General features: G+C 47.8%; 6 protein-coding genes and 1 pseudogene across 14 annotated transcripts; 3 read left to right on the top strand and 4 right to left on the bottom strand.

The window, feature by feature from the left end:
- Positions 1-24,826: 24,826 nt before the first annotated feature.
- Positions 24,827-27,470, top strand: LOC128094844 (cullin-4B-like; annotated as a pseudogene).
- A 23,192-nt stretch (positions 27,471-50,662) lies between these two features.
- Positions 50,663-96,034, top strand: Ticrr (TOPBP1 interacting checkpoint and replication regulator). Its single transcript, XM_052713448.1, has 22 exons — positions 50,663-51,416; positions 57,238-57,517; positions 58,995-59,233; positions 60,821-61,055; positions 63,135-63,267; positions 67,887-68,026; positions 69,420-69,638; positions 71,901-72,052; positions 73,521-73,621; positions 74,248-74,341; positions 74,435-74,514; positions 74,680-74,907; positions 75,371-75,467; positions 80,498-80,555; positions 82,201-82,362; positions 86,072-86,162; positions 87,880-87,938; positions 89,022-89,153; positions 90,029-90,186; positions 91,960-94,072; positions 94,198-94,323; positions 95,027-96,034. The coding sequence occupies exons 1-22, from the start codon at positions 50,754-50,756 to the stop codon at positions 95,134-95,136; spliced, it is 5,670 nt and encodes a 1,889-aa protein (XP_052569408.1). The 5' UTR covers positions 50,663-50,753; the 3' UTR covers positions 95,137-96,034.
- A 666-nt stretch (positions 96,035-96,700) lies between these two features.
- On the bottom strand, positions 96,701-115,602 carry Kif7 (kinesin family member 7). 7 transcript variants are annotated; one of them, XM_052712416.1, is made up of 19 exons: positions 115,470-115,602; positions 113,618-113,969; positions 111,315-111,515; positions 110,581-110,974; positions 109,943-110,462; positions 109,249-109,365; positions 108,514-108,732; positions 107,612-107,751; positions 107,085-107,200; positions 106,808-106,960; positions 104,157-104,359; positions 101,202-101,399; positions 100,866-100,991; positions 100,503-100,706; positions 99,370-99,585; positions 98,576-98,782; positions 97,811-98,009; positions 97,555-97,701; positions 96,701-97,302 (listed from the first exon to the last, which is right to left on the bottom strand). In XM_052712416.1, the coding sequence occupies exons 2-19, from the start codon at positions 113,943-113,945 to the stop codon at positions 96,935-96,937; spliced, it is 4,056 nt and encodes a 1,351-aa protein (XP_052568376.1). In that variant the 5' UTR covers positions 113,946-113,969; positions 115,470-115,602; the 3' UTR covers positions 96,701-96,934. The 7 variants fall into 7 exon arrangements, with proteins under 7 accessions (XP_052568376.1, XP_052568373.1, XP_052568377.1 ...); XM_052712413.1 differs by having other exon boundaries at positions 100,503-100,709; positions 115,470-115,601; XM_052712417.1 differs by having other exon boundaries at positions 100,533-100,709; positions 115,470-115,601.
- A 5,749-nt stretch (positions 115,603-121,351) lies between these two features.
- Plin1 (perilipin 1) lies at positions 121,352-133,902 on the bottom strand. The gene is made up of 8 exons (XM_052714746.1): positions 133,858-133,902; positions 130,117-130,321; positions 128,062-128,144; positions 126,542-126,794; positions 125,850-126,022; positions 123,262-123,462; positions 122,400-122,645; positions 121,352-121,690 (listed from the first exon to the last, which is right to left on the bottom strand). Exons 1-8 carry the CDS (start codon positions 133,900-133,902, stop codon positions 121,352-121,354), a joined length of 1,545 nt encoding a protein of 514 aa, XP_052570706.1.
- A 2,961-nt stretch (positions 133,903-136,863) lies between these two features.
- Positions 136,864-144,099, bottom strand: Pex11a (peroxisomal biogenesis factor 11 alpha). Of its 3 annotated transcripts, none has more exons than XM_052711818.1 (3): positions 143,884-144,064; positions 141,431-141,546; positions 136,864-139,129 (listed from the first exon to the last, which is right to left on the bottom strand). In XM_052711818.1, the coding sequence occupies exons 1-3, from the start codon at positions 143,937-143,939 to the stop codon at positions 138,561-138,563; spliced, it is 741 nt and encodes a 246-aa protein (XP_052567778.1). In that variant the 5' UTR covers positions 143,940-144,064; the 3' UTR covers positions 136,864-138,560. The 3 variants fall into 3 exon arrangements, with proteins under 3 accessions (XP_052567778.1, XP_052567777.1, XP_052567779.1); XM_052711817.1 differs by lacking the exon at positions 143,884-144,064 and adding an exon at positions 143,353-143,876; XM_052711819.1 differs by lacking the exon at positions 141,431-141,546 and having other exon boundaries at positions 143,884-144,099.
- Positions 144,100-144,138: 39 nt separating this feature from the next.
- Positions 144,139-197,355, top strand: Wdr93 (WD repeat domain 93). Its single transcript, XM_052711816.1, has 18 exons — positions 144,139-144,278; positions 152,917-153,254; positions 153,794-153,986; positions 156,204-156,268; positions 161,012-161,090; positions 164,272-164,387; positions 166,375-166,413; positions 170,855-170,890; positions 172,092-172,176; positions 177,101-177,272; positions 179,088-179,155; positions 179,648-179,734; positions 180,887-181,006; positions 181,908-182,121; positions 183,551-183,614; positions 184,727-184,883; positions 185,204-185,408; positions 197,072-197,355. The coding sequence occupies exons 2-18, from the start codon at positions 152,955-152,957 to the stop codon at positions 197,169-197,171; spliced, it is 2,100 nt and encodes a 699-aa protein (XP_052567776.1). The 5' UTR covers positions 144,139-144,278; positions 152,917-152,954; the 3' UTR covers positions 197,172-197,355.
- A 4,557-nt stretch (positions 197,356-201,912) lies between these two features.
- Positions 201,913-204,753, bottom strand: Mesp1 (mesoderm posterior bHLH transcription factor 1). The gene is made up of 2 exons (XM_052762910.1): positions 202,552-204,753; positions 201,913-202,252 (listed from the first exon to the last, which is right to left on the bottom strand). Exons 1-2 carry the CDS (start codon positions 203,224-203,226, stop codon positions 202,187-202,189), a joined length of 741 nt encoding a protein of 246 aa, XP_052618870.1. The 5' UTR covers positions 203,227-204,753; the 3' UTR covers positions 201,913-202,186.
- Between the last annotated feature and the right edge of the window lie 9,159 nt (positions 204,754-213,912).

Raw genomic sequence — 213,912 nt, 5'->3', positions numbered from 1 at the left:
AGAGAGAGACAGGTCGAGCCCCGCATACCAGTGTGCCTTAGAGCTGGAGGACAGGAAGGGAACACTGGTGGGACCCCCCCCCCCAGGAGAAAACGTCCTGTCAGGAAGCAGGGGCCTTTCAAGAATGGGGGGAATCCAGATCCCAGTGGCCCAGAGGCCCACACAGGCAGACGAGCAGATGGGCAGCAGGGCACACCTGCACACCCTGAAGCTGCCTTGGGTCTCCCTGGGTCCCAAGAGCAGGCATGAGAGGTCCTGGGTTTTCCTATCCTTCCACCCCACCTGGACCCTCTCATTCCAGCCCCTTGGGTGCCCTGTCCCTTTCTGTCCCTCTCTAGAGACATAGCTTTTCCTTGGACACCTCCCTTCCCTTTTTTCTTCTCATTTGGCCCTGACTTAGTACTGAAACCATCCATTCATCAAATTCTGTTGCCTCGGGTCCGGTGCTAACGTTAGAGACCCAAGCAGTAACCTCGTGGAAATTTGGTCTGTATGACTTCACCCAAGGCATGTCCCCTCTGGTCTACAGACAGCTATCCCAAGAGGTTCCTGTGGGGGACTTTTTAATGATGGAACCCCATCAAAGCCCCGGCACAAGCCATCACTCAGTCTTATTAGCAGGTGTTTCTCTTTTTCGCTGTCAAGAGTGACCAGGTGCAGGCGACTCACCGGTAAGTGGAAGCTGGCTCTCTGCCCTTCTCCCCAGTTTGGGGTAAATCAACCCCAGTCTAGTGAGGCAAATCGGCACACCAGTGACCAACCATGTTAACTTCCACAAGAGGGCGCCATTACATAGCTGTTTCCACTCTCCCACACCAGGCCTCCTCTGCTCTGAAACTCTCCAGATGAGGCTTCCTCAGCCAAGGTGTTCAACCAAAGCGCATAATAGTTTCCCACCCCAGCGAGTGGCTGAAGGCCCTGTCCCCACCTCTATTATATCATCACACTAAGGGTGGTGCCCTGGAGGTACTGGACATCCATTTCCTAGAGGCCAACCCCAGATGTTTCACTGAAAGGTGCATCACCAGGCTATGCTGCCAAGGTTAGGTCACCAAATGAAGGATCTGACCCAGATGTTTCACTGAAAGGTGCATCACCAGGCTATGCTGCCACCTATTCTGGTTAAATGAGTTCTGATGGGATGAAACCGAGTCTGAGATACAAGTCCCTAGAGGACCAGGCAAGCTTGGAGGCTCAGGCCTCAGGAGACGGGCCCTTAGTTGTGGGAAATCTGGACATCCTCTACTTCAGGCCCTTTCCTAACACATGTCTTGATCTCCCTTGGTGTCTCCAGAAAGCTTCTGGGGTCAGGACCTGGTGGCGCTCCTTGGCCCAGCTTCTGCAGCCACAGCCCATGGTCACCAAGGCCGCTATACCAGCTCGGAGGAGACTTCGCATTCAGCAGCTCACACGGCACTTCAGATCTCCAAGAGCATGAGGGCACTCTCCCAGCTAGCTCTGTGTCTGTTGTCTGGGAGGGGCTGTGGCTGGGGTTGCTGACCTGCTGGGGAAACCAGAGATGCCCAGCAGGCCCCACTAAATCCCTTGAGTAGGAATGAGGCCCCCACAGCACACCCTGAACAAGGTGCTGATGGCTGCAAGCCAAGAACTAGAAGACCCACAGGGGCCTGCCCTGCCCGTGGGATTTACCTGGTCATGCAGAAACCAGGCCCCGGGGACCCACCTGGCCGGGAAGCTTCATGCTCCTTAGTGCCCAACCACAGTCACCACGGTCTAGGAAGCTCAAAGAGTGGAGCTGGGGAGAGGCAAAGGATGAGATGTGGGGTGGGAGAGTCACCCAGGAAGATGGCTCAGACCCCAGAGTAGCTGCCTGGGATCCTGGTTTCTTAATGGGTGACCTGTGTGAGACATGTTTGCTTTATGGGTTTTGTTTTCTCATCTGTGAAATGGGGGGAGGAGTAGCGACGTCTCCCCTTGAGGGATGATAGTGATGATCAAGGAAAGATCCCATGCTTGACTGGATCTGCTTCTGCCACCACAGTACTTCCTGTCCTTGTCAAGGAACACTGAGTTGCCTCCCACTTCCTGCTTCTGGGCAAGCGCTGACCCCCCACTCCAGATCTCTTGGAGTTAGAGACAAGGGCAACTAGGAGGGCATCCTTGGTGTGGTTCCCTTCCCCCTCAGCATTCTTTCCCTTTTCTCTCGAGTCCTTCTCTTAGGCCATTTTGAACCTCTCACCCCTCTTCCCAGGCTTCCCTTTCAGAGGTCCCTCGGCTGCCCGTTCTCTCTTTAGCAACCAGGACTTCCCATTGTCAGGGAGGGACTGCTTGCTCAGACCACCAGTACCACTGGCCTTGGGTGTCATGGGATGCAGTGTTCTGTTCTCAATAAATCTAGGAGTCCTTGAGGACCAGAAGAGATACAACTTGTTTATCCAGAGCGACCATAAATCCTAATTCACTGGAATAGTCAGGGTTTACATCTTGCTCCCCACTTATGGCTGACAGCATCCCTGTGTGACCCTGTAGATAAGTAATTATGGAGTGATGGGAAAGAAGACAGGTGGCCCAGTGAAGAGGGACAGTATAGAGTTGGGGAGACTGAGGACTGCATCCCTTCTTAGGGGGCACGAGGTTCTGTAGCTTCCATTGTGGGGTCTTGATGCCCTACACCTCCAGGACAAGATAAAAGAGCTGCAAGCGCCCGTGAAAGGGAAGCCTTGCCCTCACACTTCTCTGTGGGGTGGCTCTGGTGCCCAGGTGTGAACAAGACAGCTGGAGATGAAATGGAGTAAGCCAAGGATGAACCCTCAGCTCGCCCGCTTCCCCATTTGCCTGCCAAGTCCCCACGCAGAAGAGGAAGGGGTTTGGCAACATGAAGGGTGGATTCGCACTGTGGATTCTGAAGCCACAGCTTCAGGATCTCTTTGGAAGCACACAGCCCTGAGTGGGGCCCCTTGACTTCCAGACACGGAGGTGCCCTGCTGCTGAGCATGCAAGCTGCAGAGGGAACAGAGGTTGACCTAAGCAGCCTTTGGAGAAAAGCTTCAGGGTCCCTTCGAAAAGCAATGGCCCATGACCACATGAGCACCAACTGTTAGAAGAACTGTCCTTGGCTGCTGGTAGACAGAGGGGACATTTAGAAAGCACAAGGACATTGGCAGAGTCCTGGGCTGGCAGTCCACGGTTAGGCTGCCTGGAGTGACCTTGGGCTGGCTCTTTATGCTCTCAGAGATGCCTACAGTCCTCAGGTGCCTGTGTTTAATGCTCTTGTGATTGACGGCTTTGTTATAGCGTGAGGCTTACCCTCCCAGTACTTCACACCGCTTCACACCCCTCCTGTGTGGTGGGTCCCACCATCACCCCTAGTCAGTAGAGAAGGAAGTTAGGGTTCTTTATGATTGGCATCTGCCTGAGAGCACCCACCCCAAAGCAGCAGAGCCATGTCAGAAAAGATGTCTGTCATTTCAGGGCCTTCTTCTTCTTCTTCTTCTTCTTCTTCTTCTTCTTCTTCTTCTTCTTCTTCTTCTCCTCCTCCTCCTCCTCCTCCTCCTCCTCCTCCTCCTTCTTTGCCGTCGTCTTCTTCTTTTTTTAAAAACATGTATGCGTGCTTTGCCTGCATGAGTGCCTGTGTGCCATGTGTGTGCCTGGTGCCCACAGAAGGCAGGGGAGTGTATCAGATTCCCTCCCTGGAACTGGAGTTATAGATGGTTGTGAGTCACCACGTAAGTGCTAGGAATCAAACTCCCGTCCTCCAATGCTCTTAGCTGTTGAGCTATCTCTCCAGCCCTACAGCCATATTCTTAACCATAGGATACAGAAAATCCCAGGGCAGGGGATTTTCTCCAAACTCAAAGGAGAGTGGGTGTTATGACCTCTGGCCCAATACCACCTGTGGTCCCACACACCTGTCTCCATAGCAACAGTGGAGGGCCATCATGCCATCCTTAAGATCGCTGACTTCGGATCTACTTCCTACTGAAGTGTATGGGAGCCAGGTCACCTGCTGGTTGGGTGATGGAGGTGGGACTCTGGCTTTTGGGGACCAAGGTAGGACAGGGACATAGGAGGCGTCTGATGGCTGGGAGAGATGAAAGTTAAATAAAAAGAAAAGAACAACCCTAACCAACCAAACAACAATAACAAAGACAGCCCACCTCTCCCAGGTGAGTGCCCCTACCAGACTTTCACAGCCAGTGTGAGCACGTCTGACTATTTCTCCAGGGACTAGCTGAGGTCGAAGAGTACCCTGGTGCAGCGCCTACTCTGGGACCAGCTGGGGACTGTGGGGCAGTATCGCCCCTCCATCTCCATCCTGCTTCAGAGTCAGGGGCAGACCTAAAGCGGAGGGCAGTCGGGCGGCAGCCCAATGGGAACCACCCGGAGACTCTGCAGGTGAGCCTGCTGGCCATAGGACTTACTCGGGTAGCGATAGTAAAAGTCGTTCTCAATGTTGCTGGAGATGTTCTTAAGCTTCTTCTCCAACCACCAGTGGGCATCCGCCTGTATATCGTAGCGCACGAACACGCCGAAGAGAACCACCATCGCCACCTGCAGGATCAGGCAGGTGACGGGCAGCCGCACCCGGAGGTTGGTGTTCCAGGCCATGCTCCGCACCGCCCGGCCACTCCGCACGCAGGGCTCCGAGGCTGGGGCCACACTTATAGGACCCGGGCACTGGGCGGGGCGGACGCGGAACAGCTGACCCTGGTGCCGCCCACGCGCCCTGGGCGCTACCCAACCGGCAAGAGGCCCGCGGGGCCGCCCCGAGCCCGGCGCCCCTGGAAGCTCCGGGTGATGGGAGCAAAGGCAGAAGGAAGAGTGTAGAACGCCCCAACTTACGCGCGTCCCGTCGATGCCTGGCCTTTTCTTCCTTGTTTGGGTGAACAGAGCGAGAAGATGATCTTCAACGCTCATCCAGATCAGAACGGAGAATTCCCAGACTTGGAATCGCTACCCACATCGCCACCGCTCCTGATCCTCTTTTTTGTCTGTTTTGTTTTTTTCAAGACAGGGTTTCTCTGCATAGCTCTGGCCGTCCTGTAACTCGCTCTGTAGACCAAGCTGTCCTCGAACTCACAGAGATCCGCCCAGAATACTCGGATTAAAGACGAGTGCCACCACAGTCCGGCTACTCCCATCCTTTTTGAGACGTTCTCCCTCTGTAATCGAGGCTGATTTCGAACACTTGGCAATCCTCCTGCCTCAGCCTTTTTATTTTGTCGAGGCAGGGTTTCTCTGTGTAGCCCTGGCTGACCTAGAACTCACTGTGTTGGCCTCGAATTTATAGTGGACCTCTTGTCTGTGCCTCCTAAGTGCTGGGATTACAGGCCTTCTGCTACCAAACCTGGTTTTTTGTTTCCGTTTGGTTTTGTTTCATTGTTTTTGAGACAGGGTTTCTCTGTGTAGCCCCGGCTGTCTTGGAACTGCTGTGTAGACCAGGCTGGCCTTGAACTCAGAGATCTGCCTGCTCCTGCTTCCCGAATGCTGGGATTAAAGTCCAGCTTTGGTTCTGTTTGTTGTTGTTTGTTGGTCTTGTTTGGTTGGGTTTTGTTGTTTTGTTTTTGGCATCTTTACTCAGTAGCCAAGGCTGGCTTCCTGCCTCAGACTCCCAAGTCCTGGAGTCAACAGCCTCCACATTCACTTTCCACTCTCCTTTTTATTTTATTTACTTTTAATTAAATAATGTTTAGGGCTGAAGAGATGGCCCAGGGGCTAAGAAACATGCACTGTTTTACAAAGCACCCAAGTTGTGTTCCCAGGGCACATATTGGGTGCCTCCCAGCGGCCTGTAACTCCTGCTCCAGGAGGACCTGATGCCTTGGCAGGCACCCGCACCCGTGTGCACATACATCTCCTCCTACACATAATAAAAGGTAATACAAATAAATCTTTAAAAATGGGTAACTTTTTATTACATTGTGTTTATTTTTATGCCTGTGTTTTGGCATGTGAAGGCCAGAGGACGTGTGGAAGTTGGTTCTTTCTTTCCATGTGGGTCTGGGAGATCTAGCTTGATGCCAGGCATCTTTACCAGCTGAGCTGTCTGCCAGGCCCAGCATCCTTTTTTAAAGCAGGATACTACCATGCTTGATTAAGCCAGTTGCTACTGTTGGACACTGAGGCTGGAGTCATAGGCATTAGTGGCATGAGCACACAGGTACATAGGTCTTTGCATGTGTCCATGAATCCCTAAAGGTGGGGTGATTTTCACACCTCACTAGATTTCCCCTAGGAAGTCCCCACTACACAAACCAAACGCTCCACACGCCAGGGGTGTGTCCTTCCGAGTACCTCCATCAGCACCGGATTTACAACCATATTTGTCCATAGGTAACACATGAGGCTGAGCACCGGTCGGTGTGTTGGGAACTCCAGGGGCTTCACTATGCCAGCATGGGGCACCAAGGTCCCAGTCCTCAGCAGAGAATTGTGCTGTTTGAAAACAGCCAGGCACCACAGGAGCCTTGTCAGCAAAAGGCAATATTTAGTAAGAGCAAACTCTCCTTCGTACCTTTAAGTTTGCAACAATTCACAGGTGGATATTGTAGACATGTTGGGAGTGAAAACTGAGTTCTCAGGCAGGCTAAGGACCTAACCAGAGATTCATACCCCTGGAGAGCAGTGGAGTGAAGAGAAGTCTGCAGCGTCTAGCTAGATCCTCAGGCCCCTAGGTTCCTCAGAACAGCCGCTGACTGAGGAAGAGATGGCGGAAGTACAGGCTCTGAGAACAGGTCTAGCAGGGACATGGGAGAGGTCTGCTCAGCAGGATGACCATCTTAAGGTTAGATAAGGAAGCAGAGATGTCACAGTCATGCTAAGAACTGCCCTCTTTCACTGGCTGACCCACACCTCTAACAGAGTCCCCTAGCGTCCCCGTGAGACTGGAACCTGGACTCTTCTTTAGGTGGTGCTTATGGGACCCGGAATAGTGCGGCCCAGGCCCAGGATGCTGACAGAAGAGCCCCGGAGAACATCAGTGGGACAGACCTGGAGTCACAGGCCAGCCTGGTTCATCACAGGGAGCATAACAGAGCCCTCTGACATTGACTTTCACGGAAGGACTACATGTGACAGGTTAGGGAAGCCAATAAGTGTATTCAGAGCACCAGAAACTCAAGGCTGAAGGAAGACACTGTCATCAGCTGACATTTTTTCATTGGTCACATTTCTGGGCCTTTCTACTCATAGGTCACCATGAATTAATATTAAAAACATCATGTCACCTTGTGAATGGCGAGTATGGTTCTGCTGCATGAACTTTCTGAATACCACAAGCATTCACTGACTTAGGAAGTCAATATGTAACAGTGCACAAACCTTGGTGGTATTTTTTTTTTTTCAGTCCTGGAGATGGATCCAGAACTTTGGGCATACTAGGCATGAACTCTAGCCCTGAGTTACACTCCCTGCCCCCACTTTTTTTTTTTTTTTTTTAATTCCAGGAAGCTACTAGGCTGGGTATGGGGATGCACACCTTTAATCCCAGCACTCAAGAGACAGAGGCAGGTGGGTCTCTGTGAGGTTGAGGCCAGCCTGGTTTACATAGTGAGTTCCAGATCCACGTGTGCTTTGTGGTAAGACCCTGTCTCAAGACACATTCTTCCCTTTCTTTTTTGGCAGTACTGGGGATTGAACTTAGGGCCTCATGCATGCAAAGCAAGTGCTCTACCACTGAGCTACAGCTACAATTCACTCTTCAACTTCTTAAGCACCTGGGTGTCCCTGAGCAAGGTGCTACCTCCTCACATCTCTACTGACCTGTAAAGTGGAAACAATGATGCCCGGGTTTTGAAGACTCAAGACCCGTCAATGTGGAATGGTGGGGAGATGGTAGAACCTGCCTTTGGACCTGGTGTCTGCTTCCCCTTGCTGGGTGACCTGGAGAAAATTCTTAGTCCCTTTGGGCTTGAGGACTCAACTGGGTATGAATGGGCATCTCCAAAGCCATCTGTGAGGGCAAAAAGCCCTTGCTCAATTGCAGCCACGCAGGTCACAGTGTCTGCCTCTGTTTCCCCTATTCACATGAAGTCTTCTCTTCGGTTGGCCATTGCTTCATATTTAGCTGCAGCCTTGCCCCGACCTCAGTCACCCTCAACCACGGAGTGACTTCACTCAGATCTGTGGGCCACTCCCTACGTAGTGTTAGCAGCCTTCTGCTTCTGCCCCCTTACCCTCTCCTCCGGCCTCCTCCTATGGCTTGAATGTTCCTACCAAAATTCATGTTGACATTTAGTCCCCACTGTGAAGTATCAATACTCGTGACCAGGGGTTGCCCCTCAGAGGGGTGGTGGGTCAGGAGGACTCTGAATTAGTGGGTTCGTGGCAATCTGAAGTGGCTGTTATGAAAGCCACCTTGAGTGTCTCTTGGGTATGCTCATTTCTCACTGTGTGATGCCTCATGCTACCTGTAGACTGTCCACCAGCAAGAAAGCCCTCACCAAATGGGCTCCCCGGATGTTGGACTTCCCAGGCTCCAAAACCGTGAGCTGAATAAAGCTCTAGCATTTTTAAATTTCCCTGCTTGTGGTGTTCACTGATAGTCACAGGAAACAGACGGATGGAACCTGTCCTCTTTCCTCTGCTCTCCCTTCTTTTTACCACGCTCTGTACCCTCCCAGTCACACCACCGATGGCATCCGAGTCTCCTGCTGAGCCGCTCCCTCAGAGGCACCCTCCCTCTGTGCCGTCTTCAAGATGAGGCCATAAACATCAGCTGCCGACATTTGTTCTGAAGGCACTAAGGCCCAGTCACTCCGGCCTGAGGTTGAGGGTATGTAGGGCAGGGACTTTTAGAATGAGGTGGGGAGGTATACAGCTCTCTGGAGTCATGGGCTCCTTAAGATAGAGATGACGGGGCTGGAGAGATGGCTTGGCAGTTAGGAGTTAAGAATACTTGCAGGCTGGAGAGATGGCTTAGTGGTTAAGAGCACTGACTGCTCTTCCAGAGGACCCTAGTTCAATTCCCAGCACCCACATGGCAGTTCACAACTGTCTGTAACTCCAGTTTCTGAGACTCAACCAACACCCATGGCAAAACACCAATGTACGTGAAATTAAAGTAAATAAATTTAATTTTTTTTTTTTTTTTTGGTTTTTCGAGACAGGGTTTCTCTGTGCAGCTTTGCGCCTTTCCTGGAACTCACTTTGTAGACCAGGCTAGCCTCGAACTCACAGAGATCCACCTGCCTCTGCCTCCCAAGTGCTGGGATTAAAGGCGTGTGCCACCACCGCCTGGCATAAATTTAAAATATTAAAAAAAAAAAAAAAAAAGAGAGTGCTTGCTGCTCTTGCTCGGACCCAGGTTTGATTCCCAGCTCCGACATGGTGGCTCAGGACCATCCACACCTCCAGTTCTAGGGGTCCAATGTCCTCTTCTGGTGTCCGTGGGCACTGCACACATCTGTGTATAGACATCATACATGCAGGCAAGACACACACACATGGAAAGAGAAATAAATCTAAAATTATGTTTAAAAAGATAGAGATGATGTCTTTTTTTATATGAGTTGGGGGAGTGAATGTCTGGGGGGGCCACAAGACGGCATCAGATCCCCTGGAGCTAGGGTCACAGACGGTTACCAGCCATCCCACATGGGTGCCTCCGGAAGAACAGGAAATGCACTTAGCTACTGAGCCATTTCTCCAGTGCCCCTCGCTCCCGGAAGTGACGTCTTATTTCAAGTCTCCCTGTCTTCGGCACAGGGCAGTGACAAAGCAAGGACCCAGGAGTCTCGAAAGGGCAGAGGAAGGAGGGAGTACTGTTCCCTGGGCACCTACTGTATGTCAGGTACCATGCCATGCCCAGGGCACAGCAGTGAATGAAAGAGGCCAAAATGCCTGTGGCTGGAGCCAGCGTTCCAGGGACTGTGGGGAGGCTGACAAAATCTGAATATGGTACGTAAGTGGTGCAACCTCATCTATCTGCACCTTCCTTTCTGCATTCAGCTGGGATTCAAAATATTCACTGAGGGGATGGAGAGACGGCTCTGTTGTTAAGAGCATGGATTACTCTTCCAGAAGGATCTAAGTTCAATTCCCAGCACCCACATCAGGTAACTCACAACTGCCTGTGACTCCAGCTCCAGGGGATCTGACCCCTCTGGCCTCCACGGACACACACACACACACACACACACACACACACACACAATTAAAAACAAAATAAATTAAAAAATAATCAATGAAAACTTCCAGAAGTAAACAACTCATAGATATTTGAATGACTTTTATTGCAGTGCATTGTTATGCTTATTCCACTTTATTGTTAGTAATTATTGTTCATTCCTTACTGTGTTCATCTAAGCTTTATCACCAACATGGGGTATGTGGATATCGTACTTACGGAGAAAGGTGGTGTAAATGGGGTTTGGCACCAGTGTGGTCTCAGACATCTGAGAACTGTGTGGAATATGGAGCAGGGAGTAAATGGGGGGAGTTCTTGCTACAGAGAGGGGGAGGGAAGTGGAAGGGAAGGCTGAGAACTCTGGGAACAGAGTGGCCAGGAAAGGCCACAGAGAAAAAGGATCTTTGTGTGTGTGTGTGCTAAGGTATTACTCAGGTAGCCCCTCACCCCCCAGACCCCTCTTGGCCACCAGTACTCAGTGTCCCCTGCAGCATTTTGAAGCTATCACCCTTCTCCAAACACCCCTTTCCTTGTCTGGCCTCCACATTTTTGGTGGGCCAAACTCCAGTTTCTCCCTCCAGTGGTCAATAGCTCTGATACCCCCAGGAGGAAAAAATGGCCACTGTCCCAGAAGCTTAGGAAAAATGTCATCTCCTAGGGCATTCTCTCTCCAGTTAACATAATGCCAAGCCTGTAAGCTGCCACCTCGGGTGAGACCAGGCTCTCTAGACTATCTGGCTTCATGGCACTGGAGTCAGAGAACAGTAAAACATGGCACTGTCTCTACTTTCTCCTACCAGAATCTCTGTATCATTCTTTTTCTTTTTCTTTTTGCGTTATCCGCCCCCCACCAGACATGGACATCTATATGTGCTTATTTGTCTGTCTAGGGTCCGTCCCAGTCCTAGGATGTCAGGCCTGAGATGACAGGAACCTAGAAGAGAGCCTAGCTCCTTGTCGGGTCTGGTAGCACATACCTGTGAAGACAGGAGGATTAGGAATCCCATGTCATCCTCGGCCTCATGTTGACATTGAGGCCAACCTGGGATACACAAGACTGAGGAAGGAACAGGGGTGCTCATGAGGTTAGATCCCCAGTACACACATAAAAAGCCAGGTGTGATGGTGTGCACCCATCACACATAACCCCAGCACTGGGGAGGCAGAGACTGGAGGCGGCCTGGGGGCTTGCTGGCCATGTTAGTCTTGCCCAAATCAGTGAACTTCAGGCTCAGTGAGAGACTCTGCCTCAAAAAACAAGACGAAGAACAGCTGAAGAAGACACTTGATATTGATCTCTTGCCTATACATTCACATTTATGAGCAATATATGAACATATATATGTGCATATATCACATTGAGAGAGGAAGGGAGGAAAAAGGGAGAGGAGAGAACTTAAAGGGGAGAAAGACAGAACCTAATGTTAGGTAGTCACTAATGAATTATTTTTCTGAGTAAACGAATGAATGAATCCTTCAGTTTGTTTACCTGAGCAACCACTGTGTACACAGCTCCGTACTAGGCCTAAAGATGACGACCCTCCCCACCCCAAAGAGGAAGCACAGGTTCATCCCATAGGTCAAAGCACACCAAGCCTTTCTCCTTCAGTTACTTGGGGAGCTCTTGGGGGCTCAGGGTGAGCTTCATGGAAGAGGTGAACCTCGATGTGGGATTTTCAGGGCAGGCAACAAGCCTCCTTCTGCATTTTCTCATTTCAGACTCCCTTGATGGGTGGTTCCAGACCTCCTTCCGCACAGCCCTCTCCAGCTTAGGACTCCTACTGACCGCTGCAGGTGGGAACTCAGGGCTTGTCCTTAGAGACCAGAGTTCAAGAATCTGCTGCTCAAGTCTGTCAGGCAGGTAGGGCTTTCCTGGAGGGACTTCCTCTGAAGGTGGGCATTCCTTGAGCAGTGATGAGCTGTGGGAATAGGATGGTTCTTTCCGCAGCCAGGGAGGGGCAGGGTGGAGTGCCACACTGGCAGGGAGCAGGGAAGATGTGTTTAGTGAGCCAAGGCGGTTCCACTGTCTTCTTTGGAAGGTGTGGCTGTGCTGGGGGAGTGGTACAGGACTGGTCACCATTGTGGCTCTGTCTTCTTGGCAGGTCATAGCCACTCTCGCATTTTTGTCTGGGATCCCATAAAGTCTGGGGGTGTGCAAGAGCATAGGCTGAGGGTCGGACATTCTCAGACTGGTCAACAGTCCCACAAGTCTTTAGGACCTCCATGTCTGCCCTGCACAGTTCCAAGGGGCCGTGCATCATGACTCAGAGAACCCAAGTGCCACATCCTCCACTGGTGGCCTCTGGCTGAACCTCTCTTTACCCGTTTATACAGTGAGAACGGCAGTGGGAGCAGAGGTTACTCCGGTGCACACGACATCTTTATCTCTGCATACGTGAAGCAGAAGCTCTTAATATGTGCAGCTGGAAATAGATGGGAAAATCCTTTGCAGCTCGAGACACGTCTTGGATATAATTAGGGGTGGCTTCTGCGATAATGGACAGCAGGGTTCTCCCTTGGAACTCTTGAAGAGTCATCAGAAGTAAGTGGGCCCAGGAGAGCCAGGCTCGTGGCCTCAAGGCTACATGGCAGGGACTTCTAGTCTTGTTCCCATCCCCTGCAGTCCCTTGAAGTGACTGGGAGTGGCCCTTCCCACACTTTCCACTGCAGCATGGGTGACTTCTGCAGTGAGAATGCAGAGCCTCCAGAATGTTCTCTTCTAATGGCTATGTGGGCTCAAAGGTAAAAACACCAACCCCAGGACGCTGGATGTGAGGAGGTGGCTGACCACTGCTCCAAGGAAAGCAGCATGGCCTCTGCGCTCATCCTGTCAAAGTGCGTGCAAACTCTGACCAAGGACGCTGCAGAACAGCTGGCCTGGATTCTTCAAACACTGTAGGTGTGGGGTCGGGGTAGAGTTCTCTTGGTAGCATGGTCACCTAGCATGCCCGAAGCCCTGGGGTGGATCCCCAGTACCTCATAAACCAAGCATAGTGGCACAGGTCTATAATCCCAGCGCTTGGGAGAAGGGGCAAGAGGATCAGACGTTCAAGGTCATCATCATTGGCTACATTGCAAGATCGAGAGTCTGGGCTACATGTGACCCTGTCTCAAAAACAAAACAAAACAAAACAAAAACCATGAGTAAACTAACGATGTCACGGTTGGCCAAAGAGGGAGAGGAACCATTTGAGGTTAAACAAAAAGCGCGTAAAATACCTGATAAAGTCTCCTGAATCAAAACAGAAGACCAGGGTTGCTGAGACAGGCCAGCTCAGCAGGTGAAGGCACTGGCCTCTAAGCATGGCAACCAGCTATCCCCCAAAATCCGTATAGTGGAAGGAGAGAGCAAAGTTGTCCTCTGACTTCCACAGGTACACTGTGACACATGTGTGCGCACATGCACGTGCGCGCGCGCGCACACACACACACACACACACACACACACACACACACACACAGAGTACATAGGTAAATAAATGTAATTTTAAAAGAATAATCAAAGCCCCAGAAGTGTACGAAAACGATAGAATGAACAACTAAAGGAGAAAGAACAATGTCAGGTGATGGCACGTGAAGCTTCTTCAGGGTCGATGTATCACATATCCACATTAGCCCAAGGGCTGCCCGCCAACATGTGGATAGACAGGAGGACTGGACAGACAAACTGTGGTATATACATAGAAGGGAACACCACTCCTTAAAAGTGAAGGGGATTCCAACACACTACCACAGGGGTGAACCTTGAAGACACTGTGCTCAGTGCAGGAAGCCGTTGCCAAAGGTCAGGCACAGTGTGGTGCTATTACATGAGGTACGTGGAGTCATCAGATTCATGGAGCCAGGAAACAGAGAGGTGGTTGCCAGGGGCTGGGAAAGGAGGAGTGGGGAGGGATTATTTTGATATGGCAGAGTCTTGGCTTTGCAAGAGCACAGCGCTCTGGAGATGGGCGGTGGTGATGGTGATGAGAAACGATGAGCACGAACTCAATACTGACTTGCTGAAGTAAATCCGAAAGCTGAGTGTGAGCACGGTGACGCACGTCCTTCTTCATCCCAGCCCTTGGAAGGCAGAGGCAGGCGGATCTCTGTGAGCCTGAGGCCAGCCTGGTCTACAGAGCAAGTTCCAGGGCAGCCCAAGTCTACAGAGAAAGTTTGCGTCTCAAAAATAAATAGATAAAATCTCAAAAGGGAAACTGTGAAAGGGAGCATCCAAGGCGCTAAGATCAGCTTGGGTAGAGGAGAATGAGATCAAATGAGGAGGTAGGCAGGGAACAGAAGTGGGAGCCAGATTGTCTCTCTGTGTCCTTTTAATATTCTTTCAGTGACTGTATTGCCTAGTCAAACATTAAAAATACAATTGCAGAATTTAAAAATAGTTCTTTTAGTCTTGAGAGGGAAAAAAAAATCTGTGATACCTCCATGAAGTGCTCCTTGAAGTATCGTGCCTTTGGCACTTCGTGACTGTATTCTATAGGATGGGGGTGGAGGTGGGGGTGGGGATGCCTGAGGCTGCAGATTGTCTGGGGAACACAGTGGTTTGCAAATATCCAGACTCTCCCTCTCCAGGTCCCTCAGAGCACCTCAACTCTGCCTTGGAGAGTCTCCCACTATGCACAGTCCTCACAGTAGGCCAACAGAACTTTTAAGAGGCCCTAGTGGCACCCCGTTCTGTCCACACTTCTCCAGTTAAAATGTAGCCTGTCACTGAACCAATCAGTTTGTTCTTCTTCAGCGTCCCTTGTTATGGAGTGCTGCCAAAAAGCTGGGCGCTGGGGTCACATTCATTGCCTACTCCGTAGTGCCCCCCAGTATGGGCCTGCTAGATAGGGCAGTTCGTAGGCTTTCTCCTTTATGGGGTACCTGTTGCCCAGCCTTCTGAAGCTCCCTGTTCCTGGCCCAGCTTCCACGCTGGTCTTCCAGGCTCTGTTAATTCTGAGAACCCCAAAACCACCCATCACAGTGTCGTCACTGACCAATGTTTTTTTTCTAGCTTGTGCACAAGAATCCTGACAGCTAAAAGCCTGATTTTCAGGAGACCTGGGAGATGTGATGAAGACAACCTCATTAATTTCCCTATCCCACATGATAGCCAATGACAGAACTTTGTCGCTCTCCAAAGAGAAGCATAGTTCAGGTCCACCCCCCACACCCCCTTCCAGTACTAGGGTTTGATTGTAGACGCTGTAAGAAATCTACCTAACGGGAGACAGTCCTGGAGAGGCCTGTGTAGGGCTCTGGTTGACAGTCACAGACGGGCTGCAGACAATAGCCCACATCGGCTCTCAGTCATATGAGTGAGTCACAGTGTGCACCCAGCCCAGCTACACCTTCAGGTGATGACAGCCACCGTCTGTCTGCAGCTGCATGGAGATCTCTGGCAAGCACTGCCCTGGGCTCCTTTTCAAGTTTCTGACCCACGAAATCATGAGCAAAAGTGTGATTTCTCCCACAGCTAAGTTTGGGAGGGAGGCACTTTCATTCTTTTGGAGACAAGGTGTCACGTAGCACAGGTGACCCTCAAACTCACTATGTGGCAAAGGATTGTGTTGAATTCCTGACCCTCCTGCTTCCAGCTTTTTTTTTTATTTTTAAATTTTATTTGATGTGTATGTGTTTTGCCTACATGTGTGGAACCCGGTGCCCATGGAGGTCAGATGGCATTGGATTCCCTTAAAGTGGAATTACAGGTGGTTGTGAGCTGCTATGTGGGCGCTGGGAATTGAACCCAGGTCCTTGGGAAGAACAGACAGTGCTCTTAACCACTGAGCATCTCTACAGCCTCATCTGCCTCTACATCTTGAGTGCTGGGGTTACAGGTAAGTTCCAGCATGCCTGTTTATGCAGTGCTAGGAATTGAACTCAGGACTTCACTTACACTAGGGGAACACTCTACCAACCAAGCCACAGCTTCAGCCTTGGAGTCATTTATTCACAAACAAGCTAAAGATTCTTGCTCGCTTGTTTATTTTGCCCCACAGAAAAGTGTATGTTCTTAGCACCCAGGAAGAGAACAGGATAAAAGGCAAGGAAACTCAACGTTTGTTGACTCCTATCACACGCCTAAGCCTTTCAGCATACCACCTCATAAAGAAAGGCCTTCAGGTTCTGAGAATCAGAGACAATTACTCCTTTGTCAAAAAGAATATCACCGGGTGGTGGTGGCGCCTGCCTTTAATCCCAGCTCTCAGGAGACAGAGGCAGGTGGATCTCTGTGAGTTCAAGGCCAGCCAGCCTGGTCTACAGAGCAGATTCCAGGACAACCAAGACTGTTACACAGAGAAACCCTATCTTGAAAAACCAGAGAGAGAGAGGAGAGAGAGAGAGAGAGAGAGGAGAGAGAGAGAGGAGAGAGAGGAGAGAGAGGAGAGAGAGAGAGAGAGAGAGAGAAGAGAGAGAGAGAGAGGAGAGGAGGGGGGGGAACATCAAGCCAGGCATGGTGGAGAACACCTTTAATCTCAGCACTCAGGAGGAAAACAAGCAGATCTGTGTGAGTTCAAGGCCAGCCTGGTCTGCACAGTGAGTTCAAGGCCAGCCACTGCTGCATAGTGAGACCCTGTCTCAAAGAGGAAAAAGATGTCTTGGTTCAGAAGGGATAAGGTTCCATTTAGTCGAGTGTCAGACCATAAAGCTGATGTCCTCTGATATCCTGCTTGAGGCAAAACTCCCAAAATCAGGACTGAAGGATTGGGAACTAGGGAAGGAAGTTCAAGGCCAATTTCACAGCTTAGCCTTGCTGGGATAAAGATCTTCAGAGCAGCTATGTGATCATTTTAAAGAGTTCAAAGAGTCCATATTGCTTCATCCTGTCCATGAGTCCTGTGAACATGGAGTTTGAGGTGGGGATAAGCAATAATTCTTGGTTGTCCCAGAATTCACTCTATAGTTTCACAGAAACTTCTAGTGCAGAGAGTTGGATAAAGGAAGCCTCTGAGAGCTTCGTGTTGGCAAATCACTTCCATTAGTTCTCAGATGACCCTGTGAGGACCTGGGTTGGGCTCTCCAGGTAGTTAGTAGTAAGACAGAGAAGTACATGTCATAATACCCTGGAGAATCTCTCCTTGAGCCAGGCATTTAATGCAACATCCCTAACTTGACAACTCTGACACCATCACCTCGTATGATACACAGAGAAAATCACTGGGGATTTAGTTGTTTGTCCCACACTATACCCAGCCACGAAGGTCAGGCTAGAGAGCAATCTGACCGGAACAGTGAAGGGGAGGAGAGGTGGGTGGACAGGCATCAGGTCCCATTTGGCCTGGGGCCCTGAGACAGACAGAAACTGGGAGACACGAATGACCTGTGCCACAGAAAGGTAGGGTGGGGAGGGATCTGGTAGAATGTGGTGGGTTCCTAGGGAACAGTGGTCAAAGGCTCATTAGCCTATGGGTTGAGCGGAACCCCCAGGGCGAGCATCTCACTTTCAGCCCACCTGGAATGGGCTATCTGACCTAACCCCTCAAGTTAGACATGAAGCCACTGCCACCAGAGAGAAGAATGGACATGCTTCAAGTCCCCCAGTTTGTCAGCCACAGGGCAAGACAAGCATTCCTGTCCCCGAGTCCTGGGCAAGCCTGTCCAGTCCCCTCCTTGCAGTCTAGGATGAACATGGGCTTTAATGAGGGGACCCCTGACCTGTAACATCTAGACCAGACAGAGAAGGGAAACTATTAATAATTATACTAAGACAGCAGGTGCAGACAGGACTGTCCCAGGCAAATGGGACACACAGTCACTCTCGAATGACAGCTGACTGCCCTCCAGGAAAGCCTCTTTGCAGCCTTATGGCCTAAGAGACCTGAGAACTAGTCATCACTTTCTTCATGAGGTAAGGAGCCAGAGAATACAGGAACCCTGAAGGTCCTGCCTTCCCGGGGTCTCCAGGGTGCCTAGAACTGGCTGCTCCATAGCCAGCCTCTCTCCCCACCTAGAACTGTGTATACATAAACAGGGGTGTTCCATTTGTCCTGTTCCTGCCTCACAGAGGTCAAGTGCCTTGCCAAGACCCACACAACTCTAGCTCCAGGTGCCTCTCATTGGTGATACCCACTGAACCAAAGCTGTCATCACTATGGGGTGTGACTATCAAGTCCTTTTATGAACCAAAAAGCAACAGGGGAGAGGTATGGGAAAACTTGCCACTCCTGGCCTGGAAGTCAGGTCACTGTGAGGTTAGGACATGTTCTTGAACAGTAAGGGATTCTCCAGAGAAGAAGTGCAGTGATTTGGGAGGTAGGGGAGTTAGTGATGGGTAGTCCCAACAGATTGTTCCGTGGGTCACCATGCCTTTCACACCCACATCCTGGTGAAGCTTCTGCCCACAAGGTCTTTGTATCTACCTTACTGGATACAAGTAGTGACGTGATTTGGTTGGTCCAATAGTCATGGCCAGCAAGCCAGTAAGCAGCACTCCTCCAAGGCCTCTGCATCAGCTCCTGCCTGCTGTTTGAGCTCCTGCCCTGACTTCCTTCAGTGATGGACTATGGTGTGGAAGTGTAAGCCAGTTAAACTCTTTCCTCCCCTGCTTGCTGTTGGTCATGGTGTTTCATCACAGCATCAGAAACCCTAAGACAGTATATATAAAAATTTTTATTAAAAATATAAAATTTGGGGCTGGAGAGATGGCTCAGTGGTTAAGAGCACTGGTTGCTCTTTCAGAGGGCCTGGGTTTGATTCCCAGCACCCACATGGATGATGGTTTCTAACCATCTGTAACTCCAGACCCAGGAGATCTGATGCCTTCTTCTGGCCTCCTCAGGTACCAGGCACCCACATGGTTCTCAGATATGCATGCAAACAAAACATCCACACACATAAAATAAATCACATTTTTAAAATAAATAAAATTTTAATTAAAGAAAAATGAGATATATAATTATAAATTTGTAGACTATATAATTGTGCATAATTATAAATCATATGAGGAATATATATTTAATTTATAAATATTATTTACATATTATAAACATACTACAAGCCTAATACGACTGTGGCAGTAGATGTAGTCACTTTTTTTTTTTTTTGGTTTTTCAAGACAGGGTTTCTCTGTGTAGCCTTGGTTGTCCCAGAATTCACTCTATAGACCATGCTGGCCTCGAACTCAGAGATTCACTCTCCTCTGCCTCCTGAGTGCTGGGATTAAAGGCATGCGCCACCATGTTGTTTGCCCTTAAAAGGATCTTAGAGTGCACTGTTCTTACTACAGCTTTTCCAGTTGGGAAAACTGAGGCCCAGAGAGAAGAAATGACTCTTCTGGGCTGTGGAGCTCAGCCCCGAGCCTTGGAGGAAGCCCTAGTCATCTGGGATTACATTCGCGTGCCTCTCACCTGGCTACACTCTGGCTCTGCTTCTTATGGAGGCTCCAAACTAGAACCCTGCTCTTTAAATGCCCCACACCCTCCCTCCCGCCTTGGTTTCCAGATGGGTAGCAGGGAGTCTACGCAGTGGGCAAGAAATCCGCTGGAGGTGACCTTGAGTCGGAGCTCAGGTGGCAGGAAAGGTTTTGATGGATCGCGATAAGGCAAGATCTGCGGGCCCCAGAGGCAGCCACCTGAGACTATCGCATCTGGAAAGCGGCCTGCGGGCTCCCTCCCGCCCTGGTCAGGTGCAGGGTAGAGGGAGGTAGGAGAGCGGCGGGAGAAAGAGGGTGGACCAGGAGGGGAGGGGTCGGTGGGGAGGCGTGGCCAGGGGGTGGTGGAGTAGGGTCGGGAAAGGCCCAAAGGTGTTTGAACCGGGTTACCTGGATTCGCAGAACCTCTGGGCCAGCTTCCCTTCGGTGAAACAAGGTTCTAGGCAGGAGTCTGAGAAAGGACTCGGGACTGGAATGGTAGAGACGCACGGGGCTCAGACATGGCAAACAGGCAGCACCTCCGGGGATGGGTCAGCGGTGGGTGTTCAGTCCCAGCTCCCCCTCTACCAAGCTTACTCCTTTTTGCTGGCATAGGTCCCAATATCACCCGTCCGGTAGAAGTGCCTTAACGAACGACAGTGGCCTAGGACAGGCCTGTGGCTCAGGGAGGGCTACCTAAATGTCACCTTCCCTTGGTTTCCTAATATCCTTGCCGCTCTCGCTCTGTGCTTCCCCAAGGGACTCTGTTGTATACCACCCCAATCCCGCCCCAGGACTCCAGACCCAGGGTCAGGGCCTAAGTAAGGTTTCCATACTCACAGGGACCCTTTACAAAGTATGAAAGGAAAGCTACAAAATAGAAGCGATAGTCTAGATAAAAGTCCATCAAACACACTGACCGTCTTCAGAAACATTAAATAGCATTTTTTTGTTGTTGTTGTCGTTGTTGTTGTGTTTTGGTTTTCGGACAGGGTTTCTCGTGGCTCTCTTAGAACTCACTCTGTAGACCAGGTTGGCCTCAAACTCACAGAGATCCGCCTGCCTCTGCTTCCCAAGTGCTGAGACAAAAGGCGTGCGCCACCACTGTCGGGCCATTTGATAACGTTTGACGTCAATTTATAGGTTAGATTTATTGGGGGGGGGGTCCTTCAAGAACGTAAGTGATTTAATTAGCTTGTAAATAAATAATGTCAAATGCAAAATTATTTTAGCAAGTCACAGTGGGAAAATTGAAAAAAAAAAACACCAACCCATAGACATATATTAGTGACACCTCTGAAGTTTAAAGAAATGAACGAGAACAACATTTTCCAAATTCAGAATAGGCATTACCTCTGGAGCAGAGAGAAAGGACCAGAAAAGGTGCATCTCCCAGCAATTCAACTACATGGGTAACATTCCATTCCTGAGCTAGTGGAAAGGCTCCGGGTTATACTCTTTGCCTCCTCCTACATCTAAAAGTTGTGGGGAAATTTAAAAAAAAAAAATGTAAGAGAGGAAAAAAACCCACACCCATTTCAAACTACTTTCTGGCAAATATATATTTAATGCGAAATGGAGATATTTTAATATGATTTTTGTGGTGTACCCTAGGGCTTCCAAAAGTTTACCAACGGTCCTACACTCCTCACCTTGTATCCAAGTCCGTTCCAGCTGCTGTAACAAATATACCCCACACTGGGTGGGTCATAAACAATTCTAAGCAACAACAGTTCTGCAGTCTGAGAAGTCCGAGCTCAGATTTAGCCTCTGGTGAGAAGTCTCCTAGATGGTGTCTTCTTGTTGTCCCTCACATATGACAGTAGGGGTGATGCAGCTCCCTCAGGCCCCTGTTTAAAGGTACTGATCTTATATTCCAGGGCTCCACCCTCATGACCTAATCACCTCTCAAGGCTCCACTTCCGTATATCATCACGCCGGAGGTTAGGATTTCAATAGTTGAATTTTGCCGGAACATCTGAACCATAGCACCTGGGTTCTGGTTCTACTGGAGGAACCTGAAACAGGATGTACAATCACCTGCCCACTGGAGACTCAGTAGACCCCAATGCAGGGTCAATTTTGTATTAAGCATATGTCTATCAAATGCAAATCTATGTATTCCCTCTCCCCCAGGTACAAGGCTTTAAGAGAAAACCAGACAGTTCTGGAAAAGTTGGAATCATTCAAAAAAAAAAGTAGTAAGTAAGGGGGCTGAAGACACAGTCAGCAGTTAAAAGCATTTCCAGAGGAACCAGGTTTGGTTCTTCAGCAACCACCCAGCAGCTAGCATCCGTCTATAACTCCAGTTCCAGGGGATTCAACACCCTTTTCTGTCCTCCATGGGCACAGCACACATGTGGTACACATCTATCCAAGCAAGCAAACTCTAATACACATAAAATAAAAATAATGTCTTGGCCAGGAGGAGTTGGTACATACCTTTAATCCCAGCACTTGGGAGGCAGAAGCAGGTGGATCTCTGTGAGTTTGAAGCCAGCCTGGTCTACAGAATGAGTTCTAAGACTGCCAGGGATACACAGAGAAACCCTGTCTTGAAAAACCAATAGATAGGTAGGTAGGTAGGTAGGTAGGTAGGTAGGTAGATATAGATAGATAGATAGATAGATAGATAGATAGATAGATAGATAGATAGATAGATAGACAGACAGATCTTTAAAATTGTATAGATCTGAGCAGGCCTCTTGGTCACTCTCACAACCAGGTCTAAATGGCCCCAGATGCATGGCCAGGTGCTGTGCTGGCCAGTGACTTTAGGGGACAGCTTCCTCCCACCACTGCCTGCCTTACCTGCCACTTAGAAAAAAATGCTGATAAAGAGGAAATGGGTTCTTTGCACAAGGAGACAGAGAGGAGAAGAGGAAGAGGAAGGGGAGATGAAAAGGCCGCAGGTGAAAGAGGGGAGTCTGTTACCTGGAGTATGTTACCTAGAGCAGCCAGCGGTTCTCAGCCTTCCTGATGCTGCGACCCTTGAACACGGTTCCTCATGCTGTGGTGACCCCTAACCATAACATAATGTTGTTTCTACTTCATAACTGTAACTTTGCTACTGTTAGGTGCTGTGGGATGGTCTGTATGTCAAGTGTGTTGCTGATTGGTCAATAAATAAAACACTGATTGGCCATTGGCTAGGCAGGAAGTATAGGCGGGACAAGGAGGAGAATAAAGCTGGGAAGTGGAAGGCTGAGTCAGAGAGACACTGTCAGCTGCCATGGTGACAAACAGCATGTGAAGATGCGGTAAGCCACGAGCCACGTGGCAAGGTATAGATGAATAGAAATGGATTAATTTAAGCTGTAAGAACAGTTAGCAAGAAGCCTGCCACGGCCATACAGTTTGTAACCAATATAAGTCTCTGTGTTTATTTGGTCGGGTCTGAGCGGCTATGGGACTGGCGGGTGACAGAGATTTATCCTGACTATGGGCCAGGCAGGAAAATTCTAGCTACAGTTAGGAATCTTAATGTAAAAATCTGATATTCAACCCCAGAGAGGTCATGACCCACAGGTTGAGAACCTCTGCCCTAGAGCATTACTGGACCGCACACAACTTGTTGAGAGTCCTCCAAAGGGAAAAAGGGTTTTAAGTTTGAACATGGGACAGAATTTCCTGCCTTTAGGGAAAGTGCTGCTTGAGGCCAGAGATAGGCACCTGGCCAGTTTTCTGGGCTAAATTTGATGTGTAGCTTTGCTTGACTTGAGGTCAGAAGCCAGGGTCAAGAAGGAGGTCAACAAGTTAGGGGTATATAGTGAGACCCTGTCTAAAGGAAACACACACACACACACACACACACACACACACACACACACACACACAATGTTGTGGAATATTAGTACACTGTGTAAAGAGGTGTTGCTATCATTGGTATAATAAAAAGCTGAACAGCCAATAGCTAGGCAGAAGAGATAGGTGGGACTTCCAGGCAAAGGGAGGAAGAGGAGATAATTGAGGCATGCAGGAGACTCCATCGAGATGTGGAATGAAGCCGAGTGGTGGTGGCTCACGCCTTTAATCCCAGCACTCGGGAGGCAGAGCCAGGATCTCTGTGAGTTCGAGGCCAGCCTGGGCTACAGAGTGAGTTCCAGGAAAGGCGCAAGGCTGCACAGAGAAACCCTGTCTCGAAAAAAAAAAAAAAAAAATGAGGTCCAAAGGATGAAGCTCTGCTCTGATATAATTAGTGTCCTTATGAGAGGAGATACCTTCTGGGTGGTGGCGGCGGCGGCGGTGGCGGAGGCGGCGGCGGCGGCGGCGGCGGCGGTGCACACCTTTAATCCCAGCACTTGGGAGGCAGAGGCAGGCGGATCTCTGTGAGTTTGAGGCCAGCCTGGTCTACAGAGTGAGTTCAAGACAGCCAGAGTTATTGCACAGAGAAACCCTGTGTCGGAAAACAAACAAACAAAAGAAAGAGAGAAAGAAAAGAGGAGACCCCAGAGAGTTGGCTGTCCCCCTCTATTGTGGGAGGCCAAACACTACTGTGGTGTCTGTCTGGCAGTCAAGGAGGAGAGTCCTCACCGGGAACCGGACAGGCTGACACCTACTGTAAGAAGTTCACAGGTGTCATTTAAGCCAGTCAGTTGGTGGTATTTTGTCATGGCCACTGGAGGAGACTGAGACAAGACCCAGCCCCTTCGTGGTCCGCCAGGGATGCTGAGTAAATGAATGAATCTTTTTCTGTGGGTTGTTCTGATCAAACAATCGGGACGAGGGGATTGCCAGAACAACCGTCTCATTGCCATCGTAGTTGTTACTGCTATTCACACCCAAGCCACAGTCCCAGAATGAAAACATAATAAAATAAGAGAAGATGCTTGGAACAATGGTGCCGCCCCAGACCTCACCCTCAGTCTAAACATGCCTCATGAGAAGTCAGTGGCGCAACAGGGCACTGTCCTCTAACCTGCACGTACTGGAGTGGTGAGTCTGTATCCTTGGGAACATATAATTAGTAAGTGAGTCCCTGGCCCCTAAAGTTTAGTCAAGCCCCTCAGAGCCAGTGGTCCCTGGAAAACTGGACTAGATGAGAGGTTCTTAATAAGAAAGCTGAATGTTCCTCTGCACCTCAAATCTGGTGGACCTGGGGGTCTCAGGATCTGGGAGCTATGAAAAGTGTCTTCCCAGGTACTTCTGCCACTGATGGTAGAATCAGCACCAGTCCTCCGAACTCTGCTAAGAAGAGAACGTTGATAGTGGCAGCAGGAGCAGCAGTAACTAGAGAGAACTCTGATTCCATTCTTTCCTCTTCCACCCTCCACAACCTAGAGAGTCGGTGTCCGTTTCAACCTCATCCTCTGCCTCAGGCAGGGCTCCAGTGGCCACTTCCAGCTACCTACCCATGTAGAAGAGTTGCATTTGAAGACATCCTGGAGTTGGTAGGGTTTGATAGGAAAATGGCTAAAGAATCTTGCTCCTCATCTTCCTCATCTTCCCCAACTGCTGCAACCTCACAGAAGCAGCAACTTAAAAGTAAGAGTATTATTAATTCTCTGGTGCACCATGCAAACGGCCTGGCTAAATCTTCTACCACGGTCTCTAGCTTCGCTAGTAGCAAGCCTGACTCTGCTAACAAGTGATCAGGAATTCTAAAGGTAAGCCTAACACTATAGAGATGACACACGATAAAAGCTAAAAGATATGGCAGGAGCTATTCAGAATAGTACTTCAATTAAGTGCAATTTAGAAGAACACAACCTGACTGTAGAAAATCTTCATTCTTACAAGATTTCTGTAAACTCGTATGAGCAGCTGAGACAGAGCTGTGAAGATCACATCAAAACAGATTCATCAGTTCGTAGAGGATTCATTGGTTTGTGTTCTTTTTCTAACAATGGTTGATAGATGCTGGCAAAAACCACTATAGGAAAATGATAATGATCAGGGGCATTTTGTTTGTTTGTGAATAGAATTTACATTCTTCAGAAGCCAGTGCTACTGAATGGAGGCATTTGGGACATAGGACTGGAGTTATTTAGGGTTCATATTAGAAGTGATCAAAAATGTCAAGAGGAAAACAATTGATGGCATCCTACTCTTGTTTGAGAGAGAGAGGGATGGCAAAACAGTCAACAGAGCTTTACTTCAGAAGCCTTTAAGCATGCTGTCTGACTTGCAAATTTACCAAGACTCTTCTGAACAGTGATTTTTGGAAGAAACTAACTGGCTTTATGCAGCTGAAGGTCAGAAGTTAATGTAAGAAAGAGAGGCTCCTGTGTATCTTAGAGATGTTAATAAATGCCTAGGAGTGGACAGACAGACTTCTTCCTTACATCAGACCACCCAGGAGTCACTAACTGCTTCTGTTGAGAAGCAACTTCTAGGTGAACACTTAACAACAATTCTTCAGAAAGTGTTAAATAACCTTAAACAGAATTCAAGATTTATCTTCCCTTTATCAGCTCTTCAGTTGCACGCCTTTAATCCCAGCACTTGGAGGCAGGTGGATTTCTATGAGTTCAAGTCCAGCCTGGTCTACCAAGAGAGTTCCAGGAAAGCCAGGGTTACACAGAGAAACACAGTCTTGGAAAAAAAAAAAAAAAAAAGAATTGTTGCATTTTAAAGATGAACTTTACCATATAACTGATACCTGCTTTCTGAAAAACAAAAACTTTATCAAAGCTATGAAAGAATAATTTGAAACATTCATTAGTAAAAGAACAAATAGAACAGCTGCACTGAGAGCGAAGTGTGTGGATTCAAAACTTAGTGCAGACAACAGAGAAGCCACACCTTGGGAAGATGTTGGGTAAAATGATGATCGTTTTTAGATGTATCTATGGAAAAGACGTTTTTGAGGCTTTCTATAAGAAAGAGTTAACCAAATGCCTGTTAGTTGCCAAGAGTGCATCTGCAGATGCTGAGAGAGAGATGCTGTCCAAACTGAAACATGGGTACGGAGCTTTCACCAGCCTGCTCGAAAGGATGCTTAAAGACACAGAGCTTTCTCAAGACACCATGATTCAATTCAAGCAGTATGTGCAGAACCAGAATATACCTGGCAATATCAAACTAACTGTGAATATCTTTACAATGGACTAGTTGTTAGTTATTTAGCAGCACTCTTACCCTGCGAGGAAATGTCACGAAACACGACAGAATCCACTAACAAGAGTTTTATTAAGATGAGAGAAAAGGACAGACAAGTGCTCAGGCCTGTGGAAGAGACACGTGTGTGGAGAAGAAGAAGAAGGAGGAAGCTGGGAATATGGAGCCGGCTTATAAAGGCGGGGGGTGGCGCATGCGTACACAGGGATGTGGCTACTCCATGCATGCGCAGATCACATGGTTGCGTTGCGCGCTCTTACGCAACCATGCAAAGCGACAGGGTCCTGGTCATGCGAGACGCCTTGGCCCAGAAATGGCTATTTTGACCCGGAACTGGCTAGGCGGAAGTGTCTAGGTCCGCCAGACATGCACAACCGTGGGGGTGTGTTGTGGGTCTATCACTACTGGCCAACATATGTGTCCATTTGCACAGTAAACCTTCAGGAAAATTTGAAGATATTTTACTTAGGCAAACACAGCAGCAGTTGACCTTGGAACGTTGTATGCTTCTGAATTTAAAGAGGTCTCTTTTTTCAAACCCAAGTGCTGCTGAGGTTTAATGAAGGGGAGGAGTCAGTTTGGAAGAGACCATGCCCACTGCCGGGACAGAAGATGGAGGATTAAGAACACTGCAGTTGCTAGCCCATGGCAAAGATAGAGTTCTGGCTAAAAACCCAAGAGGCAAAGATATTGAGGATGGTGACAAACTCATTTGCAAAGGCGACTTCAAACACAGACTGTGCAGGATAAAGATCAAATCCAAATGAAAGAGATAGTGAAGAAGAAGCGCTACAGAGCACTCAGGATAGACAGTCCCAAACTGATGATGTGACTGCCTGAATTATAAAGATGAGAAAAAGGCTTGGTCACAGACTTCTGGGTTCAGAAGTCCACAGTCAGCTGAGATTTGCAGAAAAACCAGCTGATCTAAAGAAGAGAACCCCTAATTGACTGGGACAAAGGGATAAAGAAAACCCAAGTCAGTACAACTAAATCACAAAGGACGTTGGCCTTGAAACGTGTTGTCGTTTGCTGTAGCCAATGGGTAAACCTAACTTGTTGAGTCTCATATTATTTGACTTTTTAAAAAAATTTTGGTTTTTTGATACAGGGTTTCTCTGTGTAGCCCTGGTTATCCTGGAACTCGATTTTGTAGGGCAGGCTGGCCTGAAACTCACAGAGATCCGCCTGCCTCTGCCTCCCGAGTGCTGGGATTAAAGGTGTGCATCACCACCGCCTGGCTATTATTTGACTTCTTCTCCACTTCCAGTGTCCAAAGGAAGCAGTGTAATGGAAATAGCTATGTGGACTCCTGTGGTATTTTGTGGTGTTTTTTTGTTTTTTTTTTTTTTCCCCAGCTTTCCCTGGTTTCCTTATAGGAGCTCTCCTGAGAAGAAAATGTAGCTGTTTTGTTTACTGCATCATTGGCATCCATTCTAACCCATCCCTGCTGGTCTCTGGGATCTAGAGACTATTACACTCACGAGTTACTCTAAGGAATATTTAGTAGAGTTGTTCCTGCTAAGAGGCTCTTGATAGCACTTTCATTATCTTGAGAGTGGGTCCTTCCCTGAAGTTCTTAATTCTTTGAAAACTTGGTGCTGTTTCAGCTGAAAAACTAGCCACACTATTAAGGAAAGCTGGTTAAGAAACTGAAAAGTAATGGCAAGCTACACTGGATAATTGTGGATTTCAGTTGTTCTGTAGCAGTTGAATTTTGTGCTTTTTCCCCCCTGTATATGTGCTGGTTCTATTCTCTCCAATAAAACTTCTATTTTAAAAAAAAAGCTAAATGTTGAATTGCTAAATGAAACATTAAGCAAAATGTGTGTATGCATATATGTGATTTATTTTTAAATTTTTATGTGTGTTTACATGAACATATGTCATATGTGTTCAAGAGCCCTTGGAGGCCAGAAAAGGGATCCTCTAAGCTGGAGTTACAGAGCCCATTGTAGACTGAGAACCAAACTCTGGTCCTTAGGGAGAGCAAAAAGTGCTCTTAACCTCTAACTCATCTCTCCTGCCCTGTAAAGTGTGTGTTATATTTTAATATTCTTTAATTTATATGTATATGTGTGTGTATGTATGCTATTGCAGCCTGGAGGATCAGCCTCCAGGAGTGCAGGGCTCGAAAAGAATCCACTGGTCGCCGCATACTAAGACTTTTCTATCAAAGAGGGTTAGGGAAAAAGACACACACACACTCTTGATGGTTTCCTTCAGACCTTTTCTTTATTCTTCTTTTGCATTTTCTATTCTTTATTTTCCTGGTGATTTCCTTCTCTCATTCTTGATGTTCTCCTTCTAACTTTCATTCTTGATGATGTTTTCCTTCTAGCCCATTTTAACTTTATCTTTATTCTTTTTCTTACAGCTTCTATACCCCAGCAAAATCTTTCAGGCAATATAAAAATTACAATGTGGTAACATTCTGTTTTTCAAGTGAATGATTACTACAAATATAAAACAAACAGTAAAAAACAACATGTTTTCCATATCCCTTACACGATCAAACATTTTACGTATTACAGGTGAAAAACAAATTATCCCAAGAACCCACATACATTCACACCCAAGCAACCTGTTATAGATTAACTGCGTGGGCAAGCAAGGTGTTCTTCTCAGTCAGGTCTTTTACTGGCAGGCTGCACTTTGCAGCTACAAAGAAAGGGCCAACCACTTTATTACTTATCTTGAAAGGTAATCTTATAAGGAATCCTAAAGGAATCACAAACCTATATGAAAAAGAATCAGTCAGCTCTACTTTAAATCTTTAGGATACATACCCACTCATCAATAGTTTTTTTTTTTTTTTTTTTTTTTTTTTTTTTGGTTTTTTCGAGACAGGGTTTCTCTGTGTAGCTTTGCGCCTTTCCTGGGACTCACTTGGTAGCCCGGGCTGGCCTCGAACTCACAGAGATCCGCCTGCCTCTGCCTCCCGAGTGCTGGGATTAAAGGCGTGCGCCACCACCGCCCGGCTATCAATAGTTTTTTATATCAGGAGATTGAGGGCAGAAATGGGTATAAGGAATTAATCATCACCTTTGGTCATCAACCAATCCCAGCAAGAAAAGTGTGTCAGCTAATGATAATTGAGCTGCTTTGTTCTTGTTCCCTTACCTTAAAGAGTTCTGCATTCAACTATGTGCTTTTCTAAAGCTTCAGATTATCTTCTTGGGTTTTTCACCTCAAAGCTATTTGACAAAAACATCTTAGTCTAACTTTAAGTTATTTTCAAAGTTTTATTTCAGCTATTATGCACTCTGAAACCTGTGAACACATCTCCCAACATTAAGATGAAAAGAATTTAAGCTAGCTGAGCTACTGGGACTCAACTGTTTTTCTTAATTGTTAACCTAAGCCACAGTCTATAAAGCTTCTCAATAGAGACTCATGTGTTCCAGCTGTGTGACACTTCCTTGTATTTATTTTTATCCATCAAAACTCTGTATAAATTAACATTATTATTATCAGTGAGACAGTATGGCTTAGGAAGAAGTCATCTTCATAATAATCCACAGGTAAAAATGCCCAGTAGAACGGGATGTTTCCATGAGATAAACACACTATATTACAGGCAGTGGGGATCTCCCCACACCATTTACGCCATGCCAGACACCAGAGAAAGATGGCAGCAGCAAACATGTAAATGCACAGCAGAAGCAAAAGACATTCTGGGGTCTGTGATCTCGGGGCCTTGCCTATCCGAGATTCACTCATCAGGGAGTTTTCTCCTAGTGGGCTGACACCTTGAGCTTCAATTGCTGCCTGCTGCTCCTCTGACACGGCCACCGGCAATATGGTACATGTGTGGGTACCCTAGAGCTGGAGTTACAGGCAGATGTGAGTCAGCTGATATGGGTGCTGGGAACTTAACTCAGGGCTTTTGGAACAGCAGGAAATACACCAAACACCTCCCCGCCAAGCCATCTCTCTAGCCTTTTTCTTTTCTTTCTTTTCTTTTTATTTTTCTTTCTTTCTTTCTTTCTTTTTGAGAAAGGGTGTCACTATGTATCCGTGGCTGGCCTGGAACTCTCTATGCAGACCACAATGGTCTTGAACTCACAGAGGTCCTCCTGCCTCTGCCTCCAGGGTGTTATAAGGTATGTACCACCACATCCATCTGGAAAAACTACTTTTTTAAATTTATCACTGAACTGACACAGAAGTGAGTCATCCAGTAAAGCAGCCCCATATCCAGCTAGTCATCTAAGGATTTTACAGAATACTGGAGACCTTGAACTTGCATTTTGATGGATGCCTTGAGTGAATGGATCTACCCAGTGACATGAGGAAAATATGTGTACACACATCAATCTTACAGATATAAAGATTTGACATTTGCAAATAATAATAAAAACATACAGTAGCCTATATGGAAGACTGATTATTGTCAATATACTTTTTTTTTTTTTTTTTTTTTTTTTTTTTTTTTTTTTTTGGTTTTTCGAGACAGGGTTTCTCTGTGTAGCTTTGCGCCTTTCCTGGTACTCGCTTTGGAGACCAGGCTGGCCTCGAACTCACAGAGATCCGCCTGGCTCTGCCTCCCGAGTGCTGGGATTAAAGGCGTGCGCCACCACCGCCCGGCCATCAATATACTTTTATTTATTTATTGCCCAGCTCTTGTACCTGTAGCCAACCCTTGGTTACTCATCTTCAATTTTGGTTGACACTTTTATGTTAGGGAGGAAGAGGAAAAGAAACAATAGAACAGATTGGAGCTTCATTAGTTAATCATGGAAGACACACCTTCACTGAGTCAGAGAGCAATTTTCAACCAGGAGAACATTTCACCATACATGCATTGCTATTCATCATGTCATGGTTACAGACAGCACAATTTTAAACTGAATTTGAATGATTAATATTTTGCCGTCACTCAACCTAGCCAATCAGCCAATCAATAAAACAAGAAACCAAGACTTGATTCATAGCATTTGCCGTGAATGTTGCCATCATGGCTGATGACAAGCTTTCAAGACGACGTCACTGAACGTGGAGCTGGAGAAAGACGCACACCTGACAAAGGCAGACTTGTGATTCAGTGTGTCCATCTCCACACGGACCAAGTGGATCTGAACAAGAGTCAGGTCACTTTTGTACATAAATAACGGAAATAAAAAAATCCAGTGGATGGTCATGAGGAGCCTGTGGCCAGGTCAAGCCCGATGCCTTGTGGAGCAGAGATGAGCCCTGGTCTCATTGAACGAAACCTGGCCACATGGAAGATCTGTCAGCAAAACCAGTCCTCAGCTTTTCTTGGAGCTACTGAACTTTGGGGTGCTTTCTTAGGAAGCACCTAGGCATCTGGAGCCTATTCTGAAATGCTTACTTCCTGAATGAGAAAGGGAGGGAGGGAGGGAGGCAGGGAGAGGGAAGGGGGGAAATTGGGAGGAGGGAAAGGAAGGGAGAGAGGGAGAGTGGGGGACCTGTTAATGGCAGAGAACTCCCCAAGAGATGATCCAGGGAGCATTCAGTGGTGGTGGTGACCAGTGGCTCCTGCTCAGGCCACAGTTAGGAATTTTCTAGAATATGCTAGCTGGGTGTTACAGCACACACCTGAGATTCCTGCCCTTGGGTCTTTGAAGGAGGATTCTGGGTCAGATGCCAGCTTTGGTCACATAGATGTTAGGTCTCAAACCCAGGACGAGTCTCACTCAGCACCTGTGGCTCCTCCCAACACTTCTCACCCCACCCCTACCCTAAACCTCTTTCTCTCAGGGGGTGGGCTTCTGCTTCCCTCCCCAAGCCTGATTTTTACATAACTCAGACATTCTGGCTACTGCCAATCTCTAGGCCCAGGCCACCTCTCTTGGTTGGTGGCTCCTCTTTTGCTCTCCCTCCCCTCTCCCCTCTCGTGGTCTGGTTTAGTTTGGCAGCCATGTTCAGCCTGAACTCCCCCCTCTGCCTGCTTTCCCCCTTAGAGCTCCAATGAAAGTCTTCTCCATACTCCAGGGTTAGTCGTCATGTCCTCCCCCTTTAATTTTTTTTTTTTTTTTTCATTTATCTGGTGCTTAAACCCTGGGGTTGGCACTTATGAGTTCCCTTCCAAGGGACTTAGCCTTTCTGAACCAAGCTGCAGATTCGACTCTTCTAAGAGATGTATGGGTCACTTGTTTCTGCTGGCTTCTGAGACCTACCATATTTGATTCCAGTTCTAGAGTCTGCCTCTTGGGCCCTTTCTTCCCTCCATCTGCTCTAACCATCCGTCTCTCCTTGCCTGTTCAGTAAGTGTCCTCTCTCTGGCTCCTGGAGCTTGCTACACCCTGCGGGGCGCCCACCACATGGCTATCTCTCTGCTTTGCACACAGGGGCCTCACCATGAGGGCAACTCTACTTCCTAGGCCTATAGCTTCTCCCTGCCTCATGGCCGGCCTCTATGACATTGGAACCCTCCCTCGGGTGGAGTTCCGGCTTGTTCCTCCTCATCCCTCAGAGCTACGCTGTTCCCTGCCTCTCCGCTCCCTCTTGGAGCTGATTGGAAGTCTCCCTATGGCAGAGTTCATTCCTTGGCACTTACTCCTTTTCTCCTCAGACCCAATTCCTTCCTCGACTCTGAGGTTTTATTAAAGTCTCACTGTCGTACTACAAACGGCGTGGCCTCAGTACACAGCAAATGGCCACAAAATGGCACACTTGACTTCTAAATTCTCTCACACCATAACAACCTCTGCCATTGCACCAACAAATGATTCCAAGTCTCTGATAGCTAAACCTCACCTGCTCTACACTCCCAAAAGTCCCTTATTGCTACAATTTCCTGGAGCTCTGCTCTCAAGAAATCTTCTAAGACTTATGTAGACACTCACTATCTCAGGATTTGTAAATTCATTGGGTGTGGTTAAAAATATCTGTAAAATTTGTAACAAAAAGCTTAACATTTATAACATAAGGCTTATAGTTAAAAGTCTTTACATAAGTAATCTTAGTTTGCTACAGCATATTGTATGTGATTCACTTGTTTAAAGTATATATGTGTGTGTGTGTGTGTGTGTGTGTGTGTGTGTGTGTATAGCTAGGATTCAACTCTTTTTTTTTTTTTTTTGGTTTTTTGAGACAGGGTTTCTCTGTGTAGCTTTGCGCCTCTCCTGGAACTCACTTGGTAGCCCAGGCTGGCCTCGAACTCACAGAGATCTGCCTGGCTCTGCCTCCCGAGTGCTGGGATTAAAGGCGTGCGCCACCACCGCCCGGCCTCAACTCTTATTTAAAAAATATATCTACTAGAAAAATAGATGTTTTAAATAGCAACTCTGTGACTTGCCTCCACCTTGGCTGATGACTTCCTCAGGCTGGAAGCAACCATGTGACTAGTAGCCATCTTTTCTAAGGTTAAGGGGTACATGATATGTAACTTCATCACCATCTTGGTTAAGATGACCACGTGGTATAAAGCAACTAAAGTAACAATTATAAAACTTTTTAGTCCTACTGCTTATCATTGTACCTCCTTTTTAGACTACAGAGACAGCAACAGGCCTCCAAAATATTTTGGATTAGGATGGATTTTTATGATTAAATATCATCAAGGTTTATAAATTCCTAAGGTTATAAAGGTCTACTCAGGTTAACAGCAACTGACTTGAAAATATATGTCTGGCCTCTTTGTTTTTCCTAACTTTATTAGTATGCTTTCAAGGTTAAGTCTAAAGTCAATAACCAAAAAAAAAAGTTTTGTCTAAAATCAGGTATACTTAATAGATAATGATCTTCAAACTCTTCAGAGATCTGCTGAATATGGAATTTAAAATGTTTAATAAAAAATCTTCCAGATCCTAGCAGCAACCCCGAAGTCTCCAAAGAGGATAACGGGGCACCCATGACTCCACCTGGATTGGGAAAAGCTGCCCCATGCATCGCCTGCCACCAGAGTCCTGCCCAAACTGTGGACACTTTTGGATTTATTGCCCTACTCTGCCTGGCCATGGCAGGTCAGTTTTCCCAAGTTCCTTCTCCTCAGGAAAACTCTGAGACCCTCTGGATCTGGCAGCTGAAGGACCACGCTGTCCTGTGCAGCAGCTGAAGATGCGGTGCTGTCCTCTGTGGCAGCCAAAGACAGTCTGTCAGCAGCGAAGTCATCTAGACCATCTAGGAGCCTAGAGTCACTGTACAGGCTGCATTAAGTCTGTCATCCTAATTGATATATAGGTCATTTGGATTAAACTTACTGCTAAAATTCATCCTTCTCAGATCCGATGATATTGGTGACTAACTGTAGTTTTATGTTAACAACAGCAAGCAAGCCATCTCCTCCCAGCAAGGCTGCGGCTGCCTGTTCTGGTTATTTTATAAAATCAGGCCATCTTTCTAGAGCTACTAGGTCTCCTGCTGAGAAAGGCAGACACAGCTTACCTTGTTGACAGACTTCACTTTGAAAGAGATAAACTCACAAGACAGGTTTTGTTGTTAGTTTTTTTTATTCTTTTCTGGCTTTTTGACTCTTTTGGGGGGCCTGCCACCCAGCTCCCAAATAAATGCACACACGGAGACTTATTTTTAATTATAAATGCCCGGTCTTAACTTGGCTTGTTTCTTGCCAGCTTTTCCAATCTACCTTTTGCCTCTGGGCCTTTTCCTTTTCTTACCTCTGTATACCTACTCCATGGCTTGCTTGCTTGGCTGACCCTTTCTTTTCTCGTTCCTTGTTCTCTTGCTCTTCCTTTTTTAAAAATAATTTATTTATTTTTATTTTATGTGCACTGGTGTTTTGCCTGCATGCATATCTATGTGAGAATGTTGGGTCCCCCACTGGAGCCACACACAGTTGTGAGCCACCATGTGGATGCTGGGAATTGAAACGGGGTTCTCTGTGTACCGTCAGTGTTCTTAACCACTGAGCCATCTCTCCAGTCCCCCTCTCGTGCTCTTTCTTCTTTCCAGATCTCTCCTATTTATTCTCTCTGCCTGACAGTCCCGCCTATCCTTTCTCCTGCCTCACTTTTGGCTGTTCAGCTCTTTATTAGACCATCAAGTGTTTTAGACAGGCACAGTAACACAGCCTCACAGAGTTAAACAAATGCAACATAAAAGAATGCAACACATCTTTGCATCATTAAACAAATGTTTCAGAGCATAAACAAATGTAACATATCTTAAAATATATTCTCCAACAATGTTTAAAAATGTTTCATATTTCTTTCCCTCTCTATGCTCTTGTTACACTAAGACTCCAAAAGTTCAGAGTTTTAACATTAATTAACGGAGTTTTGATAAGCTATTAATCCAGCCCTGGTAAAGTACTGCTACTCTTATCAAAGTTACAAATTTTGAATTTCCTCTGGTTGTCTTCTAAATTCAGAATTAAAAATGCTTCTCGTTGTGCTGAAAACATCTCTGTCCAATCTATCTATCCAGCCCTCTAGACAGAGGAAAGAGCATTACTGCTTTTAGCCCAGAATACTTTCTTTGAGTCCCTAAGCTTTTACTACGGCTCAAAGGTGTGAGTCTGTTTTTCTACATCTACAATGTGGATTTCAGTACAGAATATGAATACTGGTAATGCTAATATACCTATAACTTTTATCTCTTTCTATAAACTTTTAAAAAAATCCATGTAAAGCTTCAGGGAGTCGACTTAGGACCTCCTCTTGCAGGTCAATGGAATCCAGATAAGTGTTCCTAAGGGTGGGGTGGATCTCTTTCTCTTTCTCCTGTGGTCTTGGGACTCCCCTCACCCAACTACCGGGACCATGGGCCTAAAAGTTTCTAATGTACACCCAAGATAAAAATTTTCCTCTAGGGGCTGGAGAGATGGCTCAGTGGTTAAGAGCACTGATTGCTCTTCCAGAGGACCTAGGTTCAATTCCCAGCACCCACATAGTAGCTCATAACTGCCTGTAATTCCAGTTCCAGGGGCCCCAACACTCATGGCAAAGACACCAATACACATAGAATAAAAACAAATAAGCCGGGCGTGGTGGCGCATGCCTTTAATCCCAGCACTCGGGAGGCAGAGCCAGGCGGATCTCTGTGAGTTCGAGGCCAGCCTGGGCTACCAAGTGAGTCCCAGGAAAGGCGCAAAGCTACACAGAGAAACCCTGTCTCAAAAAACCAAACAAACAAACAAACAAAAAAACAAACAAACAAACAAAACCAAATAATTTTTAAAACTTCCCCTGAACTCCTTAACTTTACCTTTTCTCCCTAGTCTATCTGTCCCATCAAGTTTCAAGTCAACTTCAGCTGCTCCAAGACTATCTACAACTTACCAGCACCAGGTATTCTTTTGGAATCTGTATCCTAGACAACTACAAAGCAGCTAGCCCCAAGTGGTCCTGCATCCTAGACTGCTCCAAAGCAGCCTACAACTTCACTAACCCCAGGTAGCTCCTCAAAACCTGGGCAGCATGCAAAACAGATGTCTCCCAGCCTGCATTCTGCTCTACCTGTCCTCTGCCCATCATTCCAGCCTTCCTGGACCCCAATGATGATGCCCCAATTTCAGCCAGAAGTAGTTACAGAAGAGATTACTTAGCCCCTTATCATCAACAAAAGGCTGGAATGGCTGATCTCAAACCCAGAACAAGTCTCACTCAGTCCCTGTGGCTCCTCCCAGCACTTCTCACCTGCTCCCTACCTGAAACCTCTCCCTCCCAGGAGCTGGACTTCCGCTTCCCTCCCAGAGGCTGATCCCTAGATAACTCAGCCATTTTGGTTAAATTGGTCTCTTGGCCCTGCCTGCCTCTCTTGATTGGTGGATCCTCTCTTGCTCTCCCTCCCCTCTCTCCTCTCATGGTCTGGTTTAGTCGATCAGCATGTTTGGCCTGGACTCTCCAATCTGCCTGCTTTCTCCCTTATAACTACAATAAAACATCTTCTCCATACTCTAGAAGTAGTCGTGTCCTCCTCCTTTTATTTCATTTTTTCATTCAATAGGGAATAAGGTAGCCTGGGTTACATGAGACAGTCCTCTTTCTCTTAAAAAAAAAAAAAAAAAAAAAGCCAGGCGGTGGTGGCGCACACCTTTAATCCCAGCACTCGGGAGGCAGAGGCAGGCAGAGCTCTGTGAGTTCGAGGCCAGCCTGGTCTACAGAGCGAGATCCAGGAAAGGCGCAAAGCTACACAGAGAAACCCTGTCTCAGAAAAACCAAAAAAAAAAAAAAAGAAAAAAAGAAAAAAAAGCAAACAACGGAAAAGAAAGCTGAACAACAAACAGAATGTTCTATTTTTTCTGGGCAGTGCTGGAGACTGAACCTAGGGGGCCTGGTGCATGCTAGGCAACATTCTCTCACTGAGCTACATACCCGCCTGTTTTTTGAGACACGGTCTCACTATGGAGGTAGTTGTGGCTCTCCTGGAACTTGCTATGTAGACCAGGCTGGCCTGGAACTCACAGAGACCTGCCTGCCTCGGCAAGTCAGAGTGGGCAGAAGGGCACAAAAGCTGGGAGGATGGGAAGGGAAAGAGGGTGAAGTTCAGGGTGAACATGGAGGCGGCTGAGGCAGTCACACCTGGGCCTGCTACCTGATTTTGTACCAGGAGATATTTATCTCCAAGCAGCCTGTCTGGCTGTCTGGCTGTCTGGCTGTCTGGCTCTGGTCTCTCTAAGTATCCCTGACTGTCCTGGAACTAGCTGTGTAGACCAGGCTAGCCTCAAATTTACAGAAATCCACCTGTCTCTGCCTCCAGAGTAAGGCGTGCACCACCACACTCAGCTTCCTCCCGTCCTCCCTCCTGCCCCCCCTCCCTCCCTCCTTCCTTCCTTTCTTCCTTCCTTTCTTCCTTCTTGTTTTTTGTTTGTTTGTTTTTGTTTTTCGAGACAGGGTTTCTGTGTAACAGCCCTGCTGTCCTGGAACTCTCTTTGTAGACCAGGCTGGCTTCGAACTCACAGAGATCCACTAGCACTCCTCCCCCTCCGCCCCCACCGCTTTTTAAAGTCTGGTAATGTGGAATTGTTATTTGTATGTAAATTTACCCATAATTTTTTTGCTTTGTTTTGATGTGAGACAAGGCATATTACAGTCTAGGCTAGTCCAACTTGTAACTCATGGCCATTCTCCTGCCTCAGCCTTCTGAGTACTGGACTGCATACATGAACCAGTAAGCCCGGCTTCATCATAGCAATTTTTTTTTTTTTTTTGAGACAAGCGTCACTCTGTAGCCTGGGCTAGCCTGAAACTTACTGAATAGCCCAAGTAGGCCTCAAACTGGTGGCAACCTTCCTGTCTCTGTTTCTTAATTGCTAGGATTACAGCTATGAGCCACAGCGCCTGGCCCATAATGTTTTTAAACTAAAAATTCCAAGTATAAACTAGCAGGCATACTATGACCATATTTTTAATTTTTATACTATCTGTATGGGTGTTTTTGCCGGCATATACGTGTGTGCCTGGTGCCCATGGAGGCCAGAAAAGTGTTGGATCCCCGGGAACTGGAGTTACAGATGGTTGTGAGCCACCATGTGGATGCTGGGAATAGAATCTGGGTTATCTGGAATAGAAGAATAGCCAGTACTCTTAACCACTGAGCCATCTCTTTAGCTCCCTGCCCCCCCTTTTTAAATAAAATGCTATATATACAGATACATGTATCAAAATGTCAACAGAAGAATTATAGCCATTATTTTATTTATAACAGAAGTATCTGAACTTTTATATAATAGCATTTATTTATTACTTCATGGTCTTAAAAGTTATTGGTAGGAATGGACACCTACACACACACACACACACACACACACACACACACTAAAATAAAATAAAATAGAACGATTGGCATTTTGAAAGTCATTAAGCAGACATTAAAATGACTTTCCTATAATAAAACATCACTTACACTAGTTTTGGCATGAAGTCTTTAGCTGGAAAATAGTAGCTACAACATGTATTTTTGAATTCAAGTAAAAATGTTAAATTTTTTTTAATGTAGATGCTATCTCTGATTAGAGAGAACCTCTAAGTCTTATTTTGAGATCTTCATTTTGGTCTAAATTTTGCCTCCTTATTTTTCTGGTTCTGGGTAGCACTTCTTAAAGGACCCTGTCCAAATATGACTTAACTATCCAAGCTAGAGAAGGAGAGGGGAGTCGGAGTCCCAGCCAGGGGCTTGGAGAAGACGATTTCCCCATGCCCCGGCTGCATCCAGACCTGGCCAGAGCCCACATTCTCCTGGGAGCCTCCTTTCGGCTGGAAGCACCTTCCTTTACACTTCCTCTTTTAGGTTTTCAGGGATCCCCACCAGTCCCCCCAAGATCCCCAAGCCACCTCCCTGTGGTACTGCATGTCCTTCTCTTCCTCCCCCACCCTGTCCTCTCCTCCGCTCCTTGCTCCTTTCTCAAACTTTCCAAGTTCAGGGAATTATGCTCGGGGCCTCAGGCATTCTAGGCAGGTGCTCTGCCACTGAGAAAAGCAATCAGTACCATATTCTTGAAATTGCAATAAAAATATATAACGTAAAGTTTACACTTTTAATCATTTTAAGGGTATTTTTCACTTCAGTGGCAATAACTACATTCACACTGTTGCACAACCACCAACCTCTGTTCATGTCTAGAATTGCTTTGACCTTCCATGTCATAGTTTTATCTGTGTGTGTGTGTGTGTGTGTGTGTGTGTGTGTGTGTGTGTCTAGCACATAGTTTCTAAGATGAAGCTGTGATATGGAATGCTGAAGTAGTTAATGAGATGTATGATATGGTGGTTGCCCAATGTGAATATATATTCGTGTTTTGGGATTCAAGCTGGCCTTGAACTCACTACATACCTAGGAATGGCTTTGAACTCCTGATTCTCCTGTCTCCACCATTACAGACACCTGTTTGTGGTTCTAGAGAGCCCATCAGAAGGGCTGGGACAATTTGAACCCAATGCTTTCTTGCCAGCTAGACAAGCACTCTATAAACTGAGTTACCCCCCCCCCCCCCCCCAGTTTGCCTTGTTTATGCTTTGGAAGAGTGAGTTTAAAAGGGATTTCCCAGCCCCTGCTCCCAAACAACCTGGCGGGGTGGGATTCAGGGGATGGCAATCAGGTCTTAGGGCCCTCCTGCTGCTTAGCCCTCCCTGGCTGGGCTCTACTCAAGGGTGGGAAGCTGCCGGGATTTACTCCTGAAAGGGGAGGCATGGATTCCTAGGGAGTAGGACCGCAACACCACACTGGGATGCCCCGGGATTTGCTCCGCCCGTCCCAGGCTCTGGCCATAGCCCATTAGGGAAGGTTTCAATTTTGCCCATCCTCCAGCTATCTGAGGTATGCATTCCTTTCCTGCACCCAGGAGCTCACTCATTTCCTGATCCTTTATAACCCTCGCAAGTGTGTCAAGAGGAATTTCAGCCCCTTCCTCTGGAGTAAAGTTGTCCTCTATCCGGAAGGACCAGGGGCTGACGAGAACCAGGGTGGGCGCTCTGCGGTGTCAACGGCTTCAGAGGGGTCTGGCCTCATAAGAACTTTCAGCTCTGCTCAGGCGTCCCATGTTGCCCATCTGCTCTGGCCGCTCTCACGGTGGACTCCAGAAGGAGATGCCTCCGCAAGGCCCCTACCTTTAGCCCCTGAATCTCCACTCCTGTCAACAGACACAGTGTTCCAAGCCATGCCTACAGTCACCTCATACGAGGGGTTTCCAGGCTCTGCGCGGTCCTGATAAGGCGGGACTGGGCCATGCCTCGTTGCCTTCAGTCACAGTTCGCTCCCCTGGCCAGAAAAGGGAGGGCCGGGCCCACAGGTGTCTGGGACCACACCAGCCTGTAGAAGACAGGTTTTGTCCAGTGAGCATTGCTGGAGTCTGAGGGGGCGGGATTGAGAAAAGGGAAAAGTCTCAGGCCTTTAGCTTGCAGGAATGTCCTCCATCCCACCTTCACGGCATCTCTAAACCACACCCCGCCACACACACCCCCTGAAGTGGGAATGCCTTCAGTCAGCTATGAGACGTTCAGCAAGGTACTTAATCTTTCTGAGGGATTTAAAAAATACTCTGAAGGTTTTTTTTTTTTTTTTTTTGAGAATTAAATATGAATGCTCTTGTCCTTGACGCCCTGCATTCGGAAGGTGTTCATTAAATGCAGTTTCTCAGCCAGCTGTGGTGGCGCACACCTTCGATCCCATCACTCGGGAGGCAGAGGCAGACGGATCTCTGAGTTCGAGGCCAGCCTGGTCTACAGAGTGAGTTCCAGGAAAGCCAAGGCTGTTACATAGAGAAAGTCAGTCTCGAAAAACAAACAAACAAAACAACAATAACAAAAAAGAAGTTCCATAATGGAGAGACACTCTCTTAAAAACAAACAAGCAGAACACCGCACCCCCCCCCCAAAAAAAAACCCAAAAAACTAGAATGCTTTCTCTTTGCTTCCTGACCATGGCTCAGCTTAGGCCAGTGAGAACTGGGTTGGGAAAGCTGTTTTCTACTCATGCCCAGAAATCCTGCCACAAACGATGGTTAAATGAAGCCAGGCAGCACTACAGAACTGAGCTGCTGGGCTGAGTGGGCGCTTGGACAAGTGGCTCCCACAGAGTGAAAGTGTTCCCAGAAGACCTGCCCTTTTCCAGGACCCACTAGGACACATATTGTCTGTATCTGCCCAGTTGAACATCTCACACAGCGGACCTCCTCCCACGGGAGACCTCAAAGCTCCCTGCTCAGCCAGAGTCCCCCATGACCCCAACTGGGTGGCTTTTTCAGCAGAGGGGGGCATTTTCATCCATGCCTCTTTCATGTAGAAACCAGTTTCAGAAGGAGAGATAATGTTCTATTCAGAGGTAATGTCCCCAACCCCACTGGGTTAGAATCTGTGGGGGTAGGATAGCTCTGGATTATCATCTAAAGTCCTCAAGGATCTCTAACATGTAGCCAGGGTTAAGAACTATTGCTCTAATCCAACATCCTCTTTTTAATTTTAATTTTTAGTTTTAGTTTTCACATTTATGGGTGGATTCCTGCATATGAGTGCAGTGCACACAAAGACCAGAAGAGGGCGTGGGATCTCTTGGGGCTGGAGTCACAGGCATTTGTAAGCGACTTGATGTGGGTGCTGGGAACAGAACCTTCTGTACATTTTCTGCTGAACCATCTCTTCAGCCCCTCCAACCTCGAGACTGAATGCTTAGAAGGGACCTGGGTTTAGTTAAACAATCTGATGGTGCCACTTTTAAATTCTTAAGTTTTATTGTATTTATTATTATTATTATTATTATTGAGGTTTTAAGACAGGGTCTCACTCTGTAGCCTGAGCTGGCATAAATTCCTACTTTTGCCTTCCATGTGCTGGGATTCTAGGTATGAATCATGATGCCTAGTGAAGAAGACATCCACCCCATAAACGGTGGGGGCTTCTTCCCAGACCCTAGATTAGGCACAAGCCACACCCAAAGACCTGTTTTCACAGAGATCCTTTATTAAGCAGGGAAGAAAATTTAAAGTGGCTGCTTTCTGACTCAGAAAAACAGCAGCAAATGATCTTGCAGGTGTCATTTTGTTTTGTTTTGTTTGTTTGTTTTTCGAGACAGGGTTTCTCTGTTTAGCTTTGGAGCCTGTCCTGGAACTCAATTTGTAGACCAGGCTGGCCTCATACTCACAGAGATCCGCCTGGTTCTGCCTCGAATGCTGGGATTAATGGTGTGTGCCACCACCACACCACCACCACCACCACCACCACCACCACCACCACCACCACCGCTCGGCCGCAGGTGTCATTTTTAAGAGGAGAAAAAGGGGAGGTCTGTGTTAGATATGGGCCAGGATGTGGTGGTAAGAGAGAGAGGGGATGAGGGAGAGGGGAAGGGGACCAGGGAAAGGGCCCAGGGGTATTTGTCCAGAAGGGACAAAGGTCTGCCTCTGGATAGTGGAGACAGGCATGGCACATAGGCAGATGGCAGTTTATAAGGTAAAGGGGGAAACCCTGTGTTAGGATGAGGTGTTTAATTTTAATTGGGTGTGTTAATTAGGTGAGCCATAGGGGTTTTCTGATTGCTGTATTTTGGTGGTCAACCTCAGGAGGAGAAAGTGGCCAAACAAGGCGACAGACCTTGGTGGCTAGCCTTAGGGATGAAATCTAATGGTTTTTACCAAGGCAGAGGGAATGAGAAGGGCAAGGCCTACCAGAACCATGCCTGCCACAGTCAAGCTGGCCAGAGTCCCTTCGCCTAGTGTCTTAGGGTCTATCTATCTATCTATCTATCTATCTTGGCTTTTGGTTTTTTTTTTCGAGACAGGGTTTCTCTGTGTAATCCTGGCTGTCCTGGAATTCACTCTGTAGACCAGGCTGGTCTTGAACTCTCTGCCTCCTGAGTGCTAGGATTAAAGGCATGTGTCTCCACAGCAATTCTTATAAAGGAAAACATTTCACTGGGGCTGGCTAACAGTTCTGAGGTTCACAGTGGGAAGCGTGGTGGCATTCAGGCAGACATGGTGCTGGAGGAGCTGAGAGTTCTACATCTGGATCTACAGGCAGGAAGAAGAGAGTGCCACAGTGAGCCTGGCTTGAGCATCTGAGACCTCAAAGCCCCACCCCAGTAATGCAGTTCCTCCAACAAAGCCACAGCTACTCCAACAAGGCCACACTTTCTAATAGTGCCAATCCTTATGGACCTATGGGGGCCATTTTTATTCAAATGACCACATCTAGCTTGAAATAATTTTTATTTTTAATTTATCATTTTAAAATTGCTTTTACATTTATTTATTTTGCGTATGTGGGTTTGTGCATTTGTGTGTACCATGATTCATGTATGACAGTCAAAGGATGACTTTTGGGAGCTGGTACTCTCCTTCTGTGATGCCCAGATTGCGGGGACCCCCAAAAGAGCATCATGGAGACCGAATCCTGCACGTAAAAACAAAGAGCCTTTATCTTCAAGCTCCGGGGCTTGGTTTCTCTGTCTGTCTGTCCCAGTGGTGAGAGCAGAGAGCCCTGAGCTCAGGTGGGGTGGGGTTTTTATCATAGCAGAGGTTGGGGTGAGGGATTTCCAGGGTTCAGGACCCCGAATGGCTGACAATTGTCTTGGGGTATAGGGAATGTTAGGAATGCCAGGTATTTCCCCTTCCCTGGGCGGCATCAGCTTAAGGCTTCTCCTGGATCTGGGTGTTGCCTGCCAGTAAGCCTGTCACAGAAGCTGTGTCTGCGCCCCTAAACCTATCATGGCAGCTATGTGGTCAATCTGTTTTGGGGCCCCTCCACACTCCCCACTTCACAAGTACCAATAATAGGACTCAATCATGAGTCCTACCTGTCCAGAACTCACACTCTGTAGACCAGGCTGACCTCAAACTCATAGATGTGTGCCACCACCTCCTGGCTTGAATTCTTAATTTAAAAAAAAATTCAGAAGCCAGGTGGTGGTGCACACCTTTGATCCTAGCACTCAGGAGGCAGAGAAGGTGGATCTCTGTGAGTCTGAGGCCAGCCTGGTCTACAGAGTGAGTTCCAGGATATCCAAGGCTACATAGAGAAACCCTGTCTGGAAAAAAAAAAACAAAAAAATTTTAGACTCATTTTATTTTTATGTGTACGAATACTTGGCTTGCAAGTGTGTATTTGTCTGTGGAGGTTAGAAGAGGGCATCAAATCTCTTGGAACTGGCGTTATGGATGGTTTGAACCACCATGTGGGTGCTGGGAACCAAACCTGGGTCCTCTGCAAGAGCAAAAAGTACTCTCAACCACTAAGCCACCTTTCACTCAACTGAAAATAAATTTTTATTAATTTCTATACGTATGGGTGTTTTGTCTGCATGTATGTCTGTGCACCACATGTGTGCAGGTGCCTGAGGAGGCCAGAAGAGAGCATCAGATCCCCTGGGACTGGAGTTACAATTGTGAGCTGCCATGTAAATGCTTGGATTCAAACCTGTGTCCTTTGGAAGATCAGCAAGTACTCTTTAAGTGCTAAGCAATCTCTTCACGACCCCTCTCCCCATTTAAAAAAAAATAAGGGTTGGTACTTTATTTTGCACAGGTATCTGCAAGTTACACAGTCCTGGCCCCTGACTACCCAGCTCTCAAAGGCAGAGTGAATAATGCTCCTGTTAAGGAAAGGTGGAGACAGGCATATGTCACAGGCTTGCTGGGTGTACAGTCAGGAGGGATAAGGCACAACTTCCCTGTATAGTATCTGCTGCCAGCCTCGGGAGCACTGACCGCCCACTCAGTGCTGGCTGGGTGGCAGTGGGAAGATGGAGAGTTGAGAGGAGATTGTCCGAAACTTTTGGGGGAAGTAGTGAGGACTTTGGTAGACTAGGCTCAGGCCTGGGTCCTCTTGCTAGCTGTGAGAATTAATCTGAGACTCAGTTCCCTCATGTGTAGAAGGAGGAAAATAACACCTGCCTTGCAGAATCACCATAAGGCGTGCCCACCATCCCGACCGTCCCACTAGGTGTTAAAAATACTTGATTTCTATTTATGGGGGAGAGAAGGAAGCAGCTTTCTCCAAAAGGACTCACGTGTCCCAGGTGTAGTCTTTCAGTCACCCGAGGTCTTTTGGGGGTGTCGGGACCTCAATAAACTTCTGGTTTCTGCTTTTCATAAGCAAATTAAGGACAAGCAATTCCGCTTGAAACAGAAGTCAGAGCCCTTGCTGGAGGGCTGCCGTCGCCCCCTGGTGGTACTCTATGGTATCGGCCTGCATTTCTAACGGGAGAAAGAAATTCTTGGTACTATTTTAACGTAATTTACTGAATATGCATTCGGCTAGGTACTAAGGCCACAAAGAGAAAGACGCTGCTTGTTACGGTTTGAAAATGAAGTGTCCACCACAGGCTCACGTGTTTGAACACTCAGTCTCCAGTTCAGTGGTGGCTTTTTGTGTGTGGAGATTGTGGAACAAGGTAGGCCACTAGGGGTGGGCCTCTGAAGGTCTCACTTCCTACCTAAGCACTATTTTCTGATTCAGTGAGCTGTGAGCTTATCACAGCTTCTGCTGCCAGGCTTTGAGCTGCCCCAGCCTCCAAGGCCTCTCCACTGTGACGGTCCAGTGTGGGCAGGTGTATGGAGGTCAGAGATCAACTTTGGGGAGTTGGCTCTCCCCTTCCGCCTTGCCGAGGCAGGGTCTCTCTTGTCTCTACCATGCTGTGCAGCCCTTCAAGCTTCCAGGGGATTTCCCCGTCGTTGCTGCCTCCCATTTTGTTGTGGGAGTGCTGGGATTGCTCAGAGCCACTGCGTCTGGCTTCTTGTGGGTTCTGGGGATTGAACTCTGGTCATCATATACTCACTGAGCCATCTCCCTGGATCAGAATAATCAATTTATTTTCAGTCTACCGTCCTTTAAAAAAAATTATTTAACTATTTTGTGTGTATGAGTGCTTGGCCTGCATGTGCGTCTGTGTACCTCATGAATGCCTGGTGCCCAAGGAGGTGGGGAGCCTCCATGTGGATGCTGGGAATCGAACCCGGGTCCTTTCCAAGAACAAGTGCTCTTAACCACAGAGCCTACTCTCTAGCCCTGATTTTATTGTTCCTAATTTGATTCTGAAATTCAAATTTGCCCCAAACCATTGTTGCAACAGTGGTTTGTCACGCAGTCGTGTGCAGTACTAGACTGGCAGGCCCTGTTCACCTCCAAGCTCAAGAAAAACTCAACTGTCGGGCTGGAGAGATGGCTCAGAGGTTAAGAGCACTGCTTGCTCTTCCAAAGGTCCTGAGTTCGGATTGTCCCGGTTCCTGGCTTCGTTGTCCCAGAGACAGCCATGTCTTAGCCTTCCCAAGGTTTAGTTACTATGGTCAATACATTCCCTCTTTGCTTCGGTTGGTTGAAACTAGGCCACTTACAGAGATTTCAGGAGCCCTCACAATGTGCAGGCCCTGGTGGGGAACCACTGGATGGGAGTTTTAAGCAGCTCCTTTGAGAGTTCCAGGGATGTGGCGGGGAGTCAGGGGGATGAGTCTGTTAATGGCTCATGGGAAGGTTTGGCCAAGTATGCACCTGGCCCTGGGCTCAAACTCCGGTACCCATGGCTCCCAGGAGAGCTCCCAGGGCTGTTAGCCAAAAATGCAGCTTTGGCAGCAAAGGTATTTAGGACTTGGGGGAGAAATGAAAATGTAATCTTCTACATCAGAAGGGGGATAGTGTCTAAAAGGTTGTGAATAATTCAGAGTTAATTACTAGGAAACTGCCTTCCTTTCTCTTTTTATTCTTTCTCCTGCCTGATGCTTAGGCTGCAGGTTTGGTAGATAATTTTGTTGCAGAAATTCTACTTGAGAAAGAGTGAGCCAAGTCCAAAGGTCCTGAGTTCAATTCCCAGCAACCACATGGTGGCTCATAACCATCTGTAATGAGATCTGGCGACCTCTTCTGGCCTGCAGGCATACATGCAGACAGAACACTGTATATATAATAAATAAATAAATCTTAAAAAAAAAAGCCACACCTCCTAGTAGTGCCACTCCCTTTGGGGGGGCATTAAAAAAAAACTCAATTGTCCACATCCACTGCTGACGGGAAGGGTCAGTCTAGGTTCTGACACTGAGATATGGATATCTACAGGTCTCCATATCTCCTCTGGAGCTTCTGAAGTTGCCCAAGGGAGCTCTTGACAGCTTAGCTTTGCCTGACTGAAGCTGAAAGCTTTGTAACTTCATTGTAGGCCCGTTACCATCGATTTTCAATTTACCTTGAAAGGAGGCCAACTGAGGATGCATTTTCCTGGCCATCACAGCCAGCAAGTCTGAGTTAGCCACGGTGATTGTGAAGCCAGCCTTCTCTCTGAGTTGGGAAGTACCTAAGTTACCATTCTTCACACCCACAACTCAGGTGGCAGTTACCCCCACCACCACCACCGCCACCACCACCACCTGGCACTGAGACGCCTTGGTAAGCTCATCTAGCCTAGGGCTTTGGATGGCAGCTAGGTACTCATCATTTCCAAGTTACCTCTTTGGCCCAACTTCTCTGCTCCGTATCTAACAGCACACCTGAAACTCCCCCACTTGGGGACTGCCCTCGCTTCCTTTCTGTTGATGTGATTAAAATATCCCGACAAAAAGCAACACAGGGGGTGAAAAGATTTATTCTTAGCTCACAGTTCCAGGTGGAGACATCAAGGCAGCGGAAACTTAAAGCGGCCAACAGTCAGGAGCGGAGAGAAATGAATTCATGCATGCTCGCTTGCTTGCGTTCAGCACAATTTCTTCACTCATAGAGGTCAAGCCCCTCTGCCTAGGGAGTGGTGCTACCCACCATGGGCTGGGGCTTCCCACATTCATTACCCTCATTAAGATACCTCCACAAAGACTGGCCCACAGGCCAGTCAAATGTAGACAACCCTTCATCGAGACCCCTCCCAGGTGATTTTAGGTCACATCAACTTGACAAAGTTAATCAACACAGGGGTCCAGCTGGCATCCTAATCGTCACATTGCCTAACTAGAGCCTGATCTTCTGCCGCTTCCTCACTTCCTCACTCCTTCTCTACTTTCTACTCAACTTTCAGGTCCTAAACCTAGAAGTTACTATTATATCCTGCAATCTGTCAGTAACTGCTGTTAGCTCCACATCTGGAATATATCCTTAACACAATCACGGTTCACCATCCCCACCACAGGAACCCTGGTCCAAAGACACTGCCATAAAGTGTAGACCAGTATTCTCTACATTTATTCGATGTTTTCCCTTAAGAACACAGTTACATTAGAGGGGCTAGAGAGGTGGCTCAGTGGTTAAGAGCACTTGCTGTTCTCTAGAGGACCAGAGTTCGATTCCCAGCAGCCACGTCAGACAGCTCACAAGGTCCAGGGGACCTGAAGCCTCTACAGTCCACGGGCACCTACACTCATGTGAACATACCCATATCTAGACATACATACCTACTCATAATTAAACATAATAAAATAAATCTATAAAAAAATACATATAGAGGGGCTGGAGAAATGGCTCAGCGGTTAAGAACACCGGCTGCTCTTTCGGAGGTCCTGAGTTCAATTTCCAGCAACCACGTGGTGACTCACAACCATCTATAATGGGATCTGATGCCCTTTTCTGGCATTCAGGCATACACGCAGACTCATATCTTAAAAAAAAAATACACACAGAAAGGTATTGAATCTGTATCCCCAACATATGTTGCTGTGGTCCTGCCGCAGCCTGGATTCAGGTCCTGAGACTAGGAAGGCACGCTGGCATGAAGAAATGAACTGTCCGACTGCCAGATGAGTTTCACACAAGTGGCGTGCCCTGAATAGCTCCAGCCGTCTTTATTTATACATCAAAAACAAGCATGTTTTTCCCCTCTAACAAACAAATTTTCCCCATTCTCCAATGTTAACCTCTGGCAAAACCGACACTTATCATTTTGCTAGCTTAGCCAAATATCAAGCCAGGTACATGCTGTCTTTACAAAACTAAAGGTGATTGACATAGGCACACATTTTCAAGAACAACAATCTCGTTCAAAACGTATTTACAGAAATAGAGGTGATTTGCCTCTTGATCTTGTTAGCACTGAATCCCAGGATCTGAAGTGACACTGACAGCTATTGAATGGATGAGGGGTAAGATGTTTTTTTAAAAGGCGGGCTCTGGGAATATAGTATAATATAGTATAATTTTTCTGCACCCAATGAACTAGCTTAGGTACTCTGTAAAACAGCCCCCCAGATGTCCTGCAGACTCCTGTGTCTTCTGATTTTTCCACCCAGGACCCCGAGTGCTCTTCTCAAAACACGAATCCTGTCACTTCCCTTCCTTCCCGGAAACCCTTCCCTGCCTTCCTGTCCTTCACAATATCCACAGTCCTTCCGCTGTGCTACCTGCTCCAGTGGCCTAGCTAAGCAGCCCCGGCTGACCTGGAACCCGCGATCCTCCTACCTCCGCCTCCCGAGCGTGGGGATTATGAAGGTCAGCTTTACGGAAAAAATTCAAGCCTCCGTCATCGGAATCCGTTCCCTAAAAGACTTAAGAGTAGTCTAAGGCAAACGCGACTCGCCAAACCCCTTGCAGGGCACCACCCAGGCTCCAGGGTCCCAGGAAACACGCCCCGCCTCCGACCCGCACACGCCCCCGAAGTACCGCCTCTTTAAATTTTAAAAAGAAGGCTCAGGCCAATGAGGACTAAGTTTCTCCCCGGACTTCAGCGCCCCGCCCACAGTCACACCCTCGACCAATCACGCGCAGGTTTTCCACGCTCCTTCCAGTTAGGGTCGAACATGGCCGTGCCTACGTCACTGACGCTCAGCCCGCAGCCAATAAGAAGCAAGCTTGGGGACCGGCTCCTCCAATAGCAGCCGCTGTCGGGGAGCGCGGGAGCCTTCGGAGCCAGGGCCTCCGAGAAGCGGGGCCATGGCGCTGGCTGACTGAAGCGAGTGCCTTGCCTCGGGAAGGGCAGCGCGCGGCCGGGCTGAGCCCCCGGGGGGCGGCCGAGATGGCCTGCTGTCCCAAAGTGGTGCTGCTGGTGGACACGGCGGGCGACGCCGCTCGCCCCAGCCCGGCCCGGCGCGCCGCCCTGCGCCTGCTCACTTACCTCAGCTGCCGCTTCGGCCTGGCCAGGGTCCACTGGGCCTTCAAGTTCTTCGACTCCCAGGGCGCACGGAGCCGGCCCTCGCGCGTGTCTGACTTCCGCGAACTGGGGAGCCGCTCCTGGGAGGACTTCGAGGACGAGCTGGAGACCAGGCTCGGGGATGGCGCGCCCGGCGCCCACCTGCCCGGCCCGACGCCCAGGGCCACCCACACGCACGGCGCCCTGATGGAGACGCTGCTAGACTACCAGTGGGATCGGCCCGAGATCACGTCGCCCACAAAGCCGATCCTGCGGAGCAGCGGCAGGAGACTGCTGGACGCCGAGAGCGAGGCCAAGGAGGCCCAGGCCGCGCTCGGGGGCTTTGGGAACGCCGTCTTCCTCCTGGCGCCCTGTCCTCACTCGCAGAGGGAGCTGCTGCAGTTCGTGTCCGGGTGCGAGGCCCAGGCTCAACGCGTGCCGCTGACCCCCAAGCAGGTGATGGAGAAGGTGTTGCCCAAGAGGGTCCAGGAGGTCATGATCGCCCGAAATATCACCTTGTACTGGGTGGACACCACCGAGCGGTCTAAGGTAAGGTGAGAGCGGTCTCGGATCCAGTACACGTACTCCCCGCCAGCTAGAACTTGTCAGGCTCTGTAGAGTGCCATAGACCCAGAATGAACGGTGTATGACCCCGTGTGTCGCTTCCGAAGGAGACTCCTGCGGGTCCCAAAGAGGGACAGTTTTCCCCAACAAAATGAGTAGATTCTGTAGCTACTAAATGTGAGTGTGGAAGAGCCTCTGCGCTTTGGTACCTGTGTGCTTTTGCGTAGTTTTCCTACACAGCACTTGTATTCCAGCACGTGCAGTTTGGCTCAGCCAGGCCACGGATCTTTTGTTTGGTGGTTTGTCTTTTTCGAGACAGGGTTTCTCTGCGTTGCCCTGGCTGTCCTGGAATTCGCTCCGTAGCCCAGGCTGGCCTCGAACTCGCAGAGATCTGCCTGCCTCTGGCTCCCAGGTGCTGAGATTAAAGGCATGGGCCACCATCGCCCGACTCGGGTCACAGATCTTGACTGCTTGTTTTGCCCTGTCTCCCTGGACCTCTAGTCCTACCCTTTGTAAAGCGGTAGAAACCTATCCTAACCTTTGTTGTTGGCCTGGCATGGTGGCCGCCCAGTCCATACCTTTAATCCCAACACTCAGGAGACAGAGAGAGGCAGGTGGATCTCTCTGAGTTCAAGGCCAGCCTGGTCTACATAGTGAGCCCCTGTCTCCAAAACAAAACCAAAAATCCTTTGTTGTTGTGGCTTGTTTTGTGGCTCTTGCTCTGTTTGTTCCCGTTGGACACACCTGTCATTTTCCATCTATTCTAGAAATACTATCTCAATGATGATGGCCTATGGGAAGCGACTAGCCAGGCTGCATAGAAAGATTTTTGTCTCAAAAAAGCAAACAAAAGTCTCAAAGGCGGGTACCAGGCCTTAACATAGTTTTGCATTGCCCTACAGTTATGTCTTGAACACTGTAAGTGTTAAGTAAATATCTGCTGATTAGATGAATCACTTTTTACAAACTTAGTCTTAAACGGCTAATTTGGATTTTTGTTGAGGCAGTGAAACTCCTTGCTCCTGTAACTGCTATGATAAATGTGTGTGTGTGTGTGTGTGTGTGTGTGTGTGTGTGTGTGTGTGTGTGTACGCCCTTGTTAGTTTTGAAACAGACTAGTGTAGCAAGTCGTAGCCCAGGATGGAGTGGCCTGGGGCTCTGTGTATTGGAAGATGACCTAGAACTCCTGGTCTCCTCTTTCATATGTATATATGTGAAATTATAACATGAAAGGATCTATAATATATAAAATTAATTTTTATTTCTGTTACATTATTCAGTAAAGCTATATGCATTAATAAGCCATTGCATCTAGTGTGGAAGATATACTGAACAGATGAGCAAATAAGTGATTTCAAAACTTGCTCCAAAGAAAAGAAAGGCTGGGTGAGGGAGGCTGGTGGCTATTGTATTTAGAGGTGTACTTAGGGGGGAAGGCCTTTCCGAGCAGACTTGAACAGTGATGAGGAAGACTATGAAGGCTGGGAAAGAGCATTTCCAGACTTAGAGAAGGCCATGTCTAAGGGTGTGAGCTAGGAATGAACTTTGCATTACAAATAGAAAGACCAGGAACTGGGAACCCAGAAGAGCAGAGTTAGAAAGGAGGAGTGCTGTTCCCCCAGGCCAGGCTTGAGTGTTGATTTTGTTCTGATCAATTAGAAGATGTAGAAAGTGGTTTAAACAGGTGAAGAGCTTCCACCTAATAGAATTACACAACTCTAAGCCCGGAGTTGCTTAAATAGCAAGATTACAGATGAGAAACCAACAGTAATCATCCAGAATGTTGAGATTTAGGGGAAGAAGTGGGAGGTAAATATGATCAAATACATTGTAAGAAATTCTCCAAGAACTAATAAAAAAATCTGACTTTATTTTAAATGTGTGGGTGTTTTGCATTGTTTGTCTGAATTACCTGCAGGGCTGCTGCCTACAGGGGCCAAAAGATGGTGTCAGATTCCTTGACACTGGAGTTGTCGGTGGTTGTGAGCTGCTGTGTGGGTGCCAAGAGTTGAACCTGGTTCTTTCAGGAAAGCTACCAGTGCTCTTAACTGCTGGGCCATTCCTCCAGGTCTAATAAAACCATGTTAAAGTTAGGTGTAGTGGGTCTCTGAGTTCAAGGCCAGCCTTGTATAATGAGTTCCAGGACACTGAGAGCTACATAGTGAGGCCCTGTCTTGAAAAACAAAAACAAATAAAAATTATGTTAAGTATAAGTGCTGAAGAGATGGCTAAAGTTAGAAACACTGATTGCTCTTCCAGAAGATCTGTATTCAATTCCCAGTACCAACCTGGAGGCTTACAACCTTTTGTTTTCGTCTTTTCGAGACAGAGTTTCTCTGTTGCCCTGGCTGTCTTGGAACTCAACCTGTAGACCAGGCTAGCCTTGAACTCAGAGATCTGCCTGCCTCTGCCTCCCAAGTGCTGGGGTTAAAGGCATATGCCACTACTGTCCAGCTTTTTAAATTAGAAGAAAAACAATTTTTTTAATGTGCACTGGTGTTTTGCCTGAATTCATGTCTGTGTGAAGGTGTTGGATTCCCTGGAACTGAATTTACAGACAGTTGTAGCTGCCATTTGGTTACTGGGAATTGAACCCAGGTCCTCTGGAAGAGCAGCCAGTGCTCTTAACCATTGAGCCATCTCTCTAGCCTCTGCTTACAGCTTTTTGTAACTCCACTTCCGGGGGATCTGACACCCTCTTTTGGCCTCCGAGGGCACCAGGCAAGCAAGTGGTGCATGGACATGCATGCAAGATAAACACACACACACATACACACACACACACACACACAAACACACACACACACACACACACACACAAAATAAGTTTTATATATATAATAAAAATTTCCAATATAAATTGGGTATGGTTGAATGCTTGGGAGAATTATGTGCATATAACATATGTAAATGAAATGTCAACATTTATTAGCCCCACCAACCCTTCCAAGCCAGTCTTCTGGCTGAATCAGTTTTAGTAGATTTATTTCTATCCTTTCGGCAGGAAAAAAAGTCATAATCAGTGATATCTGAACTAGTTTGCTTTCTTCCACATAGCGGTGAACTGCATAATTGATAACAGATTAATCAATGAATTAATTGTTATTTGCTGTTACGATGCTTACAAGATTGGTGTGCATGACTGAAAGAAAACTTTCAGAATATATTGTGGGTTTTTTTTTGTTTTTTGTTTTTAAAGCTGAGACCTGTGGTATAGCTCAGGCTATCCTGGAATTCTGTCTTCCTGCTTTAGCCCCCCAAGTGCTGTGACATTTAGTTGATCCATCAAAGTCCATGGAAATGTCATTTTAAAAACATCAAGATAGTTCATTCTTGGACTGGTTGGCCTATCATTGTCTTGCTCTACTTGTGTACAATTCCTTGCTCCTCTTTGAACCTGAATGTAATGGCTAGTTGGGGGATGACCTAGATAACCTTGAAGACCTTCCAGTTTTATTTCTCATACTAATTTATAGTTTAGGTATAGGATGGTTGCTCTAATTTCATATTCCTGTAGTACTGTCTTGTTACATACGATGTTGTCAAATAGTTTACATTGTTACTGTTTTATTCTACCAGCCTTTTCCCCCCTTCTATTTTATGTGTATGAGTGTTCTGTGTAGGCAGAGTTTTCCTGTCCTGACTGCCTGCTCCCAAATAACCAACATGGAGACTTAAGATTTCTTATAAATGCTTGGCCAATAGCTCAGGCTTGTTACTAACTAGCTCTTACAACTTAACCCATTTCTATTAATCTGTGTGCTGTCCTGAGGTTTGTGGCTTTTATCTCTGTCCCATTTTGTGTGTCCAACTCATTCTTCGTCTGGCTGGCTGGCAGGCGGGCAACTCCTCTGACTCTGCCCATCATCCCAGCATTCTGTCTGTTTCAGGCTGTCTCACCCAGTCTCTTCCTGTCCAGCTATCGGACAATCAGCTTTTAATTAACAATGAGAGCAATATGTATTTACAGTGTACAAAAGGAATATTCCACAGCAGTTCTGTTTGCATTTATACCTGTGTATTACTTGTATGCTTGGTGCCCTTGAAGGTCAGAAAAAGGTGTCAGATCCTCTGGAACTGGAGTTGACAGACAGTTTTAAGCTGCCTTGTGGCTGCTGGGAATTGAATCTGGGTCCTCTGGAAGAGCAACTAGTGCTCTTAACCATTGAGCCATCTCTCCAGCTCCAAGTTCACCAGTTTTAAGGGTTCTAGAAGACACTGAGTCTTAACCATTCTTTGTCACACAGAGATTGCACAATAAAAGTTTGTTGAATACCAGGCAGTGGTGGCACACACTTTTAATCTCGGGAGGCAGAGACAGGCAGATCTCTGGTCTGTGGGGCAAGCCTGGTCTGTGGAGCGAGTTCCAGGACAGCCAGGGTGGTTACACAGAGAAACCTTGTCTCAAAACAAGACAAAAGAAAAAACCCCAAAAAGTGTTTTTTAACAAATGCTGCTTGAATATCGGCATTCTATGAGTGAAGGAAAGAGGGGAATTTTTGACAAAGCAGGAGCTGCAATAGATAGAGAAATATTAAAACCCCCATTGGTAAAGAGGCCCAGGAGACACAGCCGGAAAGAACATCCCGTGGTACACATTTCTATAATATAAAGCATGACATGTTGAAGGCACAGTGGCTCCTTGTCCCAGAAGGTGGGGATAGTTGATGAAGAAGCTGTTGGGTTTGGTTTTAAAGGACTTTATGGCAGTGGTGAAGTGTTACTTTGTCTTAGGAGCAGGAAGCAGGCATGAAAGGTTTTAAGGACTAGCATGATGGGCTCTGTGATCTGAGTGAACACACTTGGAGTCAGAGGAAAGGTCAGAGGCAGGACACACACAGCCTTGGTAATCTGTGGAAGAGTTCATTAAGGCCAGGAGTGGTGATAAGTGCTGAGGCAGGAGGACCTCAAGTTTGGGCCCTTTTAGACTACACAGGGAGACCATGACTGAAATTAGTATAAATAAATACTGGTTTTTAAAGAGTTTAGTTGGGCCTAGGGTAGACCTGTAGTCTAGGCTGTTTGGAAGTCTGAGGCAGAAGGATGGAACAAGTCTAGCCTAGGTAACTTGATGAGACCCTGTCTCAAAATGAAAAGCAGTTGGGCTGGAGAGATGGCCCAGGACTGAAGAGTGTTTGCTGTTTATCTAAGAGGACCTGAGTTCGGTTCCCAACACCTATGTTGGACAGTTCATAACTATGTGGTATTAGCTGACCTCTGAGGACACACACACACACACACACACACACACACACACACACACACTGCATGCACTTACACAGATATATACACATAAATAAAACATGAAAAGCAGTAAAAAGAGGGCTACTTTAAAAAAAGAGAGAATCTTTTCTTTCTGTGTAGTTCACGTGTATCACGTGGTAGGAGGGCAGAAGACAACTTTGGTGTCAATGTTCAAGTGGAGCTCACTAAGTAGGTTGTCGAGCAGTGCGCCCTGAGGGTAACTGCTCTCTGTTTCTCAGTGCTGGGATTATAAACAGCGTGTCACTGTGCTTGGCTTTTTAACATGCATTCTAGGGTTTGAATTCAAGTCCCTGTGCTTTCAAGACAAGCACTTTATTGATGGTCATCTCCCCAGTACTGTCCTTGAAGTATGTTATGTGGTGATATGATCTTGGGCTGTGTAGGAATAGATGCCAGCTGTTATTTGTACTTGGCTCAAAGATACATTAAATTGTGTATTGGACCCTTTGATGTTGGTATCACCTTTTTCCTGATTTCCTCTAGCTTATTCATAAATGCTCAATTTACACTCACCCAAGCTTCTTTGTCATGTTTATTTTAGTTGTGGACCTCCCCAGACCACGTGGGGTACTGGACAGTTTGTGAACTGCTCCACCATGGAGGAGGCACCATCTTGCCATGTGAAACTTGGAGCCTGGGTTTTCCTAAAGGCAGGGAAACAGTTCTGCAGAGTGGTGGCGAGCTGTCATGTGAACCTCACCTCTCCCCATGGATCTCAGCTCTGCCAATAGATGCAGCTGTAAACTGCTTACTCTATAACTCTCCTGAGTACGAAGCCTCATTTCCCCAGATGGAAGGAACATTATTTCTCCCTGTTAAAGGTAAGCAAATAACTTCAAAAAAAAAATCTTACTTTTTTTCTTCAAGGCAAAGTTCCAGTTTCTTTAGCATTTCCTGTAGCCTGGTACTCAGTTTCATTGATAGAATTTTAAAAATCCGTAAGCAAAATCAGACACCACAGGAAAACTGAACTGTGGTACAACTGCCAGTGCATGTGTGAAAGAATAAAAGGGAATGATTACAAAGAATTTTTTAGCCCTTTCAAAAGGAAGGATAATATTCTTCAGATACCCAAGCACCTGAGTATAGGGATTTCATTGCCTTGTAGAAGAAATTGATAAATTAGAGATCATATAGAAAGAGGATGATTACAGAAGAAATAATTACAAAGCCCCCAAGTGTTGGTTACCAGGAAAAGCCACCATCTTCACAAATTTGTTTCCCGTATGATTTACTATGTAGTGAAGCTCATTTCTGAGAATATCTATATTCACAGGGAAATACTGCATAGAGATGGATACTTTGAACTATTTTGTAATTATGTGCAGCTTAACGATTTTTAGTGTGTTTTTGTTTTTTTGAGACTCAAGCTGGTTTCAAACTTGCTAGCCTTGAACTGTTTGCTAGTCATACTGCCTCCACCTCCCAAGTGGTGGGATTCTAGGTGTATGATCCAAGAGTTGGCCAGTTTAAAAAATTTTAAGAGTATTTTTCGGGACTAGAGAGATAGCTCAGTGATAAAGAACACTTGTTTCTCTTTCAGAGAACTTAGGTTTGGTTCCTAGCACCCACATGGTATCTCAGAACTATCTGTAACTCCAGTTCCGGGAGATCTATTGTCCTCTTCTGACCTCTGAGGGCACTAGGCACACATGTGGTACATATATATACTCATACTCATACACATAAAAGGGGAAAAAATTTTAAAGAGTACTTTTGTTTAAGCAATTTACCATTCAGTCTTTAGAATCTAACCTTCTCATAATATCTAATACACTGTTTTTATGGGATTTTTTTTTTCCTGTGTGGTACCTTGATATTGAACCCAGAGCCTACATGCTAGGTAGTTATCTACCACTGAACCATACTCTGATCTTACTACAGTAGCTATCTTTCAGTTTTGTTTGGGTCTTCTTTGAGAAGGGACCTCAGTACGTAGCCCAAATTGGCCTAGGCCATTCTGTCTTCCCACTGCAGGCACTTGAGTGCTGGGATTATGAACATTTACCACCCCACCAATCAGAGAGTCTTACTTTTTCTAGTAGTACCACTCGAGTACACATTTCCAAGTCATAATTGAGAAGTTCTGATCCTATACCCATTTGTGTACAGTTTTTTTCTCTGGTGCCAAATGAACCTGCTCTGATAGCTCATAGACAATAAGCTAAGGACTGAAATGTGAATTGAGTGACGTTACCCACTATCTCAACTGGAAATCTGATTCTTTTCATTCTTACTATGAAATCTCTTAGAAACTATTTCATATATTAAAATTTTAATATGCTTTATTTCTATCAGGCAAAGAAACTCAAGAAACATGGGCAGTCTCCCTAGAGCCCTTAGCCATGCATCAGAGACATTTCCAGAAGCCAATCAGAATATTTTTAAGAGGCTCAGTGGCCCAGTGGTCTCTCCCAATGAGTAGTGCTGTCGGCACTGACAACTGGATGCTACAAAGTCCAGAGGGACACAAGTCAACTCAAAGGCTGTTGTTTCAGGAGCTGGTGAGCAGGTTGACTGCTGAAGAATTCCATCTGGTAGGTGTCCCCCACACATCAGGGATTCTTGTCCATTTTTCACAAAATGCCAAGATCACCTGCCTTGTACAGGCTTACTAAAGTTGTTGGGGGTTTTCTTTTTTCTTTTCTTTAAGATTATTTATTTATTATGTATATAGTGTTTTGCCTGCAGAACCAGACAAGGGCACCAGATCTCATTACAGATGGTTGTGAGCCATCATCTGGTTGCTGGGAACTGAACTCAGGACCTCTGGAAGAGCAGTCAGTGCTCTTAACAACTGAGCCATTTCTCCAGCCTCCAGAGATACTGTTGATGTAGACCAGTAGATTGTTTACACTGAAGCGTCCTGAAAATGATGATTATCGGTGAAGAAACCATTTGTACAGTTGCATACATCATGAATCCAATTAAGTTAAAGATCCTGAATTTACATAGAGAAAAGGTAGCTAGCCCACTGAGATGGTTGTATGAGAACGAAATAATGGGTGGTTTTTCACTATTTATTAAATATTCTGTAATATACTTTGCTTTTAATGTATTTAAGAAAAAACTGCTACAATATAAAATTAAATACAATAGCATAAGAATAGTCACTCAAACTTAGAACTGTCTTCTGAAAGGAATACAAATATATCCAGCTTTGACTTTAAAATGATGGTGTCTTTTGTTTCTTTTGTTTTTTGTTTTTTTTGAGACAGAGTATCACTGTTTAGCCCTAGCTGGCCTCGAACTCACAGAGATCTGCCTGCCTCTGCCCCTCATTTCCGGGATAAATGGTGTGCAGCACCACACCCAGCTATGATGGCTCTTTTGTAATTACCCTCAAATTCCTTGTTTTTCCTTCCCTTTGTAATCTCAGGAAGTATCTTTATTCTAGATCCTTTGGTAAAAGATTCTGGAGGAAGATTCTAGATCTTGTGTGGAAACTGTCCTAAGAGTTACATAGTGAAAAGAACACTATACTGTGTTATTACTAATGTGGTACAAAACTTGATTGTACTGGGTAGACGAGCTTGGGGAGTCAGACCTTTTGGATTAGGTCTCGGCTCTGTTGCCCAGGTGTGTGCTGGCTAAACCCCTTCAGTGATTGTGTTGCCTCACAGTGAAGTATATTTCTTCTGAAGTCAGAGGTACCTAGTAGCTTTTTCTTGCACCAGCAGGTGACCTTGAACAAGTAGCTTTTTCTTAAGCCCCAATCCATCCTCTAAAGTGGAAGTGATAATCATTTTAAATTGAGTGGTTATAAGATTCAGCAAATGTGTGATGAGTATATACAGCTGCACTTGCTTCGGGTGCCATGTACTAGGCTTGAAGAAGGTGGGCCAGGATCTCTTTATTCTGTTTTTCCCGACTGAATAAATCTTGTTTTCCTGCTTTTCACTATTAAAATAAAACAAATACAGTTGGAAGGAAACAGACGAAAAGCACATAGTAAATACTACTGGCACTGTAAGCTTTTTCTTATGGGTTGAAACTTAGGGACTATATGAATAGTAAATTTTCTTCTGCCACTGATAGCCAACTACTGTTCTGTCTTCTAGTAGGCTACATTTTTTAAGGCATAGTGACAATAATATTCTCAACTAATTAGCATTTCTTTGTAGGTTGCCAGTGTGGATCCTGGTGAAGGCTGGCCCCCCATCACAGGAATTATTTCCCCATTCTCTGCCAATGCTATGATTCTCACAGTGTTCCGAGCCAAAGAAGCTGAATTTCAAAGACATTTTCTCCAGACAGCTGTGGCTGAAGGCCCCCAGGATACAGCTTCCCTTTTCTCAGATGTTGTAGATAGTGTACTGAATCAGGTCCATAATTTATTTGAAGATCCTGCTTCTTCTGGTAAGTTGTCCCACCAGTGATTAACATGGCAAGGAGTGGTCTGCAGTCTCTTCCAGACTTACCCATCATGCATTTGGTGGACCCCAGGATGTTGTAAGGAAGATAACAGCAGGCTCTAGTCCAAGCTGTCCGCAGTTTAAATCGCTCATTTAGAAATCCGGGAGGACCTGGGCCAAAGGCTCTGGGGAGCACTTTGGAATTAGTCATAAGATGAAGCGTGGCTCTTACTGTAGTTTATGACTATCCATGTAGATGGCTAGGACATGAAAGTAGAGAGAGACTTAAAAAAACAAAGAGGAGGGACATGGGCAATAACAGTGTACTAGGAAAGGAAGACAAAATCGTCTATATTTCCCTCATGTGGGTGCTATCTTCCTGTATACATACATACACATGTGATGTGAAAGCCAGACTGTTTGACGGTGAGAAGGGGAACAGCAAATTGGGACAGTTAGGAAGCAGGTGATGAATATGAACAAGGTTCAAATACAGTGAAACCTATATTTTATACACTGAAAAAATAATTTTAAAGCTTGGGGTGGAAAAGGCTGCATGAGGGCTGGAGAGATGGCTCAGTGCTTAAGAGCACTGGCTGCTGTTCTGGAGGACCCGGGATCAATTCCCAGACACACACACACACACACACACACACACACACACACACACACACACACACACCGGGATCAATTCCCAGACACACACACACACACACACACACACACACACACACACACACACACACACGGCCACTCACAACTGTGACTCCAGTTCCAGGGGGTACAGCACCCTCTTCTGGCTTTCACAGGTACTACACAAAGTGGTGCATAGACATATGCACCCGTACACATAAAATTACAAAAAGAAATTTCAGGGCTGTGGAGATGGCTCAGAAAGGGAAGAATGCTTGCTGCCAAGCCTGAGAATCCAAGTTTGATCTCTGGAACCCATGTACAGCTAGAAAGAAAGAACCAACTCTGCTAAGTTCTCTTCTGACGTCCCTGTGCACATTGTTACATGGAAATACACAGTAATGGTGTTAATAGACAACTTCTGTGAAAGGGCATTGAATTCATAAGTGAAGTGCTTACCTGTGTTTCCTTCTATAAACAAGGGGTGAAGATGCTGTCACAGGGAGTGAAAGGCGAGGTTGAGACTGGTGTTAGAGAGATAATGGTGATTGACAAGGAAAAGAACCGGCCAGACAGGCAGGAGCATGGCGTGGAACAGGACAGGGGGAGTGCTGTGTTCTCCTGTTGTGTTCACATTAACCCGCTTTAATTCAGCTGTTGCTTTTGGGGTAGGGTGTGTATTTGCGTATTTGAAATATCACATTCATCAAAGCAATGGGTTATTTCGTGTGTGTCACTGTCTTATTTGTCAGGTGGGTGTGGACTACTTGTTACATCTTTAGAAACAGGACAGGAGACTATTTTAGAGTGCTGTAAGACGGCACTCGAGTATTTTACCAGTGTGCTCCAGCCTGGCCCAGTTTCTTGGAGTTCGTAAGTCAGTGTGATGCCTTACTGTCCAGACTCCCCACCATACTCTATCCAGATAAGTCCTATTCATGAGGTTTTATTCTGATGTTCCAAACACATCCTCTAGCAGGCCTGTTCTAAGGGAACCCACTCCTCTATAACTCAGTGTCGCATCTTATTGCCTCAGATTTACCAACTTGATCCAGTACAGTGGTTCTACTCTGCAGTTTTAGACTGCTTTTGTTTGTACATTATTTATTTTTGCACTTAAAGGCACTTTTAAAAGGAAGTAAATTTCTGAGAATAGAAAAATAGCACAATTTTAAATGTATTTAGAGTAATGTTTCAGAAATAAGATAAAGGGTTGTGTGAGTAAAAGGAGCAAAAAACTTCATATTGGGTTTGCATTCCCCACCCCCACCCCCTCACCCCAGACAAGACAGATCTGTAGGAGTCGGTAACGCAATGCACAATGGCGGAATGGCGGATGTTGTTAACGATGAGCATTCACATGCACTTTGGAGAGAGGGAAGTCAGCCCGGGACAAAACACTGGATTCTCTCCTTGGTTCTGATGTCTTCTCTTGTTTCTGTCCTTGTAGTAGCCCCCTGTGTTCCAGAGTGGGTCCAGCAGGAGCTTAGTCGTACCAGCCCCTGGAGTCCAGCTCTTATGGAAAAGTGGTTTCCTTTTTCCAACGTCAGTGGTGCCACCTCAGACTTGATGGAGTCATTTTGGTAAAGCTTCATACATCTTTTTGTATATTGATTATTAAAGCAATAGTCAGATGTGAGCAGGCTTGTTCGAAGGGAGCCTACCCTTCTGTAGCTCGGTGTCACAGTTTACTATTGCAGATTTACCAGCTTGATGCAGTATGGTGGTTCTCTGCATTTTACATTACTGTATTATTTTCTTGTACTAAAAGGCACTTTTAAAATGAAGTAAATTTCGGAGACTAGAAAAATAGCATAATTTTACATGTATTTAGAGGAATATTTCAGTAAAATGTAAAATGCTAACATATAGAAACACATCTATCTCTCTTAGTCACTGTTCCATTGCTGTGAAGAGACACCGTGACCAAGGCAACTTATAAAAGAAGGATTTCATTAGGTGTTTGCTTCCAGTTTCAGAGAGCTAGTCCATGACTGTCATGGTGGGGAGTGTGGCAACAGGCAGGCAGCCATGGCTCGGGGGCAGTGGCTGAGAGCTCACATCTGATCTGCAAGTTGGAGGCAAATTGCAAGAGAGATGAGGCCTGGTGTGGACTTTGAAAGCCTCAAAGCCCACACCCAGTAGCACACCTTCTCCAACAAAGCCACATCTCCTAATCCTTAATAGTCCACCAACTGAGGACCAAGCATTCAAATATATGAGCCTATGGGGGCCATTCTCATGTAAACCACCACACTACTTATCCATCTATATAAATATACGGCAGTCAGGAAACATTTAGAACTAAGTATCAATTAAAGTAAAAATTAAGCAACATTGGCTTGGTGAGATGGTTCAGTGACTGAAGTCATTAGCTGCCAAGCTTGATAACTTGAGCTTGATCCCAGGGAGCAAATGGTGGAAGAAGGGCATAACTTCTGCAGGTTATCCTCTGACCTTTACGTGTGCACTGTGGCACCACGCGGGTGTGCACACACACACACACACACACACAAATGCAAAGGAAATATCAAACTGTAATATAGGCGTGGTGGTTTGAATAAGAATGGCACCCATAGGCTTATAGATTTGAATGCTTGGTCATTCTGGAGTGACACTACTTGAGAGGGATGAGGAGGTGTGGCCTTGGTGGAGGAAGTGTGTCACTGGAGGAGCTTTGGTGTTTCAAGAGCCCAAGCCAATCTCAGGGTCTGTTTCTTTCTGCTGCCTGTGAATCTCGATGTGGAATCTCAGCTACCATGTCTGTCTATGTGCAGCCTTGGTCCTCACCATGGTGACAGTGGACTCAACCTCGGAAACTGTAAGCCAGCCCCAATGAAATGCTTCGCTTTATAAGAGTTGCTGTGGTCATGGTGTCTCTTCACAGCAACAGAACACTGACTAAGACAATAGATTAATTTATACTGAAAGAAATACAGGCTTCACTGATTATTTTTCTAAAGAGAAATTTAAGAACCAGTTAATAAGAATCAAGTACAGGAAGGGCTAAGAACCAGGTGTGGTGCTCTCCTGTAACCTCAGCACTTGGGAAGATAGAGAGTTAGTGGTCAGTCCAGGTGCCAAATTAAAGCTGTCTCCCTGCCTCAAGTGTAGGAAGGAGTTAGACGGGTAAGAACAGATATGGATTATGTGGAAAGTAAAACTAAAATAAAAGGTGGTTTCTTAAAAAGTCAAGTAAGGGGCCAGCAAAGTGGCTCAGAAGATGAAGACGCTTGCTGCGTAGACCTTATATGTGAGTTTGCTCCTGGGAGCCTGTCGTGTGGAAAGGTGGAAAGAGAACTGACTCACAAGTTGTAATCTGACCTCCACACTAATCATGCATCCATAACTGTGTACACACACAAAGTAAATAAAAAAGAAAGAAAAGTCAAGTAAGCCTTAAGACTAGGCAACTGAGCACTGGCTGCTCTTCCAGAGGTCCTGAGTTCAATTCCCAGCAACCACATGGTGGCTCACAACCATCTGTAATGAGATCATTGGTGACCTCTTCTGGCATGCAGGCGTACATGCAGACAGAAAACTGTACATAATAAATAAATAAATCTTAAAAAAAGATGAGGTAATTGAAAAAGATAAAGGACACAAATACACAGTATTAGAAATGTAGAAGATATAGTAGAGATTCAAATTATTATTAAGAGGTAAAGTTTAGGGTTTTTTTCTCTTACATAGTTATCCATTTATTCCAGTATCATTTGCTAGAAAATCCTAATTACTTTCCATCAGTTGACTACCATTGTTCAGAAACCTTTCTAGACAGAAGAGTCCAGAAGCTATGATTATACCACATTGTCTAAAATGTTGTACTACAATACCACATACTGTAACTTTATAGTTTAGCTCTCTAATGCAGATAGGGTAAGTTTTCTCAACTTGTTTTGTTTATTTTCTATTTGTTTTGAGTCTAGATTTCTTTTTTTTTTTTTTTTTTTTTGGTTTTTCAAGACAGGGTTTCTCTGTGTAGCTTTGCGCCTTTCCTGGAACTCGCTTTGGAGACCAGGCTGGCCTTGAACTCACAGAGATCCGCCTGGCTCTGCCTCCCGAGTGCTGGGATTAAAGGCGTGCGCCACCACCGCCCGGCTGAGTCTAGATTTCTTAATGTCTATGTGAGGTTTAGAATCTGCCTATTGGGGCTGGGGAAATGGCTCAGTGGGTAAGAACACTTGCTATGAAAGCAAGAGAACCTGAGTTCAACTCCCCAGTACCACATAAAAGCCAGGAATGGCCACACATGAGACCCTGTCTTAAAAAATAAGGTGGAGAGCGATAAAGATGCCCAGCATCCTCCTCTGGTCTCCATGTGCATGCACATAGGTATATATACTCCATCATACACATACACACACACACACGCACACACACACGGAATCTGCCTGTTAATTTCCTCAAAAGAAAAGCCTGTTGGAATTTTGACTGGGTATGTATAGACTCATAGCTAAATTTGGGGAAGAACTGGCATGTTTAGTCTTTGATCCGTAAACTTGGTACATCTATCTGTTTAGATCTTTAATTTCTTATAGTGTTTTATAGTTTTCAATGTAGAAATTTACTCTGAATTATTTCTGAAAAGTATCTTTAAGAATTGAATGTATGGTATCATCATAGAAAAATCCAAAAGATTCTATGGATAAATGATTAAACTAAGAGAATACAGCGTGTTGCTACATACAAAATTAACGTATAAAGTCAATAGCATGCCTACAACAAACAGAAACTATCATTTATGAACTATAGAATTGATCCCTTGAGACTATGGTCTTAAAAAGTATAATTTCTAAGAAAAGACAGTTTATGTTGACAAATCATTCAGAGGGCTTAGAGTATAGCTCACAGGTAGAGTACTTGCCCTGCCTTGGGTTTGACTCTTAACACTGGAAAACAATTAAGGTACTTAGGAATAAATGTAAGAGAGGATGGATAAAAATAAAAGTCTAATGCCGGGCGGTGGTGGCGCACGCCTTTAATCCCAGCACTCGGGAGGCAGAGGCAGGCGGATCTCTGTGAGTTAGAGGCCAGCCTGGTCTACAAAGTGAGTTCCAGGACAGCCAGGGCTACAAAGAAACCCTGTCACAACCAACCAAACAAATGTGAGATGAAAATAGAAGTTCCTCCTCTGTGACATGCAGATTTTCTATAAAGCTACAGTACAGGAGGTAGTGTGGCGGTAGTGCACAGATAAGCCAAAACAGCAGAGAAGCTGGGAAGTGACTTCCTGAATTTATGGGAATGTGGCATGTAACAAACAAGGGTGGCATTGTGAGCCGGCAGGGAAGATGATTCGATTTAATAAATAATATTGGCTAGCCAAAAGATAAAACCAGATTTTAATTACTCAGAATATATAGTAAATTTCTAGTAGATTAAAAAAATAGGAAAAGCACTTTAAAATTATTAGAAAGATAAAATCCAAGATAAATTATATCTAGGTGTATGTGTCTGCATATGGATATGTCACATGAGTGAAGGTGCCCTAGTGGGGCAGAATTGTCCCCTGAAACTGGAGATAAAGATGGTTTGAGCCACCATGTGAGAATTGAACCTGGGTCCTCTGAAAGATCAGCAAGTTCTTAACCATTGAACCATCTCTCTAACCCTCATATACTTTTGATAAAACTCATAAAGATGGATAAACTAGAGATATACAAGTGAAAAATATGTTGAATATGAACAATTGCAAAAGGTAAAATTGTGACATCATTTATATAAAATTTACAACATAGAAAATAGAAGTCATGTGTGTGTGTCTATACATAAGATGTAAACAAACTTAAAAATGCCTGTAGGGAGGGTAGTTGAGAAAAGATGGAGTGGAACTTTAACTATGTCAGCAATGCTTAATTTCTTTTAAAAGTGTGCAGCAGCTATAAAATTATATATTAAGGTAAATATAAAATTACATACTAAGAATTTAATCTCTAATCTTGATGCTAGGTATACTCTTACCTTTATATATTGTATTCTCTGCTTTTCTGGTTGAAAAGTTCGTATGTTCAAATTAACAGCAAATATTTAGAAAGGGAAAAAGGGTGGGATAAGCCTTCCCTACCATCCAGCTCTCATGGGACAGTCAGTCTGCTGAAGACTAGCATGCATGTATGCAGTTGATAGCCCTGCACCTGTTCTGATTCTGGTGGTCTGGAAAGTTCGAATTTGGCCTTATATGATGCATCTTGTCTTATAGGTTATTACATGCTGCCTCACTTGATAATGAAGAATCCTCTAAAACCGAAAGTGAGCTAACACGCTGCCTCTCTGAACTCTACCAGAGAAAATCTCATGAAGAATCTACTGTAGTTAATCAAGAACGCAGCAGAAAGAAACGTATGCACATAGAAAGCCTGCTTCTTGAGGCAGTCTCTCTTTCCTTTTGAGATTACATTTTAAAACACTGTTACTCTTTCTAAAAATGAAAAGAGGTTGACTAAGACTGAAACAGTAACTAAAGACAAATTTTTTTTTTTTTTTTTTTTTTTTGGTTTTTCGAGACAGGGTTTCTCTGTGTAGCTTTGCGCCTTTCCTGGAACTCACTTGGTAGTCCAGGCTGGCCTTGAACTCACAGAGATCCACCTGGCTCTGCCTCCCGAGTGCTGGGATTAAAGGCGTGCGCCACCACCGCCCGACTAAAGACAAATTTTTATATTTCAAATTTGGAAATATTATATTCAATATGAATTAAATCACTGATGTTCTTCCTAATGAATTGAACATCCTCATTTTGATTATAATAGAAATATCAATACAGCTTTTTTTTTTCCTATTTACAAATATTTGCTTATTAGTTACTTTGCCTCCCAGAACCCCATGCTGGGAACCGAACCCAGGGTATCAGGCATGCTAGGCAGTACTTTCCCCTAGAGCTGCATCCCTGGCCAACTTTGCCTTTTTAATCGTTCTGCTTCACTCATGTTGTTGAACATGTAGATTGTTTTCAGTTTCTATCATCACAAATAATACTCTAGTATAGATCATGCATAAACTCTGAGATATTTCCTTAGCATCAGTTTCCAGAAATGAGTTAATTGTGTTTAAAGAGTATGAAAATTGGCTTTTGATGCAGATTGCTTAACTGTGTTTCAGAAAAGCCATGGACTTGCGTAGCATGCATGACCTATGGGCTCTATCCTTAGCACTGCCAGAAAGAAAAGTCTTATTACCACTGTCTCTTGGGCAACACCAAATTGAAGTGTGCTTGGTATTTGCTTTGGGTAAAATCATTGAGATGGGTCTGGAGAGAGAGAGCAGTTAAGAGCACTTTTTCCTTTTGCAGAGGACCCGGGATTAGTTTCCAGCACTCCATGGCAGGTCACAACCATCTGTAACTCCAGTTCCAGGGGATCCAGTGCCCTCTTCTGATCTCCCTGGGTACCAGACATGCACACAATACACACACACACACACACACACACACACACACACACACACACACACACACAGAGGCAAAAGAATCATATACACATAGATGCAGGCAAAAACACTCATGCATGAAAATAATAATAATCATCATCTTTAAAAAATGATTGTTGAGATATTTAGTTCCTAAACTTCAGTAAAAGGAGCCTGTTTATACTGTAGGTAGAAGCAGATAAAAGAACTACCTGGTTCAGATAATTTCTGAAGGGAAATATTTCTTTCCAGTATTCTTTCTGACATAATACAGTTCTTGATTTCATAGAAGTGAAAGTTGACTTTTCGTCCCACACTGGTGTTTTGGCAGGTGGTATCCCTCGAACTCCAGTGAGACAGAAGATGAATACCATGTCCCGCTCCTTGAAGATGCTGAATGTGGCGAGGCTGAATGTAAAGGCGCAGAAGTTCCACCCAGATGGTAGTCCAGACATGGCTGTGGAGAAAGGGCTCCAAAAAACAGCTGTCAGCAGAGCAGGAGAGAAATCAGAAGACAGAGGAAGAGCGCTACGAAGTTCTAAACTTAAAGGTGTTCATTCATTCTAGAACGCTTGGTGTCTGTGTTGTTGTCTAGAGAGCTGGAGGCTGAGCAGTCCAGCCCAGCTGATAGAGTGCTTGCCTAGCATTCATGAAATCTTTGGGTTTGATTCCTCATATAAAACTGAGCATCATGGTGCACACATAGAATCTCAGCACTGGGAGGTAGAGGCTGGAGGATCAGAAGTTCAGTGTCCCCTCCATTCACCATGAGGTTGATCCTAGAGATCTACTCAGGTCATCAGGCTTGGCAGCAGGCACCTTCTTTTTTTCTTTCTTTTTTTTTTTTTTTTTTCCTGAGACAGGGTTTCTCTGTGTAGTTTTGGTGCCTGTCCTGGAGCTCACTCTATAGACCAGGCTGGCCTTCAACTCACAGAGATCCGCCTGCCTCTGCCTCCTGAGTGCTGGGATCAAAGGCGTGCGCCACCACCGCCCGGCAAGGCACCTTCTTACTAGCCCATTTTTATTGAGTTTTAAGAGGTCTTTGCCTGTTTTGGATAATGAGCCTTTATCAGATGTCCTATGCAAATATTTTCTTCAAATCTATGGCTTATCTTTACACTCTCATCAGTATGTTGGTAGAACATTTAATTTCTTTTTAGTTGGTTGGCTTTGTATCTCAAGTAGCCCAGGCTAACCTCAAGCCTGCTATGTGACAGAGTTTTGCCTTGAACTTCTGTTTCTTTTTCCTCCTAGATATCTAGATTTTATTTGTTATTTTCTAGCAATCTTAGACCTTTTATTTTCATATTGTGACTGACTCACTTTGAGTTAATCTTTGTGGAGGATAAAAGATTGTGTCTAAACTTAATCTTTCCCATTGGATGTTCAGCTGTTTTACACCATTTATTGATCTTGCATCCATTGTATCACTTTTGTTCTTTGTCACAGGTCAGTTGACTGTACTAATACTGAACTCTATTCTGTTCTATTGATCTGTTTGTATTTTGTTTTTCTGATGCCACACATACAGTAAGTCTTAAAGTTGAGTGGTTTTTAGTCCTCTGCTCTTATCTCTTAGCATTGTGTTGGCTTTAAAGTCTCTGTATGAACTTTAAAATCAGTTTGCCAGTACCCTCAGATTAACTTGTTGAGGTCGTCAGTGGGTTGCATTAAATTTACATCTTGACAATGCAAAGCTTGCCTGTTTATGAACATAGGGATACTTCCACTTATTTGGTTCTTGGATTTCTTCCATGGTTTTGTAGTTTTCCTCATATAGGTCTAACACATATTTTGTTAGATTTAATTTCTGAGTACTTCATTTTTTTGCATGTTAAAATAACTAATGATGCCGGGTGGTGGTGGCACACGCCTTTGATCCCAGCACTCAGGAGGCAGAGCCAGGCGGATCTCTGTGAGTTTGAGGCCAGCCTGGGCTATAGAGCAAGATCCAGAACAGAAACCAAAACTACACAGAGAAACCCTGTCTCAAAGCAAAACAAACAAACCTAATGATGTGTGTGTGTGTGTGTGTGTGTGTGTGTGTGTGTGTGTGTGTGTGTGTGTGAGTTTAAAAAGATTTATTTATATTTTATGTTTATGTGTTAACCTGCATTTATGTATTTGTACCACATGTGTGCCTGGTATCTACAGAGGTCAGAAGAGGGCTTCACATCCCCTAGAACTGAAGTTACTGGCAGTTGTGAACCACTATGTGGGTGCTAGGCACCAAACCCAGGTCCTCTTCAAGAGCAGCAAGTGCTCTTAACCACTGAGCCTTATCTAGTCCCTGCTAATGTGGTTTTAGTTTCAAATTCCACTTGTAAATTGCTAGTATTTACAGAAGTAGCAGGCTTTTGTAGGTTAACTTTGTTTCATACAGCCTTCTGATAATTTCTCATTAATTCCAGGAGCTTTCTTGTTAGTTCTTTCAAATTTGCTACGTAGAAAATCTTGTCATCAATGAACAAAGACACTTTTTAAAATTTTTTTCTTGATCTTAAATTTTTATTTGTATACTTACAAAGCCTTAGAAATAGTCACTAATCTCTAGTCTTTCTTGATCTTGGAACTAGTGATATTTTGGATGAGCTATCCTTTTGTGTTGGCCTGTTAGGCACTGTGGAATGTTTAAGATCATTACTAGCATCTGCACACTATCTAGTAACCCCTAGTGTCTGTCATGGCAATCCAGACATGGTTAGATTTCTCTTGGAAGACAAAAGTCTCTCTCTCCAATTGATAAACCCTTAAACAATACACAGAGTTGATCAGAATATGGTAACCAAATGTTCTTTTTTTTTCCCCACAGACTTTAAAAGTGAAGAGGAGCTACTGTCTTACATACATGAAGAATACCAAAAAACTGTGGCTTCGGGAGAAATCACATCATATTCATGTGCTCAGAATATGGTCTCAACCATTAAAGTGTTCCTAAAGTCGAAGGATGTCAAGGAATTAGAAGTAAGGAAGTCTAGATAATGCTGTCATAGATGTAGTTGGTGGTTTAGTGCACATACCTTGAAGAATTTCCATTATGCTGTACATGATTGAAAAATTATGAGTTGGCTGGAAAGCTGGCTCAGTGGTTAAGAGTACTGACTGATCTTCCAGAGGATCCAGGTTCAATTCCCAGCTGCATTGGGGCTCACATTTGTAACTCCCGGTCCAAGGGATCTGATGCCCTCTTCTGACCTCTTTGGGTACTGCATGCAGATGGTACATAGATGTATATGCAGTCAAAACACTCATACACGTAAAATAAAGATATTTTTAAAAAATGATGAGTAAAGGATTGTGTACAATTCCAGATTTTTGAATGTGAGTGAGCCTGATAAACTGGAAGTCCAGAAATCAAAGGGGACTTCTGTCCTAATGAAAGTGCTATAATTTGTGTTAGCTACATGAATTGAGCTAATGGTTCTAAACCTAACTGCTTTTCAGAATCACTTTGTTGTTGTTGTTTTGGTTTATTATTATTATTTATCTGTTTGTTTCTATTTTATGTATATGGGTCTTTTGTCTGAATGTATGTCTACACACCCTGTGCATCGGTTCCCTGGAACTGGAGTTACAGATGTTTGTTAGCTCAGTGTGGGTACTGGAAATCAGACCTGTGTTGGGACTTGGACATCTATTTGGTTTTTTTTAAAAAAACAAAACAAAACAAAAACAAAAGCAAAAAAACTCCCTACATAACTTTAGCAGTGTTGTAAAGCACTGTTTTAGAATACCTCATTGCCTTTATTCATGTTTAATGGCCAAAGCAAGGCTCTTTTCTCTATAGCATACAAGAGCTGTTTATGGTACCACTGCTTTGTAGAACCTTCTTTTTTTAAACTAAGTGTATATAGATGGGTGTGGTGGCACACTCCTTTAATTCCTGCACTTGAAAGGTTGGAGGTGAGTTCAAGGCCAGCCTGGTCTACATGATAAGTTCTAGGACAACCAGGACTACATAGAGAAAACCTCTCAAAAAAGGGCTTGTGTGTGTGTGTGTGTGTGTGTGTGTGTGTGTGTGTGTGTGTGTGTGTGTATGTGTGTATGTGTAGTATATATGTGTGTGAGTGCAGGTGTGTTCAGAGTCTAGAAGAGGGTTCAGATCCTCTAGAGCTGGAGTTATAGGTAGTTGTGAGCAGTCCAGCATAGGTGCTAAGAATCCTCTGCAAAAGCAATTTGTGCTCTTAATCCTAACTGTTGAGCCATCTCTACAGCCCAAAGAACCTTCCTTTAACAGTTGAAATCTAAAGGTTTGCTGTGTCTACTTGGTTACACAAAGTTTTTTGTTTTTTTTTTAAACCGGCGTTCTCTTTAAGACATCAAAGGAAAGTGTTCATTTCAGTGGTTTTCATTCAAATGAAAGAAGAGGGAAGTATATAAGGCATTAGAAATAAGTAACAGTTTTCTCCTACATAATAATTTGTATTTGCAGGTGGCTTGCCTGAATCATATGAACAGTAACCTCTTAAAAACCAGCAAAATTCTTCGACAGAATCAAGGGGGGAAGCTGGATAAAGAAGACAAAGTCAGAGAGTAAGAAACCACTTTGTTTCATTTTACTACTACTCAAAAACAGAGCTCAGGTTAGCTTGGGGCAGTTTAAAGTTGTCAACTGCTTGAGCATGCTTTGTTAGTGACCTTTATGATGTTTTGAGGGGCAGTTTGAGTCATCTGATCACCTAACAAGCACACCAGTATTCAGAGAAAGCACTGGATTCTTATTAGACTCGTTTCCTTCCATCCTGCCCTCCCTTCCTTCCTTCCTTTTTTTCTTAGAGCCTGGCCTGGCCTCAAACTTGCTTTGTAACTGAGGCTGACCTTGAACTCCTCCTTCTCCCACTTCCACCTCACAAATACTGAGGTTGCAGGGTGCATCATCACGCCCAGTTGACGGAGTGAATCAGGTGCAAAGAGGCCTCAGGCATGCCAGGCAAGGACTTCACCAGCGAGCTACACCCAGGTCTCCTCGCCTGTGCACTGCTTTTTCAGTACTGGAGAGTGAACCCAGGGCTCTGTGTGTGCTAGGCATGTACTTCAGCACTGAGCTGCCTTCCCAGTTCTTGGTCGTTGTTCCTTATATAAATAGATCTTTGCTCAGAGAAAGAGTTCTCAGTAAGTGACAGCTGAAGGAGATGTGACAGAGCATTTGTTTCCTCAAGGTGCCAGCTTCAGGTGTTTCTTCGTCTGGAGATGTGCCAGCAGTGCCCCTCGATACTGGACAGTACAGATGAGGTGGAACAAGTAGTGGAGGAGGTGAGTCCATGGCTGCTGCCCTGAGAGCGAGCATGCACTCCTGCTTTCCACTTCCCGCCAGGGACTGTGGTGATCTTCTGTGACCTCTTTTAGGTGACAGATTTGCTGCGTATGGTGTGTCTCACTAAGGACTCGGCGTACCTGTCAGAGTTTCTGGAGGAGATTTTGAGATTGTAAGTTTAATGACTACTGGCTTCGTTTAAAATTGTTTTACCAAGGACTACACATGGTGCTATCTTAGAATTATAAGATTCCAAGGGTATTGTGTTAGGCTGGGTGGAGGGATAGAGAGGATGAGATGGTAACTCTGTTCCATATCTAACCACTATACTCCACAGGTATATTGACTCCATCCCAGGGACAGTTGGACAACTTTACCACAGCCTGGGGTTAAAGATTCCTCAGAAGCTGGCTGGAGTCCTTCCTACAGAATTGTTTAGTGATGATTCTATGACCCAAGAGAGCAAGTCCCCACCTCCCTCATCAAGTGCTCACAGATCAGTGTCGGGCACCACTGAGTCTGAGCAGCTGGAGGAGCTGCGGACCAGATCAGCCAAGAAGAGAAGGTACTGGAGCAGTTCATTGGACTGGCGTTAAGTTCAAAGAAGGGGCAAGTCTGCAGACAGTCTTCTTGTTTTTGCCATCTGGTGTACTGAGGTGGTAGTTGCCCTCGATTCCAAATCACAGACAGCAACTCAGGAGTAGCATCTGACACTGTAGATTTGTAGCTCAGGGAATATTGGTTTACAAAGCCCTTGTTTACTGTCTATAGGGATGTCTAAGAACTAGGAACCTCTTGTGAAGTGAGATCAGGGTCTCAGCTTATTTGTGCATTTCCCTTGTGCCTGTCACTGCCATTAACTAGCCGAATCTGTAGTAGTTATTTTTCGTAATTCTGGACTGTTACAAATACAGGCCAACCTCAAGTTAACTAACTAGCACTTATTTAAACAATGTATTTTAGATGCTTGTTTCTTGCAAGCCTCATTACATATTTCCTTTACTTGGTATGTTTTCTATTTTTAAAAGGAAAAATGCACTAATAAGACACAAAAGCATTGCAGAGATTTCACAGACTCTTCGACAGATTGAAGTTCCCAAAGTGTCCAAGAGAAGTACGAGAAATGTGAGTAATTGCCATTGACAAGAGCTAACGGTTCCTCTGTGGCTGGGGTTGATGGTGAAGAGGAAAGGCAGTATTTTTCCAAGTGGGAAGTCAGCTTTGGAGAGTCCTTATCTGAAATGATACTTTAGTGTTTGGACTTTGGAGTATTTACAATCAAATTTTTTTTTTAAATCTTCGGGAGTTAGAGAGATGGCTTAATGGTTAAGAGTACCGCTGCTCTTCCAAAGGTCCTGAGTTCAATTCCCAGTACCCTCCTTGTGGCTCACAACCCACTGTAGCTATACTACTACAGGGTCTGCTGCCCTCTTCTGGTGTGCAGACATACATGCAGACAAAACACTCATACACATAAACAAATAAATCTTTTGGAAAGAAAAATCCTAGGATTTTAGCACAGTTCAGATTTTGGACTTTTGAATTTAGGGATAATCAACTAATATTGACTATTTCTGTGAACATGTATTAAACTATAACCAAAGGAATAAAGAAATATAAGTTAAAAAAACAACAACCAAAACAAAACAAAGGCTAGTTCAGTAAAGTACTTGCAGCCTGAGTTCAGTCCCCAGAACTGCTACACGTACACACACACACACACACACACACACACACACACACACACACGCACGCACGCACGCACGCACGCACACACACACAGAGTGGGGAGGGTAGAAGCTCAGTCAGTAAACTTCTTGCTTTAACATGAGGAGCTGAATTGGAGTTCTAGACCCATGTTTAAAAAGTACATCTAGTAGGACTTAATCAGTGGTTAAGAGCACTGGCTGCTCTTTCAAAGGACCCAAGTTCAGTTCCCACCTGGCAGCTCACAGTAATCTGTAACCCCAGATGCAGGGAATTCGACACCCCCATTCAGACAAAACAGAGAGTCATAGCGTACACCTCTAGTCTCAGCACTCGGCAGGCAGGCCAGCCTGGGCTACACAGAGAGACCCTGTCTTGAAAAAAAAAAAAAGGAAACAAAAACAGCCAGGGATTGGGGGCATGCTCAGTTGGTACAGTGCTTGCCATGCAAACCTGAGAACTTGAGTTAGTTTAGAACCTGCCCATAAAATAGTGGCACATACTTGTGATCCACCACTGGGGAGGCAGAGACACAGATCCCTGGGTCTGCTAGACAGCTAGGCTAGGCTACTTGGCAAGTTTCAGGCCAGTCAAGACCCTATCTCAAAAACAAAAATGGAGTTAGTTCCTAAGGAAGGACACCCAGAGTTGTTCTTTGGCTTTCGCGTGCACACATGTGGACCTGTCTCCACACAAGTACACATCTGTGAACAAACATGAATAGTTATAGGAGTTGGGGCTGGAGAGATGGCTCAGTTAGAGCCCTTGCTTCTCTTCCAGAAGACTCGTTTGGTTTTCACAACCCACACTGGGGAGGCTCACCAGCACCTGTAACTCCAGCACCAGGGCATCCTGTGCCTTAAAACTCCAAGGATACCTGCACAGACACACATGCACATAACTGAAAAATAATAAAAATAGATCTTAGCCAGGCATGGTGGTGCACACCTTTAATCACAACATTCAGGAGGTTGAGGCAGGTGGATGTCTGAGTTCGAAGCTAGCCTGGTTTACAGAGCTAGTTCCAGGACATCCAGGGATGTTATACAGAGAAACCCTGTCTCAAAAAACTTAAGAATGAATGAAGGAATGAATGAATGAATGAATGACTAAATAGATAAACAAATCTTAAAAAAATGTTAGGCAAGAATGAAAAAAATTAGGCAAGAATAAATTCAAAGTCTTTACATAACAAAACTTAGGAAACTGAAAATGTCATTGAAAAATAATGATAGTAATAGGTGTTTGATTATCTCCCAGAAAAGTATTTTTCAGTATGTTACATTTCACTTCAATAGCAGCTGGGGGAGGGAGGGGAGACGGCCACTGTCATGAAGCCTGCTTACTAGGTGGGCTTACCATCCTGCTGAGGAAGGAGGGAGGGATAAGGTGCAGGGGTGCTTTGGAACCGTTGGAGAAGAGGCAAGTCTGTGGAACTTGCTTCAGAAGCACCTCTACGGTAGTAGCTGTTCCTTTCTAAACTGCCCTTAGCATGGGAGGCAGGGTTTCTTTTAGAAGTAAGCAGTATTCACTTTCTTCCCACACCTCTCCTGTGGAGAAGATGCCGGTCCCACAGATCTTGCAGTTATGACTGAAGGGCAAGAAATCTAAAAGTGGATGGACAGAAGCCGGGAGAGCTCTGTTATCACTATAGATTGTTGAAGACAGCCATGGCTGGGCATGGTGGCTCACACCTTTAGACCCAGCACTCAGGTGGGTCTTAAGTTCGAGGCTGGTCTGGCCTACATAGTGAGTTCCAGGACAGCCAACATTACGGAGTCTGACTCTGTTTCTGAAAATAAGCAACAGCAAAGAACACCAGAGCAGACTTATGGAGATCAGGATTTGATACTGAATAAAGAATGTATTTCATGCCAGCTGGTACCAAGATAGTGATAGCTGTTGAACTGAAGAATCAGATATTAAGTTTCTATATAAGAAATTTGAGTTTTTTTGAAAGGTCAATATAGTTAAGCTAGGAAGCAGTGAATTTGTAATAAAGTGTAGCATACATTAACTATGTATATAAATCACATTAGTGAATATTCATTCCTTTGCATATATTAATTCCTAAAGATTAGAAAGCTTGGGGAAAAAGTTTTTGACCTCACCCTAATACCTCCTTGATACAATCTTAGTTTTCCCTTTTTTTCCCTCATTTTTCTGTTTTAAAGATTTTTTTTTTATTTTATTTTATTTATGTAAATTTTTTTTTTTTTTTTTTTTTTTTTTGGTTTTTCGAGACAGGGTTTCTCTGTGTAGCTTTGCGCCTTTCCTGGAACTCACTTGGTAGCCCAGGCTGGCCTCGAACTCACAGAGATCCGCCTGGCTCTACCTCCCGAGTGCTGGGATTAAAGGCGTGCGCCACCACTGCCTGGCCAGTTTTCCTTTGTAATTGGAAGAACAGGGTTGATAAACAAGGTTAACTAACAAAGAGTTGATTAAAAAGTTAATAACGTGTTGATACAGAAAAAGTAAAAGTCATGATAATAAATACTTAAGCCTTAGTAAGCTGTCCAGTATCTGTCTTTTTGGCACATTTTTGTTAGGAAAGTGACCATGGGTAATTTGTAAACACACAAGCTTTGTTTTCTAAAAGTAGCTAAATTATTTATTTTATGTGTGTGAGTGTTTTGCCTGTACGTCTGTCTGCACATTTGTGCCTGGTGCCTAGGGAGGCTGGAAGAGGACATCAGGTCTGCTGGGACTGGAGTAACAGGCAGTTGTAAGTTGCTGGGTGCTGGGAATCTAACCCAGGTCCTTTGGAAGAACAGTCAGTGCTCTTAACCGCTGAGCAGTCTCTCCAGCCTGTTTGTTCTCTAAACAAGAGCTGATCCAGATTTTGTATATTTTTGTTTGCTCAGTTGGGATTCTTATGTTGAACATATTTTCGTAGTTGTAATTTAAATCATTTTAGAAGATATTACCAACCAATATAACTATTGACTATCATATTTAGCCTTTCCAGAAAGATACTGGTTATATTACTGAGACCATTTATTAAGTTTTTCTCTGATGGTGCAGGCCTATAATCCCAGCACTTTGAAGACTGAGGCAGGTGGAATGCATATTCAGAGCCTTCAGAATGAGTTCACAAAACTAACCTGAACAACCTAGTGAGAGCCTGTCTCAAAATAAAATATAAAAGCAGGGTTAGGAGTATAACTCAGTTTAAGAGTCCTTGTCTACCATGTTTCAGGGCTCTGGGTTCAATCCCCAATGCCATCAAGAAAAAGTTATGTCCTATGTGGTATTTTATTCTTCAACTATTATGAGAAATGGCATGGCTGAAATGGCAAATAGAGGCTGGAGAGATGGCTTTGTGGTTAAGAGCACTGGCTGCCCTAGTACAGGACCCAGATTCAATTCCCAGCACCCGTGTGGTGGCTCAGAGCCATGCATTGTTCCAGTTCTAGAGGATCAGTGCCCTCTTCTGATCTCTGTGGCTTGTACATAGTACACATACAAATATGCAGACAAAACTCTCATACACACAAAGTATTGAAAAGAAAGAAATAACAAATGGAAAAATCTTGAAAAAGGATTCCCTTTTTTAGATACATCTGGAATTTAGAGTCTTGACTCCTTTACTAGAGTAACAAGCCAATAGAGGTTTGATACAGAGGTGTTATAAGAGTCCAGTGTCCTAATCTATATGGCTTTCCCCTTTTTAGGTTACAGAAGGTATACATGGTCATCTCTTCTCTATCCATTCTCTAAAAATTATAATACCAGTTATAGTCTGTTTATAATCCTAGACCCTTTTCCGTATATACCTAAAACAGATATCAACAGTTTATGTTTGTTACCCACATATACATGAACCTTAAAAATAATTTCATCCATGGGCTGGAGAGATGGCTCAGTGGTTAAGAGCACTGGCTGGTCTTCCAGAGGACCTGGGTTCAATTCCCAGCACCCACATGGCAGTTCATAACTGTCTGTAACTCCAGTTCCAGGTGATCTGACACTTTCACACCAATGCATATAAAAATAAATTACTAATTAAAAAAATCATAATTTCAACCTAGCTGAGCATATGCACATCCCTGTAAACCTCATGTGAGACGCTGAAGCATGAGTATTGTTATGTAGCTAGCCTGAACTGCATAGAGACTCTTGTTTTCCAAGAAACAAAGATTGAAGCTACCGTACTGACTGTGCTGAATTTAAAAGCCCTTCCCCATCGCATATCTCTATGGTGGTATATACTAGTCTCCCATGTGCTTTCAATTCCTCATTGGTTGGGTGTGTGACTTCACTGTTTCACTCTTTATGTGCGATCACAGTGCTTCTTATTTTGGATTACTGCTCTGTAGCGAGGATGTACATTAGTGCATTTTACTATTTCTGCTATGGATCTCTCTGAATTGCAAGTTTCAGGTAGAACTCTTACTTTTTATCTTGAATGAATGCCTGTGTTGATCTTCCTCATTTCTCATTACCAGGAGAACTCTCACCTTGCTCCTGCACAGCCAACTCTCCCAAGGAAAGACACAGTTCAAGGTGTGTGTGGGTTTTTCAACACCTATTCACTGGATTGACACATTTATTTTGATTGGATGTATTTAATGTAAGTTACAGCTCCTTATCAACACTGGTTAAAAAAATACATCCAAATTCCTTGTTTTGGGATTCCTTTGTTTGGGAATAAGAAAGTTCATATAGCCTTAAATTAAAATACTGCTTCATGCAAATTACTGACCTAAAATATTTTAAAATGTCATTATCATGGAATCCAAAATTAGAAAAAAGAAAAGAAAGAAAAAGAGAGAGAAAGAGAGAGAGGCAGTGGAACTGTTTAGACAGAAGAAGTTTAAACATGTTGGTCAAAGTGCACTCCATGGTCCTGCTTGGATCTTAAGTAAAGTTTTTTCTTTCTTTTTTACACTTAAAATATAATTATATCACTTTTCTCCTTCCTTTTCCGCTCTCTAGTCCTGCCCATGAGTTCTGCCATCCCTTTTGAAGTCATAGTCTCTTTTTCTTTGTTATTGCTCCATATATGTATGTGCAGCACAAACCTAAACATATAAACACACAATCTGCTCCATCTGTTTAGAGTTGCTCATATGTATATGATTTCAGGACTGACCACCTGGTATTAGATAACTAATTAGGGGCTCATACCTGCAGAAGACTGTTTCTCTCAAGTTAATAATATACTTTTTTGTTTGTGTTTTTTTTTTTTTTTTTTGGTTTTTCGAGACAGGGTTTCTCTGTGTAGCTTTGCGCCTTTCCTGAAACTCACTTGGTAGCCCAGGCTGGCCTCGAACTCACAGAGATCCGCCTGCTTCTGCCTCCCGAGTGCTGGGATTAAAGGCATGCGCCACCACCGCCCGGCCTGTGTTTTTATTCTAAGACAGACTCTCACTATATAGTTCTGGTTGCCTGGCACTTGATAGGTAGACCAGCCTGTCCCTGGAGCCACAGAGATCTGTCTGCCTCTATTCTCTAGTGCTAACAAATAGAAACATTTACTATATCTATAAGTAAAAATACTAAATTCAGGCTGGAGAGATGGCTCAGAGGTTAAGAACACTGGCTGTTCTTCCAGAGGTCCTGAGTTGAATTCCCAGCAACCATGTGGTAGCTCACAGTCATCTGTAATGAGATCTGGTGCCCTCTTCTGGTCTGCAGGCATACATGCAGACAGAACACTATGCATAATAAATAAATAAGTAAATAAGTAAATAGATAAATCTTAAAAAAATACTAAATTCATTATTAAATACTTCCCACAAAGAAATGTCGAAGATTAGATGATGGCTTCACTGCCGAATTCTACCCAGCAATTAAAAATAAACACTCTAAACACTCTAGCATGTATTATCTCAGTTGATAATTCTAGACAGTACGCTGAGGAATGGATTACCTTGAACAAATGAGGCTGAGATAACTGTATGTCCATGAGCAAAAGAAGGGTACTGGGCCTCTACCTCATTCAAAATTCTGTATAAAACTTTTGGAACCTGTAAGGTCAGTAGTTTTGTGGTTCCCCCAGAAGTATGTTATCCAGGGGAATCATTTTAATACATAAGGTTACTGAGTGGCTTCCTTCAGCAGCTCTGTGTTTGGATCTGGCGTCCTCAGTTAGTTGACCAACATAATGCTTTTTATCTCCTGTCTCCCTTTCCCTCAATGCTTTTAGAAGTGACAAAAGTCCGAAGAAATCTCTTCAACCAGGAAATGCTTTCTCCTTCAAAGAGGGGGCTAAAGCGGGGACTGCCTCGAAGCCATTCTGTGTCAGCCTTGGACGGTCAGCACCACAGACAGGACAACTTCAAGAAGACCAAAAGCAGCACGTTTCAAGGTAACCTCAGAAAGAGCTTGTGACAAATTTGTGGTGGCATTGTTCCACTTTTATTCCCAAATCAGCAATCTGAGTCTTCCTGCCTTTTTCTTGATGACTTTAGCTAAAAGTTTGCTAATTTTACTGATCTTTTGAAGAAACTTGGACTTTGCTTCATTGACTTTCTAGCCTCATGTTCCTTCCCACCACTTACTTTGGTTTTAATTTCTTGTTTTTCTTTTTCTTTTTTTAAAAGTTTTGGTTGTTGGTTTTGTTCTGTAGGGTGTGGGCAATAAGATGTCTCATATGAATCTCTTTGGGTTCATCCTTGGAGTCCTTTAAACTGGAGCGGTTAGGTTCGTGTCTTTCATCTGATTGAGGACGTTTTTAACACTTTTTCTTCAGAAAGGTTTTTCTGCCCCTTTGTCTTTTCACCGTCTAGAAATCCCATGATGCATATGGTAATATCCATGATGGTACAGTGTACATGGGTGCCTCAGGCTTTCTTAATTTTTCTTTCTTTTTTCTGGTCAGGCTGTTTAATTTTGGATGCCTTCTTTTTCAGTCACTGATTATTCTGCCTGCTAAGACATATGGTTGGATCCCTTACAGTTTCCTGTTGCGTCTCTATTTTTGTTGTTGTTTATTTATTTATTTTTTGTTTTTGGTTTTTCGAGACAGAGTTTCTCTGTGTAGCTTTGCGCCTGTCCTGGAACTCACTTGGTAGCCCAGGCTGGCCTCGAACTCACAGAGATCCGCCTGGCTCTGCCTCCCGAGTGCTGGGATTAAAGGCGTGCGCCATCACCGCCAGGCAATCCAAGTTATTTTTATCTTTTAGAAAATTTTAAATTAAAATTACATCATTTTCCTCCTCCCTTTCTTTCCTCCAGCTCCTCCCATGTTCCTCCCTCAGTCCCTTTCAGATTCATGTCTCCTTTTTTTTTTTTTTTTTTTTTTTTTGGTCTTTCGAGACAGGGTTTCTCTGTGTAGCTTTGCGCCTGTCCTGGAACTCACTTGGTAGCCCAGGCTGGCCTCGAACTCACAGAGATCCGCCTGGCTCTGCCTCCCGAGTGCTGGGATTAAAGGCGTGCGCCACCACCGCCCGGCCTTCATGTCTCCTTTTTAATTATACCTTATATGTATGTATGTAAGTATGGATGGATGTGTGAATATCTATTCACATAAATATATAAATACAGCTTGCTGGGTCCCTTTAGTGTTGTTTGTTTATATATGAGTTTAGGGCCGAACACTTGGTATTAGACAATCAACTCGGGGCAACTCCATGGGGTAGACTTAATTCTCCCTCTCTGGGCAGTCATCAGCTGCCTGTAGTCCTTTGTCTAGGCCTAGACAAAGGCCTGTGAGATTATGTTAGTGTCCGTTGATGTCACTGTTCAGGTTTCATTTAGTCAGTCACACATGTTGAAGTATAACAAGTGTAGCTTCCCTGGCATTTGCAGCAGATTTTTTGGTCCCAGGGCTTTTATTTATCTTCCTACCCCCTCTTTGGTGATGTTCCCCAAGCCTTAGGTGTGGGATTTGTGTTGCAGATACACTAATTTGGGAAGAGTACCCCACAATCAGTTGCTCTCAGCATTTTGGCCAGCTGTGGCTTTTTGTATTGGTCTTCATTAGCTGTGAAGAGATGCCTCTCTGATAAGAGATGAGTGCTATACTTAGCTGTGGGTATCAAGATAGATGTTTGGAATGCAGGTAGGAATTATACTGGTTTGTAGAGTAGTAGACTCTCCTCTGAGGCCCATGATCTAGCCCTAGATAATTGGCTAGGTTTCTGTTACCAAGCATGAGTGCCCTCCTGTTGACTGGGACTGGTGTCTAATTAGATAACGGTTGGTTCCTGCCAAGATAGGTGCTGCTATTGCACCTTTAGGGATGTTTTACCAGGCTGGTCGCTGTTTTTGGTTTTTTCTTTTTGTTTTTTGGTTTTTTTGAGACAGGGTTTCTCTGTGTAGCTTTGGCACCTTTCCTAGAACTTACTCCATAGCCCAGGCTGGCCTCGAATTCAAAGAGATCCACCTGCCTCTGCTTCCCGCATGCTGAGATTAAAAGTGTGAGCCACCGCCACCCGGCCAGGCTGGTCACTGTTACAGTTCATAGGCTTCACAGCTGGATAGGACCGTTGATTACCTCCCTCCTCTGGTAGCGTTCATGGCAGCTTGCAGTGTGATAAAAGCGAGTCCTCAGAGAGGAGGCTTTGGGGTCAGTTCTAAGTCCTATGTCCAAAGTATCTCTCCAAGTGGCACAACTTCATATATATGCATATATATGCACATACACTAATATTTTACACATAATTTTAAGTAAATATAAAATATAAAATACTATGATTTCTGTGGCCTTTTCAATCATCCTTAATGTTATTTACCCCTCCTCCTCCCTCTCCTGTATTGATCTCTCTCCTTCCCTCATTCCGAATTAAAGCCCTCTCCCTCTGATGTTTTAATTTCTCCCTTTGTATCAGTTCTGTTGCTCCTGTTTCTACCTCTAGAGCACGGGAATTGGATTCGTGTGCCACTGTACCTGGTTTTGTCTGGTGGTATTGATTGAATCCAGGGCCTCCTATGTACTAGGTAGAAATTCTTCCAATTGAGCTATATCCCCAGCTATACTTTTTAGCTGCAGAATTCCTTTTGATAATCTCTATTGCTTGCTGATAATTTTATGTTACTTATGTATTATTTCCTGGTTTCCTTAATTTTTGTAACCTGTGGGTTCATAAACTCATTGAGTACATTGAAGACTCCAGGGTCTAGGCTACTTGAGGGGTGGTTTCCGCCAAGTTCTTGTTTCCTGTGATTGGACCTTTACTGTTTGTTTGTACACCTTTGAATTTTTGTTGTTGTTATGAACTAGCTATTCAACAAATTATAATGTAAAACATTTCTTATTGTGTGTAAAACTGAAGTTTCTGTCTTTTATCTTTGTGTTCAGACAATGACTTACCAAAGATTTTCATAAATGTCTGGATTGAAAAAGGATTGGAAAAAGCTGTACCTTTCCCTTCAGTCTACTGATAGAGGGCTAGAGAGATGGCTCAGTGGTTTATAGCCAGCACTTGCTGCTTTTCCAGAGGACCTACATCCATGTTGAGTGGCTTACTACCACCTTTAACCCCAGCTCCACGGAGAGCTGATGCCTCTGGCTGCCACCAGCAACTGCACACACACACACACACACACACACACACACACACACACACACGCACGCATGCACGCACGCACGCACACACTTAAAATTTAACAAAAATCAATCTATTGATGGATGCTGTGGAAGAAAGCCACTGCTGTTTGAGAGGGCTGTACTGACCCACTGTCTGCAGCTATCCCACAGGACAGAATCTTACACTGGCTTGTGTCTTTTTTTTTTTTTTTTTTTTTTCTCCTTTTTTTTTGAAATAGAGTCTCACTGTTGTGTCTGGACCTTGCTATGCAGACCAGGCTGGCCTCAAACTCACAGAGATCACCTGCCTCTGGCTCCTGAGTGCTGGGGCCAAAGGTTTGCATCAGGCCAGCTTGTGTCATTTTTAATCAGTGCTGATGCACTGCTCTATTCTGTTGAGGCCTGAAAGCATAAGATCTAGCTCAGAGTTTAGCATCCTCTCTAGCTAGGTAATAAGCCACATGTAAGTTCAGAATGCTCCCTTTCAATTGCTGCTGTCTGAGAGGGTTAAGTGAGATTTATAGCTGACACTGTTTTTGCATCTTAGGTTATCATAAACTGCTGACTAAGAGTGTGGCTGAGACCCCAGTCCATAAGCAAATCTCCAGGCGGCTGCTCCACAGACAGATCAAGGGCAGGTGAGTGACAGCCCAGTCCAGACCCCTTCATACACCCAGGCCACCTTCAGCACTATCTCATAGGCAGCTCTTTGCCTTCTCTTGACTTTCTTGGCTAATTCTTAACCCTGTTGCTTATATTTTGCTGGTAGTAGAACAATCTACACGATTCCACTCTGGCCTCTTTTGCTGGGTATAACTATTTTGAGATTTATGCACATTGCTTGTATCAGTTCATCCCTTTTTATTACTAAGTAGTATTCCATTAAATGCATCTTCTGCATTCACCTATTGACATGGGGAAAGGTGGGTCCTTTTTCCTGCCAGGCAAGGCTGGAGATCCAAGTTAGCCTGTGCTGATAGGGGTACAGCTGGGGCTTGTTTTTCTCTGTAGTCACTAGTTGGACTAGGGTAATTACTGCCCCTTTCCAGAAGAGAGCTCTCTCTCGGGAGTAAATTTTGTCTCAGCCTTTTGGTATCTGTGGTCAGCTTCTCCAGCACCCAGTCTGAGATATGAGCAGCAGAAGTAAAACCCAGGGAGCTCACTGCCCCCCCCCCCCCCTTTTTCAGGTCCTCAGTTGACTGTCTTTCTCTCCACATCTCATTAAGAACAGGGGAAAATGCATCTACTACATATTGTCACAAATCTGCCTGGACATTGGGCAGATTCTCACACTTATGAAAGTTGCAGGGTGATTGTGAGAAGTGAGAATGATGTCCTCGACAAGCTGACAGGCACTAAGGCTCTTCACAAACATGCCTACTCTTTACTGTGACTATACAGTGTTTAGCTGTACTTTTTTTTTTCCCAGAGCTGAGGACCGAACCCAGGGCCTTGCGCTTGCTAGGCAAGCGCTCGACCACTGAGCTAAATCCCCAACCCCTCTGTACTATGTTTTTAATACATTGATGGAATAAAAACTCTTCTATTTTAAAGCTAATTTTGACATTATAAAAATACAGTAAAAGCATCCTAGGGGCTGGAGAGATGGCTCAGTGGTTAAGAGTACATAGTCTCTTACAGAGGACTTAACTTCACTTCCCAGTTCCCAGCAACAATCTGTAACTCCAGCTCCAGAGAATCCAACAACTCCGGTCTCCGTGGGCAATGCACATGTGCACAAGCAGACAGACAGACAGACAGACATACTTTTTTTTTAATATCTTAAAAAATTCTAGCCATTTCATTCTCCATAATAATTATATATATTATATATGTTATATATTATATAGAGAGAAAGTGTAGCTGATGGTGTTGTATATTAGCTTATGCAAGATTCATGCTTCAATCCTCAGCTCTCACAGGGATAATAATTGTGAATGAGAGTGCTTACCAATACTAATATTGTTAAACCCCAAGACTTTTGTAACGTTGCTGAGTGTTTTCTCTGTCTTTAATATGTTTTTGTTGTTGCATTCTATGTAAGTGTGTGTGTGTGTGTGTGTGTGTGTGTGTGTGTGTGTGTGTGTGTAGGTTGAGGACAGTTGTTTTTTTAGAGCTGGTCTGTCCTTCCACCGTGTAGTCCTGGGGATAGAACACAGGTTGCAGGGCTTGGCACAGGCCCTTCCTGAGCAGCGTGCCCGCCCTGTCGTCTTTACTGGGTAAACCGTGAGTGAGTGCTGTTTACTGTGCCGTCGCTCTTCCAGCCCCTTCCTGAGCAGCGTGCCCGCCCTGTCTGTCTGTCTGTACTGGGTGAATCGTGAGTGAGTGCTGTTGACTGTGCCGTTGCTCTTCCAGGTCTTCTGATCCTGGCCCTGACATTCACGTAGTTGAAGAGTCTCCTGAAAAGCAGGATGGTGAGCATGCTAGCTACTCTTTTTGCATTCTGTCTAGCTTCTACAAAAGCTTCAGGTAGTTTTCACTCAGCGTATCCTCAGATAGTTTCCAGAAATCAGGGTGGCTCTGGATCCAGCATACACATATGTGAATGTTGCTTTACAGAAAATGTATTCAATTTCTGGGGAAGAAATAATTTTACATAATAGAAGTAGGCCTTGGTGTGAGGATTCAACTTCCATGTTACACAAAGTGCTGTGATTTATTTAAAGTGTGTCTTAATAAGGGCAGGTGTTCAATGTTCAAAATCTACTTTCTTTTCTTTTGTTTTTGTATTGTTTGGGGTTGTTTTTTGTTTTGTTTTGTTTTGTTTTCATTTTTTTTTGCTACACAGGGTTTCTCTGTGTAGCCCTGGCTGTCCTGGAACTTGCTTTGTAGACCAGGCTGGCCTCAAACTCACATGCCTCTTCTGCCTCTCAAGTGCTGGGATTAAAGGTGTGGGCCACCACTGCCAGGCTCAAAGACCTTTTTCTTAAATTGTTTAAGTAACTCATGTTTGTGACAGAAAAATGGCTTAATAATTCCAGCACTCAGAAATACTTTTAACGTATTTTAGTGTGTATTCTTCCTAGACAAAAATATATGTTTTGTACATATAGAAAACCTAGTTAAGCTGGGCATGGTGGTGCAAGCCTTTAATCCCAGCTCTACCGCTCTGTAGGCAGAGGCAGATGGATCTCTGTGAGTGCAAGGCCAGCCTGGTCTACATAGAGTTCCAGGGCAAGCGGAGTACATAACAGAGAGACTCTTGTCTCAAAAAACAAACAAACAAACCTAGTTTTTGGTTTTGTTTTATACAAAAGTCACACTATTTATACTTTTTGTTCTTTCTGTCATGCTTAGAGGTGACAATTATGGGACTTGTAAAGGAATAAGCTCATGGGTCAGTGTTTTCTCCTACCTTGGTGGGACTGTGTGTCAGTCTCTTGTACACTTTTTCAGAGACACTTCAGATGGTGTCACAGAATGATGCCTGCACAGACTATGGGAGATGCTAAGTCTGAAACCCCTCCTGTTTACCAGCTCTGCTTCTGGTTTTGCAGAAATAGGTTTGAGACGAAGTCCTCGAATCAAACAGTTGTCGTTTAGCAGAACAGATTCTGGTTCCTTCTATTCTGTGTCTCAGCCAAAGTCTCGAAGTGTGCAAAGAATCCACTCATTCCAGAAGAAGTCAGGTAATCTGGGCACATCTGTCAAGTGAATGTTTTTGGGAATTTGACATTGTCTCAAGGTTTGAGAAATAATTAAGTTGATGGCTAGACAACAGTCCTTGGCCTGTACCCATTCCTCCCTTGGATTCCTACAGCCGGCCGGCCGTCCACCCTGCTGTTTAGGTAACTCATTCACTCCTACACACCGTTCCCCGGGTAGAGGGCAGGCAGTATCAGTTTGTCTGTTCATTGTGTTATCCATTTTTACCTTGGCTAGTAGATATGTTTTACAATATATTTATACTTAAGGTAAGTTATTTCAGTTGCTTCCATTTCCTAAAATAAGGTTAAAATCCAGGAAGACAGGGCCTAGAGAGATAGCTTAGTGGTTAAGAACACTGGCTGCTCTTGCAGAGGAAGGGTTCCCAGTATCCACATGTGGCTAACAACTGTCTGTAACTCTAGTTCCAGAGGATCCAGTGCCCTCTCTGGCTGCCTTAGGCACTGCATGCACCTGGTGCACACTTATATAGGCAAAACCCTGTACATACCATAAAATAAAAATAAATAAAATCTTTTTTTTATGCAGGAAGGCAGCAGTCATTGCAGTTATGCACATCATCAGTTGGGATTTTGCCCCCAACTGCTCTGAAACGTTGTCTTTCTTGTTTAACAATGTTGGAAGCACTGGGCATGGTGGTGCATGCCTTTAACCCCAGCACTGGGAGGCAGAGGCAGGTGAATCTCTGTGAGTTCAGGGCCAGTCTGGTCTACAGAGTGAGTTCTAGGACAGTGAGTGCTACATAGAGAGACCTTGTATGGGCCCCCCACCCGACCCCCCCAAAAAAATATTGGGAGGGCAAGTTTTGAGGAAGAATTAAATGTTTTTTTACTTGCAGACCAAAGAGAAAATTTTCCAGTCCAAAGTATTCGGTCTCCTAAAACACTTTTTTTTGGGGCACTGTCTGAGATAACTGGCTCCTCCAAGAAGGGCTCAGCTGGAATGAGGAAGTCCTCCAGAAGCATGTTGGATTCTGAGATGTCTACAGCTTACCAGGTATAAAATTCCTTTAATGTTTAAAATGGTACTGTCTTGGGGAATATAGAGAGAGACATTGCTGAAAGAAGCAGGTGTCCAGTAGAAAAAAGAAAACTGGGGCTCGCTCTATAGAGAATAAAAGGTATGGGTGAAGTGGGTTGGCACATGTCTTTAATCCCAGCCCTTGGGAGGCAGAGACAAGCAGATCTCTGAGTTTGAAGCTAGTCTGGTCTGCATAGTGAGTTCCAGGACAACCAGGGCTGTGTAAAGAAATAAAAGAAATAAAATAAACTAAACAGGAAAGTCTTGGGGGCTGGGTTAAGCTGCATGAACGGTTACTGGAAGGAACATGGGGTTTAAAGTAGCAGGTTTGTCTGAGGTCATGGCAGCGAGGAGATAGAGGTGCTGTTGGCTGCTCCTTTGGCTGTGCCTGCCATGGTGTGATCACTTCAGAGGCTTTTCTAGGTTCTACCTTCTCCCATCCAGTCCCATTTGACTGCCCATCACTGTTCAAAACCTGGCAGTTGCTCTTCATGTGTCTCAGGACGAAACCACTGAGCCAAGTCCTGCCTGTCTTAGTGCAGACGTTTATGCTCACCCACCTCTCCTCCATTCCCCTTAGTCAGTTCCACCTGGAATATTTTATTAGCCAGCCTCCATTTGGATCAAACTGGTCTTTCTGGAAGGTAGATCAGGCCTTGCTAAAGCAACGTTCCCTAAGTTTTCCTAAAGCAGAGCCTTTGCGTTCAGAAATCATCATTTTGTTTGAAAATCACTGAAACTGCTTCATTGTTAGAGGATGCCACAGAGCTACATGAACATGGCCAGTCTCCCCAGGGCAGTCTCCCGGGTTCTCATGGGTCCACCATGGGCTGGCCTGAGCCCTCCCCTCTTGGTGCTGTTGCTACTTAGCCTACCTAGAAAGCTACTGGTGTTCATATTTCTGCTTTTGTTTGTATTGTTTTCTGTAAATAAAGTGCCCTCTGCCCCACTTTCCCAGTCTCTGCCTTCTGCAGATACCCATTCATTTTTTCTGTTAGTACTTATTTGTGTGTGTGTGTGTGTGTGTGTGTGTGTGTGTGTGTGTGTGTGTGTGTGTGTGTGTGTGAGAAGTGGTGTGCATATGCCATAGCACATGTATGAAGGTCAGAGGTAGCTCTGTGGAATTGGTTCTTTATTCTTACCTTTATGAGGGATCCAGGGATCAAACTTAGGTTGCCAGCCTTGTATGGAAAGCATCTTTACCTACTGAGCCATCCTGTTGGCTCAGGCATCCATTCTTGAATGCCTGCTTCCTAAGTCATTCTTCCTCGTCCCTCAACTGGGCTACACAGCCTCCTCTGTGCTTTTCTGCATGTCCCTGCCAACTCACTGAACATGGAAACTAGTTAGCCTGGGCTTCCCTTGAGACTGTCCAGTCATGTTATAGAAAGATGGGTATTTGACTGCCTCACCTTGTGGAGTTTTTTGTTCTTGTTAACAAGAAGGAAGGAAATCTTTGGTTTGGGAGTGGCCTTTCTGAGACATCATTGCTGCTGTGCCTATGTGTTTGTCTATTCTATTGCCCTGCCACCTCCTGGATCCTAGGAAAAGTGTACCAGTAAAATATGAGTGATGTTTGGGAGAGGGAAACGGGTCTCTATTTCTAATTCTCGATTTAAGATCATTCTTTTGGCTGACTTTAAGTCTCCTCTTTGGTTTTCTAATTGTCTTAGAGATCACTAAGACAGTCTTTAGAGAATATAGATTATAATATTCAAGCTCTGAAATAAACATTTTTTTTCTTTTCAGACTCCCAAAAAGAGTAACCAAAAATCTCCAAGCTTTCCTAAAACTACACCAAGAAGGTTCCCTCGTACAGCACAGACCTCACTGTGCACTCCAGAAAGACTACAAAACTCCCCTACAGAAATAACTCTGGCTGAGCGGGCCATTTCTGAGGCTTCCTTAAAAGAATCCTCCTCACATGGTTATAGCTCACCACTGGCATCAAAAGTCACTCCCCAAAAGAGAGCCTCCCCAGCAGAAGAGACCTCTCCTCTCCTCACAAAGCTGCCCAGAACACCCAGGAGACCAGACATCCAACCACCTCGATGCTTATCGGACTGTATGAATTCCAGTCCAGAAAGCCCTTATTGTCCAGCATCCCCAACTCCCTTGACTGCTAATTCCCAAAGTCACTGTCGAAGCCCTGTAAGATACTCCTTCAGAACACCTCCCCGGATGGCCCTTGCTGGCACCCCTGAGCATCAGAAGCACCAACCACTCCCTCTCCCCAGGGCCTCTCGGGCACAGGAACCTACACAGAAACTGCAGGAGAGAGCTGTCAAAACCCCAACGAGGCCAGCAGACTCCATTACTTCTTCTCCACCTTGTTCTCTAAAGGAGCACTTTACTTCTCCTGGATGTGATGTCTCCTGGCGTCCACTTAGGACATCTTTGTCAGCCTCCCCTCCTCCTGGAGAACTAAGTTGGAAAGCACACCAGACATCACCCAGCACAGCTGCATCTTTCCCTTACCCTGTTCCCTCAACTCCTCCTAGAACCCCACCGAGAATGACCTCCCACCCCAAACCCCCTTCTCCGCCATCTAAGCTTGGGAGACTGTGGAGAAAGACCTCCAGTCCTCAAGACTTTCCTGAGTGCCAGCCGGGACCCTTTGCTGCTCCAGTGCTTGAAGCAGCTACCAGCCCAGGGGCCATCACAGGCTCTAGAGGACCGCAATCCCAGTCTTCTGAAGGGCAGGGCTACCAGGGCACTGGGCTCAGCAATGACTGGCAGGTATCTTCTCCTCTGCTCATTGCAAGTGACACAGAGCACCTTCCTCTGACTGAAGCCCAACTCCATAGCCTGGAGACCCATGAGGGGGAAAGTGGCATCTTGCCAGGGGAAGACGGTGAGGGGCCAAAGACCACTGTTGCTGATGAGCCTCGCTCTGGGTCTGGCCCTGGGATTCCTCCACCTGTCCCTTCCTCTGTGTCCAGCTCCCCTGAGCTGCTGTCCTACACCTGCATGGCAGACCGAAGGCAGAGCAAGGCTACTGCTCAGCAGGGGAGCCTGCAGGCCCCGGAGGCCACTGGCAGCCCTCAGACCTATGAGGTTGAGCTGGAGATGCAAGCTTCTGGCCTTCCCAAGCTCCGAATTAAAAAGGTAGACCCTGGAGCTCTTCTGGAAGCTGAGGCCCTAGGAAAGGACAGCCCTCCAGGAGAGGAGGGTGCCCTCCCTGCTCTCGGCATGCCCAAGGCCAGTAAGTCCTCCAGTAGAGTTGAGCACACCTATCTGTCACCCCCCTGCCTCCGGCCCTCACACAGCACGCCTGGCAAGAGTGGGGGGCAAACCTTCATCTGCCAGTCTTGTACTCCCTCCCGCTGCCCGTCCAGTACCCCCTCTCCATTTCAGGCAGATGTTGGGGTTTCTTGGACACCATCTCCCAAGCAGAGTGGGAAGACCACTCCTGAAATTATCAAAGACTGGCCCCGAAGGAAGAGGGCCGTGGACTGCAGTGCTGGTCCTGCTGGCAGAGGCGAGGCCAGTGCAGACTTCCCTGGGGCTTTGTCACTGCTTGAGCCTGAGCCTGAGCCTGAGGGAAAGGAGCATGGCCTTGAACATGGCCTCCCTAAGGTTCTTGTCTTGGAGGATTTTGAACTAGAGGGGGTGTGTCAATTGCCAGACCAGTCACCTCCCAAAGACAGTGTGTCTAAGGCTGAGGAAGCCTCCTGGGGACAGTTTGGATTAGGCTCCAGAAAGAGACTCTTGTCTGCCAAGGAAGAAGCTGAATACGATGTCAAAAGGGTCTGTGATTCCCTGAGCGAAGAGCCCCAAGCCAGCAAGCATAGAGAGTGGTCTCCACCTTGGAATGCACCACCACTCTGCTCAGTAGGGGAAGACGAGGTGTTTGTTTCTGGTGAGTTTATTTTTCAAGCCAACATGCGGTGTGTTTTCTCTTGGGCAGAGTGGTGAGGAGGTGTTTGGAGCTGTGGGTAGCCTGGAGTCTTGTGGGCCTACACTTACCTTGTGGCATCTCCTTAGGCTCCACCCCACCCTCTGGCTGTATGGTACGGAGCTGCCTCTCTGCCAGTGGTCTGCAGGCCCTGACCCAGTCTCCGCTGCTGTTCCAGGGAAGAACACCGTCCTCTCACAGCAAGGACACCAGAGGTAATCTGCCTGTTACAGGTCCCAGATGCTCACCAGGGCTGAGCACTCCTCCTGTGTGTGATTTGCAGAGTTCTCTTGAAAGTGCAGACTGGGTGGGAAGATGATTTTGACCCTGCAGTGTCCTGTGCCTTTCCCAGAGAGGCTTCATGGTAGAACGTGAGGCATCTGAAGAGAAACCTCTACAAAATCTTATCAGACTAGTTCAGACAATGGGAGTGGTGTACATGCCATGACGTTGCTGGTCTGTAGTCTTGGGCAGTGAAATGGCCTGGGCAGCACAAGTGACAGTGATCAGGGCCAGCCACTTCCTCACAGTAGGTTCATGTCCACATTTCCTTTAGTTCATCACGAACAAGTTCTGTCGTCCTCTGCCATCAGGCCCTAGCTTTTCTCATCTGCTGGCCCTTACATAAAAGCATAGGATCTGGCTGCTCAAAACACTGGTTAGAAACATAAGCGGCGCGGGACTTGGGTGGCTCTCTCCTCACAAAACATTTCAGCCATGCAAAGTAACATAAACCCCTCTAATCCGACCTAAGAGAAAGCCCTCTGTGTGGACACACATTCGGGTACTTTGCATTTCCAGTGGCTTGTCGCTGTCTGCACATATCCCTTATAACAAGTGTAGGTGACACTCCTGAGTCCACGCTTGTGAGACCCTCTGTGGTTAGAGCAGGCCTCACTGATCTCTGCTTTTCCCCAGATGAGGATATGGATGTGTTCCCCTCCACTACCGAAGAGTCTCCTTTCAGGCAAGCCTTCTCCCGGAAACGGCCTTTCAGAACCTACACGAGGAAGAAGCTTATTAGCTAGCCCTGGTAGAACACAGCTGGAGGACTCAGAAGGAGGAACACTGCAAGCCTGGCCAGATCCCTCTGGGGCAGTGCTCCAAAGTAGCTTTCTCTGGATGTGGTAACAATGCCAGGCTCATACCACCAATCCCAGCAATGTACCCAGAACAGGAGTGGCCAGAACTTAATGGGACTGAGAAAGTTTACAAGTAAAGATGACGGCAGCTAGGTCCCTGTGGACTTAAAGAAGTTGGGGGCTTTGCAGGGTGTGGTACCTGCCTATAGTCCCAGCACTTGGGAGGTGAGGACAGAAAGCCCAGAAGCTCCTGACTGCATAGCAAGTACAAGGATGGCCTGGGCTGTATGAGACCCTGTCTCAAAAAACAACAACAAAGACATTACGAACCTTGAGCCTTTCCCCATAGTCATTGTTCAGCTTACCACTGGAATGTCTCATGGTCTCCCAGTCCCTCTCATGGACTTCATCTGAGGCCAGGCCCTGGCCCTTTTAGGGAAAGTTAGGAATCTGGTGGGCAGCATGGCAGCTGGTACTATGACTCAGGCAGCCTGGAAGTCTAGACACCAAGCAAGGATCCCATTCCAGTGTCCCCAAACCATGACCTTGGTGAAATGGAGACACAAGAACCCTTGACATACTCCCTTGAGGTGTTTGCCATAGGCTTGAGTTCCATGACACAAGCGGTACTTCATAAACTAAGACCTGTATGTGAAAGACTACAGCAAGAAGCGAGGTAACAGTAAAGTCACCCTGGCTACTTAGCCTAGGAGTGATTGTGACCATGGTCCAGAGATCATTGCAGGGTCTGCCCTGAGAGCCAGCCACCTCATGGCAGAGTCTTAGCCTGGTATGTGCTTGGCACCTGTGTTGACCTGTAATCAACTAAACCAACTCGCTGGAGTCTTGGCAGGAGCCTCATGTGTGTGTGTGGGGGGGGGGGGGGGGGGGGGGGGGGGGGGGCTCAAGACTCTCTCTTCCTATTGTGGGATTCCAAGTGGAAACTACCATTTCTCCTGTCAAAGATGTGTTCACTTTGTGTGGTTGACATGAACAAGTAGAAACGAAGACAAGGGGCGGCCCTGGAGTGCCTGCCTGGGTCAGTCCCAGTCCCACGATGAGTAAAGAAGACAAGGCTTCACGTTGGCTCAGGCTCTCAGAGGTCAAAGTTCATGGCTGTCTGTCTGACTGGGGGCCTGTGCACAGGCAGTGAGGCAACCAGGAAGTGGGGGGAGGGGCAGGACTCCAGCACCCCTTCAAGGGTGCTCTCCAGTAACCTCCACTAGACGCCAACTCAGGCTCCACTGCCTCAGGATCAGCCTTCAGGAGTCCTTGAGGATGTATTTAAGATGTAAGCCATTATCAGATCATTCCTGTTTATTATTAAATGATATTTTAAAAAATTCTAAAATGCTAATAACTTTCCTAGTTCCCCCATTCACATAAGACCGTTAAAGCCTTAACCCTCTCGCCACTGGCCATTTTGTGATAAGCCTTGGATGAGCTCCAGACTTGTCCCACAAATGAAAGGTAGCTATCAGGTCCTACAGCTTAAAGGAAGAGGGAGTCGGAGTTTGCATGTATTTAATAATGCTAAAGGTGTTATGTACAAGGTCCTGGGTTCAATCCCCAGTACCACAGTGGGGAAAGGTCCAGTTCTTTTGGGCTATGGCCCAAATTTGCTGACTCCAATTAGTGTAAAGATGGATTTACAGTGTGAGGTAAGAGCTGTCCTTCACAGAAGCAAAACAGGCGGCCTCTCCTCTCAGCAGGACTGGAATCCGAGGCAGGGCCTGACCAAAGCCTACAAAGGGTTTTTCCTGACATCGATCATCCATGGGCTGGTTCTTCGGGATTCCCACCGGGGTTTAGGCAAAGGTCCAAAGTTCCAGGAGAGGCCCACTTCACCCACGGGTAGCACGCGCCCTACTGGGGGTTCAGTTGTTTCCCAGGCCCTCAGCTCCTCCGAGGAGCCCTGCTCACTGCACAAGCTTGAGCGTTTCCATGTCAGGGGTAGTGGGGCATGGACCAAGTCCCGGGTCTCATCCCAGGCACGGGATGCCCCCTCCAGAAGGGAGGACTGCCAGGGAGCTTCAGGAGCTGCTGGGTGGAGCCCATCTTCATTCCCAAGGCCTTGTCTGGTTTCTAGGCAGAGGCTTCTCCTCTCTCCACCTGTCACAGAACAGCATCTTTGTCAGACATGGAGGGAGACAAAGGTGACCCCAAACCCAGTTTCCCCATGCCCCTGAACAAGCAACTTGAAACGAGCCAACAGAAGCACACATGAGACATCTGGGTGGAGCACAGGCCTGTGGGCCCAGGACCACAGCTCAAGATCATCTTTGGCTTTGTAGGAGTTGGAGGTCAATGTGTTCCTCCCTGACTCCCCCATGGGGCACACTCAAACTGGGCACCAGTGTTTACCCCGGCTCTGGCTGGCCGGATTTCCTGCACTGAGCTTCTGCTTCAGCTCCTGGTTTATCCAGATGTGTCGGCTCAGTTCCTTCTCTAGAACTTGAATCCGGGCCTCATATTGCCTCCTGATGTCTGCTAAGCCCTCGCCAAGTTGGTCTGGTGTGGAAAGAGAATTAATTAGTAAGGGGCTGTGGGCAGGGCACCTCGGGCTTGAGGCAGCCCTGATCATGGGTAGAGTGCCAGGCAGCATCCCCCCAACCCTCACCTCGACCCTGCTGGAGGAGCAGCTGCACATTCTGCTCATGCTCCTTCTGCTGCAGGGTCAGCTGGCGGTCCATCTCCAGCCGCTGCCGCTCCAGTGCCACCTCCAGCCAGTACACCAGCCGCTGCTGCTCCTCCAGCTGCATCTCCAGCTCCGAGAAGGCAATCTGTTGCTGGTGCTGCTCCTCTCGGAGTGTCACCACCTGTCCCAGGAACAGCCAGGCTCAGCCACCACACTCAGCCAGTTCGTAAACGTGCTCACAAGGAAATCACCAAGCCTTTCCTGCCTCTTACACACTGTTCTAGACAGTGAACTCCCAACAATCAGAGCTGGCTTTCTAGGTGGAACTTACCACAAACCTTTCCCCACCACACAGTACTGAGCTGCTAGACTGGAACTGCATCCAGACCAGCATTTCTCAACCAAAGAATACTAAGGCATTTGGGGCTGGGCAATTCCTGGTGTGGGGCCTGTCTATATTGAAGAATTTGGCAACATCCCTGGCCTCCCCTCCCGCCTAATGGCAACCAAAAATACCTCCAGACATATCCCTAGAGAAAAAAATCCGTTAGTCCCTCTTGAAATCCCATTAATACAGGCCAGGGCCTTCAGACCAGAAGGGAGAGGAGCCTGAGTCTTAGCTTCACTAAGATAGCTTCAAAGTGACCTTGACCCTGTCCCCTCATCTGGGAGCAAGGGACAAACTTCTTGGAGTTGCCCACAACAAGCTAAAGGGAGCAGAGGCAAGGGGGTTGTGTTGGTATCCACCTTGTCAAAATACTTGCACAGCAGGGCTCTGGTCTCCGAGGAGGAGAGGTAGCTGAGCTTGCCCATGAGATTCATCTCACACTGGGACAGCAGGGAGGCCGAGGCCCGCAGCACCCTCTGGCGGCAGGTGATAGCCTCATTCTTGTACTCAATGGCAGCATCCAGGGCCTCGATGGCTTCATCCAGCTGGAACAGTGTCCTCTCCTCCTGCAGGAACAGGTGCAGGCATGGAGGATGGGTATCAGACTTCCTGAACAACAGAGTCCTGGGCAGGTACACAACCGCCAACACACAGACACAACTGAGCCTTCAGAGTTCCCTCGACCTGAGACTGTCTCGAACATACAGGAAATGTCCCTCGCTGCAGCAGCAACAGGGACACGCTGCCTGACACCATGAAAGACGCAATGCCTTGAGGCTGTGTTCTCAAGGGGGTAAGCTCGGGGAGCTCCAGAAAGCTGAGCTGGAACTGCCCAAGACCCCAGCCAGCCAGGGCTAAGCCTATGCAGTGCAGGCTTCTGCTGTTCAAAGGAAGAGCGCTTTGTCTAGAGCACAGCACAGATGTCTAGCTCCACTGGAAGGGAACTGAGAAGTCCATGGGGTCCCACAACCATCAAGGGGGCCCAAGGGACAATCTCTCTACCTTGCAAGGCTTAACACACATTAGGGCACTTGTGTGTTAGTACAGACTGAGGCAGGGCAGGGGGCAGAGGGTGGCAGAAGGACAGGTGGACAAGGGATCAATGAGAGCTGAAGCATGGGGACAGAGCTGGGTGGCCACCCGGTGGCCATACCTCAGGTGACAGCAGGCTTCCTTGCCTCAGCTTGCTATCAATCTCCAGGCGCTGCTTCAGCAGGGAGTCCTTCTCCTGGCGCAGGGTGTCTATCTCCCCTCGGATCTGCTGCTGGTTCTGAGCGCTGCCTTGCCGCAGCTGCCCGCTCTTCTCAGAGAGCTCCTTCTCCAGGTGTTCTAGACGGCTGGACACGCGCACGATGTCTTCATTTAGGGCCTGAGGCATTACCGCCAGTGATCAGAGAAGGAGCAGGTGCTGTCCTCACAGAGGACACAGACAGAAAGGGCCCAGCTGGCTCACTGGATGCTAAGGAGGATGTGGGTCCTTCCCTGGCCTGCCTGTAACCCAGACGTTTGCTCAGGGATCAGGGCCCTTTAAAGGACCAGAACATCTATGGAGGAGATGGCCCAGAGGATTGTGCAAGCAGAGAGAACAGGCTCCAACGTCAAGAAGCTGGTTTGTGGGAGGCTATCAGTGAGGAGACTTGGCTGGAGAGGATGGGACTATGGGAAACTGGCCCTTCCTAGAGGCTCATGGAAGGAAGCAAGGGTGCCTGTGAGCAGGGATATTATAGATCACCTAATGACCTCTAGGCCTCTCAGATCTCTTGTGTTCCATGATGGTATGGCAGGAACCCTGGTCTGAGTGTCCACAACCCTTCAGGAATCTGGCTTTGACCCAAGCACCTGGATTAGAACAGTCCTGGGTCTGGGTGTGACGTAGCCCCACTAAATTCTCTTGGCCACATTCTGATCTACCTGACAGAAGAACAAGGTGGTTCAGCAGCTGGACTTTCTAGTAAAGAGGAGGTAACCCTGCCAGATGCAGATGGACCCACCGCCTCCCTCCCACAAAGCTGGAATCTAGTTGGCCATACACTTCCTACACCTGTTCCTCATTTTGCCCGTTGGGTCCCAAAGTGGTGTTTGCAAAATGTGAAATGGACTACGGGATGGGTACCAATGTCCCATATATGAGTTCCGTGTCATAAACAGCCTTGGGGTTCTTGGAAATCCATAGGCTATAGCCTAGAGGGCAAAGCTTCCCCGGTCTTAACCTGGCAAGAACATCCTCTCTGGCAAGATCATCTGGAAGAACCTCCCCTAGCTACACCCTGCCCTGCAGGGCCTCACCTGGCTGGGAATCTTGTGATGGGGGCTCACCTGGCTGGACCTCAGGCGCTTGTTCTCTAGCCCCGTCTTCTCCTGTATCAGGGCCTCCTTCTTGGCCAGGATGACCTCCCGCTTGTGGAGTTCTTGTCCTAACTCCTCCAGCGCCCGCCGCTGCTGCAACACCTTTTCCATCTCCTGGTCCAGCCACTTCTTCTGCTCCTCAATCTTCTGAGGGACCCCACGGGGGGCGGGGGAGAGGGGGAGGCAGGGATCTCAGTACCCGCCTCGAGCTGGAGCCACTCCCCGAGGTCCCACAGCACGTCCCCAGTGGACCCGTCCCCCAGCCGCCAATCTCACGGGGCCACGGGCTCAGCCCGGCCGCACCTGCTGCTGCTCCAGGCTGACCACGGAGCCATTGCTGCCGCTGCGCCTCTTCCTCTGGAAGGCTGCGATCTCTTCCGTCTTGATTTTCAAGATCTGCTGCTGCTGCTGGTGCTTCAGCTCCAGTTCCTGGGGGAGGAAGTCCAGAGGGGAGGGGAAACACGGTGGGGAGAAGAACTGGTGGGCGAGGCCGTGGCGTGTGCCCCGAGCCTCAAGGTTCCTAGAAGCTCAGAGCACAAACCACTCCCAGAGAACCTCCAGTGACCCGCCTCTAGGATCACGGGGCTGTGAGCAGCGGGAACAAGGCAGACCCCCTCACCCGGCCAGCCAGAGCCTAACCATGACCCGATGCTGCCGCTTGTTCATCTCCGTCTCCAGGCGCCGCTTCTGCTCCGTCTCCTCGCGGAGCCGCCTCTGCAGCTGCCCCTGCTGGCGCCGCATGAGCTGCACGTTCCTCTCCAGCTCCTGGAGCCGCATCTCACGTTGAGCCGACAGTGACACCAGCCGCTCCGTGGCCTGCTTCTTCTCCTTCAGTACCTGGGACCCACACAGCAGCCACGGGGTTTATAAGGAGCCTGGCACGGGGGTCGGCACTGGCCAAGGGTGAGCAGGGCCAACAGGTGGGTGAACAGGACACAAGGGAAGGGGCAGAGGGAGGTGGACGGTAGACGAATGGCAGTAGCTACGACAACTTTACTGGTCTTTGGGTGAATTGTGCTAGGTGCTCTGCGCTAACAAACCTGTGAAAAAGTCTGCCTACTGGACTGGCAAAATGGTTCAGTGAGTGGTGAAAAGGGCTTGCTGCCAAGCCCCAATGGCTGACTTCAGTTTGATCCCTGAGATCAAACTACATAGTAGAAGGAGAGAACCAACTCCCAAAAGGTGTCCTCTGACCTACACACACACACACACACACACACACTAAATAAGGAAAATGTAATGAAAAGGTTAATATGACTATTATCTCCCCACTTTACAAATCAGGAACCAGGCACAGAGGGGTTAGGGAAGCTGATCAAGAACCCACACCTAGGAGCTGGAGAGATGGCTCAGTGGTTAAGTGCATTTGCTGCTCTCTGCAGAGGTCCTGGGTTGGGTCCCAGCACCTACATGGGCTCACAACCGTCAATAACTCCAGTTCCAGAAGATCCAATGCCTTCTTCTGGCCTTCACAGGTACGTACAAGCACACATGCATTGCATATACATTCATTCAGGCAAAACACTCATACACATAAAAATAAGTACGTCTTAAGAAAAAAAAAAGCTGGGTGTGGTTGCACACACCTTTAACCCCAGCACTTGAGAGGCAGAGGCAAGAGGATCTCTGTGAGTTTGGAGGCCAACCTGGTCTACAAATCAAATTCCAGGACAGAGAAACTCTGTCTTGAAAAACAAACCAACAAAAAGACAGAGCCAGGTTTTAAAGCCAGTCTGGTTCCAGAGCTCATATTCTCAATCATTCCAGATCATCTCTTGGCCTGGAACTGAGAAAGGGGGGAAGGAGGAACGTGGACAGGAGGGCAGACGGGCAGGTGGGGAGGCAGCTGAGATCGTCTGAAGGTGAAAGCTAGGATGGACTGTAGATGTAACCGTCTTATTAAATAAGAAACACAGAGCCAAAGCAAAGATGAAAGCCCAAGAGGTCAGAGCTAAAAACCTTACCCTTCACTGCCGCTGCTGTCTTCCTCAGCAAGAGACCTACTTCCTGTCTGTCTTTTTTATACTTTCTGTTCTGCCTTCTCATTGGTTGTAAACCCAACCATGTGACCTCCTTGTCACTGCCTGTCTGTACAGACCTCCAGATCTTCTATGGTTGGTATTGAGATTAAAGGTGTGTGTCTCCATGCTGGCTGTATTCTTGAACACAAAGAGATCCGCCTAGCTCTGCCTCCCAAGAGCTGGGATTAAAGGCGTGCACCACCACCGCCCAGCTTCTGCTATGGCTTGCTATTAGCTCTGATCCCCAGGCAACTTTATTTATTAACATACAAATAAAATCAAATGCCGGGCGGGCGGTGGTGTCGCACGCCTTTAATCCCAGCACTCGGGAGGCAGAGCCAGGCGGATCTCTGTGAGTTCGAGGCCAGCCTGGGCTACCAAGTGAGTTCCAGCAAAGGTGAAAAGCTGCACAGAAAAACCCTGTCTCAAAAAAAAAAAAAAAGAAGAAAAAAAAAAAATCACATTTCAGTACAAATAAAGTATCACCATATTGGACAGGGCGACAGGCTGAACTGTCTTCCCGCACACTCTGATGTGACTGCATTCAGAGATGGAGCGCCCTTTAAAGGAGCCACTAAGTGTAGGCCTGAGGGCGACCCTAACCTGGTATACAGGCATCCTATAAAAGAGGGACCGAGGCCGGGCGGTGGTGGCGCACGCCTTTAATCCCAGCACTCGGGAGGCAGAGCCAGGCAGATCTCTGTGAGTTCGAGGCCAGCCTGGTCTCCAAAGCGAGTTCCAGGAAAGGAGCAAAGCTACACAGAGAAACCCTGTCTCGAAAAACCAAAAAAAAAAAAAAAAAAAAAAAAAAAAGAGGGACCGACAGAAGGCAGGTGTACAGGAAAGGCAGACACACATACAGAGAGAAGACAGCCATCCACCAGCCTCAGGAGGCCTCAGGAAAAGCCAGACCTGTGGAAACCTTGACCTTGGCCATCATCCCCCAGTGTGAGGGGCTGCAGCCCTGCTCTAGCAGTGCTAGCAAAGTAATATGGACTGCATGAACTGCTCGGGGGTGGGGGTTGGGGGGGGAGTGGAAGATGGGCACACCCAGGCACACAACAGTCACCTCAGAGAAAGGCTAAGCCAGGCCTTGGGGACGGTGCTCAGTCTGGGCACTTTCCTACTATACTCAAGGCTTTGGTTTCATTCCCAGAACAAAAAAGCAAGCAAGCTAAATTAATGAGGGGTCAAATGGACACACTGATAAACAGGAAAGAAGGTGGGATGGAAGTCAGCGAAGGGCAGGCTGGGGTTGTGGGTGCATGCACTGAGGGAAGGGCGGAAGTCAGCAAAGGGCAGGCTGGGGTTGTGGGTGCATGCACAGAGGAAGGTGCTGTGGGCTGGAGGAGATGTCTTTGGCTGTCTGCCCTTCCTTGGTCGCCAGGCAGCACCCACCTCTCTATTCCTCTTGTGCTGAAAGCCAAGCTGATTCCAGCTTACCTATGACACCAGCCTAGAGGCCAGGAGGAGTGACTGCCACCAGCCAGGGCTGAACGGGAGGACCTGAGTACACACAGATGCCAGGCCCGCAATCCTGTTCCCAGAGCCCCAGCTAGGGACCAGCACTGACCTGCACCTGGCTTTGGGCTGCAGCCACTCTTTTGCGGAATTCCTGAAGCCTGGACCGCTCGCTGGCATCCTGGGGTTCCCTGCCCTCCAGCTCACGAAGCTGCCTCTGCCCTTCGGACAACTCTGCCCGCACACGCTCAGCCTCCTGCTCCAGCTCTCGGATGCGCTGGCTGTGCTGGCGGTTCAGGGCCTGGGCCGCCTTCCCTGGAAGAAAGTAGGTCCACAATGGCACAGGCAGATCCCTTCCCAGAATTTTGTTTTCCAGGCTGGAACACTCCATGGGTTTCTTCAAGCCCTCACACCATCATCTTTCCTTTAATCCACTCACTCATTCACCCCCTTTCCTCACCCTGCTTCTAGTCCTGGCTGGCCAGAACTCATGATGTAGACCAGGCTGGCCTTGAACTCAGTTCTGCCTGCTTCTGCCTCCTGAGTGCTGGGATTAAATACGTGCACTACCACCCCCAGCCCCCTACTCACTTTTTAAATGAGTTTTGCCCACAGGAGCGACTCAAATTAGCAAGTTTTATCTTTACCAAACACATGACAAAAATCAATATATACCCTGAAGCTGCGTATATTTCCAACTTCAATCTGCAAGAAATATGAAGGGCAGAGGGAAAATTCAAACACCACCGAAGGGAGTAAACAGACAACTCGGGCAGGATGACTTCAGAGCTGAGAGCAGGGAGACCTCAGAAGCCTATGACGCCAACTGAGCATGCGCAGGGCCCATGCAGCTCCCCTGACTCAAGCCAATGAGGCTAAACAACACCATTGGGTCACTTGGCTCTGGGTACTAAGAATAGGAGTTTCAACTATGTGGATGAGAGTCTGCAGTTTTACCACCCCCACACCCCCCCCACGGCACAAAACAGAACAAGCCAGGGTGTGCCTGTCATCCCAGCACTTAGGAAGTGGAGACAGGGTCAAGAGTTCGAGGACAGTGTTAGCTACACAGCACCTTTAAGGCCAGCCTGGGTTACATGAAACCATCTCAAAAACAAACGAACAAGAAACCAAGAAACAAAATCAAGAAAAGACAAGGGTATGGCATGGTGGTTAGGCAGGAAAAGGTCCAAGTCTTTTGTTCTTTTTGTTTTTGGGTTTTTTTTTTTTTTTTTTTTTTTTTTGAGAGGTCATTAGAAGTAGAAAAGTAAAAGGATATAGTAGCTGGGATTTGTTTCAAAATATATCAGCAAAGAAATGGGCACAGAGATCAAGGTGGGCACTTTCAGTGACTGCTAATTCTGGATAATGACCTCATACTGTTCTTTCTTCTTAACCATCTATCTGAAAGTTTGAAGAATGAAGTTATAATAAATTCACAACTATTAAAGACATTTGAAGCTGGGCAGTGGTGGCACACACCTTTAATAAAGGTGTCTATCGCCAAGCCTAAGATGGGCAGTGGTGGCACACACCTTTAATAAAGGTGTCTATCAGCCGGGTGGTGGTGGCGCACACCTTTAATCCCAGCACTCGGGAGGCAGAGCCAGGCGGATCTCTGTGAGTTCGAGGCCAGCCTGGGCTACCAAGTGAGTTCCAGGAAAAGGCGCAAAGCTACACAGAGAAACCCTGTCTCGAAAAACCAAAAAAAAAAAAAAATAAAATAAAGGTGTCTATCACCAAGCCTAAGCTGGGCAGTGGTGGCACACACCTTTAATAAAGGTGTCGTCTATCACCAAGCCTAAGCTGGGCAGTGGTGGCACACCACCTTTAATAAAGGTGTCGTCTATCACCAAGCCTAACAACCTAAGTTTGCTCCCTGGACCACATGGTGGAAGGAGAGAACTGACTCCTCTAAGTCATCCTCTGACCTCCGCAGGTGCACTGTGGCACACACACATACACACACACACACACACACACACACACACACACACACACACACACGGGGGGCGGGGGGAATAAAAATGTATTTAAAAAAAATTTTTTTTTAAAAACTATCAAATGGTGCCACGTAGAACTGCCCCCAGCTCCTCAACTCATCACCAGTATCAGATGAAGCACAACCTGGGAATGGGGGTTCTCATTTACACTGTGTGCCTAGGAGTTACTGGTCCCATCACCTCCAACATAGCAAGGCAGTAAAATTAAGAAGCTCTGTTTTGGGAATTCGCTCCGCCAATGACCTTGGGGTATCTAGACCGATAGAGGAGTGTTTTTTTTTTCTGGGAACGTGACTGCTTAAAACAGAGGAGGGTGGGGTGCGCTCTCCCTCTCTCGGGACTGTGGGAGACTGAAAAGCTGGTTCCATTCACCCCCGGGGCAGAGGACGGCTGTTTACTTTGTTATGTATCCGTGAGTGTATTTCTCCCCATTTTATATCTTAATAAATCCTTGATGCCCTTTAACAGACTCTTGTGAGTTTGCTTCACAAATCTCTGTTTACTGAGGGCTATTCAAAGCACGCCACCAGAAGGAAATCATCTCACCTTCACAGCCATCCTATGCAATACCTACAAGCATTATTCCCTTCAGACAAGAGAAAACCGAGGGGTTATTACACCTGCTGAAGGCCACGCAGCTGGAAGAGGCCTGTGCTGCTAAGCGGGACAGTGCCGAACCCTCTCCAAAGCAGCCCAGGAAGAATGCTCAGAGAGCAGGAGACCATACCGAGGAGGAGCCCACCCCAATGCCACCACTCACCTGTGCGGACCAGCTCACCGATGAGCTCTTCCTTCATCCGGATGTTGATGGCCAGTTCCCGGATCTTCTGCTGGGCCTGGGCCAGTCGCCACTCAGAGGCCATGGCAGCTGGGTTCTGGCGGGTCTGAACTGGGACCTTGCCGCCACCAACTGCTACGACAGGCAGACTGTTAGGGTCAGCACCCTGACTGAGAGTGGAGGAGTGGAGTGGAGGGGCTCCCTGGGTGAGTAGAGAAGGGAAGGGATGAGGACTCTCTCTGCTCTCCACCCATCTTACCTTGTGGTGCTGGGATGGTAGCAGTTGACTCTTCTGGGCAGACCTCTGGACCCTTCCTGTCAGGTGGGCTCTCTGGACGGACCCCGGCCCTCTGGCTCCAGTTGCTAATCCCATTTCTGGAAGGCAGAAGCAGGAGTCAGTACCATCTCCCGTCCCCTGACTCAGCCTAGCTACCTCTTAGGCCTAGGGGGAAGAGAGGCCTCTGGACCCTCCAACCCTCAGGATCAGGATGGGGGAGAAGTCAGAAGCCAGGGCAGAGCTTAGAAGATGCCAAGAGGCTGCGGGTACCAGGGATCACCTGGGAAACTGAGCAGCAGGAGGCCTGGGCACTTATTATCACAGGCACCCCAGTGAAACCTTCCCAACCAGAGCTCACAGTCCTCCGAGGGCTGGTGAGCATGAGACAGGCAAGCGCCTTCTGACCCGTGAGGGGCCTTCACAGTACTGCTAGGAGAATGACCGGAAGTCTCCTACAACCTAAAGTAGCCCTGAGCCGATTCTGAGTCTACACACTGGTTCTCGCTCACCTGCGAAGGTTTAAGGTCCGCCTGGGTGGCTCCTCTTCTTCTTCCTCCTCCTCCTCCTCTGAGGTAGTGGAAGAGCCACTTCCCAGCCTGTCCACCTGGGCCAGCGCCTCCGTCTTGACCTCCCCGCCATCCGTCACCTGCTAGGCGAGCGTTAGGGAGAGGCTCGGGATGAGATAGTCGCAGGGCATCCTCCGAGCCATTTCCCTCCCAAGGCTGTTGCTGGGGTGTGCCCCGCCACGCACACCCTCCTCTCCTCAACTTCCTCTACCCCATCTCCACCCTCAAGATCTGCCAAGGGGACACACTGGCAAGTATTCTCACCCTCAAGGAAGGGTGTGATCCCCTGGCATCTGGCTCTCCAGGGGTGGCAACCTGCCCTTTCTAGCAGGCAGCTCGTGGGAACCTCAGTGCTTTCTCACCACTGACACCCTGCCAGAAGGATGGGTACATGACATACTCCCACCCAAGCCGAGCCTTCTGCAACGGCAGAGCTGAGATGACCTGGAGTTCTGAGGCAGCACAGGATTGAACTTTGTCCAAATGACCCCAAGCTGCAGAACCTACAGGCAGGGGACCAAGCCTTGGGGAGACAGAGCAGAGCTTGTAGAAGAGTAAGCCTACAGAGAGTCACCCACAAACAGTATGTTAAGAGCTCCATCCTCAGGCGTACAAGGGTGCCAACTTGTCATCGCCAATATCCTCACTCCAAGCAATCTCCAGCCGTCTCAAGATGCTCACTGGCCCTGGTCACTTCTAGGAGGCCCCACAGTCTCTCATATTCTGGCCCTTTCTCTAGGGACACTTGAATTTTACAACTCACAGCTGGCCCCATGGAGATATGAACAAGGGACACATGTCCCCGTGTGGCCCTGGCCCGGCTCCAAGCCTTGCCACCTCCTCACCTGCTCAGAGCTAACTTCTTCTGCAGGAAGACAAGTGGGGGGCACCATGCCCAGCATGTTAGTGTGGACACCCCCCAGGGGGGCTGTGTGAGGCCGAGGCACAAAGGACCCAGGAGGCAAGCCCTGCAGGAGCCCCGGTGCTCCCCAGCCAGGCCGTGCCAGCTCTAGCCGGAGCCGAAGTTCCACCATCTCTTCCTGCTGCTCTCTCAGGCGGTCACTCTGCAAGACACAGTCCAGGCACTGCTGGGGACGTGGATGCCAAGGGATGTTTGCTGATCAGCGTAAGTACGAGAAACTGAAAAACTAATTAGAGCATCTCACCTTCTAGGATGAAGGTGAGAAGTGTGAGTACCACTGACCCTATCTGGATCTGGCTCAAGCCCTCCTCCTATCCCGTCCAATGCTCGTCACAGTCCCACCACACCTGCATGCCACCTCCTACCCCTGGCACCAGAGAGCCCAGCACGATGCTGACCTGATCAGCAGACTCCCAGGTAGCATCCTGTTGCCCTCAGACGGCAGCTCCAATCTCGCATGCAAGGCCGAGGTGCCAGGCTTGGCTGTCCCTCACCTCCATGCTCCTGTTCATCCTGGGCACCCCACATCTCTACATATCCCTTCACCAGCCGCGACCCTTGCCCCGGTTCTCCATTCAAACAAACTCTCTTCCATTCTGGGAAACTCTCCCTCCCTCCTCCACAAAGCCTTCCTGGTCTGCAGAAGGGGCCGTCCTACCTGCAGTTTGTACTGCTCCATGGCATCCTCCAAAGCTGCCAGGAAGTCTCGATTCTCCTCCTCCAGCCGCGCCACCTGGTTCTGCAATCTCTGTAACTGCTGGGCCCCCTCATCTCCCTACGGGGCAAGTAAAAAAGCTTTAGGGGTGGGGCCTGGCAAGGCTCTGGGACACTCCACCTCTTTCTCTGCCCTGCCCCCACCTCACTCAGACCTACTCCCCACTTCATTCCAAGATCTACCTTGCAATGAGTGGGTGCTCCTGGCCCCATCTAGCCTTAGGTTCTTTCTGCAAGCCATTTGGGCCATCTCCCGCCATTATTAATAACGCTTTAAGTTTTACTTACTATTAATAGTACTTTAGTTCTGAGTTAGGGTATTGCTATGTAGCCCAGGCTAGCCTGGAACTCAGGATCATCACGTTTCCTCCTTCACGGGGTTGGAATTAGAGATGTGGTCACTATTCCCACAGATTACGTTTTTATTAATGTTGTATTAAGAACACCTCGGTCTTTACCAGTGTGCTTAGCACCTATTACACCTTCCCTTCTTATAATATCCTTACTTAGCAGATCCAGAGGCTAAACGAAGTTAAGGAAGTGACCTTAGTCATCAGAAGTGACAATGACCCCGAACATACTGTCAACAGGCACTGCTTGGCTAAGACCCTCTCCCCTCGATCCCACCCCCGAGCCACCTTTCTTCCGCTGTTTCCCTGCGCAGTCTGGTCTTCGGCTGGAGCGCTCTCGATGCCGCTGTCAGGCCCGGAGGCGGAGCTCAGGGCGCTGCGCTCGCCCTCCACGGCGCACAGCCAGTCCCGCACCTTGCGGGCAGCAGCGCCGGGCAGCCCCGGCTCTGCCTGCAGTTCTCGTAGGAGGCTGTAGGCGGCGCTGGTGCGGGCCCGGCAGCGCGCGCACTCGGCGCCCAGGCCGGCAGGCGCCACGGTGGAGCCCACGGCGGGGCCGGGCACGCGCCGGCCACGGTGGATGATGCGCGTCTCCGAGCGGTGTCGCGGAGGCCCGCGCGCGCCCGCCGCCTGTTCTTCCGGGGCGCGCTCGGCCTCGGGCCGCCAGTTGACGGTGGCGCGGTTGCGGATGTTCTGGGCGCGGCTGGCGTAGTTGAGGGTGTTAAGGGTTTCATCGAAGTCGGAGGAGGAGGGGCTGACGCAGGCGATCATCACCGTCTTGGCATTCCCTCCCAGAGAGTCTTTGAGGATCCTGCGGGCAAGAGGACGCTGAGCTCTTGTGCACACTCACCTGGGACCGCGGGCCAGGTGACACCCTTCCTGGAGGGCTCCATGACCCCAGTCGCGCCCAGAGAGACGGGCCAGCTCACCGGGTGATCTTGGAGTCGCGGTAGGGGATGTGGCTGCCACGGCGCTGAGGGTCCCCTAGAGCGCTGATGACATTGCCCAGCGCTAGCAGGGTGCTGTTAATCTGGATGCTCTCCTTGAGCCGTTCGCCCGTGCTGCCGGTCTTGAGAACCCTCTCGGAGCCTGCCAGGTCCACGAAGTGGAATTTGGAGACCAGCAGGTGGCCGGCGGCGGGTCGAGGCAAGCGGCTGGGAGCCCGGCCCCGCTGCTCTAGGGTCACAGTGAAGACCGTGTGGGAGCGGCTGGAGAAACGGTTGAAGTGTGTGGCGCCTGTGTGCCGCGCAGCGTTGCCCATCTCCAGGAGGCTCAGCACCTCATCCAGGCCTTCCACGTCCACTTCTTTCACCCCACACAGCACTGTGGACATAGAAGACTGTGAGCGGCTCCCCCACAGCCAGCCAGAAGACAAGCACAACAGTCCAGGACTCCTACCTGTTCTTCCTCCCCCAGAAGCACCCACTCGTGCCCAGGGTCCCAGCTTTCCCGCACTTAACCTTAATGCTTCTCACTCTGGATACAGAAGCATATATTCAGCTCACTGGAGACAGGAAACAAAACCATCCAGGGACTGGATGGTTTTTCCCTTGATGGGATGTCTCTCCACACGGGTAAGCCACCCGACTCGCCGAGTAGCCTGAGGCTTTCCTTGCTACAGGCCTCACTCCCAGTCATTTAGAGGATTCCCAGGATTCCTCACCAACATTTCCCCGATCATCTTCCCGAAGCTGGATGTCCCGGCTGGCAGTGCCCACTTCTAGCAGGTCCCGGAACTCTTCCTTGTACACTTCCAGGTAGGACACGTGCACCAGGCAGTCCAGCAGGTCGTTCTCATCGATGAGCTTGAAGGCCTCAGCCATGGCCCTTGGGATGATGCCCTGTTCATCTTCATGCAGGGAGGCTAGGGAGATACCACAGCGTCTCCTGCTGCCGGGCCCCAGCTAAACCTGGCCCAAGTACCCCACGCCCCACCGTCAGCTTGAGAAGGGGACTGTAGCACGGAGAAGACAGTAACAGAGGCCAAGGAGAGGCAGCCTCCACCAGGCAGTGCTCCAGGGTGGTTAAGCAGAATGAGGAATTCAAGCAACCTCTCATGGTTTCATCAACCACCTTCCTGATGCACCCCCTTTACTACATTTCCATAATCAGATACCCTGGGCTTGAATACTCCCTGGGACCGGTAAGTCACTACCATGGCCCACGCACAGCTAATTAAAGAGCCTCTTAACTTGCTTCAAGGAAGTATAGTGTTCATCCTAAGATCCCATAGGGAGTTTGCTTACATAGATTCACAGCAGCATGCCAGGAAGTTACTAAATAAAAAGGAGATTGAAAGACTAGGGGTGTAGCTTAGTGGTAGAGCACTTGGCTAACATGTGAGACCCTGAGTTCAATATACAGCAGCACAGACACACAGGACTGAAGAATAATTAATGATAAATGTTCATCATCATACATATCATACATATGGTCTTTATCACTATCCCCAATTCAAAGCAGATGGCTCCACATATTAGGTCAGGAACTAAAATAATACTTTATGGCCAGAAAATTCAGATGCTGCCAGGTGTCGTACTGCATAAACCATGAACATTTATCATTAAATAGTCTTCATTTGTGGGGGGAGGGGCCTGTGTGTATGTAGTGCTGAGGATCAAACTCATGACCTCAAGTATGAGGTCTACCATACTTGAGTAGCTCTACCGGTGAGCTACACACAACTTCAGCCCTATGGCATGTTATTAAAAAAATAAAACAGGATAGAAAAGAGTAAGTATAAATAACGTCATGTTTAGCTGAGCCTTGTGGTACACTCCTTTGATCCCAACACTTAGAAGGAAGAGGCAGGTGGATCCCTGAGTTCAAGGCCAGCCTGGTCTACAGAGTGAGTTCCAGGACAGCCAGGACTACACAGAGAAATCCCATATTGAAAGACAAAAACAAACAAAAAGATTTCATGTTTAAAATATAATCATTTTCACAGAGAAACTAGAATGCTCTGAGAGGCAATTATCAAACATGCTATTTTTCTGCATTTTCTTAATTTTCTATAATAAATGATTACACCTTTGTAATTGCTATGGTCTGCTTATGTCTCCCCAAAACTCATGTGTTGAAATCCTCCCCGACTGTGATAATATTAGGAAACAGGGTGACTAACTCATGAGTTGGAGCCCTCATGAATTAAATGAGTGTGTAAAAAAAAAAAAAATGTATGTGGCGCTGAGAGGTTGCTGAAGGCCACTTACTGCTTTTGCAGAAGACCAGGGTTTGGTTTCCAGCACCCACACAGTGGCTCACAACACCTGCTTTTCTAGTTCCAGGGGACCTGATACCCTGTTCTGGCCTCTGAAGACGCCAAGCATATGTGCAGTACACATACATACATACAGGTAAAACACTCACACACATAAAAAGAAATCTTAAAAACAAACAAAGGTTTCAGCCAGGGATGTAGTACATGTCTGTGATTTCCTAGCACTTGAGAAACTGAGGCAAGAAAGTCTGAGGTCCACCTAGGCTATGCAGTGAATTCCAGACCAGCCTCAGATACATCAAGACCCTGCCACAAGACAACAGCAAACAGTTCATGTTACTTAAAAGGAGGCAATTCCTTCCATTGGGATTGGTCCAAAGAGTCTTCCCCAGATGCAGAGGCTCCACTCTAACTGCTCCAACTGGAACACAGATTCCTTAGCCCTTGGTAGCATCCTGAGACCGGCCAACTTGCCTTGGCCTTCCTCTGCTATGATTCCCAAACCCATCTTGTCTCATCTTGAGAAAGCCACAACAACCCCCCCCCCCCCCACACACACACACACACACTTCCTGCCTTTCCCAGCTGGCTGCTGACATGGCTGGACCCACTATGGAGTGCTGATCTAAGAAATCTGCACTCCCTCCTCAGCACCTCACCTTCGGGTGGTGGGTGGGGCAGGCGCAGAAATTCAGGAAGACCTTGAGGCCCCTCAAAGTGGCAGGGGCACAATACGGGTCACTCACCCACGCTGGCCTCCCCCATGGTATACGTCTTCCCGGAGCCTGTCTGGCCATAGGCAAAGACGGTGGCATTGAAGCCCTCGAAGAAAGCTTCAAGAAGGGGCTGGACGCAAGCCTGGTACACAGCCTCCTGTCCGGTGTCCTCTCCCAGTACCAAATGGAAGCCAAAGTGGCGGTCACGCCCCAGGGTGATTCGACCGCGCTCCGGCTCCACCTGCAGGCAACTCTGATGACCATGGAGCAGCTCTTTGGGCAGCAGAGGGCGAACACGAAGGGCCACCCTCACTGGGGCTTCCTCAGCTCCAGACAGCCTCTGGGCCTCCAGTCCCATGTTGAAGGAGGGCAGCTCTCGGATCTGCAGAGAAAAGGAAAGGCCCTTGCCATCGGGACCAGACCACACACACACACACACACACACACACACACACACACACACACACACACACACACGGCTGTAGACCTTAGGTAGACTCGGGGAGGGGTATTCAGAGTTGAGAGCATCTGCCCAACCTGGTACCCAACTGCTACACAAACCCTGATACCATCTCACACAGTAACTTCTCTCGACATCCTCCACTGGCAAAAAAAAAAAAAAAAAAGGCCCCACCACTTCATACCCCGGGGATTAGTGTTCCAGTGCTGGCCCGTTTTTAGTGCTGACCCCTTCCCCTGTGACCTTATCTAGAACCACACACACAGGGCATCACACCAGGGAACTCTTGAATACCCAGTAGGCCTCACACAGTCTCTGCCATTGTCCATCCCTGAAACTGTGTGACGCCTGCCCATTTCTTCAAAGAAGCCAACAGATCCATCTAGATCAAGTTCCCATCGCTAAGTTCTGCCAATCCCATCTCCTAAAGATCTCTCAAGATTATCTGCTACTCCTCATCCTGTCTCCAAAGCCAGTCTTGCTACTGATATCCCAAAGGGATGACTTTTGTCAGCCTTGAGTCACAGTCTCCCAGCCCTCTCCAACCCCACAGCCTGGAGCATCTTTCAAAAATGTGTTATGACAATCTCCTTTTTATACCCCCACCACCAACAACAACAATAAAGGCAGCTTAGAACAGAACCCCACTGTTCCCATCTCCTGGACACCATGCCTTTCCTCACCTCTCAGGCCAGCAACCTCTGTGTTACCAAAGCATCTTCATCCACCCACGCTTGGGCTGGGCCCACCTTCCGCACGGGGCCAGGGAAACTGCTCTGCTCGGTGACCACCACCATAGACAGCCCTTTGTGCTGCCCACATCAGGCGGTGACCACACGGATGCAACTGCCAGATTCACCATCCAGATGGAAAGCAAGAACCCTCTTTGTCTGTTTTGAAGCCTATCCCCAGTACCCAGCACAGGGTACAACACTACTCAGTAATCCGGGATGACCCTCCGATCTCCAACCCCCTTCCTCATCACATTCCTCAGAACCCGGTACCCCACACTGCACTTCGTTGTTTTGCTATTTACTGTGTAGCCTCTCTACATGTGTAACCAGGTCCAGATTAGGAGCCGGGACTTGGGTACACAGAGGCAACACCGCCTGGCAGCACTCCAAACCCCAGGTAGACTCTGGAGCTTTGTGTAGCCCTGGTTTCTCCATCCCCACAATCAACGCCCCGAGCCCCAAAGGCGCCCTGACAACTCCATCCGCGCGATCGGCCACTGGGAACAGGCCCTCCCGGAAAGTTTGCAAAAGTGATTGCAAACGCGGACCCTCGCAGGCTGCTCCTTCTGGCCAGGCCCGCCCAGTGAGGAGCTCCGGGCAAGCCGGGGAGCACGGCTAGGGGGGCTGCTCAGGAGCCTCCCCGGTGCGCCCCCGCCTCGCCCTCCACCCACTCTTGACCCACACCCACCTGCCAGGGTGCGAGCGCAGTCCCGGGACCTGCAGTCGAGCTCGGCGCCCCGGCGCGGCGCGTTCCGATGCCGTCATCGGGACCCCCGCCCCCCAAACATCCCTCCCTTCACCCGCAACTCCGCCTGCCCTGGCGCTCGGGGGCGGAGGCGCTTGCTGGGCGCCTCCGAGTCCGCCCGCAGACGGGGCGGGGCGGGCCCTCCTCCGGGGGAGGGGCGGGCCCAGGCAGGAGTGGGCGGGCCTGGGGTGGGGAGCAGCCCGCGGCTTCTCGTCGTCCCTTAGAAGTCTCCGAAATCGACGCCCACAGCTGTCCTACACTCAGAGACCCACTTCTGCCTTTCTGCTCCCAGCGTCAAACCATCCTCCTCATTCAAAACAAAACAACAACAGCAAAAGCCCCCCTTCCTTCAATTCTAAAACTAACTGTCACATTTTAGGATTTTTGAGACAAAAATGCATTTTACAGTCACTGTCAAGGGACACTTGTCATCGAGAGAGGTGATACAGGTGTGGCCCTCTCGGTGACCTCAGAGGGATTATTCTCACCAGAAACACCATGCACTGTTGAAATTTTTAATCAGAATCTGGAATCCAAACCGGGATGGGTGGCACATGCCTGTAATCCCAACACTCTGCGGGATTCCTAGGGCAGGGGGACAGTGAGGAGTTCAACGCCAGCTTGGGCTACAGAGTGAGACTCTGTCTCAAACAAACACAAAAATAAAAAATCTGGACACCAGACTTGGGAAGTAATAGGACATTTGCTTAGCACGAGAGAGGCCTGGGTTTCCATCCCAAGGACCACAAACCAACCACTACCACCATCTCAGAGTACATATTTATCACTTAAAACAACACTAAAGAAAACTCTAGCTGGGCGGTGGTGGCGCATGCCTTTAATCCCAGCACTTGGGAGGCAGAGCCAGGTGGATCTCTGTGAGTTCGAGGCCAGCCTGGGCTACCAAGTGAGTCCCAGGAAAGGCGCAAAGCTACACAGAGAAACCCTGTCTCAAAAAACCAAAAAAAAAAGCTCTAATATAGCAGCAATTTTTAATGCAGTATGTACACAGAAGATTGCCTGTTATAGACGGGCAGCATAATTAAAGGCTTCAGAAATTGCCAGCCAGCCCTCCCAGATCTACATGAGAAAACCCTCAGCCTCAAAACAGTGGAAACACAGCCTGAAATGACGAGGACAATAAGACCAGGTGGTGTCTCGGTGAAGGAGATAAAGCAGTTGGGAAATGCAGACGCAATGTAGAGTGTTCTCTCAATGCTTTAGAGTTGCGCTGTCAGTCACAAATATCCTAATGCAGTTGGAGAACTGAGCAGAAATAACCCCAAATGCATAGCAGCCTGCCACAGAGACAGCCAAAGAGATTCATTTAGACTCTGAATGTGAAGAAGCCAGATGCTAAACCTGCATAAACATTGCAGAAGGTGATAGTGATTGATGAAACATCACATTTTTCCGAGGAGTTATGATTATAGTTATAATAGCAATTATAGTAATTAAGCTATAGAGAAGGTAACACTAAAGCCGTTAATGTTACAGTAAATTGTAGAATTCTGTGGTGATAGACATCACTGGAACTGTCAATCTGAATCTATGATTTACAAAGAAGTAACCTTTTCCTAACCCTTACCAGTGAGCAGGTAATGATTTCATGTCTACCACTAAAACCCACGTGGAACAATCCAGTGTGCCCGTCCCCGTGGTCAATCTGTGGCCTTTGGCACTGTCTCCAGTACAAAATAGATGGTCCCACATACTCAGTCAAGAGCTGAAATACATTTTGTGTATTACACAGAGAAACCCTGTCTCGAAAAATCAAAAAAAGAAAAAAAAATCCAGATGCTTTGAAAGTTGTGATAGGCCCAAAAGACCATCAGAATCTGGCCAGCTGGTTTTTATTACTTATATGGAAATGCAGAGTGCAGGGAGTAGCAAGACCCTCCTATCAAGGAACAGATATAAAAACTGGAACCACTGCGATTCAGCTAATCCCACAGAAATAGACAGACTGTACTAGAAGCTAGGCTTGGATAACAGGATGCTGGTCAGTGGCAGCAAGTCAGGCTGCATGAGGCATCAGACAGAACTCGGTCTGTTGACTCCAACTACGTGCCAGGCAACAATAGATCAGAAATTCCCAGCTGACCTCCGTCAAAGTCTCAATTCTCCTGTAGTATTCAGTTACAAAGAAATTTCAGGGTGAAGTGACTGGGAAACACACAGGCCTCCCGTCAGTCCTCCACGTGGACGGGAAAGCTGAATCCCCACTTAAATCACATTACAAAGTAATCAATGTATAAAACAACATTATGAAAATATTTGGAGAGATACAAGAGATAGTCTTGTGAGACATCCACCAGAGAAGACCACTCAGACACAGGTGCAAGCCAACAGAAAGTATTCATTAGCCAGCCGGGGACAATACTGGATGTTTTCGGGACCTGAGTGCAGTCTTGAACTGTTCTCAGAGTGGGCTTTTAAGCATGCACACACACACACACACACACACACACACACACACACACACACACTGAAAAAAAACTGCATCCTGGGTTGGCACACCTTAATTAGCAATAGCAGTTAGCCCGAAGTTGAGCTACAAGCATCAAAATGCAAGGTTAGCACATTCAGGGACTTTCCCAGAGCTACAGGATTTGAGGGGTTAGGTCTTTGATCTTGTTCTGGCAGGTGTTGCTGCCTACACGCTGGGTTCCAAGGCCTGCGTGGCACGTCCATCATGGTATCAGTTGTACTAAGGTCTAGGGCCTACTAAGTTCTGGGGCCCTGTTACCATATCACAATGACTTCGTGGTAAGGAATATATGTAAAGTTGTAACTAAGAATTACAAACTATAAAATAAAAGAATGATAATTTGACTAAATTTAAATAAATGAAATTTAAATCAATCAATCAGTGCTTAAGAGCACATATTGCCCTTGCAGAGGACGCTGGTTTGGTTTCTAGTACCCATATCATGTAGTTCACCAATTATAACTCCAGGTCCATGGGATCAGATACCATCTTCTGGCTTCCTGGGGCACTGCACTCATGTGTACAAACCCACATACAGACACGTACTTATACACAAAATTCAAAATAAAACCTTTTTTACTTATTTAGTAGTAGTAGTAGTAGTAGTTTTTTCTTTTGAGACAAGGTTTCTCTGTGTAATCCTGGCTGTCCTGGAACTCACTCTGTAGATCAGGCTGGCCTCAAACTTGGAGATCCACCTCCCTCTGCCTCCCAAGTGCTGGGATTAAAGGCATGTGCCACCATCGCCAGGCCAAAATAAAACCTTTTTTAAAAAAAGAACTGATCATTTAAAAACAATCATGAAGACAAAAAAAATAGTCATAAGTGGAAAGGAAGATAGATGAGTGATCACTGTCTGGGAAAATGTGCGCAACTCCCAAGCCTCGATGAGGAAAATAAGTTACCGAGAGAAAAATACTTAAAAGTTTTGACAGCCACTTCGTGAAGGGGAAACACAAACGTTTAAGAAATGCAGTAGGACGTTTTGTGACTTGTTTCGCTTCGTTGCAGTGCTGTGGCTGGAATCTTGGGGTGGGTGGGGAGGTCCAGCACAGATAGGGAGGCCAGGATGAGCTGGCGTTTCTCCGCACATCCAGGCCTGGTGTCACTTTCCAGGAGCGGCCCGAGTAGCTCTGCCAGAGATAAGCCGGGTTCTGTCTTCAGAGCCCTGCACACCAGTGGCTGAGGACCCCTCTTGCCGGATTCATACCCACGACAGTCCAAGGCGTTCCCGAGTGTGCTCGGGGGAAGTGTACTAGTCACGTTGGCATTGCATGCCCTGTCCACTCTCCATCCCTATTTTTGGCATCCTCAAACTCCAAAACCATGGGTTAAGGTATAGAACTCATTACAATAAAGGTCTGCCAAAGACCAGGGTGCAACATACCACACAGCAGGGGCCAAGGAGGCACTCATGGGTCTGAGGGATTCCGATGGGATATGTTGTGTATGTGGATGTCTAGAAGGAATGACAGATGTGTCCTAATGATTTGTGTAAATTTATATAGCAACAGATGACAATAACTGAATAAAATAGAGTTTCCTTTGGAAAGCTAGAGGAAATACCAGTATTTCAAATCACATATTATTTCATCAAGAATGTCATGGGTACAAATTATAATTTGTCCATAGATATAGCCACATATATGCATGGGATTGTGTGTGTGTGTGTGTGTGTGTGTGTGTGTGTGTGTGTGTGTGTATGTTACTGGGAATCAAACCTGGGACTCTGTACATGTTAAGCATATGTTCTACCACTGAGTGTAGGGCAGAGAAAGGAAACAGCCTAAAAGTTCATCATTAGGAAGCTAGCTACACCAATTTATCCATATTACTTTCATATTATGATTACCTGGCACAAAAAGATGGATAAGATGTGTAGTTGAGGAGCTGGAGAGATGGCTCCGTGGTTAAGAGCGCTTGTTGCTCTTTCAGAGGACCTGGGTTTTATTCCCAGCACCTACATGGCAGCTCACCACCTATATCTACAGTTCTGGGGATCCAATGCCCTCATCTAACCTCCAAGAGCACCAGGCACACACATGGTGTGCAGACACATATATGTGAGAAAAACATTCATACGTGAAAAGTAAAAAAAAAAAAAAACAAATCTTTTTTTTTAAAGCATAATAAGCATTTAAAATGATGTATTGACCACAGTGGGAAAAACCTGGAGGGCACTGCCCACGGTTTGGGTGAACAAAGATAGGTGTTTATACACATGTGCTTGCCCAAACAGAGCCTATAACTGGAAGGATCCATAAGAAACTGAACTGTGGCTGTTTTTATGAAAGAGAACTGAGAAATCCAGAAAGGAAAACACACACCTTGCAATGTCTGAATGTTACAAGTGTATTTATTGTATTTATTGTCCTAGATTGACCAAGTATTGACATTTCCAAAAATGGGATTTGGAATGAACAGTGGCTATGAATATGTGTTCTACATAATTCACACTATCAGGCTTAAGGTGACCGTTGCTGGCTCCCAGCATCTAGGGTATCAACATTCGAGAGTGACCATACAGGCAGAAGGCAAGAGTGATGGCATAGAAGCGTGGCTGTGAAGAAAAGTTGGTGCTGTACAGGACAGACCTGAGGCTCCACCTGTGCGGGGGAGAGAGACTCAAAAACTGGAACTGTTTTCTAAATAAACGCACAAAGGCTTTGGCACCTCCTTGTTCTTCTTAAAGCACTATGCTGAGAGCCAGGTAATCAGAGGGTCTCAGAGCTCAGCGCTAAAAATGCACTGAGAATTCCTGACATTCAGAGGGAGCTGGCCGGAGCGTGCATCTCCTAGAACTGGAGATGAACCCAGCCTGGGCTACTTGGGAGAAGGGAGAAGTAAGGAGAAGGAGGAGAAGGAGGAGAAGGAGAAGGGGGAAGGAGGAGGGGAGAGGGAAAAAGGAGAGGGAAGGGGGAGAGAAGAAGAAAAGAAACTGATCCACTACTTTTTAGCAATAAATACATGTTCACAGAGAAGGGATACGAATTTTAAAACCGGTCAGGTGTCATTTGGCCACAAGTTTTTCTATAGAAGTGAGAAATCAAATTAAGCAATTGCTTTTTTAGTTAAAAAAGAAAGAAAGAAAAGAAAGCCATGAAATGAGAATCGACCACTGCTCTGGTGCCCCTTAAAAACTGCCTGTGATGGGCAAGCCCCCAAAGGATGCTTTAGAAGTGATGTGTGCCTCGACAGCATCGTGGGGATGTGGCTCAGGTTCCCAAGGGGCCACCCTGAAGGAGAGACCCACTTAGAAGTATGATTTCTGTTTCCTTGGGGAGAAGCGACCCTCCTGCGGGGTGGCGCTGGGGCGAGCAGGGACACGGACCGCTCAGCTCTTTTTGCGCAGCTGGTTGTACTGTGCGCGACCCAGGATGGGCTCCATGACGCTGGGCCGGAAGAAGCTGTCGCTGACTCGGCGTGCAGGCTTCTCCCGGGGCATGGCCAGGAATCCGGGACGCCCCGAAGTCTCCGCCTTGTCTTCCAGACTGGGACAGGAGGGCATGCTGAGCCCCCGCGCGCTGCGCAAGCTGCCGCGGGGCTGGCCGGGACGCTGCGCGGACTCCGGACTGGCGGGCCGCGCTCCGGACCCCTTGCGCTCGGCCTCTGCCGGCGGGTTATCGATGTCTCTGAATTCGCTCTCCGGCTCCATCAGGGACAGCCTGGGAAGCTGACAGCCGGACACTCTAGTTAGGGAATCCCTTTGCCAGGAGTCACCACCCTTTCTATGGCGTTTAGCCTAGTTCCCTCGGGGGCGGACATCACAAGGGCACGGACTGGGGTGTAGGCTTTCAGGATGGGGTCATCCGGGAGAGCCCTGAGGTTCTAAGGACTCTGGTCGCCTCTGGTGGTGGGAGGAGTCCCCCTCCTTGAAGCATGCCACTCCTCCCAGTTTCAATGATTGAGTAACCTTTCCCCTGGCCAACTCTAGGGGCACCTCCTGTTCCACCAAGTTCTCCTCCAGCCTGCTCAACTTGTAACTTCCTTTGGAGAGGGTCTCAGGGATTCCCAAAAAGATGACATTAGTCTTGGCTTTTTTTAGCCATAATGTCCCTAGAAGGCACAGTCTTAGCTCAAGGTGCCCTGAAAGTTTATTGCCAGGCCCCTCCTCTAGGAGCTGAAGCGGGAGGGCTGAGCCACTAGGGACTCATGAACCAATGACTCCATCATCAAATGGGAGGCACAATGTAGGGGAGAGGTCTGAGGCCAGGGCTGGGAACATCTGTACTCTGGGCGGAGAAAGATCAGGGTGTAGGAAGGTTTTGAGTACTGAAGACTGGAGAAGGGTCTCCATGGGCTGGAAAACAAGGGGACGGGGGTCCTACATCTCCTTCAGTCAAATCTACCCTGGGAGAAGGTGGCCCTGGGGTGGGACTCACCGGCACATAGTGTACCACAGTGTCTACCACGTTATCAGTGACACCCTTCAGGGCGTCGGAGAGGGACATGGCCCTCCCTTTGGTGGAGGAGACAGCCTGGGCTGGGGTGAGGTGCAGGATCCTTCCCACCGTGCCCAGCACAGCTGCAGGTGCCCACGTCACCGCTGAGATGGTGCTCCGGAGAGTCTTCTGCATGGTGTGCACCACGCCACCCAGGAGGCCTCTCGGGGTGGGCAGGGCTGTTACCTGTGGGCCAGAGAACCGTTAGCCCCTGCCCTGCATCCGCTCCTCTGACCCTTTCCCTAACCACCAGCCCAGAGATAGAGGGGAAACAGGACACAAAATAGAGAGAGAAGGAGGGGGGGAGGGGGAAGGAGGGAGGGGTGGGGAGAGAGAAACAAAAATAAACAACAATAAATAAATAAACAAAAACTAACTAGGCCTGGGTTTGTCCCTAGCTGTGGGTAGTGTGGGCTTCTCTCTGAACCTCAGTTTCTTCATCTGCAAAATGGAGCAGCAATCCCCACCCTGCCTCCTTTTATGGGTGTCGTGGAGCCCGCTGAGTGACACGGCGATACTTAGTTGGCTGTGAATTTGGGGGTGACCTGGGGACAGTATTCTTTTTTTTTTTTTCAAGACAGGGTTTCTCTGTGTAGCTTTGGAGCCTGTCCTGGGACTATTAGGCTCTGTAGACCAGGCTGGCCTCGAACTCACAGAGATCCGCCTGGCTCTGCCTCCCGAGTGCTGGGATTAAAGGCGTGCGCCAACCCTGCCCGGCTGGGACAGCGTTCTTTAGTCTACCCTGCTCCTCTGCTTCTCACCCCCACCTGCCGGCTGCGAGGCCTTAGGCTCTCTTCCTCACCTCTCTGAGCACGCTCTCTTCGGCCTCTGATCCCTCTTCTTCCTCCTCGTCGTCCTTCTCCTCCCCCTCCGTGTCCGTCTGGTCGTCGTGGCTTTCATCCTGGGAGGCGGCTAAGTTGTGCAGCCAGGGCACCCGCACCTCACTCTGCCGTCGGGACACCACCTGCATGGCCGCCGATGCACCCCACTGGGCCAGGCTGCTCTGAGGGAGGATGGCAGCAGGCAGATGGCTCAGTGAACCCCTCTAGGCTGTAAGGCCCTTATCGCAGGAGCAGGGGCAGCAGCGGAGAGCAGGGCCTACCTCACAGGGTTTGGGTTTTTTATTATTATTATTACTTCTTTATTTTCTTTATTTCATTTTATCTGTATGCATGCACCCCCTGTGTGCCTGGTGCCCTCAGAGGTCAGAAGAGAGCATCAGATTTCCTTGAACTGGAGTTACGGGTGGCTGTGAGCCACCATGTGGGTGCTGGGAACTGTACTTGGGTCCTCTGCAAGAGTGTTCTTAACCACTGAGCCGTCTAGCCAGCCTCTCCCCCAGCATTTTAGTTAGTAACATCTTATCACTGAAGGCATACATCGTTAGCATAGAACGCTGTGACTTTTTGTGAGCACACCCTATGTAACTATAGCAGATCAAGACAGAGACTGTTTCAACACCGCAACAGATTGTCATGACTCTCTTCCGTCTGTATTCCCCAGTCTGGGGCCCCCTTCTGACTTCACAGCCACACATTCACTTTGGCTGTTCTCTTTTCTTTTTAGTGTTGAGGTGGAATCGGGGCCCTTCATATAAACCTTGAGCTTGTACCCCCAACCTCCGTGATTATTTATTTATATTTATATTTATATTTATTTATTTATTTATTTATTTATTTTTGGTTTTTCGAGACAGGGTTTCTCTGTAGTTTTGCGCCTTTCCTGGAACTCACTTCGTAGACCAGGCTGGCCTCGAACTCACAGAGATCCGCCTGGCTCTGCCTCCCGAGTGCTGGGATTATATTTATATTTATTTTTTGAGACAAGGTCTTACTATGTAGCCCTGGCTGCAGGAACTCACTCTGTAGACCAGGCTGGCCTTAAACTTGCAGCAATCCCCCAGCACGCCCACCCCCACCTACCCCCGTCTTGCTTCTCAAGAGACTCAGCTCTCAGCTCCTAAGAGTTGTCTTTTGACCTCAGCACAGGAGCCACGGTAGCACGCCTCCACGCACAACTCAGAAGGGGCGGGGGCTGGGACGATGGACACAGCACACAGAGTGATAATAAGTAAAGCCAAACTTTAAAAAGAGTACCACTCACTTTCCGGTGTGATTGGAAACACTTGCAACCTAATACTTGTAAGGTTGAGGCAGGAGAACTGCCACAAATTCAGGGCTAACATGGGCTACAGAATGAAACCCTATCTCAAAAAAAAAAATTAGTCAATTAAAGTTTAAAAAATAGCTGGGCGGTGGTGGCGCACGACTTTAATCCCAGCACTCGGGAGGCAGCGCCAGGCAGATCTCTGTGAGTTCGAGGCCAGCCTGGTCTACAGAGTGAGATCCAGGGCAGGCTCCAAAACTACACAGAGAAACCCTGTCTCAAAAATAAAATAAAATAAAATAAAAGGACCTTTCATATGACTGAAAAGCAATCACTTCCTGCTGACTCCTGGGCTTTCTCTTCTTATAGCTCTGTGGGTATGTGACCTCAAGTAAGCTAGGCAAGTGCTCCACCACCGAGCTACAGCCCAGCCCAGCCCCCACCTCCATGTTCTAATTGTTTCATTTGTCTCTGGTTTTCTGGTTGTTGTTTTTTTGTTTGTTTGTTTGTTTTTGTCTGTGAGTCTTTTGCTGTTGTCTTTTGAAATGGGGTCTCACCATACAGCTCTGGATAGTCTGGAACTCACTCTATAGACAAGGCTGGTCTCAAACTTGAAGAAATCCTCCTGCCTCTACCTCCTAAGTGGAGATTATTAGTATGCACTTACATGCCTGACTTTAACTCTCCTCCTCCTCTTCCTCTTCCTCCTCTTCCTCCTCCTCCTTTTCTTTCTTTCTCTCTCTCTTTCTTTCTTCCATTCCCTCTTAGTCTCCCACTAAGTTCCTATTCTACAAACCCCAGCCTGACTGTATTGAGGTGAACAGAGAAGCAGCTTGGCCTGGGTATAATGAGAAAGTCCAGAGTCCTAGAAGGGAAGGCTGGAAAACTGCCCAGTCAGGGGCGGGGGCTAATGGGACTCCTGTCCACTGGACAGGATTTTTTTTTTGTTTTGTTTATTTCTTTATGGGGGACACTTCTACTGTTTTAATAGCAAATGGGGGTGGGGAGTCCCCCATAAGAGGTCCACTGGGGGTCATGAAGGCTGGGAGTCAGGGAGACTCCGAGGGAGGGTGGGGGAGACAGAAGAGGGTGGTGGGGCAGGACCACACCTCAGCTTGTGTTCTGTCCTTTGTCTTCTCCTATGGCCTGGGCAATTAGTCCACCACCCTCTTAAGACCCCTGTCTTTATGTCTAAAGTCCCAACCCAGTTTGAAGGATGTTCTCAAGACAGAGGGACTAGGAAACCCACAGAGCGGGGCCAGGCAGAGCTCTGAGCAGACTCACCAAGGGTGCCACACCCGGGATCCACATGGCCAGAGAGTGGCCCTGCTTCAGGGCCCAAGCAGTGGTCTGCATGGTGTGTCGAGAAAGAGTGTTGGCCAGGTTGCTGACCCTCCTCGCGAGGCTCGGTTTGACCTTGGGAGCCTTCTGGGCCCGCTGCCGTCCAGAACCAGGGGCTAGATAAAAGATATATAAGAAAAGAGATCAAAAGGGGCCTGAGGGGCCTGGGAGACGGCTCAGCGGTTAATAGCACTTGCCACTCTAGAGAACTTGCATTCAATTCCCAGCATCCATATGGTAGCTCACGGCCATCTGCACCTCCAGTTCCGGGGGATCTAAAGTCCTCCTCTGGCTCTCACAGGCAGTGTTCACACACATGATGTACACGCACACATGCAGTCAAAACACTCAGACACATACAATTTTGAAAGAGTAATTGAAATAGAAAATGGACTCAGGGTTGTGCCTTGGGCTGGAAAACAATTGCCTTCCTTCTGCCACGACCCCTCTGGTGATAGCCAATGCCAGATCCCTCTCCCTCTTAAATCTGGGGTGGAGGGACTAAGGACTGAGATCCTCTGGAGCTTCTGAGGGGCATTCCCTATGCCAGAGCAAGGCCAATAAGGCTTGTAGTCTCTCATTGATCCTCGGGAGCTGAGCGGCCAGGGTAGCCAGCCAGTCTGAAGGGCCGTTACCTGACTCCTCCTTGGATGGTGGCAGGAGGAACTCTACCACCTTCTCAATGCTGCCCAGAGCCAGATCAGCCCCTCCAGAGGCCAGGCGGCCAACTCGGGTGTTGGCAGCATATTCTGCTGTCTCTTTAGCCATCCCCAAGGCAAGCTCGCAGCTGGCCAGGACCTTGTCAGAAGTACTTGCGATGGGCACACTGATGCTGTTCCTGGCGCTCCGAAGGCGGGTAGAGATGGTGCCTTTCAGTTCAGAGGCAATCTGAGGAGTGTGGGGAGACAGTCAACTATGTGAATTTCCTCACAGGTCCTGAGCCCAGCTCTCTGGAGGGCACCATTTAAAGACCCAGGCACACCGGGCATGGGAGCACACACTTGTAATACAAGGGCTGGCTGCTGAGACGGAAGGATCACCATGGGTTTGGTGCTCTCTTTGGCTACATAGTGAGTTCCAGACCAGCCTGGACTACAGCATGATATTATCCTGTCTAAAAATTAAAAAAAAAAAAAAAAAGACCGGGGACCGGCAAGACTATGTGAATATGTGGGAAAGAATAAGGCCACCTCAGTCTCCTGGCTTCTCCACACTGTGTGAAGATCTATCCTGTGAGGATAGCCCCAAAGCCTCCCTGGTGACACCAGTCCTGATACCCTCCTTCACATAAGGCACTCCCTCTTCCAGAGCCCTATCCTCCATCCTCTAGCTGTCCCTCGAAACACTGTTCACACTGATTGATAGGTATGACTGACCCTCCTACAGATTTTATGCTGGAGTAATTTGCCTTCTTCCTCCTGAGACCCTGAGAGCTCCTCTGTGACAAAGTTGACTTGGTCTGGAGCACTAGACAGGTGACCAGCCGACCTGCCCCCTGGTGGTCTCCACCTCAGGCTGTGTTTACTCATCTGCACAGTGAGGGTAGCGAGTCCCATCACCAAGGATGACCCGAGAGGGCTCCATGCTGCGGCTGTTGGCAAGGGCAGGGCCCAGGGCCCAGGGCTCAGGGGAGATTGGTAGGACAGACTGGTGGTTGGTCAGTAAAATAGAGGAGGTCATAGGCCTTAGTGAAGCCAGCATTGGATAGAGTAGTTAAAGGCTTGGCCAGGGAAAAGTGACTCGTTTAGTCTCATGGTCCCTAAAGGGTTGGATCTCAAGGCCATGTATGTAATCCTGAGATCCCAGTGAGTGAGACCCAAGATCGAAGGTAGCTGTTGTCACCACAGTCCTGTGCAAACCCACAAAGTCCCAGACCCCAATGGCCACAGTATCAGAAGGCTGTGCAGTTATGGAGGGGCCATGTTGGGGTTAGCCCTTCCTTCCCCTTGAGGACCACGAAAGTGTCTGTCTGAGCTTATCTGAGGCATGTACTCGCTGTCCCAGACACCCCGACTCTACCTGGCCCCACAGAAAGAGGAAGAGGGGTCTCCACTCACCCCATGAACACACAAAGTCACACAGCCAGGGCATCGGCTGTTCAGAGAGGAGGTCAATAACAGAGTGTAGGGAGCACTAGAGGAGAGGGAGGACTCACCTTTTCTGGAGGGTATTGAAGGGCCGGAATCTTTTCCTCCAGGTGGTCCAGGCCTCTGCAGGCCAACTCATTGGCAGCTGTGACTGAAAGGGAAGGGCTGTGTTGGGCTGATTCCCTACCCCCTCCCGAGGAATTAATAGTGGCCTCCATCTCAAAGGAGGTACATTGGGGCCCCCAGATCCCCCAGATCCCAGCCCTGCTGTTCAAGACCAGAGACTCTGCTATATTTAGCTCCCATGTACTTGTGACTCCTTGAGGGCAGGGTCATTTTGGAATCTGTAAGACCTGCACCCAAAGTCTTGCGCCTGCTCAGCACGTGGCTTTAGCAAGTCCCATCTGTCTGAACACCAGGTTGGGCTCACATGGACCCTATTCTTTACCTCTAGGGCCCTGGGCAGTAGCTCTCTGCTGCCCCCTCCTGTCAGGAGCCAGAACCGTCAGCCTCGGTGTAAAGTGATGGCAGCCTCGATGAACCACCGCCAAATGCTGTTCTCTCCCCGCCCAACCTCCCTCCCTGTTCAGTGTTCTGGAAGGGTGTGAGGAAGTGAGAGAACCCATGTGGGAGTGAGGCAGGTGGCACCAGGGTCTTGGCATAGGCCTCCGGGGGACCGGGCCTAGGCTGGCTTTAGTCCTGGAGATGACTGATTCACAGTCACAGCCAGAGCAGCTCCAGATTGTCCCTAGAACCAGTTTTAACCCTCAGCTGTCAAGATGGCTACAGCTGAGAGGAGCCACAGGGAAGAGAAAGAAGTTGCCCTTGAGGAGTGGGACAAGCCCCGGAGGATGCAGCTGTTTCCAAGGGGAGACTGCCCGTGGTCTGCTGAGGATGCAGGCTCTGTGGTCAAGGCCATGGAAGGCACAGGTTTAAAGGATATTTCTAGATGCTCTTTCATATTTTTTTAAAACAGCAAAGAAGCCGGGCGGTGGTGGTGCATGCCTTTAATCCCAGCACTCGGGAGGCAGAGGCAGGCGGATCTCTGTGAGTTTGAGACCAACCTGGTCTACAAAGTGAGTTCCAGGACAGGCTCCAAAGTTACAGAAAAACCCTATCTCGAAAAACAACAACAAACAAACAAAAAACAAAACAAAACAGCAAAGATCTCAGATGACTTTGGCTGTCTTCTGATTGGACAGAATGAGGGCATTCATGAGGGCTAGCCTAGGGCCTGTAGTAATTTTATTAATATTGTCATTAATTGAATGAGGTTTTCTTGGACAACTTTATACGCATATATAATGCATTTTTCTCACTCACGTCCCCACATGCATCTTCTCTTATCTGTCTCCCATCCTGGCCAGCCCCCAAGTCCGTTTCTCACGTTCCTGTCCTTTCGTTTTGTTTTGTGACCCCCTGAATTTAACCAGGGCCATCTATACGACCACGGACTTGAAATGGAGCCTTCAAGTCTTCCTTGCCAGGTTGCTGGGTAGAGCTCTCACATCCCCAAAATCTATCAGGATGACAGAAGCTGCTAGACTTCTCGGTGCTGCTGAGATCTCCCTCAACCCTGTGAAGAGCTGGTTCTTGGAGACCGTATCTTCTGTTGGAGGCAGGGTAATGGAGACAGAATGACCCTTGTTTCTACCCTGCCTGGGAGTTCTCTACTGCCCCACCTGTCAGAGCCGGTATCAGCAGCAGGGGGTGAAGGGGCTTTCTCTTTCCTTGGTGCCCCTTTACCCCGCTAGGCCGGCTTTCACTGAGACTCTGCTCCTTCTTTGGAGTCTAGAGGTCCTGCCATTGGCTCCACACTCACCACTGCTCACATGGATCTGCCCATCCTTCCCCCTGAAGATTCTTTGGCTGTCATTGTTAGCCGAGGATGCCCTAGGCTGGGCTACAGCTGAGGCATGTATAGACCCAAAGAGATTTGCGTCTATGCCTCTATATCTGCAGATGAGAAGATCAGGAAGTTGGATATAGGCAAGTAAGGGAGGTGGTCAGGGAGGTGGACAAACAAGCTGTGAGATGATCAGACAGACGGACAAGCAGACAGGCAGACACGCAATGAGTATCAGTGGACAGGCAGGCTGCTGCCAAGTTCTGTGAGAACTCACACTGGGTGGACAGCCGGCGGACCACGGGCTCCATGCTCCAGGCAGCCAGATTGCTGGCACCCTGTACACCTTTCTCGTAGGCATTGCACACAGAGGCCACCAGGGGGTGGGCCTCTTTGGTGCTGTTGTAGGTCTTCTGGAAGCACTCACAGGTGCCGCTCACCACAGGCAGTTGCAGGACTCTGTGGAGCACATTCTCCTGCTCCTGTCAGCAAAGAGAGAGTTAGATCCTCTCACCCCCACTCAACCTCCCTGCAAGCTGACCCTAGCTAGGGTCATGCATGCCGTTTGTGAGGCCAGCCCGAGTCTAAAGGAAACAAGGTGTCTCTAAATGGTCCAGTCATGGAAAAGGAGAGCCCGCCTGCCATGCCTTCCTGGTCACTACCTAGACTCTGGAGAAGCCCTGAGGTGATCTGTGTTCTCTGGGGACCAAGCCAAATCTCATCTCCCTCCCAGGTCACTCCTCTTAGACTGACTGCCCAGAGCAAGTGAATGTACCTGTTGGGGGTTTTGGTCCACCTTCAACTTGGTGGCTTCATCTAAACATTTTCATGGTCTTTCTGGGATGCTGAACCCATGTCTACAAATGCTGAACTACTGCCAAATAGGCTCGCCTTCCCTCCCACATCCCTTTCTGCTTGGTAGAATATTATTCTCTCATTATCACCTCCTCTGTGAGACAGGGTCTCAAGTAGCCCTATCTGGCCTTGAACTCACTACTTAGCTAAGGATGACCTTGAACTACTGTTCAGGTCAGTCCTACTGACTCCTCCTCCCAAGTGCTGGGATTATAAACATGTGTCACCATGACCAACTTTTGACTCTCCTCCATCATGGCTGTGTCTGTCCTTGGGTTGTCTCTACATCTGTCACCCTGCCATGATGATGTGTGTATGCCTCCTTTCTCCCAGTAGAATGTCCTCTATTTCCCCAGTGCCTGTCTAAAAGCCTGATCCTGGAGAAATGAGCCATACATGGGACTGAGCCTTGTAGAATGTGTAAGCTCTTCTTTTTTAAAACTTTTTGGGGGAGGGCAGGGACAGGATTTCACTGTGTAGCCCTGGCTGTCCTGGATCTCGCTCTGTAGACCAGGCTGGTCTCGAACTTAGAGAGATCTGCCTGCCTCTGCCTCTCCAGTGCTGGGATTAAAGGTGTGTACCACCACCGCCCATGGGCTCTTCTTAACTACACAGAATAGCAGGATCGAGGCTTCCTGGGTCTCCTCAGCAAGAATCCTTTCCAGAAAGTCTCACTAGACTTGTATTTGGATATCTCCTTGGGTGGGCTTGATGCCTTCACAGAGTGGCTGGTCCCCTTGTTGGATAACTTTGCCGAGCTGAAGCCTGCCTCCACATGCTGTCTCCACCCTACTGGAACGACCCTGAACAAATCTGCTTCACCTTTTGTGTCACCTCATCCCATACTTCAAGTTAGGGGTGACTCTCTGCAAAGGTTCCTTCTCCATAGGAAATAAATGCATTTCCTATCTTAGTTTATGGATGGGTCACACAATGGGCTTGTGGCCCTTTCCTCCTGACATTTGGGGATTTGGCATAGCCTTTCTGAAAACACAACACTCCATTTTTAAGTTGGGACTCCAGCGAGTCTGGGCCTTTGGGGTGTACTGCGGTCATCTCTTCTTATTGGGAGGTCATACTCTGACCAAAGCGTTCTGCTTTGTCAGCAGTTACATAATTAAACTTTAGAGAATAGAAAAAGCCCAATCTTTGAGTGAAAGAATGATTCTGGTCATGTAGTAGGAAGCAACATTTACTAGAGGCCATTATGCTCCAGGACACCAGCTGGGGCGACTTGATTTCAATCCTAACAGTAGTTTGCAGTTTGAAGTATTTGAAATTCAGAGATAAGACAGGATTTACCCAAGATCGAACAGACAGTGAGTAGTACGGCCAGGACTTCAGTCAGGTTTGATTCGATTTTGTGTGTTTTTGAGATAGGGTCTCGATGGGTGTGGTGGCACATATCTTTAATCCCAGCATTTGGCAGGTGGAGGCAGGCAGATCTTTGTGAGTTCCAGGCTGGCCTGGTCTACAAAGTGAATTCTAGGACAACCAGGACTGCTACACAGAGAACCCTTGTCTCAGAAAACAAAAACAAAACGAAAGATAGGGTCTCATCTAGTCCAGACTGGCCTTAAGTTCACTATGAACCAAGGCTGGCCTGCAACACCTGAGTCTCCTGCCTCTGCTTCCCAAGTCCTGAGTTTATAAGCATGCGTTACCATATTGGACTGTTTCCAAGTCAGGTTTGAAATGGAATATATGGAATTTGCTTCCAAATAAATTAAGATAAAATAAATTAATGATTGGCCAAGGATGAGGCAGATTGACCGTGGATTCTTGGCCTTTGGGATTAGTCAAAAATACCTGGGACCGTGTATTCTTTTGCCTAGTCTTATGAATGTTAAGAATTGACCATACAAAAAGTGTGAACCAGCTCTTCAGGGTTGCCCCATCTTCTCCAGCTCTGTGTGACTGTGGATGCAGCCTGTGACATACTCTGCTTGCAGGAAGTCGAGTTAGCCACCAAGGAGACCCAGTACAAGGAGACCCCCAGCAGGGCCCCGGTACAAAACAGCCACACTATTTTAGCTTTTCACCCTACAGGTGAGTCAGATATCAGAAGGAGAAAAGAATTTGGACTACATGATGAAACATTCTCTTTCACATTTTGGACATTGCTTTCAAGGGTTATTCTGGACAAAGCCAAAGGGGCAACGGGCTGGGAATGGAAGAAACCACCAACCGTTAAGAAGATGTAACGTAGCTGGGTGTTGGTGGTGCACGCCTTTAATCCCAGCACTCAGGAGGCAGAGCCAGGCGGATCTCTGTGAGTTCGAGGCCAGCCTGGGCTACCAAGTGAGCTCCAGGAAAGGTGCAAAGCTACACAGAGAAACCCTGTCTCGAAAAACCAAATAAATAAATAAATAAGAAGACATAACGTTGGGGTTGGGGATTTAGCTCAGTGGTAGAGCGCTTGCCTAGCAAGCGCAAGGCCCTGGGTTCGGTCCTCAGCTCTGGAAAAAAAAAAAAAAAAAAAAAAAAAAAGAAGACATAACGTTTCTTGTGACCCATTTACACCCCTCTTACGATTTAGTACAAAACAAGGCAGTTATCCCTAGTACAGAGGTTCCTTAAAGCCTAATTTGGGATGAGTTTAGTTTCCTACAGGGTCATAGCTCTGAATTTCACTGTCTGAACTGTACCCAAATCTGAGAGGTCTTGGCAAAACATATCAAGGATATATAAAAATATCATAATTACTTAAAATCCTGGTGAAAACCAGCCAGAAATAAATGCTGGACATACTGACTGTCCAGTTTATTCCCAGGCATGGCAGCATAGGCAACGCATTGCAGGTTCTGGTCACAGGCTAAAGCCACAGAATACATGGGCTCCGTATGGCATGCACGTTCTTCTGGGTGGTGGACTTTTGTCTCAGGGTTTAGGACATGGCAATTTCTTTCCCTGTCTCTCCTTAGCCTCCAGCTAGCATTCCTACCCATTTCTCCAAGGCTCTTAGACCATCATAGGCATCATCTCTTTCTCCCAGCTCCCCCAAACACCCCTGTTAACAGTGGCAAGGGCAGCGATAATGAGACGGAGTCAGTGGATTCAGAACATAAGGTCGACACGTCTGAGGTCCCCTGGCTCTCGCTCTCTGCTCACTCTTCCTCCCTCGGTTACCATTCCCCATCTCAACTGAGCCCAGGTTACTTACAGGGAGGTCTCCGTCCAGCAGGGTTGGGCCCTTGTTCATGGCCATCCTTCCTCTTCAGGCTGCAAAGCAGAGTCCCAGGTCCATCAGAAGCCCACAGACTTGCAATTCACCGAGTGGCTCCCCTACCTCTCACAGCCACCCCACCAGCCACCTGGGAGCTCAGCTGTCCTAGGGTGGAGGTTGAATGTCACATACAAGAGGCCACTCCTTGGAGTCCCAACACAATGAGTCTCCTAGTCTGCTCAAAATGAGCTCCATAGTCCGCTCAAAATTGATGTTTGTTTGTTTTTTTAAGGGCTCAAGATAAAAGAAAATGTAGGTAATTAGATAAAGATAATGAACTAATGAGAGAAAAGATTTAGGATGATGTCTGGGGCTCTTAAACCAGAGTCCAAGAGAGATGAAAGAATGAGTGTTGGGTAGAGTTTAATTTTTTTCTTCATGACAAAATTCTAGTTAATTACAATTTCCCTCTATTGCCAGCTGGGTAAGCCTTCTCCCAAAGAACTGTCTTCTGGATAAGCCAATGGCCACTCTGTGTGCTGGTCTTTCCACCTGTGTCTTTTCCTCAGTGGTCTCCCTGCAGAGCTCCGTGTCCCTTGGTAATGTCCCCATCTGCCCTTTCTCTCAGCTCCTTCCCTTTTAACACTCAGAAAGCAGCCAGGTAAGGCCGAGACACCCGAGGACCCCACACTCACTGCAGCTGACAGCCACCTCAGTCTCAGAAAACCCAGCTGCAGAACGTCTCCTCCACAGAAGCAGCTCCAGCCACTCCAGGGAATCTTGGGCAATGCCTCACAGACCTCCCAGCTGGAGGAGGGCAAAGAGGCAGAGAAAGCTGGGCCGGCCCTTTACCATAGCTGTCTGACCCAGGATGTCCCCTGGACTCATCCTAGCTCCTATGGGGGATGCTTAGCCAATGACGAGGCGGCTCACAGAGCTGAAGGAGTCCTGTGCCAGACCCCTGAGACAATAGCTCCAGAATATTCCTGGCTTTCAATTGACAAAAATTGCTTTCCATGAAGAAGATACTATATTTATGTCATTTAACTCCTAAGACCAAAGTTCCATGTAATTCTGACATCTTTGATTCCTTTCCCCCAAAGTTTCTATGGAACAGTACTCCCAGAGACTGTCTCCCATCCTTCGTTTGCTAGCAAGGATGACTATTGAACAGCATGATTCAAACCCACACAGGGATGGGCTTCAGCTTACTGTATTAGTCTATGACTATCAAGAGAAATTACCCACCCGCAAAGAAGACAAGACAGAGTCCTTAGTAATCTGGGCTCTAGGAGAATGGTTTTAACCTCTGTACACCTCGAAAGTTAAAGAAAATATGTTGAAGCTGGTTGTGGTAGCATGGACCAGTAGTCCCAGCACTCAGGATGCCGAGGCAGGATTGATGGGCAACCCGAGCTACATAGCAAAATCATGTCTCAAAACGCTAGGGGCTGAGGGCAGGGCTGAAGGCAGAGTGCTTGCCTAGCTTTGAAGGCCCTGGATTTGATCTTCAGCATGGAGGAAAGGAAAAGGGTGGGGATGGGTGTGAAACTTTACCTAGCCTAAGACACCACCAGAACAGGAAGAAGGGGCCTCGTAATGAAAATGAATGAGAGGGCAGCACTAACTATTAGCTCCTAGTTAGCAGATCTGCATGTTGTTGACTCTGCTAAGTTGTTAGTGTGGATAACAGAATAGAAAGGCATGGGTGGTAGGTTCAGCAAAATGGCCCGCCAGGTCAAGGTGCTTGCCACCAAGCCTGACCACCTGAGTTCAATCCCTGGGACCCACACGGCAGAGGGAGAGAATTGACTCTGGCAAGATGTCCTCTGACCTACACACACACACACACACACACACACACACACACACACACACACACGCTACATAAGTGTAATAAAAAAATAAGGATGTGAGAAACAGATACAGATTGATCCCTGGGGGTAAATTTTATCCTCAGTATAATAAAACAGGGAACAAGATGCCAGGAAAGGGAGGAGCGTGGAGCAAGGAGCTTCCAAAAGAGGTAATAAGTAAGTGAAGCATTTGATACTTATTAATCTCGGTCTGAGCTTTTTAGCGTAAGACAGCTGTGAAGAAGGAGGGAAGTGTGTAAAGTGACCTCTGCTCTCATTTCAAGGTCCAGGACAAATGACCCGGAAGGCTCACATCTGGACGCAGCCCAGGCGAAAGGGCAGTCTGCCTTCTCAGGCGGTGGCTTTGGGCCAGAGAGGCTATAGGGCTCCGTGCCCAAAAGCTCTGCTGACAAAGCTGGTCCTTTGGCTGCTTGCACTGGGATTCTAGAATGTGGGTGAGAGGTGAAAGAGCCAGGCAGATCCTAAGGGGGCAGGGGGAAGAGGCAGTTCTCCAACAGTACCGGGCGATGAGGCGGGGCGAGCTAGCTCATGCTGCTCCCTTCCCTCCACGACAGGAGAGCAGAGATCGTGGCCATTCTGCGCACAGGTGGGTCCCCAAACCAAACAGGACAGCAGACACCTCCTGAGTCAGCCCTCAGCAGCAACTTTCGGCTGTGAATGTGCTGGTCTGTGCAGCTCCTCAGGACTTTGTAGTTTTTGAAATCCCTCATGAACGTGGAGCCAGGAGGAGAGGGTTAGTTGAGAAGGAGAAAGATACAAGGATGAGGTAGCAGGGCCCCACTGCGTTTACAGACTCTACAAGATGGCCGTTTTCAACCCTCCCATCACCCTCTCTAATGTCTAAGACCCAAGGACCAAAATGGACATCTGCAAAACACTGCCGTGAGCTCAAGGCAGGCTTCTCCAGGAAGAAGCCAGCCAGCCATGGCCAGGCACTGGAGAGCACCTTGGCAGGGGTGGTTTGTACAGATCTGTAAGGGAAGCTTTCAACCATGAGTCCTGACACAGTCCCTGTGCCTTCCTCCCAGCCTGCACCTGGGCAGCTCTGAGCCTCCTCAGACAGGATCATCTGCTCACTGCCTTACTCTAAACTCTCCAATCCCACACACATGCACAGATGCAAGAGTCGATTTTGTTTAGACATTTATTAGACATAACTGACATGTTACCGTACAAATAGTTATTTATGCATATTTGTCTGGTTTTAGTCACTTTAGTTTCTCTCAGAATCCCCCAAAGTTTTCTCAAATCACATATCACTTTACAAATAGAGTGCCAAGGACCGGAGTCCTTTTCAAGAATTTCCATCACATTTATGGGAAGCAGTTAATCAGTGCATAGTTCTCATTTCCAGGTAAATGATATATATGGCTTTATAGGTGCGGACTGGCCCCTCCCCCGACTCCACATGCCTCAGACTCACCAAGCTCCAACAGGAACACTGAAATGGGAAGAGCAAGCACAGGCAAATGACACTGACTCGGTGGCCCCATGTCCTCTTCACTGTTCCTGCTGCTCTTTCCCATCCCTCCCAACTGCCCTGAGTAAATCTGATTTATCACAGAAAACTGACATTCTTACATTCATAGACAGAAACACTTTAATTCTCTTGTTTTGATGCAAATTATTGCCCAAACTGTTACGTAGCTTTAAATAAAATCAACCTGGCTAAGTCTAGATTGCTTTGATCTTCACAGACTAGAACAGGAACCATCGATTAAAGTTCCGGGCCTGGTGTGGGAGAGTGTTAGGGGGCAAAAAGGCAAAGGTCATGAGATGGTACAGAGGAGTCATCTTGGAAAGACTCAGCCTGTCCCTGACCTCAGCTTTGTTAGTGTCAATTTCCTTATCTGTCGTGGACTGAGTGACAGGCACCACAGTGACCTCTCACCCGCTTTCACCCTTGCATACTCATGATATCACCAGAGGCTTCCACCCAGACACAACTTACACCACAGAGTGTAATGTGCTGATGCTTTCTGAGTAACCCCTGGACACAGTAAGGACCCGCTGCAGCAACAGCCAGGGCCAACACGTGAGGAGGCTCTCAGCCCAGCTCCCCTCCAGCCCACCATTGTGGGGATGGAGCATAAGAACCGACGGGAGAGAAGAGAGGCCTTAACCAGAGCCAGGAACGCTGTGCTCCAGCTCGGATGGACTGGCTGAAATCAAGGACCCCCACACACAACCCAATCCACAATTCTAGTTTCCCTGGGTCTTTTATGATTTCTTTCCTTTCCATTTTTATCCCTCAGCAAACACTAAGCTCTTACTATGGCTATAAAAAAATACCCAGTAGCCGGGCGGTGGTGGCGCACGCCTTTAATCCCAGCACTCGGGAGGCAGAGCCAGGCGGATCTCTGTGAGTTCGAGGCCAGCCTGGGCTACCAAGTGAGTTCCAGGAAAGGCGCAAAGCTACACAGAGAAACCCTGTCTCGAAAACAACAACAACAACAAAAAAATACCCAGTAATGTTAGCTGAAGGGAATATAATCAGAAATTCAGAAGTCACTGCAGCATTTAAAAAAATGTATCAGCCGGGCAATGGTGGAGCACACCTTTAATCCCAGCACTGGGGAGGCAGAGCCAGGCGGATCTCTGTGAGTTTGAGGCCAGCCTGGTCTACAGAGCGAGATCTAGGACAGGCACCAAAACTACACAGAGAAACCCTGTCTCGAAAAACAAAAAAAAAAAAAAAATTATCAGTGTGCATGGTCCATTATTGGTCCCACTTCTCACATCACAAGTTGATAAGATACTCACATGATTAAAAACTTAAGCCTAGTAAGACCCTGTGACAAAACCCGATGCTCATTCCAAACACTAGCGGGTCTTCAGTTTCAGCTGAGGATACACTACAGTGATGAGGCCGGCCACAGAGGACACGAGACCTCCAAGTCCTACGATGCCAAGGTTGGACTTGTAGATCCCGAGCTGGTTCAAAGGGATGAGGATGTCACAGAAGTTCTTCACCGTGTCTAGGAGCAAGGGAGGGTGCCGCTTCAGAGATCGGAACAGGAGCAGGAGAAAGGACTGGGGCCATTCGGTTTCTTCGTTGACCACACTGTGCCCAGGAGGGTCCCAGGATGATTTCGCCCTCTTGGCCCTGTCCCGGGCAACCCGTTCCATCTGCAGCAAGATCTCATACAGATCCCGGACCAGGCTCAGCAGGAGGAAGTAGTAGTAGTGGCGGGCCGCCCACATTTGCCATTTCTCTCTGTTGACTCCAGAGGTAAGACCCACACTCTTCACCCAGAGGACAGTGTCACAGACGTAATAAACCACACGGTTCAGATTGGCTAGCGTAAGGCAGAAGCGGGGCACGAGGTCTGTGACTCGGATGCTCTGTTCAGTTGCTTGGATGGCGTGGACCACGTTGCCTAGTCTGAACCCTGTAAAAAGAACCCACAGAATCAGCACTTGGTTAGTACCCAACGGGAGGCAGAAGCCCTGTGACAAGACTTCAGAACTTAGCAGCTGATGTCAGTTGAGGCTCACAGTCTTAGCTGACGAAAGAAGGAACCTTACAGTGATCCTGCAAAGCCCAAAAGACAGCGACCTTCACAATTTATCATCCCCATTCCAAGGCAAGCCTTAACGCTCATTTCCAGTATACTCCAGACAAGGTTAATCATGGGTGTGTGTTACTATGTTTGAGTGTTAACCTCTACACTTCAGACGCAAGAGTACTTAACACGAGCTCCAGGTTCAGCATTCTTATATATTTGATTTCCCATTTGTGGTAGTTTAAAGAATGCCAGCCGCCACCCCACCCCCACAGGTTCATAGTTGAATGCTTAGTCACCAGGGAGATAACTCTTTGGTAGGATTAGAAGGATCAGGAGGTGTGGCCTTGTTGGAAGAAGTGCGTCACTAGAGACGGGCGGGCGTTGAGGTTTCAAAAGCCCATCCCAGGCCCAGGCCCAGTCTCATAGTCTCTCAGTCGTGTCGTGTCCCCCCCCCCCCCCCCCCCCCCCCCCCCCCCCCCCCCCCCCCCCCCCCGCACCACCGTCCTCTCTCTTCCCGCCCCCTCTCTCTCTTGGCCTATGGATCAAGATGTAGCTCTTAGCTACTTCTCCAGGACTACACTTGCCTGCCGCCATGCTCCCAGCCACAATGATAATGGACTAAGTCTCTGAAACTGTAAGCAAGCCCCCAATTACATTGCTTCCTTTATGAGAGCTGGCTGGGTCTGGGTCATGGTGTCTCTTCACAGCAATAGAACAGTGACTAAGACACCATCCAAAGGCTGCCTTTGGAAAAGCAGCATTATCATTTGATTATCATTCTAGTCAATCTTCCTCTGGCTAACTATGGGAGAAGAACACCGAGAAATGGTAGCTGAGGGGCTGTGGTGATCAGCAGTCACATGGAGCTTCTAGACGAATTCATCAACCACTGTGATGCGTACCCTTACATAAGCACGCAATTAGTCACCTGGGATCATCCATGCATAGGTATTTACCGGGCACCCAGAGATGGGTTATTTGACTTAGTAACTGCCCAGAAGCAGCTACTCTCCCAACACTTACAATCTCAGAAGAGCACTTGACATTATTTTACCACAATCTAATACAGAGCAGTATATGAAATGACTGCTTCAAAACTGGAGTTTCAAGTTCTCATTCCAGCTCTTGGGCCAGTTGGCTGAATGACACTGGATAAGTACCTTCTGGACTTTCAAGACCAGTGAAACCCTAAAGGACACTTTAGCAATTGACATTCTAGAGAATTTATGACAGAATTTCTAATCTTGGCCTTCAAAGACATCCAGAAATCTTACCCAACCTTCCCCAGCCCTCTTGTTGACTATTTAAGTCTTCTCTCTCTGCCAAACCAGTTTTTTGGTTTGACACTGATCCTCCAGGACAACGGTTTGAATCTAAAAGTCTTGAGCCTCTACTAGAGGAAACCTCCCTTTCAGAATACTGTGTCTCTCCAGACACAGCTTAAATCCTACCTCCTTCAAAATACTTTTTTCCTCTACTACAGGCATCATATAGGGCACTAAATATTATTTATAACATGTTATTTTATCTCTCTCATAAAGCTGAGGAAAGCTCCTTTATGAAGTAGGTACTCAAAACAACTCATCAATATGGGGTGAACTACATCCCACTCTAATATATCTGCTGATCTACTTTTGAAACATCTGCTTTTTGTCAAACAATGGAGTCAGGCACGCAACTGTTATGAGAAGTATGGGATTCCCCAGGATGATTGACATGAAAGTGTATCCATCAGTGAAAACTGCTACCATCATGCTTTGCCTTTCACATGAAATTACCAGGCAAACTGTCTCAGAAAATGTATTCATTCCGATCCTCCACTAATCCTCAACAGAAGAGGAGGAAGGGCACAGGGTCGAGGATACGGCTATTCTGTCCTACAGAACTTAAGGGCTTCTGCTAGACTGAAGCTCGAGGGGGGCATTGCCAAGATGTTCTTGGAACTGAAGTAAACTAGCACACCGTGTGCCCCCCAGGCTGGATTATGCTGGAGGAACTAGTATGGTACCAAATTTGACCAAAGGAAGACATCTGTGAATGGTCCACAGTGAAACACTGGACCTTTACTGTCAGCTTCACTGGGTGAGGAGAAATGAAGACCCGGAAAGCATGTTGTAGATTCCAGGGACTGAGGCGAAGGACTTTAAACCAGAAGCCACTGTCCCTCGAGAGACGGGTACTTACATTTACGGCCAGTGCTCACACTGGACTCCAGACTCTTGAGTTTCATTACCACCGCCTCTTTGCCAGCTTTAGACTCTAACAGATATCTAAGCAACATGCATGCGTGTTGAGTGGCTCTGTAATGGAAAAAAATGAGGGAAATGGTTTACAAACCAAACAAAATTTGATTCGTGAAGGGAAGGAGAAGCATAGGCTGTAAAAGCAAAGAGAAACATGGCGGCGAGGCAGAACTTCTGGGGAGGTTTCTCACGTTGAAGCTCTTACAAAAGCGACATTCTGCAACAGTCCTTGCACAGGAGGGCCAAAGGGTGAAGAGGCAGTGGAAATGCAACACAAAGGTTAGGCGAGGACTCTGCAGCGGCAGGGCATAGCTCCCCCGGAGCCCTCTGCTGCCATAGGAAGATGCTGTAGTCAAAGGAAGAAACGCACAGGATGTCTCTCGGGTCCACAAATGTCCACGTGTGCTATTTGCCCCTGTGCAGAAAGATTTTCCAATTTCCTAGATGGACTTTTCTGCCACATAGTTTAAACTTACTATTTAAGTGACAGGAGACAAACTCAAAACCCAGGTGAAAAGTTCAGTCTCAATATTTAGTTTTTAAGACTAAAGGACCAAATACACACCGATATACAAATTAGCAGGTACGGTGCTTGTCCTTCAAACCAATTAGTATTTTATATAAACTGCTTAGTAATACTGTACATCCAATAGTGATCATTATCGCACCAGCAATGGTGACAATATCATGGCAATAAATAAATTAGAATCCCAAACATCCAAATGTAGCTGCAGCCTACTTAGTAAAAGTAGGTTCTAGGCCAGGTGTGGTAGTGTACACCTTGATTCTCAGCACTCAGGAGGCAGAGGAAGGTAATTAGGGCCAGCCTGGTCTACATAGAGAATTCCAGGCCAGCCAGGGCTATATAGTGCAACTCTGTCTCATACAAGACAAAAGACCAACAACAAACAAACAAAAACCAGGAGGTGCTGGTCCCTACTGTCTTAGAGCTGCATTGGAGTCCCTGTATGATGCAGATATTCTTCTCAGGAAAACTAGGGGCACAGGGCTGGTGGTTCATGCCTACAATCCCAGCACTCAGGAGGCTGAGACAAGGGGACTGTGGTGGCAGTCTGGGCTACAGAGTAAGATTTTCTCAGAATAAATAAATAAATCCTTCCCAAAGTGGTACATTTTCCACAATGATGAACTAGTTCAGGATAATGAAGTAAAATGAGGAGGAGCAGAAGACAGAATCCACTTTCCGGCCAGAGGGCTCAAACTGCTCATATCAGAAAATCCTCCTCTCTCAGATTTGGTCTAACAGGGAGTAGGTCTGAAAACAAGGCGCTATTTTAGGAATACTACTTTGTTTATGGTTATTCAGATCTTAAAAGGGTTGGGAAATAAAATTTTGCTGAATACCTATATCCTAAATTACTATTTCCTTAAAAGACATTGCAGGGTACATTCTGGGCACACTAGAATGATATGACTGATTTTTAATGGGGGCATGTGTATTTTCAAGCATTTTGAAAACCTATCAAGTTAAACAGAAGATAGTATGACTAAGTTCAGAGGTGGGTGCTGGAGTCAACTGTGTGGACTTGCGTTTCTCGGCTCTGCACATTAGTTATTTTCAACGTCCTGCTTCAGTTTCCCTATATGTGAAACTGGGGTATTGAAGAATCTCCTCCACAGACTGCAATGAAGTCTGTACAGTTGCTCTCCTGACGTCTCATTACTAGAATTTTTCTTACTTACATGTTTAGTTTAATATTAATAGTTGAACACAAACACCTAGAAGAGAAGAATTATTGTTAAATAATTTTTTTCCTTTCCTTTTCTTTTAAATGATCATTGAGCAACCCTCAGGCCAATTTCTCTTTTAAAATAAGTGGAGGATTAGTTTCAAACACTCACTGGTGCTTTTCAAAAGTACACCGTGTACTTTGGAGGTATCGTTCAAACACTTTTTCCATTGAACTTTTTACAGTTTACAAGGCTTTTTAACACTCAGTATCTCCAAGACACAGACTGAGCCAAAATGTAAGATCAAGAAGATAAAACTGTCTTTCCGTGAGGACTTCATCTGGCGCTCCAAGCCACGGGTGTCCTGCTTCCTTGGGTACAAAAGAAATCCAAAGTTTCTCTCGAAAAGAAATCTCTAGGAAAGAAGTTGAGCGTTGGGGACTCAGTTTCCCTCTTTGGGGGAAAGTTAGGAGACAAGGCGGGCTCACAGACTGCTGTCACATCCAGAGGCACCGGGGTGGCTGGCGCGCACAGCCCCACTGAATGGGGGGGGGGGCGGGGAGGGGCTCGGATCCCAACTCCCAGTGGGAGCTGGCCGCGTCCTCGTGCCTCGATTTCCCGGACGGTTACCTCCTTCTTCCGAGGGGAGGAAATACTGGGTCCGGACGGGACAGGGCTGGAGGCCGACGGCACCTGGCTCACCTGAAAAGTCGGTCCCGGCCCTGGCTCTGGTTGGCGAAGCGGATGAAGGCGTCCATGGCTCGCACCCACAGCCATGCGTCGAGCCCGGCTCACTCGTGGGTCCTCCGGGCCGCCGCGGGTCCCAGGGGACGGTCGGGATCAGGGTAGCCGCGGAGTGGGTGGGACCGGGTTTCTCCGCCCACACGGGGGTGGACACACCTTCGGAAGCACGGCGTGTCAGGGTTCCGGTTGGGACCGGAAGTACTAGTTGCTAAAGCGACGCCACGCCGCAGGTCGGGTGTGAGCAGAGCTACGTCCCACAAGGTCGGCTGTAGTGGCCTTCCCGCCTCGCTCCCAGGTCGGGGGCACCGAGTGGGTCAGCCCCCTCCCTGCCCCAGGCGTCCCGGTGTGCTCAGGTACCCACGAACCCCACCTGGAATGCTAAATGTTCTTCTCCTGCCGAGGACCCCGCCCCCCAACTCTTCTTTTGGAGACCGCGGGATTCATCATCTCCCTGTGCCAGGCCACAGAGCCAAGCCAGTCTTGGAGTGTGTTTCCTATAGCTGGAGAGAGGGATAAAGTGGGAGGATTTTCTATTAGGACTATTGAAAACCAAATGATTTTTCCCCCCTGGGGAAATCCTAAAAGGCTCGACGTGAACCAAGTGCAGGCAAGGGAGATCGTAGGGACATTGCACTGCTGGACACTGGTTCGGTGGCGCTTGAAGATGGAGCCTCACTTGTCATTTTCTCCTCCTCACCGTCGCTCCCTACCTTCTGCCTCTTCCTCTGTCCCTGTTTTTTCTGATCGCTTCTCTCATCTGCCTTTATTCCGCCCCCACCCTATCCCTGACTCTGATGGCTAGGGTGGGATTATCATCTCGAAACACAGCCTCAGTCATGTCACCCTACTTTCTTAGGGGATTCCCCAGAGGCGCTTTTCTAAGGATGGGGTCACGTGTGCGTTGCCAGTCTTCTCTGAAACCCTCTCTGCCAGGACCTCTGAGCGTCCGTTCTCTAGCCAGCTGTGCTACACACCTCACTGATCCCCGCGGGGACCTGGGCCACCTCCACTGTACACTGTACGCCGCCGTATACAGCCCTCCCTTGTCTGGCACTCTTTCCTAATGCTCTACGTGGTACCAGGGACATCAAGGCTCCCTTTTGTGAGTTAGTAAAAGAGTTTAGAAACAGACTCAGAAGGAAGCTGGAAGGCAATTTTATCGAGCGTTGGAAAGAAAAATCAAGGCAGGCAAAGTGTAAATCTCAGTAGATTCCAGTATAGAGAGATGAAGAGAGAGAAAGAGAAAGCCATGCTTTTTTGCAGTGGACATTGGCAAGCAGCACCATGGTGAAAGAAGATGGGACTGGAGCTTCAGAGAATGAGCGAGAACGCTCAGAGCCTCTGACTGAAGCTCTGCAATCAGCCGCTTGCAAGTAATTTTATAAGATGCTCTCTACAGGCACGAAGTAAGGTCTCCCCCGTTTCTCGTCTTTATTCCCTGCATGGGACCTATCCCTAACACTTGCAGACATGGCGTAAAAGTATACTCCAGACCTGCATACTCTATGTTTAGATATTTGAAAGTTGTACAGGTAACAAGCGGTTAAGTGTGTTCTGTTTCCTGGGTTGACATACATTCTCACGATAACACGGAAAGCCAGGCTGACTTTTAGAATTCTAAGGCTCCTTGAAATATCCACAAATACAGCTGGGATGTAGAAATGTATGGAGAAACGACTCCCAGACTTTTCCTGATCCTCCTCTGATCTCCTGCTCTCACCTACACTGCTAAAAGGGAATGTGTGGATACTCCAAACTGCATTCGAATTCTGTCCTATACCTCCGCAGACAGCTGTGCCGTAGGCAGCTTTCAGGTCTGCTTGTGCTCATGTTAACATCTGGCTCTCCCTCCAGGAGAAAGTAGGAAAGGTTTAATGCAGACCCTGCTATCATTTGGGCAGTGATTTCCATGGACTTGACTGGAAGAGGGAAATAAGGTGTTAGGTAAGAATATCCACTTGGCTCCATGAATTACAAATCCTTTCCAGAAGAAAGTGCCATTGGGAAAATGAGCCATCCTCTCTAAGAGCATGGCTCAGGCCTTCCCCTTCTCTCATCCTCCTTCCCCTCTCCCCAACTGTCCACCCTACTTTCGTGACTTTTTTTTTTTTTTGCAGGGGGCGGGGTTTGCTTTGTGACATACTGGATTTAACCAGGGCTCCTTTGAGCATGGCTGTAGAGCAAACAGTAAGACTTGGTTGAGTACTGGCTCAGTACCAATTACTCTGCTAGGAACCTAGGAACCACAGTAAACTGATGAGTACAGCATGTTGGTCTGGCAGATGACAGAACATGGACACAGGTGCTGTTCCTTCTACAGAGGTGTTAGGTTCCGATCACCCGTTTTCTGTGTATTCCTGCATTTTCAACAATACCACAGAAATGTAATCGCAGCGTGTATGTTTTTTATTCTGATTTCTTTCACTTACCACAATGCCCTTGAGATTCATTCATGTTGTACATATCAGAACTTGGTAATTTTTTTAGTTATCCATTCACCCACTGAAGTACACTTGTGTGGTCTCTGGTTTGGGGCATAAAAATGGCTGTATTTAAGTACAGATTTTCATATGAACCTTAATTTTTTTGTTTTTCTTGTGTAAATACATAGGAAAGTGGTTGCTGAATCATACAGAGGGTTTAACTTTGTAAGAAACTACCAAACCATGTTCCATCCTAGCCACATTCTTTTATTTTCCCACTGAGAGTGTGAGCGTTTATCTGCTTGCCTAGCCATAAAACAGCTGATGGTTTCCCCTTTGGTGTGCCTAGAAGTAATGTGGTCATTGTGCATAAGGCTTGCAAGTGTTTTATTTCCACTCCTAGAACTGGAATGACGGGACTGCATACATGTTTAACTTTTTAAGAAGACACCAAACTCTTTTAAAAATTGTTTATTCTTTGACAATTTCATACACATGTGTAATTCACACATCCATCCCTCTGCCGTCTTAGCCTTCTCTCTCCCTCGACATCACCTCTCCCCCTCCACCATCACCCCCCCCACACACACACAAACACACACTTTCATGTCTTGTTTTTTGTTTTGTTCTGTGACATATAACTAGGGCCACCCCGTGGGCATGGGTGTGAAGCTATTCCCTGGACCACAAGTAACTTGCCGGCCCATGGCTACATCCTGCACGACAATGACTTCCTCCCCCAGTCAGCTCTTAATTTTCCTGGGCGAGGCAGGGTAGGGCCTCACGAGACCCCCCTCCATCTGTGACTTAATGTTTAAGGAGTCTTGTGCAGACTCTCTGCAGGTAACTGCAGCTGCTGTGAGTGTACAGTCCCCAGCCATGCCATGCTCCTGAGACACACTTTCACAGTACAGCAGTCCTCCTGCCTCCACCATCTGGCCCTTGTATTCTTCACACTCCATCTTTTGAAAAGTTCCCTGAGCATTGGAGAGGGGGATATGGGTGTCCCTTTTCAGGCTGAGCATTTAGCAATCACTCGTCCTCAGCGCCTTACCAGCCACGAACCTTTGCATTAACCACAATTCACTGCAGAGAAGCTTCTTTGAGCAAGGCCGAGGACAGCGCTAGTCTGCGGGTATAAATGTAAAGATTTAGGAGGCAGTTTGACAACATATCCACTTAGCAAAACAAGAATAGTGGTTTTCTGCTAGTGCCTCTGATCTTCCTGGTCCCCAGGCTTTGGCCAGGTCCACAGTACCCCTCCTAGAGAGTGGGCCTCTGATCCCGTCAGAAACCAGAAATGGTTATCCCATAACAATCATGCCATCATTGCACCGGTAAGCAAAGTACTCATTGACTAATACATTGGTATTATGGCATTCAGGGTCCAGGTCACCACCGCTGACTCCCCTGCTTCTGGGATCAACATCATCAACCACCTCATTCATGAATAAAAATCTTTTTTAAATTATATTTTTAATAGCTTATCAAGTAGAAGATCCATGCGCCTTTCTTCAGATGTTGTTAGTTTTGGTTCATCCTTTCCCTGTCCTCCATCTTCCCACCCACCTCTGTTGGAAGCTTGCCACTCTCCATTTTCGGGTCCCATGTGTCCTACTGTCCCCACCTCCTTAAAGCCTCTCCCCCTTCTCCCCGCCCACCCCCCATGGCCCTTTTGTCAATTCCAGGTCTCTACAGGCATTCCAAGTTAGACAAACAAACCTAAAGTCAAAGCCATGAGCCGCATCTGAGAGAGAACATGGGACATTGAACTCTGAGCCCAGGTTACTTCACTCAGTATAGTGTTTTTCAGTTCCGGGCATTTTCCAGCAAATTTCAGAAATTAATTTTTCATTACAGCTGAATAAAATTCCAGTGTCTATGTAGCATGTCGTCATTATCCGTTGATCATTTGGTAGACATCTAGGCCTAGCAGCGATGACCATGGGTGAGCAGGTATCCGTGTGTTAGCCTAGAGTCCCTTGAATATGTGTGACAATAATGGACTAAACCTCTGAACTGTAAGTCAGCCTCAGTGAAATGTTTTCCTTTGTAAGAATTGCCGTGGCCATGGTGTCTCTTCACAGCAATAGAAACCCTAACTAAGACAAAGACCATACCTCCTAATCCTTCCTAAACAGTTCCCCCAGTTGGTAATGAAGCATTCAAATATATAGGCTTATGGGGGCCATTCTCATTCAAACCACGTCAGTACTGTATCCTTATTAATTTTTCTGTCCTTTTTTTTTATTACACTTGTTTTATTTATTTATTTGTGTGCATGTTTGCACGTGCACGTTACCACAGGTTAGAGAACAAATTTTGAGGAGCCGGTTCTCTCCTTTCATTGTTTTTTGTTTCTTTGTTTTTGTTTTTCGAGACAGGGTTTCTCTGTGTAGCTTTGGAGCCTGTCCTGGAACTCACTGTGTAGCCCAGGCTGGCCTCGAACTCACAGAGATCCGCCTGGCTCTGCCTCCCGGAGTGCTGGGATTAAAGGCGTGTGCCACCACCACCCGGCTTTTCTGTCCTTTTTAATCTGCAAGTAGAGCATTGGAGTCTTTGGCTCTGATTGTTAAGGTTTTTTGTTTGTTTGTTTGTTTGTTTTGTTTTGAGACAGGTTCTCACTGTGAGAACTGAGAGATCTGCCTGCCTTTGCCTCCCTAATGCTGGGATTAAAGGTACACACCAGGGGCTGGAGAGATGGCTCGTTAAGAGCACTTGTTGCTCCTCCAGAGGACCCAGGTTTCGTTTCTTGAACCACCCCAAACTCCAGTTCCAGGGGAGCTGATGCCATCTTCTGACTTATACAGGCACCAGACATGCATGTGGTGTACATACACACATATGTGCAGGCAAAACATACACACATGTAAAATAAGAATAATAAATCTTTAAAGGTATATACGTCCACGCCCAGCATGCTAACTCTGATATCTGCAACAGTTCTGAGTTGGGTTCAGTTCTTTGATATTTCTCTTTATTATGGCTTATATTCACTGTCCACATGCTAGGTCATTTTTATTGTGTCCCAAACATTGCTAATTTCACATCATTGGGTGCTGGGTTTTTCAATCTATCCATTAGCATATATTAAAGATGCTGGATTTTTTATTTAATTTTAATTCATAATGATAAACTCACCTCTGCAATCCAGCTAGGGCATGGAGGGGAATAAAGATAATATGGAGCCGGGCAGTGGTGGCGCACGCCTTTGATTCTAGCACTCGGGAGGCAGAGGCAAACAGATCTCTGTGAGTTCGAGGCCAGCCTGCTCTACAGAGCTAGTTCCAGGACAGCCAGGGCTTCACAGAGAAACCTTGTCTAGGGGGAAAAAAAATAATATGGAACTCGAAGACCTGCAGTGAGGTGTAACCAGAGCCTTTTCTCTGTCCCACTTGGTCCCACAGCAGCTTATAAAATAATCACTCAGAGGCTTAGTGTTAATTGCAAACTGTTTGACTGTTTGGCCTGTGGCTCAGGTTTATTACTAGCTAGCTCTTAAATTAACCCATTTCTATTAATCTACGTATCGCCGCGTGGCCAGTGACATTACCAGTACTTTCACATCTTGCTTCTTGGGCGGCTCGATGGAGACTCTCTGACTCCAGCCTCTTCTCCCTGAATCTCTGCTTGGATTTCCTGCCTGACTATATGCTGCCAAAGCAGCTTCTTTATTAACCAATGGTAATAACACATATTCACAGCGTACAGAAAGATATCCCACAGCAGTGAGGGTGCAAAACTCATGGGATATTGTGAGCAAATGGGGTGCTGGGGCTGGTTAAGATGCACAGGTCAAAATATCAGAGTTCCTTCAATCCCAGCACTCAGGAGACAGAGGTAGGTGGATCTCTGTGATTTTAAGGCCAACCTGATCTAACTAGAAACATCAAGGGCTACCTAGTGTGACCCTGTCTCAAAAACAACAATGACAACAGACAGTATCAGAGCTTTCCACAGTCAGCAGTGGAGATCCTGCCTTTCCTGGACCCAGAGTGCTCCATGGCTTCCATCCTTCACCTTTCCAAAGACCACAGTTTGCCATCCAAACGCTCAGTCTTTACAGTGCAAAAGAAAAACTGAAAACTATTTATGGTCCAGCATCCACCATGGACAAGATGCCAAAACTGTATGCTTCAGGATGATCTCACCCTCAGATTTCTCCTTGTAGATGGACTTTCCTCCAGTGCCATTATGGTGTGTGAAGTCGCCACTGTGGCCTATCAGTCCTGGACTAACCCTATGCAAAGAGGAGCCCATATAAATCCATCTTTTCTCCCTGGTGCTCAGAGCATGAAGATCCCCTGATGTTTTGGAACTCTGTCTGCAGACAGCTCGAAGAAGACACAGTCCAAGGGCTGGCCATCATCCTGGATGTGAAGGACAGGGTGGGGTTTGCCCATGGGGGACAGCAGGCAGCAACAAGGGGCAGAGGCGTTTGCAAAGGGATGTTGGATTGTTTGGTTTGCTTTAGTTTTTTGTATTCTTGTAAAAGTTCTTAATTTTTTGTTCTAAGACAAAAGTGATTTACATGAAGGCAGTTTGGTCTTCTGCATTCTAATATATCATGTGAGTGATTCTGGTGCAACAATTCATTCTTGGGCTTATTCTTCCCACTACCAAGACTAGATCCTTCTGAATGCTCTACCCACTGGTGTGACTTAAGAGATTGTCTAGTCTAGTCTAGCTAGTTAAAGAAAGCACATTATTCCTAGCTCTGCATGAGCTCAGCTTACTGTCCTCACTAATACCCTCAAGTGGTCCTTGCTCCAGTATCAGCTAGCCTCATCCATCATGTACTGGAAGCATCACATACGTACTCCACTATGAAGTACAGATGGCAGCCAGATCTTTCTAGGACTTACAGAGACCACAGCCACTCTATCAATACAAGACCATACTGCCTTGAGTTAAGCATCTTAAATGCCTCCTAATTTTCTCACTAAATGCTTTTGTTGTTGTTTGGTTTTTTTGAGACAGGGTTTCTCTGTGTAGTTTTGGAGCCTGTCCTGGAACTTGCTCTGTAAACCAGGCTGACCTGGAACTCACGGAGATCTGCCTGCCTCTGCCTCCCGCGTGCTGGAATTAAAGGCATGCGCCACCACCTCCTGGCTTCATTAAATGCTTTTTAAAGCTATGACAGTGACTGGTGAGATGGCTCAGTGGGTAAAGGCACTTGCCTCCAAGCCTAATGACCTGAGTTCAGTTTCTAGGTCTCACATGATGGAAGGAGAGAACCAACTCCTGAAGGTTTCTGTTGCTGTGAAGAGACACCGTGACCACAGCAACTCTTTTTTTTTTTTTTTTTCCAGACAGGGTTTCTCTGTATAGATTTGGAGCCTGTCCTGGATTTCACTTTGTAGACCAGGCTAGACTCGAACTCACAGAGATCCGCCTGGCTCTGCCTCCCGAGTGCTGGGATTAAAGGCGTGTGCCACCACCGCCCGGCTAACGGCAATTCTTATAAAGGAAAACATTTAATTGGGCTTATGGTTTCAGAGATTTAGTCCATTATCATCATGGTGGGACATGGCAGACATGGTGCTGGAGAAGGAGCTGAGAGTTCTATATTTTGATCTGCAGGCAGCAGAAGAAGAGATTGAGTACTGGGCATAGCTTGAGCATATGAGACCTCAAAACCCATCTCCACAGTGACACACTTCCTCTAACAAAGCCACGCCTACTCCAACAAGACCACACCTCCTAATAATGCCACTCCCTATTCAAACCACCACACCACACCACACATGCACTATGGCACACGTGTATGTGCATATGTGAGCACACACACACAAATAAATAGAACTATGTAATTAAAATGATGACATTTGACATCTCTTTTACACAGGATTGTATACAACTTTGAAGCTTTTGAAATACAGATTATTTATTCCCTTCCTGTAAGCTTGTATTTATATAGACATATGGAGGAGAGCTGCTAAGATGTAACTACTTTAGAAATATCTAATTCTGATTTTTCAGGCTTTTAGTCAGCAGTCTTTCAATGTCTCAGACATTTCTGTAGACTCTTAAAAAATCTCACAGATGCAGGATGCAGGGCACAGGGGTGGGGGGTGGAGGTGGGGGTGGCAGGGGATGGGGGGAGGTGGCGGGCACCAATGAGATTGATAAGGGAATAGATTACACCACAAAGATTGGAAGTGCCGAACTGCACCTGATTGGGCCTGAGGAAAGAGAAAGAGGGCTCTCTTTCTGGTGCCTTGACCAGAGCCATTCACAAAGGCAAAGAGCCAGGCAGAGGAATCAGCTGTAAGTGGGTTCCATTGGAACAAAAGATAGTTACTTATTCTATCTGGAGGGGAAGAAAGACAGCACAATGCCAGATTTTTCCATCACAATGCACATCATCTTGGGTTAGCCTCAGGGTACCTGTCCCTTCCAGTATCCTTGTCAATATGAAGACTGTATCCCAGGAATGTGGTGGCAATCCTAGGATACGTAAGGAAGTCCAGTCTGAGACAGAAGGTCCCACAGGATGCTGTGCTACAGAAGGCTAGCTTCTTGTTTACCTTTCTTTCAAAGTCTCTTTGCTCACTTTGCTTCTCAGCTTTGAGTTCCCAGAAGTCCTCGGTGCCACCCGCTGTAATGCCATCCTTCAAAGGAAGTCAGCCTCGGAAGCCAAGGTTGTCTGTGATTAGCAAAGGACCCCTGGAGGTCCCATCTCCCACAGAGGCAGACTGGCCTAAGGATGATGAAAAGGGTTTTGCCTTCCGGGACCTGGCTCAAGACCTGGACGACCTGCCTCAGCCTTACCGAATGATCAACAAGCTGGTGAATCATCTGTTTGACTGCGCCTGGGAAGTTATTGAAGAGAGAGAGGCTTTACGGGAAATTGAGAAAAACCGGATTGTGCCCACCATCTACCCTCCAGTTGCAGAAATCCAGGTGTGAACAAGAGTGCCTGTTTTTCATGTGAATGTTGATGAAAATGCCTGGTTCAGGGAAGGAAGGAATTCCTACTGAGCTCTCCATCAAAAACGTAGGTGCATTTTTGATAGTAGGCATGCTGCTGTTGGCAGTTGCCTGTGGGAAATGGGGGGTTATGGTTAGCTGATGATTACACAAAGGCCCCTTCTGTTGTGTTATTGACACTGAGAAGCTTCATTAATGTATTAGGCCCCCTCCGTGCTGGGCAGTTGAGAACTGTCATCGACTCGACTGTCCTTCCCACAGGACACTCGATTTAATAACGCTCAGGACCTGCAGTCATGCTTATGCTCAGACTATACATCTAGTCTCAACTTCTGTTTTCTCTGGCTACTTTCCCCCAAAGTAAAATGCTTAAGGCAAGCATTTTCAACAGGCCCCCAAGTTTGGCAATAACGTCTAGAAAGAGCCCTCTTTGAAAAGTTAGCTCAGATTGCTTGATGGCCTTGACAGCTGAAAAGAATCAGTTTTGTCCTTTTGTGTCTGTGTTTCCCCAGCTCAACAAAATGCCTGGTGGTATGGCTGTCTCCCAGGAGTATCTGTTTATTGGAGGAGTCAAAGGATTCTCGATCTATAATCTGCACAGTTCCAAAAGAATGTATGTTTGGGAGAAGTTTAAGGTTGATGTTTCTTCCATCTGGGCCACAGATTTGGGGAATGAAGTCCTTATTATTCCCGTGGATGAACTAGGTATTTGTTTTTCTTCGTTTTTAGATTTACTTATAAGTGTCTGTACACTGGCATTCAGTTTGATCTCTTTCCCAAGTGTGGGTGGAGTCAGGCACGACGAGTTCTCTCTGCTCATGGAGCTGTAACTGCCTTCTATCTGCGTAAGGGGTTGCCAGGCCCAGTCCAGCCTTTCCCATGTGGTAGCCCATTTGGTTCTTCGCCTGCCCAAGGGAAGTACAGTTTGTCACCTTCCTGTTGGAGGAGACATCTTGAGGCGTAGAGGTTAAATAATTGAGGTAAATGGAAGTAAGTGGCACACGGGCATTTCAAAGCAGGGTCGCCCCAGTGTTCATACTCTCCCAACACAGAGCCCTGCTACCCAGCTGCCCCTGCTTCACCGACACAAGTACGCTGGAGTACCCACAGGCATGCTGAAAAAGTCAAACCGGAGGGGCATGAGGGACACAGAGAGAGAGAGCGGGGTGGTGTGTGTGTGTGTGTGTGTGTGTGTGTGTGTGTGTGTGTGTGTGTGTGCGCGCGCATGCGCACGGATTGGGGCGTGGGGCTGTTCAGGAAGGACTGCTGTTTTCATTTAAGAGAGAAATTTCAAAGGTCTGAGCCAGGACAGGGGCTGATAAAAGAAAAAGAGAATTGTACTGTGATGGTCCAAGATGTAAATTTAGCCAAAGTGAGGCGGAAGATGCAGGGAATTTTTGGTTCTGTTTTTGCCCCTTTCCTCTAAGTATAAAATGAGTTCCAAACAAGAAGCTTAAAAATGAAACGAGAGGCTGGGCGGTGGTGGTGCACCCTTTAATCCCAGCACTCGGGAGGCAGAGGCAGGCGGATCTCTGTGAGTTCGAGGCCAGCCTGGGCCACAGAGTGAGTTCCAGGAAAGGTGCAAAGCTACACAGAGAAACTCTGTCTCGGAAAAAAAAAATTGAAACGAGAGGACTGGCAGGATTGCCTAGCGGGGTTGAAAGGCTCGCTCGCTATCATGCTTTGGTTCGGTCCCCAGGACTCACGTGGTAGAAGGAGGGAACTGACTCCTGCAAGTTGTCCTCTGTCTGCCACATGCCTGAATGGCACAAGTGCCCCCCTAATAATAAATAAATGGCACAAGTGCCCCCCTAATAATAAATAAATTGTAATAAAAACTTAAATTTCTTTAGATGAACGGGGAATACAATAGACACAATGGCGAGTCGCAGCTCACACATGCCACTCGGCACTTGCAAGGCAGAAGCAAGATCAGGGATTCAAGGTTATCCTCAGCTACATAGGTTTTTTTATATGAGAGCCTGTCTCAGTTACCCTGTCTACCAAAAAGACTTAATGATAAAGCCTGTTTATGGTGAGGGAGGCGTGCTGGGCAGCACAGGCAGTGATGCTTCCTCTGTGATGGATGCCTGGGTGGACGACAGCGCCATTCCTTGACAACCACGATAGGAGAATAAAGAATATCTGTGTAGGACACAGGGACTTTGGGCTAAAGAAAAGGCCGTATTCATTACGATCCATTCTACAGGTGGTTCCGTGTCTGTGTTACCTTCTTTTGATGAATTTGAAGGTACACTGCCTTGCTGTGCCTTGTACAGTGTCATGGAACACTATCCCATGAATCTTTATTAGGATGGATTAGAATTTCACCCACCGTGGGCCAAACCCCTTTATGTGATCTGTCTATATCATGAGTGCAAAGGCAGGTTATAAGGAACTGGGAGGCCCTAAAGAAAGGTAAGAAGTCATGGCAGGTGACATGGCAGGCATCCTGAAGTCAGCAGAATTAATAGAGCCTGGGGGTTAAGGCACATGGAAAGTTGAGGGAGAATCCTTTCTCTCAAAGTAGCTTATGAATCCAACACATTCACAGCAAACAGTTGGGTGCCCATGTGAAGACGTGTGTGATGATGGCCAGAGTAGAGGCTGGGATTTCAGGATGGACTGCTGTGGCTGGTTTGCTTACAGCAGACTTCCAGGAAATGTGGGTAACACTAGCTAAGTACGAGGGGACTGGGAGGGAGAGCAAACTGAGTATTTGAAAGTCAGGTGGAGGAAGGCTGGGGGACCAAGAGCAGCAGAGGCCACGTGGGGCGGCAAAGCAGGGGTGTGGGGGGATGAGTCTAGAGTCACCCTCCCTTCCTGGTGTCCCTTGTACAGTGTCACAGAATACTATCCCATGAATACGTCCTGACCCTTCCCGGCTCCCTGGTCTCACAGTCTGTTATTTTTCTGTTTCAGGTATTGTTCGATTGTTTTACTTGTATAAAGACAGTCTTTTTCTCATCAAAGCCATCAATGAAACGGTGAGTTCCTCTTCTTACACCTTTACCTGGGGAACACCAAGTAGTAATGCAAAGTGCATTCCCGGTGAAAGACTTGTACCCAGGATGTGTGGAGCAGCAGCTAATCAAAAGCACACTAAAAACAAGCGGGGCTGAGATGGTCAGCAGTGAGGATGCTTACTGCAAAGCCTGGTACCCCGTGACCTCCGTTCATTTCCTAGGACCTACATGGTGGAAGGAGAGAACAGACCCCCAGTTCTCACACCGTGACACACACACGCACACACAATTATAAAACTGCTTTTTTCCAGCATCGACGTTTTTATTCATGTGAAATGTTTAAAATGGGCATCTAGTTGTCAAGTAAGGGTGGGAGAGGAAGGCAGGGCAGGGCAAGGGAAAGAAATTCCCCTCTTTTTGTAATAAAGCTCCGGTTCATCCCATCATGATTTTGTAGTCTCCAAAGACATGGTCCTTAAAGATTGTGTCCCACTTTTGAAGAGCGATCTTGCTCCAGTGGACGACAGTTTGGGCTGCTGCCGATTTCTTCCAGGCCCAGAAGCTGTCACTGTCGTACATGACCTGTACTTCTTTCCCAGGCGTTGTTGGAAACCACCTCCATCACTGCGGCTAGAAAATCTTCTCAAACCTACGGGCGCCACAGCCTCTAGTAATGTCTAAATTATTTTCATAATAACTGTCTGTCCTAGTTTTTAAAAAATGGTTTCCTTCCACCTGGCTTTCTGGTCCAGGCAGTAAGATGGGCGCTGCCACAGAGCACAGCGTAGAAATGGCAGTGACTGACCCAGAACTGCTCGGGACGAAGAAACAAAGAAGGAAGCAGAGTCTTTGGAGGGACAGGGAAATGAATCCCGTGCCAACAAAGACTCCACGGAAGCTCTAACTGTTCTACAACTGCCGTAGATTCTTGCCTGGAAAACACCAGCTGCTGTGGCAACTAAGCAGTCAGCTGATGCTTGCAAGGCTCTGTGAGGCTCTTGGAGATTCACAACAGTCAATGAGACTGGATGAAAATGTCTGTCTAGGGACATATATGGTAAGGCAAGATACACCTCTCACTAAGGGATGCGATGGTATGTCAACAGCTTCCAGAGAGCCTTAGAACTGGGTCATAAAAATGCCCAAGGCACAGCAGGAATTGAAGAATGCAAATGCAGGGGCTGGAGAGACAGATGGCTTAGCCAGGAAGAGTGCCTCCTGCTCTTCCCAGTATCCACATCAGGGTGCTCATAGCTGCCCGGAACTCCAGCCCCAAGGTATATGACACCGACTAGACTCACCCACAGCACACATGGCATATACTCTTAAAGATACACACATTAACATATATACATATATATGTCTATGCACACATATACATATAGTCATGGAATGGAAAATAGCAGAAGTTGATTGTGTATGTGTGCGTGTGCGTGTGCGTGTGTGTGTGTGTGTGAGAGAGAGAGAGACAGAGACAGAGACAGAGAGGGAGAGAGAGAGAGAGAGAGAGAGAGAGAGAGAGAGAGAGAGAGAGAGAGAGGAGGGTCTCTGCACACATGTGGAGGTCAGAGGATAACTTTTAGGAGTTGGTATCTCCACTGTGGGATTCAGAAAAGACTATATTTCTCAGTATTTTTTTAATTAATGAGTTCTCAAAACTATAGTAATGCAAGTTTTTAAGGTTTTTAAGTTTGCAGTTTGACGTGTGTGTGTGTGTGTTCATGTGTACATGTATATGCAGATGGGCATGCATCTGTGTGGAAGCCAGAGAACAACTTCTGGTGTCTTCCTCAGTCATTCTCCACCTTAATTTGGCACAGGATCTCACTAAATCTGTGTATAGCTCATTGATTTGACTGGAGAAGCAAGGTCAGGGTCTTCTTTTCTCCAACTCCCCAGCACGTGGATTACAGGCACATCATGCTACAACCATTTTAACATCATCATCATCATCATCATCATCATCATCATCATCATCATCATCATCACCATTAAATGTATGTTTTGACAATTTATACCCAACTTTTTACATGAATGCCGGGGATCCAAACTCGGGTCCTCATGCTTGTGTGCCAAGGGCTTTGCCAACTAAGCCACCTTTCCAGCCCCACGGACTTTGAGGTTTTTGTTTGTTGTTGTTTTTGTCTTTTGAAACAGGGTCTCTCTGTGTTGCCCTGTCTGGACTGGAACGTGCTGTATAGGCCAGGCCAGCTTTGAACCTGTAGAGGTCTGCTGGACTCTGCATTAAAAATGTGCACCATGGGCCAGGCAGTGGTGGTGCACGCCTTTAATCCCAGCACTCGGGAGGCAGAGCCAGGCGGATCTCTATGAGTTCGAGGCCAGCCTGGGCTGCAGAGTGAGTTCCAGGAAAGGCGAAAAGCTACACAGAGAAACCCTGTCTTGAAAAACCAAAAAAAAAAAAAAAGATGTGCACCACGATTCCTGGTGGGCTTTGTTATGATTGTGGTGTGAACAAAGCAATTGTGAAAGATACTAATATCCTCTATGAGGCAATTGAGGGAGTTGAAAAACAGCCTAGTTATTAGCTTTTATTTAGGAATTCATAATGTGGGCTTAAATAAAAATTAGCCATTTATTGGGTTTGGAAGGTAATAAATACAATAAAATTGTGGTGCCACAATGCAACATCGTGATGAAACATGGAACTTCTTGTTGTGACAGTGGAGCAGTGATGCTACACTGCATCATTACTGCAGCATAGTGTGGTTTGTAGACTCACTATGCAATATTGTTACAGTGCAGTACAGTGGTGTCCGAATGCATCATTGTGATGTTATAGTGCAGTATAGTGATGTAGTATAGTGATGTCCGAATGTATCACTGTGATGTCATAGTGCAGTATAGTGATATCAGAATGCATCATTGTGATGTGCAGTGCAGTATAGTGATGTAGTATAGTAATGTCCGAATGCATCACTGTGATGTTATAGTACAGTATAGTGATGTAGTATAGCGATGTCCGAATGCATCACTGTGATGTTACAGTGTAGTATAGTGATGTAGTACAGTGATGTCCGAATGCATCACTATGATGTTACAGTGTAGTATAGTGATGTCTGAATGCATCACTGTGATGTTACAGTGCAGTATAGTGATATCAGAATGCATCACTGTGATGTTACAGTGCAGTATAGTGATGTCCCAATGCATCACTGTGATGTTACAGTAAGGAATAGTGATGTCTGATTGCATCATTATAATGTTACAGTGAGGTATAGTGATGTCTGGTTGCATCATTATAATGTTACAGTGAGGTATAGTGATGTCTGGTTGCATCATTATAATGTTACAGTGAGGTATAGTGATGTCTGGTTGCATCATTATAATGTTACAGTACACTATAGTGATGTCTGATTGCATCATTATAATGTTACAGTACACTATAGTGATGTCCCAATGCATCACTGTGATGTTACAGTAAGGAATAGTGATGTCTGATTGCATCATTATAATGTTACAGTGAGGTATAGTGATGTCTGATTGCATCATTATAATGTTACAGTACACTATAGTGATGTCCCAATGCATCATTGTAATAGTTCAGAGAAGCTTTTTATTGTACCTTACAATGACGGCACAATCACAAATTTTCCAATGTGACATTGTCACAGCGTGTTGTTAATCAATGTGACATCGTTTGCGGCCAATGTGATTTCACAGTGGAGTTATGACATCACAATGCAGCATTGTTGTGACAAAATCGAACATTGTAATGACACAGTGTAGAATTATGACGTCTAAATTCAAAATTGTGGTGGCACAGTAGACCATTATGATGACACAAAGCAGTATTGTTGTCACAGAATGAAGCACTACAATGCCATGGTGTGGCGTTCTGATGACACAGTGTAGCGCTGTGATGTCTCAGTGAACCATTCTGATGACACAACAGAACATTATCTTGTCACAGTCCAGCATTGTGGTGTCACAGCACAATATATGACAGCACAATGGATCATTGTGACATCACAAACAGCATTAAGATTGTAGAGTGGAGAACTGTGATGTCACAATGCAGCATTGTAATATCACCATGAAGCATTGTGTTGGCACAGGTCGGCATTTTGAAGTAAGAGTGCTGCACTGTGATGCCACAGTTGAGCGTTTTTATGTCACAGTGGAGCTATGCTATAGCACGATGGGGCCTTGTGCTGGCACAGTGGAGCCTTGTGATAGCCACATGGCAACTGATTATGCCATTTTTTTTTTGTATGTTTGAAAATCTCTATAGTACATTGATAGATATTGAGATATATAATTAAAATTGTTTGCTCTTTAACTAGTCTAGCCACCTTATTTTGTTAGTAGCCCTCAAGCTTCTTCAAGGTAGCATACCCATCCCCCAGCCTCTCTCAGTTGGCCCCAAATCGGAGGAACTTTATTCCAAGGTTACACCCAGCTTCTGCTGTCATCCAACTAGAGGCTTTGTCCGACAGGCACCAGTCTTCAGTGTCATAACAAACTTACTTTGACTCAGCTGAATAATCGACTTTAGGGTTTGCAAATCACATCTGATGGCGTCCCATGACCCATGAGGAACTACGTCTAAAGCAAGTTCCATTTCTTCACATGCTGTCTTGTCCACTTCCTGTTCAAAGATGGGAAATTCGAAGTGATGTGAGGCATCTTGCCATTGCAAGCTTCTGGGAGACCCCTGTCCTGGTGTGACTTCCAGGAGCCCCTGCCACATGCCCCTCCTCTTTAGCTCCCAGCACCCACTCTGTCGGTGTCTCTTCTTTTCAGGACGACACCAGCAAGCAAAGCACCTGTGTGAAGATGGAACTCTCTCAGAGTGGGGACTACGCAGCGTTCCTCTTCCAAGGCAAGCTCACCCAAAAGCTGGGGGGGGGGGGGGGGCTTCTGATTTGTGTCTTTTCCAGACTTTCACTGTCAACATTTTATTTAGGAATAATTTTAGATTCAGATACATGTGGTGATACATACCTATAATCCTAGCACCAGGGAGGCTCAGGTAGAAGGATCAGGAGTGTGAGGCTACATAGTGAGACCCTGTCTCAAAAACCAAGAACAAACAAAAGAAATAACTTTCAATGTGAAAAACAACAAGGGCTGGAGAGATGGCTCAACAGTTAAGAACACTGGCTGCTCTTCCAGAGGGCCAGGGTTTGATTCCCAGCAGCCCCAGGACAGCTCACAAGCGTCTGTAACTCCAGTTCTAGGAGATCCGACACCCTCTCCAGGGCACTGCACACAGGTGGTATGCAGACCTACATGGAGAGGAAACATTCATGCACAGAAAATAAATAAAAACCAGGAGAGGAGCAAAGTTGTTCCTCTGTGTTCTTGACTAGTGCCTGCCTTTACCCTACGGTGCGGGTGTAGAAACAAGGCCAGTAACAGTGGACTGGACCAGACTTCCATCACTTCATCTGTTTTTTTCTTGCTGTTTTTTTCCTCCTTGCTTTAGGCAAGGATACAATATGGCATTGAGTCACATGTCCCCCTAGTGCACCCCTGCGACAACTTCTTGGTCATTGTATGGTTTCCATTGTCTTGACATTTTTCAGGAGAATCAACCAGATAGCTGCTGGTGGGGTGCCCTTCACTTCCGTGTGCCTGCCTTTTTTCTTGTGACTCAGCCTGAGTCAGGCTGAGGATTTCGGGGGAGCTAGTACAGGACCAGGCACTGTCTCAGGAGCTGCATGGTCCCAGGTTGACTCACTTTTGTTGGTGTTAGCCTAGATCACAGCTTCCTCCAGGCTGCCTCCAAAATCCTGTGCTCAAGCAATCCTCCTGCCTCAACCTCCAAAGTAGTCGTCACTCCAGGTCTACACTACCATGCCTAGCTTACTTTTTTCTTTTTTATCCTCTGAAAGGAGCAAGTTATTAAGTCCAGATAGCACTCAGAGGGAAGGTGATTCAGATGTCTCCCAGAGGCAGGAGAATCAAAGATTGTTTGGACATATGTTAAAACCACTACTGTGATTATCAAACATTTAGGGGAGCTTCTCTGAGAAGATAAACATCTTTTTTGTATTGTTTCTTTCTTTCTTTTTAAAAATTCTTCTGTCATATGTTACACCCTGGCCAGTTCCCTTCCTCACCACCTCGCCTCTCCCCCAGATCCTCTCCTCTTCCATTTCCCTTCAGAAAGGGACAGGCCTCCCAGGGATAGCAACCAAACAAGTATATCAAGTTGCAGGAAGACTAGGCACCTCCACAGAGAATAGGTTCCAAAAAGCCAGCTCATGTGCCAGGGACAGATCCTGGTCCAACGGCTAGGGTCCCCACAAACAGACCAAGCTACCCGACTGTCACCCACATGCAGAGGGCCTAGGTCGGTCCCTGCAGGCTCCCTAGCTGTTGGTCTCAGAGTCAGTGAGCTCAGCCTTGAGGCAGGGAGGAGGAGTCCAGCCTCAACTTGCTATGCCGTGAGCTGTTGACTCCCACAGGAGGCCTTACCCTTCTGAGGAGTGAATGGGGGGCGGGTAGAAGGGAGGTTGAGGGAAGGAACAGGAGGAAAGGAGGGAGGGGAAACTGTGGCTAGTATGTAAAATCATTCAAAAATTAATTAAAAAAAGATTGGGCACCTCTGCTCATATTAAGGCTGGATGAGGCAGCCCAGGAGGAGGAAAAGGGTCCCAGAAGCAGGCAAAAAACGTCAGAGACAGCCCTGGTTCCCACTGTTAGGAGTCCCACAAGAACACTAACAACCATAACATGTATGCAGAGGGTGCTAAGATTGGTGGGTAAAACTTTTTTTAATTTATTTTTGTTTTCAAAGACAGGGTTTCTCTGTGTAGCCTTGGCTGTCCTGGAATTCTCTCTGTAGACCAGGCTGGCCTCAAACTCAGAGATCTGGCAGGTAAAACCTGAAGAGAATGAAGATACAGTTTTACCTGCCAATCTTAGCCCCATTATCCCGTCTAGCCAGGGGCAGTTAGGCCTGTGTCAACAGAACATATTTTATTCAAATTTTTGGTAGTTTGATTTGCAGCTTTTAAATATTTGAACATATATTATGTGAGTCTGGATATATACCTTTCCCCCCCAAAGGGCCCTCAAATGCTAAAGCCTTGAGGAAGATAGAGATTTTATAGTGCTTTTTGTATCAAAGGACATGTTAATGGCTGGAGAGACAGCTGAGCAGTTAAGAGCACTGAGTACTCTTCTGGAGGATGCAGGTTGGGCCCCAGTATTGATATGGCAGCTAACAACCATATGTGACTCTGGCTCCAAGGGATCTGACACCTCTTTCGGCCTCTGCAGATACCAGGCACATAACATGATGTACAGACATACATGCAGTCAAAACACTCATGTATTTGTGTTCTTGGGCTGTCATAACAAAGTACCACAAAGTGGGTAGCTTAGAATGATAGGCATTTATTCCCTCATAGTTCTGGAAACCAGAAGTGTGAAATTAAAGTGTCCAGACGATTATATTATATGGAACATTGAGGCAGGATTCCAGTCCATGGGAGAGCAACCTCTCCCAACTGGGTCAGTATTCAGACCAGGAGCCCAGCCTGTTCTTGTGATGGGATAAGATCCAACCGCCTCCCATAGATCATCTCAGATGTTGGCTGGAAGAATTCTTTGGGGTCTGTCCCCATTCCAACTCTCCTTTTGCTCCAAGACTCTCTTACTATGCTTCCATGTGCCACCTTCCTTCCCTAGGTGGCAATGTCACCTCTAGGGCAGAATGTCAGTAGAACTGACTATGGGCACTGTAGAAAACAGGGCTTGGCAGAGAAGACAGTTTGATTAAAAATGCAGTTGCGCCAGTGTTGTGGGAGAAGCCCCGACTCCGTTAGACAGCAGTGGCATAAGGGGTCAACTCTCCACGCAAATGTTGCTTGGTGAGTGAGGGTTTGCCATAACCTCTGCCTCAGTTTATGCAAGCGCCTCTTCCGTGGATGCCTACTGCAAAGGTTCTGGGTCTCCGGGCCAGCACTTCTGAGAAAGTAGACACTCATCAGCTGAAACTTGTTGCCCTCCAGCAGTTACTGAATGCTTGCTTACATGGTTTCCCAATGCAGGAGCTGGGGATGTTTGGCTGGAAGTGTACAGACTGCCCAAGGAGACTTGGCTTAAGGAAGTGGAGCACCCACTGTCTGCTGTAAATCCAAAGAAAAAAACCAAGCAGCTGCAGCTGGTAGGAAACATCTCTTTCAATCACTGTTTTTCTCTCTGCCCCAGCCCAAGTCTAGCCTAAATTCTTTATGGAACTAGCAAGGTCACTGAAGCTAGTTGGATGGATGACAACAGGAGCAGTGAACTGGATTTACTTTAGATAAAACATTTGTAAGTGGAGGAGCCCAAGGGTCAGGGTCTCTCCTGACTTGGACTTACTAACCCTGAGACTGCACACAGGCATTTCTTTTTTTTTGGTGGGGGTGGGGCTTTGTTCTGATTCCTGCCCCACAGATAACTTTCCCTCTCCTGGTCTGAGTCGATCCTTGAAGGTTTCATGTTCCGTTAAGTCTCCCAGAGTGTAGTAATGGTGGTTTTTGTTGGTTTGGTTGGTTGGTTTGGTTTTTCCAGACAAGGTTTCTCTGTGTAGCCCTGGCTGTCCTGGAATTCACTCTGTAGACCAGAGATCCTCCTGCTTCTGCCTCCAAGTGCTGGGATTAGAGGTGTACACCACCACTGCCTGGCTTTTGTTGTTGTTTTACAAGACAGGTTTTTGGTGTCTCTGCATAGCCCCGGCTGTCCTGGAACTCTCTCTATAGACCAGGCTGGCCTAGAACTCAGAGAATCCTGAGTGCTGGGATTAAAGGGGTGTGCCACCACCGCCTGGCTGTTCATTCGTTTTTCCATACACTGAGAATCAACCAGCATGCAACAGTGTAGATCTTTCACTGTAAATTACAGAGTTCCTTAAACATAACCTGTTTTCATCATCACTTATGTTTTCCAAATCAGAAATATTCACTTTAGGAACACAGCACAAGGTGCTGGGCATAGGGGCACACACCTTTAATCCCAGCACTCTGGAGGCAGAGGCAGGTGGATCGCCATGAGTTCAAGGCCAGCCAGGACTACAGAGTGAGATCCTGGACAGGCAGTGCTACATAGTTAAGACCAGTGGGGGGGGTGCGGGGGGACAAAACACAGTATATCCATGTGCAGGAGCATCACATGATGCTCTGTACACATGTCAATTTTAAAGAGAAAAGGGGGCCCTGGAGATTGCTCGGTGGGTAAAAAAACACACTGCCGAGTTGGACAACCTGAGTTTGACCCCTGAGACCCACATGACAGGAGAGAACTGACTCCCACAGGCCATCCTCTGATTTCCACAAGCAAACCATGGCACACACAAGGCTCCCTCTCACAAATAAATAAAAGTAAATTAATTATTAAATTAAATTATTTAATTAAATATTAAAATTTAAATCCAACTGTTTAAATATTAAAATGTAATTTATTAAAATATAAAATAAAATAATTAAAAATATAGTAAAAAAATAAAAGAAATACTCATTTCAAGTTTCTCCAACATTGATTTTTTTTTTTCTTTTTTGAGACAGGGTTTCTCTGTATTGTCCTGTCTGTCCTGGATCTCGCTCTGTAGACCAGGCTGGCCTCGAACTCACAGAGATCCACCTGGCTCTGCCTCCCGAGTGTTGGGATTAAAGGTGTGCATCACCACCACGGGCTCCAGACGTTGATTTTTGTAATGGTGTCTTAACTGATCCACTCACCGCACACTCACAGTTGTTAACACTTCATCTTTCTCCAGCTGCAGTTGAAGGTCCTGAAGAACGAGGACTGTGTCTTAAAACCCTGCAGGCTAGGGGACTGCCCAGATGTTGGGCCTCCGTGTGTACTCCATGAATTCACTTCTTTTTGTTGTTGCTGTTTGTTGTTTTGTTTTTTGAGACAGGGTTCCTCTGTGTAACAGTTCTGGAACTCACTTTGTAGACCAGGCTGGCCTCGAACTCACTGAGATCGGCCTGCCTCTGCCTCCTGAGTGCTAGGATCAAAAGGTGTCTGTCACCACACCCAGCCCATGAATTCCCTTCTTAAAAGAGGAAATGCGTCCAGGGGAGAAACAACATCTCTGTAGACAGCAGGGGGTCAGGAACATACATTGTACCTACTGTGAATTCCTTTCCATCGCTTTTTTCCTTCCCCAGAGCACTCCTGACCCTGTTGTTCCAGAAGCTGTAGAACCGGTAAGAAACTTTAAAGACCATCTTTAGAGAGCCTTAAGTTACATTTGGAAGGGTCATGCTTGTGAGTGAAAAGTACATCAACTGTCAAGTATACTGACTGGCACAATGTCATGCTGGGGCCCTGCTCCCAACTTCTCAGGATCTTAATCTTACAATCACTGAAGAGAGCCTCAAACCATGTGACCTGAAGCTAAGGGAACTTAACTCCAGCCCCACCACTTACAAAGCCCCTTCCAAGGCCATGGCAGCGGCCCTCATGATGTAGCTACATTGTCTTTGATTTTCAGAAAATTTGCAAATATGTTGTTGATCGACATCACTTGAGACCAATTTCCCTCTGCTGTATTCTCCCTCATGTTGAGTGGTGTTAAAATGACTGGGCATTTTGGCTTCATAACTTCATGGGTATTTGTTTTTGAGGCAGGGGGTCCATGTAGCCCACACTGGCCTGGAACTAACAGTTTTTCACTGCCTTCCAGTGCTGAGATTCCAGACACACGCTGCCATGCCCTGATTTTGTTCTTTCTCTTAAAGAGGACCCCATAAAACCTGGACTTGCCCCTGCCACTGTAACAGTGCGGTATACCAAGACAGGTGAACTGTGGAGTTCCTTTTCATCTTGGAATGCTCTGGGAGATGGTGCGGACTTCCTGTTCTGGGGTACATGGAGCACACCCTTTCTTAAGTTTCAGCAGAGGACCCACAAACATCTGAAATGGGGCCTCTTGCTGGAGCGTTCCTTTAAGTTATACTTTGTCTCAAGCTACATAAACAACACATGGCAACATCACTCTAGAAGAAGTTTGCTCACTCAGCGGACCGTGAGGCATATGCTCATCCAGTACTTGAGAGGTCCACCTAGGAGGGTCAGGTGTTCAGGGTCATCCTTGGCTATGGAGCAAGTGTGAGGCCAGCCTGCAGTGTAAGAAATTCTGTCTCAATAGCCAAATGAATGGAAACACATGAACTATGAACCAATGGCTGAGGGGTCCCCACTGGATCAGGCCCTCTGAACGGATGAGACAGTTGATTGGCTTGATCTGTTTGGGAGGCACCCAGGCAGTGGGACCAGATCTTGTGCTCATTGCATGAGTTGGCTGTTTGAAACCTGGGGCCTATGCAGGATTGTTTGGCTCGGCCTGGGAGGAGGGGACTAGACCTACCTGGACTGAGTCTACCAGGTTGACCTCAGTCTGTGGGGAAGGCTTTGCCCTGGAGGAGATGGGAATGGGGGGGGGGTTGGGGGGAAGGTGAGGGGGACGGGAGGGGGGAGAACAAGGGAATCCGTGGCTGATATGTAGAACTGAATTGTATTGCAAAATAAATTAATAAAAAAAAAGAAATTCTGTCTCGTGCCGGGTTGTGGTGGTGCACGCTTTTAATCCCAGCACTCAGGAGGCAGAGCCAGGCAGATCTCTGTGAGTTCGAGGCCAGCCTGGGCTACAGAGCGAGATCCAGCACAGGAACCAAAACTACACAGAGAATCCTGGGGGGGGGGGGGGGGACAAACAAACAAACAAAAACAACAACAAAAAGAAAATCTGTCTCAAAGAAGAAACATTCTTCAAGACGTAAACAATGGTTGAGTCTCCTCCAGACAGAAGTGTTTGGGGCTGGGGAATAAAAAAAAAAAAAAAAATGACAAGAAGCCAGGCATAGTGGTGCACAACTTTAATCTCAACACTTAAGAAGCCGAGGCAGCCAGATCTCTGCAGGTTCAAGGTCAACCTAGTCTACACAGTGAGTTCCAGGGCAGGACCACCACATTGGTTCATACTTAACTTACTGATTTTTGTATGTTGCTTAGAATGAAGGTTCAGAATTTAAAGAGATACTCTCAGAAAGGAAAAGGGTGGCTGGAGAGATGGAGAGATGGAGAGACAGCTCAGTGATTAAGGGCACTTGTTGCTCTTAGAGAGTCTGGGTTTGGTTCTCAGAACCTACATCAGGAGACTCCCAGCTGTCTGTAACTCCAGCTCCTGGGAATTCGATGTCCTCTATTGACCTCTTCAGGCACCTACACTTACATGCACACCCCTCCACCCAGACACATGATTTCAAAAATTAATCTACTAAAAGGGAGAGACTCTTGGGGTCATGCCTCTGTGAGTCCCCCCACACTGTCCCATGCTGTGAGCCCCTTGTTTTCTCCCCCATCCTGGCACTGTGGACCTCTTTCCCGAACTTATTATCTCTCCCCATGGCTTGCTGTTTAGTGACTTTGTATCTCCTAGACAGATACCCACAGCTATAAATTCTGAAAATCTCTTCTTTTTCCTGTTTTTGCTCTATTATATTTTCCAGGGCCTCTAATAAACATGTTGAAGACTAGCCTTTATCAGATTGAACATGTGTTCCTCTAGCCTCAGCTTGCTAGGAGTTGTTTTGTTTTATTTAAATCAAGAATGGAATTGACTTTTATCAAAGTTTTTCTCCTCATTAAAAGAAATGAACTCTGTGTATATTTAAGGTACATAAGGTACTGTGGGATACAGTTTTTTTGTTTGTTTGTTTTGTTTTTTCGAGACAGGCTTTCTCTGTGGAGTTTTGCGCCTTTCCTGGAACTCACTTTGTAGACCAGGCTGGCCTCGAACTCACAGAGATCTGCCTGGCTCTGCCTCCCGAGTGCTGGGATTAAAGGCGTGCGCCACCACTGCCCGGCACGTATAGATTTTTAAAAGAGGTTTCCATAGTGAAGCAAATGAACATACCCATCTATGCACACCCATCTGTTTGGTGCTGCTGTATGAGAAGAGCGGCTAAACTCCTTCAGCACGATCTCATATACAGCACTGTTTTGTTACTGTTGCCTCGAGTACATTAGTCTTTAGAGTGCTCATCCTGCCCACCTGCTTCATAACCTCCCATCTCACTACCCTTTTCCACCCCGGTGCCATGGCAACAACTGGTTTTCTATCTCTGTATATTCCATACTTTGTTGAGGTTCTACACTGAGATTGTAGTTTGTGTCCTGGGAGTCCACCACAACTGAAGACTCGGTCCCTAGGCCGGTAGAATTGGGAAATGCTGTCGAACCTTTAGGAGAGGGAGCCTAGTAGTCATTCTTGTATTCTCTCTTGGATCCTCATAAGAGGGAGCAAGCCTGGCCCTTCCTTTTCTCTCTAATGCAGGCTATTACTTGGCTTGCGTCTGCACCCGCTCCCGTCATTCCTATGCATGCCGTGAGGTGATGGAACTGAGAGATGGCTACTTGTATTAGTTTGTTCTTTGCTGCTAAGATAAATACCAAAAGCAACTTGGGGAGGAAAGTGTTTATTCCGTCTTATGCTTCCATGTCACAGTCCACCATGAGGGGAAGCCAGGACACAAGCTCAAGTCAGGGACCTGGGACAAAGGCCGTGGAGGAAAGCTGCTTAGTGGCTTATTCCCCCTGGCTTGCTAAGCTACCTTTTTATGCAACCCAGAACCACCTGCCCAGGGGTGGCACCACCCACAGTGGCCTGGACCCTCTCACATCAATCATTAGTGAAGAAAATGCTCCACACGCTTGCATCCAGACCAGTCAGACGGAGGTATGTTCTCAGCTGAAGGTCTCTCTTCCCAGATGACTCCTAGCTTGTGTCAAATTGACAAAACAAAACCAAATAAACAAAAGCACCTAACCGGCACAGGCCGGCTACAGAGCCTGTGCTGTGCTGTTGGGTAGTGTTCTGTTTGGGTGATCTTCTCCGCAGACACACATAGACACGTGCACTCACACGATACACACATACACACGTGCACACACAGACGATAATCCTAGGTTCACAGGTATTTTCAACTTTAGATATGAGATGTGAGTCTGGCTTATTGTCTTTGTGTGTGAATTTGTCTGGATGGTTTTCTGTTCAGCTTCTGGCGTCAGGATATGCTAGCCTTCCTTGTAAGGTAAGGTGTCTATCCTCCTCTTAGGTGAGAGTCTTGAGGTCTTACTTAGCAGCAAAAATTTTTATTATGTTTTTAACTTCTATGCTGTTCAGTCCATTTTTTTTAATGTTTTGAGTCATTTTCAGTGATAATTCATTTTGTTTAGGCATTCTATTTTATAAAGATATGTGTGTGAGGGAGGAGGGGGAATCTGTGGGTAGTATGTGGAGTGAGTAGAAAATTTCTTAATAAAGAAAAATGAAAAAAAATATACGTGTGTGAAGCTGAGTGTAGTCCATGCCTTTAATCCCAGCACTCAGGAGGCAGAGGCAGGTGGATCTCTATGAATTTGAGGCCAGCGTGGTCTACATAGTGAGTTCCAGGACAGCCAGGGCTACACAGAGAAAACCTGTCTCAAAACACGCACACACACACACACACACACACACACACACACACACACACACACACAAGATATGTGTGTGAATGTTTCCTTTGTGATTTTTTTCTTTTGTCTATTTCTCTTTCTTTCTTGATCATAACATTACTTATTTATTTGTGTTTTTTTTTCCAGAGCTTGGGACCAACTCAAAGCCCTAATGCAATCCAGGTAAATACCTATCACTGAGCCCACTCCCTAGCCCCTGGGCTACTCTGTTTTTGAGATCATCTCTTCACAGATCTAGCTTTTTTGTTTCAGTTTGCTAATATTTTATTGAATTTTTTGCAATGTGACACCTTTCAAGTCTGTTGAGATTTGTTTTATGCCAAAAATATGGTTTACATTGTTAAGTACATTTGAAAAGATGGTAAATTCTGCTTGTTTTGGCCCAATTATTCAAGTCCTCTGCATCCTTCATTGCATTTCTTCCTATATCTGTTCTGCATTTTATTCACATTTCAGTGTGCTTGATCCTACCATCCTTTGGAAGAGGAGTCCCAAAGACTATATTTGTTCTCTCACTTCTGTGAGGTTTTTGTTTGTGTATTGTGAAACCCCATTATTAGATGCATAACAGTTTGGGAAGCTATGTTTTCTGATAAACTGACATTTTAACATTACTTGTGTACTCTTTGGTCCTGGTTACTACCTGGTCTTTGTTCTGATTGACTCTAAGTCAGACATTAGTATTAGTTACCCCAGCTTTCTTTCAATTATTTTGAGTTGATATATACCACCAGTTTTAATACTTTTATTTTTAACATATTTATTTATGTTTAAACTGAGAATTAAAGTAGGGTCTCTCTCTCTCTCTCTCTCTCTCTCTCTCTCTCTCTCTCTCTCTCTCTCTCTGTGTGTGTGTGTGTGTGTGTGTGTGTGTGTGTGTGTGTGTGTGTGTTTGCTACACCATCTCTCTGTGTAGCTAAAGCTGATTTTAGACTTGCCCTTTAGCCCAGGATGGCCTCAAACTCACAATCCTGCTGCCTCAGCCTTCCAAGTGCTGGCTTAAATGAAGTTTCTTTTTGACATCATATGGTTGAAATTTGTCTCTGTATTAGATGTGTCTTTCTTATTTTGTGCTGTGCATTATGCATATTCAGTAATATTGATAACACAGGGATATAAGAATTTATGAAATCCACCTAGCAATCAGAACTGATGTATCTGCCTTTTAAGTGTAGTATTTAGGCCATTTACATTTAATGTTGTTAGTGGCAAATTTGAGTTTAAGTCTACCATCTTTCTACTCCATTTCACTTGTCTTGTTCTTTCTTCTTCTTTTTCTTGATATCCTTAAGAATTGTTATTTTTAATGATTCCGTATAATCTCCTTTGTTAGCTTATTGGCTGTGCCTTTCCCTTATTTCAGGACTTAAACATTTGTTTTAAAAGTGACCTTAAGTTGAGTCCTCCAGTTTTCATAATGAAGATTAAACCCCCTAAGCCCATAGCAGGTAAGTAAGAGGTAGCTCTTGTTTCTTTGATTTCCCCATTATATCCCTCACTAGCCCTGCTCCACATTCCTGTTTTCCTACTTATTAGTAGTAATGTCTAATTAAATGCATAATTTTATCTCTGAGGCTCTAGGACTAATAACCAAAAGGAAACACAAATATTATAAGCATTCAGTTAGTAGAATTAGGAGATCAAAGAGAGACATCATTTATGATTGCGAGGCAGAATTAATTCATTCCCATATTTCTGTGTAAGTCATTATCACTCTTTTGCTTAGTGTCTGCAACCAAGCATGGAGATCATTCTAGAAGCTGAAGGTCTACCAAGGGAGAGTGGAAAGAAACCACAGTATAGTATTTTAAGTACAGTAATTGGAAACATGTAGGACCATGAAAACAGAAAGGAATGTCTAGCTCTGCCTAAGGATAAACAAAGGCTTTATCAAGGGAAGGGATGTTGGAGCAAGGTTTAGAAGGCCAAGAGTTGGCCCGAAGGAGGAGAGCGGTTAGCTGTTATAAGCAGAGAATATAGAGTATCTTGGCACTCACATGGTCTCAAAGACATACCAATAAAAATGTTTACCCACACCGGTAGGCTGTGTAGCATTATTTACAAGGGCAGCAGACTGGTTAGATAACATCTAGTATATGTTTTTATTTTTATTATTAAGAAATTCTCTGTTCATTTTACATACCAACCACAGATCCCCCTCTCCTCCCTCCTCCCACCCCCAGACTTTCTCCCCAACCCACCCCCCATTCCCACCTCCTCCAAGACAAGGCTTCCCATGGGGAGTCAGCAGAGCCTGGTACATTCAGTTGAGGCAGGCCCAAGCCTCCCACCCACCCCCACCCCCCCCAACCCCCCCACCCCCCGCATCAAATCTGCACAAGGTGTCCCACCCTAGGCACTGGGCTCCAAAGAGCCGGCCCATGAACCAGGGACAGATCCCAATCCCACTTCCTGGGGGCCCCCTAAACAGTTCAAGCTAAACAACTGTCTCGCCTATCCAGTATATTTATACAAAGGAATTCTTTGTAGCCATTAAAAATCAGAGAGAAGGGGCTGGAGAGATGGTTCAGCGGTTTAAGAGCACTGACTGCTCTTCCAGAGTACCCAGGTTCAATTCCCAGCACCCACATGGTGGCTCACAACTGTCTGTAACTCCAGTCCAGGGGATCTGACACCCTCACACAGACATATATGCAGGCAAAACACCAATGTACATGAAATAAAAGTAAATAAATTATTTTTTAAAAATCAGAGAGAAATGCAAAGGGCCAAGAATAGCCATTAACTTAAAAAAGAATCTTAGCTGACGCTGGAGATGTGGCTCAGCAGTTAAGAACATGTGTTGTTCTCACAGAGGACCCGAGTTCAGTTCCTAGCACCCACATGGTAGCTCACAACCTCTGGAACTCTAGTTCTAGTGGGACTCAATACCTTCATCTAACCTCTGTGGTTACCGGGGCATGTGCATGATGCACAGAAATACATGCAATCAAAACATACACACTAAATAAATAAATTAAAAATTTTAATGCTTTATTTAAAAAAGACAGAAGAGCTGGGCAGTGGTGGCACACACCCTTAATCCCAGCACTTGGGAGGCATGAGGCAGGAGGATCTCTATGAGTTCGAGGTCAGCCTGGTCTATAGAGTGAGATCCAGGACAGGCTCCAAAGCTGCACAGAGAAACCCTGTCTCAAAAAACCAAAAATAAAATTTTTTTAAAAGGACAGAAGTGTATTAGTGGGGGCTGGCACATGCTGCTCACACGTGCAGGCAAAACATCATATACAGAAACTGAAAATTAATTTAAAATGTTTTAAAGAATATTAGTGATAGGACTCCAAGGGCTGGAGAGATGGAGCAGTGGGTAAGAGCACTTGCTGCTCTCACAGGTGACCCACATTTGATTCCCAGCACCTACATGGTGGTTACAACCATCAATAACTCCAGTTCCAGGGAATCGGCCCCCTCTTCTGACCTCTGTGGGCACCAAGAATGCAGGCGGTGCACATATACATACGTGCAGGCAACACACACATAAAATAAATAAATATAATTAAAAATTTTAAAGGTTTGTTGCAAAACTATAGTAATTAAGAAAAGATGAGCCAGGTGGTGGTAGCGCACGCCTTTAATCCCAGCACTCGGGAGGCAGAGGCTGGCGGACCTCTGTGAGTTCGAGGCCAGTCTGGTCTCCAAAGCAAGTTCCAGGAAAGGCGCAAAGCTACACAGAGAAACCCTGTCTCGACAAAAAAAAAAAAAAAAAAAAAAAAAAAGATGAATCAACCAGACGGTGGCAGTGCACACCTTTAATTCCAGCACTTGGAGGCAGAGGCAGGCAGATCTCTGTGAGTTCAAGGCCAGTCTGGTCTACAGAGTGAGTTCCAAGACAGCCAGGGCTACACAGAGAAACCATGGCTCATGTCTCAAAACAAACAAAACAAGCAAAAAAAAATGAATCTGTAATCCTAGCATTTAGGGAGTCAGAGACAGGAGGATTATGAGTCCAAGGTCTGAGGACAACCTGAGCTACAAGAGATGCTGTCTCAAAAAACAAAAGATGAGTGAGTAAATAACAGAGACATCAATGAAATACAGAGACACAGGTAGATAGAAAGAGTTCTCAATCAGAAAAGCGGGCAAATGAAACAGGATAAAATACCCGAATATAAATCAATGGCCCAGGCATATTGGAGGTCGCATTGTAAGAACTGTCATTTCAGTAAATTGTGCTGGTTGTCCATGGTGAGACAAAGCCTGAGCCCTGCCTCATACTGTATGTAAAACTAATTCCAGGTGAATTGCAGAAGTCAGTATGAAAGACAAAACAAACAGACCTTCTAGAAAATTTAATTTCTAGGTAGGGAAAGACTCTTTTAAAAAGAAAGACTTACTTTAAATTAACTGTGTACGTGTGTGTCTATATGTGGTTATGTGAATTGGCGGGTGCAGGCCCCCAGTGGAATCCAGAGGAGTTGAAGCCTCTGGAGCTGGAGTTACAGGCATGTGTGAGCTGCCGAGCAGGGATGTCCTCTACAAAAGCAGTGTGTGATCTTGACCTCTGAGCCATCTCTCTGGTCCTAGAAAAGACTTCTCTCTCTCTCTCTCTCTCTCTCTCTCTCTCTCTCTCTCTCTCTCTCTCTCTCTTTCTCTCTCTCTCTCCCTCCCTCACACACACACACACACACACCACCACACACACATACACACCACACCACACACACCACACCCACACATACACACATACACACACACACACATACACACCACACCACACACACCACACACACACCACCCACACATACACACACACCACACCCACACTTACACACCATACCACACACACACATACCACACCACACTCACACCATACACACTCACACACACACACCACATGACACACACACATACACATGACACACAACACTTTAAAAGGAAAACACACACAAATACAGTAAAAGGAAAGTCTGGAAAGTTTAATTACATTAAAATTAAAAACTTCTAAGTTGAGCTGGTGGTTCTGTGACCCAGCCCTCATGATGCAACCTCTACTTTTAGGTCAGACTGTGCTACAAAGTGAATCCACTGACAGCCTGGGCTATGTACATCAAACAACAACAACAATAATAACAATAACAACAATAAAGCACAAAACCAAACAAAAAGCCCAGAGAGCATCTGTATGTCTAGGTGTATCATAAAAAGCATGGAAGAAGGGCTGGAGATGCGGCCTAGTTGGTAGAGGCCTGCCCTGTCTAGGATCCAGCATTTATACTCCTTTGTGGAGTGACCATCCATACCTGTTTGCCTAGCTAAAGACCTGAGTGATTTCCTGGGATGTGGAAATCTCTAAGGAAGCTTTAGAGAAAACTGGGATGGATGGATGGATGGATGGATGGATGGATGGATGGATGGATGGATATTTAGACAGATAGAGAGATAGATAGAGAGAGAGATAGAGTTGTAAGCGAATGCATGCCGAGAAACGTGTAAGTGTGGCAGTCGGTCTGGGATATAGCTCAGTAGGTAAAGTGTGCCTGCTGCTTAAGTCTGATGATCTGAGTTCAGATCCCCAGAACCCACATAAAAAGTGAGATATGGTGGTGTGTGCCTTATAACCCCAGTACTGGGAGGGAATGAGGGCAGATAGATGGATCCCTGGAGCTCCTTGTCCATTCAGCCTAGCTTAATCAATGAACTTCAAATTCAGTGAGAGACCCTGTCTCAAAAAATAAAGATAGAGAATGATCAAGGGAAGACCCCTGACATCTACCTCTGGCCTTCACACATACCTACAGTAACAAGTACATAGACACCACACACACACACACACACACACACACACACACACACACACACACACGTACAAAATGGCAGTGGTGGACTGGGGTGTACTTAATGGTAGGGTGATTGTCTACTGTGCGTGAGATCCTGGGTTTTATTCCTAACTCTAGAAAGCAGAGGAGGGTGGGTTGGGGAATGCAAGGTTACTAGGAAGAATAACAGGGAAGGTGACCAACAGGAGTCCTGTAGAAGAGGCGTGAGGGGAAGCCACAGAGACTGCATAGGAAGAGGAGTCTTCAGCAATAGCAGGAAGTCATTGCCAGGTTGGGGCCTTACTTTGGTGGAGAGACAGCAACACAGGCCTTGGCACACCATGGGCGTTTCCTTGACCTTTCTGCAGAAAACCTGGGATGCTGGGTTGCAGGGGTAGAGAGGGAGAACAGCTGCCCTCTGCCTGGGCTCTCTGAGTTTGTGCATTAAGGGAGAGGATGGCCAGGGCTGGATCCCTGGCTCACAGACCCACTGTGGACCAAAAGTGGGTTTCTGGGGTGAGTCTTCTGAAGGGAGCAGGGGGAACCAGCCAAGGGAAATGGGATTGCATTGAGTCCTGGGATCTCTTCAATCCAGGCACCACATTTAAAAGCCCCTTGGAGATTATTTCGAAGACAGAGGACTACTGTGGGCTAGGCTCTGGACAGAATCACTTCATCAAGGATGTGCAGTGGCAACAACACAGAGAGATCTTCTATGCCTCCCACAAGAAGTACCTGGAAGGGGAGTGGGAGGAGGAGCCACTCAGGTGAGTCTGAGGGAGGAGGAGCCACTCAGGTGAGCCTGAGGGAGGAGGCCCACTCAGGTGAGTCTGAGGGAGGAGGCTGCCGGGCCCTGCTTCCTGCATAGCCACAGAGCTGCTGCTGGCTCTGTACTCGCTGGACCAAAGCAAGGATCCCCTCTAAAACCTCTTTCTGGCTTGGGAGAACTTCAGCAGATTCTTTTTAAAAATGTATTTTAATTTACTTAATTAACTTTTAAAATTTTGTGTCTGGGTGTTTTGCCTACATGCACGTCTGTGTCCCGTGTGCATTCAGTGCCTGTGGAGATGAGAAGAGGGCCTCATCCCCTGGAACTGGAGTTGTAGACAGTTGTAAGCCATCATGTGGGTGCTAAGAATCTAAGCGCTCTAGAAGAGCAGCCAGTGCTTGTAACCACCGAGCAATCTGTCTAGCCCCAGCAGACTCCGGCAAAATGTTCTGTGGGACTGGTTTAAATACAGCTAGAAAGAAGACTGGGAACTAGAATTTTAAAGAAGGAATAGCTGTATGGCACAGTTGAACACTGTCTAGTATGCCCAAAGCCTGGGTTCAAAGCCCGGCACCCCAGACAAGGGGAAAGAAGCAGGAGCATATACCTACGGAGATGAGGAACAGTTACTTTAGATTCATGTGTGACTCCTTTTCTAGTTCTCCCTGGTTTTCAAAAAGGAGAAAGCACACAGAGAGAAGGTAACAAAAAGGGAAATAAGTTATCACCACTGTGGACATTTCCCGCCATTTCCTCTTGCTGTTTCACAGTGCTGGGATCTACAGGGCCTGTGTGTGGCAGGCAGGGTCTCTGCTGCTGAGCTCACCCAGCCTTCCCGTGTCTTTCTAAGTGTGATGTCATATAATCCATAGCTATCACAATGTGGTAGCAGTGACGTGTGCTAACACCTCGGTCAGTTGCCCACGTTCTGATGGTAAGAATAGCCCAGTGTCTGGAGCAGCCATGGTTTTAAGAACCGGCTTGCCTCACAGCTGTGTAGGACTTTGGAACATTCTTGTCTTCACATGACAAGTGAGACCTCTCATCTAGCTGGCAAGTGGACCTGAATGTCTTTACATCAGGACATGGTTCTGAAGGCTGAGCCTTAATGGCAGCCCTTTATTGTGAACTGAGACCCTCACCTGGCTTGATGGTGCCCACTTAGTTCCTACTGCCCAGCAAGATATTTAGGGATCACATTAATTATCCACTGTGGGAATACCATGAGAATCTGCAAACACTCCAAATAAGGGCCAGTTTATCAGTACACTTTGAGTTTTGAGACCCCATGGTGAGAAAGCATTTATGGAATGTCACCCTTGTCTGGTCTTTATTTATTTGTTTTGTTTTGTTTTTTCAAGACAGGGTTTCTCTGTGTAGTTTTGGTGCCTGTCCTGGATCTCGCTCTATAGACCAGGCTGGCCTCGAACTCACAGAGATCCGCCTGGCTCTGCCTCCTGAGTGCTGGGATTAAAGGCGTGTGCCACCACTGCTGGTCCCCTTGTCTGGTCTTCTTTAAAGGATCTCCTCTGAGGATAGAAGTGGCCTTCTAAAAGTGGGGCAGGGGGACCTCCTTTGGCTGGAGCTCCAACCTGTACCCTGCTGGCTTATGAGTGACCCACAACTTTGTTAGCATTGTCTTCATCTGTTTCCAAGGTCTGTGTGGCCCCTCAGCCACAGCATGGGGCTGTCACAGGACTCTGAGAGGCTCATTCTCAGAAACTAAGCCACTTCTGGTCTTAGTTACATATTATGCCACATTTCTTCTTGCCAAGGGGTCTACATGGTTCTGACTCGTATCTGTCTTTCCTAGTAAGGCCACATTCCACTTCTTCACTAATGCCATAGCCCCAGCGCCAATGGAGATCAAGAGCTCTCCAGGTAAACGGGAGTGGGACAGCGGTTGTCTGGGCAAAGGGGCTCTCCTGTGCCACATGGCAGATCTTGCATGGTGGGAAGGGGTGAAGGTGGAACCCAGGCTGCCAGCTGGCTCTTGGCAGTGTCTGTCTGGATATGTGTCCCTGAGCCCAACTTCCCTAAAATGGAAGCCACGGGACTTCAGGGAGGGACCGCCCTAGGGCGTGTGAGCGTTGACTGTCATGCCGCTTCCGGTCATCAACACACAACAATCGGACTGGACTCTGACATGCAAGCGGATGTCTTTCTAGAAGATGTAAAATAGCCTCCCTAGGAACAGCCTACCCTAGGAACAGCCTCCATGGAGGGACCAAACTGTTCTTCCTGGGAAGTCCGCCTTCTGCTGAGTGGAACCTACCAGAACAAATCGCTCCAGACTTCACAGGCAGTTACATGCCACACTAGCCAGAGACTGCCTCCTGTCTAATAATGCCTTTCTTCTCTCCCCATCTCCAGGGGCAGCCTGTATCCTCGGCATACACTGGACTGGAAGTCATAATTTCTTCCTCTATTCACTGAACAAAATTCTGAAGGATAAAACTGGTACTTTTTAATTAATTTATTTATTTGGTTGGTTGGTTTTTTGAGACAGGGTTTCTCTGTGTAGCTTTGGAGCCTTACCTGGAACTCACTCTGTAGCCCAGGCTGGCCTTAAACTCACAGAGATCCACCTGCCTCTGACTCCCGAGTGCTGGGATTAAAGGCGTGCGTCACCATGGGCCCGGCTTGAAACTGGTATTTTAACTGCTAAGGCTGAGACAGTGCCTTAGCCAGGGCTCTGAGAACACGTGCTTCTCCAGCTGAGCTGTGAGAGTGCGGCCTGAGGGAAGCAGAGCTATGCAGGCGGAAATGGGTGCTCAAGGCCTGTCCCCGGCTGTCACGGTTCTCATCCGCAGTGACAGTGTCCAGTGCACAGGCCCCGCAGAATGTAATGTGAAAGGAGAATGGGCCCGGCTTCAGAAGGCCGGTGCGTGGCCCAGCCCAGTGTACGGGAAAGGTGCCGTTTCAGGGTGTTGCTTCAGGTCCCAATGTCTTTTTTCTTTGAAACACAACGAAGTCATTATACGTCACTGTATGCTGAGTGTATTGGCTGTAAACAGCAAACTCCAGAGGTTTGATACAAGAAGACCTTTGCAGTTGTAACACAGGTAGTGATTGGTGCCTTGCACATCCATGGGCACAGCCCCATGGCCTTGAGTGGCACCTGCCTTTTACTCTCAGGCTGTGCTTTAGAAGTCACGTTGAGTATGCATGCAGAAGGAGTTGCTTTCCTCTGGCCCTCTCCCAAGCAGCCTGGCTTCTGACCCCACCTCTACCCCCACTTCCCCGCCCCCCAACCCGCTTGTCTACTGACTGGCTGTGGCCTTGGTCAAGTCACTTATCACCCAGTCTTACCTATGAAATGGGGTTCTAACAGGACCTGCTGTTAGAACTCTTCTGAAAATTCAATGAAATGCTACCTGCAACTTGTAACAAGCCTAACTGTGTCCTGTGAGTGCCCGCAAATGGCCACTAAACGTTAGCTGTGACTTAGTTTACTCTGGGAAGGGAGAGCACTGAAGAGAGATGTGGAGAGTCTAGACAAGGGGCTCCCAGTGCCCAGACGCTGGCTTGGGCAGACCAGTCTGGACCTCGGATTCCCCGGGTGGAGGCACTGGGCAGGGCAGGGCCTGACAAGTGGCCTCTTCCCTCTAGACTGTGACAACGTGTGGCCCTGCGCTGCGCCCATTACAGTCTCTCAGACCAGCAGCTCCTCCTCCTACCTGGCCCTTGCCTGTGAGGATGGTGTGCTCATTCTGTGGGACCTGGCCCAAGGTGAGTTCCCCATCTCAGTCCTCGACTGAGTACCTGATGGGTCTCCTCGGTGACCCAGGAGCTTGGGGATTCCTTCAGTCACTTTACGTTCCCAGTCCTCTTGGGGCAGCTGGGCCCGCTTTCCCGTCTTCGCTCCTAGAACACACTACTGAGCTTCTGTTGCCCAGGTCCTCGCTGAGAGCTTGCTCTGTGTCCAGCAGTGTACCAGGTCCTGAGGTGCACGTACCTTGTTATACTGTAGAGAAGATATGTCTCCCAGCACAGCCTGAGAGGCCCTGCAGCCTCCGCCCCCACCCCCTCACCCCACCCTCCCCACCCCCCACCCCCGCTCTCAGAGAAAGCAGGTCTTCTTCCACGCTCTTCCCGCCAGTCAGCAGGAACTCTGAGGGACCTAGAAACTGGTCAAAGCAAGACCAGCAGCGGTTCCGGTGGGCAGCACCACGGTGGGGGCCGAGGTTCCTGGCCCAGCTTTGCGGATGCAGAGATGGTGACATCTGAAAGGATCCACTAGCCAGGCCTCAGCGGGGATCGCGGATTAACAGTGGCTCACAGTCCCTTAGCCAGCAGCTCCTTTTCGTTTCAAGGGGAGGATACTGGTCGATTCTTGTTTGGCTGTACACACACATGCAGTTTCTAAAGCCCATCTGTATGCTGTGCATCGTCCCTGTTGCTCTCCTCCCCTTCCTCCTTAGCCTTGGTCCCCGTCCCCAAACTCCTCTCTAGGCATGCGACTCTCCATGGTTCTGCAATGGGCGTGGGTTTCCCCTTGCAGAGGCTGCGCATTGCTTGACTTGGTCCTTACCCCACACATGTCCCTCACACGCTTCCAGGTCACAGAACTAGAACCCATGGCTGCTACCTCATCTTTTTCTGACCAGCTGGAGTAATCTTTTCTCCCCAGGATTCCTCTTTGGGGTCATTGCTCTGCCCGAGGGGTGTTTCTGCGAAAGTATTCACTTCCTAAGATTCTTCCTGGTGCATGAAGGACGGAACATGTATCCTGAAGGCCCGGTGAAGTCTGAAATGATGTGTGTGGTGCTCTGCACTAATGCTTCCCTCCACCTGGTGACAGCCAGCAGGACCAGTGGACCCACCAGCAAGGTGCTTCTTGAGAGGTCAGTGGCTTAGGGACAGGACAAGGTGATAGCCTGCCAGACAGATGACGCTGTCCCACAGGAAAGGCTGGCAGCCTCTGAGAGAGTCCATGGCCATAGCCACCACTCTCCTGGCCGGAGCACGGTGGAATGTGGGTAAGGTACAGTTCTCTAGAAAAACTATCCCTTTCCTATGCCATATGACCGCACAGAGGCTCAGTTCTCCCAAAATTACTTCCCCCAGTTTCCCCAGAGATCTTTAAGAGAAAATTTGTTTAAATAAGGCCAGGCATAGTGGCAGACACCTTTAATCTTAGCACCAGGAAGCAAAGGAGCTTGGGCTACATAGTGAGTCTCAGCCCCTCAGGGCTTCATAGTGAGACCCTGTCTCAAAAACGTTTTTTTTTTTTAATATTGTATGCATGCAAATGAATCCATACAGTGTGTGTGTGTGTGTGTGTGTGTGTGTGTGTGTGTGTGTGTGTGTGTAAGGATGATGAGATAAACTCACTCTGTAGCCCAGGCTGGCCTCAAACTCACTGAGATCTGCCTGCCTCTGCCTCCCAAGTGCTGGGATTAAAGGCTTATGCCACCATTGCTGCTCGCTCTCTCTCTCTCTCTCTCTCTCTCTCTCTCTCTCTCTCTCTCTCTCTCTCTGTTTTGGTTTTTCGAGACAGAGTTTCTCTGTGTTGTTTTGGTGCCTGTCCTGGATCTCGCTCTGTAAACCAGGCTGGCTTCAAACTCACAGAGATCTGCCTGCCTCTGCCTCCCGAGTGCTGGGATTAAAGGACTGTGCCACCACCTCCCGGCTTATCATTCCTTTGATTTAAGAATTTATCACCTATGTATGATTTTGCCTCTAAACAGTGCATGTATTAAGTAGTGTGTATTTAGGAAACTTGGCCTGGATCCGTATTCTGTGAACCTCCAGTTGGCTTTCTGTTTCTGTTTACTCTGACTTGCTTTATGACATTGATCACGAGAGCTCTGCATGTTGGTTCATGTAGCTCCAGTTTCCGTGGCGTGTCGTATTCTGCGGCTTAAGCCGTCTCCTGCTGGTGAGTCCCTCACTCTTCCTGCTTTTGTCTGTTTGTCTGTTTGTTTTGCTACTATGAACGATCTCTTCACATATCTGCTGGTCTACATCAACAGTATCTCTGGAAGCGGGAGAGATGGCTCAGTCGTTAAGAGCACTGACTGCTCTTCCAGAGGTCCTGGGTTCAATTCCCAGCATCCACATGGTGGCTCACAACCATCTGTAATAGGATCTGATGCCCTCTTCTGGTGTGCATTTGTGTATATGCAGACGGAGCACTCATATACAAAATGGACATAAATGAAACCCCAAAAGGAAATTTTAAAAAAGTTTCCCTAGGATAAATACCTAGGAGAAGATGGTAAAAGTCTGAAACCTTTACAGCAAGAGAATGCCCCTTTTTGTGCCCCACAGGTCCGTGACGCACCCGGAAGAAGACATCTGTACAGTGGCCCCGGTCCCAGCTTTGCCTGGCATGGTAGGTTCTCAGGCCCTTGATCCTCTCCTGTGAATGTGTTCATCATCCCTTCCAGTCCAGTGCGTGCTAGACTTTGGGTTTGCTTTGGGGTATGTGGACATGAAAGAGAAACTCCAAGGCTGGGTGGCAGTCGTGCTCAGCAGTAGAGTAAATGTTAGCAGGCCCCGGATTCAATCCTAAGCACCAAATAAACACTAACACACCAAAGAGAAAGCCCTCCGATGCGGCTCACATTCCATCAGGACACAGATCGCCAACGAGCTGCCCTGGAACACAAGAAAGGCTGACGTCATCTGTAATGTAACAGAGTAGGGACCACCTAACGCAGAAGTTGTGGAGGGGAGGGTAGTGTGGCAGGAGGGGACAGCAGAGCCGGAGAAGTTGAGACAGCATCAAAAGGTACTACCCAAAGTTGAGGTTTGGAGGTGTGAAGAAGGAGGAGGTTGGGTGTGGGGCAGAGGGACCAGCCTTCGTATGCTGGCAGAGGATGCAGACATACCTCCTATAGATGAGACCCACAGCATGGAGAGGTAGGAACAGGGAACATCATCTTCTAAGCGGGTCTAGAGCCCACATGCTGACCTGCCTCTGGATGCAGCTGAAGGAGAAAAAGTCATCATGGCTGGTCCTGCCACCTTCTGCTGATTCCCTGATCCTTTCAGGGTCTATGATGGAGACACAGGCTAGCAAGAAAGTCCGTGATTTCTGGTGTGGCTTGGCAGAGGATGAGGCCCTATAGAGCCCAGGGAGGCTCTTAGACCACAAGTCTACAAATGTCCGTTCTGTGTCCACCAGCAGTTAATCACTGTCAAAGCTAGTGTACTGTTGGGTCCCTATGGTCCCCAGGAGGTGAGTGGACCTGACAAGACCAGGAGAATGGGTTCATAAGTGACAGAGAGGGACCCCAGGGGCACGCAGGAAGGGCCCTGAATAAGGGAATGAGAGCAGCACCCTAGACTGAGAACCAGCTTTTTCCTTGTGGCAGCGAGTGTCTGAAGTGGGACAGATGCCAGGAGGTAAGAAGAGGAGTCCTGGAGCAGGGTCCCAAGGTGGCCTCGACCCTCTGCCTTTGTGAGAGCCAAGTCTGAGAGTCCTTTCCCTTTCTTTCCCAGGTGCTCATCTTTTCCAAGAACCACTCTATAAGCCTCCTGGATGTGGCCAAGGCCGAAATCATCTGTGCCTTTGCAGCCCCTCTGCACCACCGGCAGGAGATGCCCTGGAAGCCGTTGTTTGTTATATCTCCACACCACCCATATTTTCTGCTTCATGGTATGGAAGGGACTGTGAGGGCAGCTACCCGGTGCTGGGGCCTCCTACACTCTTCATTGACCTCCCACAAAAGCTTGGCCACAGTTACTCGGTTTCCTCCTTAGTCCCCTCTGCCCCAGGCCAAACGAGGCTGCAGCCTGGTTCCCACAAGGGTCTTTGATAAAATGCTGGCAAGGTCTTTGTTCTACATAATTAAGTAATTCCCTCCCAACCCCAGCCAGGTAAGCCGCTCCATACACAGAGGACAGACACGCACCCTGAAGACCCTTGCCCCGTGAGAAGGCAATTCCACTGAACACGGTGCTCTCCTTTCCTAACAGGACCTTGCCCAGATGGTAACACCACACCTACGGATGGTGCCAAGGACACCACAGATTCTGTTTTCTGCTTTAAATTTGAGGACTATCCCCTCCTGAAAGATAGCTCCAAAAACTGCACCATTTCTCAAAAGGACTTGGAAGATAACCAGGCCTTCTCTCAGGTGCTGCCACTGGAGAAAAGATGTGAGCAGTTCCTCCAGAAGAGGTAAGGCCCCGCCCAGCTGTGGGGTGTGTCTGGTGAGCCATCACTGAGTGTGGTTTGCGGTTAAGAGCCTTTCCATACTTAATTACTGCTAACTGAAGGGTTCTCACCATCTGAGCCAACCTATCCTACTCTGTGAGCTCTAGGCCTGGTCTTTTTTTTTTTTTTTTTCGAGACAGGGTTTCTCTGTGTAGTTTTGGTGCCTGTCCTGGATCTCGCTCTGTAGACCAGGCTGGCCTCGAACTCACAGAGATCCACCTGGCTCTGCCTTCTGAGTGCTGGGATCAAAGGCGTGCGCCACCACCGCCTGGCTCTAGGCCTGTTCTTAAGAAAAGTAACTGCTCTTCCAGAGGACCCAGGTTCTATTCCCATCACTTACATGGTAGCTCACAACCATCCTGGAACTGACCCCTTTTTCTGGCCTCTGCTGGTCCCAGACATATACTGGTGCACAGACATGCAGGCAGAACACCTATATGTTGGGGGTAGAGACCCAAAGACCAATCAGCAGAACCAAAGTCTGAACTGAGAGTCTGTATTAAGCCGACAGAACAACACTTCTCATAAAGCAGCCTGAAATGCATTCTACAGGGAGATTTTAAAGGCAGTGAACACAGAAAAACTACATCCTGATTGGCAGTTGTAGGGAGAAGAAAAGCAAGCAAGCAGTTTAACAAAAGCCTAAAACATGCAGTTAGCTGGAGCATTTCGACCCCAAGTTTCTAGAACAGGGTTTGGTACTTTCCAATGGGGCTTTTAACAGCAAGGGGCGGGGGAGAGGGGGGTCTGGTTCTGGTTAAACCAAAGATGGCTCCCGCTTTAGACAAGATGAAGAAATACTTGACCTGTCACACTACACACATAAAATAAAACAATTTTCTCTTTAAAATAAACAAGATGAATGTCTCTTGAAGAGCATGCATCCATGTCCTGTAGGAACACACAGCCACACTTATATACCACATACAAAAAGGAAGAATAAAAAAGGAGGGACGGAGGGAGGGAGGGACGGAGGGAGGGAGGGAAGGAGGGAGGGAGGGAGGGCGTGCTTTATTCAAGTTTCCTGCCGTGACTCTTCTTTTTCGTTCGTTGGTTCATTCATTCATTCATTATAACAGGTTCAGCTGACTATAGCCATTGGGATGCACCAGCACACTTACTCATTTTGAAAATTACAGGTTTTGTTGGGTCCAGGGATGTGTGTGCTGGTCAAGTGCTCTAGCCCTGAGCCACACTCCCACCTCCTATTATATTATAAGAATTGGGTTTTTATTCTTCGAGAATTTCGTAGATATCCACAGTATATTTTCATCATTTCCATCCTCTCCTGCCTTTCTTCACCCCCTCTCAGCCCTTACTACACACCCCTTCCCAACTGTGTGTACTTTGTTGTTGGTTTTTTTAACCTCTGAGTCCGGTTAGTGTTTCCCATGTGCACATTGGTGTAGAGCCATCCATTAGAGCATGGGCAACCGAACAGGGGCTCCACCCTGAAGAAAACTGGCTTCCCCTCCCACAGTACTCAACAACTGCCAGTAGCTTCTCTGATAAGGGTGGGACTTCCTGAACGCTTCCTCATCCACACTGTAGTGCTGACGGCCTGCTCTGTGTAGTTCTTGTGTAGGCAACCACAGCTGGGTGAGTGCATGGGGCCATGGTTCCGTCATGCTCAGAAGACCTTCTTTACACTGACCTCTGGCTCCTGCAAACGGTGTGCCACTTCTTCCTTGACGTTCCCTCTGCCTGGGTGGGAAGGGGGTGACAGAGATGTCAGTTTAGGGCTGAGCACTCTGCATCCACTTAATCTCTGCACTTGGACCAGTTGTGAATCTCCGTAAGTGACTGCCACTTTTTGCCACTGCAAAAGAAAAGTTTACTTATTTATTTATGAAGGCTGAGAGGTGCACTGATAATGTGGGTATAAAGATAAGTATTTAGAAAACAGTTTAATACTATGTCCGTTTAGCAGAATACCGTAGTGGTAAGTTCTCCCTTAGGGCCTATGACCTCCCCAGGGATGGGTCTCTGGTGAGGTTTACAGTACCAGGTACGAGCTCCCTTCTGTGGAGCGGGCCTCCAATCCAGTTTTTAACCATGGTTGGTTACCCCCATACCTTCATGCCACTGTTACACCAATAGACGCATCCTGACAAGCTGGTCATCACTGTAGCTCTCAGGGTTCACAGCCGGGTAAGACTGTTAATGACTTTTCTCCCAGAGCAGCCTACAGAACACTCACTGGTACTATAGATACTAGCCAGCAGGGAGGAAACTTCCAATCCAGTACCAGCTTGATTTCTCCATATGCTATGACCAAAGTGTATGATGTCTTCAAAAATGGTGTCTTACCATCAAGTTCTGGTGGGCAGCTAAGAACAGTGGCAGTGTCCTGTAGTGCTGAGGGGCAGGTATCTGGTACCCCCGGACAAACAACTCCGAAGGACATGTCCCACATCCTAGCACTGAGCTTCTGTCAGGGGCATTCTCTCTCTGTGCAGGGCCTACTCGTTTTAGATCAAGTCTTATCGGAACACAGCTTTGCAGATAGCCTGTGGCTGCTTGTGTGCTACCATGGCAGAGGTAAGTAATTGCCATGGAAACCACATGACTCTCGAGGTCTGAATTGTTTGCTCTCTGGCCATTTATAGGAAATGTTTGTCTACCACTGACCTTTGACCTCCTTTTCTCCATCACAGACGGTTATTATGGGCGAATTTCTCCTCTTTTCTTTATTTCCACTTCCTCCAATCCTTTTGCTAGCTTTCCTTTCTGCTCAAAAAGCCCAGTGAACAGTGCTCAGACTTCTGGGAGGAACAGGAGTCTCTTCCAGCCCATCTCACAGGACATTTCAGGGACGTAATGGTGTCTATGGCAGTCCGGCCACTTCTTTTAGGTGGGATGGGTTCATTGGTGGGTCTCTGTAGCCTCAGCCCTGGCCTGACATTCCAGAGCTGTGTGACTCACAGGTCCATTCCCTTCCAAGACCTCTCTGTCCTCATAAAAAGTGGCCTGTGAGCTTCAGTGGTTTCTTCAGGCAAGTCCATCAGACTCTCTCCCTGTTCTTCATTTAAACCCTTCCTCCAGGAAGTACAATGACCAAGCTATAGAGATTTGAGGCCAGACGGGCCGGGGCTTGAATTCTAACTCTTCCAATTACTAGCTGTGAGACCTGATTGGTCACCCTTTCAGAGCCTGTCTCCATGCTCACTTAAAGCACAGGTACAGAGTACCTACCACCTGCCAGGCCATGTCATGGACATTTTGACTAGACCTGACTTCCGGGGCTTGTAGGTGAGCTAGTATAAACAAAATGCCAGACAGACAGATTGTTTCTTAGTCAACTGTTCTATTGCTGTGAAGGACACCAAGACCAGGGAAACTCTTTTTTTTTTTTTTTTTTTTTTTTGATGGTGGTAGTGCAGGCCTTTAATCTCGCACAGGAAGCAAAGACAAGCAGATCTCTGTGAGTTTAAGGCCAGCCTGGTCTACATAGGAGTTCCAAGCCAGCCAGGGCTCCATAATGACACTGTGTTTAAGAAAGAAAAAAACAAAGCAGAGCAAATAAGGGCACCCTGGAATACAGTGTCTAGAGCCTTCCTCTCAGGCTTTATTCTGTCACATGACCCTCTCTAGAAAAAACAGAGGTGGGGAAGTAGCAGGGTCTGCAGATGTAGCTTGGTTGATTAGTATTAGTATGCACTAAGTCCTAAGTTGACCCTCAGCACCACATAAACCTGGTAGGGCAACTCTTATAAAGCAAACATTTAACTGGGGGCTTTTTTACAGTTTCAGAGGTTTAGACCATTATCATCACGGGGGAGAACATGGAGGGGAGGCATAGTTGGAGAAGTAGCTGAGAGCTACAGCTTGATCCCCAAAGGAAGGGAGAAAAAGAGTTTTGAAGCCTCAAAGCCCACCCTCAGTGACACACTTCTTCCAACAAGGCCACACCTCCTGATCCTTCTAATCCTTTCAAACAGTGCCACTCCCTGGTGACTAAGCATTCAGATATATGAGCCTATGGGGCCACTCTCATTTAAACTACCACAGGTTGTTTCCTCCAGAAATAGTAGGTATGATGTGCCCGTCCATTAGAATCAGCATGCCTCAGGGCTGGAGAGATGAGTCAGAGGTTAAGAGAGCTTTGCTGCTCCTGCAAAGGACTGGAGTTTGATTCCCAGCATCCACAGGATAGCTCACAACTGCCTGTAACCCAAGTTCCAGAGGCTGTGACATCATCTTCTGGCCTCCGAGGGTACTGCATGCATGTAGTGCACACACATATATGCAGGCAAAACACTCACACGCATAAAATAAATCTAAAAGAATTTTTAAACAATCAGAATGCCTGGGGGAAATCCTGAATATGACCACTAGGTGGCAGCACAGCTCCCCTCTGCTTTCTCTTTCACTGGGCACATTGACACTTTCCTCCCACTTTTCTAGAAAGGAAGAGCGGGTCTTTGCCTGCCGGGCTGGTTACCACCTCTGAGCTGTGCTCCAGCCTCTTACCTGCTTCGCCCTCCCTACGTTGTGCTGAGTGGCTTACGTGGCTCTCAGTGTCTCCTGGGAGGAAGTGTGACCCTTGATGAGGAAAGAAGCACGGTCTGGTAGTTCTTGGAGGAGGAGGGGACTGTGGGAGAGGGGGCTGTTTGTCAACACCGCCGGGTTAGAGGTTTCGCAGCCGTGCTCAGGAGCTCTTGTTCTGGACTCTGGGGACCTGCTCTTCAGATAAATTTAGGGGAGAGTATCATGCTGTCTACACTGTACTTCTAAACTACCCAGGGAAGTATTTATAGAGACAGAAAGGGAGAGTGATGAGCGATGATGAAATCGGGGGAAATGTTTAGAGTGCCAGGGAGCTAACGCTAAGGACGGCGAGTGTGGGTGAAGTTCACTGTGCTGTTTGCCTCCTTTGCACGGGCTTGACGGCTTTCCAAAGGAAAGACAGGGTGACAAACCACTGCGGTAGACGACAGCGCCGTCCTGGTGTGGGGTCGGGAAGATGGGGAGCGTGCACCTGAAGGAGCACTGGTGACAGTGGGTGATGAGCAGGTGTGCTGGTTTCCTTTGCGTTTTCCCTCTCTGCAACTTTCCTACCAAAGGTCCGCTGCTTTGGCCAACAGACTGAAACAGTCGGGAAGGGGTGTCTCCAGCATGAGAACAGGCTGTGGCTGTGGGCTGGTGCTTGCCCGGGGCGTGGCCTGGAGCTGCTGGTGCTCCCGGGCTGGTTGGGTGCTCTGTGAACTCCTTCCCTCCATTTCTGTCTATTCTTAACCAGCCCCCTCCCTTTAGTGATTAGAAAGGGTGACATTTCCCACTTTACCTAAAGGTCAGTAGACACCCACCTGTGGGTCACAGCTGGAGTCTGGATAACTCACTTCCCTCTGGCCACAGACTGACATTTCTAACCGAGTGACCCTTAGCCAAGTGATCTTGTCACAGCTAGCTGCTGAGCCCAACTTCAGCCCAGGAAAGTTGTCTTAAGAGTAGAGCTATGGCTTAATAGAATCGATTCCCACTGTTACAAAACGGACTTGGAAGCCAGGCATAGCAGCACGTGTCTGGGACCTCAACGCTTGGGGCGCTGAGGCAGAAAGGTGGGATTCTGAGACCACCCTGGGCTACTGAGGGAAACCCTGTCCTAAAATCAGAAAGAAAATAAGAAGAGTGTGTGTGTGTGTGTGTGTGTGTGTGTGTGTGTGTGTGTGTGTGTGTACACACATACTTGTAGAAATTTGAAAGACATGAATATGCAAAAAGAAACTTACATAACCCATAAGCTACCACCCCAAATCATCAGCACTACACTAACATCTCCTTCCTGGTCCCTCCGCTCGGCATGCTCACCAAGTGAAGATCATGTTGCATGCTCACTCTTTTGTCTGGGTTTCTGTTGCTCCAAAATATAACTTTCTGTGAATGTGTGCATGTATGTGGATGTTCATCTGAGGATATGCGTGCACATGTGTGGGGTGCCTGTAGAAGCCAGCGACACAGGTGTTCTCCTCCTTACTCTATAGACACCATTCACCTTGAGTATCTATCTCTGTTTGGTTGTTGTGGTTTTTCAGGGGTTTTGTTTGTTTTTATTGTACCGGTGTGTGTGTGTGTGTGTGTGTGTGTGTGTGTGTGTGTGTGTGTGTGTGTGTACACAAGAGTTCAGGTGCCCTAGGAGATCAGAGGTGTTGGATCCCTTGGAGCTTTAGTTCCAGGTAGTTGCTAGCTATCTGATGTGGGTGCTGGGTGTGAAACTGCCCAGAGGAGTACTTGCTCCTAACCACTGAGCCATCTCTCCAACACCGTTCCTTCGTTCGTTTGGTTTTTGAGACAGCCTTTCACTGGCGTGGGGCTTGCCCACTAGGCGAGGCTGGCTAACCTCTGAGCCCCAGGGGCCTGTTTGTCCCCCCCTTCCCAGCTCTGGGATTGCAAGTGTGCGCCACCACTCCTGGGATCTAACTTGGGTCTCTATGGCCGCAGAGCAAGCTCTGTGCAGATGGACCGCTCTCCCCAGTCCCTCGTTTCCAGAGGTAACTTTATTGTGCTGTCAACTTCCTGGCACTGTAATAAGACACCTGAGACTGGCTTGCAGTTCTGCAGATTTCAGTCCGCGGTCATTGGACGTTTGCTGGGAGTCTGTGGTGAGGCAGCACAGTGGGGAGCATGGGCCGGGATGAGACTGCACCCCATGACACTCCAAGCAAAAGGAGGAGGAGGAGAGGCTGGGGTCCCACAATCCCCTTTGAGGCACACCCCAAATAACCAAACCCCCACTGAGCCCACCTCTTAATGTGTCCCCACTTCCCAATAGCACCACACTGGAGACTAAACCTGTAACTCATGGACCTCTAGGGCTGCTCAGCACCCAAGCCACAGCATTTGTAAATATGGTTCCCATGACCATTTTCCATGGGATGGATGTGTATGACTTACTTCCTGCCTTTGTGATTCGGCTACTTGGATAAGGAGGAAGAACATTCTTTCTGCCCTGCCCTCTATCTCTGGAACACTGAGGCCATCCTGAACCCCAGCAGGAATGGAAGGGACTCTTGGTTCCTGCCTCCCTCCCTTTCAGCACAGTTAGCTCCTGGGTTCCAGCCCAGCCTCTCCCTGGAAAGGCCCCAGCAGCTGGCCGGAGTGCAGAGGGCCAAATGCCCAGGGACCTTTTACAGAGAAGAGGGCTGCCATCAGCAGAGCGGATCAGCATGGCATTGTGGGCCAGAGACTGGATTTGGGCCTCACGGCAGTGCGAATGCTGAAGAACCCGTGGGAGCTGGAGGGGACACAGAGTGTGCCTCAGTGCGAATGCTGAAGAACCCGTGGGAGCTGGAGGGGACACAGAGTGTGCTGGGGGCAGGCCAGCTCCCTGCTTACCTGAGGGTCAGACTTGCCGGAGCGTTTACAGGGCTCTGAGCTCGGTATTTGAGGCACATGCTTTGGTCATGTCACAGCCTGTTTAGCTTGCTTTGAGATATAACATCTAGGGCTGCAGAGGGTAACCCCACAATGCTGAGTGGAGAGAGTCCTCTGACATGCTGGGTGTTTGAGCACACACGTGTTCACACCTTTATGCTGTCCCTAGCTGTGAGGTCACCTCACCTCTACACATAAACACACACACACACACACACACACACACACACACACACACACACACACACGAACACACACCCAGAGCTTTTGTTTCCCTTCTGTCTGTCTCTATCATCTTTTCTGATTATTCCTTATATCTGAACTTAATTGTTATTCAACCCAAAACTAGGTGAAGCAGGGCTGGAGGGTTGGCTCAGTGGTTAAGAGCATTGCTGCTCTTCCCGAGGACCCGAGTTTGGTTCCCAGTGCCCATATGCCTGTAACTCCAGTTCCAGGGGATCTGATGCCCTCTTCTGGCCTCTGTGGCACCAGGCACACATGTGGTGTACATACATGCATGGAGGCAGAACATGCACACAAATCTCTAACAACCACAACTGGGTGACACAATGAGAGCCCACGTGGTGACAGATGCAGGTCTCACACTTGCAGTGGTTTGTCCAGATCGCTTTCACAGAGCTGCAGTGGGACTTCTGCAGATAGCCAGCATGAACTGTGCCTGTCTTTAGAGCCCGGCAAGGAGGCCAGGTCACACTGATGGTGCTCCCCTCCTGGCAGGCCATTGTTCTCGGCAGGCAGGCTCCTAAGTCGCCATTTCCACAATCCTGGACTCCCTGTCTGTTTTGGTGTCCCCATCTCTAGCCAGGACAAACTTTTGGATAGCTTGGAGGATGCCAGAAACCAGACAGGAGCAAAAACTTCCTCCTCTTTCCTGTCAAATACCAGCCCGGCAAGACCCAGGCTGTGCCCACTGGCTGCCAGGGCTGGGCTTCTGGGTGGCCCAGGGTCTCCACCCCAATAACCCTTCATCTGTGCATTCACTGGTGGGCTAACCCACTGCTGAATTAGCTCCCTGGTGATCCGGTCACCCGTTAGTAACACCATTAACTGGGGGCCAAGCTTTTGACACATGAGCCTTTGGGGGATGCTTTAATAATCTAAACGGCTTGCTACCACACACCTTGTTGTGTCTTGCCCCCAAACAATGAGGAACAATTGAAGTTCTCTACCATGATAAAGAGAGGACCCCTGTGTGGGGGTGATGGAGAGGAAGGGTGTCACTCCTGGAGAGCCTTGTGGGGTTCTCTTGCCAGGTAGTAGCAGCCTGTATGAACAAGGCTGCCTCCCCCTTTTTCCTCATTGCCAAGTAGTCAAAGGAATCGCACTGTAGGTGGCGGTGGCCACTCTGGATGACCCAGCTGCCTCTACTCTGGGTGACAGCATCTCCTGTCTCTGCCTGAGCTCGTCCCTTGCTGCCTTCTCGGGGTCCCCAAAGTCACCCCCTCTGCTCTCCATGATTCCTGACTCAGACACAGAAGCCTGCTCACGCCCCAGGCTGAGAGCTGCTCCTCAGCCTCAGGCCCCAGCACAGCTTCTTCCTGAAGCTTGCTCCCTCCACACCTCCCTTTCCATCTGGTGGCAGCCCCCTGGCTCCCCCCTCTTCCTGGCACAGGCTAGCCCTTGTCAGGAGATAATGTCAGCCTGTTCCCATATGGGCAAACAAAGCAGCTGTCCTCTTCGCTCCAGACCAGAGCCTAGCGGGCTCCTGGGAGTGCAGGCCGCACACCACAGAGTGGCCGGAAGCTGCTTGGCTAAGTGGGCCAGCCTTCCTGCAGGCCAGCTTCTCAGAGGTGAGACTTTAGGGTTTGGTGACAGACACATCTGAGTCCCCATTCGCCCCCCTGACCTTCCCTTCTCCCACACAGACTACAGGAACAGAGTCAGAAGTTCACAGAGTGTAGTCTGTGTGGCTTTAATCTGCAACTGAGGAGTTGAAACCCTACTGCCAGGATTGGGCTTCTCCCCTGTTGTGACACTTGGCCTGTATCTTTTCAACTTTGTCTGTCGATTGGAAGAGTTCTTTGTCAGCCAGGCATGATGGCACATGCCTGTAATGTCAGCACTCAGGGGACAGAGGCAAGTGAGGCCAGCCTGGTTTACATAGCAAGTGTCAGCCCAGCCAGGGCTATGTAGTAAGATCCTTTCTGGGAACACACACACACACACACATACACACACACACACACACACACACACACACACACACACACACACACACACACACACACACACCTTTCCCTATTTTGTCTTTGGAGAAACCAGGAGCCTGGAAACACCTCACCTAGACCCCAACTTCCCACACATGTCACAGAGCTAGTTCTGCCTCGTGTCTCCCTCGGGTTGGGTTTGTCCCCTGTCCTTAGTAAAGAGTTTCCACATCCAACTGGTCTGAAATGCGGCTGTGGCCCGTGAGCCAAGAGGGACGTTGTGGGAGTCTGACTCTAGCGCCTACTAGTGGTCACTATGGCAAACCTCAGAGACCTTTGAAACCGGGACTGAGGTGTGTAAAGAAAGCATGGGTGGCAGGGCCTTTAATCCCCGGCAGAGGCAGACAGGACTGTGAGTTCAAGGCCAGCCTGGTTTATGGAGTGAGTTCCAGGACAGCCAGGGCTACACAGAGACCCTGTCTTGAAAAGTGATTAAAAAACAATAGCAAAACAAAGAACAGCCTCTGTTGGTTGGCAGGTCCAGAGAGAAAGCCAATGAGGCATGCTGAGCATGCATTAATCTTATAAATCTTAACAAAGACTATTTTTAGAGCCAGGCATGGTGACACAAACCTTAATCCAAGCACTTTGGAGGTAGAGGCAGAGGCAGGTGGATCTCTATGAGTTCAGAGTCAGCCTGGTCTACATAGTGAGTTCCAGGACAGCCAACTGTATATATTGGTTTTTAAATTTTGTTGGTTTCTTTTGATGGGTATGGGAACAAGGGCCTTGGGAATGCTGGGTAGGAGCTCTGTTGCTGAGCCAAATCACCAGCCCTTGATATCCTTGGTGTTTCCTGTCAGCTCTCTTTAAAAAGGAAATTTTATAAATTGTGTGCATGTGTGTGCTCTTGTCTATGTATGTACCACAAGCATACATGTGTCTGTGAGGACCACGTCCCCAGAACTGGCGTTATAAGTGATTGTGAGCTGTCTCATGTGGGTGCTGGGAGTCAGACCTGGGTCCTCTGTAAGAGCAGTGAGCACTCATAACCACTGAGCTGTCTCTCCAGCCCCTGAATTCTCATTTCTAAAAGGCTGGCCTTAGACCTCAGACCTCTCCAGATGTGAGTCACAGTCTCTGTGCTTAGGTCTGGTTTCTGCCATCAGTGTTCGCCTTGCTGTAGCACACATGATCGCCTTCCTTTAGAAGGCAGAGTAATTCCCGTGGGTGTCCCACGTGTACACTGGCTTCTGGGCGCCCATCTTAGAAGGCGGAGTGATTCCCGTGGGTGTCCCCCGTGTACACCGGCTTCTGGGTGCCCATCTTAGAAGGCAGAGTGATTCCCGTGGGTGTCCCGCGTGTGCACCGGCTTCTGGGTGCCCATCTTAGAAGGCAGAGTGATTCCCGTGGGTGTCCCCCGTGTACACCGGCTTCTGGGTGCCCATCTTAGAAGGCAGAGTGATTCCCGTGGGTGTCCCGCGTGTGTACCGGCTTCTGGGCGCCCATCTTAGAAGGCAGAGTGATTCCCGTGGGTGTCCCCCGTGTACACCGGCTTCTGGGTGCCCATCTTAGAAGGCAGAGTGATTCCCGTGGGTGTCCCGCGTGTGCACCGGCTTCTGGGCGCCCATCTTAGAAGGCAGAGTGATTCCCGTGGGTGTCCCCCGTGTACACTGGCTTCTGGGTGCCCATCTTAGAAGGCGGAGTGATTCCCGTGGGTGTCCCGCGTGTACACTGGCTTCTGGGTGCCCATCTTAGAAGGCAGAGTGATTCCCGTGGGTGTCCCCCGTGTACACCGGCTTCTGGGTGCCCATCTTAGACGGCAGAGTGATTCCCGTGGGTGTCCTGCGTGTGCACCGGCTTCTGGGCGCCCATCTTCATCGCCTGCGCCAGATTGCAGCAGGCCTGACGTTCTCAGTAAAGGTCTTCCTGTGGCACGGTCAGGCTGAGGGGACAGAGGTGAAGCCAGTGTGTCACCTTGCAGAGTTTCCCTGCCTGAATGCTCAGGGACAGCCAGGGGACCAGGGAACCAGGGGACCGGGTGGCTGGGGCGGCAGCTCTCATTGCTGGTTGTGTGGCCCTCAGCTTCCAAAAGCCGTCGAGGACCCAGGCGAGAGGGAATGAGCCGTGGACGCGGCTGCGGAGGTACTCCATTATTCTCCAGAAAGAACACTTAAAGAAGTGACCACGAAGGGAGTCTCCACCTCGACAGCCACTCCCCGGGACACCCGGAAGGCGAAAACGAGCCACACTCAAAGCTTGGTACTTCCAGGAGCCAGTGGGGCCAACGGACTTTGAGGACCCTCGAATACTGAATGCCTCATGGAGGTTAAGCTGTCTCACGCAAATAAACAGTCTGTCAGCTGCTGTGCATGTGGCTTATCACTGCCCCCCAGCCCTGACTCCAGCCGGGCCCCGCTCCTGCATCCCCCAAGTCTGGGGGGACCGCTAGGTACGTAGGCCTCGGAGAGCCACTTCCCTGAAGCAAGCCAGCCAGCCTGGCAGCTCCGGTGTGGCCCTTTTCTGTCCCCACACCTGCCCCACTGGAAGCGGTTCTTCACAGGCTCTCTCTGAAGGGCCGGTGTGGAGCACTGTGGGAAAGTAGGCATTTAGCTTGACCAAGGCCCCGGGTTAGGTGCCCCAGGAGACAGAAAACGAAGGAGGGCCAGAAGAGTGGAGGTGAGTGGTGGGATAGCCTTAGGTCACACAGATTTGGGAGGCAGGGTCAGAGAGTCGGGCCCTGGTGGGAGATGGACCACCGGGTATCCTGGGGAACTGAGGGGACAGAGAGGCGGCTGGCTCTTCTTCAGAACTGCTCTTCCGAGGAGAACGCCGCACTCCCCGCGGCTCAGCGAAATAAATGTCTGTCTCTCCGAGGACACCATGGGGTCGTGTTGAGAACTGCAGGACGCTACCTCCCAGCCCGGCCCTAGGCTTGCCCAGGGGCTCCCTTTGGGGACTTGACCCACCTTGCGGGTCTGTGCTGCTGCTTCGTGGTGCACCCACCCACCCCCTTCCTGGCCACATGTCTTGCCCTGGTTGGCACTGATACCGACCGTCCAAATGTCCCCGGTAACACTGCGCTCTGTCCTCTCTCTCTCAATAGAAATGAGAGCTCAGCACACGGCCCCTGCCTTCCTCCCTCTTCCTTTCCCCTTCCCCTCCCTCCGTCTCCCCCCTACTCCTCTCTTTCTGAAAGATCAAAGAAGCAGAGCAAGCCACAGCCACCACCTCTCACCTCACCAACTCCTCAGCCTGAAAGAGCCCAAGTTCTTGTCTCCTCCCACCTTATATACCTTTCTCTGTCCAGCCATATCACTTCCTGTCTCAACCTTCCTAGTGCGGGATAAAAGGTGTGTGATCCCAAGTGCTGGGATTAAAGGGGTGTGCCACCACTGCCTGGCTCTGTTTCTCTTTTAGACTGGATTTATCTCGTGTAGCCCAGTGTGGCCTTGAACTCACAGAAATCCAGATGGATCTCTGCCTCTGCCTCCCCAGTGCTAGGATTAAAGGTGTGTGACACCACTGCCTGACTTCTATGACTAACTCTGGGGGGGGGGGCAGCGCAGACCCCAGTTACACTGGTTGGAACAACCTCCAACAGTCTGATCGACTTTCTTACAAGCCAGCCGCCTCAGTCAAAGGGGCTTGGCTGGCTGAAGGAGCAACCAGCCAGGAGGTAGCATGTGAGTTTCCCTAGTCTCCCCTTTAGCCAGGCTCTCAGCTGGGGTGAGCACCCGTGGCACACACAGTACCCAGGCACAAACAGCATCCATGGCACCCAGGGCACAAAAATGGCCTGGGGAAGGATACCCACAGCACACACTGCTCATGTCTCTTTTTGTGGCTCTAGCGGAGTCCCCAGCCTGCCTCCCCTTGGCCTGGTTGTGGTTATATGATGATGTAGGTGACATAGGTCTATGGTGCAAGTCTATCCCTAGAGGGACGATAGAGGTCTGTGTCCCCCAGACTTCGAACTGCCCAGGGAGGGAGAACTATGTGAGGAAGGGTAAATGGAAGGGATCCTGAGTGGAGTGTCCTGCTAGCTATGACTACCGTCATGTCTGCCCGTGGCACATCCTCTTTACTTCCTGTGTGTAGAAGGGAATAGGAAGCCTGAAATTCCAAGGACTTAGGTGTGGCATCCATAATGAGGACCAGCGAAAAGGAGCCAGACCTGGCAGAGCTCTCTCCAGACTCTGAGGGCTCAAGACACTATCTAGGGGTGAGGGTGCCATCCACTGAGAAGGAAGCCGGTGGTTCCAAGGGAGGTTCTTCCCCTGGATGACAGAGGCCCCAAGGAACATCAAGAGCAGAGCAGTGCTCAGGTGATGCACACAGCGCACAGGTACAAAACTCAATGTAGCATCCCCTCTCAGTGGGACCCGTGCCAGAGGGAAGGTATGGATAAAGCCTTCAGGCCTGGCCCCAGAACAAACAGGGCTTTGTGGTTAGATGAGGCTAACCCTTATTTAGCTCTCCAGTTCTCTGGGTCTCACAAGCCCGCTGTGCCCTTACCCGTGTAAGTTGGCTTTATTCACCATGTGTGGCCAGAAAATCTGTGATCTCGCCCACATGCAGCGAGTCTCATTGGCCACTTTCTCATTCTCTCTGAGGACCCCATCAACCCCACTTCTCTTCTACCTGGTGCTAAGCCAAACTCTCCAGCCTGCTCAGGGGCCATCCATCCTGGGCTGATGAGGACACTGTTGACCGACACCCCTCTTCCTCTGCCCGGCCTTCAGATGGCATCCTATGTCCTCAGATGACAATGGCTTAAATACCAAGGTTTATTCTTCGTGTGTATGGGTGTCACAGTGCCCCACGAGCATGCCTGGTGCCAACAGAGGCCAGAAGAGGGTGTCAGACTCTAGTTACAGGCTGAGGTCACAGACAGCTGAGCTCCCATGTGGGTGCTGGGAATCGAACCTAGGTTCTCTGGAAGAGCAGCCAGTGCTCTTAACCAGATCAGATGGGGAAAGCAGCTCCCTCACTGGAAGGAAGGCGCTGGGCCCAGCAGGGTTCAGAGTGGGCTGCCCTGGGCTGGTAGCCATATGGTTGTCCTTGTGCCCAGCTTCCTGGCCTGACTCGACCTCTCCAGACCCTGCAAAGGACTGGAAGTCGAGGTGCTGTCTAGCACACAAGCTCCAGAGTCAATCCCAGTGCAGACTTTGGCATCTGTGGGGCCTGTGAGTCTCATCCTTCCTTATAACTGCCCATCATTAAGATGAGTCTTTAATTGGGATACCTCTTAGGTTGGCTGAGAACCGGGCAACAGGCTTCCCCCACCATCTGGCTTGGGGGTGCCCGCCTGGGCTGTTGCCCTCATGATGGACTGGCACTTGGAGTCTGCTCTAGGTGCTGATTGGGTCAGGAAGGGGGGATGGGGTCTGGGGGCAGTGGGAGGTGACCCTTTTCTACCGACAATCCTGTGTCTCAGCCACTATTAGCAGGGACCTGTTAATGAAAATTCACACCCAGGTGCTAATAAACAGTGGTCTGCTCCCAGGCCCCTCAGAGGAGAGGCCCTCTGCAGGGAAGGGGGCTGGCCGATGAGCTCCACTTATCTGTGAAAAGACTTGCTAATAACTTTAATTCCCCATCCTAAAACACTGGGCCTTTGCCTCCTGAGTGCTGGGATCAAAGGTGTACCACCACATCTGGCCAGTAGCTTCTCTTTGGAGGTGATAAAAAGACTCCAAAATTAGTGAGACTAGTCCACAACTCTTATGAATATGCCAAAATCATCGAGTTGTGCTTTTTAAACAAACATGAGCCTCTTGTGGGGGCACATATCTGTCACCACAGCACTCCTGGGGATCAGGAGTTGAAGCTGAATGACACTCTACCTCAAAGCAAACAAAACCAAGAAACAAAATCTGAGCTCTGTGATACAGCTCAATAAAATGCTTATCTAAAAAAACAAACAAATACCAAGGCCCGACTTTCTGACAGTTGAGGGGGAGGGAGAGCTGTTGCCCCTCAGAGTGGGCCCTTGGTAGAGGTTACTACGAGTTGAGTGCCCCCACGGGGCTGTTCTCTGCAGCCCACTGGTCAGATGATCCCAGTCTCTCTCTCTCAATGGGCTCCAAGTGCGCGTCTTCTCGGCTGCGTATTCCCGATCTGAATTCCACCAGCACAGGTCAGCAATCACCAAGTCCTTCACCTCACCCTAGCCAGGCCTCCAAGGGACCATGATCACACCAACTCAGCTCTCCTACAAATGTTCTCTCTCGGGGTTGGGGAGTTTAGCTCCGTGGTAGAGCTCTTGCTAGGCAAGCGCAAGGCCCTGGGTTCGGTCCTCAGCTCCAGGGGTGGGAATGTTATCTCTTTCTGGAAGCCACATGGGAGAATCAGGTCCAGGGACAGTGTCCCTGGTGCTGCAGCCCAGTTGCCCAGAATGAAGACATGGCACTATCCTCCCGTGGCTGAGCACTCCAATGCCCAAGTCCTACATGGGTCCGAGACCTACCTTTATGCTTCTGTAAAATATATGGAAAGGTCACCAAGGCACAATACACACTAATGGAGTTGGATTTTCTACAGAAGTATCCTGTGGTTATCCAGTTCCTCCCTAAGTTGGAAAAAGATGAACTACGTCCTGCCACCTTCTCTCAGGAAGCCCCACCCACTCCACCCTACCCCGCCCCTCCCAGACTGACCCACAGATAGCCGTGGACCAGGATAGAGGTAGAAGACTACAGGGCTCCGGGCCTGTGTTTCCAGGCTGAAGACGAAAGACTCCCTCTCAGCAACCCCATGTTAGCTTTCCTGCCGTGTACCAGAACTTCCAGCAAGATATATGGGCTTGTGCATATAATCCCAGCATGAGTTTGGGCCAGCTTGGGCCTTACAGTGAGAGTTCCTGGAGGAGGGACGGGAGGAAGGACACGGGACAGGGACGGACGGGACCCACAAACACCAAATGACACCAGCACAAACGGTTTATTCACAAATAAATAAATATACACCAAGCAGCGTCGTGTGCCTGCTTCAGTTTCAGAGCATTTACCCTATGGGTCCCTCCTTCCCAAGGAGGGTTGGGAAGGTACGGTCTAGGTGAGGCTCCCACCCCGGGAATGCCCACGTTGGTATCGCTGGTGCCTCTTCCAGGAAATACTCGCTTCGAAGGGGCGGAGGCAAAAGGAAAAGTCTCTGTGCTCAGATAGGGTGCCGATCATCCATAGTCCCTTTGACGCTTCAGGCTGGCGGCCACTCCTGCGGCGTCCAGGTTTCCAGCAGAGCCAGCACGTCGCTGCTGAAGAGCTGCAGAAAGAGTGAACAGCGCCGCAGTCAACACCTGCCCTAGTGCCTGATCCGCGCGCTCATCTGCTCCACGCTCCAGGCTCCTCGAGCGAGCAAAGCGACCTCAATCCCTGCCGGTTCCCCCGACCCCACCCCGTTTGGGCACACAGGGAACTGAGGGGATGCTCGCTAGGGAGATCGGGTGAGGTCAGCTGCCCTCCGAGGTGCAGCAATGAGGATGGTGCGCGCCGTGAGGTTGTGGGTCGCCGCCCCGACAGCAGGGGGCGCCACCCAGACGGCGCGGGGAAGGGGCTACTAACCGGAGACGAGTGGCTGGGCTCCATCTCCTGCCTTTCCAAGGGCGCTGTCTCTGTCTCGGCGTACAGGAACGATGGGTCCCAGGACTCTGCGACGACTCGGGGTCCAGGGCAGGCGGGCGGGGAACCCCACGACACCCCGCTGCAGGCAGCGGGACTCAGATGCAGACCGAGCGACTGCGCCTGCGCGGGGCCGCCGTCGGGGCACAGCGGGCAACCACGAGGTGACGCCGCGCCTGCGTGCCGCTGTCGCCGGAGGCTGTCCTCGCTGAGGCCCAGCACGGCCGACAGGTGGCCGATGTAGCGGATGGCCAGGCGCAGCGTCTCGATCTTGGTCAGGCTCTGGCCGGCGGGCGCCACGGACGGCGGCAGGAAGCGGCGCAGCTCGTGCAGCGCGCGGGCCAGCGTGCGCATGCGCAGCTTCTCCCGCTCGCTGGCGCTCTGCCGCTGGCCGCTACCCAGGCGGCTGCTGTGCGTCCCGCGCCTGCCGGGGGTCCCAGCGCGCCGGGCCGGGCGGGCACAGGGTGGCGTGGGGCTGCCGGCCTGGGCACCGTCCCACGAGTCCGAGTGCCAGCCCGGGGAGCAGACGCTGTCCCGGTCGGAAGGCACCATCGAGGGACGACGAGCGGGACCCGGGATCCAGGACTGGGCGAGCGGCGCGCACAGGGGCTGGGCCATGGCAGCGGAGGCCGGTCCATTGGGCCCGCGGCAGCTTTATCCCGAGCCCAAGGTGTGAAGTGGCCCCTTCCAGGACTCATCAGCACATCAAAGCCGGCTCGAGCCAGGAGTGGGGGCAGGGCCTTACCCTTTGAACCAAGAGCCAGGGGCATCTAAGGTGCAGGACCCTTGGTTCAGCCGACCCTACTGGGTCATATTTGGGGCCTCACAAAGACAGGAACCTATGACCTGCGGTGCCCAGGGCGTTGAACCAGCCTTGCAAGTTGGAAGAACCATGCTCAAAGAACTGAAGTCCAACTCCTAGGTTTAGGGTATTCCTTCATATATTAGGGACCCTACGCCATTTCCCCCCATCATTTTAATTTACAAGTTGTATGATGAGATTCCTGGATTGCACTGGCCAACTGTGGACTAGGGTAGGAACCTCTAGACACCCAGAGAACTGTAGCCCATTCCTCCTCAGAAGCTTGGTGGTAGCCTCTAGCCCTTCCTTGATGCCCAGGCTGGGGGAGGCACAATGAAGAAACTATCCCAACTGGTGAGGCTGCTGGGTTGTCTGGGCAGGGGGGAAGGGGAACCTGCCTCCCTACACTACAAGTCACTCTGCTCTTGGGAACTTGGTCCATTTCTCCAGCTCTCCTGTGACTAGCATTTGACAAAACTCAACAGCCCTGAGCTGGGTGTGGTGGCACACTTGGGAGGCAGAGGCAGGGGGATCAGGGCCAGTCCTGGCTGTATGTAGGCCGGGCTAACGTGGGCTTCATGAGATCCTGTCTCAAACAAACAAAAAGCAGACATCTCCCCCTGTCCCATAGCAGTCTTGTAATCTCTCTATTTCATAGGGTGCTACCTGTTAGGTTCTTGTAGGTGCCTTTTATTTTATCTAAGATTTTTTTTAATTTATTTATTTTTATTTTACGTGCATTGGTGTGTTGTCTGCATGTATGTCTGTGTGAGGGTGTCAGATCCCTTGGAACTGGAGTTAAAGACGGTTGTGAGCTGTCGTGTGGGTGCTGGGAATTGAACCCAGGTCCTCTGGAAGAGCAGTCAGTTCTCTTAACTGCTAAGCCGTCTCTCCAGCCCCCTAAGATTTATTTTTATTGTGTATATGTGTGTATGTGTGCAACCATCTGTGCCAGTGCCCACACAGGCCGGAGGCGTCACATTCCTCAGGACCTGGAGTTAGTTACAGGCAGTGGCGAGCTGACTGAGGTGACTTCTGGGAACTGAACTTTGAGTCGTCATCGTCAAGAGCAGCGTGCTCTTCTTAGCTGCTGCTGTGCCATCTCGTGCCCTGTCCCCCTGACCCCTGCCCTCCCCCAGCCCTGCCTTGAAACAGGGTCTCATGTAGCCCAGGCTAGTCTTGAACTTACTGTAACTGTCCTTGAACTCCTGATCCTCCTGCCTCAGCTGAGTGCTGGCATTGCAGTTGTGAGCTGCCGTGCCTGGGTAGTGAGGATGGCTGCTCTTACCACACCTGTTTAGTGTTGGGCTGGATGGAGAGTCTTGGTTGGAAAAAATAAAGAGAAATAAATACAAGTTGAAGAGAAATAAAAAATTGTCCCCACTTACATGCAGCATGTTTATTCACATAGTCTCAAGGAGTTGGGTGTATGACACATGCTTGTAATTCCAGCACTTAGGACATGAAGACAAGAGGATCCGGAGTTTGGGCCAGCCTTGGCTACAAAGTGAATTTGAAGCTATTCTGGGCTACACGACTGTCTCAAAAATACCTAGTAGAGGGCTGGGGGTGTGGCTCAGCTGGTAGATGTCTGCCTGGCCTGTAGGAAGGCCTGGAGTAGCACTGGCCTGTGACTCCACTGGGGAGGTAAAGACAGAAAGACCAGACAGTCAGGATCAAGTCCATCTTCCACCTAGATACAAGGTTCAGTAGTTAAGAGCACTGGCTGCTCAGCTGGCCAGTGGTGGCGCACACCTTTGATTCCTTTGATCCTGGCCCTCGGGAGGCAGAGGCAGACAGATCTCTGTGAGTTGCAGGACAGCCAGGGCTACACAAAGAAAACCTGTCTCAAAAAACCAAACGAATGAATGAACGAATGAATAAATAAATAAAAGCACTGGCTGCTCTTCTGGAAGACCCAGGTTTGATTCCCAGCCCCCACGTGGTGGCTCACAGCTGTCTGTAACACAGTTCCAGGGGACTCCACTTTTCTGGCCTATAGCTGGAGAATTTCTCTCCAGCTCCCGCCAAGTCCCGCCAGTCCAGGAGCCCACTTATAAAATAAACACACAGACTCTTACATTATTTAAACTGCTTGGCCATTAGCTCAGGCCTATCACTGTCTAGCTCTTACTCTTATATTCACCCATTTCTATTAATCTATACTTTGCCACATGGCTCGTGGCTTACTGGTACCTTACATCTTCCTTGTCCTGGTGGCGGCTGCAGGCAGTCTCCTCCTTCCCTTCCTGTTCCCTTAATTCTCCTCTCTGTTAGTCCCGCCTATACTCCTTGTCTGGCTACTGGCCAATCAGTGTTTTATTTACTAATTAATATATTTGTCATACAGAACATCCCACAGCACTGGCCTCTGGACACTACACGTGCATGTAGTACATTATATACACACAGGTGCTCATACACACAGAAAACTGAAAAACACCCTCATCTCACTTACGTAGTGAGTTTGAGGCATACCTCAGAACCAAGCCCCTGAGCCTGATGGGCAGATCTGGGATCTGTCTGTCTGAGGGGCTGACGCAGGAGAACCACAAAGTCCGGCTAGGCTACAGAGTAAGTTGGAGGCCAGCATGGATGACTTAGTAACTCTCTGTCTCAAAATAACAATAGGGCTGGCAGAGTACTTGCTTAACATGCACCAGGCAGAGTATCTGGTTTGCCTGTCCAGCCCTGCAGGCCTGAGTTTATGCCATTGGCCTGGTGCATACTTTATGGCTGCCTTTTCTTCAGTCGGGCCACAAAGTGCCTGGTGTCTGGCATCACATCTGTATCCCTTCTTCAGAGGAGTGGCACCCCAGGTCTCCCAGGGGTCTGGAATTTTGTACCCCATATGTCTTCTAGATGGGTGACGGTTTGTAGTAGTGAAGGCCCCTTGGATTGGTACCTAATTCTCTGGGCATCTCTACCTTCTCCCATCCCTTCATCTCTTGCCTCCTCAAACACTTCTCCATCCTTCCCTCTGCCTTCTATCAGAAGGTACAAGCCCGCAGTCCCACCCAGAGAAGCGGGTACTCTCCTGCCCTTGGGAGTGGAGAAGTGGAACCCATGCTTATGTGAACTTGCTTATGTGCCTGGCCCAGAAGGTCCCTTCTCAGCCTGCAGCTGTCCACAGGGTCTACCCCTCCTGACCTGTGGCAAATGGATGCCTTCCTCCAGCTCCCGATCTGAACAAGAACCTCGAGCTCCAGATTTGTGCTTCTTGGTTGACACCAGACAAGGAGCTGGGGATGTGCTGTATGCTGGGGCAAGGTGGGAGTGTACAGTGTACGCGGTAGGCCTCCACAGGCAGGAGGGGTGAGGTCTCAGCTCTGAGAACACCTGAGTGTCCCAAACACTCCAATTCCCATGTGGCCATGATTTCACAGTATAGCCAGAAATTAAGAAAATTCACCGCGAGTCCTTGTGTCTTAACTTGAAAATGCAGTAGGTGCACATGGTTTAAAATGAAAAGGTGTCCGGGTCCCGAGGGCGTAGCCAATCCTCTGATGAGCATGCGTCTGGAGCTTCCTTCTGCCTGCCTGCTCCAGTCCGGACTGGCACTGCTCATTGCTTGCTTCTCGTTAATGGTGCTTTGAAGTGCATTTCATTTCATTAAGTACAAAGTTAAGTCGGGATAAGATGGTGTTGGAGATGAGGGAAAGTTTAAAAGGCCCAGAGTTAGTGAGGAGGTGAAAGCCTAACAAGGACCGCATGAGAGGCGGGGCTGATGGCAGGTCCTGTCTCCAACCCCATCGGAAGACTAAGTCACTGAAGTGCCTCGTGGAGTCCCTCCCTCCCCTGTCCCCCTGTTGTCCCCGTGGTCTCTGGGAAACCTCGGGGCCCAGCTGGTGCAAGGGCAGTCCCAGCCTCGGCTTCCCTCCACCCGCCCCTTTGATCTCCTTATCTGGCCACTGTCTTCAGTGGGTTCTTCGGGACCTGCTTTGAGTTAATGAGTTCTCCAGGCTGCACTGGCCCATACAGCCTCCCCGCTGGGCCAAGGCCTTCACACTTTTGGGGCCTATGTTTTGACAAGTGCCAGAGCCAGCGGCTTCTGCTCCCCTGGCCCGAGCCTCCCCTGGTTGCCAATGTGTAAGGCTGGGAAATGAGGCCTTGCCACCACCCCACCAAAACAGAGGTGAAAGTTCAAGCCTCAGCCAGGTAGGGGGCATGCAGGATGGGGAGGGGCGTGGGGCAGGGGAACGGGGTGACTTTCAGGCTCAGGATCTAACCTCAGCCTTTGGGCTGGAGCCTGAGCACCACACTCCCAGCCATTCTCCAGCCTCAGCGCCCTCACTTCCCAGCCAGCCCCTCTGACATAGCCTTGCTAATCAAGGGTGCTATGTAAAATGGCCTTGCAGCCTCTAATCTCCGGGGACCCTTAAATCCCCAGCAGACCTTACTTCACATCTCAGAGCCCCAAGGAGACATAGGAAGAAAGAGGTTTCTAGGCCCCAGCCTGGACCACGTGGGCCAGAAGTTCTGCAGGATGGAGCCTGGGAATCCAGGAACATAAAATCCAGGCCCATGAGATGGCTCACTGGGTAAGGCCACTTGCTTCCAAGCCAGGCAGCTGGAGTTCATTCCTCAATCCTCAGGACCCACACGTTGTCCTTGACTGCCACCAGTGCACCTGCAAGTGTGTGTGTGTGTGTGTGTGTGTGTGTGTGTGTGTGTGTGTGTGTATGCACAACACCCCATATATACAATAATGGTAAATATTTTCAAAATCTCTCCAAAATAATGAAAGTACCACCTCCCAATCCAGAGACAGAAAGGGCACGAGAGAGTGGCCAGCTCCTCCCTTCCCTGGGACCTTCATTCCTTGGGCCACAGATAGATGAGTCAGGACTCATCTACTTAGAAAGCCCAGCAACAGAGGCCCCCATTTCTCACCCCCCCATACCTCCTTCCTCCTTCCCCATCAACCACCCCACATGCCTGCCCGATAAGACTCTCCGAGGTTCCTGAGGCTCCCGGGGCGGCCTTCCCCCCAAACCCCCGCCGGCCTCCTCCTCCTCCTCACACCTTTAGCTCCGGAGCCACAGAGCTGGCACACCATCTGGAGTATATTATTCTGGACCCCGGATAATCTGATTATCTGGTCGTGGGCCAGTTGGATGCTCAGCCAGTGGCAGCCACAGGCAGCAGAGGGGTGATGAGGAGGGAGGGGGTGGGAAAAGAGGAAAGAGATTTGGCAGATCACCCCTCCCCACCCCCGGAAAGGCTCAAGAGGAAATGCCAGAAGCCCCGTGGGTCTGAGGCTGGTTGATAATACTGAGGGAGTAGGTATCACCTCTCTCTTTAGGGGTGTCATATTTATGATTCATGGCCTCAGCCAGGTAAGTTGGGGGTGGGTCTGAGCCTTAGAATGAAAACAGGAGAAATTGAGATATAAAAGGATTAAGGATCTGGGCTAGCTATCCCAAAGCAAAGACACAAACACATATGAATGCAGGAAGTGTGGCGTGCCCCTCAGGTCCTCAATCTAAATGGATCAGGGACTCTGCCTGTGGAGACCTCTGCTGGTTCCTGGGCATTCCTACGTTCTTGCACTCCCAATTGCTGCCGGCAGAGGGTGATGTACAGCCACTTGAAAGCTATTTATTTATTTGTTTGTTTGTGGTTTTTTTTTTGACAAGGTCTCCCCCTCCCTAGGAAGCCAGAATGGCCTCAAACTATACAACCTAGACTGGTCTCAACTCTGGGAGGTTCATCCTGTTTCACACTCCTGGGTGCTGGGATTATAAACATGGAACATCGTGGAAGCTTTAAACCTGACCCGGCCAACCTTCCTCCAACCACTAGAATTTTGCTGGAACTGTATCTGAGGTTATGTTTTAAGGTGGGATGAGATGTTGGGAACACGAGGGGATGCCCATGCCTGTGGGATGGGCTGTGTGAACCTGTCTGTTCATCAACCCAGTAGGAAAAAAATGTATTTATATGCGGACAGCAAAGCAAGACAGGGGCCCAGAGAAGTGAGAAGGGAGAGGCCGGGAACACACAGCCCCAGGTCCAGCTAAAGCAGAGAAAGAGGTGGGCTTGGTGGTGTATGCCTGTGGTATCAGCACTTGGGAGATAGAGGCAGGAAGATCAGGAGATCAAGGGCAAGCTCGGCTGCATTGTCGATTTGAGACTAGCCTGGGCTCCTGTCTCCAGACAAACAAGCAACGTGAAAGGTCAGCCCCAAAGCTGAAGCTCTACTCACGGGCTACTTGAGATTCTTTGTTCCAGCCCATCTGGGAGGCTCTGCAGACCCAGTTCAACTACCGACGTGCAGAGTGAGACTATGGGGCTCCTCGGATCCCCAGCACCCGCCCCACAGCAGTGAAGCACCAGGTAAGTGGTCTACAGGCAGGGACAGGAGAGAGACTCCCACACCAAGGTCCAGGGGTAACCAAGGCCCTCAGCCAGCTCTAAGGCTCTGTCTCAATGGCACAGAAAGCAGGCATTAGACCCAGGAAAGAGAGTCGGGCCATGCCAAAGGGGCTGCAGAACAAATAGGAGAAGCGGCTGGAGCTTAGGCTGGCCCCATGATCAAGAAAAAGGAGGAGGGCCTCATGGGTCAGCACTTTGCTCTTAGAACCAAGGATCTGGTGGAGTTGACCCTTGATTTCTCTCCAAGACAAGTCCAGAGGCAGCCCTGGGCCTGACCCAGGAGATTTCTTCACCCCTGAGATTATGTCTATCCCAGTCCCTGGGAGAGCATGGGCTGGCCCCAGGTTTCAAAACGGGTTCCCACGCACCTTGCCCAGCCATTCTGAATGGGAACCTGTCCTGACAGGAAAGAAGTGAAGGTGTGGGCATGTTGAGCGACAACTCGGGTGCAGAAATGGCCATTCAGTATGAGACCGTGCGTCCCAGCAAAGCCAAAACACTCCAAACTCATGAAATAGCTCTGCACGAAAAGCAGCCTGTGGAGCTGGGTGCTCTGCGAGGGTTTGCAGTGTATGTGTGTGTAGACGCACAGACAGAGTCCTCAAGGCTTGGTGGGTGCACTCGTGTCCTTCAGCTGCAGGGATATGGTCTCCAAACATGACACAGTTTGGTCGCCATGTAGAATACAGCGGCACAAACTGAGGTAGCCACACCTTCACTGTGAGATCTCAGGGACCATGTTGTACATACTGTTGACTGTTATTACCATGTAGTACCTATGCTGGGGGGAGTGGGTGAGTCTGGGTTCAAATTTCAAGAGACTTATGAATCTTCATAGTAATGCTTAGTTTTCACAAGGAAACTCCATCTATAAATTACTGACACAATTTTGTAAGGCTTCTTTTCTTCTTTTTAATTTTTTTTTACATGTGCAATCTATTGTTGTTCTTTTTTTAAAACATTTCATGTGGGCTGGAGAGATGGCTCAGCGGTTAAGAGCACTGGCTGCTCTCCCAGAGGACCCAAGTTCAATTCCCAGCACCCACATGACAGCTCACCACTGTCTCTAACTCCAGTTCCAGGGGATCTGACACCTTCATACCAATGCACATAAAATAAAGTTAAATAAATTATTTTAAAAAACCCAAACATCTCATGTGACCCAGGCTGGCCTCACCAACACTCCTGATCCTCCTAACTCTGCCTCCCCAATGCTGGGATTACAGACATGTGCCACCATGCCTGGCTCATGTGTGCAATTTTAAAATCATTTTTCAGGGCTGGGGGAATAGCCAGTGACAGAGGACTTTACCCAGGATACATGGGGTTTCCTTCCCAATACCACAAGACTGGGTATGGGGACTCACTGGGATCCCAGCACTCAGAGTCATCCTCCGCTACACAGAGAACTCAGAGCAAAGCTTGGGATACTTAAGACTCTGTCTCAAAACAATCAAACAAAGCCCAATGTGCTCCCTGTACACTCAAGGAACCGAGCGCAGGGGCTCAGGCAGCTTCTTGTAGGCCGATGTTCAGAGCGTCTCTGTCAAATAGTAAACACTGGGACCAGCTCAAGTGGCCCCAGTAGATGAATGGATGAAAAGGTGGTCCAAACCTACCATGAATATTACTCAACCATAAAAAGGATGCCATATGATACATGCCACAATTTGGATGAGCCTCAGAAACTCGATGCTGAGTGAACGGAGGCTGACACCGAGGACAAAAGTGGTGTGATTCCCGTGACAAGAGGTGTCCAGAGAGGGCAGAGCACAGGAAGGGAGCAGGTGAAAGGCTGTGGTGTGAGGAGGGGGCAACAGGGTGCTCTTGGTGCTCAGGAGGGACCAGGTTCCTGTTGGAGTGATGAAAACAGTTTGGCGGCAGCAGCAGCGTCGTGAGTATAATCTATGTCATGGAGATGCCACCAAAGACAGGTTTTGAAGGCCTCCCGTTCATCCTGCAAAGGCCTCCCTCACTAGACTGAGGTCGGGGCAGCGATTCTCAACACTGGGGAAGAAAACAAACATCTAGGGTGGGTGACGCGCCAAGTTCCACCCCTAACACAAGGACGGGGGGGGGGGGGGGGGGAGTACATGAGTGTGGGGTGTGTGTGTGTGTGTTATATGTGTATGTGTGTGTTATGTATATATATGTGTGTGTGTGTGTGAGTGTGGTATATGTGTGTGAGTGTGGTGTGTGTGTGTGTGTGTGTGTGTGTGTGTGTGTGTGTGCGCTGTGGGATGTTCTGTATGGCAAACGTGTTGCTCTGATTGGCTAGTAAATAAAACACTGATTGGCCAGTAGTCAGGCAGGAGGAAGTATACAAATGGCGCCCAACGAGTTGGCAAGAGTTTCCACCCAAAACCTGAGAAAAGATTCTAAAACGGAGCTAAAAACAGCTTCCTAATTGCCTCTCTCAAATGAGCGGCAGCTGCCAGTTTGAGCTACTGGTGGGTTCCTAGCATGCGCACTCGATCTGCAGTATGGCGGGAATGAGGCCTCTGCAAGTGGCACATTAAGCTGTGTGGTGGATTTAGCCTTTGCAGGTACAAAACAAAAAAAGAGGTTTCTGGACTACACACTGCTTGGATAAAAGCATAGACCCACAATAGCTCCCAGAGCTGGCGGTAAATGTACCACCGCCATGTTGGGAAGCTGAGGTGGACAGAGCCAGCAGCCATAGCGCAGTTTCAGTCTTACAAATGCTGCAGTTTAAAGCAATAGATTCACAATAAGACAGATTCAGATGTAATAGTTTACAATGTGTATAAAATATACGTAGACTTGAAAGAGACAAAAAAGGTGATATATACAGTTATATAAACAAATACATAGTTTTAAAAATAAAGTCTTTAAGGAGACAGTAAAATTAATATAAAAAAATAAGCCACGTAAAGATGAATATTACACAGAGAATCTAGATTGTGTTGTCTTTGGGATTTTTAACTGCAGAAAAACATTTGATCATAAAAGATGTTGAGTTAAACCAATATGTATATTTTAAAGATACCTTGACTTCAAAATTTGGATGTAAGGATGTGTTGCTTTGGAAAGGAGGCTCTGCTTTTGTTTCCACAGAAAGCCAGAGGCTATGGATTTGTTCCAGATTAAGATACATCAGGTTTGACCAGCCAAGACCCCCTGAAAGGTCTCCGATGACACCATGGCCCAGATGATCCAACATCCAGAATGGTTTGAAGGCAACTGGCTCAGACAATACAGCCTCATGGACTATTCCATAATCCTAAAATTTTCTTTGTGTCCCCATAAGATACAGCGCCCCCCTCCAGCAGGAAGTAGTAAGAGAAGCTACGCCCAAATTCCCAAATTATATGTTATTTTACTTTGTTAAGGTTAAAACCTTCCTTTTTGAACAAAAAAAAGAAAAGGGGAAGTGCTGTGGGATGTTCTATATGGCAAATGTGTTGCTGATTGGTTAGTAAATAAAACACTGATTGGCCAGTAGTCAGGCAAGAGGAAGTATAGGAAGGACATGGAGGAGAATAATTATGGGAAGTGGAAGGCTGAGTCAGAGACACTGCCAGTCACCACCATGACAAGCAGCATGTGAAGATGCCGGTAAGCCACGAGCCACGTGGCAAGGCATAGATTTATAGAAATGGATTAATTTAAGATATAAGAACAGTTAACAAGAAGCCTGGTATGGCCATACAGTTTGTAAGCAATATAAGTCTCTGTGTTTACTTGGTTGGGTCTGAGCGGCTATGGGACTGGCGGATGACAGAGATTTGTCATGACTGTGGGCCAGGCAGGAAAACTCTAGCTACGTGTGTGTGTGTGTGTGTGTGTGTGTGTGTGTGTGTGTGTGTGTTTGTAGACAGAATGTCATGCTGTAGCCCAGGATAGGCTCAAATTCATGGCAATCCTCCTGCCTCAGCCTCCTGAGTGACAGACTTGTAGCCATGCATAACCACAAGGCTTGGAAATTTTTAGGTTATAGATTGATATTTTTTTAAAAATTAAAAATGTGTTATACAAAATCTTAAACTGTGACTTCTATCTCAACGTGCTTTTTACTTTTCTTTGTCTAGGGAAATATAGGGCCATAAAGATTACTCAGTGGGTGAAGGTGCTTGTCGCCAAGCCCAACTGCCCCTAGGGCC

Source organism: Peromyscus californicus, unplaced genomic scaffold (assembly GCF_007827085.1).
Source record: "Peromyscus californicus insignis strain IS unplaced genomic scaffold, ASM782708v3 Scaffold_4__1_contigs__length_199733344, whole genome shotgun sequence".
NCBI lineage: Eukaryota > Metazoa > Chordata > Mammalia > Rodentia > Cricetidae > Peromyscus > Peromyscus californicus.
Note: the sequence above shows the minus strand (reverse complement) of the source record. Positions and strands in the feature narration are given on the sequence as shown.

Bases quoted from the DNA above. Each gene is read 5' to 3' on its own strand.
- Ticrr (XM_052713448.1), top strand. From the start codon at position 50,754: ATGGCCTGCTGTCCCAAAGTGGTGCTGCTGGTGGACACGGCGGGCGAC. The intron at 73,622-74,247 runs GTAAGAAACCAC...TGTTTCCTCAAG, and splicing joins AAAGAAGACAAAGTCAGAGA to GTGCCAGCTTCAGGTGTTTC. The intron at 90,187-91,959 runs GTATAAAATTCC...TTTTCTTTTCAG, and splicing joins AGATGTCTACAGCTTACCAG to ACTCCCAAAAAGAGTAACCA.
- Kif7 (XM_052712413.1), bottom strand. From the start codon at position 113,945: ATGGGACTGGAGGCCCAGAGGCTGTCTGGAGCTGAGGAAGCCCCAGTG. The intron at 111,516-113,617 runs GTGAGTGACCCG...GTATCTCCCTAG, and splicing joins CATGGGGGAGGCCAGCGTGG to CCTCCCTGCATGAAGATGAA. The intron at 108,733-109,248 runs GTAGGACGGCCC...TGTGTCTTGCAG, and splicing joins TGGAGCAGTACAAACTGCAG to AGTGACCGCCTGAGAGAGCA.
- Plin1 (XM_052714746.1), bottom strand. From the start codon at position 133,902: ATGGCCATGAACAAGGGCCCAACCCTGCTGGACGGAGACCTCCCT. The intron at 126,023-126,541 runs GTAACGGCCCTT...TCTTTTATCTAG, and splicing joins ACCATCCAAGGAGGAGTCAG to CCCCTGGTTCTGGACGGCAG. The intron at 123,463-125,849 runs GTGAGTCTGCTC...ATCCTCCCTCAG, and splicing joins TCCCGGGTGTGGCACCCTTG to AGCAGCCTGGCCCAGTGGGG.
- Pex11a (XM_052711817.1), bottom strand. From the start codon at position 143,411: ATGGAAAAAGTGTTTGAACGATACCTCCAAAGTACACGGTGTACTTTT. The intron at 141,547-143,352 runs GTGAGTGTTTGA...TTTCCATTACAG, and splicing joins TGTACTTTTGAAAAGCACCA to AGCCACTCAACACGCATGCA. The intron at 139,130-141,430 runs GTAAGTACCCGT...TTCTTTTTACAG, and splicing joins TGTGAGCACTGGCCGTAAAT to GGTTCAGACTAGGCAACGTG.
- Wdr93 (XM_052711816.1), top strand. From the start codon at position 152,955: ATGCCATCCTTCAAAGGAAGTCAGCCTCGGAAGCCAAGGTTGTCTGTG. The intron at 164,388-166,374 runs GTAGGAAACATC...TTCCTTCCCCAG, and splicing joins AAACCAAGCAGCTGCAGCTG to AGCACTCCTGACCCTGTTGT. The intron at 166,414-170,854 runs GTAAGAAACTTT...TTTTTTTTCCAG, and splicing joins TTCCAGAAGCTGTAGAACCG to AGCTTGGGACCAACTCAAAG.
- Mesp1 (XM_052762910.1), bottom strand. From the start codon at position 203,226: ATGGCCCAGCCCCTGTGCGCGCCGCTCGCCCAGTCCTGGATCCCGGGT. The intron at 202,253-202,551 runs GTTAGTAGCCCC...CTCTTTCTGCAG, and splicing joins AGCCCAGCCACTCGTCTCCG to CTCTTCAGCAGCGACGTGCT.